This window comes from Barbatula barbatula (assembly GCF_947034865.1).
Source record: "Barbatula barbatula genome assembly, chromosome: 16".
NCBI classification, from domain to species: Eukaryota; Metazoa; Chordata; class Actinopteri; order Cypriniformes; family Nemacheilidae; genus Barbatula; species Barbatula barbatula.
In genome coordinates, this window is record NC_136779.1 from 9,245,557 (window position 1) to 9,533,914 (window position 288,358).

Sequence of the window (288,358 nt, forward strand, 5' to 3'; positions counted from 1 at the left end):
TTATTACGTTAATATTTGTCCATAACTGATTAAAAAATGCAACCAAAATATTTTTTAGCATTTTTATTTATTTTTTGCATTACTTGTGCCTGTTTCAAATATGCTTAAAAGCCTTGCTGGAGTTGGTTATATCGGGGGCCTAGTCCCTTTCAAAGCTGAGACAAGTATCTCTACAGCCCCATAGTCTTTTTTTGCCCCTTAAACTCCATCTATGTGTAATGTGGTGACTGTGGCTTCTCATGCAGCCTGGATTTTATGCATGTGTACCATAACATCGAGACTTAATATATTGTGAAGTCTTCAATAACCATTATGTAGATGCTAGTATGAATTTTAAAAGGGTTTAATTTCCTAGAAAAGAACAGAAACTGGTCATTTTTAAGAAAATAAACTTTATTAGATCAAAGCTGGCTTGAGTTTGTTAATTCATGATGGTGAAGTTCTTGATATAAACACAAAGCACTGCAACCCATAACCTGTGTCAGGGGTACATTATACAATGCCTTCAAGAGCATGTTAAACAGGACTTGATAACAGTTATTATAAGACCTCCCTGATTGCAGGTGTCGCCTTCCTGTAATAAATGACTATGCTGAATACTCTACACAAGGCAAATATTGTAGGCAATGTTCTTAAAGCAGTGCCCTTCGCTGTAGTAGACTTTTACAGCTGTGTGCTTCACTGGACTTTATCTAGTCTGATAAGAATGTCTTTATTGACTCAATTGATAATGCCTCGGGTAAATTACTGGGTAAATATGTGTTTTCTCTAGGCAAACAACCTAAACAAGTATCTCTGAGTTTCTCGCATTAAAGCAGGCTTCAAATTTTCATTGCCATGCTGACAGACTGTGCTTAAGTAGTTTGCAACATAACAGAGCTAACTACTCCGTTAGTCAATGGTGGCCAAGAACTGTATGATTCTATGCATTCTTCCAAATATATGTGTCTGTGTTCATCACAACAAAGAAATTCATACAGATTTGGAACAACTTGAGGGTGTGAAAATGATGACAGAATTTTCATTTCTCAAGCATGTGAGTTAATACTTAATGTGATTAATTTGCATTGCAGGCTTGCCATTATGAGTGCATAATTTTAGTTTGTTGTCTTTGACTTGATACTGACACCCAGTGGTGTGGATGTAGCAACACTATGCTGAAACTGTAGTTTTGTCTTCTAATAGATCTGTGGAAATTATGTATTCACATTTAACTGTGAGTAATTGATTCCATACGTTTGTCTGATAATGTAGGGGGTGACAAAATAAAAAGGCATTCGGCTGGTCATGTGATCTGTGGCACCCAGGTGACACGTTCCATTTAAGAGCTTCTATGAGACTACTGATGATGATGATGTAGTAGTACTATTACAGTGCAGCCTTAACTCTCATCGAGGAATGTATGTTGAGGTTGTCTTTGCTCTGCTTTTAAAAAAGTTAATCTTGTGTTTAGATTATTGTTGTCAAGAAACAAACCCTGTTATGTTTTGGCTTGCACTCAAAACATAATTCAAATATTGTCAGCTTTCCATCTTACACTATGAATACACCTCGAACCAGTACTGTGCTTATGAGCCAAATAAATGGGAACACGTAATGTTTGCACATACCTGTGTCCTTGAGCTGCTTATCTTTGGAAACAAGCAGAATTGGACGGGATTTGATATTAAGATGAACTGGATGTTTGTAGCCTAAAACTGAATCAAACAAAATGTCAAACGGGAATTTTTCAATAAACTGGCCTTAAAGTGATAGTTCACCCAAAAATGAAAATTCTGTCATCATTTTGGTCACCCTCATGTCATTTCATACCTGTATTAACAACTTTGTTCTGATGAACACATAGAAAGATTTTTGGAAAAATGTTAGCAATTTTCAGTTCTGTGACATCATCCACCAAATATTGTATATATTTTTTGTTCTGTTTAATATATATTGAAGAATTTAGGAACACAAACAGTTCTGGGGCACCAAACTTTTCTCACTATGGCAGTCAATGATGTCACATAATTGAAAATGGCTAACATTCTTTAAAAAACCTTTCTATGTGTTCATCAGGACAAAGTCATTTATACAGGTATGAAATGACACGAGGGTGAGCAAAGTGATGACAGAATTTACATTTTTGGGTGAACTATCACTTTATTCCTAGTTCAGTGAAAAAATCCCGTTTGACATCTTGTAAACCAAGATTGCCTGAGAATCCCCCAGTAATATTACATTTGATAGTTAAATAATATCCAAATCACAGAAAACAAATGTTACAATGTTCCCTGCAAATTCCGGACCTGTGAATGTTTCATGTGTGTGAGATCCTTGAGAATGAAGTAACTCTGCTATATCTCCTCCCAGCTATGTCCTCGCTGCCCTCTGCAGAACACATTTACAGACCCCTCCTCCAGCCCACCTCAATGCCATAAATCAATCATGTGACTGGGAAGCAACACGCATGGGGTATGCATAAACAGTAGCTCTTATAACGTGACTACTGGTTAAGACTGCACCTTACTAACTTTCACTGTCTAATTGTTGGCTGCCATTAAATGCGTATTGACCCCATAAAAGAGTTACATTTAGTAGAGGAATAAAGGAGCATAAAAAAAGACAATACATAATACACGTTCGTCATATTCTTGGCATACAATTGCCCGTTTGATTTCTCTGGAGCATAGTAGTTATGCAAGTCGTCTGGTGAGTTTTGTTAGTATCGTGAAAAAGCCTGCGATTGGACGACGAGCCTCCAGGACTCCCCCGCGCAATGACGCAACAACATCTGACCTCGTTTCCACCATAAACTGGTTGGTGGTCAAAACATAATCTAAATTGAAAAGCCAAATTCTCAATGGGAACATGACGTCAAAGATACGGAATCGAGCCTACGTTTAGTGGTTCGATGTAAGCATGCGTTTAGAGTGTTCTGTCTAAAATCACGAAACTCCAAGCGCTATGGCTCTTTCGTCACAAATCTCTCAAGACCGAATGAATAACGTGGTGCAACGCGGAGCGCATGCTGAACGCAATTGCTTAGCTTTGCTAAAAAAGTGCTACTGCGATGCGGCAGTTGTCAGGGGGATATCGGAGAGGAGGGGGTGTGATTGGCTGAAGTGGCCCTGTTGCCTTGGCGACGGCAGGGGGGGTACGGAAGCGTTGCCGTGCGGCGTGATCTCCGCGCTGCGTGGATGGAGGAAGCAGCTGCTGATCTTTTGACACAGCGCGAGCGAAAGGCTACTGCATGAAAGCACGGGAGCTTTTGTCGTCGAACGCGACAGTAGAATGCACGAATGTAAGTAAACGGTTTTCTGTATGATTTATTATATTGGTTATTTAAAGGGAAATGTAATATGTTATCGTGTTTTATTCAGATGACAAGTACAAACATATCTCGTGAACAAAAATGAAGCCAATAACAATCCATTGAGCTCCCTAATTTAGTTGTTTACGTTGGTATTTTCTAACGAATCGTTAGTTTCACCTTACTTTCGCACTAAAATAGGTAGGCTCTCTTTGTATAGAGAATTAGATACATTTTAGACCATGTGATCTCGCTAGCTAACTTTGTTGAGTGAAATGCACGCGTTTTGCCGTCGAGCTGACACCACACAAACCAACCACGTTACGTATATTCGTACAGCTTTCCAAAATAAACCAGTACCGAACAAAACACACAACGTTACAGGGATTTCATTGCTGTTTTATTACCCGAACTCCACTAGATGGACAGAGGCTCGCGCGAAGCTCTGCTTTAAAAACCACGCTTTAGCTTGTCGCTAGCTGAAGACTGTTCAAGACTAGCCAGCGTTCTTGTGACATGATCTGCGGAAGTTTCGAAACACGACAGACGACGCTAAATCGTTCGAAAATATTCTATGGAATTAGTTCAGATTCTAATGGGCGCCGAAGCGCGTCATCTCATTTAAATTCGATCTCAAAATGTACAAAAACATTCGAATGAAACGTCATTCGAACGACAGATATTGTTCCCATGACATAAGTAATGTTGAAGGTTACCGTGATATTAAGTTTTTATCGAGTGGTGAGAATCTAGGGCAACTATGTAACCGGAGATCTGAAGGTGGGGGGGGGGGCTGCTGTTTTGTGTATTATATGTTATGAATATCCACAGAATGCATGGGTATTTATCGAGATCGAAACCGAAGGTCTGGCACATTAGCTCGTGACTTGTTGATGAAATTGGATGTTCTGAAGCGGACGTGCACTCATTATTTCCGGCGTAGATATGTCTGAGTGACACTGACACGTGGTCAGAAAGCAAGCATAGCTGGGGACTAGCACGGAACTTCTGCCCAGTCTGTCACATGAGCACATTATTTAGTTTTGCTGTCTACTTTGCACTTTGGACTATAGACTCACTGAGGCCATCTCGCATAGACATTCTAACGAGTGTTTGCTTGAGCTCTCAGTTGAAAACATAGTTGTCATTTTGTTTTCATTTGTCCTGTAATAACTTGGAATATATATGATTGTTTGCATTATGTACATAATTCGGAGATGGCATTGCCAGCTATTTCTGAAAGTGCAGAATTTCCGAAGAGACTTCGTTGTTACAGAATCCTGTGCTGATGTAGTGAATGGCAATGGTGTATGAGCAGTGCTGATCTCTGGAGGGCTTTTGTAGGCCACAGCAAATGATCCCTTGCTTATTGCTTCTCTCCTGGCATTAAACGGGAAATTAATTAGTCTCATTATAACTCACAATGATAGATTAGATCTTGCTCTTAGCTATAGGGAGGAGGTACATGAATGCTGGGTAAATGCAGGATATACACATTGTAAATTGCTACACTAGGGGACACGGTTTCAATATGTTTGTAGGGGTTTTAATATTTTAAGATATATATGTATATATTTTTCACACTTTATTGATAAGGTTTGTGCTTACCTACTTTTTATGTTATCTATTTTATGACATTGGACTTTAAACCCTAATTTGAAAACTACATTTTGTTGAAAAGTGCATGGCCAAAAAATCTTTAAATAGTATAAAAAACACAAAGCATTTCAATGCAGGGAAGTCAAAATAAATGCATGGCTACAAAAACCAGCTGGTCAAATATGCAGCAGAGACTGTATAGGTTCCTCATTTTTACTGTAATTTCAATAAGTGAATATGTTTTGCAGTTCATATTACAAAGTAAAATAACATGTGGTCAAATATTTTCACTGAACTCTTCAGCTCATATACACTCTTGAAAACAATGCAAATCAAACTTGTTTCCAAGCTTTTATTGGCCTTTTAACGACAATGGCTTTGTTTAGTGACCCCTCCTATTTCCATCCTCTCATTATGGCTCCAGCTGCACATATTTCTCATCTGCTGTTAGCCTCTTTTTGTTCCTCATGCCCTCGGTGTTAGACCAGGAGGCACAACTCGCATCCCCAGGAGGCTATAACGCTAGGGTTGCTATGGCTACGTGGTGACACCGGGGCATGGTAATCAAATATAGGCGACTGCTCTGGATTTCAGTTGCAAATGTGTGCTTTTTCCCCCTCATTTGCCTGGGCCGTGTCACACCTTGTGCCCACCCCAACCCCCAACGCAGTCTTGTGTTCTTATACGTGGTCTGTCACGCTCCTTTTCGTTTAGCTTTCTTCTCCTCCTTGCTGAAGGATTTAAGTCCGTAGAGCAGCCGGCGGGCCATTAGGGCCCCTCTGCCCATTGACAGTGATGTTAATGTCAGGCACTGCCTTGATGAGGAGAGCTTGCCCCAGTACCGTAGCCTCTGTGTCATTGTGGTTACAATGGCCTCTATTGTGCGGGTCACTCCTGTGTGAATAAACAGGGTGTGTTTAATTGACACTGTAGGGTGTGACAATGGCACAGGACGAAAGCCAGACAGCACGCTGCGGAGATCATGTGTGTGGCCTGTGTGTATGAATGTGTGTATGAATGCACATGTCACCACCATTTAAACACGCAAGTAAAGGATCCTACAGTAAACTTCACTGCTCCCATATGGCAAGGCTCTAGACTGCTACTAAATGGTCGCATTTTGCAAGTAGGTGCGACCTACAAATTTGGAATTTCTTCTAGTTGTCATATTATGTGGAAAGACGAGTAGAACGCAACCCGCCACCAGTGCAGGGTGTGTGATAGTCAACTGCGCGCATCACTCACATCACTGATGTTTCCCGCTGCCGTTTATGCACACAATCTATGTCGTTGTTGACAAGATTGCACTCACACAACGATTCAATAGACCTATATGAGACGTTTAAAACAAAACTAACCGTGGAGGAGTGCAGGAAACGTCTTTTATCTGTTCATTACTTGAGACAGCACTGGATCATGTCAAATCTATTCACAGCAAGAACAAACTACAGGCGAATGCTCTTACATGTTGTGAAATACATGTTGTGTGAACACGAGGAAAAGTGTCCTAAATACACAAAATCATTGTAAGAACGTAACAACACAAGACCTTTCATTTTGCTTTTATGTGTAACTTTATAAAAACAATTAAATATATACTTTTTGACAAACACAATTTCTGTTGGTTCAAATGAATTCAGATTGCAGTCTCTCTATTTAGCGTCAATCAATAACAAAGTGTCTCTGTAGACTCTGCCTCTCTTTAAATAAGCAGAACCAAATCTGCGGTCATCAAGCAACTGATTTGTCAGAATCAGTAATACAGTTATTTTGATTAAAATAATTGAATAATTGCATTGCTGGCTGATTTAAGTTGTGCCCCTAAAGATTCAGTCAGGGGCTACAGTGCTCCTAGTGAAAAAAGTCAGTCTGGAGCCCTGTATGGAGACCTTGAATACATATTTCTGACTGAAGTGGAGTTTCAATACAGCAGGTGACATGAAACAAACTTAGGTATTGTGTCTTAACTTTTGTAAATTACAGCTTTTGAGATTCCAGAACCCTTGCATATGAATGTGTGTAAGTAGCTTAGCTTTAAAAACGTGATGGAGAATTGTTGCTAAATGAGCTCCGGACAAACTAACAACAAAAGGGTTTTTGTACTGCACATAAGTTTCTTATGAGCTTATTGTCCCTGGAAGTTGATCTGTGAAATATATTTATGACGTGAAGGAGAATACCTCAATTTGGGTTTATACAGGAAAGAATAAAAAAGTTGTTTGTTAGGTGACCTTCCTGCTGGGCTTTTAGATCAGCTCTCACACAGCCATGGGAGCCCTCGAATCGGAACTGATGCTTGACAGACCAAAACCAGCAGCTACGCTATACTGAAGCTCTCTGCTTGTTTCTTTTTCTAACAGAGACCTGTGATTCAAATGGGCTGTTTAAGCATGCTTGAACACGTAGCAGACCCCTTGATCTCCATCTCCAACTGTTTTATTACAGGTCCACATGCTCTTTGCGCTACTCTGTTCGGTACTCGCTAATGCAAACATCAGCGGTTCAATACCGAATAAATCCTCCTCCAAACTGTGATGGATATTAGTCGCTTAATATTGGCAGATTAAATAGAACGTCTTTATATTTAGATACATCATTTCACACTCTAATATTAATAATAAAATGTGTGTTTGCCTGCCTGCATGAACATCGCCACTACAATAATAGTGTTGTAGGCATTTCACTACAATACTAGGGTGTTGTGGACATTTTTTAAGGTTAGTTGCTAAGGTGTTCAGAGAGGTTTCAAAGAGTTCAAAGAGCCTAAACCAAAACTCTGGTATTCTAAAGTTTTTTCACATATTATTATTATACTCCACTATAGGCTTAAAAAGCAATAGCACACCTTTCCTGAACATGTGGCTGGTATAAAAACTGTTCTATGAACATGAATTCTTGACTTTATGGATTTATTTATTTACATGTATGCATTGGCAGACACTTTTATCTGGAGCAATTTACAATGCATTGAATGTTAACATTTGTATGTTCCATTTGTGTGTTCCAGGTGATCGAACCTCTGACCTTTGTGTTGCTAATAAAGTACTATGCAGCTTGACCTACAGGATTCATATTCTTAACCTTGTATATGTGCAATAATAATTATGTCCTCTTAGTTAATATAGCTTATATATTTTTATTTTAATGTGACCGTGTACATAAACTACATTCAATAATTGTCATTAAATAAATGCCAGAGCTTTCCCAGCTGTGGGATTGTATTACCTAACAGGATTCAAAGGGTAGTTATATTTCTAAGCCACCCCTCCATTAGACCAGTTGATAGCGGGTTTGTTTGTGTCTATTTGTGTTTTAATTGGCTAAGAACAGTAGAGTGACATCATTAGCATTGTCTCTCTGTGTGGATAGAGCCTTTAAAGATGGGTTGATAAGCTGGTTGGAGGTTGTTAGATTTGTCTTGCTAATGGGAACCGCCTTGAATACGGCTATCAGATCTCTGCTGGGGATGGGAAACAAACAGACCTCAATAAAAAGACATACCGGCTTTTAAGTGACCATGGAGAAGCTTAACCAAAGTTACCGAAAAGCACTATGTGGATATACTGCAGGGTGTAAAGCTATGGGCAAGTAAGACAGAGCTTCAGATTCCTAGAAATACATTAAGTGTGGAAAAGTCGTTATTTGGTGAGCACCTCAGTACCTACAGTAATTACATTTAAAGGAAGGCTGGTTTGTAAAAAGGTTTATTTTTGCGTTGGTGTTTTTTTATGATCTGGATGAGGGTCCCCCCTCTCCGCTACCCCAAGTCTGTCCTCCAGAGTGAGAGAGAGTGATTCAGAGCACTTTATGTGATTATTTATTTATTGATGTGCTGTATGGTTTCCATGGTAGTGGGTATAATAGTGGGCAGAGAAACATTCGCTCTTCTAGGCACTCAGCCTCTTTTACTTGAGCTGATGATTTATTTATCAATATTCGGTGTGCTTTTCACCGCTGTCCATTAGAGGAAGTCACTTAGTCTGCGTCAGGGTTGCTTTCTGATTGGTTTCCAACAGTTATTTTGTGCTTGCAAGGCTTCCTGTTTCTTTTAGCTGTGTGGTGCTGTTTTCTTACAATCGGCCCCTACAATCGGATGGAGGGATTGGGGCGATAGGGATGTTCTCCGTCCTTGTCTGTCCTATTACGTAACATTCACAACAGAGCTGTATTTCTTAAGTGGCTGATACTGAGAACCCTAGAGTATGTTGTGCTGGTGCATTATCACATTGAAGATAAGGATCAGGGTTCTCTTAGACACTTGAGTACACACATAAGGGGCGCTTAACTGTGTTCTCTCGAGGGCCGCTTAATTCCCCAGAGAGAAAGGGAAAAGAGGAAGAGGAGATGAGAATGCGTAGTTCTACTGTTTTAAGAAAATAGGGAATGACATTCATCTGAATGTGTTAACTATGTGTTATGAATGTGTAAACTGACGCTTAAAATAGGGCTGGGCGATATGGCCAAAAATTCATATCTCAGTATTTTTAGGAGGAATAGCGGTATACGATATATATCCGGTATTTTTTACCAAAAGGAATAAATGGTTACTCGAAAATCAAAGCCTTTATTAAACCTTCATTTTAACAGTTTTTGAGCAAAATAGAATGCAAATACAGGGTTTTCCCTCCCTGTTTACAAATAAACAGCTTCACAACATATTTTAAATGATATAAAATATTTGATAAATAAAATACAGCACACGCAGTTTTCATTTCCCAATCTTCAAGAAAATTAACTGTCAAACTCATATATGGCTCGCATGTCCTGCTTGACCATAAATCGAATGTTAGCGCGAAATGAGACACTTTTGCGAGCCGCTCGGAAAGCTTCCGTCTGCGTCAGAGCTTCTGTTGCAAAGTACTTGCGACTGGGTAACTGGTATCTTGGGTCAACGGTTTTTAGCAGCGTTTTAAAACCTTCTTGTTCCACTGTTGCAATAGGAACCATGTCTTTAGCAATGTGATAAGCTACCGCCTTAGTTTTATCGCACCACTTGCGACTTTTCTTTCCTCCATGTCGCATGCTACCTTGTGTGCTGGAGCAGGCAAGCGGGCGCGATCTGGTTCGCGCAGAGCGAGCGCGTGCACGGCATCAAACCATATCGATATGAACGATATAGGCTAATCCCGCATCGCGTTGGGCAAACATATCGATATATCCCTCCAACTCGGTATACCGCCCAGCCCTAGCTTAAAACAACAAATATGAAACACAAAAATATGTGTTGACAAACTCAGTTGAATGGATTGCTGATGTGCTGTAGATGTGAGATAGTGACAGCTGCAATAATAAATGGATTTCTACAGCCACTTTGTGTTTACTTTCCAATGTATTTACTATATATCTAGCGTATAGAGTTAGTTCTGGCGGGCCTAGCAAATTACCCTCCTCCATCCCCAGCTCCACCCCACATTTTCAATCGGGTCTCGACTTCTGTTATTCCTTTTTATGTCTCAATTACTTTACATAATGTGTTACTCTTAAAAGTCATTAAAGAACTAATGACATCTGTTGTTCTATTTTACCTAAGGGGGTTTATTGCTGCACTCTGTGCCCTTATTCATGCTGGCTGTATGGATGGGCATGGAGTTTTTTTGCCCAGAACAGAACATAACGCCAATCTAAACTGCTTTCTTATCCTTTTAAATGATAGTGAACCTGACAGAAATGCATTTGATTTAGGATTGAGTATTTTGGGTTCATTATAATTCCTATCAATGTTTTAGAACATATTTCAGTTTTTTAAAGACTCCACCCTGCTTTAATCAGTTCACATGGTTACGGCTCCACCTTTTAGTCATTGACAGTTTTACTAACCAATGTTCCTATCTTTTCCTACCCTTCCCTTTTATCTCCTTAGATCCTCCTGGTTTGATGGGTCCGATAATCGGGATGTCTCCAGATAAGAAAGCTGAATCCCCTGGAGCTCAGGGCGTGTGTGGAGCAGGGACTCTCCCTGAGGCAGAGAGTGCTTCTAGTCCCATGGCCACGAGTCTGGACCAGATCGGACAAGCTGGAGCGCTGAGCATCGCTGGAGGTGAATCTGAAGATGACGAGTTAACCAACCTGAACTGGCTTCATGAGAACTTGCTGCAGAACTTCACTCTCGGTGGACCCGAGGCGCAAGCAAACAACAGCCCCCTGTTTGACATAGAGGGAGGTGGAGGATCGCCGAACAGCAACAACTCCTCTTCTGCCTCTTCCCTTTCGGCGGGGGGTGCAGGAGATCCTTACAAGTCAAAGCCTCCCTTCTCTTTCTCCTTACTGATTTACATGGCTATCGAACAGTCTCCCAGCAAATCTCTCCCTGTGAAGGACATCTATGGCTGGATCCTCAAGCACTTCCCATATTTCTCTAGTGCCCCTACGGGCTGGAAGAACTCGGTGCGCCATAACCTGTCCCTCAACAAGTGCTTCTGCAAAGTGGAGCGAAGCATAGGGAAGGTAAGAACACAAGAAGGGAAATTCCCTTGCGGTGTACATTGGAATAGCATCTTTTTCTCAAGCGCTGATGACACGGCATTGCTGCAGATGTTTTAGTAAGTGGGTCAGTGTTTGTAGTTGCTGACTGCAGTGTGCTAACAAGTCACTCAAGAGGAATATTAAGCTTCTTTTGAAAGCCAGTACCAAACGCAAATGGAGCGAGGCAGATGTTCTCATTTTTTGTATGTGAACCGTAGATGACAAAATGATTTATGGAACGGGTATGTTGGTATGTTTCATTAACGACTGACATTGTGTGTGAATCTGTGGGTTTCATGTGTCTCAGCCTGGTGTCTGTTGCCATGGCGATGTTTCCTCTTTCCTGTTTATGAACACGGCTAGTGAAGTGAGTCAAGATCATATTCTCCCTGCAGGACCGCACCTTAGACAAAGGGTGATGAGTTCTGTTTTCAGACACTCACAAACACCCAGTGCAAACACGGGGGGTTTAAAGTAACCTACTATGAGGTTGGCATTGTTTTGTTTCCTAAAGATCGTTTTTCTGTTAATGTGTTTTGTGGTTATAATGCAGCATGTTATATTATTGTACAGACAGATGGCGTGGCCTGTGTTCATTAAACCTCAGCGTTCTTACACCACTATGCCAGATATCATGCTTGGTTCTGGCAGTTCTGACTCCTCCCCTCTGTTTCTTTCAGACCAATGGGAAAGGCTCTCTTTGGTGCGTTCACCCTGAGTTCCGGCCCATGCTGATGCAAGCTCTGAGGAAGCAGCACTTCCCGAACGCACACGTCTTCTGCACCCCTCCCGCTTCTCCCCCTAGGTACTACCACTGGCCTGAATATGTCCAACACTTATTGAAAATGAAGATTTACTATGTTTAAAGCAATGGTATGTCTGACAAAAACCATAGCGACCTTGGCAAATCACACATGAGCAGTTCTTGTGTTAACAGCTTTATTGTTATAATGCGAGCAATTAATTGTATCAAATAAAAAAACATTTTAGTTTTAAGGTCCAGTGTGTCATTTTAGGGATGATCTATTGACAGAAATGCAATATAATATACGTAGCTATGCCTTCAGAGGTGTATAAAGTGCTTACACAATGAAGCGTTATGTTTTTATTACCGTAGAATGAGCCACATCTATCTACATACACCGCAGGTCCCCTTACATGTAATTCGCCATGTTCTGTCAGCCGTCATAATGTTTTGAACAAGAGGAGTAAGGGTGGAGTGAGCGGTTGTTTGCAATTCGCAACCTTGCCGCTAGATATTTCACTGACTGGACCCTTAAGCCTCTACTTGCCGTACCTTCCTGTTTTAAAAAAAAAAATTATATTTAAAAATTAAGACCATTCCAAGTGTTCATTTAATCATAATTTCTAGATGTATTGTGGCCAGTCCATTGTCCCTTTGAATTTCAAACCTCAGGAGTGACAAAGTCAATCCAACAGTAACGTGGAAGACTAACGGCATGACAAGACACATGAAAACAACATTTTTGATCTTTTTCTAAATACATTAAATTCAACACAAATATTTGTGTTGTGTTGCTTAAAAGTGAATAAGGACTTTCTTTGCAGTGTGAAAAACAGACATTACTGCATGGTGGTGTGTGTGTATATTGGAGTATATAGTCTTAAATCTTCTCTTTCTGCTTTTCTGTAGTGCCTCTTCACCTCCTCATCACCTTTTCACATCAGAGCAGGGCTGTGCCCTAAAAGGTGAGTAGACTTTATCAGTTCGGTTCAGAAGTTTCACGTTTCACTCACATCCCTCACATACCATTAGTAGACATATCATCACACTTTAAAGCCTATCACTCATCTCAACTCTTTTAGTTTCACTCACCCCCTACTGGCGGACTTTGTGCTGCACAGTGATGCCATCTCTTTCCTGTATCAGTAACCTTGACAACTAAGGCACTAATACTTTAAAATGAGAGAGACGTTTTCTCTCCTGGGTGGAAGTGACTCATTCACTTAAACATACACATATACACAAGCAGAAAAGCACACCAGTAGTCGGTACCTCTGTGTGCATCAAAGATTTCTTTCTCTTTACAGAATGTGATTTTGACGCTGCCACCGCAATGATGCTGTTAAAGTCTGCCTCTGAGCAGAACATTGACTCATGTAAGAGATCACCATCAAACACCAACATTTATGTTGCTTCCCTTTTTATTTTCTCCTTTTTATCCATGTTACATCTGTTTGTATCAACAAATGCTTCTTGGTATTTATTCTGATAACTGGTAACACTTTGCATACCATTTAAACCAGATGACCAAGATGGACCCATAGATCTTTCACGAAGGGACGTGGTGGTTGTGAGCCGGGATCCAAAGCAGGATCACAATTACAGCAGCACCCCCACACCTCCCTGTCCACTTCAAAAACCTTCACATCCACTTGACTTCAGCCTGGGTTTGCACCACGAGCAGGATAAAGCAGGTCGGGGCCGACGAGCACGAAGCCCACTGCAGGGCCCGTTATCAGGGAAGAGGAGCAGGAGAGATTCTCGACCCGAGGTGGACGAGGAGCTGAAGGAGGCAGCCGGTTCGCTCCTGCACCTGGCCGGCATTCGCACCAGTTTAGTCGCCTCGAGACGCAAAAGCAGGAAGCTCAGTAGAAAATGATCCCCAACCCTGCAAACTCTCTAACCCCACCCCTATTCTGTGACTTAATCCTGTGGCCTGCCCAACCTATCTCTTCTGGTTTGGTGTATCTTCCTTGTTTTTACAAGGTGTTTCTTCCTTTTTGTTTTTTAACCACTCATCAAACACAGCAATACAAACACAGGAGAGAAAAGCCATACAGATCAGAACGAACAGCCCACATCATTTGAGTTTATCAGTGAGTGTTTAAAGATGTTCATTAAAAAAAAGTGCAAGACTGGTAAAAAACTTCAGACTTCGAAGATTTGCATGCTTCCACCTCTAAATCAACACAAACGTATTTATACAGAAAATGAATGCATGGATTTTAAGAGCTCCCATCTCCTCTCCTGTTTGTGCATCATAGATGGGGAAAAAATGAAGATAATATTTTTGAAAGTGCCATTGTTTTGGATCACAAGACCTTTGTTCACAAACGTGATATGAAGAGAAATGCAATAATTAGTTGACCTAAATACCTGTAGTTATTTTATTTTTGTACTGCTGGTTTATATCCTGTGTGATGGTGATGGCATGCCCCTGGGAGCCTTTTGCTGCCGCAGTTATGATGTCAAAACCATGTGACTGCTCCTGTGCATCCTAAATGGATCGGTTTTGCATACCCAACCACTATGACTTTTGGGGAAACCTGGAGAACAGATTGAACACTTTTCATTGCATGCACATCAACCTCAGTGTTTCTCCAACGCTACTGATACCCGTCACAAGATGTTGTACCATTCTATGCTGCACTGACATTATTTGGTCCGTGTGCGTATTGCTTGCTATTGGAGCTTATCATTAATCGCCAATCACAAGAAGAATTTTACCTCTACTGAAAGAAATTTAAACCAATTTACCTTCACTGCTTCTTGACATTTTGTTGGTGCAATGCGTCTTCATTGTCGTGTTAAATTGCTTCAATCTGTGTGACGAAGCCTCCTGTAGGGGGAGCTGTGCAACTTAACATTTTCCACCCCACTCCAACCCTCCGGAGAGTTCCAACGCTTGAGAGGAAACCAGAGACAATGTGATCTGCACAACTAATGGGCCTGCAAAGGAGCAAAAACATTTTCTGCAGATCACATATGGGGCTGATTGAGGGGTGAAGTCATAGGAACAGAACCACAGGACGTGAAATTAAATTTGTGTAGCAAGGAGCTGAAAGGTTATTGGAGAGTCCGCTGCACACAGGAACATGACAGAAGCATAGCTGGAAGAGGACTGCAAACTTTCTGGGTTCCAGTTACATCCTCCTGTTTGTGTTCCGTTTGAGATCGCCAGGGTTGCTGCTCACAAAATTTGCCTGGCTGTGTGTACTGTGTGACCCTGAACCTTTGTTTGATTTGATTGAGTTTTAAATGTTTGTTTGAGACTATGATAATTTTATATACCCAAGCATGTGAAATTGTAATATATAACTGCCATAGCCCACCCCCCCCACGCTGAAACAATAGAACCTAGAACTTTTTGTTTGAGTCAAAACTGCCTTGTGTCAAAACTGCCTATGCTTATAAAGTTATTTCCATGTCACTTTTACCGTGGCTGCCAATTTCTAGACGTCCCCCTCAAGCTGTGCATAGTGCTAAAACAGAATGCAAGTATTAATGCAAGGAGGAAGCAAGCAGTAGTTTTAGATCCTGAGGACAATTCTAAAATAAGCTGCCTAATTGTTATTATTATTATTATTAAAATATGGTCTGCTAACTGAGTTGCCACGTCCCGATCAGTTTGTCATTTTCTTCTGCCACGTGTTTGTGGCAGACTGAACTGGATTTTTGATTTTGTAAGCTAACCTCTGTTAATAAAAGGTTTATAAAGTTTATTTTTGCCAAAGATATACAATTGTTGCATTATATATGGTATTAAAGAATAAAAGAGTTCTTTCTTTTACTGATTATATGTTTATTTTTTGTTCCTTGCTGAATCAACAAGATTATCTTTTTAGTTACTAAATTCAGGAATACTACGAACTAACTTAATACTGTGCCGTACACATTGTATGCTGCATGCATTTTATTTAAGTGAAAAACGTTGAAAATTCCGTCCTTGTTTACGCACACTCTTTTCATATTAAACTTGTTTACATTTCTTTCTCCCGCAAAACACACACACAATGGCACCGGCACCTGTTCACTTCTATTGTATGGAAACAAAACCAATGCAAGTGATGGGGTGCCAGTTAACAACATTTTTCAAATGATCTTATTTTGTGTTTTGCAAAAGAAAAAGTCAAAACAGGTTTGAAATTACAAGGCAATTGATGAGAGATATTTTGAACTATCACTATAAAGTTAAAAGATCAATTTTAAGATTTTAAAAAAGTCATATCATTCGTTGGCATCTTTTCCCCAGCCAATGAACATCCCTTTTGAAATGTGAAATGCTCGAGGTTGAAATAATGTAAGTCTGTGGGTGTGAATGTTAATATATCGTTATTTTATCTTTATAGGTGTAGTTTGTGTGCACGCCCTTGACACCTACTTTTTGTACAGCCCACTAAGGTTGTCACATAACCTCAGCGCCTGGCAGAAGTATGTTTATGCAAGCCTGTGGCGGTGGCACTCATGAAACAAACACGATTTGCATGTATTGCATTTTACGCAATCGATAAAATTTTATGATTGGACAAAAAAATATCTTATATTTTGACAAATGTTTACAACCCTGTGTATCCTGTACCTACAGGAAAATACACACCGTGCACAACATGCATATCAAAGACAGCAGGATATGTGCAAGAGACAAGTGCTAGTGCAAACAATTTAATAGTTTGTTTTCAGGACCTGGGTTGCAAGAAAACCCTCAATTCTAATTGTAACAGTATTGGGTTTTCTTATATTAAGGGGTTTCTTGCAACCGGGCCCTGTGCTTTCGGTGTATTACAGCGCCATCTGGTGGTGTTATGTGTTTATAGACAGAAGTACTTTCTCAAACCCTGCCCAGATTTAGAATTGTATTGGGTACAGAATTACCTTAATGCAGTACATTTACACAACCGTATTTCATTTTAAAAGCATGATAATGTGAGTATTACAGACATTCGATATTGGCTAGAACACTGCCAAGAGCTTCTGAAAAGTACTGACTATTTTAGTATTTAAGCATTTTTTGTGTGTGGTTTTCCTGCTGTCTACTATCCCTTGACCCGCATCATTGAACCTCTGGCCTTGATTCATGAGCCATATCTTCATAACAGATTCCACATCTCCGTGACTTCCTCGGTCCGTTTTGAGGTGCAAGTTCAGGGTGGTGTGTAGCACTAAGCACAGCTGCTGTAACTGCCACACACAGGCCCAACTCCCACCACATCCCTAAAACAGGCAAACAAAACTGCCCCCCAAAAACACAACGGAGCTCTCCGTGTCACTGCTAAAACATTATTGCAGGTGCAAAGATAAGACTGTAGAGAACAGGGCTGGACATTGAGACTCACTCTTGGCCTTTATATTGGGCCTCTGTTTTTTTTGTTGTTTAGCGTGGGGCTAGTGGGCTCTATTTTAACGTTACTGTCCATTGAAGGATTCGATGAGTATTACGTGTCCCATAACTCCAGTTCAAACTGTCTCTGGACTGTTCACATAACCTCTCTCATACTGCGTGTTGGCCTGCGAGGTTACTGTGACCTTGAACAAACCATTCCAGTACTAAAGTACTGAAATATTTGTGATAAGACTGGGTGACGGCAGGGGCTATAAATGTCTTCTTAGTTTGAACACAGATGAGAACCCCCTGCAATAAACAATTCCTTTTGTGGAACTATGATGGTTTATATTTATTTTGTGTGTCATCATATATAAACTGTTACTGTAGCTCAATTTATATTTTTAGCAGCACAAAGACGATGGGTTCAAATACTAGGGAGCACACAAACTGATCAAATGTTGACTATAACTTGAATGCACTCAATGGCCTTGCAAACCAACAATACTTTTTATCGTGTTTACAAAATGTTTTATGCTCTCCTACTAACTACTCGCTTTGGATAAAATCGTCTCCCAAATGAATAAATGTGAATGTAAACACAATTGCCATGGATAATCTCATTTAAACACATGACTAACTGATTTATTTAATGTTGTCATAAAACTTTTCAACGATTCATGGATATTGAACTCTTTAGAAGGCATCTCTGCATAAGAAAATCTGTTTAAAATAGGGCACAATATAGACCACTTCAGAAAACACAAACATCGCCGGTACAGAAGAAATTCCCGTTTCAGTTTTTGAACATAATATAACCAACAGAACATTTATAACAGAATCAAAATGAAAAAATGTATACTATTTATATAAAATGTATATTTAACACAACAGTCAGTGCTTCTGGGGCGGTGTTTACTTACTCATGCTAAGTGGTCTATACTGGCAGAAAGTTTTCTGACTGTATAAAATCATTTCAAACACATAATGGTATGTGCTTGTTAAAGAATTTGGAGACCTACACAATTATTCATATATTTTCTACACGAATGCCCCGTCAAAGATCAATCAAGCAGCATCTTATGAATGGTGTAAGTACTGTACATCTGAGATCTGAATCTGTTAGAAGTCAGGCAAAGTAATTTCACAACATCATTTACATTGGGCCGAAATGCTCAAATAGAAACTTTCCAGAGCAGGATTTACTACGTTCCTTATTTTTCCTCACTTATTCCAAGCAGCATATCATCAACTGGCCACACCAGACTTATGCCAGACAAAACTGGTGGTTAGTGCACTTGAGCGATGTGCACCAGGGAATAAAGCGTTCCGTCGCTTGTCTTTGGCGAAGGCGTCGCGGCTCCGTTTTGACCCGACGAGATCTCAGTGCGGTAAATGTGGGCACGGGTCTTAAAGCAGCCAAACCTACTGGTGAGAATGAAGAAATCCTTCTTGAATGTTTTGGTGAAGAACGCATAGAGAAACGGATTGGAGCAGGAGTTTATGGGGAAAAATAGCACCAGCAAGACTTTGGCATGAGAGACGGTGATGAGGGGTAGTTTTAAGGCAGCAGAAATGGCGAAAAATGAGATGGGCGCCATGCACAAAAAGTCTGTGAAAATGAGCACGGCCATGCGCTTGGCAATGCGCATGTCTGCGTTGGCTGGGACAAAGGCAGGGTTGCGGACAGTAAAGTAGATGCGCAGGTAACAGACACACACGACCAGAAAAGCAGCCACGTTAAGCAGCAACAACAGAATCACGAAACCTTGGGAGATACCCATCTCCACGTCCATGGGCAGGCAGATGCTGGTCTTCCTGTAGCTGCTCACTCCCAACATGGGCATCAGAGCGGCCAGCAATGCAAAAAGCCAGCCTGCTGCCATTATTGCGCAGGCGTGGCGCAGGTGCAGTTGGCGCTCCAGCTGCATGGCGTAGGTGATGGTGTGCCAGCGCTCCAGTGTGATGGCTGTCAGCGTGTAAACAGACAGCTCACTGGAGAACACTGTGAAGAATCCCGCCACGTGGCACCCTGCTCCAGTCTGCCAGTCGATGCCATAGTTATAGTAGCGGGACTGCGTGTGAATGTCCACAGCAGCGATGAGCAACAGGTAGCCCCCCATGCAGAGGTCTGCGAAAGCCAAGTGGCACATTAGAAATCTAGGAATTGTCATTTTGTAGCGGCTTGTGAGGAGAACCAAGAGAACGGCACAGTTGCCCACGATGGCCAGCACGCTGATGAACCAGATAAGAACACGTAGGAAGGTGAAGCCCATGATGTCCTCGCAGGGGTTAAAGGCATCTGGTTTAGGGTAACAGGTGACCTCTATTATGTCTTTACAGTTGTCCTCATAAAAAATAGGTTCCAGTCGAAGAGTACGGGGGTTATCACAGATATCATTTTTTACCGACCTGTGTGAACACAGAAACAATGTTTGAGTGCTGTGACTCAACAGTTACTCAAAATGTGTTTCAGTGTAACTAACTTGTGCTTCTTAAAGTTTTTAAAGGCACAGCAGTGGCTGGGGTAGGTCAGATTGGCCTGCGTCAGCTTAGAGAACAGCTCCAGGCTGGGAAGCCTCCTCAGAGAGTAGACAGAGATGGCAGTCAGGAGCTTGAGGGACCTCAGCATGCTCTCCGGCAGAGTGTGGATGGATGTACGTGAGATGTCTCTGCAGTGACAACAGAGGTGATAATGCAGGATTTAAGGTATTGTGCTCTATGCCTTTTTTTGTTTGAAATAATTGAAAACAGAATGTGAAGTGTATACAGAGCATTGGCCAAATGTCTGAGACTACATTAAAATCTGGGATCCAAAAGTATTTTAACAAACTTAAATCAATCCCATATAAAAGATATAAAATAAATAAGAATACCACACAATTCTACTTAAAAATGACTCTTACGCATGAAGAAATATTTTTTAATATATTAAATCATTTAAACTGTTTCAGCTTTTGAACATTACAAAACGTTTGCACAAAATGCAACCAATGGAACATTTATAACCACTCAAAATATTAAATGGGTATAATTTAAGTTATTGAAAATAATAATATTAATTAAAAACTGAAACCTGAATTTGCTTTTGGACCAGTGTTTACATCTTGCGAAGGGGTCTATGAATAAATGCACTAATAAAAATGTACACATGAGAATTGCCCCACGAGAATTATCAATGATCGGAAATGTAACGAACAACCAAGTTAATAGTGTTCAAAGCAGGTAAGTGAGATTAGTGAGCAGACTGTGAGTGTTAAAGGACGTGGTGTGGGGGTGTAAAGCAGCAGCTGGTGGGTTGAATTGTTGTTGCGAGTCAGATTGGTTCATGCTTACAGAACGATGGGGCCTTCAGCTCCTATAAAGGCGTAACTGTGGATACGACTCAGCTGCTGGTTTCCCATGAGAAAGCTGTGTGTGTGTACAAGAGAGAGAGAGAGAGGATGAAAGATTAGAGGTTTTATGGGACATGAAAAACTTATAGAGGAGATGTGTCAAAGATATACACTCTTATACGCTCAAGGTTCTTCAATGCCATAGAACTTCCATAAAGAACCTTTAACATGTGAAGAACCTCTCTGTTTCGCAAAAGGTTCTTTGTGGTGAAAAAAGGTTCTTCAGATTATAAAAAGCAAGTAAGAGATGTTTTTTTAAAGAACCTTTGTCTGAATGGTTCTTTGTGGAACCAAAAATGGTTCTTCAATGTCATCACTGTGAAGAACCTTTTAAGCACCTTTATTTTTAAGTGTGTAATTGAACTTACAGTTTTTCAATTTTGGTACCATTGAATGCATAGCCGTCTATCTCGCGTATCCCGTTCTTTGTTAATCTCCTGTGAGAAGGCAATAGTTAGACAAAAAATATTTAACATGCTTTAAAAATTATATATATATATTTACATTTACATTTAGTCATTTAGCAGACGCTTTTATCCAAAGCGACTTACAGATGAGGAAACATTGGAAGCAATTATAACAACATAGGCAACGAAAATACATAAATGCATCAAACTAGTCCATTAAAGCCTAGCACAGTATGAAAGCTAAGAATAGTGAGGTTAGTAATTTTTTTTTTATATATATAAAGAAGGAAAGGGAAGAGAATTAGGAAAAACTCAATCAGCGACGTGTTGACGGAAGAGATGCGTTTTTAGGCGTTTTTTAAAGATGGCAACCGAGTCTGCTGATCTTGTAGCAGCAGGTAGATCATTCCACCAATGTGGAACAGATCCAGTGAAGGTACGGGAGAGTGACTTTTTTCCTTTTTGGGATGGTACCACTAGTCGTTGTATATATATAAATGCAAGTAATGCTAAACATGTTTTTCTTTGAAAACTCTGGAAACAATTACATTCATAAACAAATATTGTGTATTCAGTACTTACAGTTCGGTTATGGTTGCATTGGTCAGTCCTAGGAAGGCATTACTGGGAATCCTCTCTATGTGCATGTTATCTTGTAGATCACTATGATACATGTTTGGTAAATGTCAACATTTTTAAAACGGAGATATTGAATAATTCAAACTCGGATCTGTCAAAAGTTTATCAAAGGTTGTGAACCTATTAATCTTCACAAAATTGTTGTGTACAGCATGTGAACCAGATAACAAAGATACGTTTACCGGTGATAAAAACAAGACTCACAACAGAAACTCAGGAGCAGCGGAGTTGATTTTGGAGAAATCAGGAAGGATTTTAAGACCAGTGTTAGAAATAGTCCTGGAGGTACATGTGCGCAGACAAGATTAATGAATGCAATACGTCAAAGAGACATTCGTATTTTGTCTTTGTATCTGCAGACTTTGTTTCCTGTGAGAAACATTTGATATGGATATTGACCTGTGTTGAGGTCATTCAGGACTCTTAGTTGAAATGGAGGCCTGAAGGGAATATCCTCCCTTCACATTGCTTGATCACAGTATAAAACCATGACCTTTAACTTTCTCTGAAGTAATAAATGTATGACACCATTCAAAAAATAATGTATTACTTACAGATACCGTAGCTTTGGGAGTCTCCAGAAGGCATCTTTGTGAATTACAAGATTCTTCGATTTTGTAATAGTTCTGTGCCATAAATAAATTCAGAATAGATATGTTTTTTTCATCACAGTTATATAAGTCAGATTTTTTATTTAATATAAACTTATACAGAAACATGATTGAATGTAATATTCTCAGTCACATTATTAAAGTTCCGTATCTTACATTTCCTGTAGCTCTGTGAGGTAAGAAAATGCAAAGGCTTCAATTCGTTCCACAGCACCGTTCTCTGACACCACTCTAAAGGAAAAAAGAATCACAAAACAGCAGATATTATTACATTATTATAAATGTCCTTTACAAATCTGTTAACCTTAACCAAAATATGATGAAAAACATGTATATTATTACATGCAAAATGTTTACTGTTACATACATTCAACTATTTTTTCTTGTTTGATAGAAAATCACAGATGGGATTTCAGTATTTCTGTGATACATATCTCCAGTGTTTTGGGTCACTAGTTAAACATCATGTTCCATATCAAAGTCTAAACATGGTCAATCAAGACTAAATATCATTTGTTTATATGAGGTTTTGCAATCAGCCAAAACTAAGCAAAAATCAATCACGACTTGTGAGTCTAAACGTTTTCTTGGTTTTATGTCTCGCTATTGTCTTTTCATAAAGACTTTGTTTATGATTACAGCAGTCATATTTTTCAATCTCAGTGTGTGATTTTTGCAAAATATACACAGTCACTATTTCATAGTAAACAGCCCGGTGACCTTCGTTGCACTCACATTCTCTTCAGCTCATGTAGTTCAGTGAAGGCAGCCCGTCGAAACACACTGATCTGAGTCAACTTGATCTCCCTGCTCAAAATTAGACAGAAAAGATGTAATTGACCATCACATTTGTCAGCTATAATTATCACACCCTATTCAGGGCTGAATGTGAAGTTATAAACCAGCACGCATAAAAGCTGGCATAGCCGTTTCAAATTTAGTTCAGGTCTGAGTTTTGCAGCTATTTTGGTAGAGCGTGGTGCACGCTCCGCCAACATCGTGGGTGTGATTCCCGGGAAACACCCAAAGTGTGAAAATATGTATCTGGAATGCACTGTAAATCGCTTTTTATTAAGGCATCTGTGAAATGCGTGTTTAATTTATGTTTGTCATAATATCTGGTATTTTTAATCTTTAAATATGATCTTCAAAGTCCAAGCAGATTAACACTGGATCAAATTCAACAATTTATCTTTCCAGTAATCTTTGTGAATTTACACACAGTTCCACATCTTTAATGCCATTAATCTAAAAGGTTTGGAATGAGAAAAGATATAAAGTAATGATGTGGTGTCTTGTTATAATGAATGGATACACAGTTACTCAGATCATTTACAGCTGCTTGTAAACAGGCTGTTAATGTTGAGGCTTCTTGCGAATTTCTCATTGCACTCTGCTATTAGTGTCTGTGTGTCTCTTTATGGATGTACATTTCTGTAATGCTCAGACAGCAAAGGAAGTATAGAAGAAGCAGAAGAAAGTACTAATGAGTCAGATGTTGACAGAAGATATGTGTTGTAAACAGATTCTTAAAAATCTTGTGGCAAGAGGGAGATCGTTGTGAAAATGCGTGAGAGTGATTTTTTTGTTCAATAGCTGAGTGCAGAAATTCGGGTGGGAACATTACTCTGAATTAGCGAGTGAAGATATGGGGGTGCCGAACCATTGGTGGTTCTGTAAATGAAGAGCAGAGATTTGAATTGGATGCAAGTGAGGTGCGCTCTTTTCGGCTCCTTGAAGACCACTCTTGCTGTTGCATTCTGGATCATCTGAAGAGGTCTGGTTGTACAAGCTGGAAGACCCACCAGTAGAGCATTGTAATAGTTCAGTCTGGACAGGACAAGAGCCTGGGCAATAACGTGCGGAGCATGCTCAGGCAGGAAAGGTCTAATTCTCCTAATATTGTGGAGGAGGAATCTACAGGACCTGGTGTTGCTGGCAACATGATCTGGGAAATTTAGCTGATCATCAATTACCACACCCAGGTTTCTGGCTGTTCTGGAAGGAGTAGGTTTATGAACCTAGTTGGATGGAAAGGTTGGCCAGGATCACGTTGGATCATTAGGCTGAAATATCAGGTTGAGCATTGTGTCATCCGCATAGCTGTGATACGAGATGCCATGTATCTGAATGACAAAACCTAGGGAAGTTGTATATATCGAGAAGAGCAGAACTGAGCCCTGGGGTACCCCTGTACTGAGATGCTGGGGCGTAGAGACCTCACATCTCCAGGATACTCTAAATGACCTATCTGAGAGGTAAGACTCCACCACTGTAGCGCGTTCCAGAGACACCCTTAGTTATGAGGGTCGACAGTAGGATGTGGTGATTGACAGTGTCAAAAGCATCTGACAGACCCAGGAGGATGGGTTGCAGATGATTAAGAGGCCGCCCTTGCCAGTCTCAGGGCTTCAATGACTGAGAGCAGGGCAGTCTCTGTGGAAAGACCGCTCAACTAGACTGGTTGCTGTCCAAGGTTTTCCTGTGTGAGAAATGAGTAGAGATGTTCAGCTACCACATGCTCAAAGGTTTTTGCAATGAAGGGGAGGAGAGATACTGGTCTGTAGTTTTCTAGCAGTGCAGGATCAGGAGTGGGTTTCTTCCATAGGGGGGTTATACGGGCCTCCCTGAAAGTTATGGGAAATTAACAGTGGTGAGAGAAGAGATGATAATGTGGGTCAGAGCGAGGACAACTGATGGAGAGATGGCTTGAAGGAGATGGGTGGGAACGGGATCTAGTGGGCAGGTAGTCGGGTTATTAGAAGCAATGACCTTGGAAATGTCAGCTTCAGACAGGAGAGAGAAAGAGGGAGCAGGCTTAAGGAGTTTGTGCATTTTGAGGAGATGGCAACGTTGTAAACTAACTGCTGATGGTTGTAGTTTTCTCGACAAAGAAAGATGCTAAATCATTTGCTGTTAGGTCCGATGAAGGTGGGGGCCAGGTGGGCAAAGAAGAGCAGAGAATTTTAAAGTTTTAAAAAGAGTACGAAGGTCGGACTAACAGATGATTTTTGAGTGGTAGTACTGAGTTTAAGCAGAGGTGACATCAGCGGAGAAAGACTGATAGAGACAGAGGTCAGCAGGATCATTTGATTTGAGCCACTTCCTCTCAGCAGATCTGAGCTTGGCGTGATGCTCTTGGAGAACATCGGATAACCAGGGGGCAGATGGGCTAGGGTGGGCTGGTTTAGATGTAAAAGGACATAAGCTGTCCAAGCAGGATGTTAAAGTGAAGCATAGAGTGTGGGGGCACTGTTCGTATTCAGTAGAGGGAGCTGTTCAGGGGAGGGAGCATGGCGGAGACCTCTGAGGATAAGCGGGAGGGTGAAAGTGTGCGTATGTTGCGTAGGAATGCAACCAGTGGGGGCCCAGTATATTATAAAACATACAGTAAATTAAATGGAGCACTGGTACAGGTGATACAGAAATAGAAGATGCATGCAGATCTGATCGTTGACTACGCCTTTGTTATGTATATTACAGTTTGACTGGGATGGTTTTGATTATTTTGATACTTTTTATTGGTTTGATATTTGCTAAATTCTATGACAAACTCATAAAGTGATAGACTCATAATAATGATTTAAGGCGAAAAATAAAAACGAATTTGAAGATACAAGGTTACAGAAAGACAGCTTTTTGCTTAAAGGTTTGTGTTGCTTTCAACATTGCTTCTCAGTGTCTTAATATACGACATCAATTTAGGATGGGGCTGCTGTATTCTGAGCAATGGCAGACAGGAAGTGTTTATCGCCCAATGGGTGCAAAAAATTACACGCTTTAGCTTTCAGCCATGTGCTGTTACTAATCTTATAAAGAGAAAAAACATTCAGAGCCTGAAAAATTCTGGCAAAGTAAGACACACAAGCTGCAAAGCTTCTGGTGCTCCTTTTAAAATAAGCCATAAAGGAAGCTAAACTGAATCTAAAGCGTTGTGCAGAAGATCAGAGCAGAGAGGCCCAGCAGGGTGATACAGCACGCGGGCATCTTCAGATTCATTCAGCTGGGTAACTTTATCCAAACTGACTGGCAGCTGGTTCGTAACAGAAACGATTCAAGATTAGCCTGCTGGAGGAGCAAAAGAAACTTCACCTCTCTCTCTCTCTCTCTCTCTCTCTCTCTCTCTCTCTCTCTCTCTCTCTCTCTCTGAGTTAAAGCTCTGAGGACCTGTGAGAGCTGTCAGAGTGACAGTCCATAAGGACATTTCCTTGTCTCTATATCTCTCTCACTCTCACTGTCCCTCTCTCTCATATAATGCATGCATAAAAAACAAGTGATAAAAAACTAATAAATCCCCTGTATCAAGCTTGGAGTTTCTATGCAGGAAGATAACCTTGAGATTGCAAAAATATATTGTGGTACTCGTAATAGAAACAATGATTCCTTGTAAACTGTATTCTCTGCTACTCCAAAACCACAATAACAATTTCTAGAACAATGTTATTTACAACCTCAGATCTGCAATTCATGAAGGAAAGACTACATTAACTTACGTTTAACAAAGGGATAATGTACAGGCAGCCAGTTGTTATCACAGAAATAAGCCCTGACAATGTGATCAGGACCCAGTGCAAAACAGAGGGTCTTGTATCACAGAAGGGTCTCATTTAGTGGTAACGGCCGGCTGCTTGTATATTATCCCGCTTATTACGTGGCTACTTACCATATGAGAAAGAAAACTGGACATGGAATGTGAATAAGAAATATTTAATTTTACCGAATGCAGACCTTCTGCGAGGAAAAGCTGTTTAAATTCGGTTTTAAGGTAAGAAACGTCATTCAAATGTCACAAACAGGCAATTTGGTGTAATAATTTGTAAATACAATGTCATATGTGTTATTAAAAGACATATTTATGTTTTATTTGTCAAAAAACCTGAAAATGATTTGCTGCAATAACGAACCTGCAAATGTTGTGACTGGCCAATCCGATCAAGCATTCCAATGAGCCGTGTAATAACAAGGCTTAATAAATGCAGAAAAACTAAATTGTTCATTGTTAGCTAATGTTAACTAATGCTTTTACTAATGTCAACTAATAGCACCTTATTCTAAAGTGTTACCGAATCATTTTATGTAATACGTTTGATACGTTTAATAGAAGGTTGATGCCAAAAAGCATCCGTAAACATTTATTCTACTTCTGTTATTTTTGACAATGTGTATTTATACTCACACAAATGTGGTGTTTTTCGGTATGCTTCCTGGCACCTCATGGACCTTGTTACCCAGACATAAGTAATAGCGAGTCGTGCCATTGAAGGAGCAGTAATGGTATCCAGCATCAATGCCCTCTGTGTGTGCCGTGGACCAGACGAAACTAAAACACAGCATCATCAGCAGCAACACCATCCTCTTTATCATCTTCTCTTGAGTTTTCCTATCCCTCTGCTCTTTTCTGAATGTTTTAAGCAGAGTTTGTGAATTTACACTCGAAGCGCATTCGACACACAAATACCCAGCACCATGCAGCCGTGATCCTAGGACTATGTCGATCTCTACAGGTTGGGAGTCTGTCCGTGTGGTGTCGTCTGGTTGTAGTGGTCTGCTCTTGTGAAGCAGCAGGGAGGCGTGCTGGGTCAGAAGCTCTACAGGGAGACCTTGGGAGAGCGCTTCTCTGATAACAAACAAATGTTTTGTTCATTCCTCCCCTTGAATCTTTATTTCTCTCCTTCTCTCATCCAGTCTCATCCGACACAGAATGAGACACCAAATGCAGGCCTCCCTATCGTTTCCAATGTTCCATGAAAGCTACATTTTGTGAAGTTACACTTGTGACCATTTTTTTTAATCCAAGCTACTTGGTAAACAAATCCGTTTTCATTTCATCTTTGTGCGTGTGAACAGGATTCAACACCACAAAGTATGGAGGTATATAAGAGAAGGTATAATGTTTCTTTAGATTATAGAAAATGTTTCTGAACAGATTGGTTATGTGAGTGCTGGTCTGACTCTGTAGTTTGTAAAGGAAATGAGTTGAGTTGTTTAGTCTTAAACGCTTTGTTTGCGTCTGACATGTGTAAGTATGATAGTAGTGGACTTTGTGTTCTCTCTCTTTACTCAGAACCTCTCACACACGCTTAGAAAAATGCTGGGTTATTTTTAACCCATAGTTGGGCCAAAAAGGAATAAATCCCACTGTCGGATAAAAGGAACCTAAATGGCTAAACTATGACACAACCATGGCTTAAAACAACTCAGCATTTTGGACTGAGACAACTCAGCACAGGTTTTATAAACCCGGCGGATGGGTTTGTCCCTTTTTGGACGATCCATAGCCTATTATTTTTAATGGCTTGTTTCACTTCATGAGATCCTCACTGCAAAAGTTTATTGATTTAATAACAAACATCGATTTTCTATCCAAGAGCAATATGTATACTGTATACAATTCATATAGAGAAGGCTTATATGGTCAATACACTTTGAAAGTGTATAATGGCACAGAATTACACGTGTACTGGCAAACTCATTGAAAACACAGGTCTGTGGGGGAAACGAAAAAAATCAATATTCAGTTTTAATTGCTGCTTCTACCCTTTACTGCCGCTGTGTTTTCGTTAAAAAGTGCTGCAGGAACTATGATTGCAATGCAGCCATGCCAGAAAGCTATTCAACTGTAGGCTTTCTAAAGCTTTTTGAATCAATGCGTAACCTTGAGCAATGCTTAGTGGGGGAGGAGCTTTTTACTCCATGTTATTTCAAATGTTATTTCTTTAACCTGCAAGTAGAATTGCATGAATTTTTAACATGAACATATTAGATATGAATCCCACAACATTTCTGGAATATCCAATGCTTTAAAAATACAGTTCTATAACATTGTACAATAAGGTTGTATTTGAGTACAATTAGGAAATGCATTAACTAACAATAAACAATACTTTTACAGCATGTGTTTTTATCCGTTCCCATTAGTTAATGCACCAGAAACTAACATGAATAATTGTTTTGACATTAACTAACATTAACAAGGATTAGTATGCTGAAAAACTATATTGCTCATAGGTCACGCTAGTTAAAGGGATAGTTCACCCAAAAATGAAAATTCTGTCCTGAATTTCTAGGCCTTACTCAAGTTGTTTCAAACCTGTATACATTTCTTTGTTCTGATAAACACAAGAAAGATATTTAGAAAAATATTAGCGTTGAGATTTCTAGGGCACCATTGACTAAGTAGAAACACGTAAATGGTAGTATGAAAATATGTCTGTCAGTCTGTCATTAATTCTTCAAAATATCACATTTTGTGTTCAACGGAAAAATTATTCTACTATGGTAGTCAATGGTGCCCCGGCAACCTCAGTTGCTAACATTTTTCTTTGTGTTAAACCATTACAAAGTAATTTGTACAGGTTTGGCACAACTTGAGGATGATCTATCCATTTAATGCATTTACTAATGTTTACAAATACAACCTTTTTGTAAACCATTTTGTGAATTTGATAACGGTAATGCAAACGGAATATTTAAATGAATTCTGATTACATGTCAATAGAGTCCAAAAAGTGAGAGAGATTGGGAGAGTGAAAGTCAGCTTCATCTGTCTGAAATATGTAATTAAGCAATGTCAGCAACATTCCCATTTTACCTTGATGATAAGGACAGTGAATGTGCTTTAAATAGCTGACAGGGTTATAGGCAATCAGAGAACCGCTCCTGTCTTATCAACCTCAGGTGAATACACAGCAGTGTACAGAGGATACAAGAGAGCTACTGTAAGCACATCTGCACTTATCTGTTCACACGCAAAACAACAAAAAGGAGGAAAACGAAAGGTTTTGAATGGTTCACTTCTAGTACATTGTTATATGTGGCAACCTCAAATGTTACAGGCTAACACAAAGGGTGTTTGTGAATTGTTTTCTCTTTTTTTATTAAAAAATAGTATTTGTTTCACGCTGAATTAAAAACGTTTACCAAAATCTAAACATTTAGGATTCACTCCTGTACCGGTACGCTAAAACAAGCAGAGCAATGTGTTGATGTGGCACCATCATTTAATGGAATATTAGGCTACGAATTGTTTACCTAACATTTTAGGCTGGACTAGGCACAAGTATTTTAACATGAGAAAATAACTTGACATTTGAATAACTTTATATTTATTGTTATTACACATAACCCGTCATTAGGGGTCAGGGGAAATGATTGACTTACATACCAAGCTGGAGTAGGGAATGTATGTTAACAAAACGTTGACGTTACTTTTATTATTCTTGGTACATGCAACACGTCACCAGGGGTCAGGAGAGAACCACCAGTGTACAAACCAGACACTAACCCAGAGACACTATCATCATCATGTTGTGCAGCGGCACATGGCGAAGCTGTCCTACCTTATTCATTTTAACCTACATTTGTGCTGTTCTTTGCAAATGTCTGCTCGCATTCAAAACCTGTTCATTAAGTTTCCATTAAGTCCAAATGATGTCCTTGATAGCGAAGTACAATTTATTTAATTATATTTCCTGCCTAGCCTAAGTGAAGATATTTAGAAAAATGTACAATTCATGTGGGGGGAAAAAACAAACAACCTCTACAGCATATTACACCCAATCTATATGTATGAATGACCTTACAGCGTTTTCCCTCCCAGAAAGTAACCTCTGGATGTTGTATGTAGCTTCGAGCCAGCTGCAAGCTGTGATCCGGATGTTCATAGCCTGATGCTTATCTGCCTGCAGCATTTTGCTATCTGCCTACACACAGCGTAGGCTACGACATTCTGCATTCCTAGTGATGTGTTCCCTTGCTGATGCGATCTCCAATTCTGTTCTCGCTTCCCTGGATACTGTAGCTCCATAAGATGTAGCATCTGATAATGAGGTTGAATAAAAGACCCACATATTTCTGCTCGCAAATTTTTATTACAAGTCGCCAGGGTAAAAAAAATATCAGCTACATAAAGAGTAAATGAACTACATAAATGTGAATGTGCTGCAAATACACTACTTATTTTATTCATGAGTGCAGACACGTCTTCTGAACTGGTGAGGCCTGTTCTCTGATTCAAGGCATAAAACCCTCACACATCTCAGTCCGAGTTCAAGACCATCAGCGGAGACATATTGTGTCTTTGTGTGGAGACATGATAAGATACGCTCTGACAGCTACCTGATTCTCTTCACACTCTTTCATTGGCAGAGCCCAAAAAACACCAAGGGCTCAGGTGTACGGGGGCTTCGGGATAATGAAGGATTTTATAACTTTTTCCCACTCAAGCATGTCTGAACCTAGTGGATCTGGTCCAAAACCTTCATGGTAATGTTCTGCTCTACCTGTTGGCTTTTCAATTTTCAAGAGTTATCTGTTGTCAACAGGAGAACATTGGGGTGTCTTGCGTATTTAGAATTTATGAATTAATTTCATTTCACAGAACATTGTGATGGTGCTTTTTAAAATGTTTTTGAAATGTAAAGTCATTTTTCAGTGACAGATTTCACATCCTCATTCCTAAAAATACTTTAAAAAGGCAGGTAAAAACACTGTATATTGGCATGTGCTGGCACCGTAGCAAAATTGGATCCGCGGAATAAAACTTCCTAACAATGGTTGTTTTACGAGTTGTTGACATCAGCAGATGACACCCAGCATAACGTGTTATGTCTTGGGTTGCTGAAGTCAAACAAAGCCGCTTCTTTTTTCCACGAGTCTATTATTCCGTTATGAACGAAGGCAGCGGTAAATTCTTATGAGTGACACACTCCTTCACGCTCCGTCGGTCTCGCTCCTGCTTTTCCTCTCTCTCTCTCCCACCCAACCTCAATCAAACCCATCAACCTCATTAACGTACCACATCCAGAAACAAACCAAGCGTTCAGCTTCCAAAGCAGAGGACAAAGTAGCCCGCTCTACTCATCTCTCCTGAGGAAAACACGCTGACATTTTGTCAAGTCACAGTGTCAGTGCGGCACACCTCCGTGGAGCTGTGATCATAAGTGATCTCATGAGAAAGATTCTCTCCTGTTTTGCCGCGAGCCTGCTATTTCTGCTCTTGAAAGTTTAGGGTTTTCTTATTCCAGGGATCTTGTGCGAGGACGTTATAGTTTTTGTGACTGGGGTTATTTTTTTAAGTTTTAGAATTGTTTCAAGCAGACAAACAAAAAAACAAACAAAAATGTTTAATGTAAAACGTAGTAAGACACAAAGTCTGAAATGAATATTAATTATTTAGTTATACAATCAATTAATACATTTTAATCGAACTATAACTAAATGATAAGTTGATATCCATACTTTGATCTGTAGTGAAACCATAGTAGCCACTAACTTAACATGGTCTCAGTATACACAGTTAGTTTAACCATATACAAAGTATAACCATAGTCTATTTATATACATGCAATATAGTAATAAAATGGTAATCAATCTGACAATAAATAAAAGATTACAACACTTAGCCATACCTAAGATTTTCAAGGGTAGAAATATAGGAAACAAGACATACATAAGATTTCTACAAATTTATGTTGTTTTAAAAATTAACCCAAAATATAAAGATTCTGTCTTCATTTACTCAAGTTCCAAATGTGTATATATTCCTTTGTTGAAATGAACAGAGATAAAGATATTTGGAAGAGTGCTTGTAACCAACATTGACCATATTAGGAAAAATTGCTTGATAATCCTTTATTGTTCTATTGAACACAAAAGAAGATATTTAGAAGAATGTACGAAAGCAAACAGTTCTGTGACACTTTTGACTACCACTGGCATTTTTCCTATTGATAGCCAATAGTGGCCAAGAAATGTTTGGTTACAAACATTCTTCCAAAAATCTTTCTCTGTGTTCATCAGAACAAAGAGATTTATACAGATTTGGAGCTCGAGGGTGAGTAATCCTAATTGACAGAATTTCAATTTTTGCTTTTTCTTCTAATTTCCTAAGATTGTCTTTGGAAGGAGATAAGGATCATCAGGTTTTGTACATACTTGAGGAGTCTGCAAGTTTCATTACAAATCAAAAATCCCTTTTATCCACCTTAATATTACGCTCATGTTAGAATGAAAAATGTAAAAACTTTGATTTATACTATATACACATATAGAAGTGTATATTTTTAATATAAACCAAAAAAATTACATAGTGACACACAGTGACGACGTGGTAGATTGTGGTAGAATTTAGGTGTTCGACAGTCCAAGTCATGGCTGAATGATTCTACTTTGTCCTTCATTTCATTACACAAGTCCTTCATAGTCATTACTCCTGCCTGAAGAAGTCTTGTGTTACTCTGATCAAACAGGATTATCTGGAGTGCAACCAGAGAATAACTACATGTCATTGAATGAATACTAACTGTGAACTGAGTTGAATTAGAATGCTAAAATGACTGAAGATGTGTATTACGCTTCTGTGCTAGGAGTTCATTAGCAAAGAACTTAAATATACGGTTGAGAGACTTGAAGCATCTGCTTCAGATGTTAAACAAAGTTCTTTAAGTGAGGTCGCGTGGCTGAGTTGCTGCGGAAACGGCTCAACAAGGTTTCAACTTTGATGCACAACGCCCCTTCAAATACGTGATTTAATTAGTAAATATCTACAAGTTTGGATTGCGTGACACACACGGTGGGTTATGCATCAAAAAGATGTGCGTAAATTTACAGGAGGCAGTTTCAACGCCACTGTGTTCCCAGATCAATGACCAGAGGCGAGAACCTCATCAACTCTTATTGGCCAAGTGGTGACCTTCTGCAATAATGAAAACAATCAATTTTAAAGCATCCTTTAAACTAGCCATGGGGAAACACGAGGGGTTAAAAGAGCCTCAAGATTGCATCTACAGCAGCTGCCAAGAACGAATACATAAATCATATCAATCTATAAGTAAGGTTAGGAGGGGTCAAGGCAAGAGCAAACATGAACTGCTTAATATTTCATGAGTATTTTGCAGGTAGAATTTGCAGTGCGACGATTTGGTTTTCTTAACAGTGACCTTTTTTTCTTGACTGTTTTGCTGCAGAATGTCTCGATACACACTTGGCAGGTCACAGTTTTAAACTCGGTGGGATGCCGTTCTCGGTCTGTCACACTGTAGACGATGCGTCACGTCTGAGTTTTCTATCTTTTCTTCTTTATTTACATTGCTTGAATAAAGAGAAAGTTTCACACTTTTTTGTCTTCTATCATTTCTGTTTTGCACCGTCGTTATTTTACCCCTACTGAGATGAGTCAGCAAATCACACTATTATTTCTCACTAACTTTCCGGGCTGTAAATTCAACTATATGTTCGTAAGCTCTCCCTGTCGGCTATTTACGCCCGGGGTGTTTGGGGTGTAACAATGAGTTGGAGAGATTTCTTGCTGAATATATGGTCTGCCATGTCAGACTTTCACACTGAATTGCCCCCTTGAAGTTTCGCTCAAGACTGCTTCTCCACCTCTAATGGGTAGAGCGAGATGCAGGGCTCCGTTAGTTGGTGTCTCTGTTGAAGTTGTGCTGTTAGAAATCTGTCCTCGCACAGAAGGAACACAAAAAAAGTCTCTCTCAAAGAACTGTCTCTGGAGAGAGGAATCTAAAATTCTCTTTTAGGGAAGTACAGAGTCGTGCTTTTAACCCTCAAGATACTTAAAAATAGAAATGTGGCGTTCCGTGGCTTCATTATGTGCGCTGCAGAAACAAGACTTTTGACAGCGACACCTTTCCAGTTCAAGCGTGTCTTTGTTTTCTTAAGGCCAACCCAGATGTTTGTGTAACCACTTCGTTGTCTCCATTGAGAAAGTGTACTCATTTTTGTTTATAGGTACCTACACAGCACCTTCAGTAAGGCTTAGATACAAATTTACTTACATCAGAAATGTATTGCTTTTAAATTCTTCATGTAGCTCAACTAGCAGAGCGTGAAGCTAGCAACGCCAAGGTCATGGTTTTCATTCTCAGGGAACACACACAATGAAAAAATATACCTTGAATGCATCCCAGTGCCATTAGGAAAAGACTTTGCCAAATAGATCAATGTAAATGTTTTAAATTATCTGGGTATCATTTAACATCAAAACTGAAATTTCCATTATGTCACTAGTCACTTTAAAACTAAAAACAATAAAAACACAGCTTTAGTTAAGTTCCTCTCAAATTGAAGCACTTTGAGACCTAATTTTCAGCTTAATGTGACATACATTCACCCCTGTTGTGCTCTGCTATTGGGTGCAATAATAGTCACAAACAATTGCTTTACCATCACTCAAGACTGATCAATAAAAAACATGCTTTGCTGAAATCAGGATATATCGTACACGTTTGTATACAGTATTTTTTCTCTGCTATTACTTTGTCCTGCGGCCAGCCAAACATAAGCACGTGAGCGGAAAAACTCATGTGAGGCGGAATAATAGAATATATTCTTGCATTAGTTGTGTGATGAGTTCAAGACAGGAGTTGTGGAGAAATAAGGCTTTTTTTATTTTTTATTTAATGTCATATTACATCAGATGAAATGTGACCTGATATTTACAAAAACAACTGTTAGTAATATAAAACCCATTGTAGCTCATCACTTATCGCCGCTGCGGCTGGTGTGGACAAAACCTCTGAATAACATGGAAGAGATACCTTTTCTAATTTGTTGCAATGCCGTGCCATGTCTGGTATGGACGTGGTGTTAAAAACACAGACACATGAATTTACATCTGTCCAGAGTCTTTTTATAGGCCTATAAACGCTTTCAAGCAACAACATAAACAAACTTTACTGAGCATTTTTGCGGCCCAAACTTTCCTTCTGATACACTCTCAAAAATAAAGGTGCTCAAATTCACAGCGATGCATTGAGTCAAAGGTTCTTTAAAGAACAATATCTTTCTTACCTTGTCATAATCTGAAGAATTTTTTGTGTAACCTTAACCTTATGTGAAACAGAATGGTAACCTTATATTAAACAGAAGTAACATTATGTGAAACAGAAAGGTAACCTTATGTTAAACAGAAGTAACATTATGTGAAACAGAAAGGTAACCTTATATTAAACAGAAGTAACATTATGTGAAACAGAAAGGTAACCTTATATTAAACAGAAGTAACATTATGTGAAACAGAAAGGTTCTTGGGATTTTAAAGGTTCTTTATGGAATCATTTAGACAAAAAAGGTTCTCAAATTGCATTGAAGCACCTTTACTTTTAAGAGCGCACACATCTCGTAGGAATAGAGTCTCTGTGGATTATTTCTAAAAACAAGCAAAATAAATAAGTAAACTACAAGCATGTCTAGCCTCAACTTATTTTGGGTTACCAGTAAAATAACCGTTATACTTGGATAAACATAAGTACGACACGACCCCCATTTACATGACTCATTTAACAAATTGTTTTTGTTTATTTTATTTATTACACAATAAAATATTGATATGAATTTATACTTAAACATTATTAGCCAGTAGCCAGACAGGCGCGTATATCCGATGAAACCTTCTATAAACATGCCCAAAGCTCTCATCTGAATGTGTTATGCCGCTAATTACAAAATAAACATGAGATAAGTCTATCAAAGCATAATTCATCAAAGTCCCTCCTCTAACCTAATTTGGTTAACCAGCCCAGACATGAATGTATTCTTTACTGACTTTATTAGCTAGGGCTATGCGAAATCAGGCAGATGTAGACGTCAGTGACACAGAAAACATCTTTATCTGTTGTAACACAATAACAGATTTATTAGAATATCTGAAATGGAAAGAGTTAACTTAATAATGGTGCATGATATAGCTTTTAAACACAAGGAGCAACCGATCCCCCACACCGATGCATCATCTAATCTTTGATCAGAACTAATGGGTATCATGTGCATCTCATACTTCTCACATGTCCAGGTGCTAATGCACTTCCTCACACCCATCTCCTCTTCGTGCCACCTGGGTCTTCTGTCTTATTTCCTTTTAGTGCTTCATCCAGACTTTTCTCTCTATATTTGGCATGTCATTACACAGAGCTCTGGAATACTTGATTAATATTGGTCAATCGCAGCATTCTGCAAAGTCAAATATTTTTGTATAATGACCGCCGTATGTGTGACCGTTGCTGCTGGCAACCAATCTCCTACGCTGCGCTGGTATCATGTCTTTCGTATCACCCCACGCTTGCTTTATTCTCACATAAAATCCTTCCGACGCAAATCAATATTTAATGTTCATTTATTTATTTATTTGCAGTAGTTGTGTAATAAGCAGGATAATGTGCTGTCCGGTCATTATTGCAAAATAAACCCCCGGCAGGATGATGTGAGATACCCTCACCATCCTGATCACCCCACCGGGGTTCATTTTGCTGTAACGACCGGCTAGCTGTACATTATGTCTTACTTAACCTGCTCCCAGAACAGCAGGGAGGTTTTATTTTAATGTTGCTGCAGACAGTTTAGTTTCCCTGCAAATTATTAGACTGTGAAATCTAAAATACTTTAAAATGCCCCTAGTGAAATGAGATTACAAAGTTTGCATGTTGCCGTGTTTGTACACTACTGTCATCTTCACCATCTTAGTCTTCTATTTTCATGGAAAGTTTTTCCCCATTAGCCTATTTTATTCCCAAAACATCTGCAGGACATCTAAAGGCACAGTATTCTGAAACTTTTCATCCGATTGCACAATGCAGTCCTGACTGATGTGTTTGTCTGCGTTCGCCATACATTTGAGGAAGCGGCCCTTTTATCCAAACAAGAATATCCCCAGCAAAACATACTGAACCCTCTATAGAGAGACGGACTTCAAAGTGTGTCTGGCAGCCTGCAGAAACCACGTACGGTTCCTCTCTAAATGATTCATTCCTCATCCGGTCTCTTTTTTAATCTCAAAGCTCCCAACGGAATCAGCAAGGAACTGAATTTCACTCCGACGTTGTATCGGCCACAAAAAAACATAAATCTCCATAACAATCTTTCGATGTAATTTAACAAAATAAAAGCAGTTATGCATTAAGATAAATGAATAGAAATTTAAAAACGGACATCAAGCTTTTTCACGTCCTTCTTCTCATTCCCGTTCAAGAATGTCAAGATATCGGTTGCGCTGACACTATTATTTATTGAGGGAAATGAATGAAAAATATTCATGATGCATGTGCTGTCACACACACACACACACACACACACACACACACACACACACACACACACACACACACACACACACACACACACACACACACACACACACACACACACACACACACACACACAAGCTAAAGCTGTCAAAGTATTCATTAACATTCAGACCGACCCGCTGTGCCACGCGCGTCCCAACCTGCACACGTTTAAACACGCACCCACACAAAAATACACTTATTCACCTCATCTGAGTTTTTACTGTGTTTTTGCTCCCGGAGACCCTTGCATTAAAGCGTCTGTCATGAAAACGGGTGGGTATGGAGAGGGTGGGACCACTGTGATTGATGGCTTGAGGATAATGCATGATTGGCTCTGTGACTAATGATCATGGCGAGTGAGAGTGACACAGTGGAAAAGAAACATGAAGTCAGGAAATGATTATGACGGGCCAAAACAAATGACAGCTACTCTGACATCATGATGACACGCAACAGAGCGATGAGGGCAGTCAGAGAGATTGAGCTGTTGCCTGCCTTCTCTGCTGTGATGAACAATGCCCCATTAACTCAAGCTACTGAACGTCACTTCACACTCGGTACGCACAGTACGCACGTCTACCTGAAACAAGGTACCGAGGGTCAAGCAGAAGTCGGCGAGTTTTGCATAAGAGACCTGCGCGCTTCTGTCACGATTCTGTCGTTCAACGCCTCAATGCACCTTGGATGGTTTCCTGTGGATGTTTTCGTGGAAACACACACACAGATAAACACACATTTTAAAGGTTAGAGCTGATAGGAAGCCCAATTTATTTTTTGATGGTAGGTGAAGACCGTCTGGGTCTCTCATCCGTCAAGCTCCTTTCAAAATGTCAATGTAGTTTCTCAGTCAATCACCCACGACGTGGAGGTGTCCCACATGCCAGCCTGCCAGGTACATTCAGTGCCTGAACGCAGCCTCTCTCATCTGTCCAACTGAATGACCCCCACGACACAGGACGCCAAAACATTTATTCAAATGTAGCACGGTCACACATAACGCTTTGTGGACTAAACCGAGAACATGGGGGTGAAGAGGATGTTTGACAGACCTGGAAATATTTTCAACATCGTAATAAAAAAATCCAGTCTTTTTCTGTAATTTGACAATTTTTTACCATGTTTCAATAATACTTGAAAACAAGAAAATTTCAACATCATATGTGAAGAATCTGTAAAAGAACAGTAAAATTAGGTATTTTGTTTACAGTGAATGATATCAGGAATCGTTTTTAAATAGATTTAAAAAAGAAATTCACCATTTCTGAGATGTTGAACGTTTAATTTGCCATACCATCCACACTACAAAACACACTCGACTGAATGTATGTCTCTGGAGATCCAAAATAATAAACATGAAGGCTTGAAATTAGTTTTCAAAAAGATATGTTCCCTTTTAATAGACACAGATTGCGTAATAAAAGGACAAAGCAGCTCTGCGTATAACTTAAGTATTTCAGTAGGCCTAATATTAAAAGCATTTTAAATGAAAACCTCATGATGCTGGCTAAAGTGAAGAAACTAAACTTGAAATGGTTTTGTAATACTACAAATAGGATAATTTTTTTTATATTTTATAAACTTCATTCATTTTTTTAAGCACATATTTTAAAGCAACACTTTATAGTTTTTCAATCTTAAAATAATGTCTCTAAAATAATTTCAGTGCTAGAAGTCTTAAACAGACTAATTCTACCGCTGCTACCTGAGCAGTCTAATTGCAGCTACATCCACAGTCTGTAAGTTTTGTGTTTGGGTCGGTACACACAACCCCGTTCATTCCCTGCCTGTGGAAAAAGTGTGACAGGGTTTCCAAACAACGTTTCTGCATTTACCCGTTCCATCAGCTTAATAAACAAATTCACACGTATTGCGCTGCCCACAGGGAAACTTGTCCAGCGACATTATTTACAACACTGGAAACAGACAATTGCATTTTATCAACCCCACGGGGAACCCGTGAGCAAAAGTTCCAAGGTGTCTCTTTAATGCTACTTCAGCATATAGACGACTTCAGTGGCAACAAGATAAACAAATGCAATGTGGTCCAAACTTAACTTCCGGTAGACATCATACAATTAATTTAATAAAATCAATATGAAAATCAAAATTCTGTTATTCTCATTTTATAGCAGTTTGGGGAGGACCCCTTTCCATTCCAATATGTGCACAAAGATAAGTCTAAAAAGACAAAAGGAAATTCAGTCTAGTGTGGCAGAACTTGACTGATGCTAGGGCCGGACCAAAAGTTTTTAAAAATGATATAAAAAATTTAACGGTGAGAGACCACAAACATGAGGAGAAACGATCCTAGATTTTGCTCCTATAATGTGTGGTGCGCCTTGATGTGACGAAGACAGCACACAGAGTCCTGACTGTGAACACAGGAAAAAGACTATAATAAAGCTTTGTTTATTATATATGTATTCAAACAATTAAATGTGAACATATAACCTTTTATGTAATTAAAAAATAATATTAATAGAGTTTTGAAAAAAGTAGCTGCTGATATTATCACCCGAAAGAGTCTACTGGCTCCACTAGCTCCACTGGACCAATTTTTTCTGTTCCACCTTAAAGCATCCCCACACTTGGACTCCAACCACTACCGTCACTTGCACATAGCGTGTTTTTTATTGAATTATTTGTAATTGCGATGATACTGTTTGTAATGCTTCTGACAGAAAATTGACAGAATAAAGAAAAGGGATAGTGAAGTGACTACTAACTACGGTTGTTATACTTCTGTCAGCTGGCTTTCAGATTGGGTATTGTTTTGTTCCACGTGACGATCAACAGAGTTCTTGTCTGTTTGTCCTCGGGGTTTCCCCCACACATCAGGATGTTGACAACATGTTGAATATTTAAGATTTGTGAATCGGGGCGGCTCCGATGTTCTTCCGATCAGGTTCATTCTCTCTTAAAACACATCACACAACAGGTAAATCTGATAAAACAATTTTAAGAGCCGTTTAAGATCATCGGGACTTTACCTAGGACTGTCGGAAGGGGAGCGAGAGCGAGAGCGGCACTTACATGGAGACACTGATTTGCACATATAGTACCAGGCTTGATGAAATGGATTCATTGTCAATCGTCACATGTGCAGGTATTATAATCCAGGGCAGTTCTCTGGCACCTTGCCATTCATATTCCAGCCAGAGAAATGTCAGGGCTCTGCAGTCTTCTCTAGGGTCAGTGCTCAGGTAGACAGACAACCCCGAGGCTCAGCTGTGCCATCGCTAGCAGAAATAGAGGAGGTCAATTTCTGACCTGTGAAACACCTGAATGAAGATTTAGAAATCAATGAAAGTCTCTTTACAGTTTTTTTAACGTTTGACTTAAAATACAATCCACCCAGAGAGCTCACAAATGTAAGTAACTTTTCCATTTGGAGGCTGAGGTTTAACTAGGGTTATACCATAAAATACTGAACAGTAATCTGATTTAAATGTGACAGGTGCCTTTTCACAAACATACGCATGTTAGCATTTGATACAGGTCCATGTTACATTTCTTACTTATGATATTTAATGTACAGTATCAATGCATAAAGAAATATCACTTGGCTATCACTGATCAGTCTGTAGAATGATTTATATGCTAATGACATGTTATCTTTTCTTTGGCAGAACACCTACGCACGTTTCCAGTAGATTGGTCGAGCTCCAGGCAAGCCTTCTAAACCCTTTCAGGTACAGCAGGAGGACACGAGAAGACAAAAAGGGAAGTACTTCGAAATGCAGGAACAGTTAATGAAAAGTGAAAAGGAGACAAGCAATAGAAGAAAATCTAAAATAATGTATAAAACATTTATCAATTAAAATGTAGCTCCATATACAAACACTTACAGTTCACCTAATTTTGTTTTTGTTATTTATAGATTTTTATATTAGATGAAATATTTGAATATACACATCTGGGCAAACCAAGGAGGCAGCAAAAGAAAGATACCAGCATTTTGGATTAGACTTCCCGTCAGGAGAGCACCCGTCATGTCTGAAAACGGTGTTTCTGTAGGCAGCTCAATACGTTTTTGGAACAAAGCAGATATGTCACACTTGGTGTCCGGGTTTAGCCTCTTCTTTCACACAGAACGTCTAAATGATAAGCATATCTTTTTCCCCTCAGATAAAGCAGCCAGGTCTTTGTGTCTATTTCCACACTGCAGAGATCCCAGTTTACGATTAGTGTGTTACGCTGCAGGGTTGCTCAGTGGCAACATTGGTAGAACATAAAAACCATCGAAAATACAAACAGGACCCTCTAGATTAACTTCATTGTGAAAGCATGTAAAAAGATCACATCGCAGAAGGCTTTAGGTTCTGATAATTGTGAAACCATCTGAGATGTGGATCCAATCACAATGTAAACACTCTCTTGTCGCTTCTCAGCTAGAACAACATTACACGGCCCATAATACTTTTGAAAGCAAGCAATTTGACGGGAAGGCTCGCCGTTCTGTCCTCTACTTAAAAAAAGACATACTCGGTCGGGAATAGTCCGACTGCAGTGATAGGGCCATCTCATCAAAAGACGACAGTTGAACCGTACCGAGCCCCTGCTGGGTTGGCCGTCTTGTGAACGTGCGTCGTATTCCTTTATTTCCTTCGCTGGTGTAATAGGTCTATCTTTACCAGCACTAGAAATGGGGCATCGTATGGAAGACGTGCAATGTCATAGACATCCAGCAGTGTTGAAGATTGCAAGGCCATTGCCGTGGTACTGCTGCCCATCTCAAAGCGATGGAACAGATTACTGCCTAAGTATTCACAATACCCAAGGTTAAATCATAGGACGTAGCTCCTTCTCACACACATTTATCTCTGAGATTTAAATTGCATTTTGCTTTTTGCAGTAAAGCCAATTCAATCGTGAGGGTCAATGCCAAAAATTACAAAATTGCTGGATGTTATGCTTTCAAGAGGTAGAAATGTTGTATGAGTTATATTTCTATATACAGTACTAAACATAAATTCTCAAAATTATTTAATTGTTCACACTGAAGTAATACATGTTAAATAAGAATCACCTTAAATGTGCCGTGCGGTAACTGTCCAAATAATTTTACTGTTAACACAGAATTATTGCAATATAAAAATGATAAAAATTTTCTTCATACTCTGCACTTTATCTGTTCTTTTAAATAAATAGTTCACTCCAAGAACTCTACGTGTCCTTCTTTGAAAAAAGCTTTTTAATGAAATAATCCTCTTGTGCTCCATTGAAAAAGAATTGCTGATAGGGTTAAACCAACATGAGGGTGAGTAGATAATGGCAGAATTTAAAACAAACTCAAACAAATAAAGTATTTCTACCCACAATGCAATGCTACCAAATTCCCTTTGAGTCAGTTTACTTGGCAGGCATCTTGGCAATGCCCCCAGGCAACTATTTTCAATCTAGGCATTAGGCATGCAGCTTCTGCATCTCTAAAACTGATCAAACTGAACTAACACCTCAAATCACCAACAAAATCTATCAAAACTGAACCAATCTTTGCTCAAATGGAAAAAGGATGATGGAGAGGTGGGACCTGAGTATTGAGATTTTTCCTATTCATTCATGCAGCAGAATGCATGTTTTCGCATTTTCTGTCCCATTTTCATACAGCAAAAACGAAACGAATAATCTTAGAAAAAAATATATGTCATTTTTATTAAGAAAGATATATTAAATGATGTCCTGTGAGCAATGTTTTTAGATCGTAGAACCATTTCTAGATTTCTGTTAGTAAATTAGGGACACTCCTTTTATCAAGCCCCCCCTCTAAAGACATGCAAACACACATACGGAGATGCATGGATGAAGCTGGAAATCAGCAGCACATCATTTTACTTCCAGAGGAGAGACAAATAAACCGAATATCAACACGGACCCTGTGTACGACACTGTTAGCTGTTTTCAAAAGCAAGAATACCAAAATATTTCTGCACTGCAAACTACAGTAACAACTGACAAACTGACGTTCTCAGCTTCCTGCTTCCCATATATAGGGGTGCACTGTGAACATCTAAAATAATTGACAGGTAGAAAGCATGTCAAAGCATTCTGATTGACTCAAAGAATCTGACCGCAGTTTATAGTCTAGAGCTGTCAGACCAAGAGTGATATTTCTAGACACGGTTTCGGTTTTCAGCGATAGCTCTAAGGTAATATTGACATTTTCTTCTTGCATTTTAGATAAAAAACGTACAGCATCCTTAAAGAAACATTTCACCCAAAAATAAAAATTCTATCTTCATTTACTCCCCCTCAAGTGGTTTAAAATATGTGTACATTTCTCTGTTCTGATAATCCTATCTGCAACAGTAAACAAGTCCTTCAGTTTGCAATAAATTCAAGACATGAGTGGATTATTTATTTTGTTGCTGAAGCTATCAAAAAATAGAGACAGTAGAACTATGACCCACAGGAAACCTTAAAGAGACACTTCACCCAAGAATGAAAATCCTGTCATCATTAACTCACCCTTGAGCTGTTCCAAGTATAGAAATCTTTGTTCTTATGAACACAGAGAAAGATATTTGGAAGAATGCTTGTACCCAAATAGTTCGTGGCCACCATTGACTACCTGAGTATAAGAAAAATGTGTCAGTGGTGGCCAAGAACTGTTTGGTTATAAGCATTCTCCCAAATACCTTTCTCTGTGCTCATAAGAACAAATATTTTTATAATAAATAAATAAATAATCCACCCATATCTTGAATGAATTCCAAACTGAAGGACTTGTTTACAGTTTTTCTAGATTACCACATATGAGATGTGATCATAATGTATTGTCTCGGAAACACACACATTTCATGTCTCTAAGTGAAAGTGACATTTTGCTTGTTGTAATGATCGGATTTATAATGTAATCGTTTATACAAGTACATCTGATGGACTGCTTTTAAAATGGCCCATGTCACAATATCATGTGACGGTCAAACTAAAGGCCCTCAGACTGATTTATATAGGATGGACCACAATTATCTTCTCTCCATTGAAAATGACTGGCTGGCTGAGCACTAACAGCTTCTTAATTAGTCCCAGAAAAAAGCTTCGTCGTTTGTATTTTATCAGAGAGAAGCTCTTTCAAGGTAACACACTTAATGAAATTACCTGCATGTTGGAGCAGATGAGAAAGGGTAAACCCCAAAACGGCCTTGGCTTTCTAGCATATTACAGTCTGAACTAGTGAACCACTGAAATCTGATGGTAATGGAAAAACACTGCTGCTCTGATACATGGGTACTTGACAGATATACTGTAAATGTGTCGTATGGTGTGACATGATACAAAATAAACTATATACTTTTAAATTATTAATATTTATTTATTTATATAAAACAGAAGCGTTTTTTGGTTCAATTTTTTATTTTGCTATCAGGCTATCGGACACATTTACGGTTTATTTGTCAACCACCCAAGTGTCTTTCATCCTAAACTACACTTATTGTGTGTGGTGTAATATATCGAATCATTGTGTGTCGTGTCCACTTCGATGAATCCTCATCCATCTTGCTGTACACGAAAAATAAATAAATAACGTTTGTCATCAATTCAATGCCAAAGAACAATTCCAAGACAGATGAGTATGTTGTCACACGGCAGCTGAGATATATGGGCGCATTTGATTAAGTTTAAGATGCCAAACGAAGCACGGATAAGGCGTTCAACGTTCAACTAGCGACACCGTTCACGCCGGTCCAACTCTGCTTTGCTTTCTTTAAACCGTCCCACACTCGATTGGAGCAGTCAAGACAGCTATACCCGATAAGGACGTCAACCGCACTCCAATGCACTTCGCCGAAGCCACTCATGAAATATGACACTGCAGTCTGTAATAACACAATATACAGAGCATTCAATTACAGCACTGCCATCATCAAGGTCCTTCTCTTCGAGCCAGGGGCCAGTATTTACACCAGTGTGCCTATAGCTGTCCCCCCGGGGCTGAGTTATGGCCCCCACCCTGCGCACCGGAGTCTTGGACTCACATCTTCAGAAGTACACAATGCCTCCATGCCAGAGCCCGGAATACTGATAGCAACCATCTCACATTTAATTAAAAACACACAATTATTTCATAATGATTTATAGAGCTGTCAACGAGCTGGGAAGGAGATAGAGAAACGAAGAAAACGTCTCATTTTTTCCGCTTGTTTTGACAGGTAAGGCAAAGCAAAGTCAATTGTTTTTTCTCTCTCTTATAATCTGCAGGGCTCTTGACGACTACAGCGAAACGGTGAGCCACATCACATTGTGACCTGTTATTTGTATTCATTGGAGTTCAGAAGAAACATTTTTTGTATTTAGAAACTGGGAAAGAGAGATAAGACGAGCTGGTCTTTGTGGCCCTGAGGAGATGACGAGTCAAAGAACATAATTATACAAAGAATGGGGTTTTCACAGTTAATTACACAGCTCTCATATCTCGTATGAAAATATGGAAATAAAACTTGCAGCGAGCTTGACAGATCAATCTCACTGAACATAGTTTAACAAAAAGGTTGAAGAATGTGGCTCAGATTTCATCAAATTGTACACACAAGTACCAACACGCTCATGTGTATGCAAATCGACCTGGCAAATATAATATTATATTACGTTTTTCACCATGTCAGTGGTTATTATGTTTTTGACAATTGGTGAAAGATGATGTTGAACAGTAAAACCGATCAAACTGACCCAATTACAATCGATTAACATTTACAACATGGGGCGTCTTGTGCACCTGCACGAATGACGTCTTATGTAAACGCATTGTGTGTGCTGACTTGAACCCTAAGGTGGAAATTCGAAACTTTACATAGATACCAAATTTGAGTGGGCAATTCTCAAACAACGGGCAGCAGTGAGTGAAATTGGAGATGTGTTTCCCGACATATTTTGCTACATCCACTCACAACAATAAAGTTTTGATATATTTATTGTAGGATATTTACAAAATATCTTCATGAAAGATGATGTTTACTTAATATTTTTCGCATTAAAAGGAAAACCAATCATTTTGACCCATACAATGTATTGTTGGCTATTGCTACAGATATACCTGTGCTACTTATGACTGGTTTTGTGGCCCAGGTCATATATTATGTTAAACATTTTAATTTTTTCCTAGTTTAGGATTTGACAGTACATTTTTGTGTACTTTTGTATGATAAACGGGTTTGTAACTGTGTTAGGTCACCACATGAGGTCTAATGTCAATCTTTCATCTACTGACGCATGTGACCAGCCAAGAACACATCCGATGATGCCTCTCTCTCTTTAGATGTATACACTTGTCAGTTGAGTTATCTGTCATTTTTGTCAGAAAGCAGATGCAGTATTTGATAAATCATGTTCACTGTTGGGAAAATCTGCATTTATTGAACACAAAAAATCATCAGCATCTGAATAAACAACACAAGGTCACTAAACAGAGCTATCTGTAGCTAAAACTCACAGACAAAATGTTTTTCCTCAGTATGGAGATATACAATATGCAGAACTTTTAAAATGTATTTCACTACAGACTACAAAAAACTTGCTTTAAAAAGTTATTTGTAATGCATTTCATTAATGTGAAATATGAATAATATGCAGTTATCATTACCTAACTTCTTGATTGACTGTACGTGGGCATTACACGGACTGACGCAAATCTGACCCGGAACTGAAATGTGAACGACAGACAACTCTTTCACGTGATTTAGAGTTGACTCATTTTTTCCCAAGACATTAACTTTGTTATTCGTTCACTTTCGGCTTGACAACTTGGCAGAATGCCTACATTCACAAACACCAATATTTGGGACATTGCAATATTTACTCTATAATCAGATTTTTTAAAGGTTCAGTCAGCAATATCTTGCAGCAAGGTTGCGAATTGCAACCAACCAACCGCTCACTCGACCTCTCCCTTTCGAAACACTACGACGGCTGACAAAACATACCAAATTAATGTCATGAAACCTTTGAGCAGAACTGTAGTTTAGGATGCTTTTGCAGATCCAGTCAGAGGATCACTGATTGTTAACATTAGTTGTCCATTAGAGTTAAAATAAGTTGTAGTGAGGTAGGCAGGACGAGAGCTGGGATTCCAGGCAAGTCGATTACGAGCGTCAGCTGTACATGCACTGGTCTCGTATCACGGAGGAGATTGGGAGGATAAGAGGACGAGCGACCGGACTGTCAGTGAGAGAGAACCAGGCCTGGACTTTATGTTGTGGTTTGTGTGTGTTGCCGGCAGTCCCCCGTGAGGGGGCTGCCGGCTGTTCCCACCTCCTTCCTACCTTTTATTGAACTGTGTTACATAAGTTTAAAATGAAATAGATACCATTAAAATTCCAAGTAATCCCTTTGGTAATCTAAAAAACTATTTATATGTAACTGTAATTTGATTCCCACCCTTTAAAAAGTAACTGTAATGAAAACACAGTTACTCAAACACAGTTACTCAAATTTTGTTTTTTAAATATGTAACTAAATTAGATGTATTTCGTTACTCCCCAGCCCTGACAATTTGTTGCATTTTATACATTTTCTACATGAACACCAACATGTGTCCTGCATAATGTACATTTGTCTCAGTTTTCAATTGCACAGACAGATGAACAGACCTAAACTGGCTCAGATTTAGTTTGCCACAGATTATGAATATGACCTAGAAAAGTAACGATTCCCATGGATCCAACATTCCCAGCAGTCCCTCAAGTGAAAGCTTGCCCCTGGCATTGTACCCAATTAACTAAAATTACGTCAAATTAGAGCTATGATAAACTATGTGTATTTTGCTAAATTCCCTTGTTAGTGATTTGGCCCTTGTTCTGGTGCCATTAGTTGATGGAAATGCTGACTCACTGCTGGCACAACATGCAGTTGAGAAATTAATGATTTTTTCAGAACATATTTTTTCATGGACTCATTTTGTTCCTTTCACCTTCCCGTCTTCCATAGTTGAGCAAACAGGCAGTCCATGTAAACAAATGGGTAAACTGAGTAATTCATACTGTCCTCTTTCACTAGTATAATAACATTAACATGTGCTGCATTGTTGTAAACTGTAAAAAAAATTTTTAAAGTATAATTCACAAGATGGGTTTATAAATCATTTCAGTTTATTTTGAATATTGGCCAGTGGTGAGATAATATAACTTACAAAATGCTTAAAGCAACACTATTCAACCCTAAAATAATGTCTCAAAAATAATTTCAGTGGCAGAACTACTCTTAACTGGACAAATTATACTGCCAACAGCTACCTGAGCAGACTCCTAGAGGCTACAAGCACACTACACTGAAAACATGATTTTGTGCCATAGATTTTATGAAAAGAAATTATAAAAATATACTTAATATAATTATGTTTCTGTTTTTAACTAAATCAATCTGTTAAAATAACATAAAAACCTTGGGGAATAAAATCTTCAAATTTTGGTCGATAAGATTTTAATTATTTTGTTACAAATTATTAAGTAAATGCAAATCAATTGTATTATGTTAAACTCATTTAGATTTTTTAAATTAAGTTTACTTATTTGTTTTGTGTTGAGACTACATAGATAATTTTTGTAGATATAACTACTTTGGCAGTTGATCTGTTGTTCCCAGGATGCTTTGTTTCTGACAGGATTAGGAGATTCATTTTCAAGATTGTCCTTTTAAGTGTTTTTCAGTAAAGAAAAGACTTGTTCGTGTTTTGTGTTAGAATTATCTTTAAGATTTAGGAGAGCTTTGGCATTATTTTTAAGTTGGTTTTTCAAGTTGTTACCGTTGTTCAGAAGAGCGGTGCTTGTGCCTATAGGCTGAGGGAGGCACGATGTTAGTCATGAAGGGTGTTGTTTCATTTATTAATAAGCAGTAACTGTGCCAATGCCAGTACAGAGACCCCCAGTTTCTTCTCACTTGACCATCTATGTTGTAAAAATATAGTATATTGCAATATGAAAGAAAGTGATCTGTGAAGTTTGAGTTATGATTTTGTTCAGCGTAAGTGTTTTGTTTACTTTAAGTAGTTATTTTAGCAAAAACAATGTATGTAATACGTATAATTTACTTTATTCTGGCTAGTAAATTGTATAAATTATAAATAATTTATAAATTAATCCATAAATTATAGCAGCAAATTTACTTTTAAAAAATTCGTGCAAATTGTTACAAGGATTTTATTAAGTACATTTTCAGTGTATGTAAGGTCTGTGTTCGGGTTGGTACACACAAGAGTGCGTTATTGTTTCCAAACGATGTTTCTGCATTTGACGGTTTCATCAGCTTAGTAAACAAATTCACGTGTAAAGCGCTGTAAAAAATGTTGTTATACAATTCTGTTGCTTCTTTAAAAACCTTTAAATCTCATATACGCCTCAAAATCTAGGCTGAAAGAAAATACAATTCAAGCAGCAGTTTCTGAATTATTGTGTGCTGGAGATGGGCTTATATAACTTTTATTCCTCCACAGATTTGTGAGCAGGCAAATTTCCCAGAGTTTTTAAATATAGATGTATGCATTCCAAAAAACGTGTGCTTTCTGAAAATGAAACCACATCAAGACGATATTGCACCTATCCATTTCACACACCCATTCTTAGTTAGTGAAACCGTATTTCCTGGTGTGGTTCTCTGTAAATCTTCTTCTAAAAGCATTTTCTCTGTTCCATTGCGAGCATATAAAAATACATGTAGATGAACAAAATAGCAACGAGAAAGTTCTATGTTTGGAATAGATATATACCACTATTTGGTCTAGGGTTCGCTGCTAAGAATAAAGCACGAGTTTTGGAAATATTTCATTAAAATGTATTTTTTACATACTAAATGAAAATCAGACACTCTCCATTTATGGAACTGGAAACATATGGGAAACTGTCTCTCCATTTTAAGAAATATCTGTTTAATTGAATATATTTATAGACTCAGGTAATGAGATCCATTTATTAAACAAAGCCCACTGCAGGAAAGATTTGTCATGCTACCATTTACAGAATGGTAATAAACTGTCACACTGTTTAAATCATGTTCATACGTCATTTTGATTTAAGAGACTAAGAGCAACAACAGGTTGAGGACACAAAAGCGGGTGTTAGATCCGATGTGTTATGTCGCTAAATCAATAGCATCACACCTTCAAGGTTAAACCTCATGATTAATGATGTTAGTACTGTGAGAGATGCAGACTCTTTGTATTTACCACACACTTTCATTCAAAAACCTGTGAGGGAACACATCTCTCACAAATCCATTATTGAAACCCAGAATTACTCTTTTCTTTTCAGTTTTGATGACAGAATATCATCTACATACATTCAATCACATTTCTGCTGTTCCTCCGACTATGATTTTGACAATTGGCTAAAACCGGGAAGATTGTCTCAAGGCTGTGACGAACTTCCAGACCAGCTGCCCCTCCCTCCCACACTCGCTCTGCAAAGTGTGTTGAAATGAGGCCTGATGAAAAGTCTATGGCGGGTGTGAATAATTCATGAATCATAAATTACAGCGATGCCTCCCTGTAGGGGTAGTTATTTCACACCAGCTGTTCTGTTACCTCCTCCTGTGCAGAAAATTAAAGAGAGGCTCTATCCTGAACCATCTACCACCATGACCGAACCCTCTCCACTAGCCATCTCTACCAGAGAGCTTTTATCACATCTTCTTCTTCAAAAGGAACGTAACAGTATGTTTTCTTTGTTATGTTGGATCGATGGACTCATTCAATATCCACATACAGCATGACTGGCCCCTCAAGGTTCCCTTTGAAGAATTTATGTGTGGAATGTACATAATGTTTGGTCCATAGAAGCAAAGCTTTTGTTTATTAACAGGATAATATACTGAAACCAAAAAACAAACGGTGATGAAAACAAAATAGCGGATGCCACATGTAAGTGGAGGACTTAATATAACTTGATATAGTTATATAAGACAACTACAAAAACACATTGAAATGATACATCCTGACATTAGGATTGTCACTGTATTGTCAATAATCGGGATATTAAAAACCACAATTATCCAAATTGTGTCTACACATATCGTAAACTATTCAGCACCCATTACAAATTTAGATTAAAACGGTTACAATGGTTACAAACTCTCTCCGCCTTCATACAATTTTATTTTAAGTGCGATTCATTGACCAAACAACAGACAAAACACAAATAAAAATTAACTTAATTGATTGCATCATTAATTTATTCTATAAACATTTTGATAATATTGAGATAATACCATTATCGTGATTTTGGGGGGGCTCGATAATTGTGTAATGAAAATTGGATACCGTGACAGCCCTACATCTATATAAAAAGAAAATTAAGGACAACTGCTTCGATAGGTCTTAATATTTTATTTATTCATTTGATTTTTCAAAACTATTTTTTCATAATAAATCTTCACTTTGAGGTCGTCAAAGAATTGTCACAATAAAAACAAAAGAAGGTATTATAGAAAAGTTTTACACAAATAAAAAAAACACACAAAAAAAACAAAAAGCAAACATTTTATTCAGAAGGTCATATATTTTTATACCTCTTGTACAATTCCCCACAGTACAAGATAAGAATGTTTGCAAACACTTTTGACGGGTTGTTTTTTCAAATTTGTGCTATAATCCAATGCTCAAATTTTGGGGGACTGAATTCCTTAGTGTTACTTTGAGATTATGCTATCGTCTCCCAGCAGATCTGAGTTCTAAATACCATGCATAATTTGTTTGGTCACTAAGACAAGCAAGAGAATATTGCTTAAACAGTCCAAAATCGTAGTTCCACATATCTGCTTGCTTTCCAAAACCTAAACTCCTGTCTTTTCCTGTTGACACAACAGTAAACACAAAAAAAGAAAGGAAGGAGTATGTCAAAAATAACATATTTTGAAGATGCGCATAAAGAAGGGGAAATAAAATCGTCGTAGCTAATGGCAGAAAGGTTCTATCGCTATAGCAACACATTAACATTTAAGTTTCAGTTTTTCGTTGTTTTCACCTTTGTTTTTTCTAAAAAAAAGAAAAGTTTGAAGAGCAGGTATACTGTAGTTGGCATCATCTATATAACAGGCTATAAAACACCACTTCAGCCACAGTCCAGAGAGCACACAGATAGTCTTTGCACCGTATATAAACATGTAATAAGATACTTTACGTGCATGGAGTTTTTCTCAATCTATCCCAAATGGCCCCGGTGTTCCTCGTCTTCACCAGCGCAATCTGTCAGCGTTTCGACAAACATACAAACAGAAGAAAATCCAATAACCTTTACACTCGGATTGATATTTAAGGCCTCCGCAACTCTCTTTGACAGCAAGGGCTTTGTCCGGCAAACGAAAATCAGTTCCGTTCACAATATCCCCGTCTCATCCAAACTTGGAATACTGCCATCGGAAAAGGGAGTCAAATACTTTGGCTGATTTAACAATCATAGGTAGCATCTTATTGAAGTCCTTCCTTGCTTTTTGTCCCATCAAACGAATGTTTGGATTGTTGCAGATGTTCGTGGTTTTCTGGCTTTAGAGGGAAAATGTTCTGGCAACACATATACAGGCAACATAATATGAAATACACTTAATTCTAACCAGCGGCCGTGTGTGTCAGCGATAGACTTGAACAAAGAATGCTGACACCCCCCCTTATCCACAGCTGAGCCTCTCAAAGTTTTGGGTTCCACCGCAGTCCATTCGCTGCCCATTTCGTACACACTTCTCAACTTTGTAAAGTTTTTGTGTGCTTGGTTATAAAGTATGTTTTCTCATTGTTAGTAACAGTACATCCTGTCTTAGATACAACTAAGACAGTTTGTGTCTTTGTCAATCTTTTTTTCTCGATTACTATACACAGGTTGACCTCCCCTCCCCTTTTACGTGTGAGTTCGGAGCACTGGATCTGTTGGTGGGGTTATAAGGGGGAGGGATGTCTGTAATATCAGACGTAGTACTCTTTGTCCTTGTTTTTCTTATCTTTTTTATTTTTGGGTACGCCGATGGGCTTTTCTTTCACCGCCGCTCCGTTGGGCTGCGTGGCTGAATTGCTAATGTAGTTGCGACTCTCGTCCACGTGGTACGAGCCCTCGTCACGATTCCGGTATTTGTACATGGCATACAGTAGGATTAATATGCACAGGGCGGCGGCTGCGACGATGCCCACGACCATGCCTGTGGTGCTGCTGGATTCCCGGATCACCTCTGGGCTGGGAAAACCCTTCGCCTCGGGCAGCGGAGGGCGAGCTGTTGATATACAAGAAAGGGAGAGAGAGTATTCATTAAAGCCGATGAAACAAATCTCTATATGTGCTTAATTATTAATTACGAAGCTTAAAGGTCCAGTCAGTAACATCTAGAGGCAAGGTTGCGAATTGCAACCAACAGCTCACTCCACCCCTCCCTTTCGAAACAATACGACAGCTGAGAGAAATAGCTCATTCTTAGGTAATAAAAACATTCGCTTCATTATGTTAGGTCTTTATATTCCTGAAGACATTGCTATGTATATTATATTTCATTTCTATCAATAGATCATCCCAAAAATTACACACTGGACCTTTAAAGCGGAATTATAAAGGAATTTGCTAGATCAATTTCAATATAGCTGATACTTCCACGCCACTATTTGGCAATGAGCTAACGAGAAATGGGCTAGTAAGAAGCGGAATGGAAAAATGTGTGGAAGAGTAACTGAGCGAACTGGAAGGAGACACGAAAATCAATATTTCTTCGCCACATTGATTCCCCTCCTGACGAGATCAGATATCCGTCTGAGAAATTGCTCCCGAGTCACTTCAGTAAACAGGACATAAAGCAGACTAATGACACTCAACCATAAATGTACCAAAGCGTCCGCCGGTGCATATCTTTCTTTCAGAATGAACCAACATTTACTGTAAGCTTTTTCGCAAACATACTTCTCCTGTCAATGTATTGTGGGCGCAGATAAGCATGTGATCAGAATGAATATGTGGCACATTTTCCAAACTGCGACCAGTGAGTGAACTTCATTTTCTGGTCGTTTAAGATTTCTGGTGGGCGGTTCAGTGTGGCGTAGTTGGTTCTGATTTATGTCTGTCACAGAGGGGAATGTAACCGAGGCAGCGCGGCTGCGGGCAAGGCATAAACGCTCGGCAGAACAACACCTGTAACAAAGTCGTTCGCAGCTTAGGTCTGACGTGCTTCTAACCGCAGGTGCAGAAAATGAGACTGTGACAAAGTACAGCATGGATTTTTGGATGGAGAGCACAGTAAAACTTTTCTTTTTTACAACTGGAAAGGTGACATGCGTAACATTGGAACTTCTCCGCTTTAGGCAACATTCCATGATTAGCGACGCTTCATCACGATTTGTCAGCATGTTTTTTCATTATGTCTCGGAATGCTTGCATTGCAACGTGTAATATGACTTGCCGCCCCGGCCACTTGCAGTCACAAAGGCAGCTGAAGGATTGGGTTAACCTTTGTGCTTCATTTTTCATGTCAAAAGCAGTTTGCGCAGTTGACAGAGTAACCAGGATGCACCCGCTGAGTGGAGAAATGAGAACACGCTACGTTAGCATGTGTGCTGGCCTTTCCAAAAATATACCTAAAAATTGCCCTGCATAAAATAAATAAATAACTGGAAGATCTAGGGATAAAATAATGCTTAAAGAGACCAGATATTGAACATTTAATGTATGCTTTGCACGTTCGTTTTTCAAAGAGTGAAAATAATTTCTCATATTGGGGTATTAAGCTTGTTTAAAGAGACAAAAACTGATTAAACAACCTTTAAAGTATACCTCAGGTTACCATGTGTCTCAACCAGACATGACAAATGAAGGGATCTATCCAATGTTTCCATCTTAACCATCTGCACAAGCAACAGTTGTTTTTGTCTGTCACTTGCTTTCTTATTCTGTGGCATCAGGAAGCCCCACCCACACGATAATTAATTGGACTGAAATCGCATTTCTAAATTACATAAACATAATCTTTTTTGCATTTGACAGATGCTTTTATTCCAATTAGGTATTAAAAAACTATATTTCCCTGAATGTTTTTATTTCTCTGCTGTATAAAGCTTCTGCCTGGTTGGGATTTGGGCGAAATTATCTAATTTGTTTTTGAAGCGATTTTTTGTAGTGTTTTATGCTGCTGCTAACAGTATTAGGAAAAATGTATAATCTGATGACTTTTACCAGAAATAGTAATAAACTGCAGTGAATCCTATGATCAAAAAACTATTACAGTAAAAATAATCTTTAAGGGGTGGTTTCAAAACAGAACAATGAAGAATATGAAGAGAAATATGACACATGGACAGTAATAATAAAAAAGAAAGATGACTAACCTAACCCACCTGAACTTGGGTCGCAAGGGTCAATATCCTCATCATCGCTGGGACACTCTGCTGATGCCACCAGAAGGTCATCCTGTATCAGAGAGACAGAAAGGATGGAACGATCATCGAAATGCCTTGTGGCATCATTACAGTTTTATAGGGCTGCTGTATCATCTAAGGCCTCATGCTGAGAGAGAGAGAGAGAGAGTGAAAGAGAGAGAGAGACGAGGAAATGTCCTTATGGACTGTCACACTGACAGCTCTCACAGGTCCTCAGAGCTTTAACTCACAGACACGATCAAAGGTGTCCTAACTGTCAAAGGTCGCAACTTTCTGGGGGAAAGCGAGGATTATAACATGTCAAATCAACTTATAGTACACTCTACTGAGACTTCCACATCAAGGTGGTTAAAAATATCGATCACAGCATCACAAAAACACACACAAACACATAAAGATTTCATCACAAATCCCTTGACAAATTTCAATTTTGCCAGCACTTGCTGAATAAAGACAGTCAGACAGTAACATATGATGTGAAGAACATAAAACCTTCCCGCTGGGGAAACAATCTCATCAAACGTGCCTTTTAATCTGAAATAAAACCATAGGCAGTGAATCTACACACAATGACAACACACGTGGCGGGAAACCTTGCCTCAGCTCTAGTGATGGTTCCAAAAGGAAAGAAAGCCATGTCGAGATTTCACGCTTCGATTTCAAAAGATCCTATCCGACTGTGGTTTGAAAGCGGCGTGCGTCTGGCTGCGATGAAATTCTCCATCAACTATGTAAGAAGGCAGCGAGCTTCGCGTTCCTCAAGGCGGTACGGCAAAATTCCATCTGACGACTTCGCTTCGGTGGCATCCATTTAGTGCTAGTCTTCACACCTCTCTCTCTCTGCAATTAGCCAGAGCGTGTGCACGTTCGCCAGCTGGCCAAACGTGTACATGCGAGTGTGTTTGTCCCAATAGAAATGTAAGTCTGGCTGAGTGTGTATGTGCGCGAGCGGGGAGGAGAGACATCGATTTGTCTCTTTGTGCTCACACGGTCTGCCCACAGGCTGCAGGGCAATGCCCACGCCAATCAGGACCTTTCACCATCATCACAGTCTGCAGACCACACGAACAGAACACAGAAAGAGGGTGTGGGAGGGCACCCTGCACAGTTGTTTCAAAGTGGTTGCTATTACCACATGGTTGCCATTTTCCTTGCAGCAATATCTGTTCAACTCCCAGCTCTCAAAAACCCTGCAAGTAGGTCAGCGCGAGTGAATAATTTAGATCACTGACGTAACGGTGCCGCTGGAAGAATGAGAAATGTGAAGGTAATGCTTTGCTCTACAGAGCCCTTATTAAAGGCCGGTAGCGGATTTTGACTCTGGAGATGGAAAGAAAAATAAGGTACAGAGAAGGATTACTCCTTTCCCCCCAAGAAGATGCTGGTTCTTTTACCAGAGCAGGTGCTTGGCTCCTCATAACAGGCCTGTGTTTACAGACCCAGGTGTTGGGTGATGACAATGTATCCGACTATATCGCTACGTTACCTGTCCAGAAATAAACAGCACATTGCGGTCTTTTCACTCTAAAAAAACGTTGGGTTGGGTTATTTCTGACCTCCATTGTGTAATTTCATTATCAACCCAGCCAGTTGGGTTAAAATTGAGCTGCGTGAGCGAGCGGGTATTTTAAATTTCAACGGTCGACCGGCACCACTGCTGACAGACAAGAGGTACATTAATACTTATTAAATGTGTGTGTGTGTATATATACACTGTACATGTTTGTATGCTGTGTTTTTTCATAGCAACACAAACGTACATCTCTGTCGATTGTTTTTAAATTCTGCATGGCTGTCGACGCCAACACTTGCTTTTACAACCAACCTGTCATTGAAGCAGAATACGTGAATAACTCAATTGTGACAAAAAATAGATAGAACCTTATAATTTATATTTGATGTTGATATTTGATCGTCACAAATTATTCTCTTTTATCAAATTAACATTGTTTTAATTAAATGTTCAGAACATACATTTGGTTATTTGTCAAATAATATTAAAAGAGTAGGTGTGATTTCAGTCAAATTCCTCCAATGTTCTTTTTTTCGAATTTACACGTAATGTACTGTATGTAAGGCAGGGTCATAACCTCCACACACATCGAGAGGATAAATATCCAAATCAGAAATCAACCTATATAAACCAGGTTTGAATATGTGGTTAAATTTCTGACAGAATGCATTGCAGCACTAGCAGATTTGGCAGGTTGTGAATAATGCACAGACTTCAGCATGAGACACAACCCAAGCTCAGTGTTTCCTCCTTGGTAACTATGGAGATAGTTGCTCCCCGCCTCTTCGGCAGCATCTGGACAGAAAACAGAAAGACTGTCTGCTTGAATCTCACAAATCCCTGAGCTATCATCACTGTTGCCTTAAGCAAACCACCTAACCTGAAGATTGAACACCGCGACTGTCCTTGTCAACTGAAATAAGTGTATTGTAAAGTCACTTAGGCGTCGGATAAGCAGCATTGTGACTGTCAGCATTACACGGACGCCCTCCACCCCAATCTTTGTTAAGAATCCCTCTCGCACAGCTGAATGCCTCAAACTATCCTTGTTCATTCCTCTCGCTTTCCACTTTTGGAAATATTGCCCCAAAGCAAAGTGTAAAAATTCGACTGGAAACGCTCAGATGTGGTGTTACGCAAGCGCTCGAGCGCGAGGCTGTTTTCAGCATCTACAAAAGTCACGTATGACTAAGACCGCGCCTTTAGCATCCATCTGCCTGAGATTGCCATTCTCCTCCATCCACTGCCCACTCAACAGCTGTGCTGAGGCGGATGAGGGCGACAGAATCAGCCTACATCATGACTGTCCCTTTTCTTCCTGCTGAATAATGGCGGTTTAGAAGCGGCGGCTGTGCTATCAGAGCATCATTTGCATTGCTTGTGCACACACGCATACACATAGAGTATCAGACTCCTTGTTTGGGTTGCTCTTAATTATTGCACTGCCAACAGACGCAACAAAAGATGTGACACGGCGGCAAAATGGGAGGGGGAGCAGAGAACGAGAAAGATAAGACGCCGTTCGGCTCACCTGTGAACACAGAGGAAGAACCAGCTGTGCTATAATGAGAAAGGAGTTACCTCCAGACACACTTCAGCACACACACTCACAAAACACACACTTTTCCAGATCCGCCTTCCTCCAACCCTCTCCAATTAATTCACAGCTGCCAGACTGATCTACAGAGACACAGACTACAGGCGGGAGCCATGTTCTTATGTGCATACAGTGGTTAAAAGAGAAAATGGAACACAGAAAAAATGGCCTGCTGACCCTTCAACCGCTAAACATTATTACCTTATGTAAGTATTGATCCTTAAACACAAGGCAGGCCTGTTTTGTAACACGTACACTTAAAACATTTGTGTTAAAAGCATCACAACCTGTCCTTAACACATTTCTGTGTCTTGTTCAGGAGAACACACCTTGTTACTTTTAACTCATCCTCATGTTTTCCCCTGAATTTGTTTAACACAATCTCACAAAATTCTGTGTACTAAAATGAAAATTCTGAAATTGTACTCACCCCTTGTCATTTCAAATCTCTATGACATATTTTGATAAAAATGTTTTGAAGCACGTTGGTAACCGAACAACGGTGGTACCCATTGACTTGCATTGACTTTGTGCCCATACAATCGAAGTGAACGGATACCGCAGTTTCAAATATCTCCTTTTGTGTTTTGCAGAAGAAAGTCGTACAGCTTTGAAATAACAATAGGGTGAGTAAACTACTTTAAGCTTTGTTAAGCTAAGTTAAACATCCCTGCGTGACTTTTAGGTTCTCCAAAAGGAACTGGCATCTCATACTAAATTCTATTTAATGTTAAAGAAACGAGGCACATGGCTGGTGGGGACAATTTACAACCATTAAAATGGGGAACATCTCTCGTGTCTCTGGTCTGAAAGCACTGATGCAAAAAAAACTAAATACAATTTTTACAGCCTGGTCTGAGGTGAGCCACGTCAAACCCTCACATTCTCTCCTTCTTTCATTCGGAGATGCTAGTATTCCACCACGAATACGAATATCTCAGTACAGTGCCATTGTCTGTTGTTGTTGCCATGGCGACGTGCAGATTCAGCCTGTTAAAAACGGCTCGACTGGGACCTGCAATGCAAACCGCTGATTTCTAGCCATCTCTTGTTCATTTCCTCCCAATTCCTCTCCTCCAGCCAGAGACGTGCGAGTACATCAAAGTCTGCCAGCCAACTTAGCAGCACGCTAATGAAGTGTGAATATTCATAGAGAGGTGCTGGTGCTAAATGCAGCTTCACTTCACTGAGAGCTGTGTTTAAAATACCAGGAGCTCATACAATGAATAAAAAATGGCCACTGATGCACTGCAGTATTCTCTCACTTAGAATCATAGAATATAGAAAGCCATCCCACAGGGCACCCATACGCTTTCACTGCTTTGAATTATCAGGGAACTGAGACGTCTGGGGGCTTCAACTTGTGAAAGATTCAAAAGAGCTAATAAAAACACGCAATGCGAGAGCGAGAGAGATCCTCTACTGGTAATGGAGATTCTGGAATTTTGGAGAGATGGAAATCAAGATGGCTTCCTCTGCAATTCTTCACATGAAGAACGGTTCTCATTTATGGATTTAAATGACACATCTGAAGAGCTTTAAATGCTCTGTTTAATTACAGCTCACTTATCATCTTCAACAAAGCTTTTTTAAGACCATGTGAATTTAAGAGGGAGAATCATGGCTTTTCCTACAAATTGACTAAATTCACATTTAAAAGAACTAAAAAAATGTAATATATTGTTTGTATCTTTCATCAAAAATATTGATGACTCATCTCGCACTACACACACTTTGGTCCAATCAAATGCTCTTTAGCATAGCAAGTAGCAAATAACGGTTCATTGTTGTGAATTAAAAAAAGGGACAACTGTTTCAAACTTTCTGTTTACATTCACAGAACAAATCAACCCAGAAAATAATACTGCCTTTAATAGTGCTTTTTTTTGGGGGTCTTTAAGAAAACTGTACTAAACACTTTATAGCACTCATTGATCATCTACAAATATATCGATTAAACAAAGGGCAAACGCTTCAAGAGTGACCATAAAAGTATTCAGACTCAACTGAAGATTTATGATTCTCCACTCACACTTAGTCGACATGAGCCAGTAAAGTAGCCTTCACAAGCAGCTCCCAGGGGGCATCCACGTGGGCATAAACACATCTGATCATACACACTGCCCACAGACAGAACACACGGCTCCAGAGAGTTGACTTCACACAACGCACACTTGTTCACGAAAAATCCCATCGGGTTCAACTTTACTGGATGACATTTTGAATGAGGAAGGGGAAATAAAACGCAAATAACAGGTGCGCACAAATGACAGCGTCAGTGGGCGGTTTGTGACCAATGGAGCATCTAGTAAGATTTGAACATACTGGCACGCTACAAATGAAGCCGACGTTTTGTATGCAGTGCGGGGTGCCACACGCCCGCTGAAACACACCTGGACATCGGTGGCAAACCGCCGACTTCGCACACGCTCACAATGCATTGCTACTTTTCATTCTTTTCTTCCCATAACTCAACCCTCCCTCCTTCCCCCAGTTCCACACATTCTCCCTCTCTCTTGCTCGCTTACAGTGCCGAGCGCTGTAGACAAATGGTGCATGCCTTTTTTCGCTGCATGGATGAGACAACATCAAAGACTCTGCATGCGATGATGGCTGGATGGAGAAGGACCGTGAGAAATAAAGTCTACCTGGGAAGAGGAACAATGCCACCTCGCATCCATGGCAGTCTGGCTACACTGTCTGCTTCGTCTACACAGTTGCTGCCTTTCTCTTTCAATGAGACTGAATGCTTGTCCTCTCTCCCTCTCTGAGCTCCCCGTCCCTGCTTCTAGAGCAACAAGAAAGCCCCACACCAGTGAAATCAAGTCCGTTCTGTCAGATCAAAAGTGAAGAAGTCCTACTTTGCTTAGTAGATAGGGATGATAAATTGTCTCTGCATCAAGAGAGCTATGAGAGCCTACAAACCAGGAGAGAGAGAGAGAGGGGAGGGAGATGGAAGAAGTGCAGGAGAGAGAAAATGAAAAAGATACACACAGAGAGAAGCGGGCGGGAGGGTAAGCGAGCGAGCGAGAGAGAGTGAAAAAGCGGTACGACTGGAAACAGACCGTCTCGATCACCTGACTGCTTTCAGCCAGTCACCGGCCATGCTCGGCTTGAGGTTGCTAAGGGTTCGCTCGGTTGGAAACATTTCAGTATATCTTTTTCTTTTTTTGAAGATATTGATATGTGGATAAGGAGGGAGGGGGTGACGCACCTTCTGCCCTGCCATGAAACTCCTCCGAGACACAACCCACAATCTAACATCAAACATGTGCACGCACACTCTCGAAATATATCTGCTCACAGTGGGGCTCCTTTAGGATGGAAAGGGAATGTTATACAACAAACGAGGACCGGAGAGCAACAGTACAGAGAAACGCTGCATAGCTGGATCTTCTCATTTCAGAGACTCAGTGAGATTCTCCAGCCCCCTTGTCCTCTGGGACTGCACGTTATTATGCTCCATCTAAATCTATCCGCTACTCGCCAGCCCAAAACAGAACCAGCGTCCGTTTACCTCAAAATTTGTGCTTGAGGCTTGTACATAACAACCACAGTGAAAAAAGGGGCGGAGATAAAGAGATACACACGGCGGGCGCTTCCTTTGTATGCTTTAGCACCACAGTCAGTCTCACGAGACTGTTTGTCTCTCGCATTTGCAAAATCTCCACACAGCCATCAAACACAACTATAAATTATGATGAATGTGACAAAAATCAGAAGTTGAATTTTAAAAAGCGAGGCTGGGTGTCGTCTGCAACGGACTTGCGAGAGTAATGTCTGAGATTAGACATGACTGGCCGAAACACAAATATCCAGCAGGTTTAGCATGAAGCGCTCCAGAAGACAACACAGGCAACATGAAAAAGCTTTTTGCGAATTAACAGTGTCATCATCACCCATAAGCCCACAGTTTAATAACTGTGTGTAATATCTACATCATCCAGAGGGAGGAAGAGAGAGAGAGAGAGAGAGAGAGAGAGAGAGAGAGAGAGGGGGAGGGAGAGTAGCTGAGCTAACAGTCCATTTTATTACCCAGTTCCTGCCAACTCAAACAATTGCATTGATTGACTGATTTAGTCGGTCAGTGAAAATGAGCATTGGGACAACAGTGCATGCAATAATTGGACAGATGGGAAAAACAGACAGAATCCGGACCGGTGTAAATCTGTTTGTGCTGAACAATGTCCTACCTCCATGATGCAATGGAATGTAATGGACTGGTGGGTTTCTGATAAAAGCACATTCAAAAGCCTGATGATGTGGAACTGTGATATTTTGAGAAAAGTGGCACACTACTGTGTACACACATACATGCCAAATATTTACAGCTTTTCTGTAGCTCAGTGGTTAGAGCATGGCAATCCCAAGATCGTTGGTTCGATCCCAGGGGATTGCAAATACTTAGAAACCAATGTATAGTATAATGCAATGTAAATCGCTTTAGCGTCTGCCAAATGCATAACTGTAAAATGTAAATATTTATAAAAAACAATGTATAATAATATTATTGTGGTTATTAGTGATTCTGTTGGATGAATAATTATTTATGGATTTATTTTTAATTATTGTGAGTCTTATTGTGTTATTAAGACTTAGAAAGCTGTTAGTATTTTGCTGAAATATAAATAACAATTTATCATATGCCTTATGCCTAAAATGTTACCTCATGTATTGATATAACACACTGATGGTCAAAAGACAAACATTGAACTCATTCTGTCATTATGAAGTTTTCATCCATATAGTGCAAATTCATAGTTTGGGTTTAGTTTTTATGTTCTGGTTTTAACTTTTAATAACACAATTAAAATAAAAGAGGCTTTACATACATGTTAGATAGTAAATTATGTTAAATTAAGAAAACATATTATTGTATTAATACGTATTATGAATTGGTATTATTGCAATTTTCTTATTATGATGTACATTGAATTGTGACTGTTCTATTTATAGTGCTGGTAGGTGCAGGTTTCAAATTTTCATGGGATGTATATTAGTTTTACTAACTGTTAAAAAAATTGAAGTTAAGTTTTTACATAGAAAGATGACTGGATCAATGACAAACATCAAATGTAACTCTTTGCAAGAAATTGTCATTTCAACTGACAAAAATATTCTCACTGCTAATAGTCATCTTTGCGAAAGAATAAACAACTGCACATGCACGCATGCACACACAAACACAGTCAAGAGCATCATTCCAAGCGACAGTAGAAGCACAAACATAAATGCAAAGACACAATTCCACATGTTATGTCAGGAAACAACGCAAGAACTGAGACACCAGACAAAACAACACACTGTAAACACATTACAATAATTGTCAGTAAATATTTTCACAGACAAAAAAGTGCCCTATTTTCATGGACTCAAATCCACTCAGCTCCAACTCTCACGTGATGCACACCCACGCTACCATTTTCCACTCTGCCACTTTGTTGCCCTCTGCCCATCTCTACATTTACATTTAGTCATTTGGCAGAATACATCTCTATATCGAAAAGATACCCCAGGGTGTTTAACAACATGCACCCAAGAAATGCTAATATATTATTTAAAGCCTAGCGCAAAGTCTGACAGTCCAGCACGGCAAACCATCCCCAAAGATGAGAATAAACACACGGACCCCTGCCATGCCAGATCCTTCAAGGCCATACAACACCACAGCCATAGATTTAAACAAAATGACACAGACAACTAGATAAACCATCCACATCCACAAAAAGAGTGATATAACAGGGAAAATGATAAAAAGTGTAGGATAAAGAAGATAATAAAAAAGCTGTCACTTCAGAACATCACTCGTCCTGGGGGGCAGTCACAAAGGAAATCAACTTCTGATAGAAATATTAAACATCTCATCTGTCAGTCACAAGCACACAACGTTTGCATTTGTTTTTTCTAAGCATGTTGTTGGTTCCTCTGAGACGTCCTCAGTTGTTTGTTTGTTGCTGTTTGAACAGAAAGAAGTAAAAAAAGCTGCTTCCCCTCGCTGGTTTTCTTTCATTAACGCTTCTTAAAAAAGCTTATAAGCTTCCGCCAGACAATAGCAAAACCAGTTTATCAGAGGATAATCCAAGCTCCACACATCATCTGAAGATTAAAGATACTCGCACAGCAAATCTAAAGCCATTAGATGGAAAAATTGGTCATGCAAACTATGCAAAATTATTAGGAGCTCATTTACTCTACGCACAAATTCGTTGTATTACAAGCCAAGCGATCGATCTGCATGAATTATTACATCATTCCAAACCATTAATCTGCTAACCATTTGTACCACAAACCTATTCTCGACACAAAAACAACTTCAAACAATTAAGCATCTTGTTCCTAGGCATCACAACGCACACCCATTTTTACACACTTCAATTCCTTTAGCCCAGCCAGATCTCGGCTAATTCGAGGATGCTTAATTTAGCTGTAGGGGAGAACTCTGTGGACGCTCAGGAGAAGTGTTAAGAAGATGGAGAGTCTAAAAAGTTGTATTAGCTCTGATTACAGAGAGCTCTCCTATCTAATGCTCACTTCTGTCTAATGACTATCACCAATGCCTGTAATCAACGCCTTTTAGAGAACAACTCTTTGCTCTCTGTCCAGCTTTTTCATTCATTACACATTAAAGATCCATCCCGGCCATCTTAGAAGATGAAATACGCATGGAGCAGCTGCGCGGTACGAGACAATGAGAAAAAGAGCAACTGTAATGGATCATAATGGGGAGCAGATGGCCTAAACTTGGAGTAAGGTGTAGACGCCGCTGCGAGAGGAGTTTCATATTTCCATGGCAACATTTACCATCATTGACGGTTAGGAGGAGGTTGGCCCACCATTTTGTAATGCGATCCACAGACGGGTCCGTGATAAGCTGACACATGCAATAGATCAAACAATATCTGTTATTGCGCGAAAATCGCTTTCGCGCCGCGTGCTTGGAACGCCCTTGAATGTGCGGGTAATTTAATACGCAGTGCTAGATTTAGTTTTAACCATATCGAATGATGATTTCATTGTTGTGGGGGCTAAATCACAGCACATAAAGTCACGCATGAGGAGAGGAGCATCTACTGGCCTTGGCGAGCCTGTCAATCACCGGGCTCAGCCTACCGAACTGACATGTAATTACAGCTGTGCTGTAATTAGAGCTCACTGTCAGGACCCTGAATGATGCCTCGCGTGAGAGGGAGACCAAGAGAAAGTTGTAAGGGAAAAAGAGCATGTCCACCTACACTGTGATCATCTCCCCCACTGATTGCTCCCCTTTATGGCCTCCTTTCCATTGGCCTGTGGGTCTTCTGTGCTTTCACAGACTTATTGACTAAATCTCGTCTCCCTGCAGCCCCCAGCACTCTCTCTCTCTCATCCTGAACCACTTCCACAAAAGAACCGGCCAATCGCTTTATGGCTGAAAGCAATCGAGTCGAAACCCTTTGCCGGTTCGATAACGTGTGATCCAACCACGGGCTCTTTTGTAAGTGCCCTGTCTTGGTCTCAGGACCTCTTTCACTTCGGAGAGAGCACAGAGATCAGTTTAAACTGGTCTTGTTGATGCCTGCGTCACTTCTAATGTTTTGCGTGTAAGTGAAACCGAGTGAGTGTATACCAGAGAAGTGGAGGAAAAAGAGAAAGTTGTCGGCCAATCACAGCGCAGAACTACGAAAAAGTACTGCCTGACAGATTCGATCTGAACGCATCAATGCGTTTCAGGTTTTGTGAATTTCCGAGACTTGTCCATGACCATTCAAGCTGTTTTTTAAATCGTTCAAAGACAAACCTACTCGCTAATGAATCCTTCAGACTAATTTGTAAAGACTCAAAAGAATGATTCGCTCAGAATAATATCGAGCCAGTTTTCAAGTATGTTTTGAAACTGGAAATGTGTTATCATATGTAAAATTATTATATTATGCCCAGCTTTTGCGTCACATGAACCGACAGTAGAATAGAAGGCCGACTGACCAGAGGCGTTGTCGTCTGCTTGCCCTGGCGGTTGGACGCAGTCGTGGTCGTAATGTCGGTGATGGAGGGAGACGTCTCAGAGCGGTTGTTCGTGGTGGAGAAACTGGACTGGGGCGTAATAGAAGAGGAGGGCATGTCACCCACCAGCCGGGCGCTACCCTCCACACGCACGTTGGGGTCGCCCTCTGCAGCCATGTTGAGCACTTTTAGGCCATTGTAGTAAAGCCCAGAGACCTGGCCCTGGAAAGGCCGGCTGCCCTTTTCCCAGCCTCCGATCTTTATGGTGGTCTGACTGTTGAAGATGGTGAGTTGCCGACCTGCCGGGGAGAGACGTTACAAAAAACACAAGAGTGTTCAACAGCCCGCTCCCCCACGCCGGAGAGATGCACCCATTCACATGCACACCCTATCAGACGCACAAACACACCCACACAAACACGGAACTGATGGAAGTCCTGATGGTAAACACACAACAACTGTAACCTTATTTTCCCTGGGGATCATGAAAGCAATAAATTACGCTAATGCTAACAGCAACACTGGTAATTTATCGACTGTAATTTAATGGGCTGCTGTTGGCACAAAGTAAACAAATGAAGGGATGAGAAAGCTGGACCCCCCGCCCCCCCAAAAGAAAAAAGGAAAATAAAATCAATGGGACTTTGCTAAAAGGACAATCAACCAGATTTTAAGACTGCGTATGAGTAAAAAGTAGGTATTTCCTCTTTTAAATGACGTTTAATCTGAAAGTAGTTAGCAGAAAGCTATAGATGTGTTTTTACAGGTCTGGTCCATTTTATTGCGATTGCCTTTCAGCAAGGGCGATGGCAATTAAAATTAATTAGACTGAAATAAGGTTTATGTGGAGAATGATTTTACAGCTACATGACACATTACAAATGATTAATCATGGTTATAATTCCATTGAAAAGGGAAAGAAAACAAGAAAACAAGCAAACTTGAAAACAAATCACTTTGAACGTGTCAATTGGTTACATACATTGCAGCATGCATTCATGTCTTTTCCCTGCTTGTGTGTTTAACTGGCTTGTTAAAGGGACTTCATATATGATGCCAATAATCATTGACGCTATTTAAGAGACATTTGCTTTAAGTTTTTAACAGTGCACTTTAGCAGTTTCCAAAAGAAATATGTTTAGCATGATATAAAAGAAGATATATATGCATATATAATTTAAATAGTGTGTGTACATCACTATAAATTCAAATAATTTCTCTGTAAATATATGTATATACTTTAATTAGTCATTTAGATTATTACAGCTGCAAATATAACATTATTTAAGTATTTTAAAGATGTAAACATATTTTGTTAATGATTGAACTAACTTCAGTTATCAGTATTTTACCAGTCCCTTTAACCACTGACAGGTTTACAAGTACAGTATAAAAACACATTATTGAACTGTACAGTGAAAATATTACAAACTACATTTGTTTAATTTTTAAACTTGGTTATACAGGGGATTTATGTTTTAGATGGTTTATTTGTTGTGCAAAATATCACTTGCTTATGATCAAATTATCTTTTATTTAAAGTTTTAATCAGTGTTTTTACCTTTGTCGAGTAGCCATTCGTCAACTACTCGACCAAGCCGATATGGGATTCGCTGTCTAGCAATCGCCAGGCGTTCGTTATCAATGTTGCCTTTAAAGTTTAAAGAGACATTTCATTGTTAAAAATCTGAAAGGTCAAAGATTAAAACCTACAGTGAAACATATTCCTTAACTAACTGTTTGTTTTTTCTCTTTTTAAATTTTAAACACCAAGGTTGCATACATAAGAATGATAAAGCTTTTCAGCCCATTAACTCGTCAAATTTAAGCAAACAAATTAACCCTATTTTAATATATAAGCATCGTGGTACTTTAAATATATTCTCCTACTCTTCCTGCGTTAAGAGAAACCAACCCAACTCTCAATCATGTTTAAACACATATAACTTCTTTACATAATACATTTACAAAAGAGTAATCCTTTTAAATCTTTTTAGCAGATTTTTCATCTAGTTATACATGAATACACTAGCTCATTTTAACCTAAATATTGTCATTACAGTATATTCCAGCGTTTTGCAACCAGTTTGATTTTAGCTACACATTTGCTAACTAATCTAATGTATTTTCAGTCATTTTTTTATATGATAAATGTCACATTATCAGATCACAATACATTTAAAAACATCAAAGTAGCAGAAGAACACTCAAAAGATTAAAGCAACAGGAAGATTATCAGTTCAACAGAAATAAGGCATGTGAGATCAGTCACTACTCAAAAGTTCATGCACCCTGTGTGAATTTGAAATTGCCCCGACAAAAGCTTTGATCTCGGAGATGTCCAGGTAACGTATGCGCACCCTTAAGAACTAGTTCCTGCGAAGCCGAACCACCTTGAATGTGAAAATGTATAATCCGTGTCCATGCTGAAGCTGCTTCCTCTATTGAAATTGTATTATTTATAAACATTTACTCCTTTCCCATTATGGCCCACACATAATTACAACTCCCGCCTTCACCGGTGAATTCGACATGAACCTGCTTTGCTCACATCTATAAAGAGTATAATTACGCCACACAGTTTTTTTCCCCTATGAGACATTTACTTGCTATTTGTAAATCAAAAATGTATCTGGCGCTCTTTCTATTCAATGTAAGCAAAGTATGATTAAAATATGAATAATATATCAATATTTATTCGATTAGATATTGATAGATCCCGAGGGATGCTGGAGACATTGAGTCCGAGTGGACCATGTTCTCCACCTCCATTGTCGAAGCGGCCGCTCGGAGCTGTGGCCGTAAGGTCTCCGGTGCCTGTCGAGGCGGGAATCCCCGAACCTGGTGGTGGACACCGGAAGTAAGGGAAACCGTCAAGCTGAAGAAGGAGTCCTATCGGGCCTGGTTGGCTTGTGCGACTCCTGAGGCAGCTGACTGGTACCGGCAGGCCAAGCGGACTGCTGCCCGGGTGGTTGTGGAGGCAAATCTCGGGCCTGGGAGGAGTTTGGTGAGGCCATGGAGAAGGACTATCGACCGGCCTCGAAGAGATTCTGGCAAACCGTCCGGCGCTTCAGGAGAGGGAAACAGTACCCTGGTTGAGATTCGCCCTGAGTACTTTAAGTCTCTGGATGTTGTGGGGCTGTCTTGGGTGACACGCCTCTACAGCATCGCGTGGCGGTTGGGGACAGTGCCTCTGGGATGGCAAACCGGGGTGGTAGTCCCTCTTTTTAAGAAGGGGGACCGGAGGGTGTGTTCCAACTACAGGGGGATCTACACTTCTCAGCCTCCCCGGGAAAGTCTATGCCAGGGTACTGGAAAGGAGAATACGGCCGATAGTAGAACCTCGGATTCAGGAGGAACAGTGTGGTTTTCGTCCGGGCCGTGGAACGCTGGACCAGCTCTACACCCTCTACAGAGTGCTGGAGGGTTCATGGGAGTTTGCCCATCCAATCCAAATGTGTTTTGTGGATTTGGAGAAGGCATTCGACTGTGTCCCTCGCGGCATCCTGTGGAGGGTGCTTCAGGAGTATGGGGTCGGTGGTCCTTTGCTAAGGGCTGTCAGGTCCCTGTACGACCGAAGCAGGAGCTTGGTTCGCATTGCCGGCAGTAAGTCGGACTTGTTCCCAGTGCATGTCGGACTCCGGCAGGGCTGCCCTTTGTCGCCGGTTCTGTTCGTAATTTTTATGGACAGAATTTCTAGGCGCAGCCAGGGGCCGGAGGGTGTCAGGTTTGGGGACAACACGATTTCGTCTCTGCTATTTGCGGATGATGTTGTCGTGTTGGCCCCTTCAAGCCAGGACCATCAGCATGCACTGGGACGGTTTACAGCCGAGTGTGAAGCGGCTGGAATGAAAATCGGTACCTCCAAATCCGAGGCCATGGTCCTCAGTCGGAAAAGGGTGGCTTGCCCACCTCAGGTTGGTGAAGAGTTCCTGCCTCAAGTGGAGGAGTATAAGTATCTTGGGGTCTTGTTCACGAGTGAGGAAAGGATGGAACGGGAGATTGACAGACGGATCGGTGCAGCTTCTGCAGTAATGCGGTCGATGTACCGGTCTGTCGTGGTGAAGAAAGAGCTGAGCTGCAAGGCGAAGCTCTCAATTTACCGGTCAATCTACGTTCCTACTCTCACCTATGGTCATGAGCTTTGGGTCATGACCGAAAGGACAAGATCCCGGATACAGGCGGCCGAAATGAGCTTCCTCCGCCGGGTGGCTGGGCGATCCCTTACAGATAGGGTGAGAAGCTCGGTCACCCGGGAGGAGCTCGGAGTAGAGCCGCTGCTCCTCCACATCGAGAGGGGTCAGCTGAGGTGGCTTGGGCATCTGTTCCGGATGCCTCCTGGACGCCTTCCCGGAAGGTGTTCCGGGCCAGTCTGACCGGGAGGAGACCCCTGGGAAGACCTAGGACACGCTGGTGGGACTATGTCTCCCCGCCTCGGTGTCCCCCCGGAAGAGCTAGAGGAAGTGTCTAGGGTGAGGGATGTCTGGGCATCTCTACTTAGACTGCTGCCCCCGCGACCCGGCCCCGGATAAAGCGGAAGAAAATGGATGGACGGATGGATGGATATTGATAGAAAATCGAAAAGAAATAATTCTTACAAAACTTCCCATTCCAATTTGTCAAATATGCCTATATACACCAACTTTTAAAACATGAATTTAGATGATTTTAGATGATTTTAAGGGCAGTTTTTTTGAATATATATATTCAATTTCTGTCAATGGGTCCTCCAGAAAAATACAGCCAGCACCTTTAATTCATTTTTTAAGTAATGTTGCATATTGATGGCTTCAAAGTAAATAGAGACAGACCAAGCCTAAAGCACTTTAATTTTGACTCCATGTGCTGTTCAAAGGCTGAAAAGTGACGTGCAGGCTTACATTACACTTACATTAGCATGGCAGTTGCTGTCAACTGCACTTAAGGTAACGCTTTCTTATTCTGTACCCGACACTAAAGTGGCTTGACTAAATTGCACGTCAAAAACAACACAATTCTGTTTTTGATGGGTGATTGCTGTGGGAGAACACCTGTGGGAAAGAAAATAAGGCTCCCTCAGGGTCGCTCACAAGATTTTGGTAGCGTTTGATTCTGGACTTGAGTCCGTCGTGCATGAGAGTGCTGATTTTCTGCTGTGAGGACCAAAAGAAGGACGAAACTCACTCCATTACTATGATTCCCCTTTTTCTGTTTACTTTCATTTATGTGTTTTTTGCTGTCTTTAACTCCCTCTATGTCTGTTTAGGTCTAACTGTGATTTAGATTTAGCAGTGCACTTTTACCTGGAGTAATCAAATGCGAAAGGAGTAACTTGTCGCAAATCACAGCTTTAAAAACAAGACTAGAAAAAAAATTGAGCATTTGATGGCGGATGGACTACAGAAGATGACCAAGGGCAAGTTGCACACATGATTGCTTGAATGCACACAAATGTGCACACATATACATGTGCCCACCCACTCACACATCCACACAGAGTGGTCATGTTGTGTTGAAATGAGGGGGCAGTTGCCTGGGGGGGTCTCTCTGTAAAAAAGTAAAAACGATGGCCTAGTTAGCTTAGCTGGCTAACAGTCTGATTTTTTTCTTTGAAAGGGTACTTGCTGAATAGCTTATGTTACTGAAGAATAAAAAAATCCAATAATTTTTTTTATTATTTTTCATCTACAACTTATTTTGTTATGTAATAAACAATGATTTTCAATTATCTCAGGATGTTTAAACCACACCTTGTGGCTTTTTTGTGTCACATAAAATGTAATTTCTGCATATAAATAAAATGATGTGGAAGAATGAAGGCAAGGTTAAGAGTGGGAGGAAAGCGCTGCAATTTCATTCGATGTTAACACGATACTAGTTACAGAATTCATTGTTCATGATAGAGCTGCCCTTTTCGTTCTTCGCCCTACTGGTTGTCAATTTAAATTCTATGAGTTTATTATCTCTGCTTATGCAACGCCGAGTCAATCAAGCGCTGATTAAAATGAAGCGGTCACGACTAATTTTCTTTTTTAATGTTTCAGTAAAAAAGTTTCTTTCATTCTGCCACGGACATAAGATACATTAGTATGCAGGCAATCATGTGCATACTGCTCTCTGCATTCACGGACGCAATAGAAAAGGGATGCAGAGAGAAAATGGCACAGTACAATGGCTTTACTTTAACAAGCCATTGTCTTCCACACTAAATGATAGACGCTGCTGTTGTTGGGTTGTTTGTTTATGCTAAAACACAGTCTCCCTCTCTCTCTCCCTCTCTCTGCCTGTCTCTCTTTCAAATTCATTTAATCTCTAAAAGTATATTGTAACAATTTTATAACTATATTAAACTTAATGTCCTAGTTTGTCTAAGCTGGTGTAAACACAAATGTCAACTCTTGGATAAGGGAATTTCCTGTTTGGAAAATTAAATAATATAGAACCCAGACGACAGCACTAAATGCATCTACAACTGAATGAATCTATATCTACAGCATCTCAAGAGCGTTAAGGAGAGATTTTATATTTAATGGCGACCGGCGTGAACCTCACTGCTAAGCAACCGAAGACGACGCTCACTGACGGTAAGCATGATATTTTCTGCACTCCATTACCGCCGCAGTCATCGAACGCTCTGACACAACATTTACCATCGACACCATCAACACGTCTGTTCCCAAGAAGAAAAGAATGTCTCAAGTTCCTGAAGACCGATAGCCAATAATCTGTATTGGACATAATGGTTAAAGAATTTAAATTCAAATTATAAGGCTAATACAGCCGCCTCCCCTTCATTGTGATTGACAAACGAGAGCAATAGGATTATTTCTCATCTCCGATCTCTTGTCAAGCTTTTGTCAGGGCTTTTTTCAGGCGACTGAGAGGCTGGTGAATTTGATAACCCAGCTCTGACATTTTCAGCCTCCTAAAACCCCAAGAGCAATCATCTCTGCTGACATTTGGAAAGGATACCAGGGTTACCATTTTTTAACTGTGAGAAACCACAATCACAGACAAAGGCATTTTGTCCTTAACCCTGTGATTCAGACTCTTTTTATGAGCTCTGCCGGGCTTTTATTGTTCCCATTGTGCATGGGTGAGATTGTGTGTGTGTGTGTGTATGTGTGCATGTGTGTGCAGGAACGTATGTATAAAGGCCGATGGCTCTTACCTGTTGGGTAACGCTCTATGACTGGCAGATCATCCACCTGCAAAGTGGCATTACCGCCACTCCTGGTAAAGCGAACTATGTGGTACTTTCCATCATTTACAAACTTTGAAGTTTCTTCAATGTTTATGTCATCGGTGCCCACATTGAACACCACTCTGATATTGCCTTTCTCCTGTAGAGAGAGAGATAGAGAGAGAGCGGGAGAGAGGAAGAAAGAAAAAAGAAAGACAGAAAGTCTTTGTTTTAATAAACATCCTTCTGATCTAGAAATATGCAGAAGACAATTTTGGGATTATTAATAAAGGCCCTCATAAGCAGACGACTGTACTTCATCTTAACTGGCAACATAACAAATGCACCACATTTATTGAGGAGCGAAAAAGGTGATAGTTTATCAGCCCAGGCACACATTTTCTTGACGGCACAATACATCAGAAAGATTTACCATCACTTTAAAACGTCAGCAAAAGGCTACATACATATTTAATAAAGAAAATATCTATAATGCATGTTTTAATGAGGCTACTATACATGAGGGAAATAAATAGCGAATAGGAAGTATTTTATTCTTCATACTGACAGGATGCTACACTTTTGATTCAGATGCTGGATACATATACGGTGTCTAATGTATTTTTTCTGATGCATGTGTCTTATGTTTTGTAATGTTTTATTGCATCAGCTGTGTGATACGTAGGTAATAATGTACAGCTAATCGTGCAAAATATTACAAATCCTCATCTCTCTTTCAGGGTTAAGTATCAGGCGATATTGTCTGGCTGTTTATTTTACCACATGGATCTCTGGTGTACTAAAATCAAACAATTATGTATAATGACGGCATCACTGTTTAATCGATTGCTGTCAAAAGCAACCAATTTCCAATATGGGCTGTCTTTCCATGTCAATTTTCTTACATAAAATCATTTAAAGGAATAATGGCCTATTAAATACAGTGTAACCACTGATCGTTTACTTTTTTGATCCTTGATCATATGTTTAATCATGCATGTTTGTAATATTACTCCGGACAAAAAAGCAGACAAAACATGCAAACACACACACTCTACATTAAGGCCAAAAGAATATTACAAGCAGCGAGCTGTAATTTTAAAATGGGTGACACCATTGCTGTGGATGTCAAAATAAAATTTACTGTGTCACACATTAAGCCCTGAAAACTAAATAATACCAGTTTTTCATTTCTGTTCATGTTGAAAAGTTTCTCAACAAGCCTGCAGGCAGATAACATAATCGAATCACAAGAAATCACAGAAAAAATAACCCTTATAAGATTTTTTTCTCTTTTGAAATAAGTGCCCGCAGGCGAAATGCTGGTCATACAGAATAATATGTGACAGCCTTGCTGGAATCAAATCTAGTCTGTATTCTGATGCGGTGCTTGTCATTTTCAGTGTAAATTCTCATCAATGCGTGTTTCTGTCTCATTAATGCAAGATGGGAGCGTGAGATCATTCCGTGTGCTACAAACCCACACCACTAGATGGCCTCAATCTTTAATGCTTTCTCAAGCAGTGATACAGCCGGTAGGTGGGATTCGCTTTGGAAATTTCAATACATAACACATTCTCTTCTCATATGAGAAATTCTAATAATAATCACATTTCCACTGCTCCATGATTTTATATATAAACATTAACAATGCCCACACTGTGTTCAGCACAGTGACCTGCGTGCCCACACACACACACATACAAGCACACACACGTAAGCTTGTTTACCAAAAAAATTGTGAATTACTTTTATGAGGGGTATTACAAGCCTGTACTTGAGCTCAGGTAATTGTGAAAATGGTTATTTTACATATTTACGACAGATGGAGGTTGTTAGCTTAAAAACATTGAATTACTCCGCTGTGCTCGCAGCGGCAAATCTGCTGGCGATTTATTTGTCTCAGATTGTGATAGCTACATGTGCCATTTGAAAATAATGAAATGAGGTGTGTATGAGAAAATCCCTTTGAGAATACCCCTAATTCACACCTATCTGCCGGAAGACAGCAAGCAGAAGACAAATCCCAACACCAGGCTTCATTATACTCTCCTAGGAGATTTTGTTTTCCCTGTGTACACCTAAGCTCTCTCTCTCTCTCTGTCTCTCTCTCTCTTTCTCTGTGTCACCCGCAACACCCCCCCTTTCTTGTCATCTCCAGCTGGGCCGAAGCTGGCTGTTCTTTCCGCATCTCACACCCCATAATGAAGTCTGGCTCTGTCTGTTAGCTGTATCCTCTCCCCGCCACTGAGAACAATGGGACGGCATCTCCTTCACCTTCCTCTGCTCTTTCTAACGGCTTTTCTCCAGGGCCAATCTCTCTCCTCCACCGCCCATCGTTTCAGCTTTTTGGTCAGAGAAGTGATGCGAGAGCCTGGCCTACGCTCCAATGGGCTGTGACGTGCCACGCCCCCTTCTAATTGGAGAATGACCTCTCTTTCATACTCCAGCCCAGACAGCCCCTTCGGGTAGCTGACCCCATCCTTCAATGCTGAGGCAGACAGCGGCGACCGACGCTAAACCTGATAAACACCAAGCGTGATGAGGATGGGAAGGGAGTTTAATCGATCTGAAGGGTTGGCCTGGGGGGCATCTGAGACATGTTAGGGATATACTAATGGTAGATCATGAAAGTTCATACTAGAGTCTACTCCATGAAACCTACGGTTCTAATGGAGGCCCACGGTCGAAGACTTCACAGGTGGCTTCCTACTGCAAACCCTCAGGGGCGAGGCAGAGACATAAGACAGCAAACCCTACGTCCTACATTCAGTCCCGAGTGATACATCGCCCCAGTTTCACAGAATCCAAAGAAGGTTCCATTATGAATGCCTCGGGGGCTAAACATTCTTGAGGTGAGACAAAAATTGAGCTGTGACACTAAATCCCAGATTACCACGAAACAACAAATGTTAAGGGTGAAATGGAATTTGGTGTTCTTTAAACGATCCCTGAAGCGAAGGGCGGAAGGGATATCATTTAAAAACAGGGTCCGGCTATAACACACGGTTCCACATGAGTGTGTCTCAGTCATCCCCGTCCATCTTCAGTCTAATGTCACTTCTCCACCGAGGCCCTAGGTACGGATCTAAATATAAAGAACTAATACAACTGGATTATCATTAGACTCAATGTAGGTTGTTATAGCAACACTGTTCTCCAGAGTTTTCTCATTTCTTGTAGGCAATTAGATGACAACCATGCCGTCTGATTGACAGGGCATTTCATCTGCATTGGAACTGAAACAATCTTCCTTAGCCCGGCTTGAAAATAACCCAATTGTTCTGTATTTAAGGTAAATATGTGAAAAACAACATTTGTTTTCATTACTAGAACTATATGGAATAATTATGATTATAGAAAAACCCAAGATGCTACTGTGTCAAGAGGAGCCAAACACATACACCCACTGAGGGCTGGGGCAGTTGCTCTGGAAACCCAGAGGACAAGAAGAGCCACTAATGATGTGTCTTATTTAGCGAAGGTGCAACAGCTTATGGAGTATGACGGAGTGTGTGTGTGTGTGCCACAGCGGGGACGGGGGATGTTGTTGGGGCAGCAGATCTGCTATGGCATTCTGCTTAAATGAGCTGGTGCATTCAGGAAACCTCAGCCACTTTACATAAAGAGGCTCTCTGTAATACTCAGGCTAATACCGAGGGAATGCACTTAATTGGACAGAACGCCCAGACATACAATATATGCTCTCATAAATAACTTGCGCTTGAAAGCAGATCAGAATATCACGGCGCATGTGTCCCCACGTTTGAGCACTGCGGGTTTGGAGAACCAGATAAATTGTTGAGCTCGCAGAATAATCCACTTTGGCTAGCAGTTCTTGTTGTTTCAACCCGTCCTCATCTCTCTCTGGCTCCCTTGCCTGCTCACACAATCTCTCTTTATCTTCTGGTAAAGGCTGGATCTGGTGAGATCATGAATCTTTTTGGCAGCGCTGAATTCTTTTTTCCGAGTTCTGTGATAAATGAAAATAGCACTCTGTCCTAGTTCTTCTCAAAGCCTGGAAAGCACATGAGCTCATGGGCGTGGTCTTCTCAAAGCCTGGAAAGCAAGTGAGCTCATGGGCGTGGTCTTCAGAACCTATCGAGAACATGCGCTCATTGTCTCCATAATGCAGTGCTGAGTTAGTCCAAGACAAAAAAACACAACAGAGACGCAATATCTCTCGCAGACAAAGCGTTTCATATTACAATCACAAATCCGACGCCATGCTGAAGCGCTGCTATTTTTGCAGTGATTCTTGTCAAGACGTCACCGGGCTTCAATAGTACCATCTGAGAAGCGCACTCTTTGAAGCTTTGACTCTTCTCGGAAAAGTGGGGTAAACATTTTGAACAAAAAGCGAAGAAATGAGTGGGCTGAGTTCGCCACAAAGACGGCGTTTAAAAGAACACCTGTCTTACTTATTCTGATGAATACATTTAAATATTCGGCTTTTACTTCTACTGCCATCTGCTTGCTTATCCTGTCAGGTACTAAAGATAGCAAAGGCCTGGTTTGCCATATGGCGCATTTATTTGAGTCAAAATGCCTGGCCAAGACCACATATTAAATCGTCCGTGGACAGTTGAACTGTTGGTGAATTGCATAACGGCCATATTGACTTGACGGTCAATGAAAAACGACAGAGTGAATGACTAACTTGTATTCGAATTTTGCGGCTAAGCGAAAAGAGGAAACAAGTGTGGCTGAATTTTGACTGAGAGGCAAAATGGCATTTTTCCAAAGCCGCGGCTCTTTCCGTCTAAGCTGCTGGGCGGAGACGGGCTCAGTCCGCACTGACGGTATGAGGTCAGCAGACACCCGGCTGTCACTCAGAGCCATGTCATGCGTCAATCACGTCTGACCAGGTATGTCATGCCCACTCAGACGCAAGTGATGCGGAAAATCAGCATCTGTCACTCTCTTTCACTTTCACCTCTGTTCAAATGTTTGTGCACGTGCTTATGGGGAGCATATGAGTCTCCCGGGCCCTTCTGACACACTCCGACTGAAGACATCTAATATATAATGTACACCGTAATGCCAGACAGAAAAAGAGAAAATTGTATTATGTATATCGCTGGTTGCCAACCGGGGTACTTAAGCACGTTCCTGGGGGTTCTTGGGAAGATTTCAATTGAGCTTTTTTAAACTTGTACATATTTGTAGGTATTACTGTATAAGCTGTAACTTCCCATTAGGATTGGTACAAATTACATTTGTGTACGCGTTGCTCGTGGGTGTATTGCATACAGTACTTGTTAAGATTTGATGATTAAATTCTGCAAATAATAAAGACTGCAAATTACTTCACATCCCATCTGGAATTCATTTATAAAGAGGCTGTGGGGATATGTCAGACGAATGAGGTTGAGACAGAATGAAACGTACTGTACAAATCTTTTCACGTTCTAAAGGAATAATTCTCCACAAAACAACCTTTTTGACTTTCATTAAAAAGGTGGTTAGCTCAAAAAATTTAAATAGGGTCATCAATTCCTCTTGTCATAACAAACCTCTATGAGTTTCTTTCCTCCACAGAACACAAAAGAAGATCATTTGAAGAAGTACGCATTGACTTGCACTGGTTTTGTGCCCATATAACCGAAGTGAATGAGTACCGCCGTTGTTCGGTTACCAACACTCTTTAAAATGTCTTCTTTTGTGTTCTGCAGAAGAAAGTGAGTCATGCAGGTTTAAAATGACAAGAGAGTGAGTAAAGGATGGCAGATTTTTCATTTTTGGGTGAACGGTTCCTTATGATTGACGATTCACATGTTTTTACATTGCAATATCCCTACATAGGTGCATCCGCTTTCTTTTCACCTTTCTCTCTCACCCTCTACCTCCTTGTCAGTACTACTGTTCACACCTCTGTACCTCTCACTGCTGAGCTAGCTGTGATCGTCACCATTCTTCAAATGGACTGATGTGCTCATTAGACTGCCCACACACTCGCGCACACACATTTATTTGGCATCGGTAGTGTGAGAGGTCAGAAAGTGCTAATGATTTGGCCAAACCAAAGGGGTATAATCACTTGGCTTTGACTCCTTTACACATCCATTTCTTCCTTCAGTCCAATCCTGCTTGACAGTAGAGAGGGTGTAGAGTCGCTTTGCGTGGCTGCCGCCGAAGGCCAGGCAGTCCATAGGGCATTTGGCCACTGGTTCGAGCAGCTGCTCGGCTCATCTTTAGCAGAAGAAATGTATTTAATAGGCCATTACCCCTTAAAATGTAACGTCACGCTGAGTGAAAAATATTGTACGGATGTTTTTTTCCCTATACAGTGCTGTTGGTGCCCGATCACCAATCTAGTTACCGTTCTCGCGGTCTCGTTATTTCTCCCTCGCTCTCCGCATGAGCAAGTGGCTCAATGAATTGTTGTGAACGATGACTAATGATAATCCCTAGTGATGGTGATATGATGAGATTTAAATGAACTCTGTCACAAATGGTTAGGGTCATAAGCAGCACGGAAGAGGGGGGGGGGGGGACGTCACCGTCTTTTTGAAAAATTGGGACATCAAGGCCCCGTCGTTAACATGGTCAATGATCCTGAGTTAATTCACTTTCAGAAAGGCAGTCTTTTGATAATGATATCCTCCCTGCCTACAGACAGGTTTATCAAAACATCCTGTTACATCACCGCCACGACTGTCAATACTGACATATTAAATCTTGTCGGAGCCTGAATATAATTAACGGAAACGGAAGGAAAATCATTTTCTTCCCCTGTTAATCACGGGGTAAATATGGTACTGGATATCTGTAATGATTTTAACCTCTTTATGGACTGTTAGCCAAGTTGGTATAGCTAATTTACCCTCCTACACGCCGCTGATTCATTTAGTAAATACCTTTTATGCTGGCTTAGCAGTCACCAGTCCAACAAGCATCAGAAATGGCAGACGAAGCACTGCAGAGCTTCCACCAGTCGCACACTAGAATTAGCCTAGATATCCACCGCTAATCGCATCAAGACATTAAGGGCCTTTAATTTGCTCATAAACATGCACTGCCATCTCCATGCCAAAAAGCCATATATCAGTCATGGATGCCTGATTAATTCTCATGCCAATAAAGGGAAATATATAATCTGTGATCATCTTAATTACAGGCATTATGTAAAAAGTTATATAGTTTGCTTTTACGTAACTTCAGCGAGTTAATTTTAAGACACAATTTCTGTAGACACCATAGCTTCACTACCACCTTACGTTCAGAAGCAAATGTCTTAAATAGAGAGCATATTGAGATGCGAGGGATGCAAGTGTTCCAAGTATGAGCTGGTGATTCATAACTACCATCCACCGGGCAACCGACGTTATTCTTAAGCATCTGTTATTTTGCTAATCAATAGCAAGTGAAAATTCATGTATCTCCACTGTATACTGTATTCACATAGGGAACAGAGTTCAGTTATGGCGTGGTTCAACCAAAAGGCATGGTTCAACCAAAAGTTCTCTAATTGTTTATTAATACTATTCATGTATTCACCCTAATGTTGTTCAAAATCTTTATAGGACTGTAAAACACAAAAAGAAGACACTGCGACACTGTGGCCGCTGGTCTTGTGCAAGTCGCAAGGACATGCCATCAACTCTGGCAGGCGCACGGCTCAGCTGGAAAAATCATTACCTCACCGCACTCACGCATTCGCCGAGGCAGCCTTGCAACAGTCACGCTATGATGCCACCCGTGAGCGAGCACGCTGATTCTTCTGGGAATCAAGTTTGTGATTACAGCAGAAGTGGGCGTAAAAAAATAGAACGAACGGAAGAAAAAACACACACTACTCTCCGAACCTAAACACTTTCACGTCCCCCTCGCCTGCACCTCCTCCACCTCCCACTCCTCCAGCGCAGCGTGTCAGAGGAAACATGGGTTTTATCAAATAGCATCCTCTGAAAGCAAGCGTCGGTTGCGGCTTCTATTCTGAACATTATACAGATTTTATTCATGAGGGCGGTCTGAGGCGCTGGAACTTTCTAAAACAGACCAGCACTTTGAGAGTGGGCCGAGGAATAGAACACAGATTACCCTAATGATCATTCGCCGGGCCCTTCAGGAGTGATACTGAGCTTCTCTCTGCCAGTCTCTGCTCTGGGGTTTATGTAAGAATGAATGAACAGCAGGTGTTCTCAGAAAACATGTGTAAGTAAGAGCAAATTTAAACTTGCTAAGACTAATGTGGGTTCTAAAAGTCTGAGATAAACTGGGATTGATTTAATTTTTTCAACCTAAAAATAAACAAAGCATTGAAGACCTCATTAAAGTGTTTAACAAAAATGTTTTTTTCTGGGCTGATGTATTTCGTATTTAATCTGGGACACATTAAAGGGCTTGTCACTTTTTAACGGCATTTAGAGAGAAACCGTTGAGAAGATCCAACTGTTCAGAAGTCTGTGCAGCATCAAATGCTTTGAACCAAACACACAGAGACAAAATCACAAGGCTCAAATTTACATTTTCTGGGGTCTTGCACAAAGAAAGGTTATAATACAAAATAAAAAAGATTTAGCAGTATTCCAGGGGAGATAAACTGTATATGCTGTACATGATGCAGCATCTTGTCCCCTTCCTAGGGAACCTAGAAACATACTTAAGTAATCCAAGCTGCTTTTAAAATATTCCTTAACAATGCTTGGACAATAAAGATCAGGGGCCGTATTTATCAAGCTTCTCAAAGTGCCATTTTAGTCTTAAATTCTGAGAATTCATGAAATTTACCCGTACTTCCAAACTTAAGTATAAAAGCAAGTTCTCAAATTTCTTAAAGCTAAGAATCACTCTTACTCTCCCAATTATTTAAGACGGCTCGAGAGGTCTCTCAAGTGCTTTGGAGTTGTCACTAGGGGCTTGTGATAGCGCTGAGGAGACAGAGACATGTGGTGGACAAACGGATTTGTGAAAGGCATTTATTAAAGTAACAAAATCTATTCTACATATTTTCATAATTTAATTTATACATTCAACAAACTTCTTTGTGCGCAAGATAAAAGGCATTCGAGTTATGCTCTATGGATCATCAGTACTGTTGCACATTCTCGTATGCTGTATTGTTCTGGTATGTGTGATTTCACATGCAAGAAAATATTTATAACCAAAATAAAATAAAGCAAAACTACTTGACTAAAGCAAATAAAATAAACATTCAGCGCCGGTTTAAAATGGGTAATTGAGAAATGGTGGAAACGTGTTTATCTTTAATTTCCAATGTCTATATCATAATGTAATCTCTTGAAAAGTCTTCACTGTCATATGTGTGTTAAATATAAACTCTTTTTAGGAATTTAACCATTCAACGTGAATGTATCAGAGAAAATTCTTAAATAAGAAAATCTATTCAGTGATTGGTCCATGCCAATTTCGTCATCCAAAATCCCAATTGTGGCACAGTAAAGTGTCGTAAATCATCTCTAAGCCTGATATTTCAGATTTAGTCCTACACTTCACTTAAATTAAAACTGAGTTGCTTTATAACCAACTTTTAAGCGCAGCTTAAACCTGGAGTTTGAAATAGGAAATAATGAGAACACGCTGTCAGTAGATCTAAAGCTCATACCAGTTTGAAGTAAAAAGTTGAAGGAAAAAATAAATAACTTAATACACTTTTAAGTAGAAAACATATTTAAACGGTTCATTTTTTAATACAGATCATTTAAAAAAATCATGTGTTTTGATAGTGCATTCCAATTACTATCAATCAAACTGCACTTGTTTTTTTTTAATAGTAATAACAACTCGATAAAAAGACATCTAACACAATAAAACACAGGATTTTTTGTAAACAAGCTCTTCTTTTTGAGAATGAGAAAATATATAATATAACATTAATATAAAATATACAAAAGTCTAGTTGTTATATTACAAAAAAATAAAAACAACGTCATAAAATATATTATAAAAGTATAAACATTTTCAATAGAAGTCTCAAAGTTTTGGACCCACGGTAGGTAAGGACTGTATGTGGATTATCTAGGGTGTGTTAGATTGTAAGAACTCACAATCTGAAGCTGTAGGTAGTCTCCCAGACCGGTGGAGCTGTCCACCCTAACCAGGACGGCGTCCTTCTGCTGAGTGCTGAAGCCGACAGCCAGCCGGTCTACTCGTGTGCTTGGTCTGTCATTGGGCGGCCATGTGTACACAATAAGCCCTCCATCACGTCCAAATATGTATGTAGTTCCCGCTGCAGGAAGAGAGAGACAGAATATTAAATGTACGTACAAAGTGAGAAAGTATTTTTACCTTCTTAGTTTTGAGTTGTGTGTGTGTGTGTGTACATATGCATGACTTTTGCTTGATGAATCCATCAAAGTTCCAGACAGCCCCTGCTGCTCTTTGATTGGCTAAATTATAGCTTTTATGTGACCCTCAGTATGCTGATGTCACTTGGAGCACCTGTGTCTGCTGAAGCTTGAGCTAAACAGAGTCACTCTTGCTACAACCACTCAAGACACACACTCACAAACAAGGCCCAGGGTTGATTGAGCTGATTACAGCCACTCTCCTCACCCGCCGACACACCGGACAATCAATGTACCCCACGGCCCCCCATCCCAGCGCCTACTTCTGCATGCATTTATTCTACCAAAGGTGGGCAAACGCACCACGGACCAGACAGCTATTCCTGCTCAGCGAGACGCATGCTAATGTCTGATGGAGATAATTACGGTGTCAGAGGCAGGTAGCTAACTGCGAGGAGGGTCAATGTGATTCTATGCCTGCAGGAAGGTTTCTCTGGGAAATTGACATAGCTTTTTTTGCATCTGGAGAGAGAAACGCTTGAGCCTTGAGTATATCGCTGCTAATGGAGCTGATCTCATTAACTGGCGGACCGCGCTGACTCTTTTGATCAGCCGTGACTTCAACAGCAAAACGGGAAAACCGCTCTGACTGTGGCAGGTGCTCTCACTGTTGCTGGTAATGTTCACAGAGCAAAGAGCTCATCAACCTCAAAATAACAGCCCCGGGGAACCGCAAGAGACGCACTTCAACGCTCTCCTCTCTTCAGAGCGTGACTGCTGTGCTTCTGAGCTCCAGATGCAGATAAGACAGACGGTGAAGAAGCTCGCAAGAAAAAACCCAGAGGAGACCGGAGGTATCAGCAGAGGCTCCCCGAGTTAAAGTGCTGATATCTGTTGTGGGAGGGCTGGAGTTATTTCCTGGCATGTTCCTCTATTTGCAGAGCCGTGCTCATTAGCTCCTCTCTGTGTGATCTTCACCATCATGCTCTCGGCGGCCCCCTAGACCGCATCTCAATGAGACTGTGTCAGCGATCAGGCCGACACCCTCAGAAAACAACACCCTTGGGGCACGCCAAAGCAAGCTCACTCACACGGTTACACAAATGTTCACAACAAAACATGGAATCGCCAACAAGAGCTCGGTCTGCTACGGCAACGGTTCCCCTATTCGAAATGTTCTCATTAGTGGGGCTCAGATGGTTGCACTTCATACACGCGCGTGCACACGGGCCATACTGGATGTGAAGCAGATATGAAGAGCGAATGCATGCGATTGAAATCTGTTTCGCGCAAAGGGACGCCTGCCGCATATCACTCGGTATGATGGCAATTCACAGCTGTGGGTGAGCGAATAGATTTGACGGTTAGGGAAGTGTAAAGCACAGATTTACGGAAATGAATGGGGCAGAGCGCAGTGTGTATCCAAAGTAAAAATCCGTTTTTTAAATATAAGAGATCATCCAGCCGGTCATTAATGCAAAATAAGCCCAGACAGGTGGATCAGGATAATTTTAATGGGATATGGCAAATGACCAGATGAATGTACATTTCGCTTATATTGCTACTTACAAAATCTTAAAATAGATGTAAAATATACTATTATAACTAAATACAGCACTGGAGACCATTCCAAGATTTTATTTAATCATCATTCCTAGATGTATGTGTCCAGTCCAGTGACAAAATTAAACCTCAGGAGTGACATAAAGTCATCCAATGTGAAAGACTTGCAGCATGACAAAGATTTGTTTTTTACTTTTCCTAAATACTACAGGTAAAGATATTACTGTTGTGTGGCTTAAGAGTGTATATGAACTTGTTTTATTTGCAGTATTTGAGGTCTGAAAAAATACAGAGCCTCCATATTTTGACCTGTTTCTCTAGTTTTCCTTATCTGCAAATAACTGCAAATAGAAACATTATTTTTATTTGATCATTATAAATATCGTAAGTAGTTTACAGAATAAAACAAAAATGATAATGTTCCCATAACACATACCTATAAATAGTAAATTCAGAAAAACTTAAAATAATTTTGAAATGGTCTCTGCCCATAAATTCCTACCATCCACTTTCTCTATCAATAAAATACTCCAAATATATATCTGCTGGACTCGGTGTTCATGCACTAAGCTTTTATCCCAACTACTCGGGAGACTCTCCCCAACACACTCTTTTCTTTCTTTATTTCTTTTCTTATCTCCCTCAGCCTGACTCTTCACTCTCATTCCTGATGTGTTTAAGGAGCTTGCTGCCCTCCCTCTAACGGGGTTAAACCTCTTCTCTGAAGTCTATTTTCTGATGCTGTTAAATGAGGCAGGCGCTTTGTGCAAGCCAGGCCATTAGCCCTTTAAATATGTCCCATCATCGCGGCTGGGTGGGCAGATAGGTCTGGGTTTTAAAGAAGACCCTCGCTACCCAACAACCATGAGGGTCTTTCCACTCCACTGCCCTTCTAAGGTCAGTCGGCACGAACAAGCAAAGCACAGCGCGCTGAACGCCGGCCTATCGAACAGTTGTGTCTATATTCCGTGGAGAGCTGTTCTAATGAGATAGATATTACCTGGCCCTCTGGAATTCCATCAAAGCCCTAATCTCCTTTATGTGCTGAAGAAATTAAATTACGTACTGGCTTCTTCTTCTGCCAGGGCCTCAGAGGGTCCAAGCAAATCCATCTGCACTCCAATACACAAACTGCACGACTATTATTGCTTAAGACTCGCTTTCTGTTTGGATAAGACTGCAGACGTTTCCATTTGACAACATTACATAAATATAAACTTTGACAACTTTAATCTACATTAAATATACAGTATATCAGAGTAATGATATATATCCGAGGAATGACATCATCGTCGTCTTGGCCAACCCACAAATATAGTTTGGTATAATGTGTGAAGGTATGTAGTTTGATACTGTGTATGGTGCCCTGCACCTACCAAAAGTCAACTACAGTAAAACTCAATTTACTTCAATTAACTTCTTAAGAAAAAATAAATAAATTACAACTTAATGTTATATTCACTAGTTTATTAGGGACACAACATATATATGTTATGTGGCTTTGAATTTTTGTATTTATATAAACAAAGATATGTATGGGTAGTTGACATTAAAACAATGAAGACAAATCTCTCTTATGCTATTTTCTATTTTAATGATGAATAATGAATTTGAATATGATGAATAATAATATATTTTGTACAGTTTTCAAAATTTTTGATTTGGAATATTTGTCAACTACCCGTATATATTTGTATTTTTAACTTTTAAGTTATTATTGATGGAACTTTAACAAGTCCAGGGAGACAAGCCCAAAAGAAAGCAATTTAGATAAATGTAACCTTTTAGCACTCTTAAAAATCTGTGAAAAGTCATTAAAAAGACACAATAAAAAGTTTTAGGCTATTCAAATTAATATTTTAAAACAAGAAGTCTATTTAAAATAACATAGAGAAAATAAAAGTAATCAATAAATGAAGAACCACTCGTATATTAAAAAAGAAATGCTCCCCATCCTCTCCCTCTTACAAATATAATTTCATGTGAAACAGTAACAAGGATAAAACGATTCATATTTCAGCATCTGAGTTATTGTTTCTATGTTTAAATGCGAAATCAATGACATCCAATACCGTCATTGTCTTGTGTGCTTATACAGATAAATATTGTTCTTTTCAGCAGTATGATTTGCTAAGCTGTGCTTAGCTGACTTTCCATCAATAAACGCTTCAAAAACACAAAACCTTCCACTTGTGTCTCGGATGGGGGAATGAATTGAGCTCCCACGCTATTTTGCATTATGTCCCTGGATGCCTCTGGCCTGAGAACAGAAGTATTGTGAGGGCCCTGGCAGTTTGATCTAAAATTATGGGGCATTGTGTTGTGCAGCCCACCTCCTTCTTCCATGCTAGAATGAGGAACATCAGTCAGACTCTGCAGGGTTGGAGTCATCCACCCAATGGGCAAACTCACTCAAACACACACATATGCACGCACACAACAGTTGGGCTCTGCTAATCTAGCGTGCATGCACAAAAACACGCAAACAACATGCACCCCACTGATAGCAGAATGCTGTCAAAATAAAAAGAAGGCAAAGTGAAGACCCCACATAGAGAACTATAGCCTAAAAAAAACTTCTTAACTCTACAAATATTTTTAATGATCTGCAGTACTGTAACATTCTTAAAGGCACAGTTCAGTCAGAAATGTAAATTCTGTAGTCGTTTTCTAGAAAGAAGATATTTTGAAGAATGTTGGTAACCGAACAACGACGGCACCCATTCACATCTACTGTACAGACACAAAACAATTGAAAGTCAACAGGTACAGCAATTGTTCGGTTACCAACATTCTTCAAAATATCTTCCTTTGCATAAGAAAGAATACATACAGAATTTGATGAGAGAATATTGGGGGTAAACAGAGGCTCTGCAGCATTACATGTTACAAAGTGTTTTGTTGTTGTCTTGAACCTACGATCATGGGTAAAAAACATGTGGTCCAGTAGCTAGATGTGGGAACAGAATATCTGGGTCATAATACGCGTATATTGTGATCCAAAATATTTAGGGTAGCAATAAAACGACATACTGTATTGCATTAGACATTCATCTGCACCTGGATAGAAACAACTACGCGCACACCGACTGCTACACTAACTTCCCTCTAAATGGTGGTGAATCTCTTCTCAAACGCCGGAGATACGTTCCCTTTGCATGAATGTATTTTGTTAGCTCATCCATCTGGCAAGTTACGGACAGAAAATAGTTTTTGTTCCATTACGCGGTGAAGAATGTGTATATGTGTGTGGGCAACAGTAAGTCTGTTGATGGCTTTTTATGCAAAGCAATTATAATGTTTACGTGAAATATGAGTCTGTGACATTGTATTTGTTTATTAAACATTCAGTGAGAGCCGTGCTGCAACTACAAAACTGAGGCTTCGGCAATAATAAACAGGCAATTAAAAAGTGAATTACTGCAGCTCCAATTACCGGACTGACACCACAGAGCTCCACACCAACTGGGTAATTACAGGCAACAGCTCGAGCGGAACACTGGCCAACCTAACAGCGTGCGGATGTGTAGACGATCATGTGTGTATTTCTGTGTGTGTGTGTGTGTTAGATGCCGGTAAACTGGCCGTTATCATCAGCAGAAATAGCTGGCAGGACGTTCATTTGCGGTTTCTCCCTCCTTCCCCACAGGAATCGACTTCAGATGCTGTTTTTAAAACGAGACATCGTGTTTATGGTGTATTTATTGTCTATGCGCGAAGGATTTCTCCCGGCTGACTGACAGGCTCGAGTTCTGAAAGATGTAAGGAAGGTAAAAGGAAGGAAAGAGGATGGAAAGAAGGATCAAACTACAATTATGTTTTTGGTTCTCTGGCGGGAGTGGAGGCCTCAGGATTCAGTTGAGAGTCTACACGGACAGCTCTAATACTGTTCAGTTCTCATAAGTTTGATTTTTGCATGCATCATTGGCCCTGTCAAAACATTTTTCTTTCCATTCTTTAATGCTCTCTTCAGTTTTTATTGTCAGACCTAAGTGGACCGAACGAATCAAAACTAATGCAATGAAACTTGTTGTGAAACGTGAAGTCATCTGATTTACTCCCGCTTTTATGTCGAGCGCCACGTAATCCGTTGAAATCAAAGCCAGTTGCAAAAAAGAGCCATCGTACTATATGGAACATTGTTCTTCACATTATATACCACATTAACGTATGATATTTAATTGTTATACACCCACCACACCCCTCTGTGCCGCTTCATAGAGTTTGTCAAAACAAGCAGCGCTCGAAGAAAAACCTGCGGTTTCTATTTGGAAAGAGAGCGCTGAAGAGTGAAGGAGGGCATTGGGGTTTGTGGTCGTGCCGGAGCTCTGGTATTTCTCTTGCTGACCTTTCCAGACCCAATTAGGATAGAGTTGGGAATGAGCGGTCAGCGCTGTGCTGGCTGAAAGCCTGTCTGCTGTGGCACTTTAGTGGATGTTGTTTTGATTTGCTTTGTGTTTTTATAACGAGCTTTCGGCTCCTGAGCACCTCCGGGGGTTTACGGGGCGATGAGGCTCGGGCTGAGGGTGTGCGTGTTTGGGGTGAGCATATGCAAGCATGTGTGTGTGTCAATTTGTATGTGTGTGTGATTTGCATTTTGTATCTGCAATAGGGGAAGCAAAAAGAACACAATTAAAGAGAGGGAGAGGAGTAGAGAGAGAAAGTTTGTTGATTTGTTTGGGTGTGTACAGGGTCCTATTAGAGATGCACCGATACAAAATGTCTTCACAGCTAAATGATTCCTCAGAGTGATATCTGCCGATACCGATAGTATTGTGGTCTCATATTAAAAAAGGATAAATTCACATTTCTTAGCTTTCTGAATGTTGTTAATTCATATAACGAATATCAATATTGAACATCATAACATACATACATAAATAAATATATAAATGTGTTATACATATATAACATGTGAACATCCTATATACACAGAACACAAATTCTTACACCGTGTCTACACCGGACGTGCCACGACAACCTAGTTGTTCTTAATGGGTTCGCATCCAAAATTCTAAATTATAATGGGTTCTAATGCGTTTCTAATGTCTTTTGTCGTGTCGCATCTCGCCGGTCGCGTCCGGCGTAGACACGGTGTTAGCATTTTCCTGTCCTCCTTTGATTGACAGAGTATATCGGCCTTGATTAAAGATAGTCGATAAATAGCTTTTAAAAATAGCTTTCATCATCCGATACCAATTATTGCCCTATATCTTTAGCTTCTATACAATGTGGGGACAAATGTCCACACAAGGATGGTAAAAATCTGATCTGTGGGATTCGTCAGCGGTCCCCATAATGGAAATTGTTTATTAAAATACTAAATGATGCTGATTTGAAAAATACGATAAGGATTTTGTGAATGTAGGGTTTACACTCTTGAAAATAAAATAGCATAAAAGATGCCATAGAAGAACCATTGTTGGTTCCACAAAGAAGCATTCAGTCAAAAGTTCTTTCAAGAACCATATCTTTCTTACTCTTTATAATCTGAAAAACCTTTTTCGCCACAAAAAACCTTTTGTGAAACAGAAAGGTTCTTCAGATGTTAAAGGTACTTTATGGAACCAAAAGGTTCTTCTATGGCATCGAAGAACCTTTTGAAGCACATTTTTTAAGAGTGTAGGGTGAGCGTTAGGTATACAATATACAGTTTGTTACAGTAGAAATATAATTGTCTCTGGAAAGTCCCCAAAATGCATAAAAAAACTTACGTGTATGGAAAAAAGAAAGAAAGAAAGATGAGACAGTAATAAAGTTAGGTTGGAAAGATGTGAAAAAACAGAGCTGTTTGGACGTTGAGCGATGAATTCAAATATAACTATTTTATTAGAAGGAAGTACAGTATGTGTAATAATCTGCAGGTGTGTGTTTGTGAGTGTGTGTGTGTGTGTGCGTCCACCCAAAGCCACCCTGAGCCCCATGTGTGAGCTACTGTGACATAATGAGAAATCTCTCCGGAGGTTTGGCTCGACTGGGTTTAGATTACACACCACAGCTATTGTTTTTCTATCTCTTTCTTTCTCTCCTCAACTATCTTGATTCCTTTAGGAGAGTATATATAGCATTTAAAGAATCAATCATCACTATAACATCCAGGGAATGATGTGTCTTTCTCATATAAACTCACAGAGTCGCATGCACAACGCTCCATCTATATAGTGCTATATGTGCCCTCTACGTACATTCACCCGTGTTTGCTTTCGGAGATTCTTATTGTTAGTTACATGCAGTCTTCAACCACTCTGATCATTCTTTTAGTTCCTTTAACATTCTCAAACTTCCACGTAACAAGAACAGCCTAGACTCTGAATCGCAGTCTTTCTGAGTATCATATTCGACCAGACATATCACAATTCACCAGCAAGTCTACGCTACCCCCTCATTATCGCAATTCAGCCCTCCCGAACCACAGCTTTGACATAAAGAGAGGGATTAGCCAACCCAATAAGCTCACTTACACAAACTCTACTCAGATTTGCAGTGATGAGAGAGTGAGAGAAAGAGAGAGAGGCATCATGTGATAGGAGCTTGTTACAAATAAACCTCACATATTCTGAAATATGAATCCATGAAGCTATACACATTATATGTTTCTTTCGACTATTGGCACTCATTTATCCAATTTGATGTAACAGATTTCAGATATTCTTAAAAAAAATTATCCAGTTTAAAATATGATGTATTTTAAAACTGATTTTAAAACTACTATATAACATATAGTATGTATTGGTTAACATTCATTTAAAAAAATTCACAAAAATTAATTTTACAGTGTCAGCAAAAGACATGCTAAATAAAAGATTAAACATGTCGTCACCTTAGAATTATACGGTTGTATCTGACATTTTTCCAAAATTTAGTTACTCACATATTCTTATTCTGTGACAACTAATTTAAATGATGTGATGTTTTTTTCTTGACATTGTGCACATTTGTCAAATGGAATGCCAAAACTTATAAAATTGCACAGAATGCTCATAGAACCTTTTTACTCCAAGGCGATGCGACTTTGATATGTGATAACATATATAATAATTTAAGTAATATAATAAAAACTAAATCAAGGTACATTTTTGTGTAACAAAATATTTTTAGCGTCTTTCATTTCCAAAAAAGCTGCAATTTTGTGAAAATATACAACAAGTGTGAAGTGTGTGCTCATCCTAGTTATGAAAATAGCACCAGCAGGAATTATTTATATTATTATATATATTTTAATTTTAGTTTTAGAATATTACAAAATGTTATCAAACAAAATGCACAACTAGATATATCATGACGGTACACTTGTTTAGGAGAACTGAACATGCATTGTCAGATATTTTGGATAACTGGATAATATTTTTACAATATCAATATTAATATAAACAAACTAGTAAAGTAGTAAAGTGTGTTTAAGGAGCCAAAGTGCCTTAAGTTCAAGAAACAACAGTATACACTCACACAAACCAATCACTAAATGACATTTAACTGGAACTGTTTCATATGATCCATTTCTTAGTGTGCGTGAGAGGACTTCTAGCAATGCAGAAATAACTGTAAGCCTCAATCTAATTTGTTGGTGTGTCAATGAGCCTTTTCTATATTTTCTGCAATGGAAGTATAGAATTGGCACAAACTTCTAACGCAGAATCCTATTCCAACTCCACCTGAAAATACAAATAGCTTCCATTTGTCTGTAGCAATATTTGGCAGTATTGCTGTGAAAAAAACCCCACAGAACTGCAGCAAAATCAGAGAAAAAGGAAGATAAATTCTGACTTTAAAACAAAGCACTGGAGCCCAGGGTAAATTCAGATAATTCGCTCTGCCTACTGCTTTCATTTTCCGATCACATGCAATGATTTTAGCAGGAGAGAGGGCACATTTCCTGACTCACAGACAAGGGCACGCACGAACACATATTTTTGCACTCCACATAACCTACAGTTAATGGTTTTAAAATGTTAATTTTACTGCAACACCAGAACTCTCGCTGTTTTCAAACTCCTCATCATGGCATAATAAAACATAGCTGGAAGCAGGTAGAGCTGAGAAGCGGATTCGTGCCAGTTTGCGCTGTAAATGGTGTGACAGACGCATGTCTGGAAGCTTTTAGTTTCACTAACACATTATTATGAATATTATTTGATCTTGTGAATTATGCTCAGCTGTGAACAATGCCGCAGAATATTCTGTTCCCCATGTTTAAGAGGTTTATATTTGTTTGGTCGAGGAGAAGGAGGAGGAGGAGGGGCAGAGGCAACGGACCCTGATGCGGTGCCTCGCAGCCTGGGGGGACGCATACAAGCAGCGGGACTCTGTGATCTCAGCACACCCTGCCATTAGAGACGCCAGCTGTGTCGCACACACGCAGAAAAAGAAAAGTAGAAACAAAGGTAGAGAGACAGGCAGTGATCAAGGGAGACTGATCGAGAGAGAGGCAAGGAGCCAGAAAGGAACAGAGAAGAAAAACTAAGAGGCTCTCAGAAAAGATGATAAATGACTCGTCTCACTTCACATGCTTCCGCTCTCTTCCTTCTAGCCTCTATTCAATAGTGTTTTTTTATCAAAGCATAATCTGTGAGGATAATGCTAAGAGGCAGCCAGGTCTCGTTATATAAGTGCAGTGGATCACATACTGACAGCGCAAGCCCCTCTGCACACACAGCGTGGAAATCAGCCTGATAGTTTTAAACAGCCAGCCGCAATGAGACATTAGAAGACAAACTGGGGGGAAAGAGCTGGTGCAATAAAGCAGAAGGTGTTCAATTTATACGGTATACCAGTCTCAGGAGTGGTAGTCGGTGGGATTTAATGGCAACGTTGAAGTAATAGAGTTTCAAGAAAGGTGCGGGGAGGGGTGTACTGTGGAAATTGCAGGCTTGCTCTGGGGTGTAATAGTGGCATAAAAGCCTGTCCCTTCAAGTCACAGTACATTCTATTTGGCCGGTTCGCTGCATTAAACACATACACATCGCGGTGACCGCAGCGCATTGAAATATAATTTAATTATGTCAAAGGTCAGCCGGAGTCAGCGCGCAAGGATGTGGCCTTTTTACGGGAAAGGTTGAGGATGCGATCCAGGTGCATATATAAACACGGCACCCTCAGTGACCCACAGAAATAACACAGGGACGTTACAGCTGACGTGTGTGTTCTTCCACAAGAGGCTGAATCGCTGCTCTGTAAATGATTGTGGTTGTATTTTGCAGCCAGCGTTAGACACTCAACATTTGGACCCTGCATAATGTATCTGCATAATGATCACAAACACCTCTTACTGCCCGCATTTGCATCCTGACCACACATTTGCGCAAATACACTCATCATCAACCAACAGCATTATAATCATCACTGTTACTGAAATCTCTGAAACCAACATTAACATAAACACACACACAAGTTGAAAACATTCTTTCACCCTCAAATGACAGAACGACACAGCGGTTTGGGTAGTTCTGGCAGTGGAAAGAGCTACGCACCGTGTCCTGCCCGCAGGGGGGCGTGAGATCTGGCAGCAGGCACGAGGTGATGAGGCATATGCTGAGGGACGTAAAGCTCCCCGGGCCCCTCTGCCAGAGCTAGAGCTGACCCCAAAGCCAGCGGGGGCAGCCAGAGAGCCAGGCGCAGGCTGATGCGGAGCAGGACGGACGCCGGACCACCAGGAGCCCTGCTGGGCCATGGACGCATCCCTCCCGCCAACATGCTACAAGAGTGCGCAGGGAGGTGAGGATTTTTATTGACGAGCGTCCTTAGAGCACCTGGCAACCCATGTCCCACTCAAGCCTTGGACCCTGACCGTAAATGGCCCAATTACTGATGGAGAAGCAGAACAAAAGCCTGTGCCAAATCCACATTGAGAGGAACTTCCAATAGAGTTCTACGTATAAAAAAAAGATGAACTTCTGATGGATAAGATCCTGGTTTACATTCCTCTTCTTGGCTTTAAAGAATACAAAATCCTTTAAGGGCAAATTGAAAAAAAAAACAACAACCGCAGAAACCGATCCTGTACTCCAGTAAGGTAGGTGTAGTGGTATTGGAGAAGAACGAGAGAAGAGTGAGCAGCCTTTGTTACAGACCTCCCAGCAGTCCTGGACATTTCCAGCGCAGCCTATCACCTGAATCCCATCCGTATCCCATGAAGACGAGGCTGTGTTTCTTGTTCCCTCGCGGAGAGCACAGCAGAGGAAAGGAGAGACGACCAGAAGCGATGGCACACGCGAGACGAGATTGCCGCTGCAGCATTTAACTCAATACAGAGCGGCTCTCCCCCTCCCCAAACGACAAACACACTCTCTCGCACACACACTACAACGGCTGCTGCTGCTGCTGGCTGAGACCGCACTGCCTCTCAGAGGAAATGTTAGAAGACACACCAATGGAGGAAGAGAAAACCAAGAGAGGGGGGGGCAAAAACGGTCAAACGGTCCTCCAGTGCGAAAGGTGGTCAAAGTTTCTGAAAATGCCACGAGAACAACCTCCCTCCTTTCTCACTCATTACTTTGTATTTTATCCCTAAATATTAGTGTTAGAGCAAAAGAACCTCTGAACGAGTGGTGGGGGGAACGGAAAGCACTGAAGCTTGGCTGAGCCCCCTCTATTCCTCCAGCCCTCCCCCTCTATCATCAGAGAGACATGTGCAGCTGTAGAAGGGAAAGGGGGGGCATTTCTCTCGTCCTCCTAATCTTTCTTTCTCTCTTTTTGGCTTCGGTTCTCCTTGACAGAGGGGTGGCTCAGGAAGTGTCCAGCTGGAATTCAGGGAGCGTGAGCTAGCTCTCCTTGACAAACAAGTCAAACCTCGATACTCCCCCTCTCTCTCTCTCTCTCTCTCTCTCTCTCCAGTCACTGTGGATGAGCTCTTTCATATGAAGGACGACCACTGGGTGCGCTTCAGCACCACGGACAGCGGCGTGATTGAGTAGAGCAAGCTTCAAGCAAACAAGAAAGACTTTGGTTATCGTTTTCATTTGAATGGAACGACAGGGTGTTCTTATTTACTAAAGTCCTGTTTCAATTCAGTTTTAGGATAAAACTGCATCAATTCAAATACAGTGTTCTTTTTTTTTATGTAGAAAACAGAACCGAACGGCAGTTCCCATTAACTTGTATTGGTATTGTGTCCATACAATAGAAGTCCAATTGTGCTGCCGTTGTTCGTTTACCAACATTTCTTCAAAATATTGTTTTGGTGTTCGGCAAAAGATGGCCACACAGGGGGAGTAAATAATGACGGAATTTTCGTTTTTGTTGATCTTTCCCATGATACATGCACCCAGTGATGTGTGTGCGCTCAAAGGATCAAACAGGACATATGCAGGTGTGCTTCTCCTCAGAGGATCCACTCGAAGTGTGAAGCAGATGCACTAAGTGTGACACTGGTGACATCTCTGCTGACACAAGGAGGTCTTTGCTTCTCCTTCCTCTCGGCTCTGAGAATCGTTAGCACTGTATAATTAAAGCGGACAAAGCCAGGTGATCAGATCCTCACCAGGGGCTCCCAGTCACACTCCACCAGGAGCCCGAAACTGCTCTATTTGGAAGACGATTTCATCACTGTCATTTTGCCAGCATTGCGCATAATGAAACACTACATCACAACTCCAGAGGTTCACAAAACAACGTGGGAACCGATGTGCCACGTTTACGACAAGCTAATTGTTCCCTTTGATATTAACTGCGTTTCAGATAAAAACAAGTGTGCAGTGTTTTCCTATGCTTTTCGGTTTACAAGTGTGCCACCTAACGGCGACAGCCGAGGTGTCGATTTGAGCGCGTGTCTCAGATCTCACCATTCTTCGGCAGTCACATGATTTAGCCAATCCATTTTTTTTCCAGCTGACCTCAAAAGCAGATTCAAGGGAAGTGGAGCATGTTTTAATACTGGGTCTTTCATTCTCTGTGGCTTAGAGAGAAAATGCTTTCAAGTATTTTAAACAGTGTGGGAGAAATAGGTGGAAATGTCTGCTTTTCATTCGTTTCCCTCACATTCAGCTTCAGCATTGTGTTGAATTTCATAATGCTCTGCTGTGGTACGATGCTGCATATAAAGAAAGGAGGAGGATAAAAGAATAAACAAATAATAAGCAGCACATTTTTCTTTTTCTCCTCACCCTCCTCCTTCTCATACTGTAGCTATCTATCTTTCCACTGACTGCAGCAAGTCTGAATCTAACCCCCACTCACACACACACACCCTACCCATGATGCTCTACAAACTGGTGAGATGCTGTTTATTAAGGAACAAGATCTTCGATAAGCAAAAGCTAATTAAAAATGAAGCACGTCTTTAAAGACATATTGCTCGGTTTGAGAGCAGGCGGCCACATTTCCGCCGTGAATGACACGACGCATCAGATTTAATTTCACGCACGTTATCGCACTTTTTTTCTATAGCTGTGGCCATTTATTTAATCATCACGTAATTCTTCCGTCTCTTATCTGCGCCCTGTCTCTTTAATAGTATTTACAGCGAGCGAGATTTGCATTCAGCGCAGAAGTCTGTTTCTGTCCTGTTAATTATAGTATTCAGCATGGCTCTTTGAAAACCAGCTCGAATCAAACCGCTCATATCCTCTTAGATCTGAATGTTTCAATGAGACGGACCTGAAGTGTGTTTGGGTGCATGTTTAATGGGACTAGTGGGTCAAATAGACCCACCTCTGCAGGGATTTGAGTATTGATCGGATTGTGTGTGTGTGTGTGTGTGGATGTAGGAAGGAGCTTGTTTCAAAGACGGCAGAATTTATGCTACAATATGAACATCCGTACATTGGACACATATGGGCCCATAGTATGAGATCCCTGCACATGGGTCACAAAGCTGTGTTTGAGTCCATGGTTTTTAAGCTCCACAGCCAGGATTTACTCTCTGCTACTGGGCCCAGACAAAGCTGCTTTCTTTCTGCACTGCCTTCACGGGCCACTGATCAGTGGGCTTTCACACATCTAAATGAGCCCAGTGTGTGTGTGTGTGTGTGTGTTAACGGGCATAAGACAGGAACATTAATATTGTGTAAACACACTAAACACACTAAACACAGTATTCCTTTGCACAATTGAGCTAAAAACACAGCATATAATTCTAGTACTATATAAACCATTAGTATTCCCATTCATCTCAATGACAGTTGATAAGCTAGCGCAAATCTATGAACGATTTAAAGAGAGTGGGCAAGTTTAGTGATGGTACACTGCATTAATAACATTAAAGGGAGAGTTGACCCAAAAATACAAATTCTGTCATGATCTACGCACCCTTGAGTTTGTTCTGATGAACACAAAGAAAGATATTTGGAAGAATGCTTGTAACCAAATGCACCACTGACTGGTTACAAGCATTTCCCCAAATATTTGTCTCTGTGTTCATCAGAACAAAATATTTAGACAAATTTGGAACAACTTGAGGATGAGTAAATGAAGACAGATTTTTTTATTTTATGGCGAACTGTCCCTTTAAGTAAGTGATGATCCAGTAAATATAAAATGTATACAGTAAACATTACATAAGAAATAACGGATTAATAAATGTTTAAATGCAATAAGGAGCTGTACTTTAACATGTGACTGCTAACAATCACAATGCCATCTAGTTTCACTGTATTATATCCCAATGTGTGTATAAGCGCTACAAAGGATATACTTTTCCATAACAAAAAGTACATACTTTCACGGCGTAATATAAGTAGGCAATTTGGACGGAGCACAAGTTCTAACTACTTGAATAATCTAAAGATAGGCTATGCAAAATAGTTTGGTAAAGTCACGACTCTGATCAGCAATGAAATCTGACATCATAAATTTAGTTGTGCAAAAAATGTTGGTTACTCCAGCTACTGCAGATGCCCAAAGGTCGGCAAGTACTTCTGTACTTAGCCCCTCCCCTAGATAATTATTAGTCTTTAATGATTTACGATTGGCTCTTTTTACTGGGCCGTGGGATTTCCTTAGCTAGACCGGCCGTTTAGGGTTGCACCCACATTCACAGTAACACCACTTCAGCGTCTTTTTAGTATCTATACTTTCTGCTTTCATAAATCATAAAGTCAAAAATGCCACATAATGAATCACTCTGGAGGAAAACATGTCTGGAAAACACAGATTGGCTGATACCACTACCAGAAAGCACACGGGCCAAATACCTTTTGCTATGTGTAGGTACAATGTCAAAGACAGAAAATTGTGAATTCTGTAAAATATATGGATATGGATACAATAGTCATCAATTGTCAATTTTGCTCTTTGGTTCCAGATGGTGTTCAGTAGATACAGCATTTACTAGCACATGCTAGCTGGACCATGCTAACCAGCCAAATCCTTTGGGTATAGCAAGCATAGAGTTTGTGCTGCATAGAAAATGACGGATTGGGTCGGTAATAATAAATCCATGAGTTTATGTAAATTATCAAAGGTAACACCCTGTCTAGACTGGATGCAAGTGGCATGACGCATTTAAAGCAAATCGTCATTAGAATGAATGACCGATGCCCCGATCAGTTGTTTAAACAACAGCAGAAACTTTATTTGACATGAATTGATTTTATGTACAAATATAATGAGTGTAAATTTTTGACTTTAATTTTAAAGATTATATACAGCCACAGAAAATATTAAGAGAGCACTCCAAAATATATTTTTGTTTGAATGTGTTTAAGTACAATTATCATTTTGTTTTATTCTGTGAAATAGTGAAAACATTTCTTCTAGTTTTCAGCAGCTGTCTATTATATTATACGTATAATCCAAAATCAAGTGTAATTAGAAATCTGCATGTCAAAGTAGAAAAAACACAAAAATGAAGGGTTCTCTTTATAATTCGAAGTAGTAGAAACGTACCCTCAGCCAACCCATCTTCCACTGCTCTGAATAGCTAAAAACACACACTCAATAGTATCCGGCAAGGCGCGGGTGTAAGATGATGTAATGCAAGGAGTCCATGTGGATTCTTTCCCTTGAACAAAGACGGGCTCTTATCAGTTTGGCAAACCCAAAGAATGGATTAGTTGTGCATGGCTTGAGACTGAAATACATCCTCGCTGTAAACCATCTCAAGGACTTTTCTTCTGACTCAGAATGCTGGCACTCAGCACTTTCACAGGCCACTAGAAGCGAAGCTTTCAGACCACATTGAGCCAATACCCTTCTGTCAGTACAGACGGCTCAATAACACCATTCATAGTAAATGTCCTCATACACACGTATGCACGCAATAATAAAAACAATATTAACTTATCTTGACATTATTTATATCTTCAAGAAAGCAGATCATGAAAATATGACATTGTGCAGAGTGCACTGCCATACATGCACTGTCCTCTAACGCCCCCTGGTGGTGTTGAATAAAAGTGAAGTTTGTTAACATCACATTTATACTCCATAGTAGAATATGGCTGTGCTCAGAATGGAAGCTTGTTTTTTCTGAATATTGAACACTACAAACTGTTTAGTGACTAATATATAAAAAACATAAGCATATTTTACAGTCTGCTACATTTTTGGCGTATGATCTAATCACTTTGCATGTGATGTGACATTGATTTTTAAACAAAAATGTCATATTTTTGTTGTTATTTGTATGATCAAACAATCAATTATAAAAAGAGAGATATGTTTTAATTGATGTCTTAGGTTTTACAGTATATATACAGTATATTGCAATGAAAAAAACTTATAGAGCTTTATTAATTTATTAATGTATTTTTTGCATCAATTATTAATTTTGAACAAAATTCCTGGTAAAAATATTTTAAAATAAATTTATATTAAAAATAAATTAACACCAAATAACATGCACAAAATAATGAGATCATGTGAGAACAACATAGCTCGTCCTGTAGTGTTTTGAAATATCACATCATAATTTTTACACTTTTACAACTTTTAAAAAACTGTGTATGTACTGTATACTAGTTTTTATTCTCAGCACAGTAACTGACATTCTATTTTAATTTTAGAAGAATGTGATATGTGATATGCAATAAATTTAGGGCTGTTTAATCTCGATTAATCGCATACAGAATAAAAGTGTTTACATAATACATGTCTTTGTAGTGTGCATATACATTTTGTATTTGTAAACACATAAACGTATACATACCTTTACATAAATTATATTTACATGCATTTATTTATATTCATATTTAATTGAAATTATATATGAACATTTATTGATTTGTACATTTTTATTAAATGCATACACATGTGTATGTGTTTATGAATAAAAAAATGTATATGCACAATACAGAGACATATATTATTTAAACATGAACTTTACTTTGGATGAGATTAATCGCGATTAATACAGCCCAATAAATACATAAATAGATGTTACTTTTGATTTCACAGTGTCCTGAATTTCTTTACTACCATTTCGGTAAAAAATCTGGCTAATGTTTGAATACAACAAAATGTTATTTACTCATTTGGAATCATTGCATTGTGTCTTTCTAGAAGCGAGAGAGAGGACAGACTCACGGTCGTTGCACAGCGGTCCTCCAAATGATGTCATGCTGCAGTCGCAATTAAACCCCTCCCACTGCTGCAGACACACGCCCTGATTGGAGCAGGAGTCCTCTTGACAGGTTGTGCTGGGGCCTGTAAAGACAGATGATAGTGTGGAGAGAGAAGGAAAAACACAGAGGAAAAGAAAAAGAGATGGGTATAAATTCACAGGCCTCTCGCGACATTAAATCCAGACTAGTGAAATCGCTTTTATTGCAGCAAAAACAGTCACACAGAACCGTCCCATCTGCTCACTCACTACACAGATGAAAACCAGCTTTCAGTGAGAAGAAACTACATAATCACCTAATTGTGTTTAAAGGTTTTGAAGTTGGCAAAGAAAATGATGTATGAAGATGCACGAAAATGCAATATAAATAGGTTCTACTTCGATTTAATAATGTTAAAGGGATAGTTCAGACAAAAATGTAAATTCTTTCATCATTTAGTTATCCCCATGTCATTCCAAACCTGTATGGCTTTATAATATCAGTCTACGTTTTTTTTATTATATACTGTATTTATCCACCACAAAGAAATACTAAATTTCAAACATTCAGTGTATTGTCAATGCATAATTATTCAATACTGATCTATTTGTCATTAGTCACTTGACTTCGCTCTGTTAGAACAAGTGCTGTTTGTGACTGGTGCATTTTGCTCAAATGGGAAGAAAGTGATACCTTTTTCTAAACGTATTAGCATTTTTTTTTCATTTTCATTTCAAACCTTATGAAAGGCATTTATTTTAATGCTAAATTAATAACAACAAAAACAAACAAAGCATTAGCATCCAAAGTATCGATCTGCCCATCCCTGCAATCCAAGCACTGCACCGGTGACAGTAGTGAAGGTATAGCGCTGGCAGTAATGCGGACAGTATTGGCTGTACTAATAAACACAGGCCCCCGTTGCGATAATAACATCTGCTCCCGGTATTGCTGAGGTGGGTTTAAAGCAGCGCGGTCCCAGGGGACACGGGCCTGTAAGATAAATGGGGGCCGTCTGGAACAGCTCATTTTGTCTACAGAAGCATGCCGGCAGGGCGACGGGCCAGGCATATTACAGCCCGCAGAAACACTTCTGTTCTCATTTCTCTCATTACTTTAGTCGGCATGTAAAACAGGCCCCTGGCCCTCAAATGCTCCCTGCTCTCCATCACTCAGCCATTTGGCCAATCAGTTGCACATTTGTGCCTTGGCCACTCAGAGTCTGGCAGAGAAAGAGCTGAGAGAGATAGAGAGCATTGCGGAGCGATCCAGATGAGATCTGTTCTTCCTGTCTCACCTGATCTATCTGAGTGAAGCTGATTTAAAGGCTCAGGCAGGGAAACGGGAAACCGGCCCCTGGAGGAGACTTCCCTCAAACCAAACGTTATACATCTGAGCGGAGTAATCAGTGTTTGAATTCACACAAGAGATTTCCCCCCAAACCGTTTGAGAAAGTCTATCTAGTTTAAAGCCCTCATAAGGGAATAAAAGCAATAGACTATTTTGTCGCATTTGTGTGGAACTTTAGATTGCATGCAGTAGGTGGGGGTCGTTGTCAGGGGGGCGGGGGGACGCATGCCTCCAGTAAACAACAGAACAGATGTAAGCTCCAAAAACATAGGTGAATGGTACAGTAAGTGAGGGGACACTATGACACAGAACAATCTGAGACATTTTAAGACCCAGGGCTGTAAATACAAGGTGTGTGTAGGTGCTTGTATTTACAGTGATGCAGATACTAAACCGACTGCTGGGCAAATGTGATCTATAACATCAGACTGTTACACTGGAGGGGAGGTAAAAGGGGGCATCAGTTAAAACACACATATGGCTATCTACCTTGCAAGTCAGCTTTCAGCAATGCAACTTTTGTCAGCAAAACGAAAAAGTAAAAAACAAACAAAAAAATATATAAGATGTTAGTAAAGGCACTGGAATGTCTGTGATAATAACAAATTAAGTTGTTAGTTGTTAAAAATGTAAGGGAGAAGAGGACAGAAAGGGAGACTGGGTGGGGTAGAGAGGAGTAGTTCACTTTAAAATAAGTCCCAATTGACTTTCCCTAGTCATTTTTATTCCTACTATGGAAAGTCAATGGGGGCTTATTTTGAAGTGAACTAAACCTTTGACAATAATGAAACAGAGAAAATGGAGGAACGGACTAAAATCCATTTTGATTTAATAATATTTTTTTACCATAATAAGTGTATTTTGTAAAATCTTTTTATACAAATGTAAGGTTTACATGAATAGTTTGTGGAACTGTGACTAACTTGTAATTTAAATAAATAATGATGGATTATTATAGATTTTACAGTGCGCACATTACACACTGAGAGGAGATCTTTTTCAAACACTGAAATATAGACATTCAGATTAAAAATTTTTTTTTTTTTAATTATTTTATGTTAGATATTAGTATTTTATTTGCCACAAGTCCTGCTCCTGTTTGTATTCTAAATGTTATACTTCGCCCATTTACATGTATGTAATGTTTCCTACTATTTTTGGGGGTTTACTTTGCATTAGTTTTATTAGGGTTAAATCTAGAAGGTCGTACTCCAATCAAAAACATCTAATGTTTCAATTAAACAGAATGAAATGGTTCAATGTCAAAGTGGGTAAGCTTACTTTTCTGTTTACTACAATGAATAATTGTACAATTAACGGTATTAAAAGCTAAAATTACCTTTCACATTCACATTACTTTGGCAGCACTAATTTAATTGATATTATTAAATTCTACACATGGTTAGTCAGTATTCCAGTCAACATTCTAGTCGTACATTCACTTTGATCACGATTATAGCTTCTATTTATTTTTCTATCTATTTTTTTTTACATTGATAGGGTCTTGTTTACACTGTCTACCCTACATCTTCAACTTTGCTAAAACTTTCCAACAGAGATGATACACAAAAGATAGTAAAATTTGTGATACAATGGCCTAGCATGAAAAAAGAAAGAAAGAAAAATAGAAGAGGAGGCAGAGGAAACAGATGTGCATGAGATGGAATGAGGTTTGATGCTGCTGTAATGAAGAGCAGGGTGTGGTAAGCCCAGCTGGTAAACCGGTAAATCTCTGCCATATCATACCGTTTTCCTCACCTTCACAGCCTCTCTCCACTTGACCAGCGTTGGTCAGCGCGTCTGACAGCAGGTCTGGTAAACGGCCGTTCAGGTCCACAGATGCTAAGCAGCCCTGGAAGCCTTCTTTAGAGTGGACTAGCTTAGGCAGGTCCTTGTACGTCTCTTTGGCCACACCCCCTACATACAGATCACCTGACGAGAGGAAATAATATGTATTGTTAATGGCAAACATATAGTTTGTAGGTGATTTGTTGACAGATGTAAAAAACAGATGTGAAGATCTCACTGTTATCTGCATCTTATTTACAAGCACATTGAGGAAAGGTAAATATATGTCAGTGGGCCATATTAAATACAATGTAAGGACACGGATTGTGCAAATTGGTGGGATGCTCGTGTAACTGGGAAGTCAGCCATATACCAAAGTACACTACTGCCACCTGGTGGCCCATTCTTTTTATTACAATGAGCATACAGTATAAATCAAGGTTGTAGCTATTGGGGTCAAAGTATGAATGAATTAAGGGGCTGACAACAGATTCTCAATTTTCCCCCACAATAGAAGGAAAAGCCAAGGGACAAGCAGTTAGAGGACCAAGACTTCTTTAATATGACTAGGTTATCGTCAATAACCGGGATATTCAAAACCCACGTCTACTGATACCATGTTACTTCTAAAATATGCTAATATTATAAATAATTCAGCACCCATTAAAATTTTGTCTCAAGAGTCACAATGGCTACAAAATCTCTAATCCCTAGAATTTAGAGTGTGATATGTTGCCAAAAAGGAAAAAACACAAGAAAAACAGAATTAAAGATATTTTTGACAAATAATAGCATAATTTTTTTTATTTAAAAAATCTATCGTGATAATATAATTATCGCAAATTCTTTTGGCCACGATATCTGTGAAGTGAGAATCTGATATTGTGCCAGCCCTAGATATACTGTTGCTCTATTTTATAATTATTTTTGAACAAAACCAGCACATGCATAATGTATAGTTTAATATAAATTATACATTTAATTATTGATCATAAAATTAATTATTTTAATTATCGACCTGGATAAAACAATTCATAAAACATCATCATCAATTCTTCACATGTACCTTTCAAATCCAGATTTTTGGCTCCCATGGTAGTCTGTGTGGTGATTTTGGTGTCTATTTTGACAGTGTGGAGGTTGTTTGTGTCCCGTGAGATCATTACATTGTGCCAGTGGTTGTCATTCAGAGGTGTGTTGGAGTTTCCTTTAATGAGATGAGCTCCATTTCCCAGGTCTGACACATAATGGAGATACCTGCATGCACAGTCATTAAAACATGTTTACTTTCTCATCTAGGTCCATAGCATATTTACAATATGTGTTATTATGTGCATTCAAATCAACTCACCCTTTCACCAGCTCCACTACTATGAAGTCATTGCCATCTCCACGGTTGTAGAGGATGAGCCCATCTGGTGAGGTGGTTTTAAACTGGAAAAACAGGTGCATGGAGTAGTATGCCTGCAGGGTGGGCAAGGTCACATAGCTAGAGCGTGACTTGAAGGTCACCGGATCTGCCACAATGCTCCTGTAGCCGATCATGGCGTTCAATTCGCAGTAGTCAATGTCTCCATTCTTGCACAGGTCAATGTAGGACATGCCATTGAAGGACAAACCCTGCAGGTGTCCAATGAAGTTGGAGGGCACAGCGGGCATGTAACGCTTTTCTGTAACAATGCCCGTTTCCACATTATGGAATTCCAGCTGCGTGTGGTCCCCCGTGATTTGACCTTACCAGGGTAAATAATCAAAGAGAGAGATTTAATGAATGAAGTGTAGAGCGCTTGAGTCATGACACAGTGGCTGCGTACAAAATCAACGTTTTTAATGAAGGTATGATCTCATGAAGCTTTCAGACCGGCCTCCAAAGAAATGCATCGTCATATCTGATGCCCGAGAACAAATTTAAAAGTGAGCTTTATATAACTTCACAAATAATTCTTGACTTCGAAGCTTATTTTGCAATAGAAATTAAATCAAACAGCAATTTTATAATTTTTGCTGCTTTTATTAAATCACTGAACTGGTGGAATATCATAGGCAGCAAGAGATGAGTATATATATATAATGTTCAAATTTTGGACATAGCCAGTGTCGTATTCATAGTCTTATTCACATTAATTCAGCATATTAGACATTTTTAAAAAGATTACAGAACTTGCAATTGTAATCATCAAGATTTCATGTTCCAGTTCCTACATGTTAAAAGTATTTTGGAGAATATGTGGACGAAAGTGCCAGCTTGATCTTTGTGTGATCCAGTGGGAGAGAGGAAGGCTGTAAATATTTAAAAAACCTCTTTTAAAGCTTCCCACGAGGAAGTTTTCTCACTTTAAAATAAGTAAGGTTATGTGAGTATAATGTATTCCCTCAGCGGTCTTGCCTCAGAATGCACGGGCATTAAGAGAAATACCAAGTCGATTTCAAAGTGTAGAATACATGCCAGCATGAAGCTAAAAATAATGGCACTGCGGGAAACTATTGCCTCGTCCATTTATTGCTTCGCTATATGTAAAAATGCTTGGGAGCTGGATATTGTGGATGCGAGTACCTTCAGAGGGCTGCAGATCATCCACCGTTAGCATCAGGCTTTTGCCTCTTCTGACCACACGAACCGTGTGCCATTCATTGTCATTCAAGTTCTGGCCCGCAAATATGGTCTCTGGACCTTTACCTACAACATGTCCCACACAGCGGTTAACACAGGGGCAAGAGAGCGAGAGATAGAGAGAGTCATTTAGAGACAGAATAAAGAGAACGGAGGAAAGAACAGAGGCAGAGGAAAGGAGAGAAAAAGGGTAGGGTACAGAGAAGTAATTGAGAAACTATGGACGAAATGATGTACTCACTAAATCATGTCACATTCTCACACATCACAAACATACATTTTCATATCTTGTGGTTAAGGACGGGTTGTGAATCAGGCCAATGGGTTCAATGGCACGGAGTTGTCTGTCAGAGGCCTGTCAAAGCAGATGTAAAATTGAACCTGGCAAATTTAAATAATGGCGACAGATAAAAAACCGAAAATCTGTTCCTGGACCCTCTTTAGCACTAAAAGAGCATTTCGAATTGTGACTTTGAATACAATTTGTAGTACACTGTTGTCTCTTTTAAATGGTTCATACAAATGATGTGTTCAATCATTTAAGGTCATTTTAAATCTAAAACGTATTTCTTCGATTTACATTTCTTGTTATCTAGCCATTACATCTTAAATTGCAATTCAGGTTGGTGCCTCCAAACAAGCTGAAATAAAGGCATCGCGGGACCATGACCTTTGTTGGCAGTCTTGGTAGTATATTTTATAATCCATGCACTGTATAGTCCCATCACGAGTTCAGCTAATAGCCCATATGTTTTAACACAAGTCTAATACAGCGAACAAATTAACGTCAGCCACAAGATGGAGCCATGCACCAATTCTTTTCTGAGAGAACCAGCCTGCGTCTGTTCAAGTCAAGCGATCTTCCTCTGCATATGCATCTCACGTCCCCTCCAATTCCTGAGTGGTTTAGGAAGCACATCCAAAAGCTTCAGTCTGTAAACTATATTCGAGAAAGCAATTTCTCGCCTGTACAGCCTCCCCCTTATCCCATTCGCATGTGCAGCGAGTTCGACAGGGGGCCCCGGACCTCCGGGCTCCGATCGAGCCTCAACTAGATGATCAGAGAGCGCAAAGAGAAGCCTGCAGGCTTTGTGATTTTCAGCTCCTTTCTCTCTTTGACACGTCGTTGTCTCTCCTAATCAGTCAGGCTGCCGCTAAGAGGGCAGCGTGTCATTGTCAAGGGCCCCTGCAGCCCATCTCACTTGATAACAGGTAAAAAGAGTTGCCATTAAAGAACTGCCAAGCTACCAATCGATTTTCTATCCCTCCCTGCTCTCAATTACTATGAATCCAGATCAGCCGGCCATGAGCCAACTAAGGTAAAACGGAAAAAAAGCCTTTAGACTGCTCAACAGCTCCCCCTAAAGGAATCTCAGTGGTATGCTACATTTCTGACCTACAGTATGAAACAGAAAGCAACCGCTGCGAGGTAACACTAAGGGGCAGTACCACTGCGCCTCAGGCGATGTACAAGATACAACATGCGCTTTCTGAGGCCTCTGACCATTACTGCAAAGAATATATGTGAACAGGTGACACTGTGTGATTGGACAGCTGGGGAGATAGCTGAAGGTCTAGGGTCTTCAATGCCTTTATTAGAGACTTGTGTTCAGACAAACTCACAAGCAGCAAAGACAAAAAGCTTCTCCCTCTGTCTAGGAGGGCAGCTCGTTGCCATGGAACTGGGGCAGATGGTTGCGTGTGTCCGGTCACTTTGATTCCCATCTCCCAGGGTGGAGAGAAAGGGCAGAGTTAAATAAGACAGAGGCAGGCAGAGGCTGGCTGGAAGGGTCTGACAGGAGAGAGCTAGCAGGAAAGCGCAGAACAGACACACACGCACACGCTCAGTGCAGAAACAGAATCGGCCAGGAGAGATAAGATACGTTCATAGTGAGCCCATCTTGCTGATACCCATGCAAAGCAGCCACAGGCAGCCATTTTGAGAGAGAACAATGTTTTTTTTTTGAGGGCGTATGAACTGTTTTGGGACAATAGAGTTAGCAAAATGATCTTTAGGGATCAGAAAATATGCTTCAAGTCCACACAAATAGAAATCTTTAAGAAATGATTCACCTTAAGATACTGTTTTACTATAACCACACTGTCAGAAATGAAAAGCAGGTTTTTGCATATTAACAGAGCACGAGTTAAAACGTTCCATTTCCCGGCGCGTCGTGACAAATAACCACAACATAAAACCCTAACCTTAAACCGACGTGCCTCACATTATATTCTGCCATATAAAGCAGTTTTTATAGAAAATAATTTAAAGGTCATCAAAATCCGAACAGCCGAACCATTTCAACGACATGATTGTAAATGTCAGAGACCTCAGGTGAAAATATGGACCCCTGAAGTGCAAACCTAACCAGCAAAAATTCAATAGCCTGTTTTAGCCAAGAGCACAGACTGACCCGGCTAGTATCTAAATATACATCTTTCATACCGCTGACACTCAAGACCACATTAACAACACATCAGTTGATTTGACAGCACACTCTTAGTTGAACACACTATCACCCTAGGGGAGGAGTGGGGGGTTAGAGTCCCTAATTGGCAACGGCTTGTTCTTCGTGTTAGAAGGAGAACAACTCATAAACACGCGCACACACACGATTGACAGGAACGGCTACGGCTGACACAGATAATTAATGAGGATAAAAAACTAAGAGATGAGGCTGCACAAAAGCAGGCCGCTTAAACATCGAAAGCCTCAACAGGAGCTGAAATAAAACAACTCCTTCAACTCACATTCCCTGATTCTGCCTTTTCCTCACATATTCAGACAATTAGACCCATCGTCCATGAGCAAAAAATGAGGTAGAACGAAACCGATAAAAGCACATTTACAAGGTTGAATTGACTTCTATTCTATGAACGTCCGTATACGCGGGAGGAACAAAATGGCTGCCGCTCGCATCCTGCTACTGATGCACAAATGTAAGAAATAATATATTTCCTTTTAACAGGAAAAATGAATGTAATAAATCAGGTAAATTATAACAGCACATAACAGTTTTGAGAAAAACAATCGTAGTCAATTTGCTTCCTGGGTGACTCGTAAATTGAAACAACAGAGTGTAAACAAGAAACACGCAGCCTTTTTTCACTCAGCAGGGGATTACGGTCCAAAACTTTTTGATTTCTGATTTGTTTATTAGATGGGGGCCTTGTACCTTTTCTGTCGGCAGGTGACAAACCAGTCGCAGGAAATATTTGCGCTCGCTTCGATATCTGGCGTTTTGCGATGGGGAATTGGTTCCTGTGGTTTTCATGGGACCGTTCGCAGCTTTTTGGGTCCCCTGTTCATCTGGAGTTTGGCTATAATTATCTTCCACGGTTCCTTGCTGTGTTGGTAGATGCCCAACTGTGAAGAAGATGTGGAGAAGCCTGACAGCTCCCCGCAACTTTTTGTTTCTCACATCGTCCAGCCAGGGCAGTTTTGTTCCTCCGTTGCCAAAACACACAGCGGAGCTAGCAGGGCTCTGTGCTTTGTCAAGGTGAGTGGTTGATGGTTTCGGCCCATGGGTTTACCTTTATTTTCAACCATATATCTTGCTACAGTGTCTCTCCGAGGAATAGGTGCGAGAGCTGACGTTTTTTTTTACTTCACCAGAACCAGATAGCAGTCCCTTAAGAGTAAAAAGAAGTCCCTTCTGCGCACACTGCTGAGTTGTTGAGAAACCTCATATTACTGACACAGCTCGAACCCACAGGACTGGATGTCTTGCTTTTGGGGACAAATTGGGCCTTTATCAGGAAGCAACAAATCAGTTACAGAGCCAATCATGATGGATAAAATGTCTTCGGGTAGGATGCCCAATAGCACATGAACAAAGTCATTCATCGTGCCCAGATCTGAGCCTCACTGCGGCAAACTGGGATGCTGGGACCATGATGGAGAGGCTTCCTGTTAGGGGGGCATGATTATGTGACCATCTGCTCTATTGCTCAGAAATTAGGCCAGGTTAGAGCTGAGACCGTGGGACTGAATAGTGACCTCAGTAAATAGCTTGTTAATGTTTTCTCAAAGGACAAAGCCCCAAAAGGGTAAAACTTACGAAGTTACACAGTGAATACAGACTAACAGACCATAGGACACTCAAACATAGTAAATGTTGCTCAGTCGGGCTGGCGTTCTGTCTCCTGTCCTGCATCAAAAATGAAAGCGGAGTATCACTGCTGAATATTGATGAACACGGCTGCTTCAGTAAATGGTAACTCTGCTGCATATTTATAGAGGAGGTTGTTTCAGAGCAATGAGGTTCTTTAGAATTCACATGAATCTCTTGATTTGCTGAAAGGATGTTCTGAACGCATTGAAATGTCTTCTACCTGTCAACGGTAAACGTGTCTTTGTGGAGACTGAATGGAAGGTGTTATTAAATAATCAGGCTGGAGTTTATTCATGGGATTCTCTGTCAGGGGACATCTGAATAAATAAGAGGTCGTAGATAAAGGACATGTTCTTGTGCTATTTTTAAATCTGTTTTATAATTTTAAATTATACTTCAAACCCAATCAAACTCATCTTAATCTGTTTTACCTGATGGAATCTGAAAATGGTAATGGTAAATAAAATAGATTTTCATTTAGCTTATTATAAATAATAGCAGGTATCAAAGCTGTAGTATATAAAAGGGTGTACTCCTCTTGTTTCCAGTTCTCCCAAGATGCCTAAAATGTCTGTCCCCAACTAAAGGTTTTTGCACAGGCGACTATTCTGCTGTAGGTATGCATGTCAAATGTGGCAAATATTGTACAGTGTGCACCCGCCCTAAACTGCTAAATCTAAGCTTTATTTGTAACTGGCCTGTTTACAAAATGGCTGTGCCTGAGAGTGTGTTATCCTGTCATGTAGAGAGACTAGAGGAAAATATGTAGCAGAATCCCCTGAGAAAGCTCAGGTGCTTTGTTATCTTGGGCATTTAGGTTAACGCAGCTGACTGCCTCATTGTCAAATTGGCCAATAAACTTCGCTCAGGGTCACAAGGAAACAAAACAACCGCTTTCTCACAAAAGCCCGTAAAGGTGCGCAAACAAAAAACACCCGGTGAGACGGAGGATAAACATTTTATCAGATGGTTTGCTGAAAGCGAAATCCTTGAAATCTCTGGACGTTTCTGACTGGATGGGAAATCCAAATTTCTGCGAATTGCCTAATTGAATACACTGTTGTTACTATGCAACACTGGAAAGCAAATATATCTAAAGGCCACATTTTGATGCAGAGCCATATTTGATGGTGAGAAGTGATCATTATCTTCATTCCCTGAATGTGAATAAGCAATGGCAGTTTGGAGACCACTTATGATGAGTCACTCAAAGAGAGAGACATAAAAACAGACAAACAAAGTCTCTTTTAAAAGAGGTGTTTGAGGCCCGGAGGCTTTTCAAAGATCGATGCCAGGAGAGGCTGAAGCTATGAAATTTAGGGAGAAAAAATAGATAGGTGAAGCCTATAGAGATGGAGAACATATATATGTGTCTCATTTCATATCTTTTGTTTTCTTCAGTAAGTTTTTTATTGTTTCATTTCCCATTGCCAATACTGTACAGTTAAGTGAATTAAATTAAAAAGTCATACAGGGAATCCAATAACAACATGAAGGTATAAATAATGACCAGATTTTTGTTTTAGATTATGTTGTCAAACGATAAATACAAAATAAATGTTTGTGTTTAGACAATATATGTCTGTGTACTGTGCAAATTAATTTTGAATTTATAAAAATATACACACACATGCATATATTTAAGAAGTTATTGGTAAACAAAAAGAAATACAAGTAAATATAGACTATATATACACATGTAAGTGTATGTGTTTAAAAATACAAAGTTAATATGCACAGTACACAGACATATATTATGTAAACACAAACTTTTATTCTAGATGCGATTAATCACAATTAATCGTTTGATATCCCCCATTTAGATACATAGAACCATCTCATGAATGAAACACATTTACATGTTCTCGTTCCCACCTGAAAAAGCAACCAAATCCCTGCTGTCTCTCCTTTAGCAGTCACCATGAGGGAGCAAAACCATGAGAGGAGGAATAGAAAAGCGTCACTGAGTCATTGGATGGAGAGCTTGAGGCTGAGGAGGGATTTGAGGAGAGGCTCTCCGAGGAAATGATCTGGGCGAGGGTTATTGGAAACGGCGCGAGCTGGAGTGTCATCTGTGAGCGCGAAACTTAATCGCCTCTCCTCTCATTCCAGTCGGCCCCGTCATTCACATTCCTAGGAAATGGCTGCCAGGAAGCCCGAAGGCTCCTGCAGCCCACAGGCAAAAACTAGCCGCACCTGACAGCTCTATTGCATGTTGGAAAAAGTGTTCAAAGCCCCGCTGGCCGCAACACGGGGCTCTCGTAATGGCGATGTTTTACACTTCAGAAAACACAAGCACTCAAACGCACACACGAATGAATGGCACACATATACAGGGCGTTATTATTCAGTATCAGACTCAGAGAGAGAGAACGAAAGAAAGAGAGAGAGAGAGAGAGAGAGAGAGAGAGAGAGGAGAGGGGAGAAGTCACTTACTGGTAGTACAGTTAATCCTGATACAGTCTAAATGGGGAAGAAGACACAAGATGTAAATTCAGCCTTCAAGGTAATGACTGCAAACATCCATTACAATACATCGCCCACAAACTGGGGACGGACACGCAAACGTGGACAGACGGGGGGCTGTTTCACTGGCCAGCAAGACTCCTCCGTTTTTAGCTCCCGCCCGTAGATAATCCAGGTGGATCGACCGCAGTCTCGCTTCCTGCGCTCATGAATATTCATGCATTCGTTGTCCCATAATATATTTAGAATTAGGGAAATTTGGCATGTATTGAAATGTGATTATACCCAGTTCCATATGAGTCTCGAGGCTACTGAATATGCAGAGGTAATTGATTAATTTCCTCTCTGGGTGAGTTCTGAAAAATGGCACAGGAAGCAGGAAGGAGAGATATTCTCGCCAGTAAAACAGCCGGTCCTCGCCATTGGCGCTTCTGATGCTCTCGTATGCACATATTTAAACCAGTTTGCTTTTAATGAGTGGAAAAACCGACACAAAAACAAATCACGTTCTACTTGAACTTTTGGCTAGCGGATAAATATTTTCTTTATGGGCATGTCACAGCAGAGCACGAGAGCTTGTCCACGGTGGGCTTGAGCCTCATGGGAACTAAACTGGATTTAGAATGCTCTCCTAGATCAAATCAGTCCAAAAGCCTCTGAAATGAGGTTTACTTCCTGTTCCTGCCCGCATGTGAGAATAACCACCACACTCATAAATAAACATGAATAACATTGTATGGTGGTTTCTCACAGTGGAGTTTCAAGGAAATCTTGTATGGATGAAGTGTGGGTGTGGAGGGGGACGACATCTCCTAGGAATGTCTCATAGGACAGTGTACAGATACTATAGCAAATTGTCGTTGCCATGGCAACTCCTGCTCTTAAATGAATTCACACATTCAGTTTCTGTTAAAACTTAAAGCGTTTCTAAAGTTGCGAATTTACCTCAAAGCTCTAGAATAAACCCAATATCTTTATAAAGTCAAGGTGAACTGTTTAAAACGCAGAAAGGTGCTACTGCTGTGTCTTTTTACAGCGATGCACAGCACAACAGCCTTTGTTCTGGCTGGTACTGTAATAAACATGAGCCTGCGCTCTGATCTTTTGCTACTATATTTTGCAAGCACACCTCTGGAAATGGGGAATCAATATTTCTCTTGCACAGCCAGGGCTGTCCCATGCTTGAGTGCGGGCTATGATGGAGTGTAGGACCGGGAGGAATTCAGAGCATTACACAAATCCAGCAAAATTGTTTCCCATGAGGCTGCGGCCCGTCGCGTGTCGTCAACCGCAGCAGAAATCGTGGTCGCTAACAGCCAGAGAGCAACGTGCGTCCACCCTAACAGGGAGTGCAGTGCCCTGCAGGGTAGTAAGGATGGTGTGGATGTATGTTTGTTATTATATAAGTGAAGTTATGTAGGGTCCGACCTGCTGGGATTGTTGGAGGTTTGTACACAATAAACAGCAAAGACACGGAGCCTGTTGGGAATCCTTAACATACGTTTTGACGTGGCACCTGCGTTTCTGCAGACTGCTATTCTGAAAAACGGTTTAGCTCTTTGTACCTGACGTAACGTGGGTGGACAGAATACAAGCAGTTAAATTGCTGATGTTCACAAATACTGAATGTGAACCAAAGTTGAACTTGTGCTGCTTCATGAGTGGAGCTGGAGTGTTTTATTTATGGCTGTATAATGTTAGGAATATGCACTGCCTTGTGGGTGGAGACATGCGCAAAGGCGATGCACTGGGGGGAATAATGGGTTGTTGAGTGGGAAGTGTGCAGAGAAGACTGCGGTATATGTGAGTATGTATTATGCAGGTGTAGTACAGTGCGGATCAGGGCAGGGACTGTGCACTCTCTGGTAGGGCAGGTCTAGAACGTGCTCATCTGGGAGTGAGCGCTTGGCAGCAGACTCTGGCCTTTGAAGGTGCTACATCCTTTTCTTCAATGCACAAAGACAGCAAAAGAATTTTCAATGTCTGTTCGTGTGTGTTGGGGGTTACTTAGCCATAGCTTGAGGATAAAAGTTCACTAAATCTGTAGTGTAATGTAAATAAGTCATAAATTAATTGATAGCTTATTATGATTCTAGTAAATAAAATGACACTATATAAAAATAATATAAGTCCTCATTTGCATGGCTAGGTAAATGTCTGTAGGTTTAGCTACATTTGGGAGGGCCAAATATTAAAAAGTCTCCTCACAAATATAGTGAAACATGTCAACAGATTTAAAAAGATATCTGTAGTCATCTTCACTATTTTCATAAATCAGCCAAGTTATGTTTACTTGACCTGTAAAACTATCAAGACATTTATATTATTGGGTAATATATGATAAATATAACAATTATCTAATATATAAACTTTTACATAGAGTTTATAAGAGGTCCTCGCTAATATAGCTTCTGTGTGTGTCACCTCATAAATTGTATTTATATTGTATCAATACATTTTGTTGCTAATGTAAAACCACTGTAAATCATTCTTTATTTAACAAATTATTTCATGCCATGTTGTGTCACATACAGTATAAGCAGTATGTCTGTGTGTAGGGATACCAGTAAGCACTCTAATTGAATGATGTACCTAGATTGACGGTGAGTCTGACACGCCCTCCATCCAGCTCCAGTCTCAAAGTGTCAGCAGAGTTGCGGGAGGTGGTTGCCATGAGAACACCGTAGGCACGCTGGGACCGAAACCGTAGTGACACATCCTCTGCCTCTGTGTGCATCACCACTGGCAACTGGATCTTCATAAACTTACTGCCATCATAACTGAGGATAGTGGCATCTGAGAGAGAAAGAGAGAGAGAGAGAATTTAAGAAACACTTAAATATGAGAGTGTTCATAAACCCCAGGGCTGATGGTGACAGATGAACAACTGGTTACTAAAGATCTACAGCAAGACACTGAGATTCCCTACAGCATTTCGTAAAAATACAACTTATCAGCACAGCTCATTCTAATCAGAAGATAAATGTCATACATCAAAGAATGGTTATGTACCAGGTTTGTTTGTTCTTTTTATTGCAAGCAGTGTTTACTAAGACCAACATAATGTTGAGGCACTGTTATGCACCGTCCATTCCTCTAATCTGTTTATTCATTTAACAATTATTTTATCTCATATCTCATTTGGAATGGGAGATAGTTAAGGTCTCTAAATGATGGGCATAAGCTCACCAGCTGCTAGGGCAAATATTCTTATTTTAGATTAATAAATGTAAAATCATAGTTAAATAAGTTCTGACTATTATATAAAAGACGATGAATCAAATTATTTTATGTGGAATAATGTTTTCATAGCTCTGCAAAAAAGAAATGTCTGTTCAACTTAAAAAATAGGTAACCTGGCTGCCTTAAAAGTTTGAATTAATTCACCTTAAAAATATTATGAATTTGCATGAAATTCATTAGTTAACTCGTAGTTTTAAGTTGAATAACTTGACATTAAGGCAGCTAGGTTACTTTTTTTAATTAACCCCCCAAAACTCTTTTTACAAAAGTATCTTGTGATATATAATACACTAACTAAAAAAAACGTGATAGGCTATATTAAAACATATTTCCATAGGACTTGTGACCTACGGCGATGATATTTCTGTTTGTGACGGTTAAGTAGTATTTTTGTTAAATATGTCACAGTAGAAATGCAAGCTAGTTTTAAGATGCGCGCCGACTACGGCACACATCAACACAATTTTGGTGGGAAGCGCAAGAAGTGCTGAGCTGAGCTCAAAAGTTTTGCTAGAGAAATAGACGTAGAAAAAATGCAGAATGGTTCCAGAGAGGAAATCGCGTCTGCATACGTGCCCAGATATTTTAGCAGCATAATGGAGGCTGGACACATCTGCCTCTGCGCAAAGGCCGGCCTCTCAGCCAGAGGACAACATCTGGCGTGGAACCAGTACAGAGACATCACTTGCTTGTGAGGGTGTAGTGGAGATGATGAAGCGGCAGGCTTGCACCAATTAGGCTGCCCTCATCTTCACACACAGACACGCACACACACACTCTGGCTTTAATTTTTGTGCTTGTCTTGTTTCGGCATCCGCTGTTTCTGTTACGCTGTTGCCGAGCCCGAGAGCACAACTGAGAGAACGAGACAGCGGAAACAAGGTGAAGACAGGAACACGAGTATGGTAACATGCATACTAATCAGCATAGGGATGTACATTCAGCCCGGAGGAATAATGTGTGTGCCTGTGTGTCAATGTAGCCAACGGATAAGATGTATTTGCGTTGCAAGAACAGGTGTCTAATGTCTTGAAAAACAAGCCCAGCCTTTTAGCACTAAAATGGCGGATGCCATTTTGTTTTGTCCAAATACACAAATTAATAAAAAATGATACATATATTGCATAATCTGAATCATCATACAACTATTCTGTTCAAAATCAATGCACAGCCCACTTTTTGCAGTTTTCTCCTACTTTGTGCTCCATAGACATGCCTGTCAACACTCCCGTTTTTCACGGGAGTCTCCCGATTTTCTCCCGCCACCCTCCCGTTTTGTTATTTCTCCCGTGAAACTCCTGTGTTTTAGATATTTCTCCTTTGAAACTCGCCGTACGACAGGAACCAGAATGCGTTCACGGGTGGCTCTGTGGCTTGAGCCACTGCCCATTTGCCGTCACAGGCTTGCACCCTTTGGAAGGCGAAATAGGACCGATGCGGAGTATAGAGGATTCACATCCCCGGAAAAAACATTCTAATATTACACCGCTAAAGGTTCACATACTCCACTCATTCCATTCCATATTTCAACATTAAATGTGTAAAACATTCCACATATTTCACATTTATTTTCGAATATTAATACAAAATCCAGGTATTGTACTTAAAAAATGTATGTACCTTATGTGATTATTCTTCAGGAACCTTCTATTCCTCTAAAATGACTCAGAAAAAAAATAGTTAGCTCTGATACTACTGAGGTTGACTATGACCTTCATCTTCAATGTTGCACATACACAGCAAATTTGCATTCAAGTCTGACTCTGTACCGCTACAGAACGCCCACTTTGCACAATCTCCTCAATTCCCAATGGATAGACTCACATCCCACCCTACTTTTTTTGGTCTCATTTAACGTTCCATTTCATTCTGAAATGTGTCATATTACGAGAGCAAAACCGCATTTCATGTTGACTTTAACTATTGGGCTCCACCACAAAGCACACTGCCCACCTCCCCTGGGCTGGAGATCCCACCGTACCCTTTAACCTCAATCCCCAACGCGGCCTGCACCAAAGAGGAGCCGGTCTCAAAATAATGACAGGTTGACAAACGAGCCCCCTTCTCATCTCCAGCAGAGCAGTCTAACGCCACGGGAGAGGATAATGAAAAGAGAGGTATGGCCAGTGGTTCAGAAAGACCCTCATTGCCTCCTCGAACAGGGCCATGCAGTCACACAGCGGGGCAGCGCAACGGCATGGCATCCGCACTGCTCGACAGCACACACATCACATCCAATCTGGACAAGATGGTAGAGAAGCTCACTGTGCCTCACCAAGGTCTATTGAGGTTTCAAATTAAGAAACACGCTAGGAAAACAACACGGAGACCGAACAGGGGGGGGGGTGACAGGATTGAAGGATTGATTGGCAGAGCTCAGCTGACCGCAAATTATTCTGCAGATAGAGTAGTCATGTTTTCTCAAATATTGTGTTCTTTTTTGAAAACAAACTCTCTTTGAACACAATTTTAACAATCTGACTTGTTTATATACTGTAGTTTGTTCGCTAACAATATAAAGCAGTGGCTATACATTTAAATGTATTCATTCGGCAGATGTTTTTATCCAAAGCGACCTACAAGTAGGAGACTTTTTTTAGACACAATACAGACAGTTACAGATGCATCACAGGAGGATTCAGAGTCATTATGACAACATACCCCGGGTGCAAAGAACAGTATGAAGGTAAATCAGTGGCAAAACTTGAGAGCATGCAGATTTTAATTTGTGAACTTGTAAAATAAGTGTTTGAACCTCTACACTAAAATGTACACTCAAAGCCCCAATGTGGAAACATGTCAAATAAAAAAACTGAAGTTGAATGTTGAGATTTTCACTCGTGGACCAAACTCACAAATCTGTGCATATTTATTTTGTATTTATAAACACAAACACGTTCATATAAACATATATTTAATATTTAAATTATATATGATTTACATGTGTGCGTGTGTGTGTGTGTGTGTGTGTGTGTGTGTGTATTTTCTTTTCTTAAAAAGATATATTTACAGGTATGTGAATGTTTATAAATATAAAATAAATATGCACATATTATTATAAACACAAACTTTTGTTATGCGGTTATTCACTATCTGTCGTTGAACACTCCCAGCATGCTATAAAGGTTTCGGGACTATTTTTCCATGTCAAAACAAGTGCTAACCCGGCAAAAAAGCTGCTCAAACTCGTCTTCATCCCGGTATGTAACAGGAGAGACGAAACTGGAGGAGCACAGGTAGAGAGGAGTGTACATGGCTGGTCACTCACTCCATCTGCTCCTCCATCTGCCTCCTCCACCAGACACATGCAAATAGAGCCGATCACAGCCCTGCTCCGCCTGTCCCTTGAAAACAAGCTCTCACATGTGCTTTAATTCCAACTATTTTATATTCAGTAACGCATACATACATAAAATAGGGTTGTCATATCACCTACAAGCATCAAAGGGGACAACACGAGATGAATCGTATTAATCATTTATTTTACATTTTTCTAGGCACCTCTCAAACAGTGTTATACATTTTCTGTCAAATGTATCTCATTAAACTAATACATCAATGTAATGAACTGTAAAGCATCAAGACTGTTAAGCCAGAGGAAACCAGCAAAAGACAAATCTCCCTGCAAATAAGACCTCCTCTTTAAATCATGATGTCATTTTATCAGGCTCTCCGTGTTCAGTTACCAAGACGCATCTCAGTGTGCTAGGCGACATCCAGAAAGTCAAGAATAACACGGTGGAGCTGCAGGCCACCCCTCCCCTGCCAAGCAGTATCCACAGCAGAACACTGCAGCAAGCAGGAGCTATGGTTGCCACAGGGATTAGGGAAATGTGTGTTCAACAATCATGATAAACAGGATGAGTTGGCTCAGAGGCATCATGCATTATTCAGGTTAGCTCGTGGTGAGTTCCCGCATTCCGATGGAACCTTTGCCGTAAATGCATGTTCAAATTTTTCAGCACACCTCGCGAGGTCCAGAAGAGCACGGAGGACGAGGTAATGAAACAAATACCGACTCGGGAATCAACGTGAACGACCTGCCATCCGTACGTTCAGGCAGGTGTGGCTGAAGGCAATCAAACTGACGCCTACTAGGGCTTGGGCTTCCGAAACAAAGCATGCTGTAAGGTAAAACTTTGCGGGACCATCAGCTTTTCATAGGCCCATTAGAAGTCTTGGGGAAATTTGAGGAAATTGGGGCAGATGTTATTCTGGGGCTGTTGTTTGCCAAGCAAGTCAAGCACTAACAGCAGCTGGGTGGTTATGGATTTATGCACAGAGCTTGTTTCACCTCACACAGCTGGGCAGGGCCAACTGTGAGCTTAACTACACATTCTGAGAACATCTGAATCTGTTCATTATTATTATTTTACATCTCCTCAACCAGGGGCGCAACTACCCAATGTTAGGGGGGTATGCAGAAACAGTTTTGGCGCCCCCCCCTGCTAAATAAAAAAGTGTGCCGGACATCATCATGTATGGGCTTGAAATAATAAAGGTTTATTTTAAAAGTATATCAGACAGCTACTGTAAGCCTACCATAATTATATGGTATATGAACACAAATATATAAAAAAAAATTCTCTGCCATTTCTTTCTTTTTCTTGTTTATTTTAAAAAGTACAAATATGACACACACATACATATAGAAAAGTCATTACAGGTTCACATCTCTCTCTCTTTAAAGGTTTGTGCTGATATACATACATACATACATACATACACATATAGCACGGATCTTTAAAGAGAGAGAAATGTGGCCCTTCCAGCTTCCATGTCACCCAGCAGATGTAAAGTAGCCTGTATGTCTGACAGCACAGCTGAGCTAACATGAAGCTAATGGTAAAAACAAATCCACGATAAACCAGACTTATTGCATAAGTAATGTTTTCCAGCTTCTAGTCATTTATTGTGCATATGCTACCTTATATTTACCAGTTCTTATTTTACTTTAATAAAATTGAGATATTTCATGAATGGCATTGGTACAATAGGGTTTAACCAAAATCTAAATGTAGATATCAGCAGCAACATTATTTTGCATTAAGTTAGCAAACACTTGCCAGTCAACATTTATATTTGCAAGCCTCCAAGTTTGGTAGCAAATCTATTCATGATTCCACGGTCGGGTGCTCAGCAAGCTCGCTAGCTAACGTTAGTCTGTTAACATTAATATTGTATTTGCAAGAATAGACGTCACATTTTAAATCCTACCTTTTGCCTTTCACCATCCACATATTTAGTTGCTGTCGCATCCCTTGACAGACCATCTCCTTTTTCCATCTTTCTTTATCTATGTTTAGCCCCTATCCATCTTTTTCAAATTCAAATTTCAACGACAACTCACCAACGTTACTGCGTACTTAACGTAACTTATGGCGCCCTGCCCACTCGCGATATTACCCTTCTATGTCTATATAAATTATATGATGGAATCTTATGAGGGCACCGGTGCCGCCTAGCCTGTTAGTCCTCTAAAATGTATATAATTTAATAAAAATGTATATAACTTTTATTATTTCAAATTTTTTAAACCATCGTGTTGGAGAAGTAATATGTAATATGCGCGTAATATGGAAAAGCTGAGACAAACCTGTTAATAGTTTGTATCTAATGCTATTGCATGTAAATGTTTAAAGTTATTTCACTTACAGTCTATTGATTATTGAAGACTGGCTTAATGACATTATTAAAATTTTAGTAGTTTAACCATCATCGACCCTAACTTAAGGGCATAACAAATGACCACATGTTTGTCCAGTGTGAGTTGCCATAGTGCTTCCAACGGGAGCGGGAGAGGTGGAGTGAGCTGTTGGTTGCAATTCACAACCTCACCCCTAGATGCTGCTTAAATCTCAACATTGCTCCTTTAAGAGCGTGACTGTTTCAAACAGCAAAGATAGGAGAGCTATGTTCATGCATATAAACAAGGTAATTTTAAAATGAAATGTTGTGTGAAAAATGCATAGTGACATTCATTTAGTTTATGCACATATGAAATGCAAAAATGATTTATTACCTTTTTATATTTATCTCAGAGCTACGTACAAATATTTATAGTTGCAGTATGTGCATTATAATTGCTATTTATATATAATACTGTATGTTTATAAAGCTCTGTTTCTGATGATAAACACATTCTCTTTGGAGACAACAAAATCCATTAGTTTCAGCAGGAGTTTTCTGTTTAGATCGATCTGATCTACATCCCAGTGTGCTCAACATCCACTTTTAGGCTTTAATGCTTTTTTATTTCATTTCTTTAAGACGAAATAATATCATTTTTTTGCATTAGTCCCTTACTGTTTTTTAGCAATTTCCAAAAAAGTCATTATTTCTTATCTATATTGGCCCGAGCTGCAGTGTATCACAGATACATCCCTATATTTACAACACCATACTGCCTCATCCTCTTCTGGTACTTGCTTTTAGCTAGAGTAACTAGCAATCACAACATCACCCATTGTGATGGCTTAATTGACCGGATCATATCCATAATTCCCGACAAAAAGCTACAACGCAAACATAATTGATTGTTACCAAAGCAGTGGCTTTGCTGCAGGGCGATACTGTGTCCAGACAACATCAACAAGCTTAAGAGAGATGCTCTTCCATTAAACAATTAGCCAGTATAGCTTAAAGCACTTCACAGAGGCCAGCCAAAATATACTGTACAGAGGCGCCTGTGAGGGATGGAGACCCATAACTGGACAGTACAGAAAGAACAGAATGAAACAATAGCTCATGCTAACTCCATTTCTAGAATGGGGAGGGATGCACTGGCTTCTTTGTTCATCCGTAAAAACAACAGAATTAAAATTCTGCTTGGGAGGGAATCAAAAACCTTAAACATAATCCATGCTTGAGTGCCTCTTTCCAAAGATAACGCGGACTGAAAAGAAACACAATTACCACGGTAACGGTACGTCAGCTTGGCTGCACTTTTTGCCTCGCTGTCAAGGCTGAACTGACAAATAAGAGATATTTTTCCATGCCGGGGCCGAGGTGACAAAGCAGTGAATGTCGCTCTCCCCTGCGCTATCTCTCCTCTATGCAACACAATGGACAACATTTCTCTGAATGAGTGAAACGCCTTTACAAGTCGTGGCTGATTATTTTATACGCGAGAGAAAAAGAGTGTACAAGCCTAGCCTCCTCCTTTTGTCCTCAATGAAAGTAAAATTCTTCACCAATTTCGCCACGATTCAATATTTGAGAAAGATTTGTGATGAATAACACAGCAACAGCGGCACCTAATAGTTGACAGCAAAGTCACCCTTTTTGTTCTGTTTGTATGTATTTGCATTATATAACAAAAAATAAAAATTATATTAAAAAAGCATGGCTGCAGATGAAACTAAACAGAACCATTACAAAGGACTGTAAGACTAGTTGGTTAAAAGTCAATCAAAAGTTAAGACTTGAAGTTAGTTCTGAGAAAAGATTTAACATTGTTTGTACAATTATATATTTGGATTTATTAACAAAATATTAAATATTGTTATTACAAAAGTGCTTCAGTGTCCAAATATCTTTTGTGTTTTTCATTTGGAACTTGGGGCTATTACTCAAAAAATAAGAAAAAATGTGTGTTTTTTTCCCCCCAGCATAATGAGGAAGAATAATAGGCTTTGCATGCACTCTTATGCAGTGACTCACCTCTCTCACAAGAGCGGCCCAAATAGCCCGTCCCAGAGCAGTCACACACATAACGGTTCCAGCCCTCCCTGCAAGTGGCACTGTTAAGACAGGGGTTGCTCAGGCACTGCTTTGGTGGCTCCTTAGAACAGGACGGCTTCACCCCCACAGCCCTCTGGGTTTCCGCTAACCGCCGGATGTCTTTGCTCTGACCGTCCATGAACAGATCTCGCACGCAGCCCACATAACCATAGTTCAGCAGAGCGGTCCAGACCTCCGTGGGGAAGATCAGCCCAGCGCGATCCTCTGGCAGGCCTCCCAGGTAGAGTTTGTCATCCAAATCCAGGACCTCGCTCTCACCGGGAGCATTGTAGGGAGTACGGATCGAGTTGACCGAGATGGTGCCTGTGAGAAAACCATAGGAGCAAAATGAAATTGGTTAATGTAATGGCAACTTTTTAAAGAAGTTTGATTCAGTTTTGATGAGAAATTACGAATGCAAATTTGACTCTTTAAGGGTGATGAGATTGACTCTCCTTTTTCTCTAAATATAACTTTTTTTGCCTTCGGAGCACACAGACATTGTGGAAGACAATACAGATCTCTCAATTTCAGTTTCCTAAGTTTGCGTTGTTTAGCATCTAAACTTGTTAAATCTTGATTTAGCGTTTGATATATTGTATTTCTTGCCTTGTGTTTTTGGCATTATTGTTTTATCATTTGATTAACTTTTGCTCAGTTTATATAATCTTTATTCAATCTCTGTATATTCCCAAAAAACATCTTGATCCAGTTTTAGCTAAAGACTTTTTTAATGATACTATACTGTATGTGGTACACATTTTTGGAAATCCGCTATCAAAACATTACTGAAGGATTCTTATTGGCACATGCTCTCATGTTTCATGAAATGGATGTTGTAATATCACAATACTGACCATTATACAAAAAACTAAGATTCAAAAACCAGTCTCCATAGCAACAGTAGACAATTGTAAAAGATTCACTGGATAATCATATTTATCTAAAGGGCAAATAATAACATAATCCATCAGTCCTATTCATTTCCAATTGACTGCTTATGACCGATTCAGTCATACAAAGATTTTAATCTCCCAAAACACTTTTCTCACAGACTCTTTAGTTCATTCTCCATCTTACGGTTTACCTCTGAAATAACCACTTGAACTGTAACAGTGTTTAATAAAGAAATGATGACAAAAAGATGCTCTCAGGTGAGGCAAGTCTTTATTCGATCTAATAATGTAAAACACTTTCACGAGTTCCATAATAACCCTCATTGTTTTTGTGGACACTCCAGCAAACAGGCCAGCGATTCAGAATTTTCTTTTCATTTTCTACCCTTATGCGGTACCATTATTCACGCCTTGAAGGCAGTTACAAAAGCAAAAGCCATTATTGGAAAGAAAGCAGAGAACAGCCAGGGATTAACACAAAGCTCTGGCCACTGTTGAATCCTGTTTATTAGTGTCCGACACACAGTCCAAACTCAATAAAAGCAGGCTTAGAATTAGAGATGTTGCCCTTTCCCTGCCAGAATGTTTCTTCTTGAGAGACAAGAACGCAGCCTCTATTATAAGGGCAAATTAGTGTGACTGTACCTAAGGGGTCAGGCGGCAGCCGATAAAGTGATGGGCGCTTTTATAGGTTTGGCAGGCGATGTGTTAAAGAGCCTGTGAAGTGGCTCAAAAAGCTTTACTTTTGATGTGTCTCGCACATAAAAGAAGCTTGGTTGGGGCAAATCGGAAGGCTTGTCGCATTTCCTGCCTTTAGTTAAAGTGATAGTTCACCCAACAAAATCCTTTTTTTCTTCTGCAGAACACAAAAGAAGATATCTTAAAGAATGTTGTGAAGCTATACAGCGACAGTATCCATTAACTTGCATTGATTTGTATCCATACAATAAAAGTGAATGGGTACTGTCGCTGTTGAGTTTCACAACCTTGTTCAAAATATCTTTTTGTGTTCTGTGGAAGAAAGAAAGTCATACAGGTTTGAAATGACAAGAGGGTGAGTAAAAGATGAAAGTATTTTCATTTTTGGGTAAACTATCCATTTAACATCACATACATTAATGATTGTTGATTTAATGTGTTGGAGAAGTCAATCTGCAAATGCAGATTTGATATTTAAAGCCTGTAAACGTACTCGGTTACTAACGTAACCTCAGTTCCCTGAGATATGGGAACCAGTACTGCGTTCCTTGCCGTGTTGCCCCTTCCAACCACTCTTGCAAGACTGACAGTTTCAGCGATATGTCACAGGACACCGGGTCAGCGCCGCGTGGTGTACACCAGGAGGTGAAGACAGACCATTTGAGGGCATAGAGACGTCTAGTGGACGGGGCTCTAGCCTGGGATATGGTGTTCAGGACGCCCTCTTGGAGGTCCATAGGCTCCCGTCGAGAGGCCAAAGGTGTAGAGCCCACAGCTCTGGCTGGGGGTGCCATATCGTGTTCCCTGCCTGAGAGAGGAGGTCCCGCCTCAGGGGAATGGGCCACGGGGCTGCTACTAGCAGCTGAGAGAGATCTGCGACCCAAGGCTGGTTCTTCCACAAAGGGGCTACCAATAGCACTCGGTGCGCTTGATCCCTAATCCTCCTGATCGTCTGCTGAAAGAGAGTGATTGGGGGAAAAGCATAGAGGAGCCGGTTTGGCCAAGTGTGGGCCAAGGCGTCCCTGCCCTTCAAAAAGTACGTTGGGCAATGAGTATTGTCTTCTAAACGAAAAGGTCGACTTCTGCCTTGCCGAAGATTTGCCAGATTCGCTGAACCGACATGGGGTGGAGCGTCCATTCGTCCGAAGGAACGTTGCTCCGAGATAGCATATCTGCCCCCCGGTTAAGTCTGCCTGGAACGTGAGTTGCCCTCAGTGAGCGCAGATTGGACTGGGCCCATTCCAAGAGGCGTAATACCAGGGAAAACAGGCGTCTTGAGGAGAGGCCTCCCTGGTGATTTATGTAAGATACCACCGTCATGCTGTCTGATCGGACTGGCAGGAAGTAGCGAAGAGCCAACCATACTGCCTGCATTTCCAGGTAGTTGATGTGGAGGCTTCTTTCCTGGTTCGACCAGTGGCCGAAGGCAGGTTCGCCGTCGCACAGAGCCCCCCAACCCGTGTTGGAGGCATCTGTCGTGACCACTTTCCGGCTGCACGTGGAGCCCAGGGGCATACCCAGCTCTAGCCAAAGGGGATCTATCCACGAGGCTAGGGCAGTTACGCAGGCTTGGTTCTCCAAAACACGTAGACGTCCAAGACGCCAAGCGTGTGGAGGAACTCTCGGCTTCAGCCAGTACTGGAGGGGCGCATCCGGAGGATGCCCAGACTCAGCACCTGAGATGCAGAGGGTGTGAATGAGGGTGTGAAGGGAATGACTTCCCGGGTGTGAATGAGGCCGCAAGTCGTCGAATAGCCAGAGCTCGTTCTGGCGATATTCTGGTCATGCGATTTGAGTCGAAGACTGCCCCCAGGAACGATATACGTTGGCTGGGGGACAGTGCACTCTTGGCAAGGTTGATCCTGAGGCCCAGGCATTTCAAATGGCTGAGGAGGAGGGATCTGTGGGACCGTAGCACGTCCTCCGACTGGGCTAGAACAAGCCAGTCGTCAAGGTAGTTCAGAATGCGGATTCCCTTCTGTCTGAGAGGGGAAAGAGCCGCATCCATGCACTTTGTAAAAGTGCGGGGAGCTAGAGAGAGTCCGAATGGAAGGGCCATGTACTGATATGCAACCCCCTCATAGGCGAATCTCAAGAATCGTCTGTGACGGGGGGCTATCTGGATGTGGAAGTATGCGTCTTCCAGATCCAGAGAGAAGAACCAGTCCTCTGGGCGTATTTGCGAGAGGATCTGCTTCATCGTGATCATTCTGAAGCGCTGTTTCATAAGGGCGCGATTCAGATGTCTGAGATCGAGGATGGGGCGGAGGCCGCCGTCCTTCTTTGGTACGAGGAAGTATCGGCTGTAGAAGCCTGATTCGATTTGGTCTGGAGAAACCATTTCTATGGCTCCTTTGTCCAGTAAGTTCCTCAACTCCGTGCGCAGAACGTGTGAATTTGAGTTCTGTACTCGGGTGGGGACGACCCTGCGGAAGCGCGGGGGTCGACGAGCAAACTGGAGTGAATATCCTCGAGATATTATACCCAGAACCCAATCTGACACACCGGGGATGGCTCGCCAGGCCTTGGCCCGCGTGGCAAGGGGTTGGGTGCAATGGGGAGGTACGCCGCCTCTTGGGGGCTTGATTCCCAAGGACAATGGAAGAGGAAGATTGCTCTTTTTTTGACAATGTTTTATTAAACATTTTGCGGTATGTTGTGTGGGCATTAGAACAGGCCCCGCACTTACAACCTTGCACATTATCAACACTTTGCCGTCACCCGGAACTGAACGGGGTGACTGGGCAGACATGAGAGCGGTCTTTGAAGGAGGGCCAGCCGGAGCGGGCCCTGTAGCCTTCCTCTTCCTTGCAGCCTTCCTCTTCCTTGCATCGGTCTCAGGAGGGAGCATGAGACGCAGGGTCCAGCGTGATCTTAGGCCGGGGACCCTGTCGTGGGGGATGCGGGTAGCGCTGTCCCGATCGGGAGCGTTGACGACCGTCAGCTCCCGGAGCCTTCTGAGCAGCAGGGGTTCTCACCGGCTGTTGCGTCGGAGCTGGCTTGGGGTGAGTCGCCACGGGTCTGGATCCAGGTCTTTCGGCAGAAAGTGCTTGAACGAAGCCGCTGAAGCGAAGCCGCTGAGCAGGAGGTCGAATCCGCTGCAGGTGCTCTCTCGACTGCGAAGTCAGTCAGTCTCGGGAAGCGAAGAAGAGTCGTCGCTGAAGGAGAAGAGATCTGAGGACCCTACGGCGATGCGTCGGCTTATATAGGCGTAAGCCCCGCCCTTTCTGGCGGGTACCATCGCCATTGGTCCGGCAGCTCCGCTACCATTGGTTTAAAGTTTTACTTTTTTCCAACCAATGAGCGTGCAGTTTTCACTGCGCTATTGAATTGCTTCAGTTATCGGAGAAAAATACGTTTTCCCATAGCGTCCTGCTACGCAGTACGAGTGAAGTATCGATAGGGAACAGCTTTTAAATGGCTTTAGAAATCCATTTGCTCTGTCCTAAAAATACACAGATTTTTAGTAAAACACTTTTATAAATTGATCACAGGAGAAAACAGCGGGTCTGTTAACAAGTATGCACGTCTGTGTATTTATAAAAGTGCCAGGGATAGTAAATGATCTATTTGTTTATAGATCTGCAAGTTATTTTCATCATTAATGGCTATTGTGGGAATTGAAATAAATGGCTGCAGTATCGCTCCACTGTGTGATGTAGAGCTCTGGGCCCAAGCTCAATTCTGCATCACGCACCTCAAGAGGCAGAAAAATTCTCCCGGAGATTAACAGTGATTCCATAGACCGATTACGGCCTTGCGTATCTGACTCATTATTCACAGACACACCCAAAGACACAAGAGAAACGCTAAATGGCCAGACATGGTGGCGTTGTGAATTATAACTATACTGCATGTAACTCATTCCCTGACACCTGTTTCAACAAATACATGGAGACAGAAACCCCCATCCATTCTTCTGCGTTTGATATATCACCATAGAGATGCCACTGTTAACATGCTAACAGTGTTAGTAAATAAGAATTACATTTTCCTCTAAGCCTGTAATAAGTCTGCGTGGATTTGATGAGGCATGACGACGCCGTTTCTCCCCTTTTTTCTCTCTCTCTCTCTCTCTCTCTCTCTCTCTCTCTCACATACGACACACACACACACTATCTTGTCCTGTTCTGCGGACTTGGCAACTGTTGCCCTAAACAGGAGCCAAACATCTCCCGCGGGTCAACAGTAATGAGCATTCTCCATCATCCCGACTTCTATTCACTGTGCACAGTGATTACACAGCTCTGCCTAATGCCGGCCCTGAATTCACTCTATACACACACAAACACACACTGTGGCATGTGGTGGACTTTCCTCTCTGCGTTTTTTTGACGTTCACTATTTCTATCCTGTTCTATTTGATTTTGAGATCAATAAGCAACCAAATAGACCCAAGATGCACGAGTCAAATATTTTAACATAATTTACTCACTCTCTTGTCCTTTCAAACATGTATGGCTACAGAATACAAAATAATATATTTTAAAGAACAACAGCTGTACCCATTGACTTGCATTGAGAGTAATTGATGACAGAATTTTCATTTTTGGGTTAACTATTGTTTAAATGTAGTACGTTTAATTTTGAGTTTTTACTCTATACTCAGCCCACTTCCACAAGTTTGACCCATTCAAGCCAATTTGCCAACACGTTGCAGATATAATAGTCAGACATTACATGGATCACATTGACATGCTTTTGAACATGACACAAGCATATACTGTATCACCCACATGCCGTCACACAAACATCTATGTTTGCATACATACACATGCATAAAAAACAGCTTTCCCACATACACACGGTCGACGTCTGTCCATATATGATCAAACGGTATTTGTGTAGGCAGCCAATTCACGCAGGCAGCAGAACGACACGGTTCAATCCGCAGGCCTGTGAGAAAATGGCCCATCTGTCAATGCCGTTTCATATTCCCGTAAAATGGCACTAAGAGAAAACGTTCATTCTCTCTTTTAACTTTCAATTGTGCCCGACCTCAATGGCTGCCACGCATGTGCGATGGCAACGATCCACAGAGAATGAGATCAAACCGAGCCCCACGGATGAAATCTATGATTTGATGAAAAACATAATTCAGAAACGTGGAAAAAAGCCCCTACTCTGTTAACCAGGTCGAACCCATTCCCAGTTGAATAAAGTGTTGGGCGTGAAACAAAAATACGAGTCTTTCTTTAGAAATCTGATTTAAAAATTGCTCCGTGAGGCGTTTAATTTTCTCCACAAAGCTCCATCTCCTGATGTATGTTAGAACTAATGTGGGTGACTGGCGTTTCTATATCCGGAGTGGGAAGCTGAGAGATTCGCAAAAAGGCAATCACCCCGGTTCAATACGGCCTCTTCCCGCTTTTTTCAGGGTTTTATAGAAACAAGAAAATTAACTGAAGGCCACACTTTGGACTGCATGCAAACAGTATCTACGTGTGAGGAGAAAGGGAATATCGGGCGAGCTAGCGATGAAATGTCTTTACTTGGCAAAGCTGTGAACTAACTCGCTTCCTCCTTTGGGAAACCAAATGTGGTTTCCATGGAAACTCTGCCAGAGAAGACAGAGCGAGGAGGAGGAAGACAGGAAGACTGCGGGTACTGTTCATATTCAAATGTCTGCCTGACAGTGCGCTCCGGAAGGCGCGTTTATGAGCTTGTTCATGCGAGCGAGAGGGAACACTGCTGTCTTTGCTGTGTCAATATTTCTGTAGACCTTGAATACCAGCCAAAATCGAACCAATACATAGAGTATATCAAAAGTACGTTGGAAGAAAGAAACAGCTGTGTGACTTGATATAGGGAAGATGACAGAGAGAGAGCAGGGACGGTCGAGAGTTCTTTCTTTTCTTTTTCTTTTTTTGGAGTGTCCAACCACAAACATCACATTTTTTATATGACAAATTATGAATGGATCAGCTTTAAATAAATGACTTATGAGACTCCTCCATTTTATTCGGTTGCCCGTTTTCTAGATTTTTTAACACATGCCTATAAACAAAAATTTGATTTAGAATTTTCTAATCCACTCATTAGAAAACATTCCTAATCCACTCATCAAGAATATTACCTGATCTTCCATCCCTCTGAAAGTCCACGTGGTACCATTCCCCATCATTGACCTTTTTGTTGACGGAACGGGTTTTGGTGGTACCCGAGCCCATGTCGAGCAGAAGGTACAGGTGGCCATCCAGCATCTCTATGGCGAAGAAATCCACCTTCAATGTCTTGGGGCTCTTGGGGTCTTTTTGCTGCTGCGGCTTGGGTTTTCCGTGACTGAAGAGGAGCAGGCCGTTGGGCTCGGTGGTGCGGAAGTCAAAGGAGATTGAACCAGCTTTTTTGCCAGACCACTTGTCAAGAGTAATGAATGACTCCGGCGTCTCGAAAGTGACAGGGTCCAGGGTGGCAACGTTCTCACACTTGAAGGCCACCACACCGCTCACCTTCATCTTGGGGTCGCCTAGCTTGGCTAGCCTAGACAGCTCGAGTCTTACGTCATTGTTCTTGTACACAACCTTTCGAAGAAAACAGAAAGCCAAAAAACTTAATTTAAAAAGGAAAAAAACAAGGCTTTAAGGGAACATTGAATGTGTAAAACAGTAATCTTAGTTATTGATGTAAGAAGTAGAAACATACAAAAACTGTATGTAAATGTAAGCAGAACCACAAAATAATTACACTGTAAACAGATGTAGTTCATTAGTAAGGCCCTATTATACAGTAATTTCTAATTTACATAAACAGTAACATGAAGATTGTAAATTAAAGTGAGGTTGAATTTGTATATTGTGCGTGTTTTGTAATAAGTAATATTAATTAATTACAGTGAAATACAATGAATTAATAAATGTGTATAGTTCTTGGGGGAGCAATTGAGAAATACACTTTGAAATAATTTTCCTGTTCATCAATATTTACACATAATATAAACACTGCTCCCTAAAGTGTTACTTTATTGCTTTTTTAATATACGGTGTGATCTAAATGTTTGAGAGATTTAAAATCTGGAATACAAAAAACTATTAATCATGCCGAGACAGGTTTTGGTCAAAGGTTACATGTGTCCATGTTGTGATCCATGAAGCGAATGAGAGACATGCCAAAAACATTTTCTATGAAACTTAATTGCCAAATTGTTATGCTAATGATCCTTGAAAAATAATTGTATTATAAGAAAATAAAGCATTTTTACCGGTATTCCTCTGTGTCATCGCTGCGCAATTCTTAATGTGTGATCTCGAAATGAAAGAACCCATCTCTGTACTATATTTATCTTGCACTAAAGCTAGGTATATAATCAGGCATGTGACTGGCGTTATTTTCCCATTCGCATTTCAATGGCGTCAATCAGAGAACAGCTTTTTCCCATCCTCTCTGAATATGTGGCACTACACTTTTCATCTCTCCTCTACATGCCCAAAACCCTGTGATTTAAACCTGAGCGGCAGACTGTGAAGTGTTCACACTAACCCTCTTTAATTCGATTTCATTTGAGCGCTTGCCAGGAAGAACATAATGGTATGCGGATGCAATAAAAGCCTATTGATGATGCTTCAGAAATGCCAATCACGGATGCTCACAAGAGCCTTTACAGCCATAAATGGCCCGCAGGAGTGTATCTCTCCCTCCCCGAAACCCGTCTTTCACCGCTTCATAAACTCGCACAGGGGAAAAACAGAAGTGATCTATGATAAAGCACGGCACAACATGGCCGCCGGAGAAGACCGCATTACAGATTAGAGGTTAGGGGCAGGGACAGCAGGTGAAGGACGATGCATCTATCTGTGCCGCCCGATCGCAGAGATCGGGAGGCTGAAAAGCACTGACCAGAAGCCCATGAGAGGAGGGGTCCATTAAAACAAACGTACTAATGATGAATGGCCATTTCGTGCACCCTGCTCTAAACGCCCGAATATGTCAACCTCGGCATACATAACTACTCACTCTGGTGCAAACACACACCTAGGGGCCCTTCACGCACCTCACGTACATCCATAACTCACAAATTACTTGAAAAATATCACACATAACCTTTGTGAAGCAAAATAATTACAAAGCGAAATGCTGAAAGGTCCCATGTACTGCCTGTGCAGGCTTTCAATGTCAATAGGATTGCGGACGAATGAAGAATAGGAAGATCCGTTCAGAATTCTCAAGTACAGCTAGCCGTACGCTAGTACAAAGCGCTACAGAGCTCGCTAACGCAGGTCAGTGACCTCAGGCCTGCCGCTAATCTGTCGAAATAATAGCGCTCCGGCGCAGACAACAGACACGGAACGCCTACGAGCGCAGCGTGCACGAGTCTGCACTTTCATGTTCTGACACTGATTGATTGCTTGTGGATTGGTTTTGAGATGAAGGCTGGAGGCTGTGAGAACAAACAAGCGGTGAGTTTGCACTGTGCCGCCGCACATCCACATATTTGACAAAATTGCATCTTTATGTTTTTTGTCGTGTTTGTGCCTTTTGTAAGAATTTGCGAGTGAATCAACAAATTGCATTAAGAAAGGCACAAGCATTACTGTCGACATGATATATTATCAGCCTTCGCTGCCTACACTGTGTAAGATGGGACGTGACTAAAAGGATAAATGCCACTGAGCAGCTCTTGTTAATTGTAGGTCTACAGGTTAATGAATGGATTACCAAGAGCTACAGTGCCTTAGGTTCAACCAAGAGCTGTTCGTTTTAACAAACTGGTTTAAAACCTTGTTTGTACCTGACCATATTTCATCATTTAGACACATTAAGACTTTATCACTTAAAATTGTTAACTTTGTGTGATTCTAAACCTTGGGATAACACAATCCTGGCTCTGTTTCACACTGTTTATACATTACCCTGGGTTTGCAATTAATCCTGGGTACTAGAATTGTTACCTTGTTTATTGGTAAACCCTGGGTTAATGTTTTAATTTTCATGTTTTTGAGGTTATTATAACACAGACTGGACTGTACAGCATGCAACCTGCTTCAATTCCTGCTTGCCCATCTGTGGTAATGTATCCAGATAAATATACTCTTGTTCTCTGAAATGGTCAAAAATAATACTGTTTATAGATAACAGGTAATTGATATAAATCAATTTTGGCCATCATTTATTCACTAGACTATAGACTATTTCTACTGTGGAACACAAAATAAATTATTGGTAACACTTTACATTATGGTACCCTTTATAAAGAATGTAATGCTACGTTATCCCGCAAATGATATTGGACTTTGTCAATTGATTTGGTAACGTAATGCTACACAGTTTACGTGTTTAAAACAGTCATACAGTCGTCGCTTAAACAGTAAACTATGTTTACGCTTTTTGGGGTTTCCTTTACTCGCCAAAGAGTAATCGTGATCCAAAATAACAGAACAACAGATGCTGCGTCCCAGATGCTGTATAACAACTTCCGCATTTGCATGTTGCCGTAGTTTCTACAAACAGAAACTGAGGATATTGCAGAGCACTAGATATTCTTCCATATTGTGGCTTTAAGGTAATTTGCATGACCAAAAACGTATTCCCCAGTGCAATGCAATTTGCTGAATACAAATTTTCTTTATATATATATATATATATACATGCAACAAAAATGGCTGACATTCAATCCAGTTGAAGTTTGTGAGGCGCTGTTCGCACAGTGTGTCACATCAATAACATTTTGCATCACACACGGAAACAACTTCTTGGCACTGTTTTTACTTCACCAGCTGCTCTACCAGAGGACTCTGTATTCCACAGGGATGCATATCTAACGTGAAGAAAGTAAGATGGTGGATGAGACAACATGTTCTCCACAGTTTTCCTCTCAGGAGCACTATGATCGCATAGATCGTAACCAGAGCATATGAGGATGTGGGCAGCCATCTATCACAGAGAATCAGAATGTGATTCATTAGACCTTTCACTTCCTCATAAAAAAATTTTATTTACTTATTTAGCCTATTTGTCACACTCTTGTTTATTGGTAAGTTCTGTCACTGTTGAAGATCTGTGACCCATTTTCAGATTAACAGTGTTCAGATGTGAAACTTCAGCGTGTTAATTACAAAATGCATTTCCACCACATCGCCATTGTGAGTCTGTGAAAACTGATGAATAATTCCCTCAGTTGTTGATGTGTGTGTTAAAAGCTTTAACAGGCCAGAGAGAACAGTGCAGTGATAAAGTGTGCAGGGACCCATTGTATAAGAAAACCAATCCAGAGACAGCAGTACAGCTAAGTTATTGGCCAATGTCTAAAATAACAGTTAATACAAATGATAGAACTAATACGCAATGTAAACATTTTTGCATTAAAATGTGAGTCTCTGATTCCATTGGTGTGTTCTCTCTTTGGTGTGTTGACTGAAAGTTTCATGCATTTTGTATGTTTTAACAGAGGAAAAGTGAAATTTTATGCAATAAGTCGGCAGGGTCAATGTTTTTCAGCCCACTTTTTTTTTTAATCCCAACTTTTCAATAAAGTCTAAGACTATATGAGAGATGTCTTGTCATTAACATGCAAATACAATGAACCTATTTGTACCACACCAACCCCAGTTTATTTTTATTGTTTGCAACTAACTATGCAGATACAAAATAAAAATAAAGTTAAAATATAATGCAAGCGGGACAGACATTGTCTGTCCATAAGATTGGACCATCTTACACATTGCAGGACATATCAAAGATCATGTGCTCTTTACCTCTTTCAGGCAGCCCATAAAGTTGTTGCTAACAGGAGATCCGGGCAAATCGGCAGTGCTGGGACTCCCCCCAACATAGAAAAAGTCATCAGAGCCCAGCATGGTGTAGTCCTCTTGAGTATATCCAGTGGTGGTCAGAATTCCATCCACGGATATTGTAACCTAGACAACAAAGCACAGGGAAAGGACACGCTATACTCACATATAACTTGAATACTGTTAAAGGGCTTTGGTCCCCCTCGTAAGGATTTGGATGCTTGTTTTGTTTTACAGCCTTTAATGCTACTTATTTATGTATTTAGTTATTTCTTGTCTCTGTTTACTGATTTAATGTGAACCCATTTTCATGTCTGTTTGAAAGATTCTTAGTTATTGCTTGTTTTTCTTTTGGTCTTTCTGTGTTTTAAGGTTCTAGTATGCTTAAAGTTAGCAGAGGAAGTCTGCGGCACATTAGCCCAGGCTGATACAGTAGTGGTGCCACAGAGCAAGGAAATTAAATCAGCAGACACAAAAATGGTGTTAGTAGTATGTGTGTTCTGAGAGTTAGTACTGTATGAATCCAGTGCATGTGAGTAGTAACAGCAGTTGTTAATGTTTTAATATGAGGTAAAACAAAGGACAAAGCGTGCTAAGAGGTTAGAAATGAAAGCACAGGCAATCAGAGACACAACTGGCACACATCAGCTCGAATGGACGCATGCTTCATTATCCCTTCCCTCTCCGCATGCAAAACAATGGTTAGTAAGGACAATGCTTCTCTGAGGTTAGATATCACAGTAATGAATTAAGTGAGAAGGGGAGGGAGAAGGACACATTGCAGCACATGAGACCAATCACAGCGGACGTGTCGGCATGCATAAGCGTGTTCACATGAAACCAAAATAAAAGACAGGATGACAGGCCCCCCGCGCCAGCCTCGAATGTACAGTACCGATGGAGCAGTGTTAGTACACGGGGTTGGCCGGAACGCGCGGCATGCTGAGTTATGGGTCTCAGAAGCTGGCTGGACCAATGACAGCCGCAAAGCCAGCCAGCCGAGACCAGTGAGCAGAACCTTATGCAAAAGAACCCAACAAAAAAGAAAAGATGCAATCAAATAAAATATATATATATAAATAAATGGAAGAAAATGGACGGGACACTAAGAGCTGAGGAAACTGAACCAAATGAGAAGAAAAAGAAAAGGGGAATTTGGGCGGGGCAGGGGAAGTAAGCGTAAAGAGTACCAACCGCATTTTCCCCCTTTTTTTGTTTAGTATTGATGTCTACGGTTCAAAAAAAGGAAAATAGACACACGGCAAACCCAAACTAAGAAACAATTAGAATGATATCTACCGAACAATGTAGTTTGTTTACCATAGCGTGTCCAATGCCTGAGTGCTTTGTGGGAAAGGGGGGAGAAAGGAAATTAAAAAACTGTGAACAGAACACCGTTCCTCAATCAAAAAAGATGGTCTCTTGCCAAGGTTAGTACATCAGCGTAGCACGTTAGTAAGAGGTAACAGGTTAGTAAATGACACATTCCATGGATGAAAGGTTAGTTTCTTTTACCAAAAGCAGGTTAGTAAACATTTAAAAAGGACAACATAAGAGAAGGAAAAGAGAAGCAGACAAAACATCTGCACCGTTGAGCTCCAAGTATCTGTTCCTCTGGGACACATCTAGTCTACTCTCTTCCGAAACACTGTCTTGTCCTATTCTTGGCTCTGTGCTGACTTCACTGACGACAGAACAGATGACTGAGGTTTTATGTTTATTGCCTGTCCTATCCCACTTCATACCACACATGAATATCTTCCAAACCTTGACACTTCAAACCCGTTCTGGGTTGACAGATGACGTTCTGATGTAATGTAGTGAGAGGTGGCGCTATCAAACAGTGACAGTAAAATATGGATATTAAACTGCATTTAAATATTAGTCAGATATAGGGGTTAAGGGTGTGTTCACCCATATATTTATGGCATGAATTTATGCATTCTGTATAAATATGTTAGTAGCTTTTTGATGCAAGCTCTCACTTAAAATATAAAACATGTGCCACAGTCCTAAAACTTTCTCCTCTATAAAGATCAGCTTTCAACAAAATTTCTAACTTTCATAAGCTAGAAACCTTTAATAAAATGTTTATCGGGCAAATGCTTTTATTGCAGTGTTTATGGTTAAACCGTTTTTATAGTGCCACTAGTCTAAACGCCACCTATTAATCCAATCTCGACCTCTGCCTCTTCTGCAAGGTTACCTGACGAAGGTTCCTGGTAACCTTCACATCATGCCAGGCATTGTCATTAAATTTTCCATTGACGGGCTCCACCAGGGCCTCGAAGGCCCCAGAGCCCAGGTTGATGACCAGCGAAACAGCGCCGTTCTTCAGCGCCAGGTTGACGTAGTCTGCCGACTTCCCAGTGTGGAGCATCAGGCCGTTGCGCTGCAGGGTCTTGAAGGAGAGCGTGATCTCGTCGCTGCTGCTCTGGATGGGGTTCGGAGACAGGTCGTAACAGAAATACTCAGAACCTTTGAAGGTGGCCACGTACTCCTCCCTCTCTGTAAGAACACGAGAAAGAAACACGGGGGATTAAATTCAGATAAGTATGGAACAGACTAGCGGTTTAAGATACAAGAGCCAGCTTTAAACGCATTAATACCAAACATACTGTAAGGCAATACTGTGTGGTGTCTCATTGTGTATATGATTGTGTGTTATTAAAAAGATAGACACACTTAAGGAGTATATAAAGCAGATCACTTACTTCCAGCCCATCGGGTTCCAAGGAACAAGACTTGCTTTGAAATTCATCTAGGAAGCCAAAAGCTTCAAGTCAAAGTAAAGGAGGTCAAGTGTTGAAGGAACTTACCACTGTGAATCTGAGAGTGATTGGTCGCTGTCAGTACACACACACACCTATGAGATTGAGGTCAGAGCCATCTTGCTCATATATGAGAACCAAGGTCCTTGATAATGATGACCATAAATAAAGCAGCCACACATATCAGGACATAATTACCAAATCAGTCAGTGAGATCCATTACTGTAGGCGTGCTGGCACAGAACCAGACACTCGGGCACGCACACGCTCTCTCACTACCTCTACCCATTTGCACGAACCGGCACCGACTGTCACCCAGATATGTGTGTATTTTGGGAACACGGTTAAAATATTAACAGACGAGGCTTCCATTAATAAAGTGTGAAGTCCTATCTCCATTGCTACCTTTCTCTACGGTAAATACAATTACACTACAGTTACAGTGGGCTCAGTCTGCTTCACATCCGGAATATTAATGACTTTAACAGGCAATTTAAACTGAGACCAAACCACATTAAATCCAAGAATTGGCAACACCATTAACCCAACACACAAGAGCAGCTCATTTGCTCGGGAATTATCTTGAATATTCTCGAGATAAACCCTGGAGATTACAACAAGGCTCATTTGCTTCATCTCTGTTCATACTTCATCCCCCATATCATTTCCTGTGTCCACTGCGAGTTAAATAAGATTTTGCCTTTGCTGATAAAGACTATGTGTGTGTGTTTGTGCTCAAAGAGCCAAAGGGTGGTGCTGTATCTGGCTCTCCTCCATCTCCTCTCCATACCACAGAGTCAGCGATATTGTGAGTCAGTGCAGGAAGGCACCCACAGAGTCACCAGCAGACAGGCTTTTGCACAAACAAACACACACACACACACACACACACACACACGCACATTCATGCAGGTATAGTGAATGCCCAGAATAACTTCTATTATAAAGGTTACCGTAGCTACAAAATGGCTGTCAAATCCCTATTCTGATGCCAGTAACCAAGAGCTTTATGAGTGTTTCATCATTGTGACTTCACTGGTAGCTCTCGTCAGATTTGTCTTTCTAGAGATAAAATTTTCACTTTAACTAGTATTCATAGCAGGGTCTGTCATCAAACATGTTTTCATCTTAAATAAAATAGGAACTGAAAATAAGCAGGAACCTCTCGATAATAAATAAAAGTGATAGCTCACCCAAAAATGTAAATGATGTAATCATTTACTTTCCCTCTTGTCATTTCCGACCTCGAATGAACCCAGCCCAAACAATTTGAAGAATGTTGGTAACTGAACAGCGGTACATTGGTTTTGTGTCTATACAATAGAAGTGAAAGGGTACTGCCGTTGTTTGGTTACCAACATTCTTCCAAAAAAATCTTCTTTTGTGTTTTGCAGAAGAAAGAAAGTCATACAGGTTTGAAATGATAAGAGGGTCAGTAAATAATGACAGAATTTTCATTTTTGGGTGAACTACTGTATAACTTTAAATGACCTCAGCTGTTACATTTATGCATGATAAATGACCAACAAAACGTACACTCAAGGATTGCAGGGTCATGGTCAGGTTTAAAATATTTAACACCGCTGCACAAAACATTATAGTAATGTTAAGGTAACATTTTTGAAGCACTTTCTATGACATGAAATACAGACTAAATTAGAAGATAATCCAGCTCTCTTTATTATAATTCCTTCTCTGTCAACAGACACAGACAAGTCTAATAGAAGTTGTGCGGGAGCTTAAGATGGGCCTGATTTCTTTTTCTCATCCCCTACCTGCCAATCCGCTACATACTTTCCTGTTGGAACGGCATTTTGCCATATTGATTTGTGCTTAAGGAATTACCGGCAACTTAGATTGAAGTCTGCGACGTGAACTGATGCACACAACCTTTTAACTTCTGTAATCCAATGTATTTCAAAAATAAAAGGACATTTTTGATGGGAAACATTTAGGGTGCATTTATGAAAGCGCTTTGAGTACGTGATAAGCACATTATAAATTAAATATAGAATTAATATCTGACACGGATTGGATCATTTTTTATTTCGAATATGTGTTGGTGACGTGTCAATGTGAAGAACCATGTCAATTATTTAGAGAAATATTATGTTAACATAATAAATAAAATAAATAATGTGTATTGAATGCTCCATAGAAAGCTATTGGCTAAAATGTGCCTCCAAATGCCAGAGATTCTACAATTTTTATAAACACTATTACTAAATTTTCAGACTTTAAATATACAGCCATTAAGAAGAATTTCTTGTTTCTCTTCTGCTAAAAGTAATTACGCTCACTAATGTGATACAGCCAACCACACTTTGACCCATTAAGAAAGTAAATAGGACCCATTTTGATTTCAGCTTGACTTGATAATAGTTGATATCCAGTGTTCCTGTAGCTTATCTGAAGATCTACAGGACAAGCATTACCAATGCCAAGGTCACAGGATTGATTCCAGGGAAAGCACATACTGATTAAATATATTGCTTGAATACACTATAAGTAGCTTTAAACAAAAGCATCACCCGTGAATGATGTACGGTATACTAATTGAGCAATTACCTCTTCATCGGCTTAAATTTAGACAGGACTGTTGGGGCAGCACGTTCTGTATGCTCCGTGGCTCATAACCGCTACAGGCGACAGCCTGTCAAGACTCAACACAGTCACTCAAGCATTTAAAACTCCCATATTACAGGAAGACATGCTGTAACACCTTTTCCTGTTGGAATTTATATGTTTCTCCTCTCACTGTTAAGATAGGTGCTTTATGAAAGCTGCCATTTAATACCCCCTTGTAAGGGTGGGTTATTAAAAAGCATAATTAAAAAAGAAAAAAAGAAAATCTGACGATAGTGTCACCTTCAATTGTCTGAAACGTGCTGTGTGTGATAAACGCAATATGACAGGATCTGTCTAATTAGCAATACTGCAGGGAAAGCAATACATTTATACAGTTGATATTCAACAGCAGTCGTTTCATAAACTCATTTAGATGTATATCTTATTCCTTACATTGATATAAAAATACGATATTTAAAAAATATGGACATAGCAAGATATTAATTATGTATCAAATTGCCGGATTATATCTAAGCACAATATCTCCATAACCAACATTACCAATTTAGATGTCTATAAACATAAAACCTATTCATTTGAAACTTTAAATATTCACTTACAAAATATCATGGTAAAGCACAGCTTTAGCTTTTAAAACAATTAACTTTTAATATCAGATAGTCTATTGTCGAACCTGCTTAAAGGCATTTGATTTTCATAAAGTGTGAGCACCACAGAATCTCGCTGGTAAATTAATATGTAAGAAAAAATGAATGTATTTCAACATTAGTTACATCCCAAGGCATACTCTAGAGAAATATTGCACTGTTACCTAGTAAAGTGTAAATGTTATGCCTTGTGCCATCAGTGCTTTCAGTTGTAAATGTACGACTTGATCTTTAATCCCAAAGGATTTAAGGCAAATGTTCTTAATGACCTCTATAGTGGTATATTATAGCGAATTCTATATACTGGAGGTTTTAGCATCACGGCCCAAGTGAAGCTGTAGGGAACACAAGAGGCAAGATAAACGACAGTGGGGCTGAAAGGCAGACTGAGGCTCTGGGCGTGGATAAATCAACTTCAAGCTACACTACTAGATAAAGATTACTTACAAACCCATTCAGGTAATAGCCTAGCCACTTGTATTTTATCTGCCTGAGAAGAGTTTGTGTGGGGGGAACAGCCTACCTTCAAACGCATGCTATCAGTGTTAAATTTAATAATGGTGTCCAACTGAACCACAGTATTCAATTGGGTATCACTATCCGCTGTCCCTTTTGGCGATGTGGGATTCTTTCAGGATGTCTTTTTTTCTCTCTAGACCACAACATTTTAGATATCTCAGTTTACTACACTTTAAGCTCAGGAGTGGAATTTCTAGCGTCAATGGACTACCAAATGATTGTTTACGTAGAGATTTTATGTACAGACAGTCAACCACTTGTCATTTCAAACCCATATGGATTGTTTTCTTCTGCAGAAGATATTTTAAAAAATGTTGGTAACCAAACAATGGTGGTATCCATTGAATAGCATTGGCTTTGTGTCCATACAATGCAAGTCAATCTGTACCCCTGTTGTTCTGAAACCAATATTCTTATAAATATCTTCTTTTGTGTTCTTCAGAAGAAAGTTGGTTATTCAGGTTTAATATGACAAGAGGGTGAGAAAACAATGAAAGAATTTTCATTATTAGGTGAACTATCCCTTTAAGTAGTTTTAAGAGACTTCCGTTATGGCCTACATAAAGTTTTGTATAATCTTTTTATAACTCTTCCAAAAGTTTTTTTTTTAAATAAAAACCTTGCTGTTTCTTTGTAGTAGAGCAGTTAGAAAACAATACCTTCAAAGGAAATATTGAAGTTGCAAGGCATTCTGGGAGGAAGCAGAAGCAATTAAGTAAGCCCATATTACATGTGTGTGCATTCACACCTTTCCCTCTCTCTCCTCCATAACACATCTACCCTTTCTATCATTTATCACCAACTCTCTCTCCATTTCTCGCACCTTCCCCGTGCCTGCGGCCCTCAAAATTCTAGCGAAAATATTGTCCTCCGCTCTAATTCGTTGCTGGCGCAGCGTATCCCCGAACAATTTGCACCCTTCGTGTGTGTGTGTGTGTGTGTGTGTGTGTGTGTGCGCCCTTGCGTGCTTTGTATGATAATTGTGTGTAGTTACTCACCTCGCCCACATAGGTTTAAATTTAATTCTATTCTGACAATAGCCCAAATATCAACATGATGGATATGACATAAATTTATATCAATGCTATTATGGCTTGGAAGAGAGGGGAGGAGGGGTTTAGGAGAAGAGAGGAGACATGAGGAAAGAAGAGGAGCAGTCATGAGACAAGAGGAGACACCTTAAGTAAGTGTCTCCCAGCGAGCAGTGCACTCACTCAGGCGGCTTGTTTTGCCACTGGAGTTGGTAGCACAGTGAGTTAATGAGAGTGTCTCCATAGCCACAGCAGAGTCTCAATCTAACAACGGCAAGAAAAACAACAGGAGTGACAACAAGCGAACATAATAACATCGCAATTACCTAAGCTAAATATATACCAGGAGCCAAGGAGCACGGACAGCAAAGATACCATTAAACTGACTCTGAGGTCTACTTACGCTTGCAGTAAACTCTTTCAGCTACTAAGACGTGCCTCGAGTACATTCCCTGCATTAACTGACATAACATAAATACATATTGTCGGATAGCGAGGAAGTGTAATTCCAGTTAATTTGCTTGTGGCATTTTTTCCGCAGCGTTCTGACAGGGCCCTACATTACGTGTGACAAGTTTATTCAGTTTGCTTAGCCGGGCCGACCTTGATAAGGCCAGTTATCAAAATTTCTCCATCTCCAAGACCCGTGAAGCTATTCTCAGGCAGCGCTGTGGCGTTTCACACTTGACTGGCCGCAGATGTGTTTTGTTGAATATTGATTTATTGTTTGATTGATTATTCGCCCCATCATAAATCTGCGGGTGAATGGGATGAGACGGCTGAAGATACAAAGAGCACAAAAGACTGTCGGGTTCATTATTTCTGATATCGAGGCGGTTACATTGTGGATGCTGTTATGTCTGAAATTAGAATTTCTGAAAATGGCAGCGCTGTCTGTATTGGAAGAGAAATGATTTTTGATTTTCTTTCTCTGTTATAGGAGGTCGAAAATGATCAAAATGAAACCGTTCAGTGATTTTCTTCTCCTAATTTAAATGATGAGAAGATGGGAGATGGATTAATGACAAGACCGGGAGAACACGTATTTGTGCAGGTATTTGGTATAAAGGTTATGCAAATCTATTTTCCTCCATATTAAAGTATGAAACAGATATTTTATAAGTGATTTAATCGGGTGCAATTTTCACATTTCATAGCAAAAGCGTTTGCAATGATTATTCTGAGAAACTACTATTAAATGTCTTCCTACGTACAGCTTTGACACTCTCAGCTAAATGCTCAAAACACATATAGATGAATCTCGAAAGATAGCCGTGAATCTGTGGAACATGCAGCGCGAAGTCACAACTGACTTCTAAACAGCTCCATCCACCTCCACGGCGCCTCATTACAGCCTTTCTTATGCTAATGCAGGAAGACAAACCAGCCTCACCCAGACACACAGCCTGTCGTCCTGCAGGCATCTCTGCCTCTTCTAACGAATACATCTTAACTTTTGAACTTCCTCTCAGGTGTGGAAGCTCGCCGCTTCTAAACACCAGTCGATATCTAGGACAGTGTTTCCAAAGGAGTAAAAACCATTCATTGCACAACTGCAAAAATGTCCCTTAACTTTTTAACTCTTTGCAGTTATCAAATAGCCTATGTTAAATCCACAAGTTTTGTTAACTTAAAGAGCATCTATCAAAGGGACAAAAGTTAAACAACTGTTCCAATATAAATGAACAATATTTTTCAAAATAGAAGGAAGATAAAGATATATCAATAGGAATATATATATATATATATATATATATATTTTTTTTTTATACTGTATAGCCATTGAAAAAAATTAGAAGACCATTCCAAATTTTAAATTAATCAGCATTTATAGATGTATTGTGTCAATTTTCAGTCCAGTGTCTGTTGAATTTCTACAGAATTAAACCTCAGGAGTGACAAAGTCATCCAACAGTAATGTGAAAGACTTACAGCATGACAAGACACATGAAAACTGTGATAAAAACCGATAAAAATTACTAAAAAAAACTATTCCCAATATGAACTCATTTCAGTATTTAAGGTCTGAAAAAATACAGAGCATATTTTCTGTTATTTTGACATGTTTCTTCAGTTTTCATTTTCTGCCAAAAAATGCAAATAAAAAACGATTTATATGAAATTTGGGAGAAGTATTAGTAGTAGTTCACAGAATAAAACAAAAATTACCAATTTACCTAAACACAACTATAAATAGTAAATTCAGAAAAACTAAAAATAATGTTAAAATGGTTTCCATACTTGCTAATGCATGTACTGTATGTAAAATATATATATAGTGGCATTTCAATCGCAAATTTCTTTCCTATGTACAGTATGTCTGAATGAATCAGTCAAATTCCTTAAAAGTCAGATCTAAGAACTGCTTTAATTGTGTAACTTTGGCTCTTTTTATTTGATCAAAATGAAATCTTCAGAAGTACTCCCTGAGGAACACGCACACCTGGTTGAAAAGGCGCTCTGGTACAACGCATTAAACTGAGAGGCTTGCATGCTGAAGAATGACGTAAAACCTCCAGATTTCTGCCAGTTTCTCAGAGGAGATACGGTTCGCACCGCATCTGGAAACCAGCCAAGGATATGATAGAAAACAGATTCTAATGCTAATGTTATTTATTTCACAGCTTTTTCTCTTCTGGAGAAACCCATGCAGATGCTTTTATTTTGGAAAGTCCTCCTTCATGCTCTGGGACCTGTCTGACCTGTCAGAGCCAGCTACCTCTCTAGAGCATCAAATCAGCAGCCAACCCTCTTACTCAGTGCCTGCCATATGTCCCAGTGTTCTGCCAATTCCTCCCTCCCTGCGCACAAGACCTCAGAGCACCCCATTAGCGAAAGCGAGAGAGAGAGCGAGCGAGGAAGAGGGTGAGTGAGGGATGGATATAAACATACATCAAGAGAAACAGAGGTGGAGAGAAGAGAGATCAGCAGGAAAAGAGCGTCAGAGAGACCAGAAGTGGAACTGAAATAAGCCAAACTGAGACATGCAGAAGATCAATCAGGATAGAGAGAGAGAGAGAGAGAGACTGCAAGCGGAAGTTAGAAGCTAAAGGCATAGTTCACCCAAAAATAAAAATGATATTATTTCACTCGCCCCTATGACTTGAGGAAAGGAAAACATAATTTAAAAAAAATGTCAATAAAAATAAACGGAACATTAACCAGGTTCACCAAGCTCCTGACAAAAGGAGCACCATTAAAATATCATAAAAGCAGTTTATTCTTCTGTAATATGAATTTTAAAAATCCCATTTCATGCCACTTTGTGTGAAGTGACCGAATATTGAAAATACGAATCAATGACATCAACAAAGCCATAAAAATATGCTAATGATTTAAAATTAGGGTTGTTTTGTCACACAAAGTTTGTTATAGCTTTGAAAACCGAAATTTATTGTTATATTTTAACTAAATATTTTAATTAAAAAGTCGAAAAGACAATTCAATGTTTTCTTTAGCTTTACAGTTCCTATTCACATTCATTTGTATATAAACAGTGCTAAGCATAATTATCTCAACTCTAACATTTAGTTCCACCACAGACAGTCACAGTCATACCTCTTTGCAACATCAAATAATAACAGAAATAAGCTATTTCTTTACAAACAAACCGACAAGATTCCCCTCAGACAGAAAGACAGAGTGTGAGAGATCGACAGAGAGACAGATGTTCTTTGTAAACCCAGTCAGAGCTCTGTGCTGGATGAGTGTAATTTGATGTTATCGGCCGACCGTGAATGTGGATACATGGGTCTGTGCTGATATTGAATAACAGCAGGGAGGAGAGCTCAGAATCTCAGCTCTCAAAGTGCTACCCTCGCTGCAGAAGCTTTCCAGCATGGACGCAATATGGCATGCGGTCCAAACGTGCCAGAACTACCTCGCAAACGATCAATGCTCACATATACACGCAGGTTCATTATAGATCTTTCCATCGCAGCAGAGACCTTATATAGGAGCCAGCATTCAGAGATGTCTCTCATCCTCACTGCATATCAATGCCATTATCTCAAACCTGTGCCTCCACCAGTCTCTAAATCCTTCAAGTAAGTTCTGGCGCTATGAAAAAGCCGTCTTCTCAGACTGGTATTTTTAGAAGCTTGATACATATGATAACATAGCACAGCAAGGGTACGCTTTTCGTTCTATAACCATGTATCTCCGGTTATAGACTGTAGGTTATTGATCCTCTCTGTTTACACTCTCACACACTGATTTGTGAAACCGCTAATGGAGTGACCACATCATTTGTACCGTATCTCAAAGGTGTAACCTTCAAAGAGCTGCCACCAACTGTTATCTCATATCATTCACAGGGCTGATGTGACTCCATATGTTAAATGTTAAAATAATAATAAAAACTAAAGAAAAGCTAAATAAAAATGACACTTACATAGCAAAATAATGAGTAAACAAATACTTGACAAAAAGACAAAAGCACCAATGAAAATTAAACATGAAATTTACATAAAACTAAAAATATTAAATCAAAGCTAATTCGATATATTAGTTAAACTACAGTAACGCTCATCTGTAGTTGAAGGGGATCAGTGTGTTAGCTCTATTGTTGTTTGTTGGGTCAGTGTTTTACACTATTCTATATTTAACAGGTTTCTATATACCAGTTTCAACTTTTTACAGTTGACAATATTTTGTTTTTTTGTTGTTAGCTAAACATCCCTAAAACAAAATACATTTACTTGTGAAGCAAAATGAAATGCCATTTGTTTTCTGAGAATATCTAAGTTTTTTGTTGTTGTTTTCATAAACCTCTACTTTTATAATATTTCTTCGCGCTAAAAACAAGAAATGGCTACATCGGCAAAAAGCCTTTTCTTGTTTTTAGCAGAATGAAAAATTATAAAAATATTAGTGTGGTTTATGAAAACAACAACAAAAAGAGATTTGCCAATGGGAAAAGAAAACTAATCATATTCTCTTAATGTCTCATGCAATTGTTCAAACAAAAATATCTTGTATTAATCATGTTTCAATATTTTAACTGGAAAATAAGAATGGTGATTAAGAAAATGATCATTTCCATGTGTTGTTTATTAGTTCAGTGTGTACAAGCCTTTGAGAAGTATTTTCTCCTCTCTTTCTCCCAGCCACATGAAGTGCATTTGCGATTGTCGCCCCGGTAGCCATTTTAAAAATCCATGATGTAAGTCTTGATGGCTAGAGCGGCGGCGCTACACACTGCTTCACAGTTAGACAGCACCACCCAAATACACACCGAAATGTGATTAACACATCAATGTGTGCTTTACACACGCTCTCCCTCCCATTCCCCTGGGTAACTACAGACTGCGGAGGGAGGGTGTTGGCAAGCTCTAATGGTAATTGTTGGTGCAGAGGAAAACAAGAGCAGGTTAAGACTGTTGTGGGAGCGAGACGTAACCGCTCATTTTCTGTGCGGAAGCTCCCCTCCGTGCCTACCAGATCAAAGAAGGAAATTTAATGGACCTCCCATAGAGTGGGATGACAGCGAAGACAGGCCACAGGACAGCTCGAACCACACTCGACAGTGAACGCGGCAGAACGTCCTCCTAGCCGAAGGCAGCAAACTGTTTCTAGACCTTATGGTGGATATGAAATGCGCAGTTAGAGCCGAAACCTTCCTTTCATTTCTGTACACCAGCTGGGACAAACAGGACGATTACAGTCAGATCTGCATCTCCTCTCCCTGAACCCCATGGTAATCAAATTCTCCAACAACAAGACGGCAAGAACAAAACAGAAAAGGTTATGAAATTGATAAATGGGGAAGCACGTAGCTTGGCAGGAAGACGGAGCGCAGAGGTGCGTGTGGAGGAAGCTACACCCTTCTCAAGGTGGAAGTTCAGCCTCACGTCGGCCCCCGGGTTCCTTCATTTCCATAAACACAGACGTAAACAACCGTCAACACACACAGGCCACCTCAGCAAGGGCTTTATGAATGACTCCTGATCCATAAACAGACGCACACACCCAGAGACGAGCTACGGGAGCAGCTCTGTCGCTGTCTGATAAGCCCCCCTTCCCTCTACCTTCAGTTCATCTACATAATTCGGCCTCCCAAATATATCCAATTGTTCATTTCATGCTTCAAGTGTTAACATATATACTGTATATGCGTTAAAGGAAAGGCTGGCTTAATTGGTTTTCTGCGTCCATCTTTAATTTTATTTCATTTCTTTTATTGTCGAGATCAATGAAGGATGTAATCGGGAAACAAACAAAATGAATAAAGGAATAAATAAAACTTAAACATGATTAGTTAAATACAAAACAACTGTTACATTTAGCATATGTTGGAATCAATCGCCGGATTATAATTTGAATATATATAAAAGTCAAGCAATTTTACCAGTCATAGTCAACCTAAGATAACTCAGAAGTCCGAAGTAGCTCCGCCTTCCCAACCAAATGTGGAAAACCAACCTGATCTCATGGGAATCCGTTTCACAAGGTGGCGAATTTGTATGAATTCGTACATTGTGAATCATACAAAATCGCACAATTACAAGAGGAGCAATAGACCCACCTAACGTCACTGGTGCAAAAGTTAATGATACTAAAATGTACGAATGAGATCATACAAATGTATACGGAGTAGTCTAAATGAGTTACATTTTTGCCGTGAGATTGTGTTGGAAAACTATTTAAAAATAAAATGTTTTTTTAATTAAAAGTTGAACAACAATAACGATTTATAAGTTAAGCTGTTGGGCACAATTTCGTAGGCAATTGTGAAATTCACAATTCGACAGTAAAAAATAGTACAATTAAAAAAGTTAAGTTACCAGTTATTCTATATTTTTATGATGGCGAATCATTTCTGTTTTTAAGCACTAAACCACAGCATTTATCTGGAAGCATTGTTTTGATTTACACAAGACAGTCTTTATTTGCATATTTGGCCTTGAGGTAACACAACTTGAGGTGAAAATGTCATCATCTCACTTTCAGTTCACGGCATCTGAAGTTCATAAAATTAGCTAACAGTTTCTACAGAATTTCTACAGAAAAACATTTAAAAGCAGCCTCCCAACTCTGCAGAGTTGACTGCAGTATGTGACCTGCATTACACCAGTTTGTGGCTCCAGCAACACACGTTTCAGAAGTGACTACAGACAGTGCTAACACATGCTTCACTGCTCAACATACACACACTAGCACTGCCCCCGTCACTTATCTCATCCCGCATGGCTGCTCCGCTAACAAAATCGTTCTTCTCTTTCACAGTTCCCAAGCTCCTCTATTCTGGTTTCTACTCCATCTCAAAATAAATAAAATAACTGAAGGCATTCACATATAGAGAATCAAAAGGCATCAGCGGTTCAACTGGGTGGACGTGTGATCTGTCCCCTTAATAAAGAAAAAGTAGAAATCTGACAATCATCTTGGTTGGATTTGACTCGCCTTCACAGCAAACGGTTTCTGATTTTGGGGGGGGAAGAAACAGAAGTGCTATCTCGCAACGTGCTTCAAATAGCATCCAATAAGAACCTAAATGTAATTCCTAGCCTCTTCCCCGTAGGTTTGTGGCGAGTTTGAGGTCTTACAAATATTGCTGTTTTTGTAATGGGAAAGCTATTATCGAGGTTCGGCTCCTGAGGCAAGTTTTTGCACCCGTGATGGGAGTTTGTTGTAAGATGGAGGCTGCTTTAATTGAAACCCAACGTGAGTAACGCTCGGTGCGGAAATCTCAACAGATGTCAATCCCTAGACAGCAAACATCAGAGACATGCAAACTGTGCAGCAGCGCTGTATTGGCATGACAGCCTGTCAGTCATATTTTATTTTGCCAATATGTGAACAGAGAGAGAATGAACAGGTGAGTGATTGATCACAGTAAATTTTCAGAGATCAACATTGTCCTTCTGAGAACAAAGCGAGAGATTGCAGAGATCTAAGATACACAATTTATCTCCCACTGGAGGCAATAACAGATGTTTATCTCAATTCTGAGAACTAAAAATTGAGTTCTAGTGTTTGGTGCAATACTGTTTGTTTATTTAATATAGAGAGTAAGGAAATTTACACATGATAGGGTACAGCATTTGTGTTTAGACGGAATTTGAATTTTACTACAGTAATAGTAGTTTATGGATAGTCAAAATAACAACCAGGGATGGAAATCTGGTCTGATTCCTGAACTCTGAATTCCTGCAGTCACTGACTCGCTGAATCTGACTCGCTGAAATCATTCAATTCATCATGTCACAAATTGGAAAATTGCATTCATAGTGCTTTGTGCCACATTACAAAAGTCTTAGTAACAATATATTCTAATCTATTTTTGTTTTGTTACATTTTCTCTGCTTAAATCTCACTATTTGGCAGTCGACTGATGAGGGCACCAAATGCAACAAGCTATATTTTTCTTCTATTTCACTTCTTAATGGAATGGTTCACACCCCAAAATCCATAATTGATCCACCTTAGTGTTTTGTCAAAACCACTAAAACACAAACTATGTAATTAAAAATCTTAAAATGGTTTTGTGTCCATTGAATGGAGGTTGATGGGATTCAATGTTTGGTAACCAAAGTTCTTCAAAAATCTTCTTTTGTGCTCTGCAGAAGAAAGTTATAAAAATGGCATGATTGTGATTAAATAGTTAATTTTTGGGCGAGCTATCCCTTTAAGGAATTAATTACGGCACCAGGGGGTGGATTCATGAAACATTCTTAAGAAGAACTTCCTTTTTCTCTTAAATTCACATTTTTTTGAATTCTCAAAAAAACATCTTAAGATTGATTTAAAAAGCATTATTTCATTTTTATGAAAAAAAGAAGATGTTGTTAAGCAAATATTTGAAAACTTCTTAAGAAGGAACATTCTTATGAGCTTCCTATAGTTTATCTTACGAACAACCTCAGATTTTGTCTTAAGAACAGTTTTTTGAATCCAGCCTGCGATTTGTTTAGATCCTAAGGATTATCCAGACTGTTTTAAAAAACAACCACAAATTAAAAATCTACAATACTTATGGGAAAGATGCATATAATAGTAAAGTACTAACAGGACAACAAAAATTCTGTCATGACTGAGAGCAGGAGGGAAGGAGTGACTGACACACTCGCTCTATTATCAGACTCTCCAGATCCAGACCCAGACTGAGCCATAGTGCCTGAGTCACACGGCCCAAATTGGCAGTTTCTTTGAGAAGGATTGGGGTTATGACAGTAAAGCAGTCGCATACAGAAATGGAATAGAGATTATATTTCACCCCAGCTATCGAAGTTCTCAGCACCAAACCGAAGACAATTCACACATACACACCTCACGACATGTGTTTGACAGATGGACACATCTTCCTGAGCCTATCTGCCATTGTGATTTCAGACACCCACGTGTTCATTGTGATTTAGACACCCACATGTGTTCTCTCTCTCTATCTGTCACACACAAAGGCACGCACAAGAATACGTACCGTTTGTGCATTTTAGCCAATACGCTGCAGTGGGTGAGTTAAAAGGAGTGGGAAAACTGAGTGGAAAAACACAATTACCGTACGTCAGCGTAAGTGACTATTGCTTCCCCTCTAAATGAACAGAAGTGTCCATATAAGAAAGCGTGACTGTACAATACAATGAACAGATGTGAGGATTGAACCCAGACTGCAAGAACAAACTTCACAGGGCCACCAGCCCCTGCGGCCGTGGCCCAATGCATGCTGGGAATTTACAACCGTGTCATTAGATCAGACTGCTGGACATAAAGCATCACTGAATCAATCTCGGGGAGCTGTCGGCAGTCTGGTAAACACTGCGGACGCTCCCTATTATGCTGGGGATTAATGGTGTTGACAGAGCATTAACTCACATTGAAAGGTAAACAGGAACACTATGGAGAAATGCAGAGGCTGACACTGAGCCAGGCTTCCTGGAGGATAAATTCTCTCCAGGGCTCAGCAGAGCAAGGAGAGAGAGGGTAAAAGGGCGAGAGACATAGGAAAATATAATACATCTAATTAGACTTGGGAATTCTTTAGAGCGATTCGCCTTTTTAAATAAAGAACATAAATAGTGAAGCTTGTTTTCAAAATGAGTTTCAATAATTTCTTCTACAGGACACAAAAGAAGATATTTTGAAGAATGTTGGTGAGCAAACAACATTGCCCCCACTGACACAAAACCAATAAAATATCTCATGATTTCTTCTTTTGTGTTTCGCAGAAGTTAAATGACACAAGGATGAATAAATGATTATGGAATAAAGTATGGGAGTAATGGAGTAAAATTAGTAAAAAATCAATTTATTTGTGTGTGAATTACATCAGTAAAGAGGTAAAAAGGCACAAACAGCAAGCTCATCTCTCTCTCTCTCTCTCTCTCTAGCTCTCTTTTATATGGATGCCTCATCTCACTTTCCCCGGCCGTCTCACTGGGCACGCCCAAGGTCATTGAGACCACTCTGCATGCGAGCCAAGATCGGCTCCAGCTCTCTAAAGCCAATTGACCAGCTGTCAGAAATGCTAGGAGAAGTAGCTGCCCCAGTGGTCATCCAAACCCCCGCACCAGTCGTTGCTCGCATACACATCAGCCCACCGTAGGGCCGGTCTGGAGATCCAGAGTGACTGGCAGGTCAGGGCGGAGACTTCACCAGGGACATAGAGTCAGTGCACTGCAGCATCTCAGAGGTTGATGCTTCTGTCGTCTGTCGTTCTGGTTTAATATCAACTGCAAACTTGTTGATGTGAGTTTGAACATTAAACCTCATGAGAAGTTATATTTCACTCAGGTATCAACTTTGCCCCAGATGGATTTCCTAAAGTTTCCAAAGATAATTGAAACATATAAATCTGTTAACATAAAGTTAGAGTATAGAGCTTTAAAGTTAATGTGGATGGCACAGTTCAAATGATTTAATCTTGGAAGCATTTGAGTAAACTATATGAGTTTGTATTTAAATATCTGGCATGTGGTAGTAAGTTAAGTAGTTAAATATGCATTACAGTAAATAAACTATTTGACTAGGGTTGCCATACCCACCCAAACGTAATGACCATACTCACATTTGACAACTCCCCCTCCAATTTTTTTTATTTATAAACCATGGGTTGCCAGGTATTTTGCAGAGTATAAATACTTATTAAGAAATTGATCACTTTCCTTTGTCTACAAACAAACATTTTGGCAGCAACAGTAGGCTGCATTATGAAAGTCATTTAAAAAAGCGAACCGACACTCAGTTTCTACCCAGTAAAATATTGTAAAGCTTGGTATTACTAGAAAGATGTATATTACATTTGTATGTTAAAAATTACCTTACCTAAATATCTTGATTTATAGTTGTTTCATCTAACTTTAATGCCTGTTTAAATCTATTTTGAAGATGCCTATTTTAAATATCTTGTGATCATTCTGAGGTCCCCTTTGTTGCGAAACAAACCAAATATAAGAGCCCTCTTTTGTGTTTTTGTATGGGCGAAACGATGATTTGAAAGAGTCACTTTTTACCAACTGCTCTGAAAACTCATTCGTCTGAACTGACACACAGAGTTTGATCACTACACAGTAAATAAGGGTCTCTTGGAGCGGAATGGACAGCTTTTGGGTTAATGGCCACAAATTTTAATGAGGTAAGAAGCTAGGCGACTGGAAGACCGCAATGTTCCAAAACCAGCCCAAAACACCCTAATTACCTGGCAGTGTGTTTGTCTCTTTCAAAACCATGGGAGCCTTAGAGAAGACGCACAAAAAGGTCTGGCTTAACAAGGGGAAAACAGTGCTTATGAAACCGCGACAGCATTGCTGTGCATTTCTGCCACATAGAAAGCATAGCATGTGAATGCATGCTGCTCTTGGCTACGTTAGCCTTAAGATATACGTTCACAGCACCCACCTCCAAACACTAACAAGTGCGTCAACACGCAGCGAAGCCAACCATGCCACAAGCGCTTCAAAAAAGATCAGCACGAGTGATAATGACACCTTGTTGCCAAAAGAGGAAAAATAAGACAACGACTTCAGTCACCAGCGGGCCACATAAACTAATTAGAAAGTGTTGCCTTGGGCTTATCGTGTTGAAGGGAAAGTGTTTGAATCTAATGAGAGGTTTAATATCAGCAAATAGTGCACAGCACAGGAGCAGATAAAAGGCTCTGCTTTAGATCTAAAACCATAATTCCAGAGTTTATCTCCATTTTTTCATTCTAGACTAACTACAGCGTTTGATTACGTGTTTTTGCTGACGTTCGGGGTGGAGGAAGGTGCACCCGATTTTGGAAGAAATCGGTTTTGTTTCTACGTGAGTCATGCATCTCGAATAGACACGCGCATTGTGCAAATTTAGATATCAGCTCATCGCTGTGCTGAAGTGTGAAAGCAAATATATTTATCCAGAGCACACACGCTCGCACACATATCACACTGAGGGGCCTACGCAGCGCATGGTGGGCTACAGATAAAGGGTTTAACGTTTCCAGAGAGTTCCAGCAGGCATGAAGTGGAGTTCCTGTTTTTCCTGTTCGGGTCATATTCAAATCCGGCAAGACTTTTAACTGTAATAGCTCAATCTCTACCTCAAGGAGCCGGAATTATTTTTTTAAAGGAACGTATGCATCATACGTAACAAAGTTAACAACATTTTACCACCTTAAATGAATATTGAAGCAGTTTGTTTCTCATTCCATTACCTCTGTAATCCAGTTAACATTTTGTTTAGTCTATTATTCTATTATTAGTCTATTATCGGTAAATAATTAAAAATATATAATAATATTAATAGCAATCAATAATTAAAATAATAATACAAATTTTAAAAGTTTAAGCATTAAAAATGTATGCTTAAAACAAGACATCAATATCTGCCATTGGGGTAAGAAAAATTAATTTGAATTAGGTATTTCATATAAAACGCGATGAAGTAATGTATATCCCGAAGTTTGATCTTACGCCATTGGCTGATAAATTCAATTCATTTCAATTAATTAAGTCATTTAATTCAATTAATTCATTTTTTTCAGCAAAAAAGCTTTAGTTTAAGGTCTCTCAATATTTAGCTTTTCAAGAAAAGGAATTCAGATTTATGAATATTTTAAATATTTGTACTGGAAAACAAATACTTTATAATACTGACTAGGAAATTCATCAGTACAGCAAAATGACTCATCATTCGGCACTCTCTTTAAAGTCACAGTTATATCATATAATCACGATTACATATTCACAATTATAATAATCACAACATTCTAGTATAGATCAGACATATATTGATGCATTCCCTTTACACGAGCTATAATGAATTCATGAAGTGCACAAGGCTGGACTTTCATCTGTTTACCAGTTGTGCTGACCGAAACAGGCGTGAGGAAGAGGTTAGGAATGAAATGTGTCCGAAGCGCGCTCGGGGATGACTCGAATGACTAATTCATTTCTCGGTTGCTCCGTAACATCCCCTCTCTCTTGAACCCGAAGGAATGTTCCCAACTGGGAAATTTGCCTGCATGCTAATTGACTTATTTGATTTGCCTTGGCCCAGGTTGTCAGCAGGTGCGACATTATTCGGTCTGTGATGAGCCATTGACATGTCTGGATCGATTTTGGCGATTCGGTTTCTTGAGATGGGTGGTCTATTAATACTTCAATCAATATTGGAACACACATTATCCTGATACAAAAGCAGACGAAATCCTTTCGCGTTCCTTTGCCATCGATGGCTGTCGTTAAGCATCACTAGCAAAACTAAAATGTAGGTAGGCACTAAGAACTATTCGGTGTTCACAATGAAATTTTGTTGTTTGCGTGTAATCCCCTAGTCTGATTATCGTATGGTAGGGCAAATCTGACTAGGCTCGTAATAAGCATTCAGAGTTCTGAACATTTTCTGCCGCCACCACCTCAAACTGACCTTTATAGATGTACTACGTCCCCCGACAATCTAATCTCTGCCTTCATGTATAGTCTTGACACATACTACACAATATTAAATCACCAGACTTTGTGTCTTCATATCTCCCATCGACTATATCTGTCCATCAGCTGCTGGAATCATCATCTGCCTTCCATTTCTCTCAGCCTTAACTCCTACTGCCTGTCTCTGCCATTTCATTCCATTTGTAGCTGCTTTAACTAACCTCCTCTGCTCTCTCCTCTCCTCCTCCCATCTTCCTTTTACCCTCCCAGGTGGGAGACCGTCTACGCTTGGCTGCTAGAAAACTAATTTGGGTCATCTTCGAAAGTACCAGTGTTTCTATAGCAACCCAAGCTAAGGGGCTCCGTCAGACAGTCAGTCTAAGTATTCATTTGTGATGATAAAGGAAAAGGCATCGGCTCTGTCCAACATAGTGAACTGCGGTGTACTATCTAGAGTCCTAAATATGGTTTGGTGTTTGAACGATGTTAAACAGGCAACACAATCTAATGCACATAAAGATTCAAAGAATAGAATTACTGGGTAACAACACATTTTCATCTAAAAGGATAGTTTACCACATTTTCTCAACCAAACCTGTATGACTTTCTGTCTTCTGCAGAAAACAAAAGAAGATAATTTGAAGAACGTTGGTAACTAAACATCATTGGACTGCATTGACTTCCCTTGTGTGGACACGAAACCACAAAGCCATTTCTTAAAATATCTTCATTTGTGTTCCACAGACAGTGAATATCACATACACTCTTAAAAAAGGTGCCTCAAATGGTTCTTCAATGCAATTAAAGAACCTTTTGGTTCCATAAAGAGTCTTTGACATCTGAAGTGGTGAAAAAAGGTTCTTCAGATTATAAAAAAGTAAGATAAAGATGAACCTTTCATGCACCTTTATTTTTAAGAGTGTACACAGAGACCTTGAACAACTTAAGGATGAATACAGATTTGTCATAGTTGAACTATCCTCATCATACTTTTAGTAATACAATTAATTGAGCATATTTAAATCAACATTGTTGTCATCACAATGCAAGGAATTTTCTTCTCGAAAGATGGCCTTGTGGTTAGGAGCCTGCCTATGACGCCTTACAATGTTGCCTACGCAAGCTTCTCACTAGGATTAGAATCGCGTGCTTGTTTCTGTCTTCCACCTTTATTTCAAGGGTGACATTGCCTGAGCCTTTCTGAGGAAGAATGAAAGATACCAAGCTGCCTGACAACCACTGCAGTTTATAATGTGTGTGCGTAAGCCGGTAGTCACAGGCGTGTGTCGGTGTGCATGCCTCAGCGCATATCTGCGTGGACAGCTCCACTGAATCAAAATGGAGGACGGAAAAAACGGAGGCAGCACACTGCTTTATCACTGCTGGCGCTCATCCTGGCCAGACTCAGCAATACATCATTTACTGATAGTCAAGAGACGGACACGAAGAGAGATGAGATAGATAAATGGATAGGCAAAATGCAAACAACAAAGAAGAGAAGTGTGAAACAGGGAGAGATAGAGAAGCGAAAATATGAGAAGGGTGAAAGACAGCAGGCGAGAGAAACAGAGAGCAAAGAAGAGAAAAAAGGGATCTGTGATGCTCAAAATCTTGAGGGATGCTTCGTCTCGACCATCATGACTAATTAATGCGCCTCCTGAAAACACAATTCGGTTTGATGCACTTGTGCTTCTTTCCGAGCTTATTTTGAGAGGTAATGGAGACGGCCTGCCTTTAGCACACATTGAGATGCACGCAGCAACCAATACTCTAACGCTGAGAGAACTACAAGATAGAAACTCAGAAACAGAAAAAAAGTCTGACAGATCCAAAAGTACCTGAAATTTGGAAAGATGGAGGATACTAATAAAAAATGAACTATTTGTTTTCAGGTGTAGGCTATGCTTCTTCGTCTGTGTTTAAGTAACGCTTATGCGGCTATGCGTGACCTAATGCACTCTTTGCTCAAAACAAAAAATTTCTGACTGGTGAGGTTGACAGAAGAAACATAAAACGTAAATAAATATGGTGTAAAATATTTGAATATTTGATGATAAAATTACTTCAATATAAATGAAAATTAATGAACCAACAATAGTGAAAAGCAAAAGACAAAACCTCTCACTGCCTTTATTTCTTTGCTCTCATTACTGACTGAATAGTTGAATAATTGCCTGTGAAAACCAGAAGCACTATTTACTTGAGAAGAAAATATGCCACCGTGTTATTTGTTAAAATTTTCTTTATTTTAAAAATGTAAAAGAATGTTTAAAAACATAGCTGTTCTGAAGTATTGAAATACACAGAATTTCATAATGGGTACTGACAACTAGACAATTAACCTTTTTGGGTTTTAATAAAACCAGTTTGGAAACTGTTGCAGCACCTACAACCTCACTTTTTGCACGAAAATCGTTGCAAAACGCCGACCACATAGCCTAACCCAAATCCGAGCATGTAAGTTCATATGAAAATTTTTGGAAGCCCAGCATGCAAGCAAATAATCACCTTAGTAAAACGCCACCGCTCGACAGAGGTAAAGCAGCATACAGCCTACAAACAGGACACCCAAATTCCTGCAAGTAAACAAACTCTGAATCCGCTGATAAAAAATACAAGCGATCCACTTGCATCAGCCACCACCGCAGTCACAGCAGGCAACAAACACATAACCGCACACACAGAGAGCGAGCTGTCAGCAACTGGGTGACAGTAATGCATTGAAATCTCATCAGCCACCATGTTGAGGACACAGTATAAACAGATAACAGGATTAGGATCAAAAGCAACTGCTGTCTGTCAGAGAGCAGAATCGATTGACTATGGAATATGAAGGGGGGATGATGTGGGGGAGGTGAAAGAAGGAAAGTTAAGGCACAGGGTGATATAAAGTGAAGCAGGCAGATGAAACGAACTGGAGACCGAGAGGAGATTGACTTCATATCTGAACTCAAAATAAAAAAATTCACACTAAAACCGCCACCATATAAACACTTTCACATGCACACCAATAAACGCGTTCATAAACGTACGTTCTCCATCACCGAGAATTTCTTCAGGGATTCATTTCCGCCCACGTTGCGTTTTTCATATCTCAGCTTGACTCGAACTTTCAGAAATCTTCCTTCAATCTTAAGCAATCCCATAAAGCAGGTGCGAGCGCTCCATCATTTTCCCGCTAAACAGGAGAAAACGGATTCCTCTGACAAAAATGCCATTGACTTAAAAGGCACAACAAACGTGTGTGCACGCTAAAGGGAGGAATTCTAGCAACCTTAACCTGTAGGCATAACCTGTAGACTGATTCCCATTCATGTTACCCCTCAAAGATAGATGTAAAGGGATTGAGTACGGCAGTACATCGCAACAGCACACCAATGTCTTTGTGTATGGGCTTCAAATGCATATTTAATAAACAAAGCAAATGCTGTTTTTAATGTGCACATGCTACCGCTCATTTCTGAGCTGAACTATGAAACCCAATTATGCTGAAAAATGTGACAGGGCAAATGCCAGAATCCAACCCCATGCGCTCCATTTCATTCTTGTGAAAACACACATCTCATAACTATTTGTCGGTCTTTTATGTTAGATGTATAGAACAACTTTATATGTCAGGTGTACAGTTTATTTGGATCGGTTTGCGACCAAATGCGGGGCCAAGCAAATCATATGTGCCATATGTGTGTAGTTTTTGTAAACTGCTAATGTGTGTGTTCCATGTAATCTGTGTTATGCATACGTTGACTATAAATGTGTTAAGGAACGGAAATGAAAATATGGATGTACAGTGGAAGGGCTTCTGGATACAGGCTAACCAGATGTGACACCAAAATGTTTACTAATAATGGGGGTTTCCCTGTGGCTCAGTGGTTAGAGCATGAGGCTGGCAACGCCAAGGTCATGGGTGCGCTTACTCAGATACAATGTATAGTGTAATGCAATGTAAGCCGCTTTGGATAAAAGCGTCTGCAAAATGCATAAATGTAAATATGATAAAGGAAGTAAAACATGATATATCATGATACGGTAAATGACCACAGTTTATATAGAGAGATCAAGGGGAGTTCTAATAGCACCAGACACTTTTTTTAAATTCCCTGCTTACTAAATAAAACGAAATACAAAAAAACTGCTCCACAGAGCGCGTTATCTCCTTCGGCAAATAAGAGAAAACGTGACATCAGTTTAGTCCTGTGTCAGACACCATAATGCTTTGAAAGAGAGGAAGAGGGGTGAAGTGAGCCGCTGGTTGCAATTCGCAACCTCACCGCTAGAAACTGGACCTTTAACATACGCTTAGACAGGATTGCTGGTGCTTAGTGTTTAACACAATCAATCTGGACACAAACTGTTGTAGTTGTGAGTTCACCCCAGAGGCCGCTGCAAGAGCTGTGTGCCATCTGCATGTATCTGTACTATAATTCAATCCATAATCTGCATGTGTATTACAATCAACTTCATGTTGCATCTTTGACTCTTTAAGTGAAAGTGACCTATTTTGTCAGTTATGGAGAACCATACCTGAAATGTGCCCTCTGCATTTAACCCATCCAGAGAGTAGTGAACACACGCACAGCAAGTGGTGAACACACGTACACCCGGAGCAGTGGGCAGCTATCACTGCAGCGCCCGGGGAGCAAGTAGGGGTAAGGTGTAGAGGTCTTCACGGGTCCACTTAGATCCGAAAACCGGAGGTCCGGCCCGAGATACACGGGAGCTTCGGACACGGGTCGGGTATATTATTAGTGTCTTTGGGTCTCGGGTAATATAAAGTAAAAAATTGTTTTGCTTAATTGACCCGAGGAAGACCCGAACTATCCTGTACAATAACAGCGCGTCGCTTGTGTGTGTGCGTGTAGTTACCAACTCTCCTCCAACCCTCAGCCGATCGGTTGAAAGCCACGCAAATCTTCCGAAAGTCGCGGTGATCTGAAATCACCTTAGAATTGAAATCCCGACGTTTCCAACGCTGCAGGGGTTTGCACTCGATGTAGTTACCATCGTATTCAGGAAAAACATACTTCCACCAGGCGACCAGAAGTAGATTTTAAAAGACACGCACATTTCAGTACTACGCGGTTTGGAACACATTGTTGAGACAGAATGTTCGCGCGAGTGGTTGCCATGTCGTCACTTATTTAGATTTGATTCAGCTAAAACTGGCACAACCCATTTAGCCTCAGTTTGTGCAATTTGCCAGAGCAAAACAATAGGATCAACGTGTTCATTTCCATATCAATTTCATTAATAAACGTCGGTTTACATTCAGGTCTAGTTGGGTTTAAAAAATATATACGATGGGTCGGACTCGGGTCTAACGTTATCAGGTATGTCTCGGGTCGGGGCTTTAAAAAAAAAGGGCACCTCAGTCGTTACCTGCCGGCCCTGAGGATCGAACTGGCAACTTTCTGGTCACGAGTCCGACTCTCTAACCATTAGGCAGTCGTGGCCTAATGGTTTATTCCTCTGTCTTTATCAGCCGGTGTGGCCGCAATGCCGTGCACATCTCTGTCTTTCTCTAATTTCTGCTCTCTGCCACTCTCTCTCTCCAATTTACTCCATTGACTTCCCCTCCCTTCCACCCTTATAATATAATTTATTTATACCCTTTCAATTTCCTAGAGAAGAGGCCGTAATATTTTCTCTTCCCATCAGTAAAAGCAATCTTACGCTTCTATCAGTCAGGGTGATTTGTCATTATTTAAACCCACGTTTTCACTCTCTATTTTTTCTCTGAATCCCTCCCTGTCTCTCACCTCGACCGTGGCACCTCCCCAAATGTATTTCAATAGCTCATTAGTTGCAGTGGCAAGCCGAGGTTAAAATAATAACCAAACAAATGAATAAATTGGAAGGGAATGGGCTGTTTCTTTCTGCTATATTTCGCTGTCTGATTTATCTTAATTAAAGAGCGCCATCTCATCAGGGGAGGAAAAAAGGTTAGCCTGCTGTGAATAAAAAATGTTGGGCACATTTCTACCCAAGACTGATTTGATTGAGGTTTGTAATTAAATAACTTTTAAATCAATTTTGACTGCTTCCATTTGCATGTGCCTGTACCTCACCTATCTTACATTCTGGACACGACTTACTGAAAGTTTATGTGCCTGCCCTTCCAGATTTTTCTTGGGCCCCTCCAAAAATACCTGACAATTAAAATAATAAAAAAATTTAAGACTTATTATTAAATACTTCTATGTATTTAATATTAAATAATGATCTGTCAATTTAGTAGTGTGTATCCATATTGTAAGACATGTACTGCATATAAGTATATCATGTAATTTAATATATAATATCATGTTAATTTATCACCTACAGCCCTATAGGCTATACACTTCATTATATAGGGTATAAAATATAGTAAATAAACTAAATATTTAGTAACAACACAATTTTCCTCACTAAACACACCCACAAAGCACATTAATACCCTTATTTATGAACTTAGTAAGTCAGGACTTCTGTGAAAAACACTGATGTCACTGCAAGAACCCAACACACTCCTTTCACATCCTCATCCCCCATCCAATTACCCCAAGCACATCTCTCCTCAACAGCCTTGCCTTTTTCCTGTTCACCCTGCTCACCAGCAACCTTTACCACTTCCTGCTCATGGCTGCCTGCCCATTCAATAGACACCTTGATGAATGAAGTTCAACCAGGAGCATGAAACTCTATATTCTGCAGTGGTGAATTTCTCTCTCACTCTCTCTGTGACCTTGCAACCTGATTATGGTGTAATCCTCTCCCCCCGACATGTCCTGGGCTATTTCAGTGGGTTGCCAGGCGACAGGGCCAGCCCTGGACCCCCGTCTAAAACGAAGGAGGGCGGCGTGACTGCGAGTATGAAAATCGCGACGCAGCCAGAATCAATCTCATCGCCTTTGCCGATCTTCATTTCCCACTGTGGTTCGTTCACACTCATTCACTGCGAGTAACAGCCGAGCAACTCCATGTCTGCCATTTGACTTCCATTCAGTGACTCACAGCCGTCTGCTGTAACACAATACGCTATGAGATCACGCTCATCCTCACTCTGCACATGATCGATGAGCGCTGAGGTCACTCTTCTGGTCGCTCGCAGATTGAATCACATTGGATATGTTCACACAGTCAGTGTTTGGGGTTGTGCATTTACTAACAGGTGTGAGTTTCGAATCATTCTGTTGCAATGGCTCAAATATGGTATGAAGTCACTTTTCTTGTCTTGAGATGGCTGTAACCATAGCAACAAGGTGAATATCAAAGATGGAGGCATCCGTTATTGACAATTTTAAGATAATGGGGTTGTTACTATATTTGTAACCAAACTGGTTGTGAATGAACTTTTAAACCAGACTGACAAGTGCAGCCTCTGTGTTTCCCTTGCACCTGATCACCCTTTGCTCCTTCACTTGAACCGTACGCAGATGGATGGCCTGTTACTGTCAATGGATGCAAATGCATGCAAATGTATGCCCTCTCCTGATATTAACCTTCAGTCCAATTCAGTTTTACAGCCAAGTTCACAAAAAATCATGCTGTGGTTTAGAAGCTTATTGAAGTTAACCTCTTTTTCTGAAGTAAAAGGGTTCTAAATATACAAGCTCGAAAATATACAGTCCCTCGACTTTCATTGAGTTTACTGTTGTAGTGACACATTGCCAGTTTGTCTGGAATTGATCCACGGTGGCACACAAGGCATTGCGGTAAGGATAACATTCGCAAAGCCAACAGATGTACAAACAATACCAGAGGATCTGAACCAAAATCTGTATCAGCTGCGTACAGTAATTATTGAGAAGGAAAAGATTACTGTACTGCTAATTCATGGTTGTAAAGACCAACTACTCTAAGCAATGAAAGCCTCACGTGCATAAACAGCCTTCACTACTAAATCAATACATTGCAAGCTGCTATCGAATTATTCAAAAATGTGATATTGGGAATAAAAATATTCATTTGTTTCATGCATTTCCCAATAGGCCCTTTTCACATGACGTCACGCATCTTCTGTTCTGCCGCGAAGCAGTGTATCGTTACTTCCGCTAGCGCCTTCATTATGGAGTTTGCCAAACTTACACAGCTGCCACAAATAAGGCTAGATGACAAGTCGCTTAGGACAAGATCAAAAGCTAGATAAAGGATAGAAATTCTTCGATGAAGGTTTCCTTATGAAGGTAAGTGTTCTGTTTTCTTTTTGCGTTAGCGAAGGTGCTAGGATAAGTACTCGAATACGTGTTCTGTCAGTCAATAACGTTACAAAATATTAACATGCCTGATACTAAACACAATATTAATCTTACCGATGTCTTGACCACTTATATTTTCAGACGCTGTTATTCATTTTTAGTGCGCGGGCAAAACCGAAGTTGTGATACACTGCTTTGTGGAAAGGCGAAAGTTTAATGACTTCCTTGTGAAAAGGGCCTATAGTGAAATATATTAACAATGAAGACATACTGGTTAATCACATTTTCAAAAGCATTAAAACCCACTAAAACGTTTTGTAGACATCTCAAAATCAAATCAACTACTGTACTTTAGAAATGATTCACACTTGCACTCACATACTTTAATATATTGTGCAAATTATAAAGGCATGTGGGAGAGTTATAAAATTGAATTTTTTAACATTTCCTTTTTTGTGCATGTTACAAGATTTGTTTTGACAGTGTTTTGTTTGTGACCTCATATGAACAAGACAATATGCAGTCATAATATATATATATATATATATATATATATATATATATATATATGATAAAGAAGTAAAAAATATTCACTTCTAAATTTTGAATAACTAGAGAAATTGTTTAGATTTAGCCAACACACAATGGTTTCTTTTCCATCAACCGGTTCAAATTGAGTGCTGTGTAAAAATAGGCTGAATGAAATGTCACAGACTAAAAAGAATAAATGTAAAATAAAAGATTTAAAAAGATTATAAAAGATAAAACATTTAAAGATCTTAAATATTCTTTAAAATGAGGATAAAGCACAAATAAAGTGCACTTACATATAAGAATATTTTGAAAAAGTATAGAGATTTGGTAGAGCTAAGCTTTGGGTGTTTGGATGGATGTGGCAATTTAACAGATTTGTTATCAAAGAAATTGCAAAAGCAATGATGCACAGTTTAGACTGCATACAGGCTGTTGTGCCAAGATAAAAAAAGACTCTGTATTGAAAAATTCCAAACGCCAATTGTTAAACACTGAATTTGCATCACTCGTGCAAATTCATGGTTTTAACCAAGTTACTTTTCATGTTACAAAGAACCTTTCAAAATGAATCATGACTTCACTTTCACACTTGGCCGTGAAACTTAGATCACACTTCGCTTTTAATCGTGCAGGCTTTAGTGGGAGCGTGAACCGTTCAATCACGACAAGGTCCAGATATAAACATGGCTGTGAGGCAGCCATGCCCACTGCATCTTCAAAAGTACCAACAGTTAATCATCACTCGGCCTGCTGGAGCCTTATAATGCACTGCCTCTTCTTGAATTACCGGAATGAGTAATCCTTTTAAAATGTATGCGCAAAACAATACTTCCTCTGAGAGCGGCTAGAGATTCATACCTCCTTCAGAGAGAAGTGGGTGCGATGATATAAATGCCGTCTCCAGCCATCCTCTTCACCGTAAGCCTGCCCTGGTCATTCTGTGGTGTGTGGGCATTCAGTAGCCTTGCTTACTGGCCACAACCACGTATCGTATAATATGACACGTAGACATGCATCGCATGGCATGCACAGCATTTCCCTCAAAACAAAAGCTGAATAACAATAAAGCTGTAAATTCTTCTTTAATTGGCTTTCTTTTTGCAGAAACATCTACTTGTCCTGGGAAGAGCAATAGATGCATTACTGGGAGGCCTAATTTTAATGGCGAGCCATAAAGGTGGGAAATTAAAGTTAATTACCGGGATTGTGAACTGGCGGCGTAGAAATGTGTCCGCTTGGTCTGTCTGGTCCTCCCCTTGTGCACACGAGGGTTGCCTCAAATTTATCGAGGTCAATCACCATTTACGCGACACTGCCCTGCTTCCCACCAGGTTCAATTAGCCGAACCGGGAACAAGGCCTAGATCATTCAGCTAAATATTATGACTTGCCTGACGCAAGGAACATTCAGCAACATAAAATATAACAAAAGCTCTTACCACATTAAAGCATCATGCACGGCATACTGTATATCTTTCATGCAGAACTGCTTTCGCTTAATTACACATTCTCGCGGGTCAAGAGTCCGGTCTTATCAAAAAAGGTTCTGCTTGACGCTCCGTAACAGCGCAGCGTGAAACCGCCTCTCTGCGGTGAGATAAGGCCTTTGGCATATCTGCCAGCTTTCAGTCTAATTTCCTGTCAATCTGGCAGATCATCTGTCTTTGCCTGCATCGCTCTCTGTGGCCTCTTTGCACATTCTCTCATCCTGAGCTTTCTCGCCATGCTGCCCACTGGACCAGTCAAACAAAACCCCCCACCCCCCCACTTCTGACCTCCTCTCAAAGTGCCTATGGTCCTTGGGGGTGCGGCCACAGTCAGGAGGGACATTAATAACAGGCACTGCTCTTCGTTACGCCTCCCTGTCGCCCCAGCAACAAATTAATTCCACTTATTTATCTCTCTCGCCAAGGTCGGTGCGGATGGAACAACTGTTTATGGAGCAAAAAGGACGAGGAATTATGGGTGATGTGCTGCGGCTGACAGCGCCGTTTGTTTTCTCTGGCGTACTGCGAGCGAGATAAAGCTTATAATGATCAATTTGATAACAAAAACTCTGCAGTCTCGGTTTTCTACAACTATTGCCCATTGTTTTTGATGAACACTTTTGGGTGAGAGCACTAACTGCGGAAAATGAGAGTATGTAGGGGATGCTATATGATAAACAGGCAGCCATTTTGAGAGGATATATTAGATTAGATTAGATTCGACTTTATTGTCATTACACATAGACAAGTACAGTGTAACGAAATGTAGTTTAGGTCTAACCAGAAGTGCAGTTAGCAAGTGCAGGATATACAGTTAGAATAAATACAGAATACAATATGTCAGAATATATGAGAGATATATCACAATCTCTCGGAATCCTTTACCAGACTACAGCATCCCACAGACCTCGCCCCATTGCTGACACATACAGTCAGGCTATAAAAAAATCATACCAATCTTTATACATCACACTATGCCACTCATGATTCACCTCCACAGTGAAGAGGACAGCAAGGTCTTTAAACAAGAAAGTCTTGGTGAGTCAGGAACTTTACTTTAACAATTTTAACATCGGGACATCTACAACATCAGGAAAATCAGGCCGTTCCTGTCGGAGAATGCCCCTCAGCTGGTAGTCCAAGCTCTGGTCATATCAAGACTGGACTACTGCAATTCTCTACTGGCCGGCCTTCGTACCAATGCAGTCAAGCCCTTGCAAACGATCCAGAAAGCAGCTGCACGTCTAGTTTTCAATCAGCCTAAAAGAACCCATGTAACGCCCCACCTGATTTCACTTCACTGCCTGCCAGTTGCCGCCTGCACCAATTTTAATTCGCTGACACTGGCCTACAGAACGATAACGGCAAATTCGTCCCTATACCTTAGCTCACTGCTCCAGGTCTTCATCCGGTCTGTGTATCATTTGCTCATTTGATTATTCCATTCACTATAACAAACTGAAAATGAAAAAAACTGTAGATATTTTGTTTTTCTTTTGAAACGGGAAATCCAATAAATAAATAAACCAAAACGAAATATCGAACCTAATTACTGTTTTTTCATTTTTGGATAATTTCGCACAGACTTCTGCATTGTGTGTGCGCAGCAGCGCACCTACAGCTCTTCACGAATCTCATGATCGATCAGTTTTCATTTACGACGGTTTCACTCGAGCTGTACATGTTTCATATTCATGAAATGTTTATAAATAATATGACATATCACAAGATGTTGGAAAAGGCCATGCTCTCCGGGGAACACTGCAACATTATTATGGTCCGTGAGGTACAGGCTCTGGCATGTAACCTAAAAACAGTAGCCTAATGTAATCTGCATAATGTAAATTATTCCCTTGATAGGCATAGGCATATGACCACAATCATTTGGCAGTATACTAGGTTAATTTTGCTAAAACTGATGTAATGGAATAGTGAAAATGACTACATAAAAACCGCAGAGTTTCAACACAAACTGAACAATTCTGTCAATTACTCTATAGCAGAACTGTAATTTTAGCTGGGGGAACCTAATGAACTCGGTTGAATGAGGTAACACCTTTGCTGCTGCCAGCCAGCTGTGGCTACTTAACTGTTCACTTAAATGTCATATATTAAAATAAATAATGCTAACAAACTTTGACTGTAAGTTCTGGAAAGTATTGTTGATTTGTTGACACATTGTTCAATATTATATTTTTGAAATATTTTCCACCGGCATATCCTCCTCTCTCAGTGTGACTCTTTTAGTGGGAGTGAAAAGTACAAACAAAGCATATGTAAATGCATCCATTTCCATTTCTAGCGTCGCAAGTTCACATGCACTTGATCCCGGCAAGCGGCGTGCGTGAGCAGAAGACCGTGGGAAATTACAAAATATACAAAAAAAACTGTTATTTCGTAGTAGTTTTTCTATTTGTGTGCATACAGAAAAACGAAGTATCAACTTTTCTTTCTTTTTCCGTTTGTTATATTGAATGGAATAAACAAATGATCAGATGATACACTGACCACATCCCCTCCTGCATCTTCGGTATGAAAATGAGCGACGCCTGGTTGTTTCATCACAGCGAGGCACCAAATCGCTTGCAAAAACCTTTACTCATCCGGTTCCCCTGTGGTGGAATGAACTGCCAGCCTCCACCCGAACTGCAGCATCCATCACAACTTTTAACACGCTCAAAACATACCCGTTCCGCATTTATTTGACTAACCAATGACTGTCTGTATCTTGTCTAAAAAATATTTTTCATTCTCTCCCTTGCTTACGCCAGCTTTAATTCTTCAAGTAGCATGGCCTTAAGTAGCATCTGCCAAATGAATAAATGTAACAATAATATGCATAGCGCCTGACTAATGTTCGATAGATTCGCAAAAAAAATCACTAGGGTGCAATATACCAATATTTACTTAACGATTCTCATGATATCCTTACAAGTGCAGATCTCCTATTATACTACTGTAAGACATTTTTTGAGGAGCTTGAGACAAATAATGAAACTCTTTTCTCTTCTCATAGGGTAGCTTCCAGCCATCATATTCCACATTGATTTTTTTGCTGTGGCTTTGTTTGAGCAATTTGAGTCGTCTATAATTAATGTGGCCGATGGGTCTCACTGTAGGGCCGGGACGCCTGTACACTGCCACTCAAACTGCTTTGCAGCTCTACGCAATTAAAACAAAACTAGTGAGAACGGTAAACAGAAGCAACGTCCAAAGCCTTGAATTGCACCTTTCGTCAACTCTTTCCCTGCTTTTGATGGAAAATTCTAGCTTTGCTTACTGTTCTAAAGCCAATCCATGCAATGTCTTGAACATAAATTTCTATTATGACCCAGTCTGTGAAAACCAGGCTCAAATCGAAGCTTGATCCAAACGTTAATTTCACTGTGATTTCAAACTTTGACATGACTCAATATAAAAGATATCAAGGTTATATTTTCACAGAATGATCTTTACATTATGTAGGATGATTATTTTGTAGAAAACAGTAAATAACAAATCTGGGTTTTCATAGATTGTGTCACAATTCAGCTTTTTTTAAACCTAACCACATTTAAGAGGTGAAAATAAATAACAAATAAAGATTATTATTATTTATGAAGAATTTTTTTAAAGCACAAACAAAAAAAAGCCAGGTTGTTTATAAACCAGCATTTGGTCAAAAAGGGACAAACCCAACTGATAGGTTAAATCAGTCATCCTCATTAGGCGGACCGCGGTCCGGATCCAGACCTTTGCTTCATTCCATCCGGATCGCCAGACATTGCCTAATAAACCATTTCAAACTTTTGACAATTTTTTGGTTGTTTAAATTGAGCCGTGCATCTTCACAACGGAGAATCACATCACATGCGCTATCAGGAACATTTATGTACTTGATCTTTTCCCGCTATATCCTCTAATATCTTTATCTTTATTTACTAGTGCAGACACGCAGAGCAGGTAAATACACTCAACAGTAAACGAAATGCAGTGAATCTTAAAGCGTTTGTATCCGTCAGTCTGTTTACTGTTTGCTATATGTCTCCTACCTTTCAACCAGATTTGTGATATTTTATTAACCGTATCGTTTTTATCTACATTTAGCATTATTAGTCAGCATGTAAACATCTGTGACCCTGTGAAACCCAGACTAACATCTCATAATCTAATTGATTATTATAACAAGCACCAAAGATTAATTTCAAGCTATTTCACTAAGATTTTGGTATTATTCAGTCAATATTGAAGATGTTGTTATATTTTCACAGAATTTTCTGTAGGTAGATTTTATGACGGACTTTTGCTGGGTTTTCACAAGCAGGTTCACATTTTGTAATGAACAACTTTTTAAATGTGAAATTATTAAATATAGAAGTAGTTCTGGTATGAAAGTAAAAGGTGACAATGGCATGGAAAGGCTCATTTTTAGATTTTAATAGTTATATAGCATTTTAATTCACATTAAGTCACATTACATTTGCACAGAGAAAGATATTTGCATGAATGCTTGTAACCAAACAGTTCTTGGCCACCATTGACTACCATAGAAGGAAAATTTGCTTTATACATTTCTTTTGTTCTGTTTACAAAAGGAGGTTTTTTGAAGAATGTTGGAAAGTAAACCGTTCTGGCACTTTTGACAACCATTGTAATTTTTCCTAGCATGGTAGTCAATGGTGGCCAAGAAATGTTTGGTAACAAGCATTCTTCCAAACACGTTTCTCTGTGTTTGCTCAGAAAAAAGACATGTTCAGAGATTTGGAACAACTCGAGGATGAGTAAATCATGACAGAATTTGTACTTTGGGTGAACTGTCCCTTTTGACAAGGAAGGAGTTAAAGAAAAAGAATGGACAGTTCGTTGACTCCCCTCATCCTCTGTAGACTTTGGCCAGAATTTTTGGTATCATGTAAACAGGTTCAATAAATCCTGTAATGAAAAAAATCGGCGTGTACTCCAACGTGCACACCCAGTGTTTTGGCTGCAGGCTGCGTCTGGGTGTAGTGTTTTTCCCCTAGGCGTAGTGGTTGTCCAAGTCCCTAATGGCCTAGAACACAGGCATCTCTGCTCTGCATCCAGTGGCTCCTGCAGCCGCAGTGGCAGTGAGGAATGACTGCAATATCCCAGTAGCCATGGCAGAGTCTGTCAGCAGTAACAGCACCACCCTAAAGACACCCCCTCTCTCCCTGTCGCCTGCTCGCGTAATCTCCCTTTCCCGTCGCTTCTCTACCTCTCTTTCCCTCTGCTCCTATGCCTCCCCTCTCCGTTTTCAATTTAGTTAAAGCCCTGACAAACTAAACGCATTCGGGAAGACAAATTAGCCCCCTTCCCCAATGAAATATCAGGCACAGGTCACGGCGAACTGTACAAGCACTTATTCACGTAGCGAGCGGAGCCGGATTAAACCGCCAGCCTAAGACGCAAGCACTCCCTCAAACGCCAGTCGCCGGCGCATTTACAATTCCACAGCATCAGCAGAGCGGCTTCCTAGACTGCCTTTTTTAAAGAATATACATCTTATTGAAGTTTGCTGACGTCTGTAATTGCATAATGAGTAAAAAGTGGCGGATTATGACAGCAAGGGACAGCGTCTGAGGTTTAAATGTTTTGACAAGCAATGCACTTTTGATGTTTAAAGTCCCTTCTGAGTGGGAGAGCTGAACAACAGCGGAAACGGTTTCTTTCAGGAGCATAAGGCTAATCTGCAATATGCAAGAAAGTAAAAAAACATATCATTTACAGGAAAAGGAACCGTGCTACCGCTGCCCTTGTTACATTAGATGAAAGTCTGTTCTGTTTCAGCACAGGCTAGAGAGCAAAGTTGCTCTTTTGAGTCGACTTCCATTTCCTCATCTGAATTAGTTGAGTGCTTTCTGTACTATGTTTTATGCTTTTTGGCACATGCCGTGGATGCCAGACTGCTTTCCTCTCGCTCGAGCTCTCTTTCTCCGTTTCTCACTGGAATCGTGGTTTGAATGCACACATGCACATCTAAAGACAGAAGGAACAAAGAGGAAATCCGAATCGCGCCTGTTTTGCCAGCTTTGGCACGGGCGCGATTTGTATAATTGCTTTTGACAAAAATGCTTTGCCTATCAAATATCATTCTTCATTAAATTGACTTGGATTCAATAAGCTGTCATATTTCCATATTTCCAATTTGACAGGTTGTTCTTGTGGTGGGGATCTAAATGTATTCCAGAGCTAGCTCTCCACTCGAGCGCGCCTCGCACTTATCGTAAAGAGCGGCGAGGAGAGAGAGAGGGAACTCATTTCCACCCAGTGTAAAGAGCTCCAATTCATTAACATAAAGTCACACCAGACATGAATATGGATTATTGGAAATCTTATGAAAGAAAACAGGCTCGCTTATCCAATCTTTGTCCACAGTTTTAAAAAGCATTAATCTGAGATATGAATTCAAAGGAGGAAAGACTCAATTAAAAAGCAATTAAACTTGGAAAGGATAGACGGACCGAGAGATGCAACCGGAACATGTGAGACCTTTCAGAAATCACCTTTTAATCAATTAGGGAAAGCATTATAAAATAGAATGAATAAAGATCTAAGCAACCCTGTTGAATCGATCTACGCTTCATTGTCAGCAAATGCGCAAGTAGCAGGAGATGAGTTGCTATTTGTATGTTTCATCCATTCACATGAATATATCTCTAAATCCTAAAGACAATAATGAAAAGATCCAGAAGCAGTTTTTATTTGCATATGACTAGCTATGGACTCTGTATAGGACTCCCTCGTATTCCAACTAAGCATCCAGTCCACCAGCATTGCTAGGCAACCCATCTCCGCTTGACGTCAGTGACCGAATCTCCTCTTCAGTCGCAAAGAGAACATCGACTATTGTTTAAAATCTTTTCTGGTAACCACGACAACTCATCTCCCTTAAAACCTTTTGTTTTAGATCATTAGAGCATTGTACACTTCCCTTTCACCCACACGTACGCACAAAGTGTTCTGTAGTTGTATCTACCCACTAGCTTCTCCATCGTGGATGCTCCCGCCCGAACTAAATAGGCATCTCAGAAGCGAAAGAAAAGCAAATGGAGGGTTATTGAATAGATCTTAATAGTGCACAAGGACGTGGAGCAAAATCAATACGTCTAGAATTGGAAAAAAAAGGCAAACGGCATAAACTTTATAATCATTAACAAGAGTGAAATACGCTTATAGCTGAGCACGCACATGGAGAGTATTATTTTGCTTTTCTGTATAACAAGAACAGCGGGAGTGCACTGTTAAAAAGAGTACAGAGGCAAGGTAGAGACATCTATATCCAGCCAACAAGTGTAAAGTTCAAGGTGAACTTCTGTGAAAAAGTACAAAGGCATGGCGAAGAGATAAAGGAGTACTGTACCCCTGGCATTTTATCATCAAATTATGCTCAAAGGCCTTCGGAGGGTAAAATATACAGTAGGGGGGCAGCATTTGTTGTAAGTTTCTTAGAAGAGCTGTGCACCCTTAGGGAACCGGCAACTTCTTGACAACACACACAAAATTAGCACGGTCAACTCTCCTTGAAGACTGGGTGAAGATGTACCACACTACATTTCCTCAATCACAAATGCAACAAGACATTAAGTAAATTAATAAATACAATTAAAAATGTAAAATACTTTAGGTTGTTAGAATGTTTTTACAAAATACAAATAAATAGTAACCAGAGAGACCAACTAAATAGTTACCAGACAGCTAACTGGCATACAACGTATTATTCTGAAATATTAGTATTAGTATAAAAGAAACATTGTGTGAGTGAGATGAATATATAAAATGCATTTTAAACATTATTTGATCATAGTATTAAACTTAAATTATGAAATTATGATGTTAGTTTAAGGTAAACTTACAATAAAATAATATATTAATTCATAAATTATTATTATTATTTAAACACTGACATTTTTATTTTGAAATGGGGCTATTTTTACACTTCTTGTCCTAAATTTAATATTATAATCTATTATGTTTCTCTTAATAATAAAAGTAATACAGTCATTAAATGACTTGCAATACAGGCTGATAGATTAGAGTTACAATTGGCCAGGGTCTTGCCAACCAGTCATTCCATCTAGAGGCGCAAATTTTAACCCCTAAACCATAATGCACTGCAAGACAGCATGACAAAATGTACCTTCACAGCATCCTCCACACAGATTTTCATTTCTCGCACCGCTACCGTGCAGTCATTGCTTAAACACACCACTAGTCAAAATCACTATTCGAGAAACTCCTTGAAAGTTTGTTGCTCAGGGAAAATTGCCAGCAACACCGGCCCAGGAAGTCGTTTAACACCGCAGTGTTTCCATTTCCAGTCTTGTCTAAGGGTTCTTTTTTTTGTGTTTCCTGTTCTTTTACATTTGCATCCGTCTTTGCGATGATTTATGGCCTAATGATCCCCGGCCCAGTTTCTCTAGAACAGAATGAGCACAAATTATCCCCGTCCAAGACATCACATTCCGAGCCAGGGTTGATTTACTGCCCCCCTCCCTGAGCTAGATGAATTATCAGCCCCAGAGCCACTGTGGCGGTGAGCCCATCTTGTGTTTGCTATTAAAGATGTGATGGGCCATACGTTTAGATTGAGACAGCCAATCCGAGAGGGTGACTGTTAAGTCAACTAAAATGAATTGGCCAAGAAGTGGCACTGGATTGACTATCACAGGAAAACACTTTAGAATAAAAGTCGCCACCATCGGTTTGAAGTGCACGCCATATTTGGTTAATAAAATACATATATCAACATTTGATTGGCTACCACAGTCGTATTTCGGTTTTTGAGAATTGCCTGTGCTTTCAGAACAACAAGTACTGGGTTTGAACTCATTGACTGAAGTGATTGAAAACACATTTTAAAGGGACAGTTTATCCAAAATGAAAATTCTGTCATCATATTTAAATTTTGAACCTGTCTGACTTTTTCCACAGAACACAAAAGAAGATATGTTCTACAAAATGTCTTCATGCAAAGAAAAGCATGCATATTTGAAATGATGACAGAATCTTCATTTTTGGGTGAACTATCCCATTAACAGAAAGCCTCAGGATTGGGCAGATCCCAAAACATCCCTAGCAGGACAATCCCTTCATTTCCCTGGAAGGTATTAATGAGAAGAGGTTTCCATATTAAAACTGGGTTAACTACAGCCAGTCCATAGCCAGAAATCAATTACATTCCAATATATATTTAGCAGTACATGCTCATCGAAATTCACCAAGCTTAATGGCGTGTCAGAAATATAAATGGCAACATTTCTTTAAGCTGACATATAGAGTGGCACGCGTTATATCATTACAGGATATTTAACAAAACTATTATGCAAACAGAAGGAATATCAGCAAGGGAAAGACACACAACATTTTCCTTTGGAGAAAAACGCAAGTGGAATATGTTTTCCGAAGTATTACGGAGTCAATCATTACATCACTTATATAATACCCTTGTTGCGAAAATGATACACTCATTAGAAATGTCATGCAAATACCTTAATTACCATAAACGTGTGCCTGCCCATTCGGTTCATTGGATATCTCTTAATCCTTCGTTATCGGCCGTATTCCGTGAATAAATACATGCATTAACGTAAGGAGACACCGAAGACCTCATAAATGTCAAACGGAGAGAATCACGATCTCACCGTATCCACTATTAAACAATTACTCTGGCTCCTTTGGGACAGCATGCTGGAGATTAATGAGCACCCGCGCACCCCCAGGGATAGAGACCGGTTCTGGCCGCCACAGATTTGGCAGGTCAAGAGGAATGGGAAAATGGCAGAGCTCATTCTCCCGTGGGGGTGCGCCCCCGTCCCTTCAGCCAGAGAGATTTCAGATGCATCAAAGTGGGCTAAACGGAGTGATTTAAATATGAACTTCCCCTTTCCATGCCTTTACGCATTCATGTGTTCCTTTAATTAAGGTATTACAATTACCTCGAGTGGACGGCTTGAATTCGCACTTTTGTGCGAGGCAAAACAGCCTGTTTATCATTTCATTAAACTAGCTGTCAGTCTCGCTCTCCAAAACTGTCCGTTCAAGTGCTGTCACCGTAAACCTTTAAGGGTAACTAACCACAGGGATTTGACTGTTTTAGTTTTTTTTATTTCGTTTTCATTCAGCCAGGATCTTAAGTTCACATATGGCACTTAAAAAACGACTATGAATGCATAAGCTTCTTGACTCATGAGATATGAGTCGCACAATCCACATCTTTCTTCACAATCCACCGAGTGTGAAGAGGAAACTGCTTAGCTGCCTTTCTCATGCATATTTACTGCTTTCAGTTCACAAACTGTCATCACACATCATTTCAGAGGTTACGTTTAAAAAATAGCGAGCCCGCGTGTGTATTTGGGGTACGTGTGTTTGTTTAATCGATTTTAAAGGTCAGGGCGGCTACGTCGCTTTATTGTATGAGCTCTATCAGAAATAAGAATATAGATACGCTTCCTGTTTATTCCTGGCATCGACCTGCTGAAACAACAATAAATCACGATATCACATCTGCTGCTCAGGTATAAAAGAATAAAGTAAAAATAATCTCTTGACAATTTGGCTGCTAGCAAACGATGCTCGATGAAGATAAGTAGCACAACAGGGAGTGAGATACTGCCTCTACTCGAGGGAGATTTATGCTGATCTTAAATAACCAAGGTCGGACATACTCTCGCTGAAAACGAAACGGTCGTGCAAGCTCAGCTTAGGGCTTGGTGCTCCCCCTCCCCACCACCTCCGCCTCGGGGACTGTGGCCTCACCCGTCTACACAGGATATAGTTTTCCATCACTTCAGTCACTCTCAAATATTGACTGTACGCTATCGATCCATTGTCTGATCTTCATCTTGCTCACCTGGGAAGCATCTGTGTCCGTTGTGTATTGATCTGCGCAAAGATTTCTCCTTTGGCTTTTCCTTTTTACGCATCTTCATTTTTTTGGTTGTCTCGTCATTCTAGGTTGAACAGACAATGCCAGGTGTTTTTTTGGGGGGGTTGCACTTTTTGGGTTGAGTCATCAAATGAGCTGAACTGGAATGTAATGAGCGAAACGTAGTGTTGCAACTAACCACATTTTCCAGGATCACGACAATCGAATTCCAAAACTATTTAAATTTGTCTCTGAAAAAACATTATTTCATAGTTTTTTGTCTTGTTTTCCAGTACAAATATAAAAAAATGCCTCAAATCAAGATACATCAACTTTAGAAGCAAATTACTTTAAAATGTAATTTTATCATCTGAAAACATGTTTACTGACAAACATACTAACTACGAAATTATTTCTTTCACTGAAAACACAGTTATACAAATATTCTTTGCAACACTTGCCGTTGAATTACTTAGATGTGCACAGTATATATTCAATGTGAAATGCTAACATTAATTTAAAGACATTTTGAATAGCTTTTAGCTCAGATAGCCTCAACAGAGCTTTTTCAACCGAGAGAGTTTTCAACCAATTAAATGTTTACAGGCCAATATCGGCCTAAATACAGCCCTAAATCTCCTCTAGAAGGTTGCATTAGCTATCAACTCACCCCAGCGTGCATATAAACATGCGGCGTGTTGGCCGAGGTTAGAACCCACCTACCAATGTTGGTAATGACATTCTGGCTTGCACGCCACAACAATGAGTCCAAGCACTGTCACACCTTGAGGGTATTTCAAAATAACTTGACCTGATGGAAAAATACTGCCGGCGAGTATTGCTCCGGCAAATTAGGCTCAGCATGTTCTTCTCCTTCAACAAGATAAAAGTGTTTCTTCAACACCAAGGAGAGAAAGACAAGACCCAACCATTTCTCATTGTACATTCTTACTATGCAATTTTTTCCTCAAATAGAAAAATGTTCACATTACAAATGCGTAAACAAAACAAAAATAAATAATTATGACAAACACCTCCTCAATGCATAAGGCTTTCTATTCCACACATTATAATGTAAATGACATCATCACGTGTAGCTGGCCGGTCTCTAAACATTCCACACAATTCTAATATCACTGGTGGATGTCATGTTCCCAGAATGCCGCATACATCAAGGAAACCGGCAAATTGGGGCAACTCATGTCAGTGTAGTGTAAACCCATTTAGAGGAGGTGGGTAATACATTTTGAAATAGTCTGACATAATGGCATTTGAGAATAAAGTGTCTCTTAGTGGCAAGACTAACCTATCATCAAATCCTTTCCCCTCCCCGACGGAACAACCGCCCGCTCCCCTTCCCAAAACTGGATGAATGACATCTGCTGATGCCTTTGTAATTGAATTTGATGAGAAAATCATCTTAATATCAAAGACTGGCTCTATGTCGACGGCGACAGTGAAATCACTCCAGCGTGCACACCGTCTGAGCATTCAGCACCTTTAGCCCAGACACGATTCTAAAATGTCTGCTAGTCAGATGAGGTTAGCGATGCCTATGAACCCCATAAAATGAGCCGTCGTCCATTACAGACTGCTCCAATTGAATAAACGCTGGGTAATAACCACTGCCATAAATCGTTTGTCGAATCTGTCGAAAACACCAGCGATGTAATATGCAGAATCTGTATTTCTTCTTCAGAAGTCTTCTTCTGGATCTGAAGTGCACAGATGAAGAGCACTGCAGAATCGGTCAAGAATGAGTCGTCCTCTACTTTAAAAACTGCTAAATGGCTTCAACAACAAGCGGACAGTTGAGAGGAATGCAAACAAAGCTCTTCTGTAAGAAAACATGTGGCTTTTACACAACTTGACATTGACATAATATTGTTCCTTTTAAGAGAAATACCATTCAAACTGTTTCTAAATAAAACTCTGCGTCTGACTGAAATGTGCTCCACATTTAAGATAAGGTCTAGCATAGGACTGGTTTCTTGCAGATACGAACACTGGCAATCTTGAGGCAGGATTCAAGCCATACATAAAATACTGTTCCTTTTAAAAAAACATGACTTTTTTCTTTGAAACATCAGTTCTAGCTGGCGTGATGCCAAAAACATTGCCTGGTTTTCTTACTCAAAGTCTTTGATGTTCTTTTATGTCAATGAGTGTTGGGTGAGCACAGAGTAAGGTGTATAGATGGGCGGTCGCAGGATTAATCTTGCGACCTTGTGCAATGTTTAGATAGAAGTTTCAATAATGCACACAGAGTATGATATAACAGGCTTTCAAAGATCATTGTACAGAAGAGATCAACGTCTTTTAATGTAATACTTAATGTACTGTGTCTATGTGATCTATGTGACACATTTCAATGTCGACGTTGTGGTTTAGCTAGCATGTAACGGTATACACAACATGGCGTGCCCGGTTTTCCATTGCTAAAATTATAGCCTCTGCATTGCGTTTAATAGATCACAGTGTATGAATGAATGCGACAATGGCATGTCAGCACAGATACGCTTGTAGTAATTTAAAGGCCGTTCCACTTTTGTAATTACATTAACGAGGCATCCGATGTGCAGCGGCAGGCGTAATGGGATTTTAAATACGTATTGATCAGCGCGTCACAGCCAGTCTTTCTTCCCACTATCACCCTCAGGATCATGTGTGACAACAACGCAAGTGATTGATATTATCTCAGGTGTTTTACTTGGCAAAGAAGAAAAGAATGCATACGGCGGCGTGGCATTTTTTCAGATTATAGCATTAATTATACATGCTATGAGGAAATAAAGCTGACTGAATAATTTGACATTGGAAATTGAAGGTTGAAAGCATAGGGATGTGAAGTGAATTTTTTCTTAATTTACTAAGGGGCGGATTCTCATTCTTAAGCCTAGTTCCAGACTAACTTCAATTTTAGAGGTGGCTTGATCGAAAACAACTTGCACTGACATATCTAAAACAATATATCAATGTGATTGTTTTGTGTCAAGATGCACACCAATAATGTTATTTTGTAAAGTATGTTTTTAAAAACAACTTAAATATCCTGATTTAAATTAGGCCTATTGTCCTGGTTTAAACCAATCCCTGTCTAGGAAACCGGCCCATAATCTAGTGATGATAGTGTATACATTGTACAGTATATTCATCATTATATATATATATAATAAATTAAAGAGCATTTCAAAAAGAAAATTCTATTCTATACTGTATTTATTGGCAGAAAATGAAACTGGAGAAACAGGTCAAAATAACAGAGAAGAAGCTCTGTCTATGTTCAGACCTCAGATACGGCAAAGAAAACAAGTTCATGTTCACTGTTAAGCAATACATCAGTAATATTTGTACATGTAGCCTATTTTGGCTTACCTCGATTTTTGTCATGCTATCAGTCTTTCACATTGATTTTGAATGACTTTGTTTAACTCCTGAGGTTGTATCTTGGTGAAATTTAACAGACATTTGACAAGAATGGTTACAATATATCTCCAAATGCTAATTAAAGGAAATTTTGGAATGATTTCTTAGTTTTTGTCACAGATTTGTACATTTATTATTTATGCACCAGTAATAGATAGGGAGGTGTTCAGTATCTTGTATGTCGTCTCCAAGCATCATTAAACAGTCTGTTTAAATACATACATGACACTACACTGTGATTTTCTGTTCTTCTCAAACATTCTTTGAAAGGGATGTGATCTGTAAAAAGCGTCACTCGAAAAAAATTGCAACTCGAAAATGTGACTTCTAACACTACTTCATTCAGGCAGGTGCGGGAGGTTACAATCCAAAGGATTTACTATAAATACCCAAGCTGCAGGCATTTTTTATGCTGCTGTGTCAATTAGACTTAAAGAATTTTAATTTAGAGACAATGCGGTATAACCTGTGCATGCCGGGCCTGTAGCAAATCTACAGCTTCATAAGCTCTTCGTGTGAAATGACATCAATTAGACCCACTGGCCTACCGCGCCACCCCTAATACCGTACATCTTTTATCCCCCCCAAAGCAACTTAGCACAAGAACGTTGGAAAATGCAGCTGCGAAGTGCAGACAAGCACAATCTCCAAACGCACACTTCATCTGTGCGGCAGATATTTGCACTTGTCTTCGATCCAGCTAATGTCAAATAAAAATAGGCTTACTCATTCCCAGAGGGAGGCGCACGTACAAACATAAAAAATTATATTTGAAGTGGCTGGTTTTCTCAAAGGACATAAAGGTCTCTGAACATATGACCCAGTGTCATATTAGACTTTGAGGGACATTTAAAGAGAGAATTTATGAAAGGTATTGTGTTTTTTTTCCGTTGCAATGCATGATTCTTTATTGCCCTAGCTGTTTTTCTTAGTATCTTTCATTAAGTATGATGGTATATGGATATTTGCAATATTTACAAGTGGTTTTGTACAATTCTAGATATTGCATGGCTGTTTGGAAAAACGGGCAAAACTGTCATTATGAATTACGAGGATTATAAGAAGCATGTGAAACAGATGGAGATTTATACACTATTCCTATTTGTCACTTATAAATAATGTCTTGAGTTAAAATACTGATTTAACGCATATTCAAATATTACTTATGCTAGCACCTCTGTTTATGACTTCAGTTCACAAATTCATTAATACTCCAATTAAAATAAAAAACGAACTCAAATTTGTATTTAGCCCCCGACACATAAATCACACATAAATCCACATAACGTCGCTTTATTTGAATTTAAAAGGAAAGTTCAACCAAAAACCAAAAAATTCTGTCATAATTTTCTCACCCTCCTGTCATTCAAACTCTGTATGACTTTCTTTCTTCTGCAGACCACAAAAGAAGATATTTTGAAGAACCCTTTGACTTTCATTGGATTTGTGTCTACACAGCTGAAGTCAATAGGTACCACCATTGTTTGGTTACCAAATTTCTTCAAAATATCTTCTTTGTCTTCTGCAGAAGAAAGAAAGTCAAACAGGTCTGAAATGACAAAAGGTTGAGAAAACAATGACAGAATTTGAATTTTTGGCTGAACTATCCCTTTAACAAACATATTGTTAGTCTACTATTCTATACCGTATATTCACTACACTTTACCCATTTACCCCTAACTTGTCTGTGTTTAATTTTGTTTCATAAAATCTTACTCTATAGCTTCATCTCTATGCTTATTTGTAAACATAGCTTTGTGGACAACGCTTTTTATTGGCTCCATAGACAAATGATTAAATTCTGTCTCATTAGTACGTCGCTTAGCATAAAAGTGTCCGCTAAATGAATAAATGTAAATAAGATATACATATATATTATATACATATGGCTTGTATATCTCGTACTATGCATAATTTGTAATGTAAATGACATATTTAGCCACACAGAGCTGAATTAAAGATGCCAATGGCTCGACTGAGACATGAAGCAGACGGTTTCCCGAATCTCTTATTATATTAGGTTCTGCCTTGTAACTAATTATGATGCAATTATTTGTAAATATGTGTTGTAATTGTTTCAATTTAATTGCAGGACTTCACTGAACCACATTAGGAAACACAATGATGCTACCCAAACAATAAACAAAATCCAAATTGACATTCTATTTCAACCGTGATCCTCAAACAGCACATATGTGGAATACCGCCACACACACAAACATAGGTCCACAGAAGAAATGAACACAACGCGAAATTCATTTCATAATGCCTGCGTGACCCCGCCAGCAAGGTCAGCTGCCGCACGCACCATTTCATTCAATTTTACAGGCAGATGAAAACCAATTCTCAATGAGAAAATGGAATGAGAAAAAATATAAATGCTTCTGAAAATGTATTCAAATGTGCTAAGAGAAGCTCGCGGTCCCTTGCGTCTCCAGTGGGCATTAGCCCTTTCTGTAAATTGAGACGGGTCTGGCATCAATGCCTTAAAAAACACGACCCTTTCACCACCAATAGTGCTGTGAATAGACAGAAAGCACACCTACCTGCTACGGCCATCATGGATCCCTCCACTTTACACGCTTATAAGAACAATATTTCAAACCGAGATGTGCAACCGGGTCAGTTTGTGTGTGGAGCCCGTGGTGGTGTGTACAGCTCAGAGAAAAACCAGCATGCAGTGGTCTGTGAGCCAGGTGCGGGATGTGAGCGGTTAAAGTGGTACGAGTGTCAGATGCCGTTCACTTACCTTAGCTGGATCTCACTGGGCTCCTCAAAATGGTCATTTAATGTTAAAGGCAGTTTGTAGGCTGTACTAAATGAATTTAGATGTGTGCATACAGGCAATAAACTGTAGAAAATTTGTGTAAAAATACAAACAATCTAATATATGCATTGTATAAGTGCTCTTACCTGCTCTAATATGTGATGACATGACTGTTTGTAGAGTATTACATGCATTTTTCTTTATTATTTAAAATCTAAAAACGTATGCAGAATTTGTATAAAATGCTATTCAATTGAATGTTTGCTTCTTTATCAATATACTGTTTTAATTATTGTATGTTTCTTCATTAAAATGTATTTTTAGTTATGTAACGGAAACTATGACACAACACATACAGCAGGACATTAAATATGTGTGAATGAATATAGAAAGTATTCTCTCTGGTTTTAAACGTGTGTTGGCAACAATAATGCGGTGCCTGAAGACCTTCTGCACTGTAGGCTACTTTACTGTAACTAAAATATCAAATTAGTGTTGAGACTATTTGAAATGTGCTGTATAACAAAAGAACTTCCTCCTTAAAATGTTTCTTCAGAGAAATCCTATCTGACACGTCACATGATACAAGGTCATTTTCATGACATCACACCTACCTTCCAGCCCCTCGCCATATTTGTATGGAGATCACAGTGACATACAAAAATCAGTGTGACTTTAGTACCCACAAAAACACAAATAAACAGATGCATGTGTAAAGCCACAGATACAGAGAAATACATGGACAGCTTTAGGAGCCAGTTCAACAGATGATAACAGAGTATGAAAGAAACATCATATACCTTTTCTTTTCCCTATGATATTGATATAATGGTTCCATGAAGAGAAAATCCAGAGAGATACAGGAAAATACAAAGGAGAGGAAAGAGGCAACAGTCAGAATCATGGCCGTGTGTTAGATTCACAGACAGAAAATGAAAGGTTACGGACTCCATGCATGAGGGCAGGCAGAGGAGATGGAAGCTTCTCGTGGCGGAACATGCCAGAACATGATGAAGACAGAGATGAGGGAGAATGTATGAATATCGAACAGATGGCTAACGCTTTCCAGATTCGGGTCGAGAGACTACAGACTAGCACATTCACAAAGAGAGCGAACAAACCCCAGAGAGTCCCTGCAACTCACATCATCCACTGGGTTGTTTTTTTTTCCTTTATATGAAAATGAATTTGGCAAACGGCAATGGCACGGCAGACGTTTGAAGATGACGGAACGTAAATCGAAAAAGAAGCGGCACAATGAGTTGAAGGGAAGTTGAGGGAACAGAAAGACAGCGAGAGAAAAACACAGAGGGAGAGAAACAAGGAGGGGAATAATGGAAAAGACCAAACCATCCATCGACTCAGCGCCAAGCCGGAGGGAATGCAGCCCCGGAAAAACCCTACCAGCGGTGGAGGATGTGAGGTGGATTCAGCACAAGGCAGTGAGAGAGAGGCAGAAAGGTAGGTGGAGGAGGGCGTGGGTGATGGAGGCAAAAAGGTGAGTAAGAAATAAAACCCATACCTTGGTCGCCCATCATCAGGTGCGCAAGACCTTAAGGAAAGACAAGAGCACAGTCAGCACAGAGAACGGGATCATGGGAAGGTTTTTCTGTCACATTGACACGTGGGCATCACCTGTACGGAGGATGCCCGCAGTGCATGGGGGGGAGAGGGGTGGGTTCAGGAGGTGAGGGAGAGAGTTGGTGTGAGGGAACATTCAAAAAGCATTTCTTCAACCCTAGGGTTGCAATGCTTTATTGATCACACTTGAAAGAGACATGTCTATATATATATATAAATATTAAATCACTTCAAACATGTGGTCCGTCTGGTCCACCTTTCCCAAGAAGATGACAGTTTTTTGACAAGCTGTATCGTCATGACAGGACACATACACATATATGCTGATTGAATCTTACCAAGGTTATGTGTGGTACGCATAGCGTTATTAAAAATAGCGAGAAAATAATGGTTCGTCACAAAAATGTGTCAATACAATACAAAATATCTACTTATATGGGCTATAAATCAACACTACTCATTTTACCCATCTTTCATAAGACGTCTGTTCCTGTGAGACACGGCCATTTATTAACACATAAAAATGAATATACAGAATACAGGTAAAGTGAGACTATATTAGTTAGAAAATATTTGATTTCATTTTTTCTCTACGTAGTGTAGTGAAGATCTTTAGCCTATTAAAATAGTATTTGTGACACCCAGTCTGTAAAAACCTCAGCTAAAGTCATTTGACTGTTATCTATATAAAATCATTTTGCATAATGTAAAGATCATTCTGTGACAATATAGCCATAAAATATTTAATACTGAAAGAGTAGGAACATGTCAAAGATTAAAATCATAGTGAAATTAATGGATTCAAACTGGTTTTTACAGACTGTATCAAATTTTAAGTGCCAAGACATATGGCATCGTAAAACCAAGCCAATGACAAACTATAAGAAAGTGTCCTACTGTACCTGTATTTATCCTACCTTAAAAAAAGAATGCAGAACACAGTCTTAGAAAAGACTATAGTCTGCATGTTTTACACCAGAAATGTCTGTGATACTTACCCACCAGACTATCTGATATTTTCAAGCACATACATTACATAAGCATCTGTGCATATATGTAAAGCATGTGTGTGCTTATGTGTGAATCAGTCATTCTTCACTAATTGAGGTTTCAGATTCTAATGATAGGAGTCTTTATCTTTTATTAAACTTTATCCTTTATTTTATCTTTATCTATAAAATACAATATGTGAAAGTACATGTAATTTAAACACTATAGCATCCTCTACTTTCTACTAGGTAAAGTACACATAACTGAGTCATGTATTCGTTTCAAAGTGGCTTTGATAATAAAACTAAAGAAGAAAATTCCACACCTCTTACCTCTGTTGCACTCCAGTCTCAAACTGGAAAAGCACCAGTTCCATATACCCACATACCAAATAAAAATAGGCCACAAGGAAATTGAGTATATTTCCAAAACAACAGATCGAAATATGAAGACAGAAAGAAGTACATGAGCAGGGAGAGGGGTTGGATGAAAAGAAAATAGAGGTCGAGAGAAAATTCTACCCACCTCCGACGTAGGCCTCTTCTGGAAGGGCGGCCGAGGCGTGGAGAGAGAGAAGGAGACATTGATTAAGAGGCATGCAGGCTGGATTGTGGCCCAGCCTTGAGGATTACCGTGGTTACCATGCGTCTTATCATCCTGTGCCCAGGCCAAACATTCATTACCATGGAAAATGCAGAGACCAGAGGGTTTATTTGACTTTAAGTGTCCTCTGTTCTCCTCAAGATCTAATCTCATTGAGTCTATAGTGTTCTGAACGAATATTAATCCATGGTGAGAAGATAACACTTTATTAGGTAATACCAAAGCTGATTAAACGCATGGTGAAATTGAGCCCTCACCGTATATCAATGATCATGCGCAAACATGCAGACGTTTCATTTGTTAAAGGTAAATCTGAAAATGTGTGAGAAATGTGGGGGTCCTTAACAGCCACGTTTCTTTATGTCAAAGGCATAATGTTAATCCAAAAATATGCAGTTTTTCCTCTGGGATCAAATTATAAAATAACATGCTTAACCAAAATATTTGTCTTTGTATGGTTTTGTTTTTGATGGACGGTAGCCTTGCGGCACTGTTTCGTTATTCGAAAATGTTATCTTGTAAATGAATATTCATCACTGAATGGCGTTCAAGTGTGTGGGAAATTTACAGGTGCTAGATATATAACATGCACATATTTGACAATAAAATGTCAGAAGATGACGCAACATGACCCTACTAAGAGAAAACAATTCAGTCTGGTCAGTAATAATGAAATGTACAGTACCTGAATACATACACGCATGTAATGCCATCACCTCATTTAGTCATTAACAGCTAAATAGTTTTTTTAACTGAAATGCATTTTATCAGTTCTGAAACAAAACTGGTACTTTACCTGGAGAAATGTGACATTCATGCATTCATTCAACACACCTCTTATTTCTGGTGACAGTTTCAGTTCCTGGATCAACTCACCCAAGACCCCCTAAAATAGACTCCGCTAACTTAGAATTAAAGCATCCCGTCCTACCTCCACGTTTTGCATCTTGAGGAGAATAATGACCCAGGACTTACCGCAGCTGGTTCCTCCACCGGACCAAACACAAATTGCATGCACCACTACTGCCACAAATAAACAAAAATGCTGATGCATATATGAATAAACAAAATAAACAGAAACAAAATCATAAAACAAAAGTGTGCCATGCCATAAAAAAATATGACAAAGAAAAATGTTCCTGTTAGTGTTGTGGTGAAAGATGAAATGTGATTTTCTATCCTCTCTTAAGAGCTTATAAAATCACTGACAAAACCTACTGCTTGACGAACGTACGGACGTATCCCACTGCTTAAATGAAAACCCTGCATGGGTTGAAAATAATGTCATCCTAAACAGTTTAGTGACCTTAAACCTTCCCAAGATACTAACTAGCCATCTATACTATATATATCTCAGGCTCCCTATTTATTGAATTTGTGTTTCCACCTATCTTGCGCAGTGCAGACAAATTTGTCACATTCTTCCTTAGGAAACATTCCAGGACAAGGCCGAAATGTAGATATATCTCTTTGTGCGCACACACACGAGATTTAATAGGAACACACACGCAGCCTGCTCTTCTCAGAGCCCAGCTTGCCGGACAGCGGTTGTATTTACATTTCACTGACTGGCAGATCAGGATCATGTAGCCGTTCTTTAGCACTGCAGAGCTCACGCGGAGCCAATCACATGCAGGCTTTCATCGAGCTGACGGCTTTCTTTAAATGCTGGCCTTGCACACTGCCCCAATCTGGCAGAGAATAAGAGATAGAAATTGAAGATGACCTACACACACGCGCGCTCTAGTACACATACTCGCCCGCCCCGGCGCAGGCCTGCGCAGGCAGGGGGCAAACACGAAGTGACGCCTGCTCTCACGCAGCCCTTTACGAACAGGACGGAATGTCCAGATGCTCATTTAAAACAGTTTTTAGTAAGTCAGAGCATGTTACTCTCAAGCACACACACACACATGGATCTGCCGGGCAACACAACCAAAGGGGATCATACGATGACCCCACAGTCCCTGGCAAAGTCACTAAATGTGTAGCTGTCAACAACGATTGCATAAAAGATTAATAACTACCAAATTCATATTCGTCTTAAAAAACTAGATAAAAAGAATCAATTCGTAAGCATTATGATCTATGATTTATTTCACCACATATTGCCTATGAAACATTGCACATATTGCTTAACAAAACCAAATGACTCATCATGAAACCCGCTAAACAGAGCTACGTCATATGACCGTATTGTCGCCGCGCCAGTGATGGGGATTTTAATCCTCTTCACCAAATCTAGTTTAACATTTCCCCCACAGGGAGCGATGTGCAGCGCGTTCCATATTGCGCTCGTCTACAGTACAGAGAGATTAGTGAGCTAAGTCCATCTGGAGAGAGTTTCATCTGCTTCAGATAGGGGAATTCTCAATATACAGCGACTTTGACACTGTGACTCCCCCTCCATTCAAGAATATAAGCGATGTTGCGAGATCAAAGGAGGTGAGAGTCGATTGCAAACACTGAGTGAACTTGCGGTTATTACAACAGTCAAGAGATTTTATATTGAAGTGCCTTGCTAAAAGAATCCATTTCTGCCTTTTGACCTACATCTGCTGTGTTTGTTTAATTTATCTGGCTATATTTACCGGCTCATGTGTGACATCTGCTACAATATACAATTTGTCACATCCGAACCACAGAGGGTGTTTACCTTTGACCTCCACCCATAAATACACATGATTGTTCTGTAAATGTCATTGTGATTTATGACAGGATAAGCGCAACATGCTTGACAAAAGTGGGGATGAAGCGTACGTGTGGATTATTTATTTATATCTATCTAAAAATACTTTTTCTTGAAAAAATTAGTTATCTGTCACATGCCATGGGGTTTAATAATCAATGAGTCAACCAGATTAATGTTTAGACAAAGTCATCATACAAGTATCTTTTGACTTTGTCGGTTGTCTTCTTCAAAACAGGCATTTCTCACAAAGAAAGGTAAATAAATCGCAGATCTCTTTAATATCGCAATTATTTCTCTTAGATATCACTGAGATTCAATGGAGAGCTGTTTGTCTCCTCAGACATTTTTCCCTCTGAAATCTAACAAATGTCTCCAGTGTGCAATCAAAAGTCAATATTATTAAAGATTTAAATCATACAACTTCATACTTTTAAGATATTTTAAAGGTCCAGTGTATGAAATGCAAATTGCAACCAAAAACCTCTCCCTTTCGAAGCACACAGTGGCTGACATAGGACATCTGTAGACAGAAATGAGAATGCGAAATTCATTCGGACGTTGCTGCGAAAATGGGCAGGAGCGATTCCTCCATCATTTACATTTCCGTACCGAGAGTTCACGTTGTGACGTTTAGATCTTCTATTGGTCTCACGCACTCACGTGACGCGAATTCGCAGGTCAGAGTTCACCAAACTTGAACTTTGCTGCGCAGCGAAATATCTTAAGACGGGCTTGCGTTTATGGTCTGAGGCATTCGCATGTGTATAAATGGAATGAAAATTCAAGTGTGAACGCGGCTTAAGATGTGGTCACGTTTTCGTTTAGGAGATAATGTATTTACGAAATGCGCTCTGTAGAGCAGTTTGTCCGTCCTAACCAATAACGCTTCATTCTGAAGACATATGTATATTATATTGCATCTTTGTCAATAGATCCTCCAAAAAATTACACATTTGACCTGTAACAATTGTGTCATTTATTTAAATTTTTATATATACAAATCTGACACTAAGTTGACAACTCCATCGACTCTCCTGAGCTATGAAATAGCAACATCTGAGCAATAAAATCTTCTTCCTCTGGTCATGATTAAATGAGTGACTAAAATTATTCCATGTATCCAATTAAAACCCTGTTTTTGATTCGTGAGAGGCTAATGGCTGTGGAAAACAAAAACAATACGCTTCCCTCCATCATTGTAAACCAGTAGCCATCCTGAAATAATATCGAAAATATTCCTACACCTTTAAACAACAAAAAGCACATCAACCGAATAAATAACTGTACATCTGAAAAGCTTCAATCTTCTACAGCTAGGGACCGAGTCTTACAATGTTAGCTCCACCACAAAAGATAACAGGTGAAACAATCTAATCGCTGTTGTACACAAGCCCTACAACACAATCCAATCTTCCAACCGACATCTCCCAGCATACACAAACTGCACGGTCGTCAATTGCAGATACCTTACAGCCATCTTTAACCAGGCAGACGGAGCACATTATACAGTTAATAGAGCATAAAGATAAGGTATCAATGCCTGCAAGCTGATACAGAGCGGACCCTTATGGCTTTCCAATTCAGACTTTAAGAGCATTAACCATAATAACACAAAATAAGGCCTTTTCTCTAACCCCAGCAGGGCAAAAATATCTCATTACCTGTAGCACTGTTATTCTTTGCAGTGTGGACGGCCTCTCCCGCTGAGAGCCCCACACCTGCTTGGCTAAAGAAGGTTATTACCACAACTGCCTGTCGAGAGAATGACGGAGTGGACGCGTGGATAGGAGAGACATATTTAATCTACACGCCAGCTTTTCCTCCCTGAGAACCTGTAAATACACACACACAAACCCACGGCACTGCAGAGCTTTCCGCGAAGGTAAAGGGAGCAGTTGAATCTGTGTGTGTGTTTTTACCTAAAGAAGAGTTTAACATTCTTTGGTGTCTTTTGTACTTCCCCAGTCATCAGTAACAGCAAAGCACAAACTCCACCCTACTCTATTAGATTCCGCTATAATTGGAAATATCATTAGATTTATCACATAGTCATTTTAAATTGACATTTCAATCAATAAAAATAATAATGATTATTATTATTATTATTATTCTCATAATGTGAGTTTACAGCCTCCGGTAGCGCAACTGAACATTTTCTGAGAGGTATGCAAGATCAAATGTCACGAACAGGCGATTTGGTTTGATCATTTGTAAATGTAATGTAAGACATTATATAAATAAGACATATTAATTTAATTGAACTTAATTGAGAAGATTGCTGCATCCGGGTTACCGTGTGTTTGTTTACTGGAATTAACGAACCTGGAAATGTTGCGACTGGCCAATCAGAATCAAGCATTCCAACGAGCCGCGTAATAAAGATAAATAACACATCTGAGAACTATTATACAATGCAGTAAAAAGTATGAATCTGATAAAAGGCTAAACTATTTTTGATTTGATCTTTTGCTTATAATAACTAATAACTAATTAAAATCCCATATAAAGGTATTTATTGTATTCTTTGAAAAGTGAGTTTCACATATATAATCTTAAATTTTGACATTAAATACCTTTAATTTTTAAATTTTAAATATCCCAAATATAAGTAAGAATCAAGTTGTAGCCCATTAGAGATGTGCTGGTGAGGAAATGATCCTAGTGAATAATAAACTTATTTTGATCCTCAATGTTAGAAATTTAGATTATTCCCTTTCCTTCAACAAAAACTATCAGGCCCTTATTAACACTATGAATTATTAGCAAAAACGAATAAGATGTATGACATGATAAACTCGCGTTGTATAACACAAATAAACAAAAGATCTTGTTTTTTTCTCACTTACTTTAAAACAAATGCTTAGTTTGTGTTTCATTAATATTTAATGTAAACACAACAATGAAATAGTAGCCTATGTTAAACATACCTTTACCGAAACTTAATAATGAAAGTGTTACTGAAAAACAATACACTATAATACAAATAAATAAGATCTTTGGATTTTCCCCTTGCTTTAAATATTTTTTTGTTTGTGGTTCATATTTTATAAAAACACAACATCATTAAAGTAAAACAAAGACAAACTCACTTACATTGCATTTAACTTGATAGTGGGAGACTTAACAGCTTTTACAGCCTTCTCAGACTCTCCCGAATGTTATTATAAAGCTCATTCACAAACACAAATTTATTTTAGAAGCGACAGATATGTGGAGGTAAACTGATAACGTTAATATATCATATATTATGATATGAACTACTCAGGCAACGTTAAATAACTTAAAGATTTAAAGAGATGAAATGATATACTACTTGGACATTGTTGTATTCGTTTTACTTGTCAATTAAATTGATTTAATTATATCATTCTGCCTCGGGACGTTTCTTTGCTCAATCCATTTGGTCATGTGACTGTCACAGAGTGAGCAGTTGACATAATAATTTGATTGAATCAAATATATTTGTTGAACTTGCTAGACAACATTTTTACTAAAACGTTTTATATAATTACGTTATATAAAAAAGCATATACTGCATACCCAATTTTTGCGCCACTGCAGCATACCACAAACTCTACCCTGCGCTATAGTTTGGAAATTTATTGGAAAAATCATTCAATTCATAATTATGATAATAATAATAATAATTATTATTATTAGTTATTAATTATATTTTTTACCCAAATACATTTAAAATACAGTATTTTACCCACATTATGTAATAATAATAATATTAATAGTTATTATTTTTATAGTGTATAATGTGGGTCGAAAGCCTTCAGTAACAGCATAGCACAAACGTCACCTTCTATACTCTGCTATATTTTGGAAATTAATTGTAACTATAATGAGATGTATAACTTGATCAATAATAATAATAAATATTTGTTTTATTTATACTTTGTAATAATTAAAACAACAATACCAGATGTTATTATTATTATTAATAAATGTATTCTGTACGAGCACAACCCGTTTGGTTAAATAAACCCAGAAAAATAATTTGACCCAAAAATGGGTTAAAACAACCCAGCATAGTTTAATTTACAATCCAACAAGTTCATTGTCCCTTGTTGACCCAACGCTGAGTTGAAGACAGCAAAGCAATTTTTAATGCAGTTCTCAGGTGCGTCATCCATTTAATTTATAGAATTTGCAGCGACATAGACATTAAAAAGGAAATGAAAATTAGATTTTTCATGACCATTTACTCTATGATTAGCTAATCTATTATTTATATATCTTTCCAAGTAACTCCTGAACCTTCTTAAGTACCCTCGGGGATACATACAGCCCTGATTGGGGATCATTGATCTCGAGAATGTGCAGGGAAAAGCTAGCAATGTTTAAAAGAGCTATTTAATGTGCAGCAATCACATTTTTTCTATGAAATACGAGTCGGGGACATTTTATTGGCAATGGCAGTCGGTGGTCAGTTGATAGATCACCTCAGTCATGAAGCTGACAACACAGAAAATGACTGTGAGCCAGCAGACGTGGCCTTCTTTCTCCCCAGCAGGAGTTACACGAGGCAGATTTACATTTATAACTAAAGGAAGGACAGAATTGGGATGAAAGGAGTTTCAAACTATGCTGTTGCTTTAGTGATCATTCACTGGCTCTACAGCTATTGCAATTGAGGAATTAAACCTTCGTATAATGGCTTCCCAGCTGCCATTTGGAGATTTGTTACTGTACTGATAACAAAACATATTGAAGGGTCTCTGAGTGTTGTGAGTGATAGCATCATATTGTTTTGCATAAAAATTCCCATATCTAATCAAATATATGATATATCTTTGTTCACAGATGTAAATTTATACATGGCCAGGAGGAATGGATAACATTTGTTTTCTGTCAAACATGACAGATGCAACCGATTCCAGATTCAAAATGACGGATTTATTCACTGATCTACACATTCTTAAGCAAAAGAGCTACACCTTTTTTTAAAGGCGATGCCAACCTAGCATATCAGATAAATAAATAATGCTAATGATTCAGAGTGTGGCCTCAACCATCATCCCATATCCTCATATGTCACCCTAAAGTGGATGACAGAGACAACTCAAAGCTGTGTGGGCAGGTCTGTTCTGACTCACCCAGTAAAGATGCACATATCTCCCAGCACAGGGGCTGAAGAGCGGCACAGCTTGCTTTTAAACAAGCTGCCGAGCATCTGTGGGCTCTGCCCTTTTGTCGTAATCTCATCAAATCCACTTCTGATTCACTAAACAATTCATTTCGTCGCGAGCCTGGCAAACACCGAACCACAATGCCGACATCTTTTCTATTTTAAACATTTGTCAGTGAAACGTACCGACTGCGCATTAGGAGGGCAAAATTTACTCAGTGGGTATGTAGTTTCCTTGGCAACATGGTGCCTAACCCAGACAATATCCATCAACATCAAGATCAGTCCGCAAACGATTGTAAAACAAATGAAGAAAAAGATGAAAAAACACAAAACAGTGAAATCTGACACCAAGGGATTAAGTCAAACTGAGAAAGCAACCAGAACATACATATTCAAAAAGGAACAGACTTTACATAAAGATCTGAATCGATGTGTTATGTAGACAAAAAATACAAGCAGAAGGTGCCTCCACTATTTGGTTACATCATCGATAGTTTTTTATTTCTTCTGTAATTAAAAATAATTCTGTACAACACACTTGATGAATGCTTTGTAATCTTTGTTGCAAATTCTTGCTGAATGCTACATTGAGTGCAGCATTATTTTTCCTGTGATATTGAAAGTGCAACTTTGGCAAAATCGTTACATTGACTCTATGAAACATCTGGCTAATTACATAATTAGAGCACCCAACCCCTTAAATTCAGAGGGAGAATAATATTCAAATCATGACACTTCAATCATGGGCTTGTGTGCATGCATTCAACTGATCATTTTCATACTTAATTGTAATGCCAGTGCGGTGTCAAGAGTATATTAAGATAATTTCGTGTAAAAGAGAGAGGCTGGGCTTCGCAGGGGGCTGCAACCAGCTTCTATTGACGTCATGTTATCAAAAATGTGGGCTTTTGTGGATACTGTCATTGATGGCGCTAAAACCTATTTAAATCATCTTACCCTTCAGAACAATGGCTTTCTCTAAGCAAAATCACTGGTAATCTAATCATGTAATGTACTTGGGCCCGCAGTGGAGGCCGGAAACAGACATAATGTAACATGCACTGCCTTTGAGGAACTAGTGCAATGTTCAAATGAAAAAAGTGAAGGCTGTGTTCGAAAAGACATTTCAACACCTCAACAACGGACACGACGAATCCAGGCCTCTTACCTTCACTGCAGTCTTTTCCTTTGAATCCCGTTTCGGAGCAGTCGCAAAAGGGTTCGTCGTTGACGATGCTGCAGACTCCTCCATTCAGGCAAATGTGGTCAGCTTCGCAAACGTCGCCGTTGACTCCCTCGCTACCGACGAGCACCGGCTCGGAATTGTTCACCCGTAGATTGGTTATCCACCCCTTGTACGGGACCTGATCTTTGATGGCTGAAGACGTGAGGCGTAGCGCCACAGATCGCAGTTCGGGAGGTATCCCTCCTAGAAACAAATGGCTGAAGACCGTCATGTCCCTTCTTTTAGACTTAACTTCCACCCACTTGATCTCGTCGTCCACCACTAACGTAGTGTTTTTGAAATTCCTGCGCAAAGTGACAGCGTGCCAACGGCTGTCGTTGACAGCTGTGTCGGAGAGCACGGTCGCTGGCTCGGCGCAGAAGATGGAGAACCGCAAACTTAGTCTACCGTTGTGGATGAGCAGTTCCAAGAAGTCACAGAATCCCTCGTCATCAAAGTACACTAAAAGTCCATGAGCGCTTTTTGTCTTCATGTTGAAACTCATTTCGCTCTCGCAGCAGGCGTTCCACATAGGAAACCTCGCCCACTGGCCTTCCGCGCCTGTGAACTCCATGCTAGCCCCCATATCAACAAGGCAACAAACCAGTAGGCCTATCCAAATTAAATGTGCGCTGTTTCGCATTGTGAAGCTCGTCATGGTCGGCGGAGGAAGTAAGAAATAATCAAAAAGTAAAATGATTCAGCTATCTCAGATGTCTGCTCCTAAAGTGTGACAGAGCTCCCTATGGCATACAGGACTGCTATATATTTGGGCTAATTTATTCATTGTTCACTGAGAAAGGCTGTATTACAGCCTCTTACATCCTCAAATTGGAACAAGAAATGGGACTCAATTTTGGAGACAAACTCTTAGGCCAAAAAAGTGGTCTGTTAAAAAATAAGGCGACTACCTAACTTTAAAGTCAACTTTAAAGTGAAATCCGGGTGTGCTACAGTGGTACCAAGTTATCAAGGTGTCTAGAAATTGCAGCCATGTGTAGGGCTTAGAAAGCACAGAGTTCATTAGGGGTATATAGGGTCATTTATATCAGTTTCATTCAAATCTAGTTAATGTCATCTGGTAGACCTAAGGTCAGCACCAAACCAAATGTAGATAAAGTACAACTTTGCAGTGTTAACGTGCAGGCCCGAGCGGGGCCCTCAGTGTTCACAAACCTTCAATTCACATCCGTTTTGACATTGTGATCCATAATCTGAAATGGAACGGAAAAAACAATATCTTAATTTCTTAATAAGGAAAAGATACCGCCTGTTTTACAAACACAGAAACGACAAGTACACAAACCACAAATTCATGGTACTATTGAAACCTCTAATTTCATGATGATATTGATTACATCAATCTTTAATTGTGACAATACTGCTTTCTTTTCGTTGTTTTTTACTGTAATCCAAAAAGCAAACAATGAAGCTTTATGACAAAAAAACTGTATGCATTTAATCAGTGTCAGGCAATGTTTACCAATAAAAGGAGTCTTCTGATTTTGAAACATATTTCATCATTTGATAGTTTTTAATGCTTTGTATTACGCTGAGCAATACATTATTATTATTATTATTATTATTATCATATTTTCATTTTGCATTGGATTGCACGATCATATAATGACATTTTCGTTTCCTATAGATCTTCTCCGCATTACTGGATTGGTTCAATAACATGAACGCTCAAGCAGTCATCTTATACAGTAATCTCGGTAAGGGTACGACGAAAGGTCCATATACGCGCATCGGTAGCATCGAAGCTGTGAAACGGGGAATCTCGTTTGAGTTCAAGTCCTGCATCCCAAAATGAGCCCAGGGCGGGGGCTTATCGCGCGCCTCTTAAGCATTAATGACACTGCAATTGTCTGGCCTCTGGGCTGTCTGTCAACTGATCGCAACCAATCATTTCATGCTTGAATTCCTATGTGTTTACTGTCAGCTTTACACCGGGGCTACTTAGCAAGATAACAACCGACTCCCTTCACAGATGGATCTTGCCCAACATATCATAAGCGATTAATGTGAAGAAGGCATTCTTATTTACCGCGGTTGAAAAACGATTACGGTAATGCCCCGCTATCAGCAGCTACTGTAGATGCATGGAGTCTGTAACAATGCACTGTATCATTCTAATAGCCTCACGCGCAAGATTTGCGATATCTCACAGATGATCCCACGATGCACACATCTCGTGCGCTTTGAATGCTGACATTTTACGAGATTTGTGTTTTTGATTTCCATCGGTGACTCAGATGCGCAAAGCATAGCCAATAATTAACCACCATCTGCTCAAACTGAGTGAGAAAGACACCTTGTACCTCACGCCTCTCCCGACAGCGCTCTCTTTAAGAGCTGGAAATACAGGGAGTCTTCAATTATCGCCTAATATTGAACAAACGACAGCAGTAGAACAGGAAAGAATCGGATTTCAGCGTAGAGCACGATTTCACATAAATAAAGCCCGGCTGCATCATCTCACCTGAGCGTGACTGCATTGAGCGCGTGAAGCGCAACCATAACACGCAAGAGAACAACGCCACGTAAGCCTCGGAAACGCTTTAAAACATTTAAACATTTTCTTTGTTAGTTTACCTTGAGAAATGGACCATCGTGGACCCATCGACAGGTCAACCTCGCCGATGAACCCGGTCGATTATCTCCACATCGAGTCGGGCTTTCGCTGCGAAAAATCACCGCATCGGTGTCGAATGAACGGAAGAAATGGGAGCGATGAAATTGCGGATGCGGATCTCCGAAGTCCCAATAGGTTTTAAATCTAAATGCAGCCGATGGTCAATTACAATTCGCTACAAAACGCAATTCACGCTCGTGAAAGTTTCAAACGAATCGTGATGGCTGTTTTCCCTTTTTCTCAAAGCTCGGCATGTTTATTAGAAGATGTCGCTCCCTGTTCAACGTGCAAGACAAGGTGCGATGTGTTTCTCAGGCGAGCTTTGCCAGGGACTGTCAGCACATCGCGTCACGTGTCTCCCGGTTAGTGTCTGATGGAGACGGGCGGGGCGAGCGCGCTGCAGCACCTTGGACAGCGTTCACTGTTTTTAGCAACTCCACATGCAGATGAGGAAACGGCTTTATCCGCTTTCTGACCGTCATCGAACCGTATTTATGTCATGACTGAGAGGTTTTGCCCTGGCACTGTTACAAAGCACATACTTCAATGTCCAGTACGAAGTATGTACATGTAGTGTAAGTATGTGTTTGATTCATTTTCTTGTAGCTTTGCTTTCTATAATTGCACATTGTTATGTTGCCGTTTTTTACCCATTGATAACTATGTAAATATTTCTACTGTCACTTTAAATGTGCATACATATAGTGAATGTAATAAACACGAATATGATTCCGCCTTAAAATATGTAAGCCCACATGTGAATACAGTGTAATGTTCCACCGAGCTATATTATTAAATACAATGAAAAAGCTTTATTTAAATTCATCTCTAGTAGTTTGGGCACCATCTTGTGGGTATAGGATTGCTCAGAGAGGAAACTCCACAGCATGCTCAGAGAGTAATCTGTTCGATGTCCTCTCTTCTGCTCAGTTAGCTATTATCTTTTGACAAGAAAAGTGGGCCGAAACTCCCTTGGGAACCTCCAGCTTTGTACTCAACAGTCGCATGGTTCAATGACTCGTCCCGCCACGTCAAAACATCGCTTTGGTAACAGGCCCAATCACGACACGTGTGAAGCCGGAGGTGTCTTTATACGTGAGGTGCGAGTTCCTCAGGCACTTGCATGAGGTGACGCGAGCGGTTTGGGGAATGCAATGGGAGAGCTTTTCGCTATGTTTCTCTATCATTTATGAATCACTATGGTTGTTTGAGATAAAAAATAAACATGTGTCGTTAGAAAGGGACTATAATGAATCTACTGCTTTGGTCTTCTATGTTATCTGGAAAGAGATGCTTTCATGAAGGTAATGTTTGCTTAATGTTTGCCATTCTTTTTTTTGTGAATCTGTATCTCGATTCCATTTCACGAGTTCCCAGAGTTCTAATTTCAGTGATGTAATTATTTCCTCATTTAGACTTTCAAATTCAAAGTCATTACTCAAAACAGCATTATGTCAAGACAGCATTTCAATTGGAATTCCACTTACACATATCGCATCACATCCCTTTCAGTTATGTATTTGGATCCCAAATGCTTACTGTAAACTGGTTCATACAGTACTTACAACACAATAATAGGGTCACAGATATATTATATTTGAGCAAGCATTATCATTCTTCGACCAAAGCCCCGTCTTTACTCTTAGCCTTCTAAAGAAAAACATGTGAGGGAATTCATGAAATTCTGATGACTGTAAACACAAACAGGCAAATGCAAAAGATGGATCTTTAGATCCACAAGATGACTTTTCTTTTAATTTGTCAATTAATCATGACATTAATCATTTATAGGATTCTAGGTTTAACATTGCTACATATACTGCCTTGATCATACAGCCTGGATTGAACTGCAGTGTCCATGAAATTTTTAAGTACAGCTCAATTTAAAGTCTTCTTATCTTTAGTGGGCTTGCACATCAGTCAAAATGACAACTGACAATAGTTGAATATTGCAGTATTTTATCCATAACCCTCTGTTATTGTTTACTGAATAGGTAAATAGATATTTTAGGAGATTAAATTTATGACACTGTTTACAATTGTAAAATATTTTGTCAATATATACATTTACCAGATATACCTGTACGCTGAAGAGCCAAAACACTATGACCGCCTTCCTAAACAATTTGTGCATTACCCTGCTAAAAGAAGCCACTTTCTACCAAGAAACATCAGTATCATAAAGGGGTGTACATGGTCATGATAGCCTTTATTTCTCTTGTACATCAAATAACTTTGGGTGCCCAAAACCCTGTTTTTGGTTGTCCTTCTTCAGACCACTGTTATTCTCAAAATCAACCCACAAACCTTTCCATTTTAGGCATTCCCATAACAATCTGACACTTGACAAAAGTCACCCAAATCTTTATTCCTTTACATTTTTTCTGCATCCAACATGTTGAATACAACAACCCACCAAACCTTAATATATGCCCTTGTTAGGAGATATTCAAAGATATTTTCTTCATCTCATAATGTTTCGGCTCATTAAATTATGACAATGAATTATTGGCATACACAATGGAGCTTATAGTTATATGTTCACAAGAAAAATACACAATCCAGTCTTAATTTATGTCTTGAAACATGAGTTTCAAGACATAATTTCCATGGTGATGTACATTAAACGTACATTGGGGAGGCACCTATTATGTCACACTGTATCATATAACATCAATTATTCTAAGGAATGTCAAACTGTAAAGCACCCAAAAGGAATTTCCCTGGAGACTATTACAAGACATATAGGTACCAGCCCAAGTTCAGCCTTCAGAAACCCCAGTCAGCAATCGCTCTTGAATTGAGCCTTTAGAAACCAGCAATAAAACAAATTGAAAAACAAATAGCTTAGACAGTCTTGTAATAGGAAAATCCACAAACACTGAGCTATAGTCGCAACCCTAAAAGCAAAGCTCGAGCAATCAGAGGCATACGTCCCAGCAGCCTTTAGTGTATATGTGGCATATGTAATGCAATGTATTAGAGCCTGATTGTAATGTAGACCGTCGTCTTCCTCACACCAGATAAGAAGAATCGAAATCTCTCCAGCTGTTTTCGAATGTGCTCCCTGTATACAGTATATTAAGTAGTATATGGAGGGTGTGGAGGGAGTACATTTACATTTGTGTGGAATTGTCTTGAGCAGAGCCGAGGGAATGGCCAGGATCTTATCTGGTGTTGGCTTTGTTTACTCGCAGAACAGAGTGGCAGGTTGATGAATGCAGTAATCAGATTGGGCAGCGATCCCTCAGTGACTGCAGTGGAGAGATGTTTCTTGTTTCTGCAAGACTGGCATCCTGTCTACCATGCCAACTACCTGACCCCCTAACTATACTGCCTGGGCCGGTACCGCAGGGACCGTGACCAAGAGCACAAGTTATTCCTTAGCTGATCTCTACTTTCCTTTGATTGCAACAGATTGAAGGCATCATATCATGTTTAATTGAAGCACTCTTTATAAGGATGAAAGAGCAGGAAGGGATGGTGAGGTAAGCAGTGGAAAGCCTTTGGGTAAAAAACGAGACACTACGTGGGTGCGGTTTGGTAATACAAATTGGAACATGCAATGTAGACATAGAAGGCAAAATTTCAATCAGATAGACAGAATTTCCTGTGATACCTCATTTTGTAGCTCATTACCTCATTTGTTAGTTGCTTTGCAGAACAATTACAAATAACATACCTCAGCAGATCTCTTGGCTATGAAGCACCTGTGAGTTTCAGGCAAATTTGAGGGAAGTTACATCATCTTTGTTGTATGGAGCTGGAAAGTGAGGCATAAAAGCCTGACAATAGCACTATATTTACGATGAACTCTACCTCATTCAAAGTCTTACTTTTAAATTTCATTCAAATGTGCAATACTGTATTATTTACATATACATACATGTGCTGTATGTACAACACAAATATCTATTTATAGACATAAACAAACGCTGCTGTGCATGTACGCTTTTGTGGCCCAAACTCAACTTCCAGGACACATCCGCAATAAATCTGTACAGAGTCTCTGTAGATTATTTCTGAAAACAAGTAAAATTAATAACAAGTAGGCTAAATTAGATTAAAGCTATTTTTTATTTATTTAATAAATTAATTTGTCAGGGACATCGTACAAAATACATTAATCTTACGAAAAGATGTTTTGTACCAGAGTTAGCAAAAGCTATTTTCCATCTGCTGTCCCCGGGCAGGTGCACACAATATTAAAACATTGTAAACAACTGTCAATAACCCTAACAAATACATATAATATTAGTTAAAATATAGTATAAAGTCCATTTTAATCGAGGAAACACAAACGGTTACGGAAACACAACTTTGTGTTACCAGTAGAAGAACCGTTACTTGGCTAAACCTAAATGCAACAAAGTTGCAGGGCCCATTCAACAAATTATTTATTAAATACAATAAAATATTTATTAAAATATGACTAGACTGGTAAACAAACACAGATTAGTGAACTTTGGGCCAGACGTGAACTGTCTATACTGTACAAGAAAACAACAGTCACCTGCAAATCCTGCTACACTTCATGTATATATTTGTTGTATTTGTTTGCTTTTACTCTGTGTACCAGCCTTCTATACATATTTACTCTATGTAAATTCTATATATTGTATATTATTATACAATGCATATTATAAATTGTAAATTGTATTTATTTGTAATTTTGTGCTGGCTACTTCCAAATGTTTAAATAAACCCAGTGATGTTCGTTCTTTGGTGTAGTACATCTTATACTGTACAACCACACATTCAAAAACCGTAATATGTGTTTTACAAATATTTTCAGCCACAAGTGGCATTCAAGAGCAGTCTGTTGGATCAGTTGTGTTCATACAGATCGCTGAGACTCATGCTAAGGGACAGTTGAGTGAATTGATTTAACTCTGTGAGTCAGATGCAGTCACTGTTGAAAGCTGGATCAGTGCTGGAACGTCCCTTCAGGGCCACGTTGGTACGTGATGGCTCGGTTTGAGGATGCGCATTGAACAGGCTGGTCGCGGAGGAGAGCACACGCTCGTAAAACTGACTGGTCGCGGGGTGCTTAACACGCTAAGTGCGTCTCGTCTGCTCCGTGTTGTGCGCAGGACCGGTGTGCATTCCCATGAAGGATAAAAAAGGCAGGATTTTGTCAGCGGTGAAGGCCATGGAGGAGCGTGGCTGTCAGTGATTAATGGCTGGCAGGGTTTACTGTTCTCTGGGTTATGGATTTCCTGTCTCTCTCCCTCTGTGGTGGCTGCCTCTCATTAAACACCGCAATCAAATGGCCCCGGCAAGACCCGCAGCTCAAGGAGGGAAGAGAGTTCACAAACAGACCCAATGCAGGTACCGGACGGATGGAGCGAGTGTAATGACCAGAGGACAGGAGAAGAATGGGTTAACAAGTGTTATAAATCAAATCGCCTACCAAACACAGATGATCCATGTCCAGAGAGGAACTGGAGATTATGTCAGAAGATGGATATATTTTAGCAGAACAAAACAGGGAGGTAGTGGCTCTGTGCTTTGTCTTGGCGTGTCCGTATGGTGTTTTGATTGAGAGAGCATGCCCAAATCTAATGAAGTCATCAGAGGCAGAGAGGAAAACCAGCTATAGGGGGAGGAAATGAGTCAAAGCGCATTTGAGTGACAGATAGTGTCTCATGACAGCCAAAGGCCCACACCTCATGGTCTTGTCAGCATTAGACAACAAATGAAGGATGCGTCCACTGTACACATGCTGGCTGAAAGTGATGGAAACAAGATCCATTTCTAAGCTGCAGAGACTTCAAGGTCAAAGATGGTGGATGTTGGTGGCTTGTGTCATGATCTTGAGAGCTTAAATTACAAGTAACATTCACTCAAGCTTCAGTAAGTAGCAGTGCATTTAAATAAAAAATATATGAACATAAATACTATACTAAGCATACTACTATTGCAAAAGCAAGTACAGTTTACTCAAACATGAATATTTGATCATAATTTGGTCTCCCTCATGTCATTCCACCTTCATATGATTTACTTTCCTCAGTTGAACACAAATTAATAATTTTTAATAAAAATATGCCATGTCATTTGACAGTATAGACCCCTTCGGAAGATGTAAACACTGGATTAGAAGCAGATCCAGTTTCATTTATTTTATTTTTAAAATATTACAAATACAGTAGAATTAAATCTTTGTTTATCTATTTAATTTGGTTATAAATGTTCTGTTTGTTTTAGTTCTTCTTGACAAGCGTTGGACCTGCATTGTTTTTACGTGTAATGAAATATATCATTATAAATGATTATTTTTTATTAATAATGTTATTGTAAAATAAATTATGTTCTAAGTTTATTTATAAGTATAGTTTATCTTTGGAAACATACTCCTCAACTAGCAACATATAAATATGGTGCAAATCTCTTTTAACGGAGATGTAAGTGGCTTTATGTTTTTATAAAACAGCAGCAAGAGCGTTATGATATGACACTAATATTAAACAAAAAGCAAACATTTGTATTAATAATAATCATAAAGATAATTTCACAAAGTAAAATAGTACATTATTATGACTGTGACTTGAAAACTTCAGAACAGTATGTTGTTAAGAAACAGCAAACGGAATGTAACAGAGCCGATGGGCAACAACACCAGCGTACTGCTCTTCGAAGTCAGACGAAATAGCATCCCTGACATTTCAACAAAGCTGTTCAGATTACATAGTTTACACATCAGTAAACATGAATTACAGGCAACCCTGTGTTACTGTGCTCCCTGACAGAAATAATTGCTAATAAAATGCGAGCTGCAAATAAAATCTAATGGTTAAACATGCCGTGTGCTTGTCTATTATTTAAATAGCCGTCGATCATTTCTCTATTGCTGAAGTCCGGACATTAACACGAGGAAGGAACCCAACTATTGATATACTGAGCATGTCTAAAACTGCATTTAAAGGGCCAGAGGATCTCAAACACAGAGTATAATAATCATTTTTCTTACTTACCAAAACAAGTATTTTCAAACCCCAGTCAATGTTTGGCCATAGGCAATGAGTCAACATGCGTAGGCAGTTCTGAGGCAGAAGCAGAGCCAGTTCAGGGTCTCAAGAAGAAAATATGCTGAAAGTTAAAAAGACTAACGGGAAAAGCGCAGATTCAGTCTGAGCTTTGTTACCGTGCACCCCATGACTTCTCGATAACTAGCTTTATGAAACTTGTCCCTAGATTTCGCTTGCGAGTGTGATTTCTGTGCCGCTGCCTTATTTTTCTCTCATTTATCCTCCTTTTAAGTGTGCATTGATTACCAAACATGCATGTGGGCTCTGGAGAAGCTTTAGTTATGTGAATATACGTTAGTATATAATAATGTTGTGCGTGGTTTGTGTCGCACAGATGGGCAAGTATTTAGGCGTCAGTTGACAACCCTGTAAATAATTCAGCGCCCTTTCGCGGTGGCGTCATAAAGACCGTGCATACATAGCTTCCATATCAGTGCTATTAAACCAAGTATTTTTACGAGAGCAGACCTACATCTAATGGAACTGCAAAACATCAGCGCATAAAGACATCATGAATGAATAATGTCCTTGTGACTGTTTCAAATTTGTGTCAATTTCATGAGCTGCTCCACTAAAAATTGTTAAAGGGTGAGATGGTTTATAGCCACGGCACGCAATTTGCGACAGGGGGTGTCACATGGTACAGTTGTTCTAAATGCTTATCTAATCATGGCCCTCTGTATTATGTCAGGGCTCACCTTATTACATTAGCTGTGACACGGATCAGAGCACATCTAATTCGACTACTTGCAAAAGATGGACGTAAATAGCAAAGACGCGGAGGACATGGCGAATCTGAATCCTGCAGTGGTGGATAGCAGTTCTAAATGCTGATGTTGGCATATGCAGACAGTCCACGCTCACAGTCCGAAATTTGTGAGTACAATTGGCTTGTGCAAGATCGATCAGGTGTGCGGTATGATGGCACATGTAAAGATGGGAATTCTGGGAAATCAACAGATTAAACTACACAAGAGCGCTGGTCTGTGGGACTCTGGCTTTCATGTTGCATCCAGACAGTATTTCATAGCGATTTCGTTTGCTTAGCGAGAGTCTTTTTCCGGATGATTGATTAGACACTGGTCTTGTGATGAGAGTGATCTGGGACTGAGCTGAGGCACTGCTCGCTGAGAGGTTACATGGTTCACTGACCAGAGCTTTGAAAATGCCAACCACCAGCTGCCCGAGTCTCCTTTGGAAATGTTCTAAGACACAATGCGGTAGGATTCAAACTAGGTGTTTTGTCGAATTTAATTCACATTTTTTTAAATGTATATTTTAATTTCTTATATAGCTTTTATATTTTTATTTTTCATTGTATTTATTTTACATAAATAAAATATAAACATTAAAATTTTTAGAGATTCTTAGTATTTGGTATATTTGTGCATTGAAATTTTTTCAATATTATAACTTATATAATATAAAATAACAACAACAATAATAACCATTATCATCATAATAAAAATAAAAATAATTTTGTATAACTTTTTTAAAGCTGCAATAACATAAAACAATGATAATAATAAAGCATAATGATTAAAATGCTAATAATAAACATTTAAAGGCCATTTTTTCATTTTCTAACTTTTCTAAGCTGCAACAATATACTACAGTTTTATAATAATAATAATATAATTGGCAATGATAACAATAATTAACAATAATACAAATTAACCAGGTTAAGCAAGTTATTGTGGATTAAATCCATAAAAATCTCCTTACTACAAATCATAATTGCAAGCTTGTTACAGGTGGTGTGCTGTCAGATATGATTTTGTAAAAAATGTCAGTTTGACATCAGTTTGAAGTTAAGATAAGTATATAAAGTAATCCATAATTTGGTTTCAAACAGAGCTGAGGCAAAACATTATGGATTGCAGCTTTAAATAAACGCTGACATTCAATATGGATGTGCTTACAAAAATATGATGCAGCAGCAAACATACGCTTTACATTGTCACTCATTCGTATTCTAGCCTACACACAAAGATAAATGCACTTTTCATGTTGTGGTAATCCACACACAGGCGTACATGAGACCACTTCAGTACAGCCTTGTGTTCAAGATTAGATCATACAGTGCTTTTTCCCTGCAGACTGTGCTCTTCGGTAATACACATCTCATAGTGGAAAAATAGCAGTGTTGATTTGAGGGATGTCAGTCAGTTTTGCATTTATCCCGAGGCGTTCGTCGCCTGCTCTTTAAACACAGACCTGTGAGCGCAACTTGCTCCTTGAATTGCATCAGCACTCCACGCAGCCAGCCACCAAACCTCTTTAGTGCATGATGAACATTTAACAACACCCTTGCTTTCATCTGTTATTGTTCTTTAAAGTAATTTGGCTCCCTTGCTCCCTGAAGCATGGTGGAATTGGAAGTGGTCTGCTTTGAATAAAAGCCAAATTACAGCTTGTCTTTAGTACACACATGCAACAAACACGCACACACACTCAATGACAAACTCCTTTTACCTGGGAAATGATAAGATGAAGTTGATTATGATTCATGCATTATCCTTTCGGACACTATCATTAAGCGGGAGGGTTTTAATTGTCTGGTTTGGCTCAGAGAACATTTGATTCTCAGTAGTAATTAATCTTTCATGGAGTCAAAGTTAGCAGAGAAGTCAGGACAGGCCCCTCCTGTACTCTTCTAACACCACAATGATGTGCTTTTTTCCTCGCTATGTTCTGCCCCCAAAGACTCTGATCAATGTCATTTAGCGCCTCCATTTTATATAATGCTGTAGTGCAAACAAAAGCAACTCGTCCTGAGAGATACCAACCAGGAGGCAATAAAAGAGGTCTCGCTTGTGCCCCCTCTGGCCAGTAAGAGGAAGCACACAAACAGCTGCACCTGACAGAGTCTGCCAATTCCGACAAATTACTCCTCTGACCTCCACTTTCCATGTACGATGGTTGAGAGCCAAATGATGGCAATTTTCCTCAAAATGCTCTCAGCTGTCCTGTGTTTTGGCAAGTGATATTGCAATCCCATCCTTTTAGATTAGCTACGCTGAATAAGATATGACAAAGGGATGTAGTTTGTGTATAATTTATAAAGAGAGTTACTTAAATGCTCTTTTATTGATCTGCGTATCCCTGCATCCCTGAGCTGCGCCAGGGAGTGACGCAAATGTTTGCCGGACACCAGAGTGGCCTATTGTAATCCAAAAGGAGTGCAGAGGTGAGATTGACAGATTTATTCTTCAAATTGAGAAAATATCTGATTAGTATGCACCATAATGGCTTTGCACGCTGCCAGAGAATAAATCTATCACATCATTTTTCTGTACCACCACAAATCCAACGCCAGTCAGCCAATGCAGGAATGACAGCAGTAATTTTCCCACTGTCCCACCGTGGAGGAGTCTCATCTCCACGACGCTGCACCGTCAGCAAAATCCAGAGCAGGAGCAAATCACCCATGCGTGGAACACAACGCACACACATGGAATTACTCAGTCAGACACACAGTAGCCTCACATCACCCATAAGAAAAGGAAAAGATTGAAAGAAATGTTGTTTGGGTGGTCAGTTTCGAACCCGACGGTGATAATGCAGCCAGCGCAATTAGCCCAAACATGGAGAGCGACTGGAGGAGGGTGAGGATTTATGGCCCGTAGGTCAGCACTTATCGGCCCACGGCTCTTTCTGACGCTGGATTAATGGGAAATGGTTTTTACATGCCTCACTGGTTTCCTGAACAAATTCAATGACTTCGAACTAAAATTACATATCGTAACAAAAACTGTACATGGATTTTTAGTCTCTTAGTCGTTGCTGAAAGATTAGATAACCGAAGCATTCTCGTTTGTATTTGTTAGTTTATTTGTTTGTTGCTTGTTTTTGCACTTAATTGCAGTCTTTTGAGAGGTGTTGAAGGCGATACAAAAATAGAGGTGGTTAAATATTAATGTACAGTAACAAGCCAAGTTGTGTGACCATTTGGGGCTCTTGGCACAGAAGAGTGTTTCATATGGCACAGCGTTACCCAGAGGAACGTTCTGTTGCTCACCGGCTGCTCTTTCAGAGCTCTAGAAAAAAACATGCTGGAGATTGCATGTTTTGTTTCAAAGAATCAGTCTCGGAAGTTCTCTATACTGCAAACCTATACTGAAATAAATCTGTTGGATTAGGATAATATGTATCGTTGGTCATACTGTATATCGGTTGCTTATATAAAAATGATGTTTACTCAGCTATGTCCAAGTTGCTCAACATATGTTTGTTAAAAAACATGATTTTATAAGTATCATTTAAGATCTAAGCTCAAATATTTTAGTTAATGTGACATAAACGTTTCATTTGTCTCTTACAAGATATTAGGTTAACAGAGTTTAACAGAAATGCAGGTAAAGGTTTGAAATGTAACACCCCATAACTCAAAGCACTTCTCAATGGTAACCACAAAACACAAAAGTATAACAAACTCTTTGAATCTTATTGAATCTGACATGAATCAAGTATACTGAGAAACACATAAATTACTCTCCAGTCTTTTGCAAAGCATGCTTCAAACTGGAAATCCACTGTAAAGCACACAACACAACTCACTAGACCAGAATAAATCATGTTGTGACCTTTTTTTATTGTGCTGATTTAAGTTGCAAAAATCTTTTTTTTCAGTGCACTTGGCAGAAATTGCATGGATGTGTATAGCATTTGTCTGATAACTGATAAAGAAAATGATGAGAAACACTACAATCTTTTGATTGTTTGGAACACAATCTGAGATATTGTGAAGGTTCCTTTAAAACTCTAAAACATACACATTTCACAGATCACTGGTGTATTTTGCTCAGGAGAAAAATGACAGAAATCAAGAGGCTTTAATTTTCTCTCCATTTAATGTGATTGTTGTCTCGGAGAAACATTTTGAAACATTAACAAGATTTGTGATTTCTATCCTACAGGCTTTTACCAGAATAAGTGTGTGCTACAAGCATCCTACATTGTCAAAATGAAAAATCCATCTTTTCTGACAGCACTCATAAATTCCATATTGTCTTCCTCCCTCCTTTAATTTGTCTGTTTGTATGTTGCTTTCAGATCCTCGTTTCGTAACATTTGCATAGATAAAATGGAGGACTCTAGGAACGCTCTGATGCTAAAGGTTAATGCCACTTCGACCTACTCAAGCCATTTTTCAGGGCCCGTGCCATTATAACGGCCTTTGATCTTCTGCAACACAAGGCAAACTAAATCTATACACCTATTTTAATCACAATATAAATTGTTTCACTGCAAGGCAGGAAAATGTCATTCTGCTCTTTTGTTATTGCAAATCACAACAAAATATATGGTCCAGTCAACTGCGCCAAATCTCATGAAAGATTCATTTTCATTTTTCATCATTCCTTACAAAGGACCCTGAGGACATTGGCAGAGCGTCAACGCAGACTCCTTCACGAGCTGAACCAAACCTTATTTAAACTTCTCTTAATCACCAGACTTGCAGCGCAATCAGAGGAGCCGCATTCATCGCTGTCACACCACTGTGACCTTCATCAAACGTGTGGGGCGATGCCAGACGACCTGTCACATCATCTTTGACAACGCACATTTCTCTGTGCATACACATTCAGATGCGAATGAGAGGCTTACAATTTTTACTATTACCATGATTACTTTTATTGTTATTAAACGTTTTCGTTGTATCAGGTTAGCTCATTGAGAATAAAGTTGTCAGGAGAAACCAGGCTAAAACAATATCACAAACCAAAGATAAATCTGAAAGAGCGTATGTGACTAAATATAAAACAGCTAAAATGTCTGTCAAAGCGTGTTTCAGAGTCATTCAGAGGTCTAGAATTCTAAAGGGAGGTCCAGGGCGGGGTAACAGGTACACATGCTACACATCTAAACATTGTTTCTGGAAATGATACACATACATTCGTGGCCAAAGGTGATATCCAACCTGTCCAAACGGATGACTTTGATCTTAATTCAAACATATTGAAACTTCCATGCATTGTACATAGTTGAGCTTGAAGTGTAAACTGACGCTCAGCTTTAAGAATTGATAGAGACTTGGGAAACAATGACACAACACAGTGCAAAGTCCAGGGGAATGCCTACAAACTGTTACTACAAAAAGTAGTGATCGAAATATTTACGGATAAAATAGAAGTCAGTGTGTGCTTTGTTTCCTTTGGGCTTGTCTGAAAACTAATAACATTATTTCTCCCCAATCTCAAATAGAAATATCGTTTCTATTTGCAGAAAATGAAAACTGTAGAAACAGGTCAAACTAACAGAAGGTATGCTCTGTATTTTTCGCACCTCAAATATGTAATAAATATGTAATAACCATTTTGTCACACTTTTCATGTGTCTTGTCATGCTGTCAGTCTTTCACTTTGCTCTTGAATGACTTTGTCACTCCTGAGGTTTGATTTGGTTGAAATTGAACAGATACTGCACTGGAATGGCCACAATAAGATCTAGAAATGCTGAATAAATAAAATTTTGTAATGGTCTCTTAATTCCCCCCAGCTGTATATCACTACATATGGACAACATGAATAAATGAGTGCATTAAATCATTAAATAAATAAACAGGCGAAATCAGTGAAAGCGGGTCTTTGCATTACTGTATGTATAGTCCTGTATGCCATGATATTTGCACCACGACAAACGAATCCAAAACATACCTTATTCCTTAAATAGAAGCCCGGCCTCGCTTTCAATACTAGAGCAGCTGAAATACTGCACATTAACATTCATTATTGACTTCTACCTTTGTCCAGATTCTGTAATTAGATCTCCACCGCTGGACTCGATGGAGGAAGAGAGGAGAGCAAGCCCTGAACCCTGCAAGGTAATGCACCTTCCCCATCCATCTTCTGGCCTCTATGGAACGGACGTAAAACTGAATGTGGTTTCAGTAGGACGCAAGCTGTTCGGGAATGATTTAGCCATCCATTCCCCAGATCTAGAGATGCGAGGAGGTAATGAGGGCGTAACAGAAACCAGGGGAGCTATTAAATGTCGCTCCAGAACTGAATAACGGTGTACTACTGTATGAATGAATGGCCGTGTTTTCACGAAGCGCACTATAAACAAGTAGTTAATTATTTAGACCCTCAGAAGGTGCAAAATAAGAGTGGGGAAATACAAAAGACTAATGCAACATCGATATAGTGTAAATGAATTTCCTCAGGTCACTGACATTTAATGGCTTAAGGGCCCTCACAGCGAGGTGATGCGTTCGCTCGCACAAGTGTTCGGACGACTTGAATTGCAAACACAGTTAATGAATTTATTCATTTTAAACCATTTAGCCAGATAATGAAAAAAGCCATTTAGACTCAAGACGGTCGCCACTCAGAATGTAATTTCTGCATACTTCTACGGATACAAAGAACGCCGTGTCCCTTGCTCACCGCAGAATGGTGGGAAATGGCCATCTGCCATACAGTGGCCTCTTAGAACATGATTCTTATCCTGAGTATTAATGTTCTCTCTAAACACACCATCCAGAACTAAAGGCATATTGCCTTGGGTCTATTACCTCCTGCCATCTGTTTTTCCCATTTGCCTTTCAACATACAAGGAAATATATGACACAGACGCTGAGTCATTCCTGGACCGATTCAAATTAACGCAAGGTGCAGATTTTAGCACTCCAGAAATGGGCTCTGACTGCGTGCCTTTCTTCCAATTTCTTTTTTTTTAGACGAATAATGTGGAAATCAATAGACGTAGTCAGCGTGTGCTTTCGGAGCGCTTGGAGTTCGATTTCAGCAGGGGAGTTCGAAAGGAAGGAGAGCCGAACATCCGATCGGAATCGCTGAGCAAGACCAGCTAGCTACGGCATTCTGAGGAGCGCTAACCACGCATGCTGCTTCTTTTATCAGTCAATACATCATTTTACTTAGCCAATAACAGAGTCCCTCACACAAAAGATAATGGATGTTTGTCCTGGTTGCCGCGGGAACTGCTGTAGTAGTAATGTAGATTAATTCACTGCAAACAGATTGATTTTTCCTTCTCTGTCGGAGTCATTTGTTTTTTCCTAGACGCCGTGGTCAACTACTGTAACTGCCCACCTGTGCGAAGAGACATCGACCATTCAGGCAAACGGGTAACTAAAGGTATTAAAATTAGTGCTGGCCCACAATCCTTTGCTTTCCCTTCCTCTCTGCGCAGCGGTGTGACAGATGGCGTCAGAGGCTGATGGAGGCATCTGTGACCCGTGTCGACCCTTCATCACTGTGCAGTCAGCAGTTTTGTGAGGTCAGGGCCGAAGCACTGCAGTCTCCCATTAAATATATAACGCCAAATAAAACCAAAAACTATGAAGCTGCACAAGAATGTGTTATTCTGTCCAACTGCATGAGAGGAAAGGAATACGGAACCAAGAACGTTCCTGCAGGCATCATTGTGCTTAGAACTGGTTGTAAAGGAATCTTTAACGCTAAGTGGATTATTTTTTATATGAGTGTTTATGCAAACAAAAAACACACATTTGTGATGTGGGCTGCTTGAGAATGGCGATTGGGGAAGCAGAACAGATTTGGTTTCAGTTGAGATGCCTCCCACAGCCCAGATACAGATACGGCTCATCATGGAGTTTGCCACTCTGGTTGAGATTTACGGCTTCTCGAATGCAGATGGAATTCAAAAAAAAATTTGTAATAAAAAATCTGGCACAAACACATTTAAAGCTGACTAATATTATTCTTAGCATACGCTGACTAATGAAAGTATTTATTATGATAATTTCTTCACACAATGCGTGGTAAACATCTTCTTAGTAAAAAGTGTTACTTGCTAATTGAAAAATTATATAATAATGTCAATATAACAGCACAGAGGAGCAGTTAAAATATATTCTGCTTTACTTAAGGCGGTTAATATCAAATACCTTCAGGGATTTCATTTTTATTCCCAAGTGTATCAGTCCCTCCCATTAAGGCGTAATTTATTTTGATGAGTTGAAGTAATTTAAAGACATTGACAAAACTAAAAATAGTAAGTTGAAAAGACTTGGAAAAGGCATTTTTTATTATACTTATGTATGCACATTACACCATCTTTACAAGTCATTTGAATTGAAATGAAATATTATTATATTTATATTTACGTATTTGGCAGTCGCTTTTATCCAAAGCGACTTACATTGCAATACACTATATACAATTGTTTTCCAAGTATGCGCTAAAAAAAATATTTAAAGAAAAAGTAGCCAGATTTAGTAGACAATTTAATTTAACTTCAAAAGTCAGTTTGTAAAGTAAAGCTGAATTTTGTCCTGTCTAACAATATTTAGCACTACAACCAACAACAGTATCCCCTGCTGTGTGAATGCACACTCATCAAAACTGCTTTCAAATGTGGATCCACATTCCTTTGTAGGAATCCCTTCATTCTGATAATTCGAGCAAAGTGTGTGCATATTAATGTATTTGTGTGTGTGCCTCATTGCCCGCGTCCTCCACAATTTAATCTCTCCGTCTCCTCTGGTCCAGGTGGATATCCCATTGCTGCTGCATTGTTTATGAGCAGTAGATTGCCATGGTGATAAGAAGGCCTCACCGGCACACTAATAAGGCAAAACGGGACTGCTGGAGCCAGGCTGAGGGCCATAAGAGCTCAGACCCCTGATGAGCATCACTCTGATAAGGTCGATGAATATGGTACGTGCCTGTTGATGTTTGCAGAGTGCAATGAGATGCTCTCTGTCTCTCTCTCTCTCTCTCTCTCGTCTCCACACGGCCTCGCCTGCAGATTACTAATGCGTTCGTCTGGGGAGGCAAACCGGTCGTCAATACGTTGGAGTCGAAGGCAGCCTTGAGCAAGAGGAATCTGAAACGGGAGAGAGTGTGTAGCAATAGGCAAATAGGGTTGAGGGAGATTGATGCAAAGATAGTTAGATAATATTTTGCTGAGTTTGTCTTTAGAATTGTTCTGCACTGCTGCGCAGGTGTATATCTATAACTACATGTAATGAAATTTTATGTAGCATCTTTAGTTTTCCATCTTTAACAAACATGTCCTCTCTGCGATCTATTGTTATCTTTTTTATAGTATGAGTGGAAACATATACATTTTCTTTTGTCTAAACTTTAGGGGCCCGTTCTTCGTACGTCGCTTACTACATCCAAGAGGAAATCATGACCTGGATAATTCGGATCTTTGAACGCACCTGTTGTTGACGATAAGTTTATCTTAATATATAAATTATATAAGTGTATAAAAAATACTTACTGCAAAAACATTGCAGGCTCACACACTGTTTGGAAAGGCAGCATATATAGAATAGAAGAACCAGTGATCAGCAGCGCTGCTATTGGCTGGTTGTTACATCAATATGTAGTTACATGCATATTTTTTACCGCTGGTTGAAGATTATGACAAATTTTAAAACCTTTTTAAAATATCAGGAACACTTCAAACGATGCACAGACAGATTACCTTCAGAGAGATCATTATATATGTATTATATTAAAAGCAGTTGTAAACTGAAATTTTATAACAGATAAATTTTTAGAATCAGACCATTTTTGGTGGTTATTTTCAATAAGATAATGTTTTCCCCCCACATAAGAAAGTGTTTTATACCCATTTGTGTTCAATGCATAGTATATTGAGGAAAGTGTCTGGAGGACTGTCCGTTTCAATAACATTTCTAAAACTCAGTAGCAGTTGCAGGAGTCCACATCATCTGAAAGGCATACGTCTGCCGAGTCTGCACAGAAAAGTGGTACAGACATGATTTTGCGGTGCTATTGGGAATTATTGATCGCTCACAAAAGGCGCATTAAAGTCTTTAGATGTTGATTATATGAAAAGAGCCAAAACTTCAATACATTGACCTCGACAATATAAAAAACCTATGGATTATGTTTTAGAAACTTTTTGTAACATTGTTTATTGACCTAATATCTTATTGCAGGTAAAAGATGACACTGATTCCTGCCTATTATTCATGAAGATTTAAAAATAAAGAGTGTGTTTTTTTTTTAAATAATAAAGAAATGGTATTCCAAAAGCTACATCTCATGAAGCTCAGTCTAAGTGTAGTGGTTTTTAGATAATCACGAGGCTGCACCTCCATCACAGGTCTCCGCCTATTTTTGATTATGTGTGTATTGTATCACATTACAGCTGTACTGGCCCTGTCAGGTTCATTCCTTAGACATTTTACACACTGAAATCCTTCATGCCTATCAGTTGCCCAAAGATCATTTTATTGTCCTGACCTAGAGCGGCAGTGTAACAGGTTTGGGTCAGGGAATGGTGTCTTTAAACACAGTTCTATCATATGACTGAAGATTATTGACTCATGCAGATTCAGGTCATTTTGCTTCAGTGCTGGTGATACTGTAGGTGCACAGGTCACACACCATCTAAGAGATTTAATCAGTCAGCTTCCTTATTGATTCAATTCCATTTTGCTTAAAACTATTACTAGTATTAGCTGCAAATATTATTATTTGTTTCCAGAAAATAACCTGAGGCCTCAGAGGCATATGATGCAGTCTATGAAATCAATAAAGACACATACAATGCTCCTTGATATGAAAATGACTGCATAAACTTTGGATCCCTTAAATAATATTTTGTTTAAGCTGGGTCCATTAATACCACAAATCTGCAAATGGCAGCACAGACTGCATTTAAACAAACTCTTCATTATATATATATATATAACTCCCACCTCCGGCAGAGCTTCAACCTGATCCCGAGGGAGGCTGGAGACATTGAGTCCGAGTGGACCATGTTCTCCACCTCCATTGTCGAAGCGGCCGCTCGGAGCTGTGGCCGTAAGGTCTCCGGTGCCTGTCGAGGCGGGAATCCCCGAACCCGGTGGTGGACACCGGAAGTAAGGGAAACTGTCAAGCTGAAGAAGGAGTCCTATCGGGCCTGGTTGGCTTGTGGGACTCCTGAGGCAGCTGACGGGTACCGGCAGGCCAAGCGGACTGCTGCCCGGGTGGTTGTGGAGGCAAAAACTCGGGCCTGGGAGGAGTTTGGTGAGGCCATGGAGAAGGACTATCGACTGGCCTCGAAGAGATTCTGGCAAACCGTCCGGCGCCTCAGGAGAGGGAAACAGTGCCCTACCAACGCTGTTTACAGTGGAGGTGGGAGGCTGTTGACCTCAACTGGGGATGTCGTCGGACGGTGGAAGGAGTACTTCGAGGATCTCCTCAATCCCACCGTCACGTCCTCCATTGAGGAAGCAGAGGCTGAGGGCTCAGAGGTGGACTCGTCCATCACCCAACCCGAAGTCACTGAGGTAGTCAAGAAACTCCTCAGTGGCAAGGCACCGGGGGTGGATGAGATTCGCCCTGAGTACCTCAAGTCTCTGGATGTTGTGGGGCTGTCTTGGCTGACACGCCTCTGCAGCATCGCGTGGCGGTCGGGGACAGTGCCTCTGGGATGGCAGACCGGGGTGGTGGTCCCTCTTTTTAAGAAGGGGGACCGGAGGGTGTGTTCCAACTACAGGGGGATCACACTTCTCAGCCTTCCCGGGAAAGTCTATGCCAGGGTACTGGAGAGGAGAATACGGCCGATAGTAGAACCTCGGATTCAGGAGGAACAGTGTGGTTTTCGTCCAGGCCGTGGAACGCTGGACCAGCTCTACACCGTCTACAGGGTGCTGGAGGGTTCATGGGAGTTTGCTCAACCAATCCACATGTGTTTTGTGGATTTGGAGAAGGCATTCGACTGTGTCCCTCGTGGCATCCTGTGGAGGGTGCTTCGGGAGTATGGGGTCTGTGGTCCTTTACTAAGGGCTGTCAGGTCCCTGTACGACCGAAGCAGGAGCTTGGTTCGCATTGCCGGCAGTAAGTCGGACTTGTTTCCAGTGCATGTCGGACTCCGGCAGGGCTGCCCTTTGTCACCGGTTCTGTTCGTAATTTTTATGGACAGAATTTCTAGGCGCAGCCAGGGGCCGGAGGGTGTCAGGTTTGGGGACCACACGATCTCGTCTCTGCTATTTGCGGATGATGTTGTCGTGTTGGCCCCTTCAAACCAGGACCTTCAGCATGCACTGGGGCGGTTTACAGCAGAGTGTGAAGCGGCTGGCATGAAAATCAGTACCTCCAAATCCGAGGCCATGGTCCTCAGTCGGAAAAGGGTGGCTTGTCCACTTCAGGTTGGTGGAGAGTTCCTTCCTCAAGTGGAGGAGTTTAAGTATCTCGGGGTCTTGTTCACGAGTGAGGGAAGGGTGGAACGGGAGATTGACAGACGGATCGGTGCAGCTTCTGCAGTAATGCGGTCGATGTACCGGTCCGTCGTGGTGAAGAAAGAACTGAGCCGCAAGGCGAAGCTCTCAATTTACCGGTCAATCTACGTTCCTACTCTCACCTATGGTCATGAGCTTTGGGTCATGACCGAAAGGACAAGATCCCGGATACAGGCGGCTGAAATGAGCTTCCTCCGCAGGGTGGCTGGGCGATCCCTTAGAGATAGGGTGAGAAGCTCGGTCACCCGGGAGGAGCTTGGAGTAGAGCCGCTGCTCCTCCACATCGAGAGGGGTCAGCTGAGGTGGCTTGGGCATCTGTTACGGATGCCTACTGGACGCCTTCCCCGGAAGGTGTTCCTGGCCCGTCCGACCGGGAGGAGACCCCGGGGAAGACCTAGGACATGCTGGTGGGACTATGTCTCCCGGCTGGCCTGGGAACGCCTCGGTGTCCCCCCGGAAGAGCTAGAGGAAGTGTCTAGGGTGAGGGATGTCTGGGCATCTCTGCTTAGACTGCTGCCCCCGCGACCCGGCCCCGGATAAGCGGTAGAAAATGGATGGATGGATGGATATATATTGTATGTGCTTTTATATATATTAAATATGAAGGTCCAACAAATTTATATTGCAAATATCTCAATATTTTATTTATTTATTCATTCGTTTCGGTCCTCACCAAAGACTTTTCACAGAAAATATAAATACACATTTTTCTAAATATATGATATTATATTACATTAGAATACATATTGTTCTAAAAACATGGCGTTCATTTGCAAAGCTCTTTCTATTTATCCTGCACCTTGTGCAATAAGTTGCTATGAATGAATATCATGGCCGCGGTCTAATCCTGTTTATATGAAGTAAAATGTAAACTAACGGACCTGTTGCTAAGACAGTTGATGTTTGCAGAGGTAAGAAGAATGGGTACCAGATTTGTTAAAAGCCACACTCAAGTGCACAAGAAAGGTTAAAACTGTAATATGCTTTTAATGAGCTCCATTGCATTCAGTATATAATATTTCATCATTTTCACTGCCAATACAACATGTAGTTCACGCACCAGTCAATTCTAAAAAAAATTACAGTTTGGTGTTAATGGCCTTTTCCATCACACTATAACCTGAGCTGCCATCATTTGCTGGCGGGCGTAAAACTCACGTTTTTTTTGATTATCACTTAACCATTTAACATGTACATCTGCAATAATCACAGGCTGGGGAACCGGAGCATTCGGACGATGCTCCTGACTGCGAGGACGAGAGGTGGATGTGTGTGTTTATGAGCATACTTGTGTATTCTTCCTTTGCATGTGCCTAAGCAGATATAAGGCACAGAAGCAGATTTATGTATTTACGGCTGTATGAGCTCCAGAGAATACAATACTTTCCACATCATGCCCACTGATTCATTTATGTTCCCCCTTCTGATATTGTTCTTAAAAAATTTCATTTGCAGACAAAATCGTGGGCTGAAAAGAGTGCAGACATGGATAGCAACCATAAAACATGACTATAGTGAATAGTGAAGCGTTTGTTTTTTAATCAAAAAATGGCCCACTGGGTGGAATTTCACTAAGAATAAAATGCACCTGGTGATCACAATTTGTATTTGTGCATATTTCATGAATCATGTCAAGTCTTACAGGATGCTATTTATAAGACTATTGACTTTGTATGTTTGTGATAAAATGCAACATAATAATGAAATGATGAAATAAGCATATTTGCCCCATGTGTATCTTTTAAAGGTCCAGTGTTTGAAATTTAGTGGCATTTAGCGGTGAGGTTTCGAATTCCAACAAACGGGTCACTCCATTTCTTGCCCCTCCCTTTCGAAGCACTACGGCGGATGAACATAACTAAGATGTCGTAGCGTTTATGCTTCTTTGCCGAAAGACATATTTACGTAACATGCTCTGTGTTTGTCCATTAAGGGATACTGTAGAAACAAAATGGCGAATTCCATGCAAGGGGATCCTTGGTTTATGTAAACTCATTCTAAGGTAATACAAACAGAATGCTTCATTATGTAAGGTCTTTGTACGTTCCTGAAGACCTCTTATGTATATTATATTACATTTCTGTCAGTTGAGCCTCCAAAAAACATTTTTAAACTATTTTACCAGTATAGCAACTAGGACCTTTTAAACTATTTTAACAGTATAGCAACAATACCTTGAAACTTAAAAAAAATAGCTAAAGTATTTACCTTCAGTTGAACCACTGACTAAAACCACACTGCTGATTTACTCACGTGCGCGACAAGTATCTTATCAACATTAAAAAACATCCGAGGCTTTAGAATAGTCCCGTCGTTATCATCACAACATCGCACCATGCCTTTGTCCCGAATTCTCTTGGAATTAAGGCTATTGATGCATTAGAGACAAGGCTAATAGCTCATGCTGATGAGCGAGGACGAGATAGCCTGATGGTTATTCTTACACTCAGGAGGGGACCAGGCATCTTTTCCAGACGACTGAATGCATGATTGTGACTTCTTAAGAGGACAACAATAGCTCCTAATGTGTCACACCGAAAAAAGTGCTGACATCATCTGTCAGCGAGAAAAGAAAGCAAATCAGGTCTCTCAGTGATACTGTGACTTTATCTGTGGTCCTCACGCCATCTCTATCACAATGTTACAAAGGTGATATCGGGAGAGAAATACAAGCAGCTGTATTGAAGAAAAATTATTGCTGGTCAGAACTGTATTTTCAAGTAACGGCCATAAATAGGTAAACAGATTACATTTTTACAACATATATTAATATTATAAATGTGTGTAGTAGTTAACAAAATGATGCACAGATTGTATTTTGCACTTCACCTATTTATTTCAGCAAAACGATATTAACATAAGTTATAGTTCAACCGAAAATTTACATTCTGTCATCATTTACGCACCCTCTTGTCATTTCAAACCTATATGACTTTCTTTCTTCCGCAGAACAAACAAAAAAAAAATATTTTGAAGAATTGTGTTAACTTGCATTGGTTTTGTGTCTATAAAATAGATGTGAATGGGCGGCGCTATTGTTCGGCTACCAACTTTCTTCAAAATAGCTTCCTTTGTGTTTTGCATAAGAAGAAAAGTCATGCAGGGTCAAAATGGCAAATATTATTAACTATAATACATAATTATCGCTTTATTTTGTTCAGTCTACATAGGACACCCATTCTGAAAGATGGTAACACAAACCACATGCAAATAAAACTCTAGCTAGTAGACAGGATTACAGGTTCAAAAAGCATATGTCTCAAACACATTTCGTTTTGTTCTTATGCTCGTTGGTCCGTCTTCTGTTATGATAGTAATTACCAAAAGCATTACATTGGATTAGCTATATTAGATTACCGTATTGCATTGTTATAGACATCATCTTAAAGAAACAGTACACCCAACAATGAAAAAGCCCTTCAAATATCAGCCTAATACTTTCAAACCTGTATTATTTCCATATATAAAAAGAAAACATTGGACAAAATATCTAAGATGCTTTATTTCATTCAATGAGAGCAAATAGGCGCTGGGGCTTTTGACCTTCAAAAATTACAAAACAAATGACTTGACACTATATTCTATGCGTTCTTCAGACATTAAAATATTTTTAAGAGAGCAAAACATGAAAAATTTAAAATCTTCCTCTACGTCACATCTTTCGACAATTTTTTCCAACAACATTCAAACCTCAAGATGCTACATGTCAGGTTTGACGTCAACACAAAAACATTCGTTCTCAAGGGCCTTGTGACTGACTGAAATTTGGCTGTCCAGCCCTCACGGTCTCTCAAGCTTATAACGTTCGAATGACATCCTAAAAGCAGACAATGAAACAGCTGTAATTAATGGAAGCAAATGCAGCGAGTGAAATGATGCCTCAGCGTGTCTGCGTGCGTGTTTATTTGTTTATCTGTGTGCGAGTATGCGTACGACTAGAGAGGGCTCCCAGGACCCGCTCTAAATCCTGCAGCAGCTCTTGGATGAGCGAAGCAGCTGGCCAAGGGGTTTGTTACGGTGTGCTGGGCTTCAAACAAGCACTGCCATCTGGAACTCCTCCACCCTGAACGCTATCACACGCCTGCACAGGGGTGAAAACAAGGGTGTAATACCACCGTCGAATCCTGAAGTGCTTCCCCCGTACTCGAAGAGACACATAAGAGGGATTATGAGTATCCATCACTAGAGGTTTGGTTATTTTCCCCGGCAAGAATACGGCTAAGTCGTCTTAAAAAGACTCCGGCTATTTGATTTGTGAAGATCAGCAACTTTTTGTTATGATTTGCAATTCAGTTTCTCAATAAATGTCGTCTAAAGCTCCTTAAAATCTCGCATCAGAGGCTAGACAAGAGGAGACTGGCACAACGTGTAAGAAGCCCATCGCCTTTTTAAAAAAGAGAATGCATTCCCATAGGCTTCCCAATGAAATTGAATGGTAAGCCCACACACACACAACAAAGAGAATACGTGAATTAGGCATCTTTGAAGCATTTCAAAAGCTGCCCACATTTGGAGTCAAATGCATATGCATACAGGCGAAATGTTTGGGGGTACTCAGAATTCCTGCTAGATCGGAGCGGTTATATTGAAGGGTCCTCAGCATCCCCAGCCGCCTGTGCCTCCATCTTGAGATGTGTAATTGATTTCTGGTAGGCTTGTCGCAGTTGTTTAAGAAGTGATGAATGTTGGATCAGGTGTCCTGTGTTACATGCGCTCTGGAGAGCATCGGCTCGCCCATAATTCTCCTGTCTGTACGAGGAAGCCCGAATGACCGGATTTAATAGCTTCTCCATCTTTGCCATTGTAAATTACACTCCAGTACACGTGAAGGCGTGTTCCTTCTGGTACTCATGTTTTACAGCCAATAATAAACAAGAACAATCCCTGAGAGAGAATGACTATTGGCTTAAATAATACGTGATTGACACTCCTTTTCAAAACAGATTATCTCTGTGTTTACATCAAGAGCTTTAGAAAGAAGTGAATCATTCACTGCATGCTCCAACTGTGTTGGTGCCGTGTAAATCACAGATTATTGTGGTAAATTTAGATGCTGTTAGTTTTGCTTTGATTTATCAGCAATAGGGCAGGAGGTATCCAAACACGAGTGATAGCACCAGCCATTTCACTTTCAAGCCTTAAGTGCCACTGCAAAGCTTTTTTTCATCATCACAGTGAAATTCTAGCCTATAAGGCCAAGCCTCCCAATCTACAACTATCAAGCCATTAAGAAGTTCAATAATAACTGGTGTCTAACAATAATGGCTCTACCACAGACCTGTTCCGCTGCTGTTTGCTTTTAACACAAATCCTGTATGCTGTACAAAAACAAAGCTCATTCATATTCAGGTCACTTATAGAAACCTTCACACTGACTGTCCCTCGATGGTGAAAGGCCCAACTTTCACCTGAACGGAGTAATACACTGCAATCTCCAAAAATGACAGGAAATTTACCTCTTCCGGGAGCACTTGACTAAAAACCTTTTTTTCCACTTAAAAATGCACTTGCACTTCTGCTAGCGCTGTACTGTTCTGGTACTTACAGACAGCAGGTACGGCAGCACTTCATGTAGTATTCACCTTGAATGAATTGTCTCTGCGAGTACATCATTTGCTTTGGAAGAGAGCATCTACTAAATTATTATTCATACTATATAACTGAGCAAATGTAAAATGAAAAGAGCTGTATTTTCTTTGGATTAAATGTAAACAGTAATTGGATGAAAGGGCTGAAAAAGGATTAATTGCGATTAAATGCATCGAGAATAAAAGTTTGTATTTTAAATACTGAAACATATACAGTATATATGAAATTTTAATTAGATTTACCAATCATTAAAATTATATATTAATGTTTAAATATTTTATATTTTTCTTACATATATACGAGTATGTTTGTGTGTTTATAAATACAAAATTAATATGCACAGTACACGTACAATCACAGACGGAAACACAAACTTTTATTCTGAATGCGATTAATCGTTTGACAGCCCTAATTTAGATTAGCACTTTATTAGAGGCTAGAGGTTACCATTTGCATATCAGTATTGTTACATTAAACATTAGACAGTAATAAAATGGTGTAAATGATTATATTTATTAAAATCATTCCAATTATGTCAACTTATTGGAGCAATAAAGCCCTACATCTTCACGTAAGGATTTATTTAAAAATAAATATCAATGTGAATTAATATGTGATGGTTAAAGGTAGAAGAGTGAGTTCGGCAAAAGGCGGATTCGAGCCATGGAAAAAAAATATAAAATCAAATTTTCTGATTTTAAAATGCAATATTTATACGTAGGTAAGTGTTTAGGTAAAATAATAATTTTTGTTTCATTCTTTGAACTACTAACAATATTTCTGCCAAATTTTAAAAAAGGTTTCTATTTGCATTTATTTGCAGAAAATGAAAACAGTAGAAACCGGTCAAAATAACAGAAAAGATGCTCTGTATATTTTCAGACCTCAAATACTGCAAAGAAAGTTCATACTCACTTTTAAGCAATACAACAGTAACATGTTTACACATATTAAGGAAATGTTCAAAAAGTATTCTTGGCATGCTGTCAGTTTTTCACAATGTTGATGGATGACTATGTCCCTCCTGATGTTTGATTTAGTTAAAATTCAACACTGGAATAGAATGCCCAATAGAACTAGAAATGCTGTTTAAATGAACACTTGGAACGCTCTCTTAATTCTTTCCGTGGCTGTTCACATTCAATATAGCCTTCTGATTTTAGTATTAAAAAGTGTGGGAAATCTTACTTCATACATCTTGTCTTTTGTCTTGTCTAATATGCTCCTTTGGCCAAAAGGTGACTTTTGGGCAAAAAGGTACAGTAAATGACATTCAACCTGTTGAGAACATGACGGCAATATAATTGGCTAGTTTCTCCTGTCAGCGTGGCCCACTACAAAAAGACCTTCATATTGAACCGAAAGCATTCTGACAACACATTCTGGTTCTAAACAAACTAAAGAGAATGCCATATAATACATCGCACAGTATCCAAAAATAGCAATATCCAATAGAAAAGGGGGATGTTTGGTTTATTTGTCTGCAAATTATTAACGTAGAACTAAGCTGCGTGCTCACATCACACATTAGCTGACATTTACATAGCATCATAAATGCTGGCAAGTGTGGGAAGCTTTTATCCGGGTGGCAGAATTGGCTGTTTAATTAAGATAAAGCACCCTTTTGATATTTAAAATCTTACGCATACTGTAATGCTTCGCTTTTATCAGTAAAAGTCCAAAAGTTAGGAAATATTTTCATTTAGTGCCGAAGAACATTTAGTCCTCAGCACACAGGAGCTACAAGAACGTGTTGGTGATGCAATGACAGATCTGCACAACAGCTTTACTCACAAATCTACTTCACTACATGCAGGCTATTTTCCTTCACATTTGTTTAAACATACCATTAGCTTTCCTGTATTTAAAGGCACGTCTCCCTGAGGGGCAAGGTGATGCGCACGCCGTGTGACAGGAGCTGTTCAGAATGAATACATTTAAAGGTAAACAGGGAATTCACCCAAACATTTTCATTTTTGAACAAATGATGATAATTTCTACCTATTTAAGCATGCAGAAGAATGCAAATGGGGTATCAAAGACTTTTAAAGTGAGTAAATCCCTCGGAATCTATCATGCATAATGACTTTTTTGCGTTTTGTTGTTGTTAACAGCAACCGAAAAGTAGCCGGTGATGTTTGCGTGCATGAAGAGTCGCGTTTGGAGATTATTTGACGTATTTTAACAGCGAGAGCCTAATCAACCGCCAGAAACAGGGGAGTCAAATAAGGCAGCGAGTGTGCAGCGTATGTATGTGAGTGAATGTGTGAGAACCTGTGTTAGGAATACAAATGAGAAAACAGCCGTGTTTAAATCTATACAGGTTAACGGTTCTCGCGTTCTGGCTTCCTGAAAGCCCAGCAGTCAGCAAACAACTCTCAGCTAAAAACAACAACAATAAAAAGAACCTCTTTCATCACTAACAGAGTTAATTACATATTTAAAGCCTCCACATCTATCATCTTCATTGGATTCTAGCTGTATTTTGTTTGTTAAGCAATCATTAGTTTAATTATGCACCGATGTAGAGTAACCACTGTTTTATTGGGCTTGTTAGTTTAGCGCCGAGATTATAAACACAGCGTGTGGGTAATATGAGACAAAATATGCCAAACAGAAGCTGGAAGATCCCTTGGTGTACTGAAGAATAAAGAGACATATTTGCTCTGATGTGTACGTCTGCATTGGTTTACTGAAGTACTGAAATTCCAGTTTGATCATTCAGGTTTGCTTGTTAAGCTTATGGTACATCAGAGGTTGATGAGGGAACTATGCTCATTTTAATATTAAAAACAACATACTGTGTCGCTGTCTTTACCAATATATACAAGGGAGTCCAGATGTAGTCACACTTTTTACTCTGTGAATGAGTCAAATGGTAAGTATATTTTTGAAAGCCCATGTTTGAATAGACGCATACCTTTACTCTTTATAGGGCACTCATTTAAATACTTTGGATGCCCTGGAATGTTATTGGAAGTTATTACAAGACTTTTGAACTTTTGTGACTTAAAGAAAAAAAAGATATACAATATTAATATAAATAAACGAATCAAACTTACAGTATATAAACTTGATACAATATTTATTTTTCCATAAAAAAAAAATTCTTTAACTTCGGAACATTTTGTCTTTTATTTAGGAAGATTTTGGAACAGAAACAAACACAAGCTCACGAAGAGGCATGGAAACGCAGTTGTGATCAAGTTTCCAAATATGGCAACTTGCACGATAAAGGGTTAAAGTCTTGGCTACGAAAGCCCTTTCTAACATTTGCAATGTCCGCCCAGGGGGAAAAGATGCAGGTCATTTAACACAATAAACTTTGCGACTATGTTTGCTGGTAGCACAGCATGTTGTCACACGGTATGGGGTAAGTTTTCACAATGGGAACCTAAAAAATTGAAAACATGGTAAAAACATGTACCCAAGCTGTCGCTGGGGTGGTACCCTTTCAAAAAATACACCTTTGCACATAAAGACGGTATTTTAGTACCTTAGAGGAACATGTTGGTACCAAAATGTATACATTTATGTAAAATTATGCATATGTAGACACCGGTGGTGTGCGGTGGACTTAAAAAATGAGGAGGCAGATTTCTACCCATGTCATTTTTGTTCATCTCTGCACTATTAACAAGTGCGTTTGTCAGAAAACCAGTGTCATTTCAGTGTTTATGTGTGAAAAATTCCTTTTAATTACTACAAGTTCATTACAGTATGTACTTCTGATTTTTTTAGTTTTTTATTTTCCCTGCTTTGGGAAAAGGTACATCAACACCACCTTCATCTTATTCTGGAACATTTGGGATTACCTATATAAGAATAACATCATTACCAATACCATCAATTTAATTATTAGCAGTCCCAGAAATACTCAAAGCATTTAAGAGATCAAATCAAATTGAAATGACCAGGGCCATTCTGCTAGCCATTTTGGTGCCCTAAGCATAATTCCATTATGATTCGCGTGGTGGGAGCGGCGGCGCTGGATGTGACTTACTTTAGCCTTGCTACTATCCTGAGCAGCCTGATCACAAGCAAAAGTTTTTGAACAGATCTGAACCACGTAATTCTGTCAACAATCGATAACTCCTCTGCCTCCGCTATCTCCGACACGAATCCTAAACTCCGATTAATACAACTAATAAAATAATTTAATTAACGTTCAATCTAATTTAGCGCCCGCAGTTTAAAATGAATGACGAAGACGAGCAGGAAGGCGGGATCTCGCTGATGAGTTAATCCAATCATAGCCCGTTGGAGGCATTGCCTCCTCTCACGTGACTTTTCTCCATTCTTTTCAATTACCCCCACTCAAACTCACGGCACGCTTTAGCGGGTATATGTAAAGTCAATGAGCTTAGAGGAGGCAAGAGAAACGCTGTCTCCCTTTGGATTTCATTCGAGCGGGGGCGCTGTTTCACACTGTTGTACACGCTGATTTCTCTCATATTTAGCTCAATACGTTATATCCGTTGTCCTATTCTATTTCTGAACTGTTAGTAATATTCTCATTCGATTATTTTCGAGGGGGAGAGGAGACACTGCCTCCCTTGCCTCCTCGGAGGAAACGCCCCTGGTAGACACCTTTTGCGCCGACGTCACTCTTACGTCACAGCATTAGCTGGAGGCAAAACAAAGGGAAAACTGGAGGCGGCCAATACAAACCAGCACAGATTTGACTCCGTAGTTTAAAATATAATTCTGTTGTGTTGTTTAGTGCCACAATCGACAACATACAGTATCCAATTTTAAATTGTAACACATACCTGCTGCCCTGGCCAAACAAAAATACTGACGCCAGCTGAAACACAATAAAACGAGCAGACAGAACAGATACTGTCATGATTCTGCCATCTCTTGTCTTGATTTTCTGGTCTAGGGGCAGAATCATGACAGACCCACGTGTTTTATGTGGAGAGAAACATATTATTGTCAATCAGGACATAATATGTGTTCTCTCCAGTCTCGTCATTTGGCCCCGCCCCTCTCGTTTCTAGTATAGCTTTCCTCCTGTGTCTCATTACCACACCTGCCCATCGTTATCTCCTTTGTTAGTCTCCCTATATAATGCCCTCTTGTCTATTGTCTTGTGCCCAGTTCCCAGTTCCCAGTTCCACAACGTTCACGACAAGAAACGATCATCAAAAATGCTTGCATTTCACTTCCTAACACTTCAAGATTGCGTATCACAGGCAGTTTCTGCCAATCTCATATTAATCTTGAGTGCCTATACAGTGGTATTGCATACGTTGAATATTCAAAGAGTATTTAGTTTGATCAAATTTATAAAAGAGAGATACCGCTGAGCGATTGTTTAAGGAAAAACACGAGCTGCCGGAGGTGGGACTAGTGGTGGATTATGACTTGGGAATATCTCTAAAAAGTTCTCATGTATGCCCAAATGAGAAACTGGGGAACAAGGTTCCCAGGTAGCAAACAGACGTTGGGCCAACGTCAATATTGGTTGGTTACGTTGGCCCAACCTATCTGACAGAAATACAACGTTGGGCAAACGTTGGTATGGTCAGCTGCAATTGCCCACCACTTCCCTCAAATTATATATATACATATATATATATATATATATATATATAATTATTAAAATAAGTATAATTATTAAATAAAATAACCATTGGTTGTTATTATCTTAGCAGATAATTTTCTTTTGATGTTTATTGTTGTTGTTAAATAAAAAACCATAGTTTTTAAAATAGAACGACACATCTTAAATGTTCTAAAAAGTTGTTTGTATGTTTGACGTTTTACAGGAGTATATGCTGCTGCTTCTCCTCCTCCGCTCCGTCTTCATCATCAAATAGCTTCAAAAACTGCAAAAAAAATTTGGCCTTCTTCCGCATTTTCTTTGACGCCTTTTTTGTCACTTTGGTTCCTTGTTGATTTCTTTGACTTTGTTTTACTTTGCTTTGCATTTTTTCTGCTGTTTTTTTTGTTACCAATAAATTTAATTTTTATAACCAATTCAGTTTGTCTGTTGTTCTGTTTTAATGCAATTCAACAATGAATAAGCCATATCACAATCTTAAAATGGTGTGTTGGGCCAACGTTGGGTGCTGACGTTGGCCCAACGTAATTTTGTCCGTTGGCCCAATGTTGTTTTAGTGGTTTTTAAGTTGGCAGAAGGTTGGTAAGGTATTTTTTAGGTTGGCAGAAGGTCTGCTGGCCGTCCAATAACATGGTTGGCCCAACGTTGCCCCAACGGACAAAATTACGTTGGGCCAACGTCAGCACCCAACGTTGGCCCAACACAACAACAAACGTTGGGCCAACGTCTGTGTGCTACCTGGGTTATGTTTCACGTAGCGTTAACTTTTGAATGCATAGGGTATATGTAGTAGGGCACCAAAAATAGCCTTATAAAAAATATATATTTTTAAGTCTAATATTATTTCATTAGGCTATAGAAAAATTATTCGGCAGGCACATTTTAGCCATGTATATGTAAAAACAAAACTGCCTAACAATCCCATATCACCCCATCATAATGGAATTATGCTTAGGGCACCAAAATGGCTAGCAGCGGAACTGTATACAACTAGCAGTTAACTATCGGCCAGAAACTAAACATGAGGAAACTTTGTCATCTCTTTTTTCTTTAGTTATCCCAAGTGCATTAGTATAATGAGTGTAAGGGAGAGGGAACAGTGAGAAGGCTCATGTTATGTGTCAGGTTTGTAGTAATGCATTTGCTAACGTTTGCCACTGTTAGTTCACGCAGGCATCTATAGATGTATACGCTCTGAGTTTATCTTTACTATACACGCTTGATTTCTCTGTCTAGTATATGTAGATGTCAGGCCACTTAACTGGAGGTAATCCTGTCAGTTCATCTCTGGATCCATTGAGTGAGCGCATAGAGGTCGGCCAGGTTCAAGCTAACATTTCAAAAACAATCGCTACACAATATTGAGTGACCTAACAAATTTTATCTGATGTTTTTCTAGTCATTGTAAAAGGGCAAGCAAACAAAACGTGCTACCTAGCATTAGTAATGCGGCCAGGAGGATCTTTCTGCCTCCACCTTAGCTCCACCGACAAAAACACATCACAATGTTAACACAGTTAACCGTGGGTTAAAGTCCACCCTCATTATATTGTTGACCTTGACTTTATGCCAGCGTGATTTACTTGTGTTTGCCCAGCAGCTATTACTGTTATATGTTTGTTTTGGAATTTTAAAGAAACTGTATTAGATCATTTTGACTGATTCAACATACTAAACTGCTTTTTGAGAAAACAAGTATTTGTGTCACTGGACTTTTGATGTAAAACGTCATAGTGTATAGCCCTAGCTCATGAGATAACCAAAAGAATTCAAGAAGGCAAAGACACATTTAAACTTCAGGCTCATATGTTCAGTTTTGAAACAACACTGAAATACATGTAAGAACATCAGTATTGTGTTGTTTATATGAACATTCACTTTTGGGTAGTATTCAAGAAAAGCAAACATTGCATCTTTTGTAATACTGCTCCGTTTGTCCCATTTCAATTTTCTGCAAATACAAATTTTTTATTTGGGAGAAATGTTATCATTAGTTTACAGAATGAAACAAAAATTATAATTTTCTTAAACACATACCTATACATAAATACATTCTGAAAAACAAAAAATATTTTAGAGTGGTCGCTTAATTTTTTCTGCATCTGGATATATACACAAGTTTTTATGATTTTTACATTTTGACATCAAAAAGACCCCCAAACTCCAGTAATAACTATCTCTCTCCTTTAATTCAGCCCCATGTTGATCACAGCAATTCTGTTGCTGTCTGTTTTTTCATTGTGCCCTTAATCTCCAGTGTGCTGTGAGTTCGATAAGGAGAAGTGGCTTGGTGTGAAGAGACTGGCTCTGCTAAAAGGAGAGGTTAATAAAGGGGCCATGCCTCCTCATCCATTGAGTGCCAGAGGCCCTCATCTGTGAGGAATGCCCAGCTAAGATGTTTTAACCGAGAAAGCCAGAGAGACAAAGTATAAAGAGAGAGCAAAGAGGAGGAACAGATGGAGAAATATTGCCATTTTACCAAATCAACACAGCTCAGTTAGACTCAGAATGTCTTTTCAGTTCACACCGTGTTCGTTCACCAGTAGTTTTATAATCTGTCAAATCTTAGGGGAGCTGCTTTTAAAAAATACATGTCTAAAAAATTTAAAATTAAAAAGGCGTATTTGGATCAATGCACTAAGGTACAAGTAGCCATTCCGAATGCAGCGGCTGAACAAATTAGACCAACAGGGCCGTGCGCAAAATAAGAGCGTTCCTACATATTCAATGCAAAGTGAATGGAGATAAATGAGCACATTCAATATGTCAAACATTTACCAGCAGAGACGTCTTATGTCTAGAGGTCCCTTTTGATTTAACACGGGTTTCAGTTGCAATTTAGTTTCCAATGCGCTTTAACCAATCAGACAGGATCAGAATAAATCAACATGAATACGATAAGCACACACACCGACTTGGTAGATGTTTACACGCCTGCCTCCACAAACACGCTTGCATACACACACACGCCTGCCACACAGTAAAACTGAAATGGCAGCACATCAGTTAGAAGCACACCTTGCCGCAGGTTGGAAGCCCAGAGGTCTTTATTATAGCGTGAGCTCATCATCATTACCATAACAACTGTATTACTAGAATAATCCTCTCCAGGCACAGACATGAAGAGCTTTTCATAGTCTCAGAAGACTTGACATATCTACCAGTGCTTCTCCAAACTCCACGTTTTCCCTCTCCTAATGAACCTTCCTGTTATTGAGCAAAAATTAATTGGCTGAATCCATTTTACCCTTTAATTCTTGAGGAGTGTTTAACAGTAATTAACGTGAACCAGAAGGCATAAGGAGTGAAGTGCTACGAATCTTGACGCAACACCAAACCCAGAAACAAATCTAGGATAAAGACACTTTCATATAGAGAGCTAATCTCCAGACGTTTGGCATTTTTTAATAAACAGTTGTTGTGCTGGATGCGTCTGTCTTAATTAACCATAAAAAAGCCCTTCCAATGGCAGGCGGAGTGCGGGCTCATGGGGGACATCAGCAAATGAGAATCTAATGAAAGTGCGAGCTACCTCCCACTCATAAGCCTGGGGACGAAGCTCAGGAGCCTTGAGCTCTCGCGCTGAGCCGCAGCAGGAGTTAGGATGCAACAGTGCGGAGTATTTACTTCAAAAAGCTTAATTAGGTCCAGACTCAGTAAGCCACCACTGCAGAGCCGGAGTCGTGGGTATACAACGTAATGCCCCTGGGATTTTCCCTCAACTGAAAGACACAACCACACCTCACACAATACCAACGACGGAAAGATTCCGCACACCGATTGGTCGGGTGACATGGCAGGGAGGTTGGTATGACATCGTTGCTGATGTCATCCTATTTGGTATTATGCTAACCAGTTTTGTAAATTATGCGGTATCGTAAAAGTCATAAAACATGGCTCATGTGACGTTATTTAATTACTTCATTGCTTCATGTGGGACTCATGTGACGTTATTAAATTACTTTGTAATGTAAAGTTAAATACCGTTTTGCAAAAAAAGGGAGTATAATCTGAACTGTAAAAATATGGCAACCCTATTTTTGAAGGATGACATTTGGAAGCATGTGTATTTTATATACCGTTTCATTAGCACATTTACTGTTAGTATTTGAAAACTTAAGGGTAACTATTGTATTATAACTTCGTATGAAAGACAATTTTAGGATGAACATACACTACATTTCCGTAATCACAATGTACCCACAAATAAACTATGCGGATATTAGTTAAGTACAGGGTTCTTATTTTATTATCATAGCAAACATGAAATAAGGGGAAATTGTGTGTTCAGTTTTTTGCGCAAGCAAAACAGCACGAATGAAGCAAGCAACTGTTAATTTGACTTTTGACTTTTTCATTGATTCACTCAGATTTGATGTTAAACCGAGGTCCTGACTTCCTGTTTTCATTAAAGATCCCATGGCACTTCTCATAAAGAGTTGGGGTGTAACCCTGGTGTCCTGGACAGATTCCCTCCCCTGGCTCTTGTCTTCTAATAATTGGCTCTATATCTCTCTCTCCTCTCCACCTATAGCTGGTGTGTGGTGAGCGCACTGGTGCCATCGTTCTGTATCTGCCATCGCATCATCCGGGTGGCTGCTAAATCAATGTTGATCTTTTGAGACAATATAATCAAGCAAGATTAGGTTGATAAGAGCAGGTTGATTTGAATGTTTCTATGGCATGCAGTTCCCTCATAAATATTTATATATTTAATTGTCCTTACCCTTACCCCTTTATTCCCCAAACTTCACATATTGTTCAACTTTATCTACAGATATGTACTGTAGACGTACATTATTGTTACAATTTGTTATAATGTAAATTCGATTTAATTATGCAGTACATTGCAGGTTAATTTTATTCAATAAACCATTTGTTGAATGGGTCCTGTAGTTCGGTCGCATTTATACAAACTGTATGGTACACTGACATCTAGAGGTTGAGCTTGGTCTAAATGCTAAATATTGGAGAAACAAGTTTAGCAAAGTAACGGATCTTCACGTTTTTTTGATAACAATAATCTACAGTCATTCTATTGAATGTTTACCGGAAGTTCAGTTAGGTATGAAAATGCTAAACAATAATAAATGAATATTTAAATACCTGTTGTCAAAGTTGACAAGCATGTTTTAATTGTTTTTATTGGTTAGATACAGTATTTGCAAAACCCGATTACAAACATAAATGGTGATTTATAATAATTGATTTACTAAAATTAAACATAAAAAATATGGAGATATGAAGTCTTAGAAAGACTGCAGCTTTTCTGCAGTAAATTATGAAAATGTTTGACAGAGTAGGTCTGAAATATTTAAAGTATCTGCATGAAGGACATGAAACCTTGCTTCCGAGGGAATTGTGCGTAACAGCAAAGGAGAAAAGTGTAATGCATGAAAAGTAAGTCAACAGAAGATCTGCAGATTAACACAGTGAACATCCCAATGCCCTCTACATTTCATCGTATCGTCCTGGACTGAGGTAGCACTCTATTAATCATATTTAGTGAGATCACTCCCCTAGAGCATCTCCATCCCAGGAGGTTACGAGAACAAGAGCAAAGGTGCAAATCTACATTAAACCAGAGAGAGTGTAATTATAACCTAATGATAGCATTTATATAAAATGGATCATTATGGTAACTATTGTGCTGAAATACACTGCAAGAAAATAGCAAATCACAGTGTGCGTATCTTTCTGTTAATATCGCTTTAGTGGAATAGTTTTATTGGTATTTAAATAGGTGTTAGTCTGAAGAAGAAATTACGATACACTTTAAAGCTGCACTGCGACATTTTTCAACGTTAAGATCCCAGTTTAATATGCAGAACTAACAATAAGCAAACCATCTGTAGGTTGATTCCCCTGTAAAGTGTAAACACTAAAGCTCTGTGGTGCTATCAAAACACTTCAGCATAAATGTACTTGATCACCACTTTCAAGTACAGCGATGTCACAGGAGTTTGAAAGTAAAAAGAAGCAAGACGGAAGTCTAATTTCAAGCATCGCCCTTACCGCCTCTGATTTGTTGAAACGGAGGATCAGGTGGCGGGGTTCAGATACAGACCCATATGGGGCAACACCTCACACACACAACTCTGTCACACATACAGTAACCTACAAAACACGAGGGCATACATACAAAATGTTAGGATAACTACATCATAGGCACAGATTTGGAAAAATTTTCTTAACCCCGTTGCATTGTGATGATTCCAGCATTGAATTTATCTACAGTATTAATGTTTTTATTATAATGTATGTAAAGCTGCTTTGCAAAAAATTGTGTAAAGCCCTGTATAAATAAAATTGGCTTTAATGTATTCTTCTGTTTCTAGATGTTTTTTAGATTTCAACATTATGCCATTTAGAAGGTTAATGTTTATTATTTAAAAACCTAATCTACACCACTATACTAAACAAACTGCTGCTTATAAATGTTTGCATTACACCCCTCCATCCCCAAAGCCCCCACAAACACACAAGCATGGAAAGTTATATCCGGTTCCCCAAGAAGAGGAGTTTAACACGGAAATGCCAGTGTTCTCTATCAACCGAGATAAAGTGGCATGCTGGGATAAAGCAGTAACCCCTTCTCCCTATGATCCATGCTGCTGTTTCTTGCTCTTAACTTCAAATAGCAGCACAGCCCCTGAGGAGGCCGTGTGTGGCCTCTGCACGCTTCAGACCCTCTTGGTCCCTGCATCCTGTGGCCCTCCTTCACAATACTGTTTCAAGAGACAGTGTGTAAAAGCCCAAACACCAATTACCTAATGGGCTGCTAGAGGCTCTCAACAGCACCAGAATGGTAGTTTTCTTCCTCTTTCTTCTGCTGTCTCTCTCTTTTCTCTTTGTCTGTCTGCCAACCTGGGCGAGGGGCCGTTGTGCTCCAATCTCACTTCCTGTTCTTAATAGCTCATCTACTTTCGGCATCAGCTCATTAGTTTAGTCAATACCAGTAATGCTTAAAAACAGCCCATAAAATAAATAAGCCATGGCTAATTTCAAACATGAATCATATGGTAAAGCCGAAGTCAACCATTGATTTCCCCCAAAACTGTAACCATTGTGGTACTAGCAAATCATTTCTTTTTTTTTGTGAATCGAAATGTCCAATTGTTTCCTAACTTTTTTGTTTCTTCGTGTAAATGTAGGCATGTTGATTTAGTCATTTGAGATTTCCGATTTAATAAAAGGGAAAGTTCACTCAAAAATGTAAATTCTTTCCTCACTTACTCACCCTTTAGTCATTTCAAACCTGTATGATTTGTATTCCTCTATAGAACACAAAAGAAGACATTTTGAAGAATCTTGGTAACAGAACAATGACGGTATCCATTGACTTGCATTTGTTTTGTGTCTATACAATTGAAGTGAATGGGTCATGCCATTGTTTGTTTACCAACATTCTTAAAAATAAGAAGACCATCTGAATGAATGAATAAAAATCTGTTTGAAAACAATCATTATTTCTGTAATTTGTTTACATGACACTACCACCATAACAACAATGCCACACTCTAGCTTGAATGAAAACGTTCCCCACAACCAAAACAGACACAAAACGTTGTATTCAGCAAACAGTCTCTTCCACAAAACTAGACAATATTCGTCCAGCTCCATAAAACGTTGCTCGGACACGTGTCTATTTTCCTCATTTCCCTTTCATTCAGTTTTTCTCGTGGTCGGCTGTAAAAGACTGAAAGGAATTTAATTGAGCTAGCGTTACATCCCGTGCAAATTGCAATGGCAAATAAATTAGCGCAGGCAGCAGTTCGCTTTGGAGATAATTCATCAGAAGATGAAATGTTTAATGCAAAAAGCGTAATTTGTAAAGATAAACGTGCATTTTCTACTCCAAGCACTTTAACACAGATTTAATAGAGCTGACAGCGCAAGAAAGTGGGGGGAGCCATGCGAACGTGGGGGGAAGGTTTCAGCGGGCGAGCGAGCGAGAGTGAGTCAAGAGAAGATAAAGGCTCTATTTTGCTTCTGCTGCCACACATTCGCCGCTTCTCGACGCAGAGTCGACCACTGACACCTGCAAAGAAAAGAGCTGAGAAAGTTCAGCGGCAACAATGGCTTGTGATGTATTTACAACGTTTGCACCTCAAAAGACGTTACTATTCCGAGCACTACCACAGAGACTCGATTATGAAGACTAAGCTGCAAATGTAAATAAATGAGATATGGGAGTATTTATGAACGATGACAACAAATCTGTACGTGGAGGAAACCTACAGATTTGATGAAGCTGTCAAAAGGGAAGCCATTTTGAGAGCGCTCTCTCTCGCTCACTTTCGCCTTTAATGCTTAAACCATTGCCCACCCTCCCTTAGTAGCGTCCCTGCCCTCTTTTCCTTCCCATCAGAGAGAACCCACTCTCTGATGTTTGCTGTGCACGCTACAGCGTGACGTCTCAATAGCTCAGTTCTCCCTGATGATCAATGGCTTGTCAGAATGACTAACTGAATTAGCTGTGGAGGTACGCCATGTTAATCTCCATCAAAAGGTCACTTTGAATATGAGAATAATGTGCTCTGCGCCGGTGTCGCAGAAACGTGGAGGAATCTGAATCACAGCTGTGGACTGTTGTGCTATTGTATTTATGTTTAAAGGTCTGAGTTGTGACAAACCGCAACAAGTCAGCTGCTTTGTCAACAGCTCCGGCATAATGATATTTCCCTGCCTGTGGTTTTAAGATTAAAAGACATATTTTGCATATTTATTTTTCATCTTCTTTGTGTGTCAGTGTGCAAACCTGCCAAAAAGACATCTGTTAGGCATTAAAACAACATTTACATTTATGTATTTAGTCGATTCTATTTATCCATACAGTGCGTTTAGGATTTACTGCAAACATTCCTGGGATTCAAATTCTTGGCCTTGATTTTGCTAGCGACATGCTCTATCAGTTGAGATTCACAAAAGCAAACCATTAGTGACAGCAATGAGAAAAGGCCCAAATGTTTGTTCAGTTATAAACAATGTACACACATATTTCTCGGCTGAAAAAAAATGACATATAAACCATCACAGAAATCCTAATGGTTTCCATTCAAATAACGTTATGCTATTTCCATTAAAAGTGGGACATTCTTCCAACATCCCATCAATTGAATCCATCACATACCAGTAGACACCAACAGTGTTTCCATTAAATACAATAGAATTCCCACTATAACCATTAAATCCATAAAATGTGTTATTGTGTTTTGGCCATGGTTCTAATGCCTTAAAACAAGAATGAGATTTAATAGCATTTTAATTCCACACATAAACACTAAAAATAAAATCTGTATGTCGTGTGTTGCCATGCTTTTGATTAAACTGCACAAACAAGCCTTTGCTGATCTATTATTCCTGACTGTTATATTAATTAATAATATTCACTCTAAAAGCCTGTTTTTATTTTATGATGGCAGGAAAGCTACTGACAGGTATATAAGGATTAAATTAAAAACAAATGTAGGTTGCATAATGATTAATAACAATGTCATCACATTGCACTTGATTCAGTGTGACAAAGTCAAATAGATCCACCAGGCATAAACTTGTGGGTTATGCCAGACATCTCTTTATTTCCAGGTAATTCGATTGCAAAATTCTTAAAGACTTACTGAAAGACAATGTCAGAGGGGTACGTTCAATCTTCTTCAAAGTATTACGAAAATATAATCACTGAAACACTTAAAATAGACTTTTATTTTCCTGTTGTGGTATTACAAATAGGTGATTTAAAACTGACATCTTACTTAACTGGTTTTAAGTCAAAATCGTGATTTAAAAAGACCGAATATACTTGACCAAGTTAAGTCATTTTTGAGGGTTGGATCAGATAAAAATAACTCTTTAAAATAACAACTACAGTACAACTACAATAAGTTAACAGGTCATTAGTCAATGTGCATGTGTGTGTGTGTGCGCGTGCGTGCGTGCATGCATGTGTGCGTGTGTACACGTGCCTCATATTTGTGTGATTCATTACCGCTATTCCTGCTACAGTTTTTATCAAGAAATGTTGGCCTTGAAATGTCTGTGTATAGAAAGTGATGGAAGTCATGTGCTCCAAGACGAAAAAAGAATTGCCCTTCAACTTTCAAAACTACACATACATATACTGTATGTACAGGTATAACTAAATATAGCCAACATAATGGTTTTCACAGCGTCAAGATGAGCCCAAACGTTGACATCAAGTACAGATTAAAGGTATGTATGTATCATAGAAACAGAAAATAATCACTTGAGAAAAATCACTGCATGGGCAATTTGAAAAGACATCCAAGAGCTATAGTATCCAAGAGCATAATTACTTAATAATTAAAGAACACGTACATGTATTTAATTACAAAATAATTGTAAAATACCGTATTATAACCAGTAATGCATTTGTATTTATGTATTAAATGTCTAAATATTTAAATAAATATTAAAACCAACAAATGGCAAGATGATGGAAATTATATAATTTATATTTGATTTGACATCTCATGGTCAAATTCACTTTAACTACAAACACAAATGTTACTGTTCTAATATTGATTACTATAATCTATATTATACCATTACCAATCAAATTTATCGATTATTACTATATCAACAACACCTTGCTATTTTGCGCTGTAATTTATATAATGTGTAAAGTAAGCCACATGAGAAATGTGAATGCTCATCTTTACCGAATGCTGATTTTCCACGAGGAAAGGCAGCTTACTTTTTTTTTAAGGTAACCTCCAAAACAGACAAAGAGCTGCTCAGAGCTCGTGAAGCTGTGTGTGTAGTCCAAGTAGAGGCGCAGCACACGTACTGGACACAACACGGATGGGGTTCACCACCTGCTCCCGAAAGGGAGCGGTGGGAACTTTGGGCACGTATTTGGGCCGGGGTCTCAGGATAGGATGAGAGTGTCCGGGACCCAGCAGCAATGGCGGCTACATACACTTTAAGTGTGGAAGGGGAGATCATTGCTATCAAGTCTCTTGCAGGAAGGACAACACAATCCCGATCGAGCAACTCCGCGGGTGAGAAGAGCACCAGGACGAGAAGAGGCGCCACATAAAGGCGTACAGCTGCCTCGTGGCAGAGGCCCTAGCCTGAGTGTACCGCCGGGGGTAGGCCACTCAGGATCTCCTCGTCCCGTCCAAGAGCCAGAGTTGGAGGTTCCAGAGGTCTGGTCTCGGATGCCACCACGTGCCTTTCCCCTGCGAAAGAAGGTCCTTTGTCAGTGGAATCAGCAAGGGGGAGTTGTCGTCAAGAGCATTAGCTCTGGAACCAAGTCCAGATTGGGCCAGTACGATGTTACTAGTAGCACTTGATGCTCCTCTTCCCTGACCTTGCACAGGACCTGTGCAATAAGGCTCACTGGGGAGGAGGTGGGGGCAATGGGTAAGTTGTGATAGCTGACGTGAGTGAATACCACCCTGGCGGTTGATCTACACCATGGCAGTTGTGCAGTCCGACTGGACCAGCAAGTGCTTGTCCTGCACTTGTCCTGAACCTCTTCAGTGCAAATAGCACAGCCAACAACTCCAGGCAATTGATGTGCCAACATAGGCGGAGACCCGTCCACTGACCCGACACTGTGTGCCATGCAAAAACGTACACGCCTTGGAGGGGAGCCCTGGTCGACCTCTCCAGGTGACAGCCGTCTGCGGACATAAATGCACCGTGATGGCACGTTCCACTTGGGGCACGTCGAAATAGCCCCTAGCTACCTCACTGTCGAGGGAAGTAAGGGCCATATCACCCCTCGCTGTTCGCCGTAGCAGAAGGCAGGGCAGAAGCCATTGCTATCACGGAACGGGAAGAAGGCGAGGTGGTGGCTGATTCCCTAAGGAACACAGCCACTCGTGACCGCAACGTCTGGATCATCATTAGCCCGCAGTGTGGGCATCACGTATGCACAAACGGCGCCTCAGCATGCCAGGCAGACACTTGAGGCAGACATCGTGTCCGTCCCCCTCCTCAATGAGTTCGTTGCATCCACGAGCACAGCGGTACATGCCGCTGGAGAAATTAGCTCTTTTAGACACTTCTGGTTTACTGCCAAGACGCCAAAAGTCACTGACAAGGAGGGACAATCTGCTTGCACCATGTCATAGGAATACAGCAATAATTGTAGCAGGAGTCGTCAGCATGAGATGCGAAGACTCCGAAGAACAAAAGATTAATGAATGCAGCGTGCGGTCTTCCTTGCATGCAAATTTATGTCTTTAAGAGTTGGGACTACCTGTCATGTGGATGTGACAGGAAGTAGCCTCTTACCTGCTAAATATAGCAGCATTAACACAGGAGCAAACACTTAATGGTTTCTAGTTGATGTTGGTCTAATGCCTGGATTGTGGAGAACTCTTTGTGGATGCTTACCTTTCCAGGACTAGCACTTGTACTTTGGTCAACACTCATCACTAATTTTGGACTATACATTGGTAGACACTTAGTACTCACGGATTGCCGTTGGACTGTTTCATGCTACTCTTTGAAACTAAAGACTGCATGCGTTACACAACCCAGTGACTTTAATATACTGTGCAGTTTTAGTTTCATTGTCATTTGGTAAATACATATGTTATTTTATAATCAAGTGCTGTTTTTTGTCTTTTAAATCCAGTGTATGTGTACTTAATTACAATTACCCTTTCAACTGTGTTACATTTCGCTATAGTACTGAGTATTACATAGGTTATTAAAAGACATATTTATTGTTAATTTGTAAAAAAAACTGTCAAAATAATTTGCTGCATCTGGGTTACTGTGTGTTATTAGTTTTGAGGGGTTGTTATCTGGGAATAACGAACCTGCAAATGCTGCGACTGGCCAATCAGAATCAAGTATTCCAATGAGCCGTGTAATAATGCAAGATAAAGGTTTGGGAACATCAGATTAGTCAAGGTGCTGTAATTCTCTTACCTCACCAGAAAGGGATGTAGAGAGAAAGAGAGAGAGAATACGAATGCCTGCTGGGGCTGCTGGGAACAGCAGGCTGGCAGACGCAGCACGTTGTACTGTGTTCTCTTTCATGGTTTTTAATTAACAGCCTGGGAATTTCCAAATTCCGGGGGAAAAGAACTTGAATAAATGAACAGTTCTGTGAGACAGCTGTTCGCCTGTGCCACAAAATGAGAGAAGGGGGGCCAAAAAAGTCTATAAATATGCCATGCACATCAATCAGCATATATTTATCTTAACATGAAAAAAATCAAAACAGTGATGTAAATAAAATGGAGCTCTGTTTTATTTAACATTCAATGGAACGGTGTCGACTCTGTTAGCTTGGCTGCAGAGCAGCTCTACCATATGAAGGTTCAGTATTGACAGCATCGATAACATTTTATCTTTTCCAAGTCAAAGCTGGCAATATCAGCAAGATATAAAATTTCACAACATTATGTTTGCTGACACGATCAATACAAGCCATATAATGATATATGATGTTTGAATTGCGACACGGTACAGTAGGATTGTGCATGTGTAGAGCAGGACTGTAAATTAAAAGAAATACCACATAGTGTCACATATTCATAAATGTTGATTTTACAGTTGGATGATTCCTATTTATCTAAATGTAATTTTCCATATATATTTTTAATAAATTAAAGCTGGCATTTGAGTGCATGATTTATGAGCTTTGGACATGAGCTTCAAAACACTAAAGCAGGAACGTTATCACATATCATAGTGGTTGGTAAAAGGTTCACCTTTTGTTGACTGCCCTCTTATTATTCTGTAATGATCCTTTTGTTCTGAATAACATTATAGCTGCAGTGCTTTTCTCAGAAGAACAACATTTGTAACAATAACACCACTGTAGTTGAGGATACTAAACCTAAATGGTGGTTCTTCCCTGTTCGACCTTTCAGTATACGACAAACAGGTCAACATTATCCCAACAAACATTGTAAAATAAGACACAGTCACGTTGAGCACATCAACCAAGGTTTGCTTTGACAAATGTCTAGCGCCACAGGAGTTTTACATGCAGTCTTATTAGTTGTTCATCATCTACTGGGCAGCCTCATTAATCACTGTACTGAGATCAGTTCAAAACCAGTGACTGGATTTGACTCAGACTTGAGTCATACATTTCCAAAACTTAAGATAATTGAAAACTTCATTGCAGTTACTTTGCCTTGACTGCTTTTATGAACATTTGAACTTAATCTTAGTTATTGTATGCTTAAAAGATAAAAATCCAATATGTTGTTCCAGGCTATGGAGGACCGGGAATACCTATTAGAAATAAAATGAAGAATCAATTGATCAATTCAGTAATTAAAACATAAAAATGTAAACAAATAAATAACTTTTTAAATTGAGAAATGACTTATTTAAAATGGTTTATTTAAATTGTGTTTTAAAATGTAGTGGCTCAGTTTTATGACCAATCGCCATTGAAACAGTAACTTTATACCTTGTGCGCCATAACTACATGACATGGTAGAAGTTAAATCGGACCGCAGTCATAATAATTCCCATGTAGAGACAAACTGCTTTGTTAACCAAACCTGCACCATGTCTTAAACTACATTTTAAAACACAAATTAAATAAACCATTTTAAATCAGTCTATTCATTTCTCAATTAAAAAAGTAATTAATTTGTTTACATTTTTATGTTTTCATTATTAAAATGATCAATTGATTCTTTATTTTATTTCTAATCGGCAGTCCCGGTCCTCCATACCAGGCTTGTAGGTCTGACTACGTTCAACATGGCACAAGAAGAGAAAGTAACAGACAGCTTTTTTCCCTATTCATTTTCATTACACGACAAAAAGAACATTAACATTCTGTAAAGTGTTAAAAACCTAAATGATAAAAATAATATCATAAAATCATATTACAAAGAACAAAGTGCAAAAGCAGAATATGTCATCTGGAAAATGTTTGAGTAGTGCGATGAATAAATTCTATTAAATAATATCACTTGCCAATTATGTTCAAGGCTTTGAAACATATAGTTCAATGCTAAAAGTCATACTCGGGAGTCTTTACACTGAAGAGTCTTTAGACTGAAAACTCTGAGCAGTTTCTCTCGACTTGACTCAGTGTGACAGGTTTTGTGCCTCTAATCTGTCGCATTGACTTTGAAGCATTATTTCCTCACAACTCATGTGCTATTGATGTTTGTGTAAATTCTGCATCTTGTTCAGTGCCTCTTCTCCATTACTCACCCATCAAAGACCGAACTGATGCCGAAGATGCTCTTCTCGCTACAGATGTCACTGAATCTTGACATGTGTTTTAACCAATCAACAGTTGAGTACTTTAACTCCTCCCCATAACAGACCTTACAGTCTCTGCTACATTCTTTGGCTGTGTAAAATTATATTACTTGTTTTATTTATAAATGTAAACGTTGTGATTTTAATGAGATAGTTTATTATAAAAAAGAATGATTTCATAATTTACTCACATGTGATTTTAAACCTGTAAGACTTTCTTTATTCTGCAAAACACAAAAAAAAATATTTTGAAGAACACTGATAACCAAAAGACATTTCCCCCCCATTGACTTCCATTGAATGATCCAAATGTAGCAGCCAGAGTGGTCTTCAATGAACCGAAGAGAGCACACGTCACTCCTCTCTTCATTAAGTTACAATGGCTCCCTGTTATGGCTCACATCAAATTCAAGACTCTGCTCCTGGCCTACAAGACCACCACTGGTTCGTCAACCCCTTATCTTTACTCGCTAATGCAGACGTATGTACCCGCCAGATCACTGTGCTCTACAAACGTCTTCTGGTGCCATCCCAAAAAGGTAAAGATCGGTTCCACTTATGTGGAATGATCTGCCCGCTGCTACTAGATCTGCAGATTCTGTAGCAGTCTTTAAGAATCGTCTGAAAACACATCTCTTCCGTCAACACCTGACCGATCGGTTCTGGTTTCTATCTCTTTTTACTCTTTAGTAAAAAGTTTACTCTAAGTTTAGCTCTGTATACTGTGGTAGGCTTTATGAGATCCGTTTTTTTTATTGCACCTATGCTTTTTGTTGTCCTTATGTTGTTCCAATTGCTTTCATTCTTTACACCAGTTGTAAGTCACTTTGGATAAAAGCGTCTGCTAAATGATTAAATGTAAACCAAGACATGATAATTCTCATAACGAATCATTACATTTTAAAACTTATAACGTAAGTGGCGTTTTATCAACTTTACAGGAATCATTTTTTAATAAAAGAATGTCATATGCACCTTTTTGACACCAATTGGCACAGTATGTACAGTGATGGCTTCTAATGAATAACTCGATTGAATAAATTGATTAAGATTTAACTTGTGTCATTTTGGCAGTAGAAAGATCTCATTATGGACATTCATTTGATATATATCTCCATTTTACCCAAAATGTCACTTACGGCCCTCTGGTTCTCTCCCCTCAATAATATATTTTGTGTTCCACAGTGGAAAGATTCATATAGGGGTTTTAAACACAAGGGTAAATAAATTATGACAGAAAATTTATTTTTGTGTGAACTATCCAGTATGTCAAGTATGTTGCTTTGTAAAGTATCACCGACCTTGTTGTCTTATATCATAAAACAGTTCCCATCGCTCTACCTATGGCCTTGCTCTCCATGTGACAACACAATAAAACAACAACATGTGCTATTCAAGAAAAATCGACAACAAAGCAGGATTTACAGCAATTCGAACACATTTTTGACACCCACTATCCATTTTATTATAAAAAATAAATACAGTTAAAAATAAACGTTACACTGCCCCTTTAAGAAGAAATCAGTGAGAAAAGTTAAAGGAGCTCATGAGGCGCTCAGGAGGAATATGGGGAATTAAAATTCAAAGACAGTCTCTGACATTCAGCGAGCACTTTGGGAGCGAGTCTGGCTTTTTTCTTTTCTACGCGTGCAGGACGCAGAGCCTGAGCAAACAGAGCTATAAATAATGTGTTAGGAAACCGTCACCCTACTTACCAGCTCTGGCGGGCACAGCTATGGCGGCTTTTAGCTCCAGCAGAAGTGGAATTTGATTCAGAGGACCGAATCCCTTAAACAGAGGCAGTAAAGCTAAATCAAATATTTTATTTATCAGGCTGTTGAATGCAGCAGGACATAAAGTCAAGGGGTCACAATATACTGTGTTTATTTGCAGCCTCGTGTCAATAGGAGCCGGTGCTTCTTACAGCCGGAGAGTTATACGAGTCCTAGCCAAAGCCTTGTACCGTAAAGCAATCACAGAATAGCCGGACGACATTTTGAAAGGTGCTTTGCCATGTGCGGCTGTTACTAGTGAGAAGGACTCACTGGGGGAGCTGTCTTTATTTTTGCCATCTGCTTTTGAGCCGTGATTCATGCTGTCTGCAAACAATGACCAGTGGTTTACCGCAGACCTTCGCACCCAGAATCCTGATCCCTCCATTAGGAGATCCATGTGCTGGTGTGCGTCTGCATGTTAAAAAGGGCAGATATGGTGGGTGACAGGACCTGTCTGGTTGGGAGGTACACCTGCCTTTGTGTGAAAGAGATCAAAGTTCCCTCCATACATTCTCATAAATCCAGCTCACACGTGTCATCTTTCCCCCTCGTGCAGTGGATTTAAAAATACAATGAAAACCTCCATTGGAATATACTGTATACCATAGGCTTCATAATGTTCCGGTAATTTTACTTAGGTCATAAATTTCATTTACTACCCTGAGGTCAGCTTGTAATTTTCAAGTTTATGTAAATTATTGTTTAATTTATTGCAAACATTCCCAAGCCTCCCTTCAGACCCTTAAGATGAAACATTGTCCTTTTAAAGGGACAGTTCACACACACATTTAAATTCTGTCATTGTTTAGTCAAACAAAAACCTATATGACTTTCTTCTGTGCAATACAAAAGAAGAAATTTTGAGAAATGTGCACTGTAGTTTTGCAGCTGGTTTGCCAGTAACTTACTGTAGATTCACAATTTTGTTTTAAACACAAACTTACCTACGTCTTACATTTTCTTTCATAAAACAAGACAAAATATTTTAAAATCACTTTTCTTGTTATGTAAATGTATCGTAAGAATATTTTAAATATTTTAACTAGAAAACACAAGGTCTTAATATAATCTACAGTAAATTACTGGTGCAACCTGCTGCAAACCTACAGCAAAGTGTCCATACAATGGAAGTCAAGGGAGGCCAATGTTAATTCATTACCAATGTTCAACAAAACATCATATTTTGTGTTATGAAGAAATAAAATAATATCTTACAGATTTGAGGGTGAGTAAATAATGACAGAATAAAAATTTTTGGGTGAACCATCCCTTTAAGATCCTAATGCAAACCTTGAATAACCACTTCGTAAAGACCACTTGACATTGTGACAAGTTCGCAATAAAATTTGAAATGTGCTACACAGAAGGAGATCATTCAGAAACAAATCAAGGATCTTGTTAAAAATAACCTTCAGCTGCTCGCATCCAACAATTGCATTCTTCTGAAGGACATGCAGAGAGATGCTACACGCAGCCAATTTTCCACATTTTTCTCATATTCTTAATACCTCTGGGGTGATAACACCTATCCTGCTCCCCCATATACTTCAATCTGATTGGACGGGCAAAATTGCTAAATAATGCATAAACATATTGTGTAAACGTAAGCTGTCGTGTTCAGGTTCTTTCCTTTAATAAAGATGACGTCTTGAACCATTTTCATTGAACAATAAACTCACAAGATCAAGGAAAATTAGATTTTTCATGATATGACCCCTTTTACCTATTTTCCACATTCCCCACCAGAGGCATTATGTTTGCTCATTCGGCAGAAGTGAAGTAATAAAATATGAGAACTCTTTCAAGCAGATGTGCCGTGGATCAAGCACAAGCCCTGGGCAGGTACCACGCCCCTCCGCCCTCCCCGCCCCATTAAAGTGCGACCTCATTCCACCAGCAAGGCTGCCACCCGCTTATCGGGTCAGCGAAATCCGGCCGACATGTTTTCACCTCATTCTGCTTCAGTAAATTGAATTTTAAAATACAATCTCTCCTCTGTTCGATATCGATGCAGTGTGATTTTTCCCCCTCCCTCCGCTGGAGGAAGGTTTGGGTGTATTTCATATGGAAAGGGAGGGTGAGGTGTTATGACACTGTGCATCTCTCCCTCACACACATATACAAGGCATGGTATATGGCCTTGCAGCATATTCTACTTAACCTTTACTGTTCCTGAGGTCAGGCTTTAAATTCACCTTTAAAAGAGCACAATGGCAGCTCAGACAGGACTCATGGGATTTCTGTCTGCAGGGCAGGCCTGCCTTTATTTCATCCCGTGCTGGGTGTCACCACCTGCAGGCGTTTTTTTCAGCAGGAACGCTGCTGGCCAGAGTTATTTGCGGCCATGTGATTGACTCATGAATCTGTTAGATGGGAGCCTCCGAACAGGCTGCTCCGCCTCACACTCTATCAATCAGAGACAGCACAGTATGGCTAAGCCGTGTGCATTCTGTCAGCATTCAGTCACACACGCAGGAAGTACTCGCAGTCGGAAAAAACACAGGCATCATCACACGATGGTTGTGAAAAGACAACAATATGGACTCTATTTCCTCAAGACTATAGGCTTGTATAAAGGACAACACCCGAATGTATTTGGACATTTAAAATTATTGTAGGACATTGTGTTTGCAGGGAACATACATACATATAAAAGAAACACACTGTAAATCACTTAGGATAAAAATGTCAGTCGATTCATAAATGTAAATGAAATGTGTAAAAGATGTCCAGAAAAAAAAGTGTCAAGTGTCGTCGCCAAACAAATTCTTGAGCTTTTCTTCAAACTGAACTTTCTGTGGCATTTTTGCAAATCACTTATTACCAACTAGTCTCAAGGTGTTTTTAGTAGACACTGTGTGGAGTAGAGCTGTCACAATATTAGATTTTCAATGCCAGTTATTGTGCCTTAAAGAATTCATGGTAACAAAAATGATCACAATGTCTAATAAAATTATATATATAAATATATTTGTGTGAAAAACAACATGGTGAATTCCATGTGAGGGGACCCAAGGTGTACGTATATAGAAATAGCTCATTCTAAGGGAATAAAAACATAACGCTTCTTTATGTAAGATCTTTATATGTGTACATAATATTGTATTTCTGTCAATAAATCCTCCAAAAATTACACACATCACCTTTAACAGTGTATAAACACTATAGACGAATATATCAGATTAATTCATCTTAAATTTTGTTTATTGTGTATTTCCCCTTCTTTTGATCAATGACTACATGTATGGAGTCAGGAAGGCAGAAAGGGGTTTCTAGATTTAATTATTTATGAAAATACCATGTGTGCAGTATTACCAAAATATCAATAATCATGGTTTTTAATATCACTATTATTGTCGATACATTATATAGCAACACGCCTAATATGAAGTCAGATCAGCTGAACCAAATAACCCTCATTTCATAAAATGAACTACAGAAAACTCTTTGATTGTATCTATTGTTTTATAATTTGACACCTTTTTATGAAATGTTATACTTGACAATTTTATTATATTTATTTGAAATAAATGATTTATATATGTTTTTAATGATCTGACCTGTTTTTATCAATCTTATACTTGACTATAAATTACTTACTTTGATATGGTGTTATATAAGGATTTTTGGGTCACTGCACACATTTTATTTCGACAGCTTCATTATCATATAATTAGTTCATTTTTTGGCACATAGCACTTTTAAGTAACATCACACAGAGAAAAACGAGATTCTGTTCTGGTTGACGTCACTTTGCTGAGTTGCTACCTTTGCAGAAAGCCTGCTGTCGAGTTAGTGCGTCATGTCAGCTTCTCAAGTAAGGAATAAGTGCCCGGTTATACCCCTGCTTTACAGCAAAGCATGTCTGTTGGGGGAATAAATCATTTATCAGAATTGGAATAAAAAAGCTCTAGAGATTCCTGCTTTAAAGAGTCTGATTGCTTTTTTCTGTAATCTGACCAGAGTACCATTTTACCACTTACAGCATTGAGTGGCCACTGTCTAGGAGTGCCATTGCTCGGCTAGCCTGGTCTATAGCATACAGGAGCTACCAGCATCACTAATGTAAGCACTGCATTTAAACACAACATAGCACTATAACACTATAAGGCACGCCTCTTAAAAAAATAAAACAGCCAAAACCATAGGTCTGAAATCTATCTGCTCGTGGTTTTGGTCTCGTAGCACAGGGCTGTGTTTTTGTAGTTGAGCCACACTTGGACTTGAATGTCAATGTGTGCTGTGTGAGCAAGCCATGAGTCGAATGAGGGGCATACAGATGAGCTTGCCTCTTAACAACCACTGATAATGATGAAGAATGGTCTGCTTCACAGGGTCGTAAAAGCACAAGGAGCTTTAGAAACGCCGATAGCAGCCCCAGGCAACCATTCTTCCTTGCTGTCCATTTCTATCCACAGACTTCATACTTTGCATGCAGGAGATAATGAGTCAACACTCCTTAAAGAAAATAAAGGAACAACTGTGAGTGTGATATCCAAGATCATCGGAGTCTCGCAGGAGAGCGGTATCGCGGCTAGACCCACTGTTTTGACAAAATTATCCAAACAGCTTGTGTCAGACAACAGAAGATGATAGATGAGAGAAGAATAATACAGACGTACGGTGCAAGCATTCAAAATAATCTCCATTTCACATCTGTAACGGCATTAAATTGTATCTTGAAGGCATGTGCTCAATAGCAAAATAACCTCAAGCAGGTTCAAAACGTCTTAAAGGAACAGCTCACCCCAAAAAGAATATTCTGTCTTTATTCACTCACCCTCGAGTTGATCCAAATCTGTATACATTTTTTGTTCTGTCGAACACCAAAGAAGATATTTTGAAGAAAGTAGAAAAGCAAACAGTTCTGGGGCACTTTTGACTACCATTCAATTAGTTTTTCCTACTATTGTAGTCAATGGGGTCCAGGGACTGTTTGGTTATAAGCATTCTTACAAAAAAAACAGATTTGGAATACCTCGGCGGTGAGTAAATGATGAGAGAATCTTTTATTTCTGGGTGAACTGCACCTTTAAGGGTGATTATTATAAATAATGACCGAAATGTCATGTTTAGGTGTACAAAAATGCAGGGTTAACCTACAACATGCATGACTCTCTCAACCATACAGGGCCAGAACTTCTTACATGTGTATTCTATTCCTACACTCTGTATGTCCCCGTTTTACAGTATGCCCGCAAGGCATTGTCATCAAACTGGTTGCTGAGCTCCACATCTTTGTATAAGGAGACTAACTGGGAGAAGATATACATAGCAACAGCAAGGTCATCATGGATTAATCCTTCCTACATTATTAATATAAGCTTGAAAAAAAGAAGAAAATGTAGAACCTGCATTGAAATGAAATCGTGAATGCCCTTAAGCTTCGAGCAACACAACCTTTACCTAATGTTCTACAGAGAGAGAAAAAAACATTTTTTTACTCCAGGTCCAGTGTGATGCAACAACATATTCATCACCCAACTGATCTACCTCCCAGCCCTTTGATTGCATTAATTAAATACTCGCCGACAAGAGCCCTGATTTTTTGCATCAGGGTCATTTTTGTTCTTTTTCACAATGTCATCTCATTACTGGAAATTCTTGTGATGATTTGCATATAAATGATCACATCTGTAAGTACCCTGCCTCACTCGGTCAACTCAGCACGCAAACGCGCTCACAAAAGAGCTTTGTTTTTCACTGATGGAGTGAATGAACTTAATAACGTTTTAATCACACAAGCTGCGTTTATACGTGGTTAGTTATTCTGTTAGTCACTCTGGAAGAAATGATACACATTATATTCATCTGGCAACAAAACAATTACAAGATGCATTTGAAAAAGAAAAACTAAACTAAATTTGCCAACTGTTTCAAACCTCGGTTGCAGCTGCAACTAGAAAATATCAAAGAATCTCCTGATGTTCAGTGTCTTTGATATATAGGAGGGAGGTTAGACCACAGTGGAGGAGAGGTCATACATGGAAGAGAATGCTCACACTTTTGATGTGTATATTGAGTTAATTTGTATTTTACAGTGTAAAACAGACATAGGGAGATGGACCAAATGGACCCCGATGGACCTCAACCCTCAAATATATACTTCCGACGTGTTAACTGATCTCACACACGTCAGTCAAAACTGTAACCATGATGGTTACTTCAAACTGGGGTGGGCTTCATAGTAAACAATATATACAACGATATATGGAAATGTTTCAGAGACGTATATTGCAGATCAGCAAAAAATCTCTTACAGATGTAACGGCAGACACTGAATAGACGTCTCCAAGCTGTATGTATGCTGTCAGGGATGCTCCACCTGCCCTGGATTTAATTGTGGACCCACTTGGTCTTTCTGTTTATCTTTCTCCATGTTACATCGTCATACTTGTCTCACGTGCAGCCTCATTCTGTAAGCTTGCCACGCCCACTTATTAACATACAACAGCACAGGGAATTTGAAATACCTTCATACTGCCCAGCCCTAGTTCTGAAATTATTAACCACCACAAAAAATCGAATTATGGTGGAATCTCTCTCTACATGGTTATACGCTACACTGAAAATGTAACCTTATCAGCTCTTCAGTCTTCCTCAAAGTAATAAGCTCTGACAGAATTTCACTCACAAACAAAGGGGAATATACAGTTGTACTGAGAATATCTAGTTTGCTTGTGCCTACCCTGCAAATTTCAATGATTACTTTTTCCATCATAAGCATTCCATCAATGCGTTTCCTGGCACACAGGTGCATCTTCACAAGCGCATTATACAATATGTATCAGAAGGCTAGAGAACAGACTGTGGGTGGTGCCAACTGAGGCCGAGACTTTCTTTAGCCCAACTCTTAACCTTATGATTGACCAATTAAACTTCTTAATGGGACCTTTCAAAGCGAAAAGCATCAAAATGTAAGGGAAATTAGATCGAATTAGAACCCACCAACCACTGCAATGGGCTTCGCAGTAAAATCTCCATCCCCAGCAAAATGTAAAAACATTTAAACAAATATCATGAAATTTCCCAAGTTAATATTAGAATAAAAATGAAGAAATGTTTATTTAAACATTAAAATAAAGAAAATTTAAACTATAAAGTTGATCAAATATCATGATATATCCCAGTTTAAATTTAAATAAAAAATTTAATTAATTACATTTTTAATTAAAATAAGGTTTTACACTACATTACATTTTTTAATTTAAATAAAATATGAATATATTTAAATTTAAATATGTAAAAAAAATAAACATTTTAATAAAACTTTAATAAAACATTATAAAAAGAATATATGCAATCTTCATATTTTTGTGCACTTATATTCCATAATACATACATCTGTATTAAACTTCAGTTCCAGATGATAAAACTTGAACAAATTAAAGTCATATTTTGAAGAATAAAGGCAGAAACCAGGGAAATCTGGAGCAGAGAGTTCGCAACACATCAGACTTTAAGATATGCAGGAGATCCATTCCGCAGTGTTTTAGCATCGTAGCACGCAGGACACTGCGGTGACACAAACCATCTTGTATATTCACAGGACGGTCCATAGGGAAAGACAGTGGAGACCGGAGACAGCGATTTGGTTCACTGGCAAAGTGGAATTCCACAGCTTAATGGGCCTGGATAAAAAAACATCTGTCTGCCATTCAGCAGGTAAGCGGACCGATAGAGAGAAAGAGAGGAAGGTGGGATTTAGCAAAGGGGTGAGGGAAAAGATGGGAGGGGCTGCAAACCTCGTATAAATACTGCACCCCATGAGTTGAATACAAATTGGAGAAGGTGGGAGGAGAACCATTAAATGGTCATTAATGCAGGAAAGGAACTTTTTATGGCACAGTTTATGTAGTCTACAGTCATAACCATTCATAAAGCTCGACATAAATTGCTAATGATTGTTCTCTGCAGATTAGGGACGATGCATGAAAATCACAGAGTGAAACTAACGGTGTCCCTGAATGCACAGTACCTGAAAGAAGCTGTTTGTGAGGGTACAGTAGCGAGAGAGAGATGGTGTTTTAACTACAGCAGATCTGTCTTGGATTGACACAAAGCAACCTGAGAGATAACATGTGTGTCCACTGTTGTATACTTCAAATAAATGTGATCAAAAAGACACTAATGGCTACAGTAGTTCAATAGCACATAAAGTGCTAAATGAGACAGTATAACAGCATCTGTGAAATTTAGCATAAATGAGTTATTCCACAGTAGACATTTATATGTCAACAATAAACAACAGAGGTGCAATCGTTAAGTCTTCAGTACCTTTCTAATTTTTTTGAATAGCCCCAGATTCAATAATGGGATAAAAATGTGAATGCGTTACATCTGTCGTGTCTGTGATTGTATCTGCCTATTGCCTATTTCTGCAGATTTGCATTTACACGAACTAAGCCTTAGCCAGAATGAAATATTAAATTTAATCAAATTGAAGTGAATATATATATTTAGACATAAAATTAACAAAACGTTTATACAACTTTATTTTATATAACTTTTCAAGCAGTAATATTCTCTATTCTATACTATTAATGTTTAAGTACTATCACGTATTAAAATAAAATAAAAATAAAAAACTGTCAATGTCTTTACATTACTTCTTACAAGTGACATCAACTCAACCCCTTCACAAAAATGGACACTATATATACTCGGCCTAATTTCATCTCGTAAATGTATTGGTAATTGTAATGTATGTAAAAGCAATGTGATTCTTATACCCTCAAGTGTTATCATTAAAGAGGTTTTGTTTGGGACTTGCCGTCGTCAGTCTTTCCTGGGACGTTCCATTACAATAATAACTACGGATTCATTTGCAGATTTAGCAATCATTTAAATATGATACCCGGAGGTATTTGTATTACACACATGCATCTGGCGTATATTCCAGACTGCTTGACAGTGAAAGGCTTTTAAAAAAAAAATCTTGGTCGACAGATCCCTATTTGGTCCATTTTCCATGATCACATAAATAGTTCTGAATGCATCTGAAGAGCATTTGCTGATATTTCAGTGGTATTTTCATCCCGTCATAAGACTACTTACAGTATCATAATTGCTGCAATGTGCATGTTCACATTTACTAGCTGTTTTTTAACAATAAATGCCTTTTTAAGTATTCTCATTTACATTTAGTCATTTAGTAGACACTTTTATCCAAAGCGACTTACAAAGAATTCAGGGAGCAATAAGCGATATGTCATGCAAGAGCAATAGTACCATGGGTGCTAATACAAAGCTACTAGTTTCAACAAAAGCTAGACCACTACCTGTTGAGAGAAAGAGTACATTCAAATTATTATAATATTTTTTTTTTCATTTGTCCGTCAAGTATTCACAGAAGAGATGGGTTTTAATTAGTTTTTTGAAGGTTGTGAGAGATGTGGTTGACCGGACTCCGTTAGGAAGAATGTTCCACCAGCAAGGAGTTGTGAAGGAGAATGAGCGGGAAAGCGATTTAATGCCCTTATGAGAAGGCAATACAAGGCACCGCTCGTTTGCTGAACGCAGGGTTCTTGATGGGGTGTAGGAGGGTGTGAAAGTATGCCGGTGCAGATCCAGTATTAGTCCTGTAGGCAAGCATCAGTGACTTGAATCTGATACGAGCTTCAACCGGTAGCCAGTGGAGAGAGATGAAAAGGGTTGTCACATGAGCCCTTTTGGGCTGTTGGAAGACGAGGCGTGCTGCTGGGTTTTGAACCAGCTGGAGTGTTTTGATAGCCTTTGCAGGAAGACCAGCATGGAGAGCATTGCATTAGTCCAACCTTGAGATTAGGGCCTGGACAAGGAGTTGTGTCGCATGCTCAGTGAGATAGGGTCTAACCTTTCGAATGTTGAATAAGGCATATCGGCAGGATAGTGTTGTCTTTGCAATGTGATCATTGAAGGACAGCTGTTCATCAAATAAATGGGAGGAGAGAGACAGGTCTGTAACTGTCGGTAGGAGCAGGGTCCAATGTGGGTTTCTTAAGTAGTGGCGTGACCTGGGCCTGTTTGAAATGGATGGAAAAGTGCCGGTGAGCAGGGAGGTGTTGATGATGTAAGTGAGTGCAGGTGTGAGTGTGCTGGATATGGCCTGAAGGAGATGGGAGGGGATTGGGTCAAGGGGACAGGTGGTGGGGTGGCGGGAGAGAAGTCTGGTGACTTCAGTGTCAGTCAGTGGTGCGAAAGAGGAGAGTTCGATGTTTGAGGTCAGGGTAGTGTGTACCGAGGTCTGAGGTGCTGAGAATTGTTTGCTGATGGATGATGTTTTCTACATACACTCAACACCTGTATTCCATTCCAACAGCTATGTGAAAAGAAGCATAATGATTTTATTTACAACATTTTTTGTGTTGGCTTGATGTCCACAACATGGCTTGTTATTTTCACTGATCAAAGAATAGTACTGCATTCATCCAAAATGTTGACTCAAAAAGACAAAAAGGAAAATTGCTAAATGTACCTCAATTTAAAAAGAAAGAAGCTTCAGATTGAAACGCACCACGAAAAGACTCCCTGCTCACCTTCAAATACTGTACTGTGAGCCCTATCGCAATGGAACATGTGTATTGTTCACCAGGCAGATACTTACTTTTATTGTTGCCAACACTTAATGAAACAATCGCACAGAAAAAAATATAAATTGCTCGCCTTGTGTAAATTCATGTAGCGAACAAGAAAACGGAAACGGCACACGGATGTCCTAAACTCATATGTTTAACAAGAAACAGGGTTTATCAGCTTTCCCAGCTGTGAGAGGAAAAGTGTTAATCAGACCTTCACCAGTGAGAAAATCCCATCTAATTTTAGACAGCTGTTTTAGCACATTTAAGCAAAGTGGTGCCAAACGCGAACTAAACTGATTTCTTGGTGAAACAAGCCATATTTGTCGTGCACTATGAAGGGATGTAACAATATCCTAATCTCACTGTGCGGTAATACCTCGTGTTTCAATTCATTACAGTTATTAAGAGTACCTAGTGTTAATCCGTTTGTCTCAGTTCATAATTAAATTCAGCCTTAACATGCATGTAACACATAATTACAGAGTTAATTATGAACATATGATTAGTGTATGTACTGTAAAAAACACATGCTTGCATTCAATCAAGGTTTCAAAAACTACATCAATTATAACACTAATGTTTCTGTTCCTTCTTTGTTGACAGCGGCAGACGGAAATCCAAAACTCTAGACAGAGCAGTATTTAAATAGAGATATAGTGAGCATGTTACATGGTATTTTGAAACAGATTCTATACATACTGTAGATCTATAAAGGGACATTCTGTCTGCACATCAAACAGGAGATGATAACAGGCAGACACTGCAAAACTCAAGGTTGTAATTTTCACCCCAACACTCACACGCTTATATTTTGAATATGGCTCTCACAAGTGCTATAAATAAGTGCCACTTGGGTATAAATGAACTTAGACTGTTTTCCGCCAGTATAAGACCGCTGTCCGGAGAGCAGTTCTCTTTGAAAGTTCACAGATGGGGCGCAGGGAAACATTTTATGCAAAACCACCAATATACTTTAAAAACGTTTTCGCAGTCGCATGAGGTAGTTTTTCAGTCAATTAAATAAATGAATATTTTAATGTCCACTCACATGATTGTCGATGTAATGCAGAATAGCCAATTTAGAACTGCAATGGAAACAGTTTTGTTTCATTTAAAGGTAAAAAATCACATGATCATTCTTGAAAGATATAAAATCATGTAATAACATCCCAGAAACACCTCATATGTGCTGCTCCAGAGTATAAGAAGCTTTCCTTGTCATTAATGCTTGAAAAGCCCCCCTTCGTGGTAATCTCCGATTCAATATAATGGCTAGTAGTGGCTGCAATACATGATTTTTGAAATGACTTTGTTTCCATTAATCAATGAGACTAAAACGCTTTCATTTTGCAATAGTTTATCAACATTTACAAAATATTGCATAAGTTTTGTGCAAATATGAAATGGAAACCAGCCTGGCCTGATCTAATGTCATCTATAGAGCATTGCGTCATTTAGCTTCACAAATATAAGTGTCAGTTTTTGCTGTGCTGGTGAATGTGCAATTTCTCTGTAGACATGCAAAAACAAAACTGGGTTGCGACAGTACAAAACGATTTATCAAGCACGATTCATTTCCGAAACTAGTGAAATGAAGGCACGATGATTGAATCTGTGAAATGGAGAATATTGTTGGTTGCTGCCAATATGGATTGCTGCTAATTATTTTTCTTGGGCTTTAAATAATTGTTGTATTGAAGTTATGCAGAACACCTATCCAAACATGTTGCCATATGCAAACTTAAAACAAACAACAATACCACAACTGTTAAGGTTCCTATGGCATCACCCCAATGATATAAATCAACTTTACTTGTCGACGAGTTTTCCTAATGTCAAAAAAGTTCCATAAATTTTCTAAAATGTACCTAAAACTGCCATGTCCTCTTATAAACCTAGCATGCATAAACCAAAAAAACTACACAAATTCAAAAGGGAAACCAAAATGACCCTGGTGATTTGAATGGCGTTGTGTAATACATTACAAGAAATGTTATTTTTTATTTATCTTGTCTATTGGGTAGTAATTCAAAAACTTTTTTTATAAAGAATAAAAATATGTAAAGGCTTGGAAACAAGCTTTTTGTGGAATTCATGGAATATCAAATAAACTAAATCCTTAAATAATAAAATCACACAAAGTTTCAACAAAGTGCACACAAGAACTTAATGTCTACTATTATTACTGGTCTCGTATTAAAACAGGACTATAGAAGCACAGAGGGAAATCCGATTATCAAGATAGAGAGAAAAGACCAAGAGAGAGGGAGGGAGAGAGAGAGAATTACATGTGGAGCATTATATGTGAAGGTTTGCGTTCTATGCGGTCAGTGATGCATTAGACAGCGCCAGGCAGAAGTGTTGAACAGATGTGTGACTTTGCCAGGCGTAACTGATTTGTGCTGTAATTAATGAGCCTTAACACACTACTGTTCAAGAGACATTCTCCTTAAATCTCAAGTGAGTACTAGATCGCAACACATAGCCTCCAAGGATTTAGTTTTCAGTTTGGCAATAAATGCACATTTTATTCAATGTGTATTGAAAGGGTGACGACCGGCCACCATTATCACGGCAATGCAGAATAGCCAATTCACTAATTATTACAGTATATACTTGACATTCTGAATGTACTCTTGATGTCTGAAAAGAAAAAGGGGTTTGTGTGGTATATTTTCCATCTTTCAGTACAACGTGCTCCCACACGTTTGCTTTATATAATCACCTTTATTTAATTTCCGCTCTAATTTGTTGTGCCTGCTTCATTACTGCCTGCTCTGCTGGTCAGCCAGAATTGTTTTTCTTGCTTTGGTCGATGGAAAATGAGAATGACTTTTGGAGGCAGACTGACATTAGCATCATTCAATATTCACCAAAGGTCTCTCTCCACAGGAGGGGAGCGAACTGACTGAGAACATTACGAACTCATTTCAGACATTCCCCTTTTACTGCTCGTGTCGCCCACCCCCAGATACCCATCACAATTTTGTGTATTTAACCCTTCTTAAGCTTATGATGTCGAAACATGTCACACTTTTCTTCGCTTCTATTAATCCAGGGTATGATACTTTATTACTGTACTTTCTTTTAGGCTCATCTCACTATTATTTTTGTTTCGTTACAAACCTTAAAGGGACAGTGCGCTAAAAAATAACATCATTAATCATTTACACACCCAGATGAATTCTGTAGAATATAGAAAATTGCATTGGTTTTGTATTCATACAATAGAAGTAAATGGGTACCACCATTGTTCGGTCACCAACATTCTTCAAAATATCTTCTTTTGCATTCTGCAGGACAAAGAAAGTCATAGATGTTAAAGGGACAAGAGTAGGGGGGAGGGGGGTAAAATGAGCCATTTTTGACTTATGTGGTCCTCAAGATGAAACAAAATGAGGCATAAGTGCAATAAAAGTATTTAACATCATTTCAGGATGTTTTCAGTCAATGTAAATTATTAGAAAACACCTATGACATATGGCTTCTTATAAAAAAGTGCTTGTGTGGCTCAATTTGCCCCATGATATGGTTAAGTTGATCCACATCAGGGGGTAAGTTGAACCGTATGGGGATATTGAGCATGACAAAATGTCTCGGGGTCACAGTCGTTACAGTCGTAAACGACCTATCTTTACACGCCACAGCGCTACATACGACCTCAAGCGGAGCGACACTGACTAGACTCAGTCACAAATGAGCGCTACTGTGAGACGTAATCTTCCAGTGGAATCAGTAGTGGTCATACTGAGAAGCCTGTACTGACAGTCATCACGGACAGTGGCGTTCACCTCTAGTAGCGAGGCGCTGTCCGGAGCCGTAATACTGGGGAAAAACTGCTCTCCTCGTTGAAGAGTGTGTTACGGAGACCACATCCTACCACAAGGGGACGTTTCATGTAGATACACTAACATGGTCTCACTAGTGGGGTCTCACCGGAGGGGAGGTAACAGATTCACCAACAGGAGAATCAGGAATGAGGAATTCAACATACGGGAGAACCGTGCAGGGGCGTCACTACGTATGGGGCACTAGCCCTAGTACAGGGGTTATCTGAGCAGGGTCGACTCTACCAATACCGGACTCGGTTTCAACAAAAACCCAACAAAACCTGCCACAGCATGCTTGAGCCTCAAGCATGTGAAGCAGGTATCATGACCATCTGACTCAGGGATGAGCCTGTCACACCCAAGGATACTGTTAGAAATTAGCTCTTTTAGGTCTGTACCTCGCTGCCGAAACGCCCAGAGGAAGTCCACTCAGAAGGGAGAAGTCCGCTGCTCCACGTCGTAAATCCAGCAGATTGAAGTGAGTCTCAGAGACGATTTCGCTTGACACCATGTGCAACGTAGGTTCCAAAGAACAAGAAATGCCAAACATGTTAGGCCATTAGTGAAGTAACTTGGAAAGATATACAGTATACTGTATGAGTAAAATCAGGTGTAAAAAAAAATTCTTAATCAGAAAATATATTTCATTGAAATTATACAGATTTAAAAATTGGAATTGAAATTAACTTAAGTGTCGACACTGGCTCAATTTAACCCACAGCATGTGGCTCATTTTCCCCCACATAGCTACCACTTCGGAAAAAAACAGCTAGATTACAAATTATACTATTTAGCCAAATTATTTGCATGGTTTTATATGTTGGTAAATCATAAATATTTTTACACCTGAATACATTTGCTTAGATGTACTAGTCATTACAGCTGATATGTTGACAAGCCAAACATTTTTTACATTTCTGCTGTCCAATTCTCCCATGTGCTTCATTTTCACATTCTGGCAGAAACAACAGGTGATTCCAAAAAGTATGGTTGGCGGATCAACTCACCCACTGGCTCATCTTACCCCACTCTCCCTCTTTTCGGGTGACCTATCCATTTAATGCTTACTGTCATTAAATATGCACTCTGCTCATTGTGGTTCATTCCTTTAGGTCTTTTCAGCACCTGTCCTTTACAGTCCGTTTACATCAAGTCAAATGTTTATCTTCATGTCAAAAAGGTATCCGTCCTCGGCTAACTCACATGTCATTATCACAGTGAAATAAAGGTTTAATGGCCTCATAAATGATGTCAAAGACTCGCATTGTCATTTCTCCCAGCTGTCGAGCTGGACAGAGTCCACACTGGCACACATACTTCCAGCACACATCTGCTGTGTGCAACTGGCCCATTAGCGCAGCCCTCAGCTAGAGGTCAAGCATCCCGTTCTGGCCAAAAAAAACGGCACAGAAACATGGCCTATCATTCTGTGTTAAAGCCAATTAACACATCTCTCTATTTTACCTCTCTCACAAGTGCAACACCAGTGAGGCTGAATAACTCAGTACACCGATTAATTAATTATACCCTGTCAGTTTGATTATTTTTGTGTCAGCCAGCATATAAATAAATGTATTACCATAATTCATGCATCAGTCATGACAAAAAAAGAGATCGGACTGTGAGCTCATTCAAAGCCGGGATATGAAAAGAAATATTTTGAATCTTTCATAATAAAAGACTGTGGTCTGAAAGCTTTTCCAGCAAAAACAAAACATCCACAAAACATCTATGGAAACAGTGCTGCAAACACAGGGGATCAACAATTAGGGCTGCCCGATGGCCGGAGTCCAGCGTGAGAGACCCTCGGGGGCCAGTTGACAGAAAAGTAACTATTTAAATATTGGGGGGACAGTGCACTCTTGGCAAGGTTGATCCTGAGGCCCAGGCATTTCAAATGGCTGAGGAGGAGGGATCTGTGGGACCGTAGCTCGTCCTCCGACTGGGTCAGAACAAGCCAGTCGTCGAGGTAGTTCAGAATGCGGATTCCCTTCTGTCTGAGAGGGGAAAGAGCCGCATCCATGCACTTTGTGAAAGTGCGGGGAGCTAGAGAGAGTCCGAATGGGAGGACCATGTACTGATATGCAACCTCCTCGTAGGCGAATCTCAAGAATCTAGATGTGGAAGTATGCGTCTTCCAGATCCAGAGAGAAGAACCAGTCCTCTGGGCGTATTTGCGAGAGGATCTGCTTCATCGTGATCATTCTGAAACGCCGTTTCATAAGGGCGCGATTCAGATGTCTGAGATCGAGGATGGGGCGGAGGCAGCCGTCCTTCTTTGGTACGAGGAAGTATCGGCTGTAGAAGCCTGACTCGGTTTGGTCTGGAGTAACCATTTCTATGGCTCCTTTGTCCAGTAAGTTCCTCAACTTGTGCGCAGAACGTGTGAATTTGAGTTCTGTACTCGGGTGGGGATGGCCCCGCGGAAGCGCGGGGGTCGACGAGCAAACTGGAGTGAATATCCTCGAGATATTATACCCAGAACCCAATCTGACACACCGGGGATGGCTCGCCAGGCCTTGGCCCGCGTGGCAAGGGGTTGGGTGCAATGGGGAGGTACGCCGCCTCTTGGGGGCTTGACTCCCGAGGACAATGTTTGTGTTTTATTAAACATGTTGCGGTATGTTGTGGGGGCATTGGAACAGGCCCCGCACTTACAACCTTGCACATTATCAACACTTCGCCGGCACCCGGAACTGAACGGGGTGACTGGGCAGACATGAGAGCGGTCTTTGAAGGAGGGCCAGCTGGAGCGGGCCCTGTAGCCTTCCTCTTCCTTGCATCGGTCTCAGGAGGGAGCCTGAGGCGCAGGGTCCAGCGTGATCTTAGGCCGGGGACCCTGTCGTGGGGGAAGCGGGTAGCGCCGTCCCGATCGGGAGCGTTGACAACCGTCAGCTCCCGGAGCCTTCTGTGCAGCAGGGGTTCTGCGTCGGAGCTGGCTTGGGGTGAGTCGCCACAGGTCTGGATCTGGGTCTTTTCGGCAGAAAGTGCTTCATGGCCTGCGAAGACTTCTGCGCAGCCATGAAGCGTTCCGCGAATCCCTCGACCGCCGGTCCGAAGAGGCCAGTAGTGGAAATTGGAGCATCCAGGAAGGGGACCTTGTCTGCCTCCTTGATCTCCGTGAGCGTCAGCCACAGATGACGCTCAAGCACTACCAGGCTGGCCATGGATCTTCCTATCGCCTGGGCCGTGGCCTTGGTGGCACGTAGGGCGAGATCCGTTGCGCTCCGAAGCTCCATGAAGAGCGCGGGGTCAGGGCTGGAGAGCAGGAGGTCGAATCCGCTGCAGGTGCTCTCTCGACGACGAAGTCAGTCAGTCTCCGGAAGCGAAGAAGAGTCGTCGCTGAAGGAGAAGAGATCTGAGGACTCTACAGCGATGCGTCGGCTTATATAGCCGTAAGCCCCGCCCTTTCTGGCGGGTACCATCGCCATTGGTCCAGCAGCTCCCCTACCATTGGTTTAAAGTTTTACTTTTTTCCAACCAATGACCATGCAGTTTTCACTGCGCTATTGAATTGCTTCAGTCATCGGAGAAAAGGAGTTTTCCCCATAGCGTCCTGCTACGCAGTACGAGTGAAGTATCGATAGGGAACAGCTTAATATGTGGTTTAAATACCCAGGCAGAGTCTCTTAAAGTTTTTAAAGGATAGTTTTCCATAGTCTGGTAAGTGAATTGTCCATAATGGTACATGATGGCATATTCCTCATAAATGGGCAAATGAAAATTAAAAAGAAATAACTATTTTGTGTTCTATGAGGAGCCATCCTTTCTCCCTTTTTTGGGTGTTATTGCTTCTGGTTTGCTGGTTTTCTGGTTCGAAAACATGTGTCATTATTTGTCACATCCAATTGCTCTCTTTTAAAATAGAAAACTTGTGAATACACTGATATTTTTCTGATATCTGAACTTTAATATAAAAATATAAAAAAGATGATCCGATATATTGGTAAAAAATACATTCTAGGATCATTTATATTTCCAGTTATGACTGAAACGGTCACATCGTAACGCTGGAATTTTCCTATTACTCCACTGTCAAACACTATTATTAAATATATTATCATAAGTTTTACAATGATGACTTTTCTAAAAGATCCCAACATCAATCAAGAGTGCCCGATCCCTCCAGTCCAACGGTTGTTTCACAAGTTTGTCGAAGTAACGAAGGCTCGGCACAAGGGCTATTATTGAAGAATGAGGCTGTTAAAAACTACATTAGACCTAACAGCAAATCCACACCTAATTCTGATTAGACAACATGTGAAAGAAACGCATTGAGGAAGTTGATTTTCTTGGAAACCTATGTGAGCAGAATTATTATAATCATTGTTCCCTTTGTCAACATGTCAATAATCCTGCAAAGTCAGACGTAATTAACGACAGAGAGGTGAGAGAGTGGCCAACATTACTCACTAAAGTATTGATCCAAACAGTGTTTAGTTGTACATGATTTGTTTTGTACTGAGACAGCAACTGTGGACTAAAAAAAAAGTTCACCCCTGCTACACGACAGGAAGAATCTCAGATTGTGATTCAATTCCGCTTTGCGGGAAAATATGTATCTTCTTTGAGAGTTATCTCTAAATTTAAGACAGGGCTTTGTCCTCTATTCTCTTATGTGCTCCTTCAAGTAGAACAAAGCTCATTAAGAGCTTCAGAGTTTACTAAAGGTTTCGTCACAATACAGAAACAGACAGCGCTTGTCAGAGTAACTTAATTACTTTTATGCATTGATGTATTTCTATGCTTGCATTACTAGACCCTATTGCTACATTTGACACTACAGATCATAATATTCTTTCGAAAGGCTTGAAAGGACCATTTGTGAACTTACGCATGGCTGAATTGAGAACAGACTAGATGACCAGTAATTTTCTCCTGCTCATCTATGATGAAAGAATGTGAGTCACTGTACTTATAAATAACATCGGAGTTAATGTACATGGGTACGAAATCTGTTTTGACGATTTCTTGTTATACACTTCTTGGTGTTATAACTGACAGTGATATAAAGATGAACTCATTAAAAGATTTACAAAAAAAGCAGGATACGTTTAAACAATGTATCAAATCATGTACATTTACATGAAATGCAGAATCCGGTCATATTATTAGTCAGGAAAGAGGTTTATTTTACATGGAGTGAACGCGTAGGGTTGCAATCATGTGACCGGCTGAATATCACTGAGGGACATTTTTTTCCAATCGTTTTCTCACATTTCACTTTTAACACAATTGACATCTTTAACATATTTGAGCCCTCAGCCCTTATCTGCTTTCCACAATACACCAAAACGGTTCTTGTATTCCCTATAGCCATCTGTTATTTTTTTCTTTACTAAGGCAACTTCACTGTCTGATACTGTAAAACAAGACAACGTGTCTACACTTACAGAATACTGGACCCATCTGTAAACGCATGCTTAAGTGGAAACAAATGAAAACAATGCTAAAATGATCTGGTATATTTATTTAGACTCATCTACATCTCACATAAGGCTCTCTCTGATATGTCACTGTTACGCCTGTTTAACACATAATACATTTGCAGCGCGTATATAATGCGTATTGCAGTATGTCTGGGGTGTGAAGCAGCACGTGCAGGATGTGCTTTCACATATACCGTGTCTTTGCCGTGTATTTCAAAACATTATGGCTTGTAAGGATACATTTACATGACACTGTTTTCAACTAAAAACTGAAAACATTTTGTGTGTTTTGGCACAAATTGGGAGCTGAAAATGCAAAGAAAATTGACTGTGTTTCAAATTGTCATGCACATACATACAGTCCATATTATGTGTGCAGCCTATAGACATGCGCAAGTAGTTGACAACCAAAACAACAATGTCAGATTACAGGACTGTGTTTGTGCTCCTAAAAATACTCAAGACTTTATTAATGCTTCTCTAGCAAAGAGTTTATATTTACTGAACCACTATAGATTATTTACATCTGCCAAATTCCAAACCTACATCTACACCGACAAAGAGATGCGCTTCTTTACAAAGTGACATCACCAACTACTGGCCGGACACACAATCTGTGTAAATTGTTTTGACAATGTCGTTGTCTGTATGCAAAAACCTTTTAAAAATTATGAATTTTTCTTTCTTTCATTCGACATTTAGAGATTCTTTTAATTTTGCACCCTTTGGTCTCATGTTTAGCCTATCTGGTGAAAATTTTCATTATATCATGTGTTGTAGATTGTTTTTTAAATAATTGTTGCTTTATTTCAATACGGTTTTCTCTTTTGTTCCAATAATATTTTCTGCATAAATGCATAATTGTGAAATAAAATTGTAGCTGACTATCATTACTGTAACAATAAAGTAAATTGCTGTCTTATTTGTATAGTGCACTGCTATACATTTTAGAATAATTGTGTAAATGTCTGCTAATGGTTGATGGCAGATACATGGGCACCTTTAAATGCCACACTAATATAGTTTACAGGACATCATTATAGACATAAAAAGAATCATGCTTTCCATACCTAATGTGACACAAGTTAATGAATTCATAATACATTTATAATGCATTCATCAATCTGCTTACTATATTGTAATGCATTGACAGCATGCTCCCTTCTATCCAGAAATTTCAGCAGGTGTCAAATAGCAGCCGCCTGAGTTTTAACCTGAAAGCAGCAGTGCTTTTAATCCGTTCTGCACTTCAGCTTCTTATTGACTAAAAAATACTGCTGCTGACATGTTAAGCTTCAAGCGATCTAGCACTCAGTACCTCAAAGATCTCCCATGTTGTGTAGCCTTTTGCACCCCCTACAGTCACAAAGTGGGTGTTTTTTCACAAACAGTAATGGTGAAATCCATAGCAGAAGTCAGAGCGTATGTAGCTTCTGTATTTTGGAACAGCCTGAGCTTACATACCCTTTGAAAACATAAAAGGATCTAAACATATTGTATCTTAATGCATCCCTCTAATGGAAAACTACACATTTTACTAACGTGTCCCTTTTCTATTCCCTTGACCGCTGCAGTCTGATAACCATCATATGGTTAGAAATGCATGATAAATCCTTCCCATAAGTGCAAACAAGTGAAGGTTCCTTAACAATGGGTACCTTTTTCACCCTAACATGGCCCTTAAGACATATTGCATTATATTTTACATTATGTCTTTTGATATAACCTTTTATTATAAAAGTCTGGCTCAACAAATTGTTCACTTATGGAACATATATTGTTAAAGACGTTCTTTCATAAACGTAGGGCTAGGGTGAATGTCACAATTTGAAGTGAACAGGCGCAGATTTTGATCTGTTCCCCACACAAAGCTTGAGATTGGTTTCGGAAGCCATTAAACATAACATGAGCCACCTATTATGGTACTTTCGTGGTGCCATTTCATCTTTTGGACAAAGCCATCATGACGTAGTCCGTCCTTCATTTTTATTATATGATAGAGTGGCTATATTCTTAAAAAGATTAACCTTGTATAACACTAGAGTCATTAAATGCCCTTAAGTCAAAAAATGATTAAAAAAAATTATTTGTGGCCGAAATGTTCCTTAAATGTATTTCATCCATTTCGCTTCCATTTTCCTAACAGAACTGTACAGAAATGACTTACAGGAGAAAATGCAGAGAAACAATTATGCCCTCAGTCCACTGTGGTCAAGTGTTCTTTTGACAAAGTGTGCCTCCTTGATCTTACAACAGGCAAATAACTTGTCAGTAAGGTGCTGTAAGTGATTACCACACATAAAACCGTAAATTGTATTGCAATTCCTTCTGCTGCAGAAGCTTTCCCTTTAGGTATTAGAAATGCTTTTTGATATGCTTTTAAAAGACCCAATGGATTGCTTCAGCAGGAGCACTTTTCTTTCAAGTGTTGGCACATTTCCTATTAAAACTGGAATTTGGGCATATTGATGGGCTCACTCCTCTTTTTATAAAGTGGTCAATAGGCTCAATACATTTCCAAACTGGAATGTACAATGTCGCATGGCATTTCAATCTAGAGAGCTTTTGATTGGAGAATATTTGCAGGACAGGATATGGCATAAATATTTTAGGTCACTTTTCCCAGAGGGGAAAGACTATACGTTTAAGAATCATATATACACTATATCTGCTAAAGGGTGAATTATGTCAACATAGTGCAATAGCTGATAGATGGCTTCGAAGCTAACATACACGGACTAAAAGTCACAAAACCCTCATTTTGATATGACAGGGTCTTTAAAGTGGCTGAACCCAAAGGAATAAAAAATACATAAAACAGATGCAGAAACAATTAAGAGAGACCACTTCACAGTTTTTCCAATGCATTTCTGCATGTATTTTGGCAATTCCACAGAAACAAACCTCAGGAATGACATAAAGTCACCCAAATGCAATGTGAAAGACAGAGAGAATGCAGCAGGAAATGTTGAAAGTTGTAATAAAATACATCATTTTTTCATTTTTGAACTGCTCTTAAAATACATGTAAAAATTGGTACTGTGTTGTTTGTGTCTCGTTTGAATTTTCTACAAATACAAAAAACTGCATTTCCATTTGGAATTTGGGAGAAATGTTGTCACTATCTCACAAAATGAAACGAAAATGATAATTTTACTTAAACACAGAAAAACTGAAAATAAATGAGAGCAGCCTCTTAATTCCTTACTGCGGCTGTATATTGATATAACAAGGACATACAGTTTAGACAAGCGTGCAAAAAATGTATACACTGGAAAAAATTATAACAAAATATATATTTTGAATTTAATAATTATAGTAAATAAAAAAAACGATGCTGGAAATTATATTTAAAGGTCCAGTCAGTGAAATCTACGACTGACAGAACATGGCAAATTACACGTAAGGGGACGTCATTCTAAGGTAATAAAAACATAATGCTTCATTGTGTAAGCACTTTATACACCTCTGAAGCCATAGCTGTGTATATTACATTTACATGATATTATATTGATTTCTATCAAAAGATCATCCCCAAAACTACACAATGGACCTTAAAGACCGGAAATGATCTGCATATTCCATGAAACATTCATTGAGGACAAAGGGCACAGATCAGTATCCTGTTTTCAATTCGATATGCAGCCGATACAAAAGCAGCCCATGGACCAGGCAGCTGCCAAGTGGAACAATATCGCTGAAGAAGCATTTCACTCAACTCAAGTCTTTGAATAGACACCATTGACAAAATCTACTCCACTTTCCTGAATAAAGTATCCTTGTGGTGCAAGCTTGAAACGGTGTCCGAATCTTTCCATACAAGATAGCACAACCTCAAGAGACCCTCATCTAAAGGCCGAACATCCACTCTAAGATACCAGTATCTGGCTAACATAACTCCCATGAGCTCAAGACAGCATGACTCTGTTCCAAAACCAAGTGAGCTGCCTACGTAGGCAGCATATAAAAGTACCAAAGGCGTGCTTCAAATGCAAAGATCGTTCCTAAAGGTTGGCAGCTTGATTATTCTTCACAGAAAGGGCAATGCCTGCAATGCAACAAATTGATCAAAGAGAAAAGCGAGTCTGACCAAAAGATGTTGATTATAAATATAAAAAGAACCTAATACTATTTATCAAAGGGATGGTTCTCCAAAAAATGTAATTACTGTCATCATTTCTTCACCCTCTTGGGCCTGTATAACAACACAAAACTGTATTACTTTCTTTCTTTTGCATAACACAAAAGAAGATTGTTTAAGAGAATGTTGGTAACTGACGGTGGTACCCATAAACATGCATTGTTTGTGTCTGTACAACAGAAGTGAATGGGTACTGACAGAATTTCATTTTTGGGAGAACTGTACCTTTAAATGATATTCTAAAACTGCCTAGATAAGGTTTTATTTCAGCTGGGATTCAAGACAGCTACCTATGTAGGCATAAGACAGCATGGCAGCACACTTGGTTTTGGAACACAGCCTGTGTCTGATGTTTCAGACAGCCTTTAGGGAAGCCCTGCCAACAGCTCTGCCAGATCAGCCATTCAACATTTGGTCTGTCCATTTTTTGGTCCACCTCTAGGTTTGCTGCTCGATATTTGCTGACCTTTGATAAGGGTTTGGAAATAAGAATAGCCAAAGAAATATGAAAAGGAGGATAAGCACACCCAGTCATCTGTGCATTTAATGCATTCAACCATAACAGCCCCACACGAGCAGTCATGGAACATGTGAATGTGCAGCATGTGTTTGTTCTCCTGGGAACTTGTAAGACACATCTTGGGAATCTGTAACAACACGCAAAATGTTCTTTCAGGTTAGGGCATAGTTCTTAATGGATTGGGTCATAGCTGTTTTAGTTATGCAATTAATAGAGCAGGGGAATTGAAATGGCTAGTTCACCCAAACATTCTGTCATTGTTTACTCCCCCTGTCATTTCAAACCTTTATACATTTCTTTCATTTACGCAGAACACAAAAGTGGATATTTTGGAGAATGTTGGTAATCGAACAATGGCTGTACCCATTCACTTACATGGTTATGTGTCAGAAGTGAATGAATACAGCCATTGTTCGATTCCCAACATTTCTCAAAATATCTTCTTTGTGTTCTGCAGAAGAAAGAAATACATACAGGTTTAACTTTGAAGTGACAAGTGAATGAGTTAAAGTCATTTTTGGACGAACTATCCCTTTAACAGAAGAAAAAAATACTGGGTTCAAGGTAAATACGTTAATACAACTCTATAAGTATATTTGATGTCTACAACATTTAATTCACTAGATTATGTTTGTTGAGCAAACAAACACACATAAACACTCATAATCATGGAAGGAGACACGCATGCAACAAAGCCTTCTTCAAATGCTCCGTTATCCTTTAGATTTGACTGCACATATCCACAATCTCGTGACAATTCTTCACAAAAACCCTACATGCGCCTCTCTGGATGAAGATAATTGTGTAAACAACTATCTAAATGTTTACATTTTTGCATAAATCACCTTCACACCCTGCAGTCTTAACCTCAGTGTCATTATCATAAAGGCCATTCTTACATTGCCCTTATATCATTAAAAAGCAATATTTAATTTCGGGGCTAATTATAAGCAAGAATATTTAATTTCCTGTGGACTTAAAATGGTAATTTTGAAACTTCTCAATCTTGACATTTCAATAAACCTGGATAAAGAACAATTCTTAAGCTTAAACTTTAAAATACAGGTGTATATGGAAATCAATGTAATTAAGAAGGCAAGATGGTGATATGCCTTCCCTCTGCACTGTAAGTCGGTCAAGGATGTCCCTCGAGGTTGACACGGCAAAAGCACTGCGAGCCAACATACACCTCTGACCCGCCCGCGGGCAGATCTGTTCGCCACTGAGAGGTCGAGGATTGAGTTTTTCATCGCCACACAGGGCCACGGGGTTTTCAGAGCATGGCGTGACAAGCTGCATGGCCTCGAGGAAAGACCAACAGATCAGCCTCAAACGTCTGTGTTTTTTTCCGCAGCTTTATAGAAGAACTTTGTACATGAAAAACAGCGTCCGTTTCTCTAGACTGTCTTCGAGTTGAGTGACCAGACGACAACCCCAAACCTCTTGAGCTAGACTTGTTTTATTAGGGATTACATAGTTTATCTGTGAATCACATCGTCTCCGCAGCCCTCCCCCCACTCAGCAGGACTTTGCAGGAGGATCTGGTGGGATTCTGTTAGTCAGACCGAGTGCTTCACCACCTAATAGCGCATCAAGCACAGAGAAAAAAAGTATATAATATGAGGGCTACATGAGTGGGAGTTTTGATTTTATTTGCAGGCAATTAAGGCTGACTAGTTTATAAATTCATATGCTTGTTTGTGTGTGACTGTTTCCCCATGTAGGATGTGCAATCATGAACTCCTCTGTGGCCATCTTGACGGAGGCTGTTTCACGCTGGCTGGCTGAACATTCCTGCAACTATTTTGAGTAGTAGTCCGCTTTCCATGTACGTTCAACGTAGCGTCACAGTGTGCACAACAACGTGTGTTGCGAGGACTAGAGAACATGGCGGCATTGAGACGTAAGAGTTATTCATTTAGGGCTCTCCTGCTTCAAAAGGGCCATCAAAGCTTTAGACAGGCTTCAATAGAGACGGATAAATATGACTGGGTAATATTCTTTTATAACAAAAACAAAATGTTAATTAAGTATTTTAGATTTACACGTATGCATTTGGCAGACGCATTTATCCAAAGTGACTTACATTAAATTCAATTCAATTTATATAGCGCTTTTCACAATATGCATTGTTCCAAAGGAGCTCGACGGGAGAAAATAAGAAAAAACGTAAAACACAAAAAGGTAAAACACACCATACATGGTGTTTATAGAACAAGATAAATTATTCTAGTAAATAATATCTAATAAATGCAGTCTCTCGGAGGTTTATTTAGCATATTTTGCATTAAGTTAATGCTTGGACGAAAAGATGTGTCTTTAATCTAGATTTTAATTGGGAGAGTGTGTCTGATCCTCGAATAGTGTCGGGAAGGCTATTCCAGAGTTTAGATGCTACGTATGAGAAATCTCGACCCCCTTTGGTGGATTTGGTTATTCTAGGTGTTATCAAAAGTCTGGATTTTTGAGATCTTACAGAGCGTGATGGGTTGTAGTGTGATAGAAGCTCTTTTATGTAGGTGGGACTAAACCATTTAAGGCGTTATAAGTAATTAAAAGAACTTTAAAGTCAATACGATACTTAACGGGTAGCCAGTGAAGGGTTGATAACATCGGGGTTATGTGATCGTATTTTCTGGACCTGGTTGGAACTCTGGCAGCTGTATTCTGAATTAACTGTAGTTTTTTGTCATGTGTATCCTTTCGTATGCCTGTATATTTCTCATCTTAAATATAAAACATGTATCGACCGATATTTTTCTGAAGTCTGGATTCTATCAAAAAGGGTTAAGGAAAATATAAACATATGGTTCAAGATGCAATAAACACATTTCATAAACTAAGGTTGGGAGCAATCAGCTGAAGAAATATTAAAGTCATGTTAAAACTCTATATGGAACCATAAAAACTGTTAGGATCTGTCATCCATATTTTCAGATATATATATACATATAGGAAATATTGAATTGAATTCAAAAGCAATGAAGCCTCAGACAGCTGAAAACAATCACTCTTTCTCAAGCAGAGAGAGACAATGTTACAGAGCATGTGCACTTATGTGATTCTTATTTGTGATTCAAGAAATGTAATGTTACAATTTCTGTTACAACCGCTTCCTGTCTCCCCTGGCTTGTACAACATACAAGAACACATGTTGAACGGAACACCACAAAGAAAGCTACATTAAGGAATGTGACCTATATGTTGGTCTGAAACGCTCAAGATGAACAGTCCAGTGTACATTTTATGCTTTTAGTGAGGGGCCACTGGGGCTTTTGTCCCACGCTCACTGGATCGAACAGGCATTTGACCGGGTCGTTTAAAGTAGCCAGTGGGCTGGGACAGAAATCGAACGGCAGAGCGAAGCTATGAGCAAAAGAAGGGTAACGACTGCAAGAAACACCTTGACCCCAAACGCACACACGCTAGCATTTAACCATCCCTTCTCCACAATAACACTCTACGTACACGCACTAATGGATGTTTTAGTTGCCATGCATGCAAAACTTCAGTCGACCTGCTCAGCGGTGCCTAGACTCACGAACCCCATCAAATACACCTTCAGCACAAACAGAGGAGAAGAGAGCACATCGGCTTTCCGCTCATATTCCGAGGTGCAGTTACCATGGCAACAGCCTCCTAATATCCTACGGCAAGGTTTCCACGGCAGGCTCTCTCACTGCACCCATAATCAAAGGCACATATTTGTTCAGTCAATTCTAGATCTCGTCCAATCCAGCTGTTCTGTAAACATCAGCCATGACACACACTGACTTGACGGGCCAAGGCACTCGCTCTCACATAAGCATATTTTCGGGGGGCAATGAAGACGTCAAAAGTCAGATAAATGTCAAAACGTAATAAAATATTCAGCCTTTAAATCTTTGATGCGGAATAAGAAGAGTGCTCGCACCTCTACAGCGGTGTTGTAGTATCTGTAACATGTTTGAGATGATATTTAACAACTGAAACACAGACAGACTTTAGCGCTCACTGAGACTTCCTGATAAGCTAATTACACAGGCGTGCATTCATATTGCTGTCACCTTTTTACTGTTATGCAGAAAACTACATAATATCTAGTGTCAGCAACAATGACTTGTGCCTCTGCTAACTGTCAGAGAGAGTGGGTCAATTCTGTCATCATTTACCCATGTATCGTATGAATTTCTCCGTTGCTGTCATCCATACAATGTAAGTGAATAGGAACCAGTGGCTGTCAAGAGCTAAAAAAAGATGACACCAACATGAAAGCATTAAAAAATGAACATGTGACTTGTATCCCATAATTAAAGTGTTATCAAGCCACAAGTAACAGACTGAAATGTGCTAAAAACTGTTTGGTTACAGTATTCTTTCAAATACCTTTCTCTGTTTATTTGAACAAAGACATTTTTACAGATTTGTTACAACTCGATGGCAAGTTAAATGATGACAGAATTTTTACTTTTGGATTAACTGTCCCTTTAAATAGATGTAAAAACAAGGGTTGTGTTGGTTAAAAATAAATATACATTTCATATTTTTGGTAATTTCTTTCCATTTTAATTTTCTAAAAATAAATACTAATAAAAACAACATTTTCATTTGGAATAAATGGAGAAATGTTGTCACTAGTTTACAGAATGAAACAAAAATGATGATTCTATCTAAACACATACGTAAAACATTTTTTATAAATAAGCGTTCTTGTGTTTGAGAGATGGAAGAAGGTAAAATGGATTTCAAAAGACATGAGTAAATGACAACAATTTTCTAGTACAACATTTTCAGTGAATTATCCCTTTAAAAGGAAAAAATATATTTTAAAGCTTTACTTGGATCATGTAGATCTACGCAAGGGAAACCTCAAGTTAATGCATTGAATGTTATTATTTGATTCACGTACACCTTAAAGTTGATTCAATAACATTTTACGATCAATGAAATTCGGCAAAAACATTTTTCCACACGAGAAGCTGATGAAATTGCAATGCAGGTCAGCAGGTCAGATCCTTTATCCTTTATACCTAATGGTCTTGCTCTTTAAATAATCCTCTTGACATTTACAAAACTATTTACCATATGGATTCTGTGCTACACAAACACACATGAGAGCTTTGAGCAAAAACAGCTCTTATTTATCTAAAAATAACTGCATCACATTGTGCAGGCCACACCAAGTACATGTTAACCGTAACGTCTTGAATGATGACTGACACGCTAGCATGTCAAGTCAAAGTGACACGCTGTGGTGGGAGAACAGCGTTTAGCTCCATTTTAGTTACACCACGAAAAGACTCATCTTCGCAGATTTAATAGGCATCAGATGATATGGACAGTGTGCAGTCTTGCATTAGCTTACATCAGTGTTTCTCAAACTTTTTCTGCCATTTCCCACTTTGGAGTTAAGGAAGGGTTCCGAGCCCGTACATGTCCTCAATCTCCCCAACAAAAGGGAAATAAACTTGGTTTTATCTGCTTGAGCCAAATTTCCAGTTTTCATTCCATGTCACAAACTTATCCATTGCTAACTTTTATACCCGCTACCGCCTACTGACACATTAAAGTTTTGTTTCGCTTCAATTAACATTCCAATGTGAAATCATTCTTGTAGGCCTTCATGGTTCCGTGTGACATTCTCTTCGCAGTCTGATCATGTTTTAAGTAAGGCTTACATTTAAATGTGTCATTTTGTTTTGAGTGTCTGGTCAATAAATAAAGTAATTAATAGAGCACAAAAATGACAAAATGTCTTCCCGTTTGTCGCTCCCCACTTGTCATGTCTCTATTCCCCACCGGTCGGACACTTTGAGAAACGCTGGCTTACATATAAGTGTTCCATTAGCGAAGCACATCATGTTGAGAGAAAAAAAGAACGGCATAACATTACACCGATTTCACACGCAGACATTGCCTGCTGAGTTAAACACCCTTGCAAACATACACATAACTTAGCACTTCAAGCTGGAAACATACCATTAGCTACTATTACATTAGGTCAAATTCTGCATGGTGCCGGGAAATCATTGTGAATATTACTCAATGTGTGCCTGTAGGCACTGGAGAACATTTGTGTGCGAGTGCTGCTGTCAGGACAACGGACAGCAGCCACTGTGTCAAAACACAAGCATATGACTGCAAAGTGGAAACAGGGCTCAACAGTAAGTATGGCCTGCTGGCCTGGGGCCAGTGTGAGCAAGTTTTAGACAAGTTGACGGAACTGTGACTTCGCCTGTTGGGTCAATGGCGCTTCACTGATACATCTTACATTCACATTTTAATGAATTCGGATGATTTAAACTTGTCGTCGAGAGAACATCTAGCTAGCAACAAAAAAGAGGTTTTGTTTATATTACAAGGATGATTTGACTTCGAAATTGTCTGAGTAGAATAGTATATTTGGTTTATGTGCCACCATTTTACATTGTTACTTATATACTTTCTGACTGTGCATGCCAGGATTAAGAATTCAGGAGCCCCTGGGCACAAGTGTCCTGAAGACACCATCCCCCCGCCACCCCATACACACGTGCACACAATAAGGTTCGAATTCGCCTATAGGGTACGTATAGGAAACACCACTATCTTATACAGGATTACATTGACAATTTACAAATTATGATCACAACATGAAGGACAATATCAAAACCTGAACACATCCTCCATCATACAGGATTTACACCACATTGTCAGGGTTCCTGTCCAGTGCGTCTTTGTTTTTCCCTGGTGTTGATGTTTTGTTTCGTGTGAGCACATGGACTGGTTGACAGCCTGCCATGTGCTTTCTTGTCATTGAGCTGGTTTTGATCATTGTCTCCCCTCCTGTCTCTCGTTTGCATTATGACTTTCACCTCTCTCTCCTCTCCTGTTTTCTCATTTGAGTTCTGATTTCCTTCCCTTTATACTCTGTCTGTTTCTCTTGCTCTGGGTTAGATCGGCATAGGTGTTTTGACGATTCCCCACGCTGACTTCCAAGTTCCTGTTATTTTTTATTCTGCCTGCACTGACCGCCACTGGTCAATAAAGTTCTGTTCTCCCCCCATTTGAGTCTCCTGCCTCGAGGGCCATTACACCACATGATTGCAACATTGCTTTCCTGGACCATCTACCTATTCATTCAGTTATATCAGATTCTTCACACGCAAACACGGCGGATGCACGAAATTGTTCTTAAGAGAAAATATAAGAACTTTATTAAAGGTCCCATTCCCTGCGGTCGCATTTTCAACCTTTAGTTAGTGTGTAATGTTGCTGTTAGAGCATAAACAAAACCTGCAAAATTATAAGCTCAGAATTCAGTGCCAAGAGAGATTGTCTCTTGTCTTTAACAGAATTCGCTTTTTTAAGGACTACAGAGAACAGCTGGAATCGGACTACAGCCCTTTACTTCCCGGGTACATGATGTCATTATTCCGAGTGCTTTTAATAACCTCAACGCAAACGAATACGCCCACAAAGGGGCGTGGCGTTCCTAGAGCTGCTGGAGTAGTGTCAGAGATTGTAAACATTTGACTGAGCTAGGCGCTAAACTACTTTCATCACAGTCCTACAGTTGGTATTAAGAATTCAGCAACACACATTCGGATAACAAACGGTCAAATAACAGCTTCCCTGACTTTAGCATCGGCTGTGAACGCTGTTCTGTGTAATACACTGACACTGTGTGTGCGCCCATACCTCTAAAACACTTCTATGAAACGTCCTTTGAAGTCCTGCTTGCATATGTCTCCTGGTCAATCTGCTTGTTTTATTGTCCAACTCGTGTAAAAAGGCAAAACGTACGCTTTTGTTATTAGCGTTAATTAACATAACCGGTCTGACGTCATTCGGTCCGGCGTCACCATAGTAGGAAAAATAATCGCGATCTCTAACAAAGATTGACGTTGGCACATGCGCTAGCAGACCTCCGTTACACTTCGATCGATCCACATGTTTATAACTGATAAAGTGAAGCTGACGCAATTGTTACTGTTTATTGATAAAAGCCAAACTTTATGAATACACGTGCCCTGCACACACACCCACACGCTCTAAGCGGGGAACCAATCACGACTGGCCACGTCAATTTTAACAATCAGAGCGTTTCGGAAGGAGGGACTTTATATAGACCGGAAGTAATCCTGTCATTTAGGTAGAAGATGGACAGCGGTGAGCAATAGATTTGAAATATGTGAAATCTAAAGCGTTTTTAAAATTAGAAATATGAACATCCATTTTTAAACACCCCAAAAAACATAATCAAAGCCTCAAAAACCGCAAAAGAACCGGGCTTTGCGCTCGCTGGATAGCACTGGCGACATTTTCCCAATGAATGAGTGCTTTAGAATGAAATGAAAGAAAGACTTTTCGGATATCTGCTAGATTTGATGCATGAACAAAAGCTGAGAAAGGGCTGGTAAAAGTTACTAAATCAAGAGACAGGCTTGCCTACGTTAAAAACACTGTTTTGTGTGCACTCTTGCGTGTGTGCGGACTAGAAAGGCAGCAGAATGAATATATCGAAGACATTTTTATGTGAAATTGTCTCCTCCTTGCTTGGGCCCCAAGCGTGCATGGGCCCCTGGGCCTGTGTTCATAATGCCTATTGGATAATCCGGCCCTGTGCCCAGGGGCGCCCCCAAGGGGTGACCAGGGGTGGCCACGGCCACCACTGTATAAACTCTGTATAAACACTGTATAAAATTGATTTTGGAAAATGTTTTACCAAAAAAGGTTACGGACTGCAGCTTTAAATTCATATTGTTAAATTAACCAGAAACAAAGTAAACAAGTATAACACACATTACACTGAATTTTTTGTTTGTTTTCGGAGCCACCCCAAGATTTTGCTGTAGCCTCCTAGTGGCCACCCCTATTCAAATTTTCTGGGGGCACCACTGCCTGTGCCTATGCATATTTTCCTGTCAATTTACAGTAAAACATAACTACTGGTTCCAACAAACTACCTGTTAACGAAAAAGTGAAAATAAAAAATGATGGATATGACAAGAGATGTAGGCCAGCTATGCTATAAGATACAATTTTGAATTTATACATTTTAAGGTATTTACTCAATTTTAAATTAAATGACAGATAATGGCATTGAATTAATGCAAAATCAAGCATTTTTATAAGTCAAATATTTCAAGCATTTCAAACAGATCTATTAACCCGAAAACGTAATATAAATTATTTTCTATATTCTAGCTAACATTACTAGTTAGCCATTAATTTTTATTCAACATTCTTCATTTCAAATGCAAAAACTGCCAGCTGTTTACAGCATTAAATGTCTGTATCTTTTAGCGCTGGGACCGCTCCATTTATCAGTTGCAAACGATCTGCAAATCCAGTATTCCCACAGTATCCACAGTTTATATAACATTCCTCACCGAAATGCAGTGAACAAACAAACACAGCTGAACTTAGCAAATGCAGTGGTTGACATGTGCGCATGCACCTCCCACTCTCCCTGGTTGATGCTTAGGCATCTTCTTCTGGCTCTGGCAGGTTGACGCGTGGGCGTGCTCTTCCGAGGGATTGTCCAATAAGGGACTAAGAAAAGTTTACGGATATTCATGTTCGAAAGAAACTTTACGAAACCTATACGAAAGCTAGGGGAGTGTATCGAGCACCGGAATTCTAAGTTATACGTCTAACTTGTTTATGACAAGTTGACCATGTCAAGCATGAGAAGACAGAACGTTTAACATTGAAAAGAAATCAGAATGCATGAAACACTGCTGCACCCCACATTTAATTTAAATTTAATACAAACTCAGGAATAAAAGCTAAGGCATTCTGAATTAAACCTGAACCAGCCATCACCTCGTGACCACTTCAGTAACCATCATTGCAACGCACCTTATTTCAGCATTCCACCCTGAGAACCTTTGGCATTCAGTCACAAGAGACTGAATTTTTATTTCAATGCACCTCTCCTGGGCATTCCGCTTCTTGCAGTCACTGTCATTTGCTGCCATATTATGTAATGCAAAAAGTCGGATTCCTCCAGTGCCTTGAGGTTTTTCAGCTCTCTCTTTAAGTATAATTAAAGCAATATACCACAGGTCTACTGATTTAAAAATGTCATTACTAGCGTTCTACTTTCCACAGCTGAAAATGAAAATTAAGTAGGTAATTTCTAGAAATCACAATTTCTTTAATGTCAAGCAATTCAACACATTGGAACAAAAAGTGCACAGAATGATTCTTAAAACAGTTAAATCATGATGCATTTTTTAACGAAAAACCCATCAGAAAGGCCATATCGAGCTTTTCGTGCTGAGCTTAGCAAAAAAGAACTAAACTCTTTTAAATTTGATAGTTAAGTTTCTCCTTAATTGCATCATTCTTGGATGTGCTTTATTGTTTCTCTGTCTATGAAGCTCCAGGGAACCTACTACAGTTATAACAGTTAAAAGATGTTGAGAAATTTAGCAACATGGTGCCCGTCCCTTTTTAAAGACAAGAATAGAAACTCGCCACAATAATAACTGTAAATGTAAACATATGTTGGCTTACATCACATACTGCCTAACAACTACTTTTGTTTTCCACAAATGACAAGTCATACGGCTTTGTAACAACATAAGGGCCAGGGGCCAGTTGTAGAATCTGTGCATAAGTTATCATTTAAGGCTGATTCAGCTACTGTCGTAGGTTGTGCGTAGCCTGACGTGCACCTCTCCAGAAATGTAACAACGCGCCAATTCTAAGCGGACCATAAGCGCTGTGATTGGTCAGCTACAACACCACCATAAAAACATATTTTGACCATTATTATGTTATTTAAAATAAGTTTAAATCCAAAACATTTTGAAATTCACAAAATTTCAACGCAACTTTTCCTCACAAATTCAAAGGCTGCTATTGACTACGCATTACTTAACGGAGAGCTTACAAACTACTAGCTACGTTCTGCCTTAAGACCAAATGGGGTAACCGAATGACGTACAGAGTTGCAAACTAGCTAGTAGTTACTAAGCCTTTAGTGTGGAATATGTTCTCATTCAAGAAAGAACTTACGAATGGCTGGTGCAACCCTACCCAGGCCAGCAAATGAAGGCAAAGGCTGTTTCTCAATTCGAAGAAGGCAAAGAAAGGAAGTCTCGGAAGAACGAACTTGGATGCACACGCTGCAGAGACTTCTGTGACTTCAAGCAGGTATGCGTGCAAGGCTGCATTCAATGCATCATTGATGTCTAGAACACATCCGGGTACTTTCATGCGTTCTCTGTTCTTGGCTGCCTCCGAAAGCTTAGGCAGCTGACTTGTTGCCTCGCTGTCTTCGGAGGCAGCTTTTAGGCATGAAGGCATCTACGAGAAATACGTTCGTACTGCCTTCAGAGGCAGAGATGGTGGGACATCCTTAAACAAAAGTAGGCTAATCTTCTATCCCTAATATTAGGATTTAAGCTTATGATGATAGGGGGGCTGTAATATTATACAGTTTAAGTTGTATGTGATTTCAAACTGTACCCTAACTGATTTTTGCTACTGTTTGTGACGTTCCTTCTGACATGCGCAGAAAATGTCGGTTTATAAACACACCTGTGGGCTGTGAAGTTCTTCGTGTAGTGCGCCATAACATCTGGTCGATTTGACATCCATGCCTTGATATTTCAATCAAACGTGATTGCGTTGACTTGTTGACATTACACCTACACCGCAAATAAGTTTAATGTCCTTGTTGTTTGGCACCTGCAGCATCCTCCAAACCATTTTTGAATGGGGGGGGGGTTATGTGACGTTTAGTGTTGGGTTTCGCATACTGTGCCAAATAGTTACAAATGCCTTCTTTGTTAGTCAAAAAAGCTCAAAATGAGCCAAATAATCCTTTATTTTGGATCTGCTGATGTCCACAGGTTTTGCTGATGGTTAGGGGATTGAAAATATCACTAGGCTGGTATAGGAATAATAAATGTCCTCATTCTTGTGAAACAAGCCTTTGTTTGAACTATACTCTGAGACAATTTGCACCCAAAATTTAGAAAACCCTGAACAACCTTCTTTCGGGACATCTTCATTTTATAAAACCCTAAAAAAATGATTTGTTGTAAAAATTCAAAATGTTGTAGTATTCTCTGGGATATGTTGTAGTATTTGTATGATTTATAACTACTGTGAATAAAACAACTGAAGTCTATAGGTAGATAAGTAAACACGTGTTTGTATGTTTGTTTTAAGGTTGGCTTAATAATAAGAATATGAAGATAAAGAAAGCGTTCCTTGAGTAAAAGGGTCTGCGCCATAGCTCGTTAAACGTATGCATGTGATCAGTTTATACATTTGCCATAGCTGTAACCAATTTACATAATATAATCAATATTCACAATGTAAGCAATGTCAAGCCTGTCATATCATGTCGTGAACTGCATTGTACCTTCAAGCATATATATAAATATATTTAATACATATTCAGCCTTATTCTTTTTTTATCCATCCACTTTAATGTGCTTTAATATAATTATAACCCTGGCCTTCTTGCTGACAAGAGAGGACAAAGCTGAGAGTGCAACTGGGCAGAAGCATTCAAATCTGGCACAGAAGAAGGCCATAATTTAATGGATGATGACAACTGCTTGTGCAAAGCTTAACACAACGACAAGTTGAGGATATTTTAATGAGCAATGATTACAGGCTTCTGGGTTCCTTCCTTTCCATCTTTTCGAGCATCCCATTCTAAAAAAAATATTTATCACCTTTAAAAAAAAAAACATTAACCATGGTAATATTCCAAGAGCTGAATTTGAAAGAGGGTTTACTTTTTTCACCTAAAGGAGGCCACCGACTGTCCGTTTCAGGTCCAGGTCTATTCTTGGTAAATCTGTAAGTTAGGGCATAATAAACCACATTTCCCACAGTGCAAAGCATCAAAGACTGGTAAAATGTGACATAGTTCTAAATGGCCCACTCTTCTCCTGCAGGATGAAAGTAATTGCTTCAAAGGTGTGTGTATGGAGGGGCTGAGCTGACT

General features: G+C 39.7%; 3 protein-coding genes across 9 annotated transcripts; 1 reads left to right on the forward strand and 2 right to left on the reverse strand.

Annotated features, from left to right (window-relative positions):
• The first annotated feature begins 2,820 nt into the window (after positions 1–2,820).
• On the forward strand, positions 2,821–15,893 carry foxn2b (forkhead box N2b). The gene is made up of 6 exons (XM_079477259.1): positions 2,821–3,283; positions 10,752–11,335; positions 12,034–12,158; positions 13,008–13,063; positions 13,406–13,474; positions 13,622–15,893. Exons 1-6 carry the CDS (start codon positions 3,274–3,276, stop codon positions 13,975–13,977), a joined length of 1,200 nt encoding a protein of 399 aa, XP_079333385.1. The 5' UTR covers positions 2,821–3,273; the 3' UTR covers positions 13,978–15,893.
• Positions 15,894–18,035: 2,142 nt separating this feature from the next.
• fshr (follicle stimulating hormone receptor) lies at positions 18,036–36,352 on the reverse strand. 2 transcript variants are annotated; one of them, XM_079475973.1, is made up of 10 exons: positions 36,280–36,352; positions 23,206–23,277; positions 22,627–22,701; positions 22,414–22,485; positions 22,064–22,138; positions 21,803–21,883; positions 21,182–21,250; positions 20,755–20,829; positions 19,905–20,090; positions 18,036–19,830 (listed from the first exon to the last, which is right to left on the reverse strand). In XM_079475973.1, the coding sequence occupies exons 1-10, from the start codon at positions 36,285–36,287 to the stop codon at positions 18,708–18,710; spliced, it is 1,836 nt and encodes a 611-aa protein (XP_079332099.1). In that variant the 5' UTR covers positions 36,288–36,352; the 3' UTR covers positions 18,036–18,707. The 2 variants fall into 2 exon arrangements, with proteins under 2 accessions (XP_079332099.1, XP_079332100.1); XM_079475974.1 differs by lacking the exon at positions 36,280–36,352 and adding an exon at positions 27,647–28,078 and having other exon boundaries at positions 18,582–19,830.
• Positions 36,353–52,842: 16,490 nt separating this feature from the next.
• nrxn1a (neurexin 1a) lies at positions 52,843–200,557 on the reverse strand (the record flags this gene model as incomplete). 6 transcript variants are annotated; one of them, XM_079475757.1, is made up of 20 exons in its annotated part: positions 52,849–54,731; positions 56,824–56,905; positions 67,932–68,263; positions 69,526–69,615; positions 75,115–75,286; positions 85,137–85,318; positions 103,398–103,517; positions 106,523–106,696; positions 107,619–107,809; positions 107,904–108,285; positions 109,107–109,270; positions 115,711–115,741; positions 118,337–118,540; positions 126,650–127,033; positions 134,381–134,825; positions 138,993–139,154; positions 141,235–141,536; positions 189,209–189,238; positions 190,783–190,800; positions 199,858–200,557. In XM_079475757.1, 20 exons carry the CDS (start codon positions 200,555–200,557, stop codon positions 54,430–54,432), a joined length of 4,467 nt encoding a protein of 1,488 aa, XP_079331883.1. In that variant the 3' UTR covers positions 52,849–54,429. The 6 variants fall into 6 exon arrangements, with proteins under 6 accessions (XP_079331887.1, XP_079331888.1, XP_079331883.1 ...); XM_079475758.1 differs by lacking the exon at positions 190,783–190,800 and adding an exon at positions 140,349–140,372 and having other exon boundaries at positions 56,833–56,905; positions 67,914–68,263; positions 109,107–109,229; ... (1 more) ...; positions 189,203–189,238; positions 199,858–200,503; XM_079475760.1 differs by lacking the exon at positions 190,783–190,800 and having other exon boundaries at positions 56,833–56,905; positions 109,107–109,229; positions 115,715–115,741; positions 199,858–200,422.
• Between the last annotated feature and the right edge of the window lie 87,801 nt (positions 200,558–288,358).

Excerpts from the sequence above, each read along its gene's own strand:
- foxn2b (XM_079477259.1), top strand. Across the intron at positions 13,064-13,405 it reads GCAGGGCTGTGCCCTAAAAG|AATGTGATTTTGACGCTGCC; the intron begins GTGAGTAGACTT and ends TTCTCTTTACAG. Across the intron at positions 13,475-13,621 it reads TGAGCAGAACATTGACTCAT|ATGACCAAGATGGACCCATA; the intron begins GTAAGAGATCAC and ends CATTTAAACCAG.
- fshr (XM_079475974.1), bottom strand. The coding sequence starts at position 27,834 with ATGATAAAGAGGATGGTGTTGCTGCTGATGATGCTGTGTTTTAGTTTC. Across the intron at positions 21,251-21,802 it reads AATGCAACCATAACCGAACT|GAGATTAACAAAGAACGGGA; the intron begins GTAAGTACTGAA and ends GCCTTCTCACAG. Across the intron at positions 19,831-19,904 it reads AAAAACTTTAAGAAGCACAA|GTCGGTAAAAAATGATATCT; the intron begins GTTAGTTACACT and ends GTGTTCACACAG.